The sequence below is a fragment of the Sphaerodactylus townsendi genome, linkage group LG14, assembly GCF_021028975.2.
Source record: "Sphaerodactylus townsendi isolate TG3544 linkage group LG14, MPM_Stown_v2.3, whole genome shotgun sequence".
Lineage (NCBI taxonomy): Eukaryota > Metazoa > Chordata > Lepidosauria > Squamata > Sphaerodactylidae > Sphaerodactylus > Sphaerodactylus townsendi.
The window spans coordinates 10,084,920-10,373,277 of NC_059438.1; the positions used below are offsets into that span (position 1 = coordinate 10,084,920).

At 46.1% G+C, this 288,358-nt stretch overlaps 3 protein-coding genes and 1 long non-coding RNA gene across 5 annotated transcripts; 2 read left to right on the forward strand and 2 right to left on the reverse strand.

Annotated features, from left to right (window-relative positions):
• Positions 1 to 4,683: 4,683 nt before the first annotated feature.
• On the reverse strand, positions 4,684 to 7,298 carry CEBPA (CCAAT enhancer binding protein alpha). Its single transcript, XM_048516294.1, has one exon. It carries the CDS (start codon positions 7,268 to 7,270, stop codon positions 6,068 to 6,070), a length of 1,203 nt encoding a protein of 400 aa, XP_048372251.1. The 5' UTR covers positions 7,271 to 7,298; the 3' UTR covers positions 4,684 to 6,067.
• A 13,467-nt stretch (positions 7,299 to 20,765) lies between these two features.
• Positions 20,766 to 35,432, forward strand: CEBPG (CCAAT enhancer binding protein gamma). 2 transcript variants are annotated; one of them, XM_048516207.1, is made up of 3 exons: positions 20,786 to 20,884; positions 21,361 to 21,415; positions 33,606 to 35,432. In XM_048516207.1, exon 3 carries the CDS (start codon positions 33,719 to 33,721, stop codon positions 34,169 to 34,171), a length of 453 nt encoding a protein of 150 aa, XP_048372164.1. In that variant the 5' UTR covers positions 20,786 to 20,884; positions 21,361 to 21,415; positions 33,606 to 33,718; the 3' UTR covers positions 34,172 to 35,432. The 2 variants fall into 2 exon arrangements, with proteins under 2 accessions (XP_048372162.1, XP_048372164.1); XM_048516205.1 differs by lacking the exon at positions 21,361 to 21,415 and having other exon boundaries at positions 20,766 to 20,884.
• Positions 35,433 to 39,094: 3,662 nt separating this feature from the next.
• PEPD (peptidase D) lies at positions 39,095 to 228,675 on the reverse strand. The gene is made up of 15 exons (XM_048515733.1): positions 228,598 to 228,675; positions 215,612 to 215,795; positions 212,236 to 212,363; positions 188,887 to 188,950; positions 186,093 to 186,140; positions 183,501 to 183,562; positions 176,166 to 176,210; positions 164,046 to 164,121; positions 155,818 to 155,864; positions 94,953 to 95,021; positions 88,901 to 88,978; positions 64,058 to 64,206; positions 51,319 to 51,503; positions 47,651 to 47,842; positions 39,095 to 39,580 (listed from the first exon to the last, which is right to left on the reverse strand). The coding sequence occupies exons 1-15, from the start codon at positions 228,666 to 228,668 to the stop codon at positions 39,563 to 39,565; spliced, it is 1,416 nt and encodes a 471-aa protein (XP_048371690.1). The 5' UTR covers positions 228,669 to 228,675; the 3' UTR covers positions 39,095 to 39,562.
• On the forward strand, positions 146,064 to 150,938 carry LOC125443539. The gene is made up of 2 exons (XR_007246139.1): positions 146,064 to 146,166; positions 150,737 to 150,938. It is a non-coding gene; the product is annotated as an uncharacterized LOC125443539 (long non-coding RNA).
• Positions 228,676 to 288,358: the final 59,683 nt, after the last annotated feature.

The following is a 288,358-nucleotide window of genomic DNA, read 5'->3' on the forward strand; positions in this document are numbered from 1 at the left end:
AATTGTGGATTCTCAGTTTCTGTGCAGAGGTGCCCAGTTCATATCAGAACTCTGTCTGCCACATGTGGGGAACGGGTTTCGACCCCTCTCCACACTGTTGTCCCAACCTGAGTAGTTTCTTTGTGAGGGGGGAGGGGTAATAATTGGCCAATTGGAATAATAGGCTTTGGTATCACATAGCAATGCAAGGGGGTGCAATTCTCCCTCTAGACAACTCTTTTAAGAACACAGGAGCCCTGTCGGAGTCCATATCTGGCAGTTTTGTGCTTTCATATCTCGGTGGTTGACAGTTTTTCCCTTCAAGCTTCTCTGCTTCTTCCCCCTTGAGTTTCTGCATCTTGCTCCACTTTCTGCTCTGGCTTATATGCTTCTCAGGTTTGCAATCTTGTGACACCTTCTTCCCGTCAGCTTCCCAGTTCTAAGCCTACCCCGCCTCCCGTAGGATCAGCGCGAGGCTTTAACCACAGCTGAACTAACAACTCTTCCCTTGTCACAGAAGCTGCTCTGTGAGCACTTGATTGCTGCCAGCTCTGTAGCCGGAGCAGGTGGAATATTTGTGGATATCCCATCACGTTACGCAGTTCAAAGCTGACAAGAGTCTTCAGTGCAACAGAGTCGGTGCAATGCAATATAAAAAGCTAACTGGAGATTCCCTGTTTGAAGGCCATGGACTTCCAAGTACTCTGTCCTGTGCTACAAATGACAGAGGGGGCTGTTCCTTGTGAACTTCCCAAAGGCCTCTGAAGGTCAGCGCTGTGTAGTGGTTAAAGAATCAAAGACTGGGAATTAGATCCCTCCTTCAGAGGCATAGCAAAGGGGCAAAGCGCCTGGTGCGTCCTCCGCCCCCGCCCTGGAATGCCCTCGCCACACCCTGGTGCGTGCCCCCTGTCCCCTTGGAGCTACGCCTCTGCCCTCCTTGCCTATGAAGCTCACCTGCTAACCTTGGGTCTTTCAGCCTATCCTGTCCTAATGTTCTGAAGATAAAATGTGGAAGAGAAAACCATGCACATCACTGTGAGATCCTAAGAAGAGGTGTGGGCTGAGGAGAGGGATGAAAGTGTGCTCAGTCTATCAGACTGGGCTTGGTGAGAAGCACAGAGAACATTTAGGTACCTCCTGCAGCCTGCAGAATATCACTTTTGACCAGTCTCCATTCACTTCCATGAAAAACCTACAACAGTTACAAGACCATAGCTTCTAAGACGCAAAGTCCGGGACTTGCAGCCTGCTTTGAAGTCACATGCTTAGCTCTTCGGAGCACTTGACTCTGGTCCCTGCTGCCTGTGGGTTGGATGTGATCATGTCACATCAAGGACATGTGCCACTCACATGCCAGCAGACACTTTCTCCTGTATTGTTCCAGAGGGAGAACACCGCTTTTGAAAATACATGATCCCCCCCAAAAGCTGAGTCATGTTAAACCTGGGGCATTTTGCAGAATGGATGACAAGGAAAACCAGAGAAAATGAGAAGGGGCTTGCTTTTTGGAAAGAAGGCCACTGGTACGCCAAGAGGTAGTGTGGTGCAGGGTTAGAGTGTTAACATCAGAGTCTAATTCTCTGCTTTCATGTGAAAGTGTACTGGGTAGCCAGTCCTTTTCTGAACCTAACCGACCTTGCAAGGTTGTTCTGCAGGGAACCTGGAAGAGGGGAGATGTTTCGAAGGGTGTCTAGTTGTGCTCTGATCCATCCAAACTTTAACACCTCATTTACTTCAGTGGGGAAAATGAGCCATGCACCCACTGAAATTAATGTGACTTGTTTCTGGGCGAAACACTTGTGATCTTCTCAAATGCCAGGCCGCACGTAAAATCTCGCAACGGCATCCCTCCACCCCAAGGTTTCATAGCTTTTCTGCTGCAAAGGGAAAGTTTTCTCGGATTGCCCAATACAGGGCAAAACTGACCTCTCCCTCCCCTTCCACCAACCAGCATCCAGCTGTAGCTGACTGGATCAATTGGAGAGCTGGCCGGCTGTCAGCCTCAGTGATCTTCTCCATTTGCCCTTCCCTTTCTTTATAAAAGCCAATAAAAGCAAAATACCCCCAACCATCAGAATCTTCAGAGGGGGTATTTTAATTTTAGTAGCCAGCTCATTGGCAAGGTTTTTTGCTTGCTTGCTTTTGGCCGGCAGCTATCAAAGTCAACAACTTCTAAACTTGTGATACTCAGAGCAATATTTTATTCCTGGCCGGTTTCTTCATGCTAGCATCAGTGACATGTTGGTATTTTTTTTATGCCTCTCCCAGAACCACCACCAGGGATACTTCTTAACCACCAGGAGCAGCAGTGGCGTAGTGGTTAAGAGCAGGTGCACTCTAATCTGGAGGAACCGGGTTTGATTCCCCGCTCTGCCGCCTGAGCTGTGGAGGCTTATCTGGGGGAATTCAGATTAGCCTGTGCACTCCCAATGCACGCCAGCTGGGTGACCTTGGGCCAGTCACAGTTCTTCTGAGCTCTCTCAGCCCCACCTACCTCACAAGGTGTTTGTTGGGAGGGGGAGTTTGTAAGCCCCTTTGAGTCATCTTGCAGAACAGAAAGGCGGGATATAAATCCAAACTCTTCTTCTTGTTCAGGACATCCCAGTGATTCTCTCCCCGAGCCAGGAAGAGGGGATGTAGGTTTGCTGCCAATCAGTAATGGTACTTCTGGGACATCAGATATGGGCAACCTCGAGCCATCCCCCCGCGCCCTCACTTGTTTGCTTGAGAGGATGTCACCATGTACAGATTGGGAGCTCCTTTTTCCAATGGGCATGGAGCCAGCAGGGTGACTTCCTTTTTCAAGGCCCTTTTTAGCCAAAGATTCTGACTGCACACCAAACACAGGTTGTTTGGGGGGGATTTAGAGAGGTGCCAGAGTTTGCAAATGCATGGAGCTGGTCTCTGTGCACAGAAACAAAGCACCTTTACTTGATCTTCCACAAAAAGAAAAAAAACACCACCACCAAAATAGGAACAGCCTAGACCTGTCTTGCTACAAGCTAAGAACTAGGGGAGAGGCAGGAAAATGACAGAGAAGTCAGTAACAAAAGCTGAGAAGTTTAAGGGAGAGGTGCTAGTTTCTCAGATAACTACCACATTTCCCACTGGAAAACCAAAAAGGAAAACCATCTGGTTATGCAGAGAAAGGGAGCTGGGAGATAGAAGTTTGGCTAAATAGCCGCCTGACCAAGAAAGAACAGCTGCAAAGAGGTCAGTGGGTACAAGGGGTTTGGCTCAGTCCAGACACCCCTAGCTTGTCTACATTTGTCTACATTTAACTCTTGCTCTCTCCACATTAAAGAGCGGGCAGGTTAGAAGTTCCATTGGGGCTGGCTCCAAAGTCAGTGTGTAAAGCTTTAAAATAAAACCAAAATACTAGCCCTCAAAAAAAAAAATTCCTAGTCAGACTTCTCACACACAACTGTATTGCTTGTGGCCTAAAAAAACCCCCCACTCATTTTTCAAATGCCTGGCACCCCTGGGGGTGAATCTTACTCATCGTAGGTGAGCAGAGGAGTGTCAGTTTGCAGGTCTGCCCTTCTGAGCTAGTGCTTGCCAAATACTTTATCACAAACTCAAGAACACAACTTTTAAGCAGCCGGGGAAACTGAAAAATGCTCTAGCGTGCCGAGTGAAGCCTATTTCTAAACAAACATGCGTAGGATCGGGGTGAAAAAATCGGTTTGGATCATTCACTTCTTAATCATCTTTCTAAAAGGAGTATTTTTGGAATATGCTGACCTTATAGAACAGTCTCATGCTTTCAGGGAAGAGGGAGAAAGAGAAAAACAACCACACAGGCAAAAAGAACAGTTCGTCTTGACTTCAATAGTATAAGCGAATTTAGAGTTGCGTGCAGTTCCTCATAAGCAAGGGTGTTTGGGGTCATATCCAAAATGGAAGGGAAAGACAAAAGCAACATGTTTAATGCACTTGAAACGTGTGGTCACTTTTTTTAAAAAAAAAAGTTTGCTGTTTCTAACACTCCCTTTTTGCAAAAATAAAAAAAAATCATTAAAAGATCTGTGTGATTGCTTCACACAGCCTAAATGCACAATTGGCACGATTTAGTAGTTAAAAATTAAAGTAAGAGCTCATCTTTACATCTGAGCCACTACATCTGAGCCAGGACCACAGAACTAGCAGTAATGGAGCCCTATTCTCCATCAAGACCTCTTTAGTTTTTGTCTATTCTGGAACAGCAGAGGAGCTATCTGGCATGAAGATACTCTGGCAACTTCTGAACACATTTACTTAGTGAGGTCAAAGGGACTTTCTTCCCGGGGACCTCTTCTTTGAAAACATGCTTAAAATTTCACGGCACACATTCTTATCCCTTTCATTAAAAAAAATGATGCCTGAAAAAGTTTAGCACGTGTTCCTGCTGTGATAGTGGGACTTTACACACAAGTAACGTATTTAATGGGTCAGGGATGAACCTCTTGGAAAACAACCCTTTGGCAATTTTTCCAGCACAAACTTGTTTGAGATGAAGGTGAGTGCAGCTAGGGTGTCACAAAGTCCTCCCCCCCCCCCCAAAAAAGCAGGGGGGAATTTTGTGCCCTTAATGCCGTTGACAGCTCGCCCAGGCAGAAAGCAGCGGAGCCAATTTGGACAGATCAGAAATAGAGAAAAGTCAGGCATTTGACTCTTTCTTCCTCACCAAGAATCCCAGAAAAAAGAAGAAGCCAGTCAGGTTGATGTAAGTTATGGCAGAATATTGGCATTTTATTGATGAATTTTAACCAAGAATTTAAACATTCTGTATCATCTGAGCTTTAAAATACACCATTTTCATATAAAAATGCATAAAATTTCCAGGTACATCACACTAATAAGAAAAAAAAATAACCATTACATTCTTCTACCTGGTTAAAAATTGGCATTATTTAAAGTTTTAACCTCCCTGCGAAACTCTTAGTGGATGCATTGGTTGGTTCAGAGTGCTCACTGAAAGTTGGGGCAAAGAGGACAGCCGCCCCCACACCTCCAAACAGGGCAAGTCTGTCGCAAAATCTTTTGGACTCACAGAGCAGGGGGCCGGCAGCTGGAGTGTGCAAGATCCAGGCCCCCAGAGCGTGCTTTTGAGCGGCAATCGCCCACTCCTGGGAACAGCTAAGTCAACTCCAGAAGCAATGTTAAAAACGTTTTTTACAAGACAGAGAAAGTGACAGGGGGCTCCAAGCAATAAAATACAAAATATGGCCAGCAACCGAGGGGACCTCTCGGCTTTCACAGTACAGAAGGCACCGATTTGGGGGGAGAGGTGAGGGGGGGGGGGAGGAGAGGCGCACGGCTGAAGTAACCAAGGAGAGAAAAACCAACAGACTTTTTGGAATAAGTCAATACCCGCATCCGTCGGTATTGTTCAGCTTCGGTTTTGTGCTTCGCCACAGTTTTACGTGTATAGTACAGACAACAGCGGTGGGTTTGGGTTGAAGGCGACCCGGCCTAAGCCAGAACTCCATCCCCAGCGCCAGTTTCCCTTTTGAGTCCTGAATTTTCTGCTCAGCCATGAAGTGCCCAGCTGTCCCCTCCCCAAACATTCACCTCCCGGCACCACTTCAGCCTTACTGATAGTGGAGGGAACCCTCTTTGAAACACAGCAGCAGCAGCAGCAAAGACCCCAATTGCACGCGATCCCTCTTGGCACCCACAGGATCCCCCACCCGCCCCCATCACTCCCCAGGCACATCAGCCCACCGCTGCGCTCAGTCCTTGCTTTCGCCTTCCCCCGACCCGCTTCAGTCCCTGTTCGCGGGTTCACACGTGACATCCAGGCTCCGGTTGCCCCCAAGGGGGCGGTATGTGGAGAGGCACCCTGGGCGAGAGCGGCTCCCCCTCTAAGGCACGACATTTGGCACCTCTGCCAACGAGGCTCAGCCCCGGAGTCAGTCCGGTTCGGTCAAAGTTCGTGCGCAGATCGTGCGCTCCGGAGGGGCCCGGCGAAGCCAGCCCTCCCCTGTGCGGGCGAAGGGCGGCCCGACGGGTCCCGCAGGCGCGGCGGAGGGCCCGGGAGAGCGCCGGTCCGGCTGGCTGGCTGGCTGGCTGGCGGGCAGAGGCCAGGGGCCCCGGGCCGGGCGGTTCAGGCGCAGCTGCCCATGGCCTTGACCAGCGAGCTCTCGGGCAGCTGGCGGAAAATGCCGCGCAGGGTGTCGAGCTCGCGGCTGAGCTGCTCGACCCGCTTGCGGAGGCGCTCGTTGTCGGAGCTCAGCTCCAGCACCTTCTGCTGCGTCTCGGCGTTGCGCAGCTTGGCCTTGTCGCGGCTCTTGCGCACGGCGATGTTGTTGCGCTCGCGGCGCACGCGGTACTCGCTGCTGCTCTTGTCCAGGCACTTCTTGGCCTTGCCCCCCGACGACGACGAGGACGACGACGAGCCCGACGACGACGAGGAGGCGGCGTGGAGCCGGTGCGGGTGCGGGTGCGGGTGCTGGTGCGGGCTGGGGGCCGGCGTGGGCGGCGGCGTGGGCTGCCCGCCGGGCTGCAGGTGCACGGCGGTCTGGGCGCAGTGCGCCGCCTGGTACTGGAGGTGGCTGCAGGCGGGCGGCGGCGGGTAGAGGGCCACCAGCGCCGCCGCCTCGTCCTCCTCGTGGGGCTCCTGCTTGATGAGCAGCGGGCGCAGGCCGGCCAGCGGGGGGTGCTGCTGGTGCTGGTGCTGCCCCAGGCCCAGGCGCTCGTAGGCCGCGCCGCCCTCGGGCTTGTCCGCGTAGCCGTAAAGCGCGCCGCCCTGCGAGAGCCCCGCGCCCGGCATGGCGCACTCGAGGCCGGCCTTGGCGGCGCGCTCCTGCTGCTGCTGCTGCTGCTGCTGCTGCTTGTTATGCTGGAAGAGGTCGGCCAGGAACTCGTCGTTGAAGGCGCCCGGGTCGATGTAGGCGCTCAGGTCGATGGAGTTCTCGTGCTCGCAGATGTCCTGCAGCTCGGCCGCCGGCAGGTAGCTGTAGCCCTGCGCGCCGGGCAGGTGCGCCGAGGCGGGCGAGGGCAGAGGCTGCTGCTGCTGGGGGTGGTGCGGGTGGTGGTGCGGGCGAGGCTGCTGCAGGGCGCTGCTCATCAGGGGCCGCGGGTCCGCCTCGTAGAAGTTGCCCGGATCCATCGAGGATCTAAACGGAGCCTCCGCCGCGCATGGTGGGGGGAGCTCCCCGGCTTCGGCTGCGGCTGCGGCTGCTCCCCGCTCCGCCGTGCGCAAATCCCGGGCCGCTCGCAGCGCTTTTCTCGACTCACGCCCGGGCTGCCTCCGCCAGCCCTCTTGCCTCGTATTTATACCCCTCCGTTTCCCTGCAGGGCCGGGCATCGCCCTCTAGTGTCCAACCTCTCGGGTCTGCCCGCGAACTTTGACCAGCCTCGCCTCCTTTCGGCAGGGGTTGGATCCCCGACGGGTCCTCCCCAGCCCTCCGCCCCCTCCGGGCTGGCTGCCTGGACGGGCCCGACGCCAGCCCCCTGCAGGCAGTTGGGGAGGAGGCGCACGCACCTGCCTCGCAGGGCTGAGGGACGGGACGCTGCTCCGTGGGATCCCTCGCTGCACCGCCAGCGTAACACGCATGCGGGCAACCCAATCGGGCGCCGTTCTTCGCAGGATGCCGGTAGCCCCGATCCTGTAGCCTTGCAAGCCGGTAACGGAAGTGGGCTCCCTTCCACTTTGGCAACGGAGAATTCAGAGCGTAGGGAAGGTGTCTGCGAGTGGTGGTGGTGGGGAGACTTGGATACCCCTTCCCAAAGGGCGCTGTCACCCCGCTCAGGGCACTTCTTGATAACACTACCCTGGTCCAGTGAAAACGTTAAGAACTTCTCCCCTTCCCAGTCTAAGCAGGATCCTGAAAGGCGGTGCCACCGGGACCTTGGTCGGTTGTTTTTACCCACCCTTAATTTTTTCATCCAAACGGCCAGGCAGATTAAACATCCAGAGGCTTAGAGACCTGGGGCCACTGATAAGGCATCTTCAGGAAGTGTTTAGAGAAGTCCAAGGTACTTTCAGCCAGCACTGGGGCGGGGGGGGGGGGGGGAGATTGCGCTTGTATGCTCATATCGGCAGAAACTGGCGTTGCTCCAGCAGCCGCTCAAAACGCTCCATTGTTCCAACCTCGCACTGCCCACAAATAAATAAGCCACCTGTCAAACTTGGGTTACCCTTTCCGACTTTTAGGCATGTGCCGCCCGATTCCTTATGGGTTTACTCAGAAGCAAGGTTCACTGAGTTCTGTGGGGTTCACTTCTACGGCAAGCATGCTTACGACGGCAACCCTTCCGCCTGACGATATTGCACGCTTGCTCTGAAGTGAGCTCTTGCTGAGCCCCATGTCCTGTAACTGTCCATTGGATTGCACAGCGGCTTCAAAAGCTGCCAGAAAGTAGATTCCTTTGAAATGTGGCACTGGAGGAAAGTTTTACAGATACCGTAGACTCCCCCGCCCCAATCCCCACCACTGTACACTCTCAAGTGGCATACCCACCCCCTTTCTTATAATAAGATGGACTGAATGGCCCAGGTTAACCCATTCTTGTCACATCTCGGAGGTTAAGAGGGTTGGCCCTAGTTAGTACTTGAATGAGAGACCACTTAGGACAGGGGTCTTCAAACTATGGCCCTCCAGATGTTCATGGACTACAGTTCCCATCAGCCCCTGCCAGCATGGCCAAGTGGTAGGGCTCATGGGAATTGTAGTCTATGAACATCTGGAGGGCCATAGTTTGAAGATCCCAGACTTAGGACATAGGTGTCAAACACACGACCCTCCAGATGTTATGGAATACAATTCCCAGCATCCCCTGCCAGCACATTGCTGGCAGGGGATGATGGGAACTGTAGTCCATAACATCTGGAGGGCCGTGAGTTTGACACCTGTGACCTAGGAAGACAGGGGTTGCTACGCAGAGGCAGCCTATGGCAAACCACCTCTGTCCATCTCTTGCCAGGAAAACCATATGGGGTTGTCCTAAGTTGGCCCCAACTTGTCAGCACGTTCTACCAGAGGATGCCGCTCAGCCTCGATAATGTTTGGGCCACCTCCAGTTGCAAATTCAGGTCACCAGGAATCCAGCACCCAAACACAGCAGAAGATTTGAGCAAATGCTGGATTCTGACACTCAGATCAATAATTTTTGAAAAGCTACACTGGTGTGGAATTTTTGACAAGCTGGAATTTTTCTGCCAGCCTGGCAATGAGAAATTTCTCACTTTACCAAGACGAGCAGTGCCTCCAAGTGTATAAGTCATATCAGAGACACACTCACGGTATCCTCACAGTATGGAAAGCCAACAGTATTATCCCCCTGGTGCAGATGGCTGAGGCTACCTATAAATTTCAGGGCACAGGAAAGATATTAATTGAGCATTTCCTGGTGGACCTCTTAGCCTTCTTTGCCTCCAGCTCTTTCTATCACACTGAAGTGACAATTTAATGATAGCTGGTTTGTTACTGCTTGGCTGGTTCAATATAGCAAAACATGGACTTTTTAAAAAGCACCATGGCTGGGAATTAGAACTTGAAAAATACCAGCCCAAACCTTGTTTGAGTAATAAACCTGGACAAGAATGCTAGAAGTGCTCTTCTGGTTGTCCATTTAGTCCAGCTTCCTGTCTGACACAGTGTCAAATGAAATGACAAGCGAACAGGGCATAGTGGCTAAGGCCATTCTGTGATGTGGTCTTTTAGCACTGATATTGAAATTGAGGTTTTGGGATTTTGTAAGTAGCCATTGATGACCCTGTCCTGCCAGAATCTGTTTAATCCCCCTTTACTCCTACAGCAAACAGGGAGCAGCAGTGGCATAGGAGGTTAAGAGCTCGTGTATCTAATCTCGAGGAATTGGGTTTGATTCCCCGCTCTGCCGCCTGAGCTGTGGAGGCTTATCTGGGGGAATTCAGATTAGCCTGTGCACTCCCACACACGCCAGCTGGGTGACCTTGGGCTAGTCACAGCTTTTCGGAGCTCTCTCAGCCCCACCCACCTCACAGGGTGTTTGTTGTGAGGGGGGAAGGGCAAGGAGATTGTAAGCCCCTTTGAGTCTCCTACAGGAGAGGAAGGGGGGATATAAATCCAAACTCCTCCTCTTCCTCTTCCTCCTCCTCCTCCTCCTCCTCCTTCTTCTTCTTCAATGCCATCTATATCAGTGATCATCACTATTTCCTAATGCAATTACTTCGGGGTGTGAAGATGTGATTTCTTTTGCCTGAGCCAAATCAGTTGCCCATTAAATTTATTAAGTGTGTCAGATGATATAAATGTATAAGGATGATCAGAATCCTGAATAATGAATTGAAGGGGGAAAACCAGGAGCCTCACAGGGAGACACAGTTAGCCCATAAAGAACATAGGGGTAATTTTGGCCATTTTTTCCAGAAATCTGGTCTAGGCATAAAGAAAAACAACAGCGGTTTTTCTGGAGTCCTTTTGGTACACCAAGGTCCCTGACTTTGACGAGCTTGTCATCGCTTTGGCAATTTTGAGAACAACTAGAGGGCACCTCTCGTGAATGGTTGCCATGGGGGCATGGCCAACCCTAAGAGGGTGCCGTGGAACCTGGGGCCAATCAAAAAAGGTTGGAAGGTTCCAAGTCAAGGCGACTCCTATAAAGAAGACAACTGACTGCAAATGAGAACATGTTTCAAAAATTGGATGTCAAATATCATTAACATAAATTGTCAGGTCTCAATGCATTTTGAGTGGAGAATGTTCTTCATCAAGAGATATCTTGGAAATAAAATAGGTGTTTTTTGTTATAACTAACCAACCCTAAAATCATACATAACATTTAAGACTGAAAAGTGTGTCTAATAAAAAAAATCTTCTGTCTTCATTAACAGGTTTATAAATATTCTTTCCCACATCATCTCAATAACCATTTATTTTTATTTAATGACACCATTTATTTAATGTTTATTTTTTTTTAAATGTATCTAAAAATTCTATTATAACCAATGTATAAAATAATGATCAGAGCAACTTACTTACACATAGGAATTGGGCTGGAAAGATAACAAACAAAGTACAGGACAGTTTCCTTTAAAATCAGGATTTGGAATATATTTAGGGAACAAATACAGGTTAGAGATTTTTTGAGAGACTGGCAAAAGATATATTATGGCAAAGAAAAAAAAACAGAAGATATTATCAAGCTATGGCCAATATATGAAAAATGGATGAGGATACGGAAGAAGCCGGATTTAACGAAGAACCATGGAATAAGAGAATAAGAAGAATGAACCTCCTGCTGCTTGCATGAAATAATCAATAGAAAAGAGGGGGGGGAGGGGGGAGAAAAAGGAAAAATGTATAGATGGAACAAAGATATTGAATGTAACAAATATACATATATTCTATACAATAAAAATTTTTTAAAAAATAAAAATTCTGTTATGTTCTATCATCAATCAATATACAATCACATAATAATACAGTATTCAGAATGGGCACCCTCCATATTAATAAACAAGGACAACATGGAAATAATGCTAACAAAACATTTCTTTCTAAATACTGCCTGCTACTACTAGTTGTACTGCTACTACTGTTACTACTACTGATAGTAAAAACATCCTTGCTGACTAGGATTAATAGAAGAAGAGAAATTAGAAGCTTTCAGGGAGAGCAGGGGTGCAGGAGGATCCAACATAAGCATGAGAATGAAAATAAGAAAAACAGCCATGGCACAAAGAAGCTGAGGGGCAAGGAGGAAGAAAAACTCCATCAAGCAGGAGTAGAAGGACTTTTACTACTGACTATATTCATTATTTTTGTTCCAGTTCAGAATCACACTCAGCTGCTTTTTAATTTTAATCTCTTTGCAGAAGGAGAGATAGGAAGTATCTTCCCATTTGCTGGTGAAAACACAGCACGCAGAGTGCCGGTGAACAACCAGTGTGAACAGGGCTTAACAGTCTCTCTTCATCTGCCCTTTATCCTTTCCTTTGGCAGCCTGGGGCTGATTCTGATTTGAAAAAAAAAATCCAGAAGCAAAAAAGTCCACAGAGCTCCCTCTAACGTACAACTTGAGCTTCAGATTTTGTCAACGGCAGCTTGCTCTGATTTTTATTCTAAAACTGGCCTCGTCGTAAGAAACGAAGCCACCTTTGACAGAGCGCCACTGTCACTGAGGTCTTGTTTAAAGAACTGTCTAGCTTCTCTCTCTAATCCATATCTAACTTTTACCATTCTTGTGTTGCCCAAAAGGATAAATCGTTCATGTGCTGGATTCACCAGTGTTTTACAAGTGTGAGTCTCCTATCTCATGCTGACTCGTGATCCAGATGTGTTCTCCAGTTCTCTAGCTCAAGCTTCAAATTGTTTTTTTCCCCCTGCACTTATGATTTATGGCAAGGCATTAAAATTAAGGTAGACTTCGACTTTGTTCTGCACACGAAAGAGAAGAAAACAATGCGTCCTGTGCTAGCATGCCTCTAATGGGATGGGGAAATTGCTTAGAGTCCGGATTACACCCCTGGAGCAATAGCTGCCTCTGCATGCCAGGTCTAAGAACATACACTAGCAAGATTTCTTAAAGCCCTGTGTGCTCTAATCCCCATAGAAGTATCTTCCTTCCAATTCTCCACACCAGTGAGAAGAAAACTATGTTTCTTAGCAGAAACTACTTGAAAGCCAAATTGTGCCCCAGAGCAATAGTGCTTCTCCAGGTAAAGTACAAGTAATTATAACAACTGCTTTTTTGGTGTTCATCTCTTCTCCCCTCCCAGGTAGATAGTTAGTTACCCACACTAAGGCTCATTCCACACATGCAGAATAATGCACTTTCAAACTGCTTTCAGTGCTCTTTGAAGCTGTGCGGAATAGCAAAATCCACTTGCAAACAGTTGTGAAAGTGGTTTGAAAATGCATTATTTTGCATGTGCGGAAGGGGTAAAACAATGATATCTTAGCAACAACAACAACAACCTTTATTTGGCATTTAAAAATAGGTTCTAGAGCATTGCCAGACATTTTTGAAATACAAATCAAGAGTACATTCAAAGCGCAGACAGGAAGACTGTATAGCAGCATACATTACTTAGAAAGTTCTGTCACTTGTGAAAGAAATTTTGCTACTTTTTCCAAGAGCATGACATCTGTGTTGTTTAACAGAAGCTCCACAACAGAACAGAGTCACTTTCAGATTTGTCTAGGGCCAGCCTGGGAGAGAAATTCTAATAAGAAATACCCACATAGCCTTTCAGGACAAGTCAAGAATAAATGTAGGAGCAAGGGAGTCTCCCACTTGATTTTTTACAGCTAGTGTGGACAAACCCGATCCTGGAGAGGGATGGATAAGTAGCGACCCTTTGAAATGGCCGATGGGAAGGTATTGGATCTGGCCCTTGTGATAATCCATCTCTGTTGGGGTTCGGTTAATAATTCAAGATATTTGGCTGTGTGCCCCTGTTCCGGTATTATTCCGACAGAGAGGGGTGAGCATGATTTATTTGCTTGCCCCAACAAGATATGATATTCCTGTTCTAGAAGTTTACTTCTGTGGCTATTCTTTGGGAAAGCAAAAATTCTATGAACCCAGATCGCACACTGCATTTACTTGGCTAGGCATATAAAATTGGACATCTGATGTTCCACAGTTCCATCCAATGTTTATGTCCGCTAGTGTTTGCTGTCTGGACCACAGCGGATCATATGCACAGAGCCGTAGAATCTCACATGGAACTTACTGAACAAAATTGCTCCAGATCATTTCAGTGAACTTATCCACATGCTAGTGGACGAGAGAGAAAGGAACTTTGGTATCTAGCCCAATCTCCCAACAAGCTACTTGCCTGATCACCCATGAAGAGTCTACTAAGTGTCTACTAGTAATTGAGCAAGGGGAAAAGGGATTTTTTGCCATCAGGGCACAGCTGACTTCTGGCGACCCAGGTGGGATTTTCAAGGCAAGAGATGTTCAGAGAAGGTTTGCCATTGCCTGCCACCATGTCACACCTCGGTGTTCCATGGGGGTCTCCCGTACAAACAGTAGCCAGGGTGGAGGCTGAGATTGTGTGACTGGCCCAATGTCACCCAAGCAAGCAATGAAGATGGTACAGGACAGGTGTTACATGATCCCTGCTAGAAACTCCTGCCAGGAGCCTACCGGCTGCATGTTAAACAAGTTTCAATTTCTAGATCAGATTCAAGGGCAGAGTCACGTAAAGCAAGTTACCATAGTCCAATCTGTAGGTGATTGTTGCATGGATTACTGTGGCCAAGTCAGATCGAGAGAGGTATGGGGCCAACTATCATGCCTGACGGAGATGGTAAAAAGCAGTCTGGGCCATTTTGGTGACCTGAGCCTCCAAGGAAATCTTGGAATCCAGGATCACCCCCATACTGCTAACTGACGAGGCCAGATGTTGAACCTTGCCATCCAACACAGGCAAACTAAAGTCGGCTGGCATCTCCCCCCAACCCACCCGCAGAACCTCCGTCTTTGCTGGATTCAGTTTCAACCATTTAAATATGGCCACATGGCCAAATATTTGTCTCAGCTGTTTAATCCTATTCACAGGAGAGCCCTTGCTTTAGCAAGATTTAACATCGTGCCCTCGACAAGCCTCATGGGCAGTTACAGAGGGCTGGATCCGGTGGCTAGATTATGTTCCTGTTTTCATTATACCAGGTCGAATCTGTCCAGCATGCACTCCTGCTATGCGTAAGCACAAAGAAATCAGAGCCAAATATTCTCCGTGCATTCCTCTGCTCTTGGATGACAGAGATCCTTTTGTGAAAATTCCACTCTTATTGATAAGCTCTGATCCTGTGCAGTGGCGTAGTGGCTAAGAGCAGGTTTTGATTCCCCGCTCTGCCACTTGAGCTGTGGAGGCTTATCTGGGGAATTCAGATTAGCCTGTGCACTCCAACACACGCCAGCTGGGTGACCTTGGGCTAGTCACAGCTCTACGGAGCTCTCTCAGCCCCACCTACCTCACAGGGTGTTTGTTGTGAGGGGGGAAGGGAAAGGAGTTTGTAAGCCCCTTTGAGTCTCCTGCAGGAGAGAAAGGGGGGATATAAATCCAACTCTTCTTAATTCAGTGAGAGCAAATTTCTTGCAAGAGATCATGTTCCATTAACCCATTTGTCTCTATTCTGGAGTCTGATTCGCTCTATTGGATGAACTTTTTTTGTTTTGTTTTATTTGAACTACTTTTGAATTATGCCAATAAAAGCTTGTTGTTGTTATTCCTGAGTGGCTCCCTGAGGCACAAAGTGTGAGTTTGTCCCTGTCCTTTCCTGCTGCCAGGACCCTCACGCTGGCAGGCGTAGGAGCCTCTTGTTCAAGAGATATGTCAAGGAGTGGTAAATTTTGCACACACTAATGCACTTGAAACGTACCTAACTTAACTTCCTGACATCCATTGAGAAACCAGAAGGCCTGCTGAGAACAAGAGTGTTTTAAGTAGCACACCATAGTGAGCAAAGGTGCAGGAGGATGTGGACTTTACCCACACTTTTGTTTTAAAATATTCTACATTCTTCGTAGCTTTTCATGTGAATAGCTCAGCTCCGTCCTTAAGCTAGCAATGAGCCATCTATTTGAAACAGACAAGTGTCGTGCACATCAGTATCAAACACAGATGATGCTGTGCCACGTGAAACTTTAAGCACTCTGGTTGGGCAGTATGCCTGTCAGGCACATATCTGCTGAGTCACTCCCCCACCCCTCGGAAAAGGAAACTGAAAGCAGTGTACAGTCATAGACACTTGACAACATCTGGAAAAAAACCCTGCTTGAACTGACAGTTGGTTTGGGGCTGAAAGTCAGAGAAAATATTAGATTGTGGTTAATTTTTTAAAAAAGTGTGCTCGGCTGGGATTTTGACCAGTTTGTGTCTGCATGTATATCCCTGCTTTCTACCAAGATCTGGGTGGTGACATTATTCCAAGAGAAGAATTCAAGACATGCAACGGTTCCCTGATGCAGGCTCTCTGTGCTATCATTGACAAACACAGGGAATCCCAGAAGCATGATCTGTGACCAGAAAAGCCAGCCATAGCTAATTAGGCAGAAGGTTGGTTGCTAAGAAACCATATTAGTTGGGCTGTTCCATCCTTCCAAGCTGGATGTTCTGCCTGCCCATTGTTCTAGGATCGAACTGGGACAAGGAGTATGACTTGCCTTCAGTTTTAATCCAGAAAGATCCTGTGCCACAGGTGCCAATTTTAGGAATACTGATACATGTGTGTACTTGCTGCAAAAATTATTTTTAAATTCCATGCGCTTCCAATTTAAAAAACAACAACACTATTTATACCTAAAGCACAATTAGACTTTTAAAGCACAATCATCCTTTATCTGAATGAAGACATGAAAGAGCCCAAAAGCCAGCACTCGTGCCATGTCACGTTTTTGCCTATATTTTCCTGTTCTGGTCCATCAACTATCCTTTTTGGAAATGGCTGGAGCTTTCCTCCCCCTCCCTCTTCCCCTGGGTCAATCCAGATTGTTCATTATGCACCACAAAGTATCTCTCTTCAGTGCCTTGTGTATTATGGAGAACATGTTATAAATACACTAATAATTATGGGTGTGGAGAATTATTTTTTTTTTCTGTCCTGCGGTTAACAGACTTCTTGGAAGGGTGCTTAAGCCATGAGCATTTATCCAGCACCAAGCTGTCAAAAACCCTCATAGCCTGGTTTGTTCCTTTGAGAATAAAGAACAGACATGACAATCCCTAAAGCCTGGGAATGAGAAAACGCCTGTCTTATTTCTATTCTAGGCCTGTTTGGAGCCTTTGAAAATCTAGTAACAAATGTGGCCACTCCGTTCCAAGTCATATTTCTGAAGTATCATTCTGCATGTGAGTTACTGTGGAAGGCCAAATAGGGAGGAAGGGGGGCTCTCCATAAGCCAAAGTGACCTCCTGCCCATCAGCAAGTTTCTCAGTCCCTCCACGCTTGCCCCTCCACATGCCTCAGCACGATTTGCAAAGCGCTAACAAGTAGGAGATCAGACTGGGTCCACTTAGCCAGTCCCTGTTCTTGTAATGGTGACCAGCAGCATTGCTAGGTTTGAGGCTGCAGCTAACCTCCCTTACCCTTATCACCCCAATTACAGTCGAAATAGGGGAATGGGGTAGAGAAGTTGGAAAGGAAAGGCTTCAAAGGAGCGGTAAAGTAAAAGTAAACCTATGGTAGCCCTGGGTCATTACTGATCCAGGTGACGTCGCTTCACAATGTTTACTCTGCAGACTATATTTACATGGTACCATCGCCTTCCCCAGTTGTCTACATTTTACCATCAGCATGTTGGGTACTCATTTTAACGACCTGGGCTGCTTTCTCGCATGTAAACATAGAAATGCGAGGAGAGCCCTCTGCAAGCCCATTGTGTAGAGAAGAGTCCCGAGGTAAATGTTCTCTGAATAATCAGCCACTGAGTTTTCAAAGATCAAGCTGTTGTTTTCAGAGTCTCCTGTAGATGGCCAAAGCAATGAAGCATTTTGTCTACTACATTTTAATCTCTCTTTCCTCCAAGGAGATCACAGCAGCAGATACGCATGCTCACACCCCAAATCCTGTCTCCATTCTCTGCTCCCTTGGATACTTGGAAGCTATGTGAAGAACCTTGCAGGCCCTTGCCTACTAGGATGTAAATGTACTCAGGCAAACATCAGAATTCCCATCAAACACACATCTCAAGAGGTATACAAGTCTGGCAGTGCTTTGCATCACCATTTGCTTAGCAAAGGGGCCAAGATGCACTCTTGTGCTGGCATTGGTTGGTAATTCCCTTGGGTCTTGTTTGCTAATTTTTAATTTGGGTGGGCCTGAGGACAATTTGCTTTTCTCTTTGGATGGTACAGTTTTTGAACTAACCTTGAATAATTCCTGGCAGCTGGGACATTAAGAACATAAGAACAAGCCAGCTGGATCAGACCAAAGTCCATCTAGTCCAGCTCTCTGCTACTCGCAGTGGCCCATCAGGTGCCTTTGGGAGCTCACATGCAGGATGTGAAAGCAATGGCCTTCTGCGGCTGTTGCTCCCGAGCACCTGGTCTGTTAAGGCATTTGCAATCTCAGATCAAAGAGGATCAAGATTGGTAGCCATAAATCGACTTCTCCTCCATAAATCTGTCCAAGCCCCTTTTAAAGCTATCCAGGTTAATGGCCATCACCACCTCCTGTGGCAGCACATTCCAAACACCAATCACATGTTGCGTGAAGAAGTGTTTCCTTTTATTAGTCCTAATTCTTCCCCCCAGCATTTTCAACTAATGCCCCCTGGTTCTAGTATTGTGAGAAAGAGAGAAAAATGTCTCTCTGTCAACATTTTTTACTCCATGAATAATTTTATAGGCTTCAATCCCCCCTCAGTCGTCTCCTCTCCAAACTAAAGAGTCCCAAACGCTGCAGCCTTTCCTCATAGGGAAGGTGCTCCAGTCCCTCAATCATCCTTGTTGCCCTTCTCTGCACTTTTTCTATCTCCTCAATATCCTTTTTGAGATGCGGCGACCAGAACTGGACACAGTACTCCAAGTGCGGTCGCACCACTGCTTTATATAAGGGCATGACGATCTTTGCAGTTTTATTCTCAATTCCTTTCCTAATGATCCCCAGCATAGAGTTTGCCTTTTTCACAGCTGCCATGCATTGAGTTGACATTCCCATGGAACTATCAACTAAGACACCTAAATCCCTTTCCTGGTCTGTGACTGATAGCACTGACCCTTGTAGCGTGTATGTGAAGTTTGGATTTTTTTGCCCCTATGTGCATCACTTTGCATTTTGCTACATTGAACTGCATTTGCCATTTCTGAGCCCACTCACCTAATATATCAAGGTCCGCTTGGAGCTCTTCGCATTGTGTTTTTCATGTCAGGAACTGGAAGAAGTAGCTTTTTCTACTATTTAATTTCTTTCCTGAGGCCATGGTGTATCTTTTGAATAATGTACACTCACAATTTGAGCGACCAGTAACGATGCATGCATTAATGAAAGTCTGATTCACAAAAATCTTATACCAGAGTAAATTTTGTTTGTCTTTTAGGTGCCCCAAGACTTCTGTTTCATTCTGATGCATTGATTACTTTTGAACCTCTTATGAATGAGCAGAACTGGAGAGATATCTTTCCCTGGGGCCATAAGTCTGCTACTCAGAAGGAAAAAGAGGAATCAATGCATGGAGTATGCAATAGGAGACAGGCTCTTTTGGTATTTGCAATGGCAGACGTTTGTGACCAGCTGGCTCTTTGTGCTGGTGGGAACCTGGATGTGTGATGCAAGATAAATCCTTGGAGAACCAGAGGGATTACCTCAGAGGAAATCCACCTCGGAAGAAATCTGTGTATTCTGTCCCTGTTCATAAATTTAAGGGCTTATATGCCAAACACATGGATGAATCAAAACACGTCTCAAATTAGATTTTTTTAAAAAATCAGTCCGAACGTTTAGACGATAACACACAAGCTCGAGCTCCTACTTTTAACAATAGAATAAATTTAAACATGATTCCCTTATTGCTACCAGCCAAGATAAATAAAAGGTGAAAATCATGCGAGCAGACAGGAAATTCGGCAACAAGAGTAACAAAATAAGAAGTCATGGATACAGGCAGAGAATAATTATTTCCTCTTCATTTCTCTTGCCTGGGCATTTGGTGAGATTGAATTGAATGACGGAATGGCAATTTAAAACTAGGTATTTTCATATCCAGACCTAGTCCAACCTTTTCACTATTTCAGCAGTGCCATGAAAGACCTCACTGGGTCTTTCTTTTAATTAACAAACCAGAAATTAAGGAGTCAAGGCTGTGTTTCTGTATGGAAAAACACATGGGACAAGATGCTGCTGTGTGTGCAAAAAGATTTAAAATCACATGAAGCTGCAGAGGTTGTGAAGACAGATACAAACTCAGTTTCTCTCTGAAGAATTTTCATGCCTTTTCCCCGCTTCTCTGAGTGGTAAGAAGCTACAAGTTGACCACTTGGAAAGAGTTGGTATGTTGATACCCCACCCTGTATTTAAAACTCTTTACAATATTAACATGATAGACTAAAGAAACAACTTAAGCGCAAAATAATAGCTGGATTAAGACAGCACTAGCCGACATTTTAAGCCATTGTAAAAGATGGAATAGAAGTATTTTAATTAATAAAATGCAGTGGATAGGAGAAAGAAAGTTCTCTCCACTCACTTTCTCCACACCAGGGGCTCCAGTTTTTCATTTGTGCAAGTTTGTATTTTGATTACTGAACCCTCTCTTGAAGGCTCATTCCACACAAGCAAAATAATGCACTTTCAAGCTGCTTTCACAACTGTTTTTGCCATTCCGCAAAGCTTCAAAGAGCCCTGAAAGCAGCTTGAAAGTGCATTATTCTGCGTGTGCGGAATGAGCCTTGTACTTTGAGCTCCCAAAGGCACCTGGTGGGCCACTGCGAGTAGCAGAGAGCTGGACTAGATGGACTTTGGTCTGATCCAGCTGGCTTGTTCTTATGTTCTTATGTTCTTTGAAGTGGGGAACTGAGAGAACAGGTAGCATGTCCGAACTGTAAGCTTCAGAAGAATTAAATAATCATGATATGTATATATATACTTTTCACTACCATTACTCTCACCTGTAAACAACTACGTCAACCCTACCAACCCGACTGCCTCTTATTTAAAAAAAAAAACGCGAGGCAAAGTCTCTCATTGGTTGTAGCTCTTGCCCGTCCAGCTGCCAGAGCTTGACGATTGGCGTTGCCTGACGACACGGCGAACCATTGGCCGGAGCAGCCGCCATTCGGCGAAAGGCGGGAGAGAATTGCATCATCTCTGCGGCAGCTCGCTTTCTGATTGGCCGCGGCCGGTTTCGCAATCGCAACCCTGCCCCCCCCCCTTTCTCTCGCTCCATCACCCTGAGAGAGAATTGAGAGAGAGAGGGGAAAAGAGTGGGGCCTGGGCAGGCCCGCGCCTCTTTCCCGCCTCATCCCGGATCGATACCGGGCCAGGTATGGGCCTAGGCGGGGCCGGAGACCCGCCGCGGGGGGTATAAGGAAGGGGGCGGGGCCTACTGGGGGTGGGGCGGAGTTGGGGGTCCAGAGTCGGAAAGGTCGACGGGGGGGGCGGCGGTGCGGCGACGGTCGCTCTCAGTGGGAAGTCCAGTAATGTGGGGTGGAGATATGGCGGGAAAGTGAAGGGACCTGATTCGGGGGGGGGGGCCGAGTTGGGGGTCAGTTTTAGGAGTCACCTCGTGTCCCCCCTCCCCAAATTTGCAATTGTTGCAAAGCGAAAGTGTGGCGGGGAGGGGGGGCGGGGGAGGCGGTCGCGAGGGAGGAAGCGCCCGCCCGCCCGCGTGTCTTTCTGAATGATGCAACCTCGAAGCAACTCCGCGGCCTGGCCCTGCTGGGATGAGCTCATGCCTTGGCACGAGACGGAGATCCCGCGGGGCGGACGGAGCTTTAACCAGCTCGCTTGGTCTTTGCAGGTAGAGGCGGAGAAGGAAAGGAAGCCTCCCCGATGAGGTTGCCATCCCTCCTGGGGTATGTGAGTGCGTGGGGCTCTCCCAGCTCCTCTCCATGATCAGTTCTCTTAGGTGGAGTCCACACAGCACGTTTGCACCAAGTTGCAACTCGTTATAAACGTGCTGTGTGGAATCCACCTTCGATGACATGGCTGCTTTGGAGGGTGGGACTCTGTATTATACCCTTCCATGGTCCCCGCCCTCCCCTGTCTCCACCCCCGAATTTCTAGAAATTTCCCAGTCCCATAAAAGCAACACTGTGCTCAGGCACAGTGCAAAGCCACCGTGAGCCCCCCACTTTTCAAGAGGTCCTTTTCAATAGCTGAACCATCTCAACCTTCCTGTGAGAACAGATCACAAACTTTGCCTATTCCATGCACCCACCTAGAGAAGTGACTTTGCTATAACGCTGGCTGAATGGCTTTGGATCTTCTATATCTTCTCTGTCAGCCTCACCAGTTCACAGGGTTGTTATGAGGAAAGGAAGAACTATGTATCCTGATCTGAGATTCTTGGAGGAAGGGTGAGGTAGAATTGTGCCCCACAGGTAGATATTTGGGGAGGGATTGATATATATGTCCCATCTTTCTTCTGGACATCCCAGCAGCCAAAGATAAGTAACAGTGCTGTAAAAGTCACTTTGTGAAACCGTAAATCATTAAGATGTGAAAACATTAAGATGATTCTAAAATAACATTATTCTACCCACCTATGGGTTGAGGATCAGTTGTGGAGCATTTGTAGATCATCCCTGGTTCAATTTCTGGCAATACAAAGGTCAGCTAGCAGGTAATGTTTAAAGTCTCCACTGAAGACCCAGGAGAGTGGCTGTCAGTTAGACAGTACTGACCAGGATGGATTAAGCGTCTGTCTCAGTTAAGAGAGTGTCATTTGTTTGTCATATTTATGTGGCCCTGGTTCTGGGTCCCTTCCTTTGAGCTTCCAAAGCACACACCCCTCAAATAGGAACAAAGCTGTCTGCTTTGTAGGGACAACTCTTAAGAGTAGATTTATCTGGTGGTCAACATTTCCTACAGACTTGACTTCCATTCCCTGACAGAAGTCTGGCTCTAACATAGTTTAACATACTCTGAGCTACTTCTGTGTGGTCCTAGTTCAAATAAGCAGGGAAGAATCTGTGGTGAAGGATCTGCTTTGCTTTCAGAGGGGCACATTCAGTCAGTGGTCTCTTACTCATCTTGATTGCAATTCTTCTTGTCTAATACAGTTCAGAAAGGGATAGTGGTAATACCAGTGACTTTCAACCTATATGAAGTGTTTTTATTGTAAGATTGCTTTCACTTTCCATTGTAAGTAGTGGGATGAAGCTGAAAAATCTCATGCCAAGGCAAGCTAGGAGAGGTATTGGCATTCATTTATATCAGTATTTAGAGACTTCATTTCCTTACTTAGTAGGCCCAAGGCAGTTTACAACAGATGCTTTGCAAATGTGTGCAATAATAAAACCATAAATCAGAATAGTTCTGTTATATACATGTAAAACCCATAGAAACAGAAATTAAGTAAACAAAAAGCCTGCTGGAACATGCTCTCCTGAACACTGACTAGAAAGAGTTTTTCCGTCCATTGGCAACCCATTCCAAAGCCACAGAAAACCCTGTAGAACAAATCAAGCTCCTCTGTAGAAGGGATAAAGAAAGAGCTGGCTGGAGAATTAAAAATGATGCATGCCATAGGGTTACAATAATTGCTGGTTGTTCTTGGTTTGTTGTAATTCTTTCCTTATTGTACCTTCTGCCCGGAAGTATACAAGGATATGCTCCCTTGCAGAAGGGGCAGCAAGTGTTTAGTGGCCACCAGTATATACCATCCGCATTGAAGGTGTTCAATGCTAAATGCGGCTCTCAGCTCCTCTATGGAGACACCCTATTTGGATCGGAGCTTATAAACAAAAAAAATATAAACACAGCCCAGTGCCGTGTCTTCCACGAAATTATGAGAGTACTAACTAGTGCTTCATATGCAGCCCTATGTTTTAGAACTTCGGGCAAATATCATATGCCACGCATGGCCCTGGCTGGAGAACTGTCAGATGACTGCAGCTACGTATCCACTCTCTGCAGTATCACTCCAGTTTGTCACACCTCATGCTTTCTGACTATGCAAAATTCTGGGTGGCTGAAAACTAGTTGAGGGAAAAATCAACACTCTTGGCTTTTTTTCATTAGAGTCGTTTAGTCCCTCTTTCCTATCAGAAAGGAAGCATATAGCTGCTTGAAAACTAAGCTAATTAGAACAAGAGTATCGGGATATGATAAACAGCTATGCGAGGAAAACGTGTTCCCCCCCCTGACCCTGCTTTTATTCCAATTGAACAAGGACACATGGCCAATTATTTACAGTGGATCACCAACCCTAAATTAAGAAGAGCTTTAACACTGGCCAGATTCAATCTAATGCCTTCTATGCTGCTCTCTATGGCAGATATCAACAAATTGGATGAAACAGAGGAGGCTATGTCCATGCAATGTATGGGTCAGGTGGAGACACTTTCGATCATACCCTCTTTCATTGTGTAAGGTTTGCAAAATCAGAATGTCACAATCTGCACTTATCCCATTTCTGTATAACAATCTAACTGATGCTCTTAAGATACCTATGCTTTTGAACAACATGGATCCCACAGTGTGTGAGAATGTAGCAAAATTTCTGCTAACAATAATAGACGTAAGTCTAGATGAATACCAACCAATGTCTATGTATTATGACCACATATAGCCAGCAGTAATTTTTCTAGCTTCTGTCAGTATCCGATGACGTTTAAGTGAGTTAACTTAGCTGAAGGAATGTCCTATAGTTACAGAAGGACCATGTATATATTTTAGTATTTAGTATTTTAGTACCAGTGTCTATAATTGTGAGCAATAATGGGCAAATTTTGTATGCTGATTTTGTATGTTTATTTTATGCCAATAAAGGCTTGTGACTAACAAGTGTTTAGTGAAATATCTTGGAGCTGATGACAAACACAGCTGTGTAAAATGAGATCTATTGTGCTTAGGACTTCACTGGAGATACTGATCTTTTGTCTGTTTGGGTCAGATTTTCAATTGCGTATGTGTTTCCTCTTCTTCAAAACTCACCATGCCAAAGATCAGAGAAGCACTGTAGTTTCCAGGAGTCAGCAAAATGTAACTTCCCCCCTGCATAAGCAGCCAGAGGTCTCATGATAAGAGACCTATGGATTTTGCTTTAGGATTACATGTGGGTATACATTGTTAACATTTCTTATTTAAAGTATTAAAGTACTTTAAAAATGTATTTTAGACATTTGAATCTTTGATAAACATTTTGATGGTACCGTGATTCAAATTGGTGGGATCATTGGAAACTGGTTTGTCTGAAAGCTGTCATCATAATGGTTGACTGAGATAGTTGTGGCTGAGGTTACAGTTTCAGTTGAAATGTTTTCCTGAGGTGTTTTTTTTTTGTTCTGGTCACGCACTATGTTAACTGCCATGCAAGTCCATCATAGGTCACACATTTTTGTTACTTTGCGCCTATAGACAGTGAGAATTCTGTTACATTTGTCTCAAGGTAATTTTTTTTCGCACTAGCCCTGTAAGTGCTGCACCAAGAAGTGCTGATAGAACAGTGTAAACAGTTGTGAGACTGCTGCTTTGTTTGATGACATTGATGTTGAGACTTCTGCAGCAGCAGAAGGCCATTGCTTTCACATCCTGCCTGTGAGCTCCCAAAGGCACCTGATGGGCCATTGCGAGAAGCAGAATGCTGGACTAGATGGACTGTGGTCTGATCCAGCAGGCTCTTTCTTATGTTCTAACTGTTGTCCTTGGTGCTGGACTGGGATAACTCGTAGGAGAACCCTACAATGTGTGAATAGGGAAAGAGTGTTAGTGAGTATGAGCAGAGCACAGTGCTTCAATAACAAGCCTGAATAGTTTGTACACTGCATAAATCTTATAACTATAACCTTGAAAACAATCTTTGCAGCTCTTTCCTCCACCACAGGCACATGAGAAGAGGCTATTGGCAAAGTGATCCTCTTCATGATTTGGGCTGCCTCATTCTTCTCAGTGACACATCTAGATATGTAAAGCCCCAGAAATTAATTGGGCAAATAATAGAGCTTTTCTGAAGAACTTAATTTTCTGTTTTTTAGAACAGAAAAACTAGAAATTATGGGCTCACGACAGGAATGACCATAAAAATAGTCTTTTTGAAATTAATGAAGTACTTTTAAAGACAGTGTTTTTCCTGTTTTTATTCCTGTGGCTTCAAGAGTTCTGGACATTTTGCATTTTTCTGTGTATGCAGTCCTTTAATTTTACATGCAAAGCATTCTGTCGCAACTGGTAGAGGGGCATCGTTTTCTCAACGCTTTGAGGAGACGTATTATCTGTGGTGCCGAAAGTGTCTTAGACTCCCTCCAAAATATGCATTTTGGCTTATCTGAGGCATTTTAGCAGGACAGTAGATTTTCCTACTGTACAATCACCAAAGCCTTTGCATAACTAATTAATATGATTTTTTTCATACTAACAGTGCGAAATCACTGGAAGAAGGGTCAGCTCAAAATGTGCCCAAAGCCTCGAACAGAAACTCAATGAAGGCTGGAGATGACTTTTGTACAGAGACAATCTGACTGAGTTCAGAATTGAGAGGCATCTTCCTATAGGAAAGTATTTCCCCATCCTGTGGGTCCCAACCCAAAAGTGGGTCATAGGCCTTTGTAACTTTATTTCTTTTGTGCATGCTGTTTTTTAGAAGAAGAAGAAGAAGAAGAGTTTGGATTTATATCCCCCCTTTCTCTCCTGCAGGAGACTCAAAGGGGCTTACAATCTCCTTGCCCTTCCCCCCTCACAACAAACACCCTGTGAGGTAGGTGGGGCTGAGAGAGCTCAGAAGAGCTGTGACTAGCCCAAGGTCACCCAGCTGGCGTGTGTGGGAGTATACAAGCTAATCTGAATTCCCCAGATAAGCCTCTACAGCTCAGGCGACAAGAGCTGGGAATCAAACCCGGTTCCTCCAGATTAGATACATGAGCTCTTAACCTCCTACGCCACTGCTGCTCCTGGGTCACCATACAAAAGAGATTGGCAGCCATAGCTAGGGTATTCATGAGGTTACATCTATTGTATAACATAGTTTGTTTAGATTTCTTGTTCACCTTTCCTTTGATATTCAGGATAGTAACTAACACAAAACTTAGAAGGGACTAAAGTTTTCTCTTTCATGTTGATTTTACTCTTCCTTCATGGAGCTTGGTGGGAACAGCCTAAATTGTTCTGTGCTTTTACTTACAACCAACCTGTAAGGTGCATTAGGCTTAGAGAATGTAACTGGTTTAAGGTTACCCAGGAAGTTCTGTGGCCCAAGTAGGTTTCTCCCATCTTAAATCTGGCACTAACTACTATGCTGCAATGCCTGTTGGTTCTGTTTGAGGATATTCTTTTTCATTAAAATTATAACCTTCAGTGCAGTCTGGAGGTGGGGAGTAGATGCATTGTGGCCATGACACAGCTGCACCACCTCCTAAGAAGTGGCACAGCCATCAGCCCAATAGTAATGCTGCCCCTACCTCTGTGAAAGCTATCATGCTGCTGCACAGTTCCCCAATACCAGTGTTAGCTCTGGTGCCCTTTGCTTAAGTTGCATTCATGCCTACTCCATGCTCCCTCCTGAGCACCTCTTCTATGTTGTTTTCTCGACAATGCTAAGAAAAAAGCTTTATCCTCTTGCGTGCCCTTCCCAAGGGGCTTTTGAATGGTATAAAAACATGATAATTGGAAGGCTTGTCACTAATCATATTTCAGTTATTCAGCCATTTGGATCCCCAACTTGCAGGTTTGCATTTTCCCTGTGTGACGAGTTTGCTAAAAAAGCTGGAGTAACTTAGCTAGAAAAAGATGTTAAAATAAACTGTTAAGTGCTGCATGATGTCTAACAGTTAGGTATTTTAATGTTGCCCTAAGCAAAGAGTACGGGTCCCAATCTGGCGGATTCTGCATGGGCCAAAAATAGCGGTGTGAAAATGGTGTAAACCCTTTTACACTGTTTTACACCACTTTCACACCGCTGTTTTGGCCCATGCAGAATCCGCCTATCATCTGCTGCTGTTATTGGTATTTCCTTTCAAAGCCTGTCTGTGTTTCCACGGAGGCTGTCAACACAACAACCCCAATAATAAACAACTTGTTCTCCAGTTTATGCCTATGAAGGTTGTTGGAAACCTGGAGAATGCTCTGTAATACATTTTGCGAGTGTGAGACCAGGAGTTCTCATGCAGTGACATCACTGGAATGGTTGTACCTGGGTGCCGTACTAGCTACGCATTTGGTTTCCATGGGGACAGTACCATGGGGAAAACCTCTTGCATAGTATGACCACACCCCACAGATGCATGTTCCGCTTCCCTTTATGTTTGCAACAAGGGTGAAAGGGGCTGAGTATTGTATTTTAAATCATTTTTTGCCAGTCTGTAACAGGTAATTACTGGTTTGGTTCTTGGTGGTGTACTGACCAATTTGGTTTTGTTAAATTGTAAATCTGAACAGCAAGATGGTTCTTGAAGTTTCCTCTGTTTGTTCAGTTTAACAGTCATCTGTAAGCTGAAATTGGCCACTCCAGGGGTGTGTTTTTTTTTGGGGGGGGGAGGCTTTTCTGACTTAAAAAGACATAGTTAAATTTAACAGTTAAAACTTAAAAGGTTATACATGTATCAGATCCTTGTAGCAGTCAGCTATGGACAGAACTTTCAAAATCAGGGTCTGCTTTAGGCTTATGTGTATTGGTGAAAGTTTATGATTGTATCTCCCTACATTACTGGCAGTAAGAAGTATTTACGTATTTTATTATTGCATAATGCAAAAAAATACAAGTTATTGCATATTAGATGTCTGCAGCAAACAAAACTTTCACCAGTGGCCGCTCACTTTTTCATGCCAACTGGCTTGGGACAAGCATGGAAAAATTTCTGTTCAAAGGATGATGTATTTAGAAATGCTAGGTCTGAGACTATTATAGCTGTTTCCCCCCAGAAGAGATGTAACATATCACCTTGACCCAGTGTTGCAAGTTTTTGCTACTCTCGTGTCTTTAAAACTGGTTGGTATTTCGTTCCTAAATAGTTGTACTGGCATAGCTATCTGTCATGCTTCCTGAATGACGGGGAGTGGAGGTTCAGGCTTAGAATGTATGAAATTATGATCAGAATTACACGTGGCGTGACATCTAACTGCTTTTAAAGCTGGGGTGAGTGGAAGGGGTCTACTTTGAGCCCTGCTTTCTACCTCTCAGAGCTTAGAAGGAAATGAGTCCTGTAGGTGTTAGGTCTCTTGTCTTGAAAATCCTATACTAGGGTCGCCATAAGTCAGTTATGACTTGATGGCAAAACACACATAGGTGTTTGATGATGAGCGTTTGCTTTCCTTCTACTAGCAGCTTGTCCAGGTACAGTTTCTAAAGAGTCTGTAAAGTTCAGAAGAGAATTGGCTTGCCTCCTTATGGGAATAGGGCACATCTTCTAGTATCAGGTCCCCTTCACAGCCAAAAGAGTAAAACCTTTTCAGAGTTTAGCAAAATAGGAGCTGGTGAAGGATCTTGGACCTCATGTTGGGACCAGATTTTGCTAGATGGCTTCTGAGTTTGGTTCCCTATTAGTAACTACAGCCAGATCCTGTGTATGCAAAGTAATGACACCAAGTCCCAGTTCATCTTATCTTACAGATTAAGCACTTGAATTGTGGCGATGTTGTCCCTTTACTTTAAATGTTGTGCTGGAGCTGTAAAAGGTATATGTCTGTTTGGGGTGAGAAATGAAGATTGTCAAGGTGGCGCATGCCTTTGTTTTGGGGACAGCTGTGAATTTCCAGCTGGAAAAATTCAGGCAAAATGATGGATCTATAAAAATGGAGCAAACGTTAGACAGTAAGACCAGTTGCCAAGACGAGCTTGTGAAATTTCAAGCACTTAAAGCCTGGCTAGACATTTTATCCACTAGGGATGTCGTTGTGATAGTTGAATTCATCCAGGGATTTGGAGAGGGTTGCCTAAAAATGAGGCAACAAAGGGGTTCAAGCAACTGTAAAAAAAATGCCATTTTGAAAATGTCAGAGTCTAGAAAAGAAGTGTATGTTTTGAGATTTACTTGTTTTCAGGGGATGCGTATAGGCTTACAATTCCGACATTATGGATATTCATACTTTTTAAGCTTCTGAGCTGTAAAACAAGTTGGAGGAAAAAGTGATCCTGGAACACATTAAGAGTAAAGAAAACAACCTTATTATGTATAAGTTGACTGGGGGGACTATCCACACCCCTTTTGCTACTTTCCTGATAGTGCTGCTGCAGTGTGTACAAGACAGTATAACACAGTATGGTAACCCTATGTTACGAAACGCAAGGATGCCTTATGTGGTGGTAGATGTACTTATTGTTTTCACAAAACGGCAGAGCATTACTGTGGAAGGAAGTTTGCGTTTCCTTTTGTTTGCCAGGCTTTTGAAGGCTGCACAAATAGTTCTGTATCTGATAGTGTTGCGGATTATTGTATTTTTAAAGAAAAACTAAAATATAAACATTCACTTTGAAATGGATCATCATATTATGACAGCATAGTTAGGGTGGGCAGCAGAGTAGAGAGAAGAATTGTTTCTGATCACCTGTGGTGTCCTGAGGAGTAGTCAGTAGAAGCGTATGATGTTCTAATAATTGTTTTCTACAGAGTGATATTAATTGCGACAGAAATACCAGCTGGGCAGAGGAAATCATTGACTTTTCTTGTTGATGCAGATGCTGCCTTTTGTGTGCTTGAGAATATAACAGTAGCGGGATAGTTGGGTTTAAATCAAAGTGTTTTAAATAATTACCGTGTTCAGGCTTGTGATTACATACTTATCCTAATGGATACCCCAAGGACATGTGGGGGCATCTCTTTCCCCCTTCCCCACTGTTTCCTCATTTAATTCCCTGAAAGCATCCATTGCCTCTCCCCTTTCCTGTTTCCTTTTCTGTGTCCCCCCTGCCTTTGTCTGTCACTTGCTTTCAGCTTGTCCCCCTTTCCTCCCCCCAGCAGCCCTTTCTGAGAAAACTGTGGCTCAGTTTGCACTGCTGGCTGGGCCTTGTAGCATGTTGGGGAACCTGCAAGAACCTTTGAGGAACACTGCACTTTCACCTTCCTACATTTTCCCTCTTTTTCTCGTCCTAGCAGTCCCTATATTGTCATCTTTCCCGGCTTCCTTGTTTTTTGGACTCACCCATTTACCCTCTTCCCACCCACCCACCCACCACTATCTGCTCCCTCCGTTTCCAGCTATATTTATTATTTATTTACTACATTTATATCCACCTTTCTCCATAATGTTGACTTGAAAGAACTTACATCGTTCTGTTCCATTATATCTGAACAACAACAACAACACTAATGTAGATTCGGTTGAGAGTGTGTGCCTAAAGTCACTCAGTGAACTTCCAAGCCAGAGTTGGGGCCTGAGCCAATTGGCCATGCTGGCAGGGGCTGATGGGAATTGTAGTCCATGAACATCTGGAGAGCTGCAGGTTGCAGACACCACACTGGCTTGAGCAGTAGCAAGGAACTTGACCTGAATAAGTGACACAAGTTATATGGTATTAAGTCACCCACTGGTTGCTGCCTCCTCAAAAGTTGTCCCCCAAAGGCCAAAATAGCTCTGGAAAGGGCCCTGCGCTTTCTTTTTACTGTCAGAAACCAAGGCTTGAACTAGCAGTACTGTTTTTGGTTGCCTAACAACAGACACTCAGGGTACTTGTTACTTAAAGCTACAGATGCTACTGCTTTTATTTTGGGGGGAATTTCAATCCCAGTGGGCTTTAAAACAATTTGTTGAGATTTTTCTGCAAACCTAGGACTTTTCTCAGGTTTGTGGAACGATCTGTCTTGTCTGTTCATGGTTCTGGTTTCCAGATTTAAGTATTCACAGGTTTGGCTACATGAAGAATGAGCTATATTGATATAATAAATACATTTCTGGGAGAACATAAATACCAACGTTGCTATAGCATTTCGAACATAGTGATGAGTAACTAAATATAGCCTTTATACACACTGGGAACATAAGCCAAGATCTCTGTTCATGCAACCTCCGTGCGCAGCAGAATCATCTGCTTACAGACAAGGGAGAGATTTATTATCCTCAGAGGAAACCAATACAAGGATATTAAGCAAGATTAATTTTCTCGAAGGCTAAAGCAGCGATCCCAGGCACACTCATTTGGAAGTTGCTGACGAGCATGAGCATTGGTACGCTAGAACTTTGCAGAAACAAAAGTCATTGGGCGGGGAGGCGGGGGGGACGTTCTCTTTGAGATAGAAAGCTAATGCCAACGGAATCGTCAGTACTTCTCACTGAAGAACTGAACACTTAGCAGAGCACAGTCGGTAGTTGATAAATTAGCCATAAAATCCCCTGCATGTGGGCTCTCCGAGGCTTGGCTTCTGCATCCTAGTGCCTTGATCTGAATAGGACTTCCTTAAGAATAAACACATGACTTAGTGGCCTCACCTCAAGACATTTCCCATTGTGCGTGTAAGCGTTCTGTGCAGAAAGAGAGTCTCCGGAAGATAGTCTTCACTCAGTTATAAGAAACTGTTGTGTCAGCTTTAACATCTTGGTATTACAGATGGTGCAGTAGGAATTTGTTTAAGGACTCAGATTTTTTTTAAATTTACAGAAATAATCATCTTTTTTAAAAAATCAGTTTTTATCCTTCCCCAATCTAAAAGTCCAATTAGCTTAGAGATTAAAAACACCCCCAGCACCTATGCCTGTTACAAAGATGGATGGTGCACAATTTCTTGTTGTGTTTTCTATGTGGTGAGCAAAGTGGGGTCTTTCACACACACACCCCTCCCCATGCACAACAGGTAGTTCTGTCACTGATTTTTCTGTTTTTGACTTGATTGGCCAAGCGAAGCAAAGTCCACCGGACCACGGCCACACAGCCTGGAAAACCCACCACAGTTGAATTCTGCCGTGAAAGCCTTCGTCAATACATTGAAGCAAAGTTTGTTTGCATTATTCAGTTTGTTGCCCCTAATTTTTCAAGATGACATTTCAGAGCGCTTGAAATTGTTCTAGCACTTTTACCTAGGTCCCTGCTTATTTCTCTGTTAAGTCTCAACAGGGCAACCCCATAGAGTTTTCAAAGCACAATTCATTCAGAAATGTTTTGCCTCTACATAATGAGCCTAGTATTCCTCGGGGGTCTCCCATCCAAATACTTGCTGTGGTTGAGGCTTAGAGTGCGTGATTGGCCCAAGATTGTCCAGTGAGTGTCCGTGGCAGAGTGGAGATTCAAACCTGGTGTTCCCAGATCCTAGTCTGGCACTTTAATCAGCATAACACACTGACTCTCCTTGGACCTGACTCATCTTAGAAAGCCAGTGTGGTGTAGTGATTAAGAGCGGTGGATTCTAATCCGGAGGATCAGGCTTGATTCCCCACTTCTGCACATGAAGCCGACTGGGAGACCTTGGACCAGTCACAGTTCTCTTTTGAACTCTTTCAGCTCCACCTGCCTCACAAGGTGTCTGTTGTGGGGAGAAGGGAAGGCGATTGTAAGCCACTTTGAGACTCCTTAAAGGTAGAGAAAAAGCAGATTATCAAAACCAGCTCTTCTAAAATCAGTAGCATTCAGCAGTTTTGAATTGCTGTTGTTTTCATGCACTAAGTCTGGTCTGATCTCTCATATTTTTTCCCACACTGTAGTCTAGTATGTTGAGCTAGCCAGGAGGTGAAATTGGTTCACTGATGTCTCTCTCATAGGAATGCTTGCTATCGTTAAAGCAAAGCAATCTGCTGTTCGAGCCCAGGATATTGGGAGTGGCACACAGCAGCTAGCTGCTTGAGCTGCAGTTTGTTGGCATGAAGAAGCAGTGGGGTGGGTCCAGCTGCTGCCTTGCCATGCCAACAGAGCTTATCAAAATATTTCTACCCTGTTGTTCCTTTTGCCTCAAGTTTGAAGCCTTCCTCCAATCTAAAAAGCTTTCCTCCCAAGCAAGTGGCTCTTTCACTACAGGAAAAGCCATCTAAGTTGGAGGAAGAAGCCTTGGCCAATGGTTTGCTGGATCCTCCTCAGCATGAGACTTGTCTATGGGAGCATTAATTACGCCGCCTTCAAAAACAAATGCTGGGGTGAAGAAATATGGAATTGTTAGTGTTCACTAATCTCTCTCTTTTCCCCCCTAGGTTCAGCTTTTGATTGATCCATGTGAAGATTGTTCCGGCAACATCTGGGAAATCCCTAACATTTTATTCTGTCTTCTAAATCATACAGTGGGTTTAAAGAAGAGCCTGTCCAAATGAGCAAGGTATCACAGCAGAACACAACTGCAGAAACCAATGGAGTAAGTGTCATCTTCACCCAAGCAAACACCAGTGGGTTGCAACAGGTCCCTCAGTTGGTGCCTGTTAGTCCTGGAGGGGGAGGGAAAGCCACACCTCCCAGCAAGCAGGGCAAGAAGAATTCTGCCCTCGACAGGAGCAGTGATGAGTACCGCCAGCGCAGGGAACGAAACAACATGGCTGTGAAAAAGAGTCGCTTGAAGAGCAAGCAGAAGGCTCAGGACACACTCCAGAGGGTCAACCAGCTTAAAGAAGAAAATGAACGCTTGGAGGCCAAAATCAAACTCCTGACAAAAGAGCTGAGTGTGCTCAAAGACTTGTTTCTTGAACATGCCCACAACTTCACAGACAATGTGCAACCTGTTGGCACAGAGAGCACCTCGACAAACCCAGATGGCGCCGGACAGTAGATACTCTTGCCTAGTTCATAGGCCAGGTAGAGCGGGCACCGCCTTCCCTACAGATGACAGATGCAGCAACAAAGAAGGACCTTTTCTTCTAATCTTTGTAAAACTGTCATTCTGTGGGTGTCTTTTTTAAAACAGTAGGCTTAACACTGAACGGGGATGAGCTTAAACTACAACCTATTTATTATTATTAAGTATTTGTTTAGAGCGAAATGTTGAGCTTTTTGCTCTGGCATTTTTGACTTAAGGCAAAGTGTCAAAATTGGCAGATCTCCATCCCCAATATTACCTTGACCATGGTTGAAACTTTTAGTCAATTCATAACTTAGGTTATCAGTTTTAGGACTTTCTAATTAAAAGGGCAGCAGTTTTTTAAAATGCATAAGTTATTTTTTAATATAGGAACTTGCAAAAAATCATGGAAAGCCAGTGCCATCTTAGGAAACCCATTCCTCTGTCTTGTAGGGCCTCTTCTATGGTGGTGTCTGCTTGCAGTGCATGCTTTTTCTTAAACCGCTTTCTATGCAGATTTATACAGATCAAATTGGTCAGCTCAGACTTTTTAATGGTGGGCAAACCTAAACTAGTTAATTGATTTGACTTCAGTAGAATGTCAAAACAAATATGCACAGCATAGAAAACAGACTTCATTATAAATTCAGCGATGATTGGCTCAAAGCTGCTTTAACAACCTTTTAAAATTTCTTCAGCTGATTTTTTTTGGGGGGGGTAACGTCAGACTCCTTTCATGTTTCAGACATGAAGCTCAAATTTTGCTGACTTACAATTGAGGAGAAAGGCTAACTCAAGGCCTGTGCAGATATGCTGCATTCTTTTGGGCCTGTGGGAGGATTGGCAGCTGAACTGGAGGGATGGGAAGAATATGAGGACTATGCAGAGAGACCCTTGTTTGTTTTAAAATGGGAATCGTGTCCATGCCCAACCTCCACAAAGGCAGCATGGTGTAGTGGTCAAGAGCAGCAGACTCTAATCTGGAGAACTGGGCTTGATTCCCCACTCCTCCACATGGAGCTTGCCGGGTGAACTGCAAGAAAGCAGTATGCATTTCAATGACAGTCCAAAAGGGTCCTTACAAAGTGAACCCTTAACCCTCCGGGCATTGCTTTGTCTGCTGCAGTGACATTACATTGTAAAGAAGGCTCTAATATTAACTGTGTATGTAGAAATGGCACTGTTTCTACTTCCGACATTTCAGTTCCTATCTGCTTCCTGTTACCGTTTCATCCTGTAGGGCCCAGCCCAGGGTTGGCGGGCGGTTTAGCCAGCTTGCAGAATTGATCCGAGGGTACACGTTTTTGCTTCATAAAGAATTTCTTTCCCTCATGACTTTACCAGGTAACAACATTTTGAATTCTTTTACCCTTAGGGCCAGAGCAGGGGGATGACAAGCTTCAGGGCAGGCTCAGAGCCACCGAAATAGATGGGTAACTCGAAACACCATTTAGCATTTTATGCTGTGTAGAAAAGGTAATCCATGAAACAAAGCAGGGAAGTTGATATAATCTTAATTTATTTTGTGTTTAAAACGTTTTCATTCATGGTATGTTTGCATATGATTGGACTAGGGCAAATGACTGTTTTATACCTCCCTTTCCTTTCCAGGCATTGTGTTGTACATGTATTTAGAAAGACTGTGGTAAAAATTCAGTCATGATGGTAGAAAATTAAAACAACAACCTTCTACCTAAATTATGCTGATATTTACTTTTTTTGCGGAATCTGGATGTTTTTTGACACTGAGAGTGGTTGCTGCTTGAACTCTTAGGAGTAAAAATGGCATCAGGACTTGGTCAAAAGCAATATAGGTAAGCAGATGCTGTCCTGTGAGAGAGACATCCCATAATGTCAGGTACTTGAGAACTACTCAAGATCCAGAAGTAACCAGCTCCAGGCAGGGAGGCCCCGTATCGAACCTGGCACTGATAGTTGATCATCTATGTGTGGCCAGGAGGCCCATTTATAGAAGATCCCCAAGAAATCTGTGCTTGTTCCCTTCAAGGCCCATAATAGAGTAAGGTTAGAATATTGAACTTGCACCAGTCAGATCTGGGCTGGGAGCCCCACTGTGAAGCTTATTAGGAACCCTTGGGCAAATGGCCAGCTCTTCCTCTAATCTCCCAGAGAGGGTTGTTAAGAGGATGAAGTGGGATAACACCTAGACTGCGCTGAATACCTTGGAGGAAGGCAGGATCTCAAATGAGGAGGTGGAGAGAAATGGGGTCCAGCTTTCCTGCTCAAGTCAGCTGGAAATAACCAGGAATAAATTAATTTTGACTTGGGTGGCTATGGCTTTTAAAATGATCAAACCATGAGTGTACCGAGGTCAACAGCATGGAGGCAATGAGTGGAGGGATGCCCCCCCCCCCCCCCAATTCCTGGGCACCCTCCCCTCACTCCCATCAGACACTCCATGAACTTGGAGAACTTAGAAATTCCAGTGAACAGCATCAAGGAGTGCTACCTAGCTTTCAGAGAAAAGATCTTGACTCAACCTGGGCAAAGGGTCAAAGGGGAGACAGGGCTGGGATCTGTCAAGATGCTGGGAGTGGGAGGATGAGAGATCTTCTGCCTTTCACTTCTGCCGGGGAGAGCTTGAACCTCTTTACTGAGCTCATGAGAAGGATGGGCCATTGCAGGACCATGTGCTCAGAATAAGACAGAAGCCTTAATGTGAACTTTGTTTGAGAATTACAACCTTCTAAGCTTTTATAATACTATCTATGTTCAGCACCAACTCCTAGCCTAGGAACAATATTAAGAGAGATGGGGCAGGGGGGTTTCCGTTCCTCCTCTCACTTTGTTTGAAACTCCTTGCTTCCACTCTGATTCTGTGCTAAAGCATACTGACAAATATTTTCTTTTTAATAAATACTTTTTAAACCTTAAGTATGTGGAGGAACGATTCTCGGCCCTTCCAGGGACGGGAAGGAAGGCTAGAGCAGCTTTTCCTCCAGGAGACATCCAGGACCGCCCTAATAAGGAACCCAGAGAGAGGGGGACCAAGGGAAACTGAGGCAGAGGCCTCCATGGGAGTTAGAAAGGAAGCTAAGGAATCCTGATCGCACCCCCAGCTGGCAAGGTGCTCAAATGATCAAAAAGACGGTGGCAGCGGTTTCCCGAGAAAGAAAGCTGAGCCCTCCCCAGGAAAAGTTAAGCGGCAACTCCTGGGAGAGTGATGAGAGTGGGGATAAAGACACCATAGAACATTTCAGCCCATTCGCCCACGAGAGTGCAGCTTCGAAACCAAACCATAGACTTGGAACCCCGAATTCACTCAGCCCAGCCTGTCCGCAACTTGGCGTCATGACCCCTAAAGACAGCCTATCGAGGAAAACTTGAAGGTTACCTCAAAATTCTCATTGGTTCATCAGTGATGGTGAATCTGCAGGTAAAACTTGCCAAAGATAAAGCATACCGTGGCATAATGAACCCCAAACCACTGAATAGATAACAACGGTTACCCCATGGAGGAAACAAAAGAGATGGGAGGGTGCAAAAGAGAGTTCCGGAGTTCCAAAGTCTACAATGGTAGAATGGCATTTAGGAGTTTAAGATAAAGCTATCAAATCCGCGGGTACTGTGAACCTGGCCTAAAATTGGAACCCAAACCATAGGAATGGGACTTAGGAACTTGAACAAGTACTTCCGGCCCACTCCAGTTAAACCGCATCCAGGCTGTATCCATTTTGCGAGTTTTCAACTCAAGCAGCAGTGGAAAAAAGAGAAGGAAGGCCCAAGTCAGTGAATCAGCTTTTGACTTTGCCATCCAGCAACTCAGAGCCTGTCCCTTTCATGCTCCTCCGGGAAAAAGGACTAAACTTTTGCAATTCCTGCCTCCTGAGCGACAAGAATGAGGGACAGCAGATGATTTTACTGGTGAAGACAACTCCACAAGGGTCAAACTGTTTCCTAGGACTCATTTGGTGTGATGAGGAAGAGAAAAAAGGGTCCATGAACCGGCAGATTTTATTAGGGATAAACTTTCCCTGGGCTCTCGACTGATAGAATTAGTGAGGAAAACACTGGGGAGGGAGGTTTGTAAATAAATCCAAGTAGATGTTTCAACTGACTCATCATAGGGTCCTGGGTTTTCAGTACTAAAAGCATTTTAGAGAACTCGGAGATGGGGGAAGGGTTTTTTGTTGCCATTGTTCTACTGTCAAGAATCATGCCACTCTCCCATTACACTCAATCAAGCACCCTTACCAGATCATAGCTGCATAGAAGGGACCAATCCAATCTATAGACACTAAGTGACCAAGCACCCTACAGAGCCCAGAATGGACTTCTGAATCCAGCGTTAGCATTGAGAATACACTGCAGATCATCTCTATCACCTACCCATCTAGACTGTCTGAGAGACACTCTCTCCCCATCCCAGATTCAATTTGCCTTTTTAACATCTAGTCTGTTGAAGAATTCTGAACTTCAGGAAGATCACTCGATAATGTGCCTAGTTTGTGCAGGTTGTGAGTAATTCAAAGAGTTTTACCAGCTTTTTTAAAAAATACAGTATTTTTAATTTTTTCTCATGCAGACACTGAAAGCTGCACCCACCACCACCATGGAACAACCAAGGAACAGAGACCTGACATTATATATCAAAGCATTATGTCATATTTATGATGCAAAATAGAAGATAACAGCCAGTTCCCATCCTTTCGAAGGATACTTTCAGAGTGTCATTTAAAAACAAACCACAAAAACAAGCAAAGTGTACATGAAAATATACAATCTGCAAGATTTTTTTTGTTCCTTCAGAATCCCACAGTCTTTAATGTTTGGGGATCCTATCAGAAATCTTAAATTAGCTCAAAGAGCAATCTTACTCCTCCCAACTTCAAAATGACAAATTGAGGGAGATTAGCATCCCAGGTTACACCAAAACCTGAAACTAAACAGAGCAATATTTCAGAACAACACTTTTACGTAATTTGTTCATCCCAGCAAATATGCGTCTAACACGATCCATCCAAAAGTTAGAAAAGGTGAATATTGCTGATTCTTTAAAAATAAATGATTGATACTTAAAAATTAAAGACCACCACCATACAAAGGCTACATGCAACATGATAATTCAAAAAGCATTTGGTGAGGCTGAGGTTTTTGGCACTTGGTTAGTACTGATAATAGAAATCTCTGAAGGTCCCTGTCTTAAGAATACCACTGCTGGAAGCCTAGTGAATCCCATGAAGACTTGGATCCATTCCAGAGATGCAGGTATACCAATTCTGAGCAAGTCTGCGGTTACTTTTGGCTGGCGCTACCAGCAAAGGATTTGGTGCTGCCTCCAGCCATGAAGGCTTCGATCTCTTCCACAGTGCGGGGGACGCAGGTCAGCAGCTCCATCCCGTCGGCTATCTGGCGCAATGTCTAACTCAATTCTGGGACCTGAGGAAGAGACAAGAAACCAAACATGCATGCCAGAGGTTCACAGCGGCCGACATGAATACTTGCACAAAAGGGAAATGGGTTTGTTTTTACCAGGTCTGGGCAGGGGAACTGACCAATCAATAAAACTGGAGGAACTCAAATCCCGGCAGCAGCAATGGCGATAAGGAGGTTAAGAACTTCGTGTAACCATCTAATCCTGAGGAGGAACCGGGTTTGATTCCAAAATACGCCGTTCAGGCATGGAGACTTAACTCCTGGGGAATTCGAGACCAGCTTGTATACGCCTCACACCTGCTCCCAACTGGAGTGAGCCCGCTGGGCTAGTCACAGCTTCTCGGAGCTCTCTCAGCCCCACCCACCTCACAGGGTGTTTGTTGTAAGGGGGGGAGGGCAAGGAGATTGTAAAGCCCCTTTGAGTCTCCTGCAGGAGAGAAAGGGGGGATATAAATCCAAACTCCTCCTTCTTCTACCTTTGCATGCTCTCCTGGGCTGAAAATCCAGATTTAGGACGGGTATATGCATGCTGCCATCTTTCCATAGCTCGGGGAGGTGGGAAGCAAAGAGGGGTGACCCAATCCTCCCTTGCATATATAATGCTGAGGTGTGAGAAGAGCCTTTTGGCGCAGGAGGACGTGCGTGCCGCTCGGCGTATTTCTTAATCTGCTGAAATTGGTTCGGAGCCACTAGGAGCCCTGGCACGGCGCTAGCTTCACGTGCACCCTCCCAAACCCAGATCCAGCGTGCTCCCTATTTAGGGACTCGAGACGGTGCTGACTTCAGTCGAACGCCACTCACTGATTTCATGCACACTCGCTTTCTGTGTCAGCAAAACTCATCTTTAATGGCAAAAGAATCAGGACGAATCTGTTGCCTTACAACTTGAGAAGCAAGCATTAGTGCAGAACTTCAAACCTCTTCAGATTCTCATTTAGAGACATGAAATGAGAAAGGCCAGACTGTTCTCTGCTCTCTTCTCATTTCCTCCACAGGTTAAACATGCCGACTCCGTCGCTCCGTCCCCTTATCTTATCAGAAATGTGCTAGCAGAGCCTCTAAAGCTGTCATAAAATCAATTTTAGCAAGGTGCTGAATCGAAAGGAACACAAACGCCCAGCAACCCCTACCGCACACTCGCTTTAATTGTCTTTGACCTCTGGGTGTTTTAATCTAAAAATAATGCTGGTTTAATGTTTGCTCTCTCGCTTGCAAAATAATTCACTTGTTCAAACAAACCCTAGCCAACGAGCCTTATTAAAGTATTCAATGAGGTGTTTGCAAGATTGTCTAATCTGACGTTAATTTAAGTGCATTACAGACCTGACTTTGCAGAGTTCACACAAACAAGGTGTGTGCAGGGATACCGGCTGTCCAGCTACACACACTGGAAGCGCTTTCCACTCAAATTCCATCTAGTAAGTGAGAATTGTAACCACCTCCCCACTCCTGGCCCCAAAGAGATTCAGGGCAGATAAGTTCCAACCAGGCATCTCGGCAAGGAGTCATTATTAAAGCTTTTCAGTCAGCAATCAAAGCATCAAAATTAAAGCAACGACAAAGAAGAGCTGGTTTTTACACCCCACTTTTTTTTCTCTCCTGTAAGGGATCTCAAAGCGGCTTACCAACTCCTTTCCCTTGCTCTCCCCACAACAGATATCTTGTGGGGCAGGTGGGGCTGAGAGAGTTCTGAGAGAACTGACTAGCCCAAGGTCACCCAGCAGGCTTCATATCAGCGGGGGAGTGGATTGGAGATCAAACCCGGTCTGGATCCTCTAGGATTAGAATCTTGCCCTCTCTTAAATCCACTACCCCCGTATGAAATGGGCTGCTACTTATGCCTCAAGGGCACAGCATCATCAGTTCGACGAAAACATCACATCAGCCCCAAACTCAGTCTCTCCAGGGCTCCCTTTTTAGCAAGGTGGCTGCAGAAACTGCTCTTTATTCCAGCGCAGCTAGGGAAGCACTGCTCGTGTAATTCAGGGATCTTACAGAAGGAGCAGCAGCTGTTCGCTTGAGGCTGGATGCCCTCGTGTTTGCATGTAAGTTATCTCTGCAACAAACTGAACTTTCCCTGACTTGGAGGGCCTGATCTCGGAAGCAATGCCGTGTCATCCCTGATTAGACGGAACACCACCAAGCAAGTTCAGGGTTGCCCTATAGAGGCAAACAAACAGTAATGGTACACCCACCCTCATACTTTCATACATTGCTTGCCTGGAAAATCTATTGGCCCGCAATAGCCAATTGTTTGCTGCCGGAGAATCAATGTTCGCCCAAGAGGTAATGTAAAATAGGGCAAGTACAAGAAACCATTTAAAATATGTGAAATAATCTATACCTCCTTGAATAACTCCCTAAGGATATTTTAGAAGCTATGTTTATAAAGGATTCACTCACTGTTATTTTATTGCATTTTATGGAAATTTAATTAATTTATAGTATTAGTAATTCATAGGTATTAATGTAATTTATAGCATTAGTAATTTATATAGTATTATAGTAAATTTAAGTAGTATTAATTAGTATATACAATTTTATAGGACAATCTTCGGGGAAGGCTATACCTTTTTAGCATACATAGGCTATGAATAAATCGATCGCTATCTTAATCCTGTCTTTTAAGTGATATGGTTTTGCCACTATACCACTGTTCACAATCCCGTGTACAAATGAGAATGGACAAAATTTTTTAATCTACGTTATTTTTATAAATGAAGTGTGATTTTAGAATGTAAAACTACTCATAGACGCCATGTACAACTCTTTTAAATTTAGTGATGGTCTATACTCACGCTTTTGTATCTTATGCCAATAAAGGTCTATTGTAATCCTACCAGCCTGCCATTACAGCTGCAACTTGATGGCACTTTCTGCCTATAAAAGCTTTTAGATACACCTAAACTGTGTGTACACATCGGGGCATGGGCCCAGCAAGTGCTGGTAAAAAAGGATGCCAATGACACCTGCATAAAAAAAAGTTTTAAAGTAACATGTTTTCTGCCACATTTTTGTCCTTTCAAGATAACATGAATTTAAAACAAAGATGATTTAGGCACTGGGGGAGGGGAAGAAGCTACACATACGGCAGTTACCTTCACCAAATATAATTTCTAAGATCAAATTGCTTGCCACAATATTTTTCTATCTATTTTTGACTTTTTATTTTTGTGCATGTTCTCTTTCCCAAGCTGCCAGATCTGTTTTGATACCATGAGAGCCCTATTTATTTCATTATGAGCACGTTTGGGATCCTGGTTTGAATACAAGTGTGTTTATTTCATAATAGATATTACGGGTATTATGGATGCACCCTGTAACTATTATTTATATGTGCTAAATGCCCAGTTACACATAATATCTTCTAATATATTCTATGTTTTCAGACTAATAAACATCGAATAAAATTCTGCATTTATTTTAGCTTTTCTTCCCCCACCCCACTGCCCAGTTTTCTTAACAAAATGTTTGGAAATTGGCTTTGCTGTTCTTTGCAGAAATGAGATGCTACAGAGCAGAAGTTCTTAACTTGTAATATTCTACTGCTCAGCCGATATACAACATTATGAGTGAATGCCTCTCCTGTACCAAAAGCTGCAAGTAAAACATCAGTAAAACAAGACAAGTCAACTTTACTTATATATGCATACTATGACATACCGATATGAAAAAAAGATCCCAAACATACATTTGTTGAGAAACCAGTGCCTGGTGGCTGTCAATTATCAGTGTTATGGGGGGCCGGGGTGTGTGTGTCAGGGGGAACTCAAAGCAGCTGACAACACCCCTTTTGCCTCTTCTATTTTCTTACAGTACCCTGAGGTTGGCTGGACTGAGAGAGTGGGATTGTCCCAAGATCATGAAGGTATTTGAAGGGATGTCATGTTGGTGAGGGAGCAAGCTTGTTTTCTGCTGCTCCAGAAACTAGGAACCAGGAGTAATGGGTTCAAGGTGCAGCAAAAGAGATTCCACCTTAACATCAGGAAAACCTGACAGGAAGGGCTGTTTGACAGTGGAATGCACTACCTCAGAGTGTGGTGGACTCTCCTTCTTTGGAGGTTTTTAAAGAGAGGCTGGATGGCCATCTGACAGGAGTGCTCTGATTGTGTGTTCCTGCATTGCAGGGGGTTGGACTTGATGGCCCTTGGGGTCTCTTCCACTTCTATGATTCTATGTGAGCTTGCATAATAAAGCAGGGATTTAAACTCATATTTCCGAGGATCCTAGTCCCACATACTGTTCTATGCTACATGGTTCTGATTCCTATTCAGTGTGCCTGGCCAGAGGGACGACAGATTTTAGGAAATGTCATTCCAACAGCATGGATAAAACTGACCTCAGGAAAAGAAGCTGGAAGGGGGGAGCATTAATGCGCAAGCCTGGAGTTAAAAACCCCAGAAACTCAAGGGTGATGAAGAAAAGTGGTTAGAGTGTTGGTCTGGCACCTGGTAGACATGTGGGGTAGAAGAAGAAGAAGAATTGGATTTATATCCCCCCTTTCTTTCCTATAGGGACTCAAGGGGGCTTCTATAACTTCTCCTTTTCCATCCCACTCAAGCAACAAACACCCTCGTGAGAACAGGTGGAGCTTGAGAGAGCTTAGAAAAGCTACATTGTGATCAGCCCCAGGTGACCTTAACTGGTATCGTGTTGGAGTAGCACTGTAGCTAATCTGGTTCACCAGATAAGCCCCCACAGCTCAAGTGGCAGAGCGGGGAAACAAACCCAGTTCTCCAGATTAGAGTGCACCTGCTCTTAACCACTACGTCACTGCTGCAGGGTACATGACTCTTACATTGTTACATAAATGCCAGGCATGGTCCGTGTGCGGAAAAGCATTTTTCATCTCCCTCCCTCTCGTTTGCCTTACACCGTGAGCCACTTTAAGGCTGAGTAAACTTGCAAAAAAATCTGCTGCACTTGAAGTATTGGCTCCCACTGGGTTCCATTCGAGGCAGAGGCGGATTCACTCCCATTTCTGGGCTTGAAATGGGCAGCTGCCCTTCGGGCAAGCAGCCTTGTAAAGGAGCAAATGAAATAGGACCCGCTTTGTGGGATTTTTTGTCGTATTTTCTCAGTGTTTTCCATTTCCCTGGCCTGCAGGGGGGCTGAGTTACTGAGGCTAGCAGCACCATTTCAAATTTCAGGGATTCTCTTTCAGGAAGACTTCTCCTGATGATATCACTCTAAGGTTGGTGAGGAGAGGGTTTGGAAAATTCAAGGAGTCCAAAGTTATGGACTCTAGGGAGTGCCCCCCATCCCTCCATTGTTTCCAATGGGAGCTAATAGGAGATGAGGGTTGCTACACCTTTGAGGGTCATCCAAGTAACTTTAGGACCCCCTGGGAACCAAAACTTTCCACCAAACCACTGGGTGGTATCATCGATGAGGGTCTCACTCAAGATACTCTGAGATTCTCTTGGTGTTGCTATCTTGCAATAATTAAAAACCTAACGTGACAGCGGGCACTCCCAAAATTTCCCCAGAATCTCTCTTTTAAATCCACCTCACTTCCACCAGTTTTCAAATGCTTTGTTTTAATACTTTCGCTTTCTTTTAGACATTCCTCTCAATGCTCTAACTCAAAGGTTATTATTACTATTGAATTAAATCCATCACCTTCAGCACGCATAGATTTTAAAGGGAGAATCTGAGAGTCCCCAGCTTTAAACATTGAAAGTGATGCTTCGTTTCAGGGTGGGGAGAATCCACCCTAAAGAGAGCATCACTTCTCAATGTTGTTTCGAAACTGGGGACCCTAGATTCTCCCTTTAAGGTGGATTTAAAAGGAGGAATCTTGGCTCCCACTAGTTTAAAACACCCATTGAAAAACAATAATGCTGTTTCGGGGTGGATTCCCAGCATCACTGTTTTAAATTAGCAGTTGCCTAGATTCTAACCTTTTAAAATCCACCTTAAAGGAGAATCTGGGGATCTATCTTCCTGTTTAAATAATACTGAAAGTGATGCTGTTTTCCCCAGATTGGGGGGACTTCGATACAACACCATAAAATGTTTCTCGTAGCGAGAAATCAGCAAAACATTTTGAAAGCATCTTTTGAAAAAAATGTTTTCAAAAAATATTTCTAAGCAGTGTTCAGATTTGTGAGTTGGGGCACATGTTCTATAATCGATGATGGCTGGACTTTAAAACAACTCTGGTGGAAAAAAAATCATTCGTTTGGTTACTGTGGCGGGAGAGGTTGGTCAGCGCTCCTGGGAGGGGGCACTCAAACTCAGGTTTCCTTTGGCCTAGGGCTCTAGTTTGCCTAGGTAATTACTTCCCCTTCTCCTGCATTCAGGGCTTGAGATCCCAGCTGCCTTGCAAACTTGGATAAAGGAACAGTCCAAGCCAAGATAACCTCTTCAACCTGGGGGAGAGGACTCAGCAGCAGAAGGTAAAGTCCCACCTGGCTTGATAAGATTGTATGCTCGGCACACAGGACTTTCAAAGCGGTGAGGCCGAATGACTCACAAGTCTGGCTGTTAAGGCAACACGGAGCCTTCCTTTTATCAAGGTAGTGATGCAAACTCAGCTGCAGCATAGGCCCCGTTTCCATGACTGCTCTGACCTGGTCCACTCGCCGTGGCAATTTTAAACATGAGGAAATAGGGCCTTTCTCATGAGTAGTGTGTGTGTGTGTGTGTGTGTGTGTGTGTGTGTGTGTGTGTGTGGCATCACTCTCCCCAAGAGAGGCTAGCTGCCATTCATGAAGGTCCCCTGCCTGTCTCTGCTCACTAGAATAAAAGTGCAACCACAGAGATCTGTTTAATTTGTTAGCCACTGCATAACTTCACTGCAAAGTGTGGTGAATTCAACCCCCTGTGGGTCTGCTCCACTAGTTTCCTCCAATGGAAAAGGCAGTCCTTCAGAATGTACCAAGGGCCCTTCTGGATCAGACAGTGGCCCATCTAGCCCAGGAACCGGTCTCACACAGTGGGCAACCAGTTCCTCTGAAGGGTCATCAACAGGGCACAGAGGTTGTGGGCTCTCCTCTGATATTACCTCCTGTCACTGGTATTCAGACATTGACTGTGAATGTGAAGGCTTCTCTGACACAAGAGTGGTCTTATGAAGGGGACACCCTATGAGGGAGATGGAGCGGAGAGAGTTCTGTGAGAAGTATGACTGGCCCAAGGTCAGGCCATCATCCTCACTGTCAGACACAGCGGGGGAACAGACCCTGACACCCAGCAGGCTTCATGTGTAGGAGTGGGGACTCAAACCTGGTTCTCCAAAGTCGAGTACACTCTAACTTCTGGCAACATAGAAGCTGCCCCTGGGTGCTGGCAGCTGCAGTGTGGCATCCAGGTCCTGTTGCAGCTTGTATAAAGCATCACATGTGACTTGGTCCCTAGGAAAGAGCTTCCACTTAGAAAGAAGACCAGCTTTGAATCTAATTCAGATCTTTCCAAAGCAAAGAACTCAGTAAAGGGCTGTGGGTATGTCATCCTTGTGCTTTCTCACTTAGCAGGATGGTTGTAAAGGCTGAGTGCAGACATGAACTGTTTTGAACTTAAACTTCTCTGACACCTGGCTTGGCAACATGTGAAAAGGATCTGGGAGTCTTAGTACACCACAAACTGAACATGAGTCAGCAGCGTGATGCGGCGGCCAAGAAAGCTAATGTGATTCTGGGCTGTATCAATAGCAGTATAGTGTCCAGATCGAGGGATGTAATTGTATCTCTCTATTCTGCACTGGTTAGACCTCACCTGGAATACTGTGTACAGTTCTGGGCACTGCAATACAAGAAGGATGTTGACAAGCTGGAACGGGTCCAGAGGAGGGCAACCAAAATGGTTAAAGGTCTGGAATTCATGCCCTACGAGGAGAGACTTATGGAGCTGGGTATGTTTAATTTGGTGAAGAGAAGGTTAAGAGGTGATTTAAGAGGTGTTTAGATATTTGAAGGATGTCATGTTGGTGAGGGAGCAAGCTTGTTTTCTGCTGCTCCAGAGACTAGACCAGGAGTAATGGATTCAAGGTGAAGGAATCCACAACTTCCTGTCCGCACACAATGTCCCATAGCAGATGCCCAGTGCTGAAGCCCCAACCATGATACTCACCCCACCAAAGCCTCGGAAGCGAGGAAGGATGCTGTTGTTGATGAAGCACGCCTGAACTGGATTGGCAAGGGCCTCATCCAAGACACTGTTAATGAAGTAGATGCCGGGCTCAACTGTCAGCACCATTCCCTCCTCTAGGGCCCGGGCTGTTCGCAGATTCCGGAGGCCAGGCAGGTCAATGCGTTCCACACCCTGGAAAGGAAGAGTCAGGACATGTCACGGTTAGTCCTCTTAAGGACATATGAAGAGTCCTGCTGAATCAAACCAGTGGTCCCTTTTTCTCCCAAAACCATTTGTAGCCAATTCTTCTTCACAGGACCAATTCCCATTTGTAAGACCATTCACACCAGTAAATTCTATAGTTAGTTAGCCCCTCTGAGTTTTCCATACTGATTGCTGGTAGTTCTGCTGGGAGCAGCAGTGGTGTAGTGGTTAAGAGCAGGTGCATTCTAATCTGGAGGAACCGGGTTTGACTCCCCGCTCTGCTGCCTGAGCTGTGAAGGCTTATCTGGGGAATTCAGATTAGCCTGTGCACTCCCACACACGCCAGCTGGGTGACCTTGGGCTAGTCACAGTTCTTCTGAGCTCTCTCAGCCCCACCTACCTCACAGGGTGTTTGTTGTGAGGGGCGAAAGGAAAGGAGTTTGTAAGCCCCTTTGAGTCTCCTATAGGAGAGAAAGGGGGGGATATAAATCCAACTCTTCTTCTCTTCTTCTTCTTCTGTGAGGTCCAAAAGGTATTTCAGGGCCAGTGTCTTGGAGTGCACAGTGATACTTGAACATCTGTGTGATTTGGCTCAATGGGCATGTGGGTCGGACCCTAAGGTTTGGACCCTGTGGATTCATTCTGCTAGCAGAGGTGCATTCCTCCAGTTGAAGGAGCCTCTTGCATCACAGTAAGGCTCCTTCTGCCAGAGGAAAGTTTCTCTGCTAGAGGAATAGTTCCATGGGATCCAACCTTCTTTCCTCCAACAGAAGGATCCTCCAGTCTCCTCCAGCCAGAAGAAAATGTCTCTGTTACAGGACCATGGGATCCAATCTTGTTCTCCCTCGGTTTTGGAGGTCAAAAATACTAGTTTTGACACAGAACTAGGATAGGAAAGGACCCTACAAACGCACCTTATTGTGCTGCACATCTTCAACATTCACTCCTCCGTCTGAAGAGGAGCTCAAACCCACCGACTTCCCGCCAAGATTCAACTTGGTGGATGTAAAGCAGGACAGTGTGCTTGAAGGCAAGGCTTCTATCCCCCAATTTATGATCTGGCCCGAAAAGCTACAACTCTGCAGCCAAACTGTTCTCCGGGGAGTTTGTGAGAGCCAGCTTTGCTTACACATCAGGCGGACGAGTGATGACTGTTGAAAATAAACAGGCTCTAATATACAAATCCTCTCCCCCTAGATTGAAAATTGGGATGAGGCCACGATGTTGGAGAAGGGGCAGCCTCAAGCCAAACTGCACGGAATTAAGAGCTCTGCAGAAAACTGACTGATCATTTTGACACACACACACCCTCAAACACTCCAGGTATCATGACAGCTGGTGGACACAGCCCCGTCTCCCCCAGGTCTGACTTCGAGAATCACAGGCTCCCTGATCCTGCACACTTCAAAAAAGGGGGTTTGCTGCATCGGGGTCTGGTTGATTAGGATTGGTTTCTGTTCAAGCCGATGCCAATGAAAGACAATGTGGTGTACTGGTTGGAATGCCAGGCTGGGGTCTGGGAGACCGGTTCAAACCTTCTATCTTGCCACAAAAATAGATGGGTGGCTTTGTGTCAACTGCTTCTCCTCAGCCTAACCCACCTTACAAGCCAATGTGGTGGAGTAGTTACAAGTGTCAGACTAGGACCAGACCCGGGTTCGAATTCCCACTCTGCCATGGAAGCTCACTGGATGATCTTGGCCTAGTTATTTCCTCAGCCTAGCCTACCTCACGGTGATGTTGTGATAATCTTGGCCAAGTTATTTCCTCAGCCTAGCCTACCTCATGGTGATGTTGTGATGATCTTGGCCTAGTTATTTCGTCAGCCTAGCCTACCTCACGGTGATGTTGTGATGATCTTGGCCTAGTTATTTCCTCAGCCTAGCCTACCTCATGGTGATGTTGTGATAATCTTGGCCTAGTTATTTCCTCAGCCTAGCCTACCTCACGGTGATGTTGTGATGATCTTGGCCTAGCTATTTCCTCAGCCTAGCCTACCTCACGGTGATGTTGTGAGGGTAAGGAAGGTGAAGACAGGGAGAACCATGCGTGGTACTCTCCAGAGGAAAGGTTGGATTAAAAATGGACTGAGCATATTACTGATGACTGTCTGCAAGGACAGGAGAAGTGGTCATGACTATGGGTTCTGTAGTGGTTTACCTGAGTCTCTTGAGGGATTTTCAAAAGAAGTTGCTAAAAGAAAGTGGCTATTGAAGAACGGAACTTTTTGACTGTAAACCATGTGCAATTTCATTTTTTTGTGGGAGAGCAGCTTACTGGAAATGTCCCCCAACAATAAATTACTTGGCTAAGCTCATTGAAAAAATCTGGACGGGGTTTATGTGGGTCATGGGGAACTTTGTGATGGATAGCAATTGGGAGCTAGAAGCAGGAAGAGCCAAGTTTTCGACAGCATGCATTTGAAAAAAAAGAGCAAGCAAAAATAAAACTAGCTTGTGACTCTGCCACGATTGGCATGGGGGTGTCCGGCGGCGCTCATCCATCATATTGCAAAACGAGAACAGCACGCAGAGAAATGCCAGCAGGCACGTGGAGCCGGACCCTGGTGAGCAGCAAACCAGGATCCCTTGGAACCACCAGCGCACAAATGGTCTATGAGGGAACCATGGCCTAGTGGTGAAGAGCAGTGGACTCTAATCTGGAGAAAGAGGTTTGTTTTCCCTCCTCCTCTACATAAAGCCTGCTGGGTGACTGTGGGCTAGTCACAGTTTTCTCAGAACTCTCTCAGACCCACTTACCTCTTCCATTACGTCCTCAAACTGCACTCTGGTTAGTACTCAAAAAGGAAGTACCAAGGAAGTCCAGGCTTATTACACAGAGGCAGGCAATGACAAACCACCTCTGGGCATCTCTCACCTTGAAAATGCAACAGGGTCACTTGTAACTCAATGCAGTTTTCCACCAACAACTCCAGTTGGCCCTGATTGGATGGCCCAGCATAGCAGGATCTGGTCAGGTCTTGGAAGCTAAGCAGGGTCAGCCCAGGTTAATATTTGGATGAGAGACCACCAAGGAAGTCCTGGGTAGCTACACAGAGGCAGGCAAACCACTTTTCTTCACCTTTTCTATTGTAAACCCTACAGGGCCGCTGTGAGTCAACTGCGACTGGATGGCACTTTCTACCACCGATTGGCTGCCGAGCGGGGGGCAGGAGACCAGAGAGATTATCATTTTGCAAGTTTCACAGTGATCAGAATCCAGTCCTGAATAAATAACGATCCTGAATGGCTACAGCAGGATAAGTAGAAGATTTCTGCCTTGGTGGGGAAGGGGAAGGGGAAGGGAAGGGAGGGGAGAGAAGGGAAGGGAAGGGAGGGGAGGGGAGGGGAGGGAAGGGAAGCAGCCAGGCTTTGAGCCTCCCCGAACATGAACTTCATGTTGCAATTGCAAAAGAAATGCCCAGTCTGTTTAACTAGCACGCTTGAAAATGTACCAGCACTGACCTCTGGGTAGCCTCCAACATCATGAACATCGATGCCAAGGAAGTGGCCCAGCCCATGTGGCATGAACACTGCTCCCATATGAGCCTTCACCAGGTCGTCTACGCTGCCTTGGAGGATGCCAATTTTTTTGAGCTCTTCCAGGTGGACTCGATCAGCCAGACGGTGCATATCAGGCCAGGAGACCCCTGGGAATGAACAGAAGGCAGAACGAGACAGTCACGAGAGTTTCGGGTCTGCCCCAGCCGAAGCACCGCCGTTGCCTCGGCTTGTTTCATAAACAACGACAAAGCAAAGGCAGGGTGTTCGTTTATTTGTCTCAAATGACTGTCCTGCAAGCAAGCAATTGGGAAAGCAACACATGAGATAGGGGAGGCTTAGGTTTGAATCCCCACCCGCTGAGGGACCTTGGGCCAATTGCACGTACTCAAAAACTACCTCACAGGGTTGTTGTGGGGATAAAACAAAGGAGAACAACACTTTGAGGGGAAAGGGGAGATGTAATAGATGAAGGACATGAAATGAAACTCTGGAGCTCACTTTGGGCAGAGGTCCTGCATGCTAAGCAAAACAGTTGGTCTGGCATGCCATTACTCGGCAGGCATGCCACACTTTGCCTTCCCCATCTTAGAAGAGAATAAGAGTTTGGATTTATACCCATCTTTCTCTCCTGTAAGGGGACTCAAGGTAGCTTACAAGCTCCTTTCCCTTCCTCTCACCGCAACCCCTTGTGAGGTAGGTGGGGCTGAGAGAGTTCCAGAGAACTGTGACTAACCCAAGGCCACCCAGCAGGAACGTAGGAGTGCGGAAACACATCTGGTTCACCAGATAAGCCTCTGCCACTCAGGTGGAGGAGTGGGGAATCAAACCCAGTTCTCCAGATTAGAATCCACCTGCTCTTAACTACTACCCCATGCTGGCTCTCACAGAGAATATGCGACCCGCTTGAAGTCTGAGCTATCAAAGTCTTATCTCTCCTTCCCACCCTGTTCTTTATTCTCAAGGTGAGCATATCCCTCCTAGGGAAGCTTGGTCATCAGTATCCCCCTGCCATGTGGTAAGAACATGGCTCTATGTATCACCCTGTCGAACAGTTAGGATAATTTTGCCATGAGTCAAGAGCAGATCCTCTGAAACAGCCGCTGTCTGTCAAGTGAGAATAACCATCCCAGACTAGACATTAAAATCCCTATTTTCTCAGATGGGCATCCACAGACACATAACACATTAGTCCCTCACACATAAAGCTGCCCTCTCCTGAATCGTGTCACTGGACTTTCCCAGGTATCAGGTAAGGGTCTTTCACATCACTTTCTACCTGATCACTTTCTACCTATTTTCTTCTGGCAGGAAGAGACTGGAGGATCCTTCTGTTGGAGGAAAACTTTAGCTTTAAAAAGGGCTTGGACAGATTTATGGAGGAGAAGTCAATCTATGGCTACCAATCTTGATCCTCCTTGATCTCAGATTGCAAATGCCTTAACAGACCGGGTGCTCGGGAGCAACAGCCGCAGAAGGCCATTGCTTTCACCTCCTGCATGTGAGCTCCCAAAGGCACCTGGTGGGCCACTGCGAGTAGCAGAGAGCTGGACTAGATGGACTCTAGTCTGATCCAGCAGGCTAGTTCTTATGTTCTTATGTTCTAACTGGAGGCTCTGGGGCACTGAACCTGTGATCTTCTGCATGTAAAGTAGATGTTCTATTTTTGAGCTCAAGGGGGCTACAACCCTCTTTACTATTCAGCGTTTAACCCTGCCCCCCCCCCCCCCAGCTCCAATACTCTTATCCTACAGTGGTACTAAAGAAAACGTGCCAGAGAAAAGAGTTTAGAAATTTCAGTGACATAACACACAGTCTTATTTCCTCTATACACACTTCTTTGCTCCAAACTGCACACACTGAGGGTCCTTTCCCGTGTGTGCGGGTTGAGCTGCCCTCAACGGGACGGTTGCCGTATGAAGGTGACTGGGGCTAAGGTTTAGCAACGAACGTTTTCTTTGTTTGGATTCGGAGTGCTCACACATGAGCCAGCAGTTTGTAAATCCAACAGGCCTTCCAAATTTAAATTAGCTTTACCCCCCTTGGTAGCTGAGACTGCTTTGGGGATGGGTGGAGCAGGGCATTGTGTTCTAATTATGGTAACACTGGTGGGTTTTTTTTCCTTTTCTCTCTCCAAGATGTGCTGGAAGTCGAAGAAGGCAGGAATACTCCCCATAGCTCGGCACCAATAAAAATCAGTCACACGTCTCTGGAATAAAGGCTAGTAGCAGAATGGTCTCGTTCGTGCGAAGGCTGTAGGCATCACATCTGTTCAACATTACCATCTTACCCAAATGCAAACATCTCAGGGAAGTTTACACATGCCAGTTTCACTTTGTGCGAATAGCGTGTTTGGAGGACAAGCTCCTTTTTAAAATCCCTTTTGTGCAACCCGGCAGAGGATGGAGCTCGGTGGAAGCTAATACATACATAGCACTCCTGTGTGGGAAAGAATATTCCCCCAGCTTCTGCAGTGAGAGGATCCCTATGAAGGGCCGTATTATCCATAAGGTTGACTAGGCCGAAGCCTAGGAGCCCACAGGGACCAGGGGCCCACCAATTTGCTGAGGTACAAGTCAGGTTTTCAAAAGAGAAAAGAAAAGGAAGTGCCATTGCTCTGTGAGAAAAGAGGTCAGCAGACTTTATTTCAACTGGGGATTGGTGTCTGTGCGAATAGTGAAATGACTGCCTGTGAATATGACACGGAGCTGGACACTGATCTAACTGACAAAATGCTCTTTGCACCAGGGTCAGGCTGCTATCTGTAGTGGGGTGAAAGACTGAAGGGCTGGGGGAGGCCCAAAGTACCTGAAAGTCTAGGGACCCAACCATGGGTTAATACAGTCCTGGCCCTATGCACCCACGCAGTTCCTGACAGCAACGGGAAAGGAGGTTTTTATTTGAAACAGAAGTCCTGCCAGTGTCTGAGTTAACAGGCCCAACAATCTGTCCTTGAAAACCCGGTTCTGTGCATAAGACATATTACCCCAGATGTGTACTATTTGTAATCTTGACATAGACCAAAAAATCCACATGCATGCCATCAGAGCTACGTAGATGGCATGGCACGTCTGATTTGGAGCCTGGTTTGCCCATGTTTCAGCACAGAATGCAGTGAACAATTCAACTTCCTGTGGATTTTAGCTTTCATTTTTTAAAAAAAGGCTCTAGTCCTTATGGCTCTGAAGATACACTTGAAATTTCTGAAGCTACGGGACTAGCACTTTTTCCTTCAATAGTTGGGGGCAGAGCTTCAGTGCTCTACATGGCTCCTTCCCCCCCTCAAAATGAGAAAAGATATATGCAAAGCTCTGCAAGTAATGGAATAAAGACTGCCTAGGGCCATGGTGGCGGACCTTTGGCACTCCAGATGTTATGGACTACAATTCCCATCAGCCCCTTCCAGCATGGCCAATTGGCTGGGGCTGATGGGAATTGTAGTCCATAACATCTGGAGTGCCAAAGGTTCGCCACCACTGGCCTAGGGGCAAATGTTAATATATTTTCCCCCTAGCACGGTACGATGGACCCCACCCCCCCTGCACCACCATCTTATCTTCTTCAGGCAGGGAACCACTCACTGACTTGTCCTGTCAGTTTTTCCTGCTTTTTCCCCTTCAGGGATTGAGGTGCTTCAGAAAATGATAGCTTTCGGTTTAGGGCGGCACTGCCCCTCAGCCCTGTAACACACCCAGGAGGTGAAGGATGCCTGTTGACTTTATTCCTTCCTAGGCACATCCTTCACTAAGGCACTCTAAATACTTGATGCAGATTTAAAACTTAAGCAGATTAAAGATTTACGAACAGAGGAGATGGTAAAGGGAGGAATAATAACTTGGAAATGGATTTTGATGAGGCAAATATGACAGGAGGCACCCTGTACACGAAAGGTTGGTACGGAGGTTTTGTTTCTCAGCACAGCACTTAATAAGATTGGTTAGTTTCAGTTCAGCTTAGATGTTACAGTTTTTTAGATGTTTCACAGATTGTACAGTTCCTTTAACTTTACAGATGGTACTGGCTGTTGGCTTCTTCACATACAGGGTCCTAACACTGGTTTGGTACTTATACACAGACCCTCAGACAGCCCACGCAGTTAGAAAAACCCTTAAAATAAAACCTAATTTTTTTACTGAGATAAACCAAACCAAATCCCAATATTCCAGACCCACTGGTACACAGGAACCCTTCTCTCACTAGAACAGGGGTAGGGAACCTGCGGCTCTCCAGATGTTCAGGAACTACAATTCCCATCAGCCCCTACCAGCATGGCCAATTGGTGACATCTGGAGAGCCGCAGGTTCCCTACCCCTGCACTAGAAGATATTCCTATCCTGGTTTATTATAGCATTACAGCTTGGCCCTCTAATAAACCCTCCCGCCAGTACACTTTGTCCGTGTATATATTTAGTTTCACTCAGCGCTCAGGCTAATAACAGTAGCAGTCCCACACTTTGACAACTTGCCTCAGAGCAGTTTAGTTTTTCACACACAGTTAAGGCAGGCAGCACTTAATAGCATGAACACACAAGACCAAAAAGCCCCACTGAGTCTTCTGACAGAGAGTTAACCTCCTCCTCCCTCTGCATCATACAGTTACTTGGCCAGAGTGCAGGAGACCACAGTCAATCAGGGGGCTCCCCTGTTCTTAGGCCTTTCTGCCTCACACTGACTGTAAACAGTAAGTTGTTTGAGACAAGGCTGCACTTTTAAAAATCATACTTCCTTGCAGTCCAACCAGAACCCTGATTTAGGGCTGCACTTATAACCCTAACTTCTTTCTGACTTTAGGTAGCACAAAACTGGCTTTTAAAATTGTTCATACCCTTGCTCTCAGATTAATTCCACAACCCCCCCCCCAGAAAAAACACAGCACCCCACAGGTTTCACCATCATCTTGCATCATAGCCTACCACAGAAAACAACCATGGAATTCAATCCAAAGACCTCAAGCTATTATGAGGACCATGCAGATGAATTCTTCCATTCCTCACAACCCATCAACAAATTTATTTCAGAAATGCTGGAGTAATGTGCCACTAAAATATTTCAAGCATCAAATTATAGCACATCCCATCAAGTAAGCTTAGTTAAGAAAAAGTATGCTAGTGCTCCTCAAGTCTGCATGTAGGCTGCAGGAAATGTAGTACATCCATGATTAACTTATTCACAAGGAAACCTGACAGAGTAGCCCAAACCAGGGACATGATCCATGGTAACTGCACCAGCTATTTGCTGAATGTTTTGTGAGACAGCAGCTGGAGCACCCCAGCTTAGCCTGAGCTCATCAAAACTTGGAAGCTAAGAAGATCAGCTCTGGTTAGTACTATGTTGGGAGATGACTGAGGAAATCCAGGGTCACTATATAGAGCAGGGGTCTCCAAACTATGGTCCTCCAGATGTTCATGGACTACGATTCCCATCAGCTCTGCCAATTAGCCATGCTGGCAGGGGCTGATGGGAATCATAGTCCATGAGCATCTGGAGGACCATAGTTTGGAGACCCCTGTTGTAGAGGCAGGCAATGGCAAACCACCTCTGCTCATCTCCTGCTTGGAACATCCTGTGGATGGAATCGCCATGAATTGGTTGCAACTCGATGGCATCTCCTTCTTTTCTTTGTGATATAACCACTCAAATACCTCAAGAAGAGGTACAGTTTAGGGATTGTGCAAGTTCAACAGGAAAGAAAGATATTTTTCTGCTCCAGAAATCTCTTTGACAGGGATAGAGTTTCTTTCTTTTTTGCAATACTAATTAAATGACCCAATTTGATGAATGTGGAAACTGTACGTGGAAATTCCTCATTAGAATTGAAGCACTGAAAAACCGAGGGTCACGGGGCCCACCAGCAATGTCTTGATTTGGGAAAATCTGCTATTCCTCACGTCCCATCAGAGAATCACTTCAGTTCCGAAACACTCTAGCTCATTCCCGGAGCTGCAAAGAATGAAATCCAAGGCACACTCTTGGAAAATAAATATTTAATTGCAGATCCAAGAGGCAGGCTAAGAATTTAAACTTTTAATTAAAAAAAGAAAGTGGGTTGTATGCATTCTGAGATGAACAGCATAAATGTTCTGAAGACAATCGTTTTGAAAAACAGCCAATATACCTGACTTTTTTGACATTTAAAAAAATCACATCCAGGTGACCATGGGGGTCACTATTATATCACTGCCGTTTTCTATGTTAGGACAACTTCTTCAGGGAATGTTGGACCTTGTCACATTTTTGGACAATTACAGATGGGTAGTCATGTTGGTTGGAAGCAGAGGAGAAAGATTCATATCCAGTAGCACTTTAAAGGCCATCAGAATTTCCAGGGTACATCTGACAGCCAGCATCTGACAACGGGAGAATGGACCCTCAAAAGTGTATACCCTGGGAATCTTCTGGGTCTTTTAAGTGCTACTGGACTCAAATCTTGTTCACATCTCAGACATTTGCCATCACCTGTAAAGGACCAGGCCAGCAGTTGTACAGCACTAAGGCTGTTTGGTCAGACTGTCAACTGGAAGATGTTTGACTAAGGGGGAGGGGGGGAGTGAATCTGCTCCTCTTGTCTTAAAAAATGGATGTAGTCAGCGTCTTGCTTGCTGGGGACTGCCCAACCAGTTGGGAGATAAGCTGGCTGAACAGCAATGGATAGCAGACAGAGGGCTTTTTTCACTAGGCTGGAACGGGGAGGAGAAGGAGATAACCCAGCAAAGCAGGCAAAGTGAGACAGAGAGAAAGAGGAATGGGCCCAGAAGAGTCCTGGGGGTTGATTGGTGGCCCTGCAGACATCTGAACAAGCCAGAATGTTGCCCCATCTTGTCCAGCATCAACAGTGGCTTTCCAAGTTCTCAAGCTGCGACATTAGAGATCATCTTGAAACTACGAAAGAACCAGGAATGGATGGACGCAATTTTGTTTATACAGTTATTGCTGCCTTTCCCAATAAATTTAACCAAGGCAACTCCCATTAAAACATTTTACATGCAACTTTTTTTAAAAAAATCACAAAACCAAAGAAAACAGCTGATACCAAAAACAACAGCAAAGAAAACAGAAGGCGGGTGGGGAAGTAAAGATAGTACCAAAAGAGGAACAACAAAGATGGAAAGGGGCAAGAAGAAAGGTGCTCTAAAGTTTTGGTGTTGCCACAGAGAAGGTGCTTTTGCCCATCACTACCAGCTTGACCTATGGAGTCAGGATTTCCAAAGATGCATCCAATAAGCAGGCAAACCCAAACTGGCCATATAAGGGTTGAACTCAAATCATCCTGCACTTTTTACCCTTTCACACTCCTGCAGAAACACTATACATAAGCAACTAAAACCCAACAACGGTTATGGGCCCAGAGTCAGTGGCAGATAATCTGTTTGGCCTGCTGAAGATCCCAGGTTCAACTCCCAACATCTCCAGTTAAAAGGATCTGGTAGCAGGTGATACAAAAGACCTCCACCTACAGACCCCGGAGAGCAGCTGCCAGCCTGAGCAGGCAATGCTGACTCTGATGAACCAAGGCTCTGATTCTGTATGCATCAGCTTTATGAGAATATAAAATACACTGAGAAATTATTTTGTACTAGAAAACAGCTGGTGTGTGTGTTTGTGTGTCTGAGTTTTATATTTTGCATTTTATACGAATTGAAAAAAATTATTACATATTTATCCCACCCTTCCTCACTTTGAGAAGTTTATGGTGGGAGTATACAAGGTTCTCTTCTCCCCCATTTTTATGTTCACAACAGCCCTTTGGGTTGGTTAGACTGAAAGACAATGAGCAACCTAAGATCTCCCAATGAATTTCGTGGCAGGGGGAGGATTCGAATGCTGCTCTGAGCCAACCATTACAACGCAGCATTAAACAAGAAGTGGTTCAGAATAAAAGGAGCGGGGTCTGTCCAGAAGATAAGGGACCACTTCAGAGGTCATTTTTTCCTTTCCTTTTCTCTCAGAAAAGATGCACAGCAGAGGAAACCAATTAGCAGCACAATCAGTGCACCTAGTGAATGAAACCAGCTAGATCCTTAAAAACCTTCCCACCCACCTTGCAGGTCAGTAGCCAGGCAGGCATTTGAAGATGATCTAATTAACATTTTCTTTTACAGGTCAGAGATTGCTTTAATGTTTGATAAAGACCAAAGAGATTCCCCAGAAAGAATCTCCTTTTCCTTTTTTTTCAGACACATTAATATATTTATGTCCTGAGAGGTGCCAAACTTCTCAAAATGTTCAGAACTCCTTACATTAAAAGACACGGTCTTGAGACAAAATGCTTCATTACTTTGGCAGCCCTAATTAAAGAAATAATTTTAGGCTCCTGTCAGACTCTCCTACCCCCCAAGGACTGCTGCGCACTCTCCTCAGCAAAGCTGTTTCACTGTGTTGCAACTTAGATAGTTGTGTGACTGATGGCGATGGAGCCACCTGAAATAATTTCACAACAGGGCTGGCTACACAGGATTGGCGTGGCTGCTGGAGCCCCCCAAGGGCAACAAAGCGCCCTCTGTGACAGCCACTCTTATTTCCCGTACGGAGGGCAGAGACAGCCTAAGACATAGGTGTCAAACTTGTGGCCCTCCAGATGTTATGGGCTATAGTTCCCATCATCCCCTGCCAGCATCAGGGCCGCGAGTTTGACACCTGTGGCCTAAGATGATCCTCTGCATGACATCCTATGTTTCTTCCCAATGAGGTCCAAGGTGCCCTGCAATAGCAATCTTGCTTCCTCCATTTTGTCCTCAAAACAACCCCGTGAGGCTAAGGCCCCTTCCACACATACAGAATAATGCACATTCAATCCACTTTCACAACTGTTTGAAAGTGGACTTTGCTATTCCGCACAGTAAAATCCAGCTTCAATATTGCAAACAGGGATTCAAATCTGTGCCTTTATCAGCGTGGTGTCGTGGTTAAGAACGGCAGACTCTCATCTGTAGATCCAGGTTTGATTCCCCAGTTTCCAACATGAAGCCTGCCGGGAGACCTTGGGTCAGTAACAGTGTCTATTGCAGGGAGAAGAAGGGAAGGAGCTTGTAAGCCACTTTGAGACGCCTCATGGTTGAAAAAAGTGGAGTATAAATCCAAACTTTCCTTCTCTTCTAGATCCCAATCTAACACTAATCACTGGACCACACTAGCTCTCAGTTTGCAAGCCCCAAGAGGATGGATGTGAGCCCTCGCGCTCACTGTTCTGCAAGCGTACACAGAAGAAGAAAGGCAGGAGAATTCATGGGCACATTAAGTCTACATAAAAGAGATCGCAGATCCCACACCAGCAACTGCATCACCATTCCTATACATTTTTAAAGCGGGGCTCATCTGCAGAACTGGAGCTATCAGCCCTCACCTGCAAGCACCTTTGCCTTCCATGTTTTTTAATGGGGAAGGGCAATTACTAATCAAGGCATTTCACTCCCTCTCATGTCCGAGACGTTCACCGTGCTCCTCCCCTCCACCCAAAAATAAATTCCGTGCAGTGCATGAGCCAGCCGGCGTTATACCACTGGAGGCCCAGGTTTACACAGCCTGACTGGAAGGTCCTTGGACTTTGGAACCCCGTCCCATGAGACGTCTGTAATCTGGAAAATGTGCTGATGATGTGTCTGCTCCATTCTTAATTCACTGCCAAATGAGATAGCCAGCAATGCAGGTCAGCGAACCAATGGGGGCTATCGCTGGCTGCTGCTTAGCACAGGCCTGACGCAAGAGGCTGGGATGCATCTCTCCCCTTCTGCAGCGGCACATGAAGCGCTACTGGACAACTCAGGCAATCAAGGGAGACGCAAACAGGAATTAACAAACACAATACAATATAAAAAGCTAGGAACAGTGGCTATTCATCTTCGTGGCTAGCAACAGGTTCACGCCTCTGATTTGTTCCTTTAGATCTATAAGTGTGACTGGAATGCACGTGACTGGCAGAGGAGAAGGTCTGGGGCACAGCAAAATACGGGTCTTGCTCACTGGGCAGAATGTTGCTCTGGGCAAGTGACGCCCTTGCAGAAATCCTCTGCGCTTCAACAAGGTCTGTGAAAGAGAAGCAGGGACTGAGTTCTGAGAAGCACTGGTTAGGCTTCTCAGTCTAGAGTTCAAATCCCCAGTCCGATGTGAAGTTCTTTGGATGACCGTGGGGCAATTGTTTTCTCTTGTCCTAGACCACCTCACAGGGTTGGTTTGAGGATAAAATGGAGGTTGGGAGAATCGCCAATTCTCATTGTGTGACTCTGGGTCAGTCATACTCTCTCAGTCTTAGCTACCTTACAGAGTTGTTGTGGGGATAAAACAGGAAAGGAGGAGACCCATGGATAAAAAAAGGGAAAGGTAGACTGCTCCGGGTGCAGTAAGAAAATGCGGCCTCCCATCAGTCTTACTATGAGGGAAGCTGTAATGGTCCCCTCCCAGGGCCAAATTCTGGGTGCTGTTAAGGGTTGCAGATTTAAGCCAAGGCCTCTGGTCCACTGTCATGGCCTCGTGCACAAGTCCCACCCTACCGAAGAAGAACAGAGAACACGAAACACAGTTCTCATGACGAGGTTTTGTGGGCTGCAGAGACGCCAAACACAGAAAACAAAACCAGGCTCCGTGGGGGGAAAAAACTCTTCAACAAAAAACAAACAAACAGCTTTTGAGCCTATTTGGAAGCCCTTCATTTCCCTCATATTTTACTGAAGCAAACACCATCAATCAATACAATCACCCTCTCTGCCCAGCGAGCGTCCAAACGCCATTGCTCAGCTCAGGAGGGATTTGGGGTGGTCAATACTGTAAATAGATGGAGACTCTGGTGGGTGGGGAGGGGCGGGGAGAGTATTCAAGTGAGGCCAAGTTGGCTTCACTCTCTGCTGTCATTTCTCCTCGGGAGCCGTTTGCTTGACAGAAGAGCTTTCAACTGGAACCGACGAGGACAGTGTGAAGTCCGGGGAGACATGACTTTATGGCAACAGGACATGGCAACGTAAGAGGAATTAAGTGAAATGTTAATTAGCAAAGGACTGGGAAAGGGCACGGCTGCTGCAAACTACCTTTCTCCTCAATGCTTGAAGCTTGGCTCGTCGGAAGGGGAGTCCAGTCCTTCCATTCTCCTGCTCTCACACAGCAAAGTATGGAATCCCATGTTTGTTTCCACTCCGCTAGGTAGCTTACAGGGACAGCTGCAACTGAGGAAAGCCCTGAGAGTCCGTGCCACCCCTTCAGAGCAGAACAAAATAAGGTCGGAGACTCATGGCTGCTGTCAAAAGGCAGCAGCCATGCGCTTTCACTTCTTCCTCCCTGTCTAATAAGGTACAGTAAGCTGAACAATGTGATGTGACATCATCAGATTTCTAATCTTTCCTCCCGCAACGCTCCACTTGATTGGATGCTGGCTGCAGAAGTGTGAAAGAACTCAGTGATGTTGCAGCCTGTGTTCTGGAGTGCCGTGCTACACAGGGCTGCTGATTTTCAATGGCAGTTACGTGTCAATAATCATGTCCAGTTCCAGCCTTAGTAGGTTTAGCTTGTGGCGTCACTCTTTCTTGGCTCAGAGTGGAATTTACATTGAATCGGCTTACCTTCTGACTTGACTTTTAACAAAAACCCTTTAAAACATTTTGAACACCCCATGATTCAGTGGCTGATTCAGGCAGCTTCCCCTTGCAACGAAGCGGAATCAAAGAGGAAAGGGGTGAGGGGCAAACTGATGCTTCTCTTAAGTAAAGTCAAACCCTCAAAAGCCAGACTGGTGGCAGCTGACTGCCAAATCACCACCAATCGTGTGGTTCAGTGGAATGGATGGAAAAGAAACAGAAAGTAGCCGTTAAAAAACAGGAGCTCTGGGGCTAACCCTTCCATGCTAGGGAGCCCCCATTTCTGTGACTCTCTCAGTTTAACCTACTTCTAAGGGTTGTTGTAAGCATAAAATAAAGGAGTAGAAACTAATGTTGCACAATGCTTTGTGTCTCCCTTGAAGAGAAAAGCAGGCTACACACACACCACCACCACCCTATATCTATTTATATCTATCTACACACACATATCTATCTGTCTGTCTGCCTGCCTTTCTACCTACATACATACCCCCCCACACACACACACTTATAAGTTGACGTGGAGAGGGTTACCTCAATGTGGAACTTTTGAAAAAATAGTGTGCCAGAATGCTTCATTTACAACCATTCCTGTTCTCAACAAAAGTAAGCCAACCTTCCCCAGGTTATAAAGCAGTAAAGAGGTAAACAGCATGAAAGGGATGTGTGGAAAGTCACCAGAAATCTTGCCTGAAATGAAAGGGGAGGGCCTTTGCCAGAGAGGTGTAGTGGTTAAGAGCAGGTGCACTCTAATCTGGAGAACTGGGCTTGATTCTCCACTCCTTCACATGAGTGGCAGAGTCTTGTCTGGTGAACCAGATGTGTTTCCCCACTCCTTCATTCCTGTTCAGTGACCTTGGGCTAGTCACAGTTCTTCGGAACTCTGTCAGCCCCACCTACCTCACAAGGTGTCTGTTGTAGAGAAAGGAAGGGAGATAATTTGAAAGTCATCTTGAGTCTCCTCACAGTAGAAAAAAGCGGGATATAAATCAAACTCTTCTTCTTCCATTTGCGGTCTGTGTGAAATGGGGCTTGCCCATCTTTGGCTCCAAGTGCTATAAACTCCCTCCAGGGAGTGAAGTTCCTGACCAATTCAGCCTCTGGCCACATCATGAAATGCTGAAACCCACACTGAAACTTTTTACCTGGCTTGATCGCCTGCATCACGGCACGGCATGACTTTAGTACAGCTTCGTAGATGGCCCTCTGGTCCGGAGTGAACTTTCCATTGGATGGAAAGGTACAGGTGATATCCGAGCCATAACAGTGGTATTCACCTCCCATGTCAAATAAGCTGTGAAAGAGAGATAAAAGTGGCATCCATGAGAAGAAGAAGAAGAAGAAGAAGAAGAAGAAGAAGAAGAAGAAGAATCCCACCCCCCCCCCCCCCCACCCCCCCCCCCCCCCACCCCCCCCCCCCCCCACCCCCCCCCCCCCCCACCCCCCCCCCCCCCCACCCCCCCCCCCCCCCACCCCCCCCCCCCCCCACCCCCCCCCCCCCCCACCCCCCCCCCCCCCCACCCCCCCCCCCCCCCACCCCCCCCCCCCCCCACCCCCCCCCCCCCCCACCCCCCCCCCCCCCCACCCCCCCCCCCCCCCACCCCCCCCCCCCCCCACCCCCCCCCCCCCCCACCCCCCCCCCCCCCCACCCCCCCCCCCCCCCACCCCCCCCCCCCCCCACCCCCCCCCCCCCCCACCCCCCCCCCCCCCCACCCCCCCCCCCCCCCACCCCCCCCCCCCCCCACCCCCCCCCCCCCCCACCCCCCCCCCCCCCCACCCCCCCCCCCCCCCACCCCCCCCCCCCCCCACCCCCCCCCCCCCCCACCCCCCCCCCCCCCCACCCCCCCCCCCCCCCACCCCCCCCCCCCCCCACCCCCCCCCCCCCCCACCCCCCCCCCCCCCCACCCCCCCCCCCCCCCACCCCCCCCCCCCCCCACCCCCCCCCCCCCCCACCCCCCCCCCCCCCCACCCCCCCCCCCCCCCACCCCCCCCCCCCCCCACCCCCCCCCCCCCCCACCCCCCCCCCCCCCCACCCCCCCCCCCCCCCACCCCCCCCCCCCCCCACCCCCCCCCCCCCCCACCCCCCCCCCCCCCCACCCCCCCCCCCCCCCACCCCCCCCCCCCCCCACCCCCCCCCCCCCCCACCCCCCCCCCCCCCCACCCCCCCCCCCCCCCACCCCCCCCCCCCCCCACCCCCCCCCCCCCCCACCCCCCCCCCCCCCCACCCCCCCCCCCCCCCACCCCCCCCCCCCCCCACCCCCCCCCCCCCCCACCCCCCCCCCCCCCCACCCCCCCCCCCCCCCACCCCCCCCCCCCCCCACCCCCCCCCCCCCCCACCCCCCCCCCCCCCCACCCCCCCCCCCCCCCACCCCCCCCCCCCCCCACCCCCCCCCCCCCCCACCCCCCCCCCCCCCCACCCCCCCCCCCCCCCACCCCCCCCCCCCCCCACCCCCCCCCCCCCCCACCCCCCCCCCCCCCCACCCCCCCCCCCCCCCACCCCCCCCCCCCCCCACCCCCCCCCCCCCCCACCCCCCCCCCCCCCCACCCCCCCCCCCCCCCACCCCCCCCCCCCCCCACCCCCCCCCCCCCCCACCCCCCCCCCCCCCCACCCCCCCCCCCCCCCACCCCCCCCCCCCCCCACCCCCCCCCCCCCCCACCCCCCCCCCCCCCCACCCCCCCCCCCCCCCACCCCCCCCCCCCCCCACCCCCCCCCCCCCCCACCCCCCCCCCCCCCCACCCCCCCCCCCCCCCACCCCCCCCCCCCCCCACCCCCCCCCCCCCCCACCCCCCCCCCCCCCCACCCCCCCCCCCCCCCACCCCCCCCCCCCCCCACCCCCCCCCCCCCCCACCCCCCCCCCCCCCCACCCCCCCCCCCCCCCACCCCCCCCCCCCCCCACCCCCCCCCCCCCCCACCCCCCCCCCCCCCCACCCCCCCCCCCCCCCACCCCCCCCCCCCCCCACCCCCCCCCCCCCCCACCCCCCCCCCCCCCCACCCCCCCCCCCCCCCACCCCCCCCCCCCCCCACCCCCCCCCCCCCCCACCCCCCCCCCCCCCCACCCCCCCCCCCCCCCACCCCCCCCCCCCCCCACCCCCCCCCCCCCCCACCCCCCCCCCCCCCCACCCCCCCCCCCCCCCACCCCCCCCCCCCCCCACCCCCCCCCCCCCCCACCCCCCCCCCCCCCCACCCCCCCCCCCCCCCACCCCCCCCCCCCCCCACCCCCCCCCCCCCCCACCCCCCCCCCCCCCCACCCCCCCCCCCCCCCACCCCCCCCCCCCCCCACCCCCCCCCCCCCCCACCCCCCCCCCCCCCCACCCCCCCCCCCCCCCACCCCCCCCCCCCCCCACCCCCCCCCCCCCCCACCCCCCCCCCCCCCCACCCCCCCCCCCCCCCACCCCCCCCCCCCCCCACCCCCCCCCCCCCCCACCCCCCCCCCCCCCCACCCCCCCCCCCCCCCACCCCCCCCCCCCCCCACCCCCCCCCCCCCCCACCCCCCCCCCCCCCCACCCCCCCCCCCCCCCACCCCCCCCCCCCCCCACCCCCCCCCCCCCCCACCCCCCCCCCCCCCCACCCCCCCCCCCCCCCACCCCCCCCCCCCCCCACCCCCCCCCCCCCCCACCCCCCCCCCCCCCCACCCCCCCCCCCCCCCACCCCCCCCCCCCCCCACCCCCCCCCCCCCCCACCCCCCCCCCCCCCCACCCCCCCCCCCCCCCACCCCCCCCCCCCCCCACCCCCCCCCCCCCCCACCCCCCCCCCCCCCCACCCCCCCCCCCCCCCACCCCCCCCCCCCCCCACCCCCCCCCCCCCCCACCCCCCCCCCCCCCCACCCCCCCCCCCCCCCACCCCCCCCCCCCCCCACCCCCCCCCCCCCCCACCCCCCCCCCCCCCCACCCCCCCCCCCCCCCACCCCCCCCCCCCCCCACCCCCCCCCCCCCCCACCCCCCCCCCCCCCCACCCCCCCCCCCCCCCACCCCCCCCCCCCCCCACCCCCCCCCCCCCCCACCCCCCCCCCCCCCCACCCCCCCCCCCCCCCACCCCCCCCCCCCCCCACCCCCCCCCCCCCCCACCCCCCCCCCCCCCCACCCCCCCCCCCCCCCACCCCCCCCCCCCCCCACCCCCCCCCCCCCCCACCCCCCCCCCCCCCCACCCCCCCCCCCCCCCACCCCCCCCCCCCCCCACCCCCCCCCCCCCCCACCCCCCCCCCCCCCCACCCCCCCCCCCCCCCACCCCCCCCCCCCCCCACCCCCCCCCCCCCCCACCCCCCCCCCCCCCCACCCCCCCCCCCCCCCACCCCCCCCCCCCCCCACCCCCCCCCCCCCCCACCCCCCCCCCCCCCCACCCCCCCCCCCCCCCACCCCCCCCCCCCCCCACCCCCCCCCCCCCCCACCCCCCCCCCCCCCCACCCCCCCCCCCCCCCACCCCCCCCCCCCCCCACCCCCCCCCCCCCCCACCCCCCCCCCCCCCCACCCCCCCCCCCCCCCACCCCCCCCCCCCCCCACCCCCCCCCCCCCCCACCCCCCCCCCCCCCCACCCCCCCCCCCCCCCACCCCCCCCCCCCCCCACCCCCCCCCCCCCCCACCCCCCCCCCCCCCCACCCCCCCCCCCCCCCACCCCCCCCCCCCCCCACCCCCCCCCCCCCCCACCCCCCCCCCCCCCCACCCCCCCCCCCCCCCACCCCCCCCCCCCCCCACCCCCCCCCCCCCCCACCCCCCCCCCCCCCCACCCCCCCCCCCCCCCACCCCCCCCCCCCCCCACCCCCCCCCCCCCCCACCCCCCCCCCCCCCCACCCCCCCCCCCCCCCACCCCCCCCCCCCCCCACCCCCCCCCCCCCCCACCCCCCCCCCCCCCCACCCCCCCCCCCCCCCACCCCCCCCCCCCCCCACCCCCCCCCCCCCCCACCCCCCCCCCCCCCCACCCCCCCCCCCCCCCACCCCCCCCCCCCCCCACCCCCCCCCCCCCCCACCCCCCCCCCCCCCCACCCCCCCCCCCCCCCACCCCCCCCCCCCCCCACCCCCCCCCCCCCCCACCCCCCCCCCCCCCCACCCCCCCCCCCCCCCACCCCCCCCCCCCCCCACCCCCCCCCCCCCCCACCCCCCCCCCCCCCCACCCCCCCCCCCCCCCACCCCCCCCCCCCCCCACCCCCCCCCCCCCCCACCCCCCCCCCCCCCCACCCCCCCCCCCCCCCACCCCCCCCCCCCCCCACCCCCCCCCCCCCCCACCCCCCCCCCCCCCCACCCCCCCCCCCCCCCACCCCCCCCCCCCCCCACCCCCCCCCCCCCCCACCCCCCCCCCCCCCCACCCCCCCCCCCCCCCACCCCCCCCCCCCCCCACCCCCCCCCCCCCCCACCCCCCCCCCCCCCCACCCCCCCCCCCCCCCACCCCCCCCCCCCCCCACCCCCCCCCCCCCCCACCCCCCCCCCCCCCCACCCCCCCCCCCCCCCACCCCCCCCCCCCCCCACCCCCCCCCCCCCCCACCCCCCCCCCCCCCCACCCCCCCCCCCCCCCACCCCCCCCCCCCCCCACCCCCCCCCCCCCCCACCCCCCCCCCCCCCCACCCCCCCCCCCCCCCACCCCCCCCCCCCCCCACCCCCCCCCCCCCCCACCCCCCCCCCCCCCCACCCCCCCCCCCCCCCACCCCCCCCCCCCCCCACCCCCCCCCCCCCCCACCCCCCCCCCCCCCCACCCCCCCCCCCCCCCACCCCCCCCCCCCCCCACCCCCCCCCCCCCCCACCCCCCCCCCCCCCCACCCCCCCCCCCCCCCACCCCCCCCCCCCCCCACCCCCCCCCCCCCCCACCCCCCCCCCCCCCCACCCCCCCCCCCCCCCACCCCCCCCCCCCCCCACCCCCCCCCCCCCCCACCCCCCCCCCCCCCCACCCCCCCCCCCCCCCACCCCCCCCCCCCCCCACCCCCCCCCCCCCCCACCCCCCCCCCCCCCCACCCCCCCCCCCCCCCACCCCCCCCCCCCCCCACCCCCCCCCCCCCCCACCCCCCCCCCCCCCCACCCCCCCCCCCCCCCACCCCCCCCCCCCCCCACCCCCCCCCCCCCCCACCCCCCCCCCCCCCCACCCCCCCCCCCCCCCACCCCCCCCCCCCCCCACCCCCCCCCCCCCCCACCCCCCCCCCCCCCCACCCCCCCCCCCCCCCACCCCCCCCCCCCCCCACCCCCCCCCCCCCCCACCCCCCCCCCCCCCCACCCCCCCCCCCCCCCACCCCCCCCCCCCCCCACCCCCCCCCCCCCCCACCCCCCCCCCCCCCCACCCCCCCCCCCCCCCACCCCCCCCCCCCCCCACCCCCCCCCCCCCCCACCCCCCCCCCCCCCCACCCCCCCCCCCCCCCACCCCCCCCCCCCCCCACCCCCCCCCCCCCCCACCCAGAATCAAACCCGGTTCTCCAGATTAGAGTGCACCTGCTCTTAACCACTACCCCACACTGGCTGTTAATGTCTTTTTAGTTGTTCACTGCCTTAAGGGTTCTAATTGGGTCAAAACTCAAGATAACTTGGTTTTAAAATTTAGAAAATCAGGGTAGATGTTCACATGGTGGAATAAACTCAAGCCCCTGTACCAATTAGACATCCAGATGCCAGCTCAGTTTCCAGCCACTCAACATCTGGAGTTTCTATCGAGTCAGACCCTTTGGTCTTGCCAGATCACCACAGCCCTTCACTGTCTGACAGCTGCTCTCTGGGGTCTCAGGCAGAGAAAAGCAGTTTTCAGAACCTGCTGACAGAACATCCCTCACTGGGCCATTCTAGGGAATGCTCTGCTGGCACCTGAGAACATCACTCACAGTCCACCTGCTCATCTTACAACAGGATACCTGTCATCATCTGCCAACAATGCCCTTCTATGGTCTACAGAGGACAAACAGGCCAGTCTCTACATAGTAAACGGGGACACGTCAAGTATGAAAAATGCCAGGGTCAGTCTCTCAGGGCACTCTGCTGACGTCACTATGTTTCAGCATCTGGCTTCCAAAAGAGGTTAGAGGTTCCCAATAGGAAACTGGTTAGCCTATCTGATTGTATTGACTTAATGGAGATTGTGCAGTGTTAAGCTAGTAAGGCGTGGCTCAAACTGACCAACAATTAGAGTTCCAAGTCACCTTCTTATTTTGTGTACATTTGGGCTTCGCCAGAGGTCTACTGCTGCTTTATGTATTTCTGAGCTTTTTAAATTTTTGGTCCAAGTATGTATATACATCTGTCATCTGGGATTCATACTTTAGCAGCAGTGGCGTAGGAGGTTAAGAGCTTGTGTATCTAATCTGGAGGAACCGGGTTTGATTCCCAGCTCTGCCGCCTGAGCTGTGGAGGCTTATCTGGGGAGTTCAGATTAGCCTGTACACTCCCACACATGCCAGCTGGGTGACCTTGGGCTAGTCACAGCTTCTTGGAGCTCTCTCAGCCCCACCCACCTCACAGGGTGTTTGTTGTGAGGGGGGAAGGGCAAGGAGATTGTAAGCCCCTTTGAGTCTCCTGCAGGAGAGAAAGGGGGGATATAAATCCAAAACTCTTCTTCTTCTTTGTTTCTATGAGCAGTATATATATATATGTGTGTGTATGTATATACATATACATACACACACATATATACATACATATTCATATATATATACACACACACACATATATATATACACACACACATATATACATATACATATATACATGGTATATAGAAATGTATACCCATACATAGACAGACACACACACACACACGTCTGTATGCACCAAAATGGCTAACAGGTTGATATTATCAAAGGGTGTTTTTTTCCTTTTAAACATTCCCAAGGACTTTCAGCTGCCACCCTAGAAGTGCCAGTTCTTTCAGCCACTTCCCTTTGGATATCTGTGCAGCAGCTCCGGAACGTGGCTGGAATATTTTGTTCTAAGTGTGCTGATCAAACAAGTGACAATTTAAAAAAAACAGGTGAAAAGTCAGCCTTTTGAGTTTTGACTTCTACTGTAAATAGCATCCTGTATGCCAAGGGTCTTGGCCTCCCTCTTTTTGAGGTGACTCAGAGCCAGCATCTGGCTGTGTGCCAAGCAACTCAGTTCATGGCAAAAGGCCTCCAAAGTTTTCTCTTCGGTCTAACTCAAGATACCTTAGCTCTGTGTCAGATCCCAAGTGGATCCGGCAGCCCAAATGCTCATATCATGAGTTTACCAAGTATAGAAAGCAGACGGGTGAGGACCAACTGCTGTTCCCAGTGACGCACAAGCCCCCCATAGAAAGCCAGCCGTACAGTTCCCAAGGGGATGCGGCCTTGTCTGATGACTCGGGAACAGAGCGTCTGCCTCCTCCGCAAAACCTTGGGGTGGCTTCAGATCAATGCAGAAGCCACCAAAGGTTTGTGTCGCCCTAAAACCAGCCAGCTCTTTAGCTCTGGAATTCCTAAAACAAGTTCCGTTGAAGAATGACTCCTTTGCTGCAAGACCTCAAAAAGTAAAGGCTCTGAGAGGCCGAGGAATCACGATGAGAGGATGTTGCCTACTGCATCCTTGCCTAATCCGCTATTCTGGTCTATATTCTGATGAAGAGCACATTACCCTGCAGCTATAAGCAATTGCTCCCAATGCGGAGGTGCAACAGACATTGATGCAAGCAGAGGAGGTTGCCTTAGCATCTCTGCATGAGTTGCTGCCCTGGTCCAGCTGCCTTTCAAACAGGAGGCATGCCCAGATCAGTGGATTTATGCAGAAGCACAATATATGGCTCCCTCAAGAAAAAAAGAGTAATTTTTATTTGCACACAACCAGGTTCTAAAAAGCAGCCAAACTCAGGTTGTCAGCAGAGCTTCGACTGCAGATGACCACTCTGCCCTACAGCCATAAAGGTCAAGTTCAAGTTAAGAACAGGAGTTTGGATTTATATCCCACCTTTCTTTCCTGTATCAGGGGACTCAAGGTGACCAACAAACTCCTTTTCCCTTCCTCTCCCCACAACAGATCCCTTGTGAAGTGTGTGTGTGTGACCGGGGGGCAGGCGGGGGGCAGGCGGGCTGAGAGACTTCTGAGAGAACTGTGACTAGCCCAAGAGCACCCAGAAGGCTTCATGTGTAGGAGTGGAAAACAAATCCAGATCACCAGATTAGAGCCTGCTGCTCAGATGGAGGAGTGGGGAATCAAACCGGTTCTCCAGATTAGAGCCCACCTGCCCTTAACCAGTGTTCTACTCTGGGCAAATGCATAAAGCAACTGTAACCCTATGAAAACTTCTCTTAACTCCTCTGGCTGTTTCTCATTGGATTGAGGTGGCCACTCAGCAGTGGGTCCCTCACTGCAGCTTTTCAGTTATGGAGGTCACCTGAGGTTTTAAGAGCTAAAGAAACACAAATGTGATTCTGGGGTCATTTCAGCATTCCCAAACCCATTAAAAAACACAACAAAACCATTCTGCTTCTCCTCTCCCAGGGACTTTCCAAGACAAGGTGTCCTTCAAAAAAAAAAAATTAAAGGTCTTGTCAGCTTTGAAGTACCCACACTACCCACGGCATCCCTGCATCACTCATTCCTGGCTATGCTTTTTGGTGAAATTCATCTGTGGACAATTAATTTGGAGGGGGTCACTGTAACAGCAGTGCATGGATCAGTCAGCCATACCCGAGGCCAGGAATAAGGTACAACTGCTCCCCTTCTGAGCTACTGCTCTGCCCTAAGCTTGGTCACTAAATGAAAACCCAAGTGCAGTGACTCATGCAGAGATGCTATGGAAGGAATCTTGGCAAATGAAGGCTCAGTACTGCACGGAAACAAAACCAATTAATAAAAATCCACCATATACTTTTTTTTAAAAAAAATCCAATATATGTTTTTGCAGACTGGAGTTCCTGTCTATGGAGTCTTTGCTTGCATCTGCTGAAATGGGCCCCACTAAAACTGCCACTCAGAATAAAATCTCATCAAGCCTTTTAAGGTGTCACAATTCCTATTTTTGCTGCAATAACCCCACACCCCTACTTCTCTGGAACCACTAATTTATTTTAAGCTACTAATTAAAATTGGCAGCAGTTTCTGGACCTCTTTTTAAAGGCCAAAAGCAGAGTGGTAATCAAGCCCAGATGTTCACACAGCCCGGAGAACTGCGGCCTGGATACCTCGCCTGTCAGTGGCATCCCTTCTTTGTGGGGCTAGGGGCGTCCCACTCGAGTGGCTTTTTATAGCAGTGTTTCCTAACCTGTGGGTCAGGACCCAAAAGTGGGTTGGGGAGCCTCCGTAAGTGGGTCGTGGGCCAGTCCAATGGCCCAGTGGAGGCTCCTGCCCTTTATGTCCTTTCTCAACTTCTCATCTCCCCCTCCTGTGGAAGTGATGGAGTCCCGCATAGGTGTCAAACTCGCAGCCCTCCAGATGTTATGGACTACAGTTCCCATCATTCCCTGCCAGCATCATGCTGGCAGGGGATGATGGGAACTGTAGTCCAAAACATCTGCAGAGGCGCGAGTTTGACACCTGTGGAGTAGGGGATTCATCTGGCAACTACTAATTTCACTGTAGTGGCTGAAAGAAACAAGGTGAGGGGATGTTGAAGAATTGGAGGGAGCTGCTCAGCAGGCCATAGAAAAAACAAAGGGGGATAGAGCAGTGGTGGCTAACCTATGGCACTCCAGATGTTCATGAACTACAATTCCCATCAGCCCCTGCCAGCATGGCCAATTGGGGCTGATGGGAATTGTACTCCATGAACATCTGGAGTGCCATAGGTTCGCCATCATGGGGATAGAGTGAGCTTGTGGGCTCTGGCTCAGAACTGTTCCTTCCACAACCCAACCTCTTGCCCGGCTCCCTGCACTGCTTCACTGCCCTATACCTGCTGTGGGAGACACATTGCACCAAAGCCCCTGCTGCCAACCTTTCCACAGCCCCCTGCTATCTCCTCAATTGAGTGCCATCCAGATGTGTTTCTGCACCCCTACATTCCTGCTGGGTGACCTTGGGCTAGTCACAGTTCTCTCAGGACTCTCTCAGCCCCACCTACTTCTCAAGGTATCTGTTGTGGGCAGAGGAAGGAAAAGGAGCTTGTAAGCCACCCTGAGTCTCCTTACAGGAGAGAAAGGTGGGGTATAAATCCAAACGCTTCTTATTATCCAAACTCTGGCCCAGCTGGCAAAGGAGGACATGAACTCCCACTTGCTTGGGGTTCATCGTGGGGGCGGCGGCAACCTTTGTGTGATGTTTGTTGGGTTCTCAGAAAAAGAAGAAGAGTTTGGATTAAACCCCCACTTTCTCAATCATAAGACGTTTCAAAACGATTCCCAAACTCCTTCCCTTCCCTCAACCCACAGCAGACACCTTGATAGGTAGGTGGGGCTGAGAGTTCTGAAAGAACTGTGACAGTCCAAGGTCACTCAGCAGGCTTCACATGGAGGAGTGGGGAAATCAAACCCAGTTCTCTGGATTGGAATCCACAGCTCTTAACCACTGCACCACGCTATGGAAAACAGAATGTGAGAGTGGTTTGCCCCAGGCACAAAAAACGCCACGGGCCAATTCTGGATGGGTAAATTTGGACTTGTGGGTCACCGTACTAAAACGATTGGGAACCACTGTCATACAGGATGAGACCAGTGTAATTTGCATTTGGGGGGCCATCAGCACAGCTATTGGGTGGGGGGGTGCCCAGCAGGCGGAGTCGCTGTGGCCTGGGATTAGTCTTCTGTCTCAAAGGTGAAAGCAACTTCTTTTGGTGCCTTGGGGGATGTGAGCAACCTGATACTAAAGGGAAGCTACTTAGGAAAGTGTAGCGCCTGAGCAGAGATGCTGGGAATAGTTCCTCACCCTGCCCTATCTTGGAATGCAATATCCCCTGAGGCCACAGGCTTGCCTGGGGCTCTGTTCTCCTAGCTGCCTTTCTAAAGGGACAGGAAAAGTTACTAGTGGACAGCCAACCCACAGGCTCTTTCTGGGTCCTGGATGGTACTATTTTGCAGTAGCATTTAACAGGTCATACGATCAACCCCAAACTTTAAGAGTTTGGATTTATACCCCACCTTTCTCTCCTGTAAGGAGACTCAAGGTGGCTTACAAACTCCTTTCCTTTCCTCTCCCCACAACAGACACCTTGTGAGGTAAGTGAGGCTGAGTTCTGAAGAACTGTGACAAGCCCAAGGTCACCCAGCAGGAATGTAGGAGTGTGGAAACACATCTGGTTCACCAGTTAAGCCTCTGCCAGACAGGTGGAGGAGTGGGGAATCAAGTCCGGTTCTCCAGATTAGAATCCACCTGCTCTTAACTACGACACCACCCTTTCTCCCCAGATCCGGCTTGCTCCTCCACCAAGGAGAGGCAATTTTCTATAGCTTTCCTACCTGTGTAATTGCATTCAGTATGTGCCTACAAACCCTGAGTTTCTCTGGTGGACGCAACGGAATGGTGATGCTGAGCAAACCTGATGGGAACTATAGAAGCCAACTTCCTCCTCAAATGGTGGCAGATGCAGCCAAGCGAGCTTCTGGGTGGGCCCCAGTCTTCTGGGTCCTCTTCTGAGACCTGCAAGGCTAATCCTTAAGGAAGAAACACCCCCAGATAGCTTGTATCACTTGGTTTTTCTCTTGCCCATCCTCCAGGAAGACGGTGAGCTTCCACAGATCCAGCGGTAAGATCCTTCCTCCCCAACACAGGAAGCTCAGCTGGAGGAACCAATCTGCAGGTTCCTACAAAGAACTAGCCAAGATTATGACACTGAAAATGGTCTAACAACCCCATCGAAAGGGCTGGACATCCAGACGCAGCGCTGCAGCTGCTCCATCCCACTGTTTCCAAGAAAGGGGGCTTTCCAGTGGCACGGGGAGGCGGACAGCACAAAAAAGAATCCCTACCACCTAAAAGCCCCCATTGGGCTTAGTGAACTTATATGCCACTGAAAATGTCGTTGTATGCATTCCTTGTGTGCATGTTGAGTTGTTTTATGCAACACCTTTCTAAGTTGTCTTCAGTTTGTTAAGTCAAGAGGCCTGTTTAGGAAAACCCAGCCATAGAATGATAAAGGTGTTGTGGGTTTTTCGGGTTGTATGGCCGTGTTCCAGCAGGATTTTCTGCTGATGCGGGCGAAACGTCAGGAGAAAATCCTACTGGAACACGGCCATACAACCTGGAAAACCCCCAACACCCTAGTGATACCGGCCATGAAAGCCTTTGACAATACAATAGAATGAAAGTTTGGAACTTTATGAGGAGAAGCCAAGCAATGGAAGGCCTTTGCTTTGCAACCCGTAACCTTTGCTTAGGGTGAGAAGGTTTTAAAGGTCCTGATGGAATGTGGCTAATCCGGTATGAGCAGAAACCCGGGCCAATTAGGAAAGGAGGCTTTTGAATCAGTTCACGGAGTTCGTTTTAAGGTTCCCCCTATTAACTGGAAAACCCGAAGGAAAAGAAGCCACCCACGTAATCCGGGGAAACGTTAGTGCCTTTGAACCCGACCCTGTGTGGCATTTTGCATTTGGATCGAGCCCTTAAATAAGGGACATCTGTAACGCAATCCTGCAAATATTTACTTGGCTGTAAATGCCACTGAACTCAAAAGAACTTAGGTACATAAAGGGCTGCAGAATCTATACATTTTATGTGCTAGTTTTTATCTGTCCCTTCTTACATGGAACAAAGGGGGGTATGCATTGTTCCTCCCTCCATTTTATCCTAACCCACCTGTCAGGTAGGTTAGCACAAGAAAGAGAAGGGGGCGGGGGAAGGGCTAACATCACCCATCTAGCTTCCATGCCAGATTGGGGATCTGAACCTTATATCTCGGCTCCTAATGAACCCGTGGTGGTGAACCTATGGCACTCCAGATGTTCATGGCCAATTGGCCATGCTGACAGGGACTGATGGAAATTGTCCACGAACATCTGGAGTGCCATAGGTTCGCCCACCACTAACCCATTATACCACAATAGCAATTAATCCAGATCATGTCAACTCTTCTTCTGAAGTGAATGTAGAAAGTAAATTTACAACAGAAGGTTCTATGCATGTTTGTCAGATACTGGACCCTCCCCACCCAAATGTCCACAGCATGTAGCAATCCATTGTGGGCAAGCAAATGGTCAGATCCACCAAAAGTGTGGCCAGGCAGGCCAGCCTTCGGAGTCATCTCAGAGATAAGGCAAAAAGCTTTGCCAACATATCAGGAAAAAAAAGCAAAATCCCTCCAGAAGGGCATAGGCCAATGCCAGAACCTAAGAAAAGCCATGCAAATAAGTAAATATATTTTTTAAAAAGTTTTCTAAAATTGGGAACGACGTGTAATTTATGCTTTTTATCAATAACAGGTGAGGCAATTTTTAGGAAGGCACCCAAAATCCAGTTCCTTGAAAAATAGTGCTAGCCTCTCGCTTCCTGATGCAACACTGCCCCCTTTGGGTCAAAAATAATGCTAGCATGGGATATTTTAAATTCACTGTTCTCCGGAGGTCTGTGTGCAGATGCCCTGTTTTCAGATCTTCCTGGCCAGCTGTGCATCTGGACCATATGCACACGGGCCAGAGAGAATGGACCAAAAGAATAACATTGCTACCATGTAGGCCAAGAGAGCCTCGAGATAAACAGAGGTCCGTATCACTGAAATGTTTTTGCTGTTGCTAAATTAAATGGGAAGGGCTGTGGCCCAATAGTGGAACACCAACCTTCAGCCAAAGGTGTGACCAAGGAGTGCCTTTCGCTTGGCAGGAGGATGCAAGAGGGATGGTTCACTAGGCCACCATTAATGGTGGGAGGGACGGTGCCCCCGACCACCGTGTGTGGAAGGGATGATGCCCCAGGACACCAGCACTTTCCCCAGTGGCCTTAATGGCCAATCCACCCCTGCGGATGGGGGCAGAAGTGCCTGGGAGCTGTGACATTATGATTCTTTTGAGTTCCTTGCCAAGAGCACACAGAATCCCACCTATGTTGCAACGGCATCAGCTCTGACCCAGTAGTCCCTTCTGTAGGAGTGGCATCGGATCAGCTTGCCAGAACATTAGAGACATTACTTGGGGAGAGCACGGTATCAGCAGAGAAATAGTTGACAAACCTCACCAGCCATGTTACTGTCAATGACTCCTGCATATCTAACCCTCGCTGAAATCTGCACAGGGCAGCAGCGGACACTTCTTATTGCATCTCAAAGCATCGTTTTTCTGTGCCCGGTGCAAGCATGTAATACAGCTCCCTCTCCCCTGTCATTTCATGAGTTATGAAACACCAGCATGATTTAGAGGTTGGAAGTTCTGGGGGAGACAGGCTCAGAAAGTAGATATGGGGGGGGGCAGGTGGTCGGGTCCCCGGACGCTCTCTTGTTGGGTTCCTCAGGGCTTGGTCCTGTCTCCTACGTTATTCAACATCTGTATGAAGCCGCTGAGGAGGTCATCAGAGGATTTGGCGTGAGATGTCACCAATATGCCGATGACACCCAGCTGTTCCTCTCGGTTCCATCTGAATCAAGTGAGGCTGCCCGAGTGCTAGACTGTTGCCTGGCAGCTGTCATATAGATTGGATGAGGGTCAATACATTGAAACTGAATCCCAATAAGACAGAGGCGTTCTGTGTGCTGAGCTCCCAAGTCCAGGGAATCGAGGGACACCTGGTGCTGGAAGGGGTGATGCTATCTCAGAAAGACCGTGTGCTGAGGTCATCCTGGATGGGGCGCTGTCTCTGGAAGCCCAGGTGGCAGCAGTGACCAGGAGGGCCCATCAGCATTTCTGTCTGGTGCACCAGCCCCACTTTTTCTTGGATTAGGATGACATGGCTGTAGTTATCCATGGTCTGGTAACTGCCAGATTGGACGGGGCTGCCTTCGAGGACAGTCCGGAAGCTCAAGCTGGTGCAGAATACAGCAGCATATCTCCTGACCACTGGGCTCACATCACCCCTATTCTGAAGAGGCTTCCAATGCACTACCGGGCTCAATTCAAAGGGCTGGTGTTAACCTAAAAAGCTCTATACTGCTTCGGTCCTGGGTACCTGGGAGAATGCATCCGCCCATATATTCCTGCCAGGCACTGAGATCAGAGGGGCAGGCCCGCCTGGCTGTCCTGCCCCCATTAGGAGTAAAGGAGGGTGAGGGCAGCCCGCAGGGCCTTCTCCACATTGGCCCCTTACTCTGTGGATTGCCCTCTCTTGGAGTTTTGGCACCTGGCAAAGACTGTCCTCTTTACCCAGGCTTTTGGCTGACACCGCCCCCCCCTTGCTGGGAGCGCCCGCTCAAGAAATCGCTATGCCTCTCTTTTTTTGTGAGTGGGTGGGGTGTGTATGGGACATTTTGATTTTGTCTCTGTTTTTAGAATGGGATTTTACTGCGTTTTTAGAATGGTGTTTTTAGAATGGGGTCTTTAGAGTGGTGTTTTATTGTGTTTTATTGTATTTTTGCTGTCATGATTTTAATGTTGCATGTTTTATTATAACACACACACACACACACACACACACACCGACTGTGGTAAAAGGCAGGTAATAAATATAAATAGAAGAATAGATCTCCACTCCAACCATAACTAGAATAGATCTCCACTCCAACTATAACAGTTGACAGGTGACAAAGAGAGAGAGGGAGAGAGATACACACTCTCTCAATTTATCCTCCCTCACAGGGTTGCTGTGAACATAACAATGAAAAAACAAACACTGTCCCGAGCTAACTGGAGGAAGGGTAGAAAAACACTCTAGATTAGGGGTGGCCAACCTATAATGCTCCAGATGTTCATGGACTACAATTCCCATCAGCCCCTGCCAGCATGGTCAATTGGCTGGGAATTGTAGTTCGTGAACAACTGGGGCACTGTAGGTTGGCCGCCCCTGCCTTAGATGGATAAGCAGACAAAGGAAAAATGCCACATTTATTTCTGAAATGTCCTGTCTAGGCTGTTATAAGGATGATGGGCCTGAAAGCTCCCCCCACCCCAGTGTTCTACTCCATCCAAGATCAGACCCTTCCAACACCTCAAAAGATTCAGCTCTTGGAAGCCTGTCAGACTCCCCGGATCCATCAGGTTAGCAGAGACGTTGGAGGGCTGTCGTCTGCCTGCCGTTGGGAAGCTTTTGCTGATCAACGCAAAGCAGTTCGACACTCCGAGAGCCCCGTCAGAACGTTAAAAAGGAAACAATGGCTCAGAACATGAAGTGTTTGTGTTTACCGAGCGGCGCAATGTAGCGGAGCCAGACCCCAAACAATTATTGTGTATTTACTTGGCGAGTATATACAAATGTTATTTTAAAAAGGAGATTATGTGCTGCAGGCTAGAAAACCTGCCAAACTTTGCCTGCTAACTCAATGCAGGATTTCCCCCAGAGTGTGTTTATCAAAAGCAATAAGAGGAGAGTGTTATGGTCCAAAGGCAGCGATTCTCTTTCTGAGAAGAGCCGGGCTTCAAGTTTGGTGCAAAGCAGTCGGGATGTGCGGAAAACAGCTTTTTCCAGGGTGGGGGCGGGGGGGGGGGAGAAAATTCACTTGCTCAGCTTCAGATGTTGGAGAAACCCTGCGGAACATTTAAAAGAAAAGCCCAAATAAAAGGGCCCGAGTCAGCCGAAAACAAACAGAATTGAGCAACGCTTGATGAACAACGTGAAGTGCCTCACATTATTTCACGGGGCAGAGCAAGGGGGGGGTGGGGGGTTACCCACTGTGCAAGAACAGAGGAAAGCTCTCTGCGTTCTGCCTCGTGTTGGAGCTGAACCACTGCAGCATATGCCCAAATCAGAGATGCCCTTCCCAGAGGAGAGGAAGCAGCCGGTAATGCTGGATCAAACCATGACTGCCACCAGAGCTAAGAGCAAAATGGTGTTAAAGTGGCATTAGGAGGACAAATAAGGTCCTGAATTCTGTCAGCAGTGCTGAGAGATGAGGGACTGCACTCATAATTTAGCTGTAAAAATTCTGCTTCAAAATATTTTTACCACACAGGGCCAATCCCAGGACTTGACAGGCCCTGGACAGCAAGTGACCAGGTTTCTTTCCTCTGCTTGCCACTTACACCTCCCTGCCCAGCCATTCATCCTTCCTGTACCCACTTGCTCACTTTCCAGTCCTCCCGGGGCTTGCACAACCTTCCCTGACTGTGCTGGGTTGTGTGCATAGCTGAAAGTGTGGGTAATGGGAGGACTCACAACAAGCAGATGGGAGGCAGGGGAGGTGAGCAGGTGGGGGTAGTGGCAGTGGGTCCCGTCAGAAGACCTGAGCCTTGGCATCTGCCCAACCTGGCCATAGGCAGATACTGCCCCTATTGCCACATCATTTAAATGTGTGGCTAGCTCTCTGGCTAGGAGCAGCAGTGGCGTAGTGGTTAAGAGCAGGTGCGTTCTGATCTGGAGGAACCGGGTTTGATTCCCCGCTCTGCCACTTGAGCTGTGGAGGCTTATCTGGGTTTGAATTCAGGTTAGCCTGTGCACTCCAACACATGCCAGCTGGGTGACCTTGGGATAGTCACAGCTTTTCGGAGCTCTCTCAGCCCCACCCACCTCACAGGGTGTTTGTTGTGGGGGAGAAAAGGAAAGGAGATTGTAAGCCCTTTTGAGCCTCCTACAGGAGAGAAAAGGGGGATATAAATCCAAACTCTCCTCCTCCTCCTCCTCCTCTCTTGTCTCCCAAAGACTACATATTCTGCTTGTAGGAGAAGCCAATGAGATCTTCTTTGCAACTTGGCAGGGGTAGGGTGGGGGATAAGTTCACAAACCAAATGAGGTTTAGACATCTATTGCAACAGTCACATCAAATTACATTGGATCATTTACAAGGAATTACCATTGCAGCAAGATGGGGGGGCGGGGGGGATCCAGATACGACACCCGTCTAAAACCCTTCTATGAGACCAACAGAAATATGCTCGAGTTGCATTTAAGATATGCAATTAATTCATCAACATTAATTCACTGTCCATGTCTCATCACTTGAATACGTGCCTTTTCACTCCCAGTGTTGCCAGAGGTAAACATTGCCAATTGAATTATGCTGAGACTGTGTGACAAGGGTTTTCCAACAGAGGGCCCCCCACAGCCATTAAAAGTTTTATTGAGAAGCTGAGCAGAAGTTCCAAATAAGGAACGTTTTAGGGGACTCTTCATTAGAGTTTTATGATTGCACACATTTGCAATCAGATAAATTCCAGGCCACCGAATCAGCAATGCAAGCAAAGCAGATATTAACAGATATTAACTGGGTGCATTAGAAGTGCTGCAAAGCTGCAGCCGATTTATGGCAACCCTGTAGGATTTTCAAAGCAAGTGAATAAGAAGAGGTAGTTTGTCACGGCCTTCCTCTTCAAAGTCTCCGGTGTTCTCCCATCCAAGTACTGACCCTGCTTAGTTTCTGAGATCTGATGAGATCGGGCTATATACGATACCATCTCACATCCCAGCTAACAAGGTGCAGGAAAAGAGATTCTACCTAAACACTGGGCAGAACTTCTTTGGAGGTTTTTAAACAGAGGCTGGAAGAGCATATGTCGGGAGTGCCTTGATCGTGTGTTCCTGCATGGCAGGGGATTGGACTTGATGGCCCTGGTGGCCTCTTCCAACTGTATGAGTCTATGAAATAAGTGTGTAATTGATGCCTAAAGAAGTTAGCATTTTGGGGTGATGCTGGGATGATTAAAACTGCTGAAAGTCTTTAATGGCTATACACAATCTGGTGTTGATTCCTTCTTGTACTGGCCAAGAGTCAGCATCTGTATATTGTTTACTATTGTGGTTCCACAGGTGATATAATCTGTTAAGATCCACATGAAAACCGCAACTGTGGCATGAGACCCACAGAGCTGCAAGTACATGGCAGGAACTTGTCTGACATCACAGACATGGCAACTGGCCAGGAAGAGCAGAGTGACCTGCTGGTGTTCATTTTGGAGGGCTTTTCTCAAAGCCACATCTTTTAAAACAGTGTATTTTTAACAGGGGTTTGCAGGGGTTTTCTCTTTTTCTCCTTGTAAGGTTGCTAAGAGCTGAGACTGCTGGAGGTGGGGGGCTTAAATAGGAGTTACCAGGAGGTTACTTCCTTTGTCCCCTGGAGGCTGCTGCAAAGGTGGGGCTCCTGAGGTGGAGTCATTTCCAGTCTTTAGTTCAGTCTCCTGGAGATTAGCCGGTGAGCAGCTTCAGCTGCCAGCCGCAATTTCTTCTTCTTTTTAAAAATAAATAAAATTAATTAATTAATAAGGACATTTTTTTTGAGGGATAGTAGGTACAGATAGCTCAAAGGGCACTGACTAAAAGTTTAATATCTAAATATATAAAACAAAAGCAGATATGAAGGCAAGGGAAGCCAGCAGGGGATAGGGAAGGCTTCCCAGTGTGTTTTTTGCACTGGAGTGTCACATGTAAGGACTATCTGCCACTAGGCCAGAAGTCGTGGGTGTGCCCTCTCACAGTAATGAGCTCCACCTGGCATACAAAGAGGAACGCGTGTCCGTTCTCTCTTTGAAGCCAAGGTGGCAGACCTGGGAGAAGCTTCGAGAGAGGGCAGAGAGGGCAACAAACAAGGCTTTCTTAGGGACCCAGCAGCCGTGGGTCCCACCTCCCAAGGGGTGACATCTCTTCAGATGTCATGGAGAATGAGAGTCTAAAGACAGAGGGTGCCAGTCTGCATGGTGGGGAAGATGTTCCCTTAGATGGGACCCCTTCCCTTGAGTTGGTGAGTCATCAGATATCCTCCGCTACTGGAGAGATACCCCCTCGGGGAGGTGGGGGGCTCCTTTGTAGTGGGTGATCTCGGACCATCAGGAATATAGAGAGTTGGGTTTGTGACATGGATGACCGTGATGGTGACTTGCCTGCCTGGTGCCGGTTGCGGATGTCACGCCACCGCCTAGATAGGCTGTTAGACAGTGCTGGGGTGGAGTCAGCAGTTGTGGTCCACATTGGTACCAATGACATTGGGAAATGTAGCCGGGAGGTTCTGGAAGCTAAATTTAGGCTGCTAGGAAAAAGGTTAAAATCCAGGACCCCTAAGGTGGCATTCTCTGAAATGCTACCTGTTCCATCAAGTAGGGCTTAGCCAGGGTGTTGAGATACAGGGTCTCAAATGCGGGATGAGAAGGTGGTGCAAGGCAGAGGGTTTCTGATTTGTCAGGAACTGGGGAACCTTTGGGACAAGGCAGGCCCGTACAAAAAGGGACGGGCTTCATCTTAACCAAAGAGGGAAACCAGGTTGCCATGCCTCAACATTAAAAAAAAAGGTGGCAGAACAGCTTTTAAACTGATCCCTGGGGAAAGCCGACAGGAGCTGAGGTGACTTCGGCCTGGAATACAGAGTCCATGGGGATGCAGACAGAGAAGGAGGTTTTTTTAAATCAACCACATACAAGTGAAGAGCACAGCAATGTGATAAGTGATAGTGTCTACAAAAGGCTAGAGGGCAAAACACATAAATCCCAGGTTAGGGACAGAGACAGAGTATACAAGTGTCTCTATGCTAATAGTAGAAGCATCTCGACCTAAAATGGGGAGCTGGAGTACAGAGTTTTGAAGGAGGACATTGATATAGTGGGCAATCACAGAGACATGGTGGAATGAGGAGAACCAGTGGGATGCTGTTATCCCAGGTTACAGGCTCTACAGGAAGGATAGGACAGGGCGATTGTGGGAGTGGGTCTCTCTACATCAAAGAGAGCATAGTGTCACATAAAATAGACAATGCAGGGGAGCTTGATTCCCCCACAGAAGCACCTGTGGATATCAATACCAGGGTGAAGCATAGCTTTAACATTAGGAATATATTATCGCCCCTGACCAAAGCACAAGAGGACTTTGAGATGGAAAAGAAATTAGAGAGGCCAACAAAAGCAAAATGTCGCGGTAATGGGCGCATTTTAACTATCCCCATATAAACTGGAAAAATGCATGTTCAGGTCATAGTAAGGGAGAGAACATTCCTGGATATGCTAAATGACTGTGGCTTAGGAGCAGATGGTTGTAGAACCAACCAGGGGAGATGTGATCCCAGGATCTAATTCTATGTGGGACCCAGGACCTAAAAAAGTCGGGAAGTCAGTGTTGTTGAGCCGATAGGGGAACAGCTTAACACAATGCTGTCAGATTCAGTATCTCTGCATGCTTAACAAGTGACAACTACTAATGTAGTTACATTTGTCTTCAGAAAGGGAAATTCTCAAAGATGAGGGGATAGCGCAGGGAAGCTGAAAGGGAAAATCAAGAGAGTCAAAAAATGTCCAAGATGCTTGAGGGTTATTTAAAAACACAGACACAAAAGCTCACCTCGAATGTGTCCCGCAGGTTAGGAAAGGCAGCGCCTAGTCAAATAGAAAGCCAACATGGTTAACAAGGGACGTTGGGGAAATTATTAGGAAAAAAAAAAAAGATGTCTTTAGAAAATGGAAGTCCAACTTAACCTGATAAAGAATACCAGAGAGAACACAAATGGTGGCAAAAGAGAAGCAAGTTAGCTGTAAGGGAGGCAAAAGGATTATGAGGAACACATGGCTGTGAACATCAAAACCAGCAACAAACAGTTCTTCAAGTACATCAAAGCAGGAAGCCAGCAAGGGAAGCGGTAGGTCCAAGTAGATGACAAAGGAACAAAGGGTGTGCTAAAAGATGACAGGGAGATTGCAGAAAAGCTGAATGAATTCTTTGCATCTGTCTTCACCCAAGAGGAGGTGAGGAAAATTCCTGCACCTGAACCAAGCTTCTTAGGAGGCGAATCCGAGGAACTAACAAAGATAGTGGTAGACAAGGAAGAAGTTCTGGCAGCCATTGATAAACTAAATGTTACCAAACCCCCTGGCCCAGATTGCATTCACCCAAGAGTTCTTAAAGAGCTCAAGCATGAAATTGCTGATCTTCTCAACTTTAATATGCAACTTATCCTTGAAATCAGGCTCCATCCCCTGAAGACTGAAGATGGCTGAATGTCACACCAATCTTTAAGAAAGGATCTAGGGGGACCCTGGAAATTACAGGCCAGTCAGTTTTGACATCTGTTCCTGGTAAATTAGTAGAATCTGTCATTAAAGATAAAATTATAAAACATGTAGAAAAGCAAGACCTGCTGAGAAAGAGTCAGCATGGCTTTTGCAGAGGCAAATCCTGTCTTACAAACTTACTAGAGTTCTTTGAGGATGTAAACAGGCATGTGGATAAGGGGGACCAGTGGACATTGTCTACTTGGATTTCCAAAAGGCTTTTGACAAAGTTCCTCACCAGAGACTATTGAGAAAACTCAGCAATGAAGGGAATAAGAGGGGAAGTCCTCCCATGGATTAAAAACTGGTTGAGAAACAGGAAGCAAAGAGTGGGGTGTAAAATGGGAAATTCTCACAATGGAGAGATGTAGGGAGTGGTGTCCCCAAGGGATCCGTCAGATTGGGACCAGTGCTCTTTAACCTATTCATAAAATGACCTGGAAGTAGTGGGTAAAGCGCAGCCAAGTTTGCAGATGATACCAAATTATGTAGGGTGGTGAGAACCACAAAGGATTGCTAGGAGCTCCAAGCTGACCTTGATAAATTAGGTGAGTGGGCTAAGAAATGGCAAATGCAGTTCAATGTAGCAAAATGCAAAAGTGATGCACATAGGGGCAAAATCCAAACTTCACATACATGCTACAGGGTCAGTGCTATCAGTCACAGACCAGGAAAGGATTTAAGCGCCTTAGTTGATAGTTCCATGGGAATGTCAACTCAATGTATGGCAGCCAGAAAAGGCAAACCTCTATGCTGGGGATAATTAGGAAAGGAATTGAGAATAAACTGCAAAAGATTGTCATGCCCCTTATATAAAGCTGTGGTGCGACCAAGACTTTGGAGTACTGTGTTCAGTTCTGGTCAGCCACATCTCAAAAAAGGGATATTGAAGAGATAGAAAAAGTGCAGAGAAGGGGCTTAATGAGGATGATTGAGGGACTGCAGCACCTTCCTTATGAGGAAAGGCTGCGAAGCGTTTGGGACTCCTTTAGTTTGGAGAGGAGACGTCTGAGGGGGGATATGATTGAAGTCTATAAAATCATGCATGGGAGGTAGAAAATGTTGACAGAGAGAAATTTTTTCTCTCCTTCTCACAATAACCTAGAACCAGGGGGCATTCATTGAGAAAATGCTGGGGGGAAGAATTAGACCTAATAAAAGGAAACACTTCTTCACTTCCAACGTGTGAGATTGGTGTTTGGAATATGCTGCCACAGGAGGTGGTGTGTGTGATGGCCACTAACCTGGATAGCTTTAAAAGGGGCTTGGACAGATTTATGGAGGAGAAGTCGCATTTATGGCATACCAATCTTGATCCCTCTTTGATCTGAGAGATTGCAAATGCCTTAACAGTCCAGGGTGCTTTCAGGAGCAAGCAGCCACAGAAGGCCATTGCTTTCACATCCCTACATGTGAACTCCCAAAGGCACCCAGGGCCACTGGCGAGTAGTAGCAGAGCTGACTAGATGGACTCTGGTCTGATCCAGCTGGCTTGTTCTTATGTTCTTATGTTCTTATGACATGAGACAGGAAGAAAGGTCAGAATCATCAAGTCCACCTATGCTAAAAGGAGTTCTTGATTGAGTTTAAAGGCATTTACTTGTGCGAGCCTCGGCTGTTGGGCTATTCTGTATCATTTGGCTGCTGACACCAATTAGGCTGTTTTGGTGACTGGTTGTAGGTTTGTTTTTATGTTGTGTTGTTTTGTTACTGGCATATTCCTTTAAGAATAGGGACGTGCATCAATTTCCCCCCAGTATTTTAGGGTTCCGCTTTAAAAGACCTGGACATTTTTTTAAGCTGGAAAAAAAACCCTGAACCCCCATACTGGCTTTTTTCAGATTTTTCAACATTGGGGGGGATTTTTAAAGCCAAACCTGAAAAATTCCCCGCCATAGAACTGAATGCAGGGACCAGCTGATCTGATCTGGCATTCAGATCTGCTGCCTCTTCCCCCTCCCTCTTTAATGTCGGAGGGGCTGAAACATCCCAGAAAATGCTGGAAAAATTCAGCATTTTTCAGCATCCGTTTTTGGGCTCCCTGAAATTGTTGCCATTTTTTCAGGCTGAGAATAAAGCTGGGGTGGGGGTGAATATTGGTTCAACTTCTTTTTCCGGCTGTACAGCCCCATTTGAGAACCTGTTGACTGAAAAGCAAGATACAAATCTCTCAAACAAATAACACCGGTGACCATTCTTATATTCTTAGAATGGTTGGAGACTCCAGTGCAGACATGAGGACCAGTATTTAAAATCTTATCACCATATTAACTTATATAACTTTGAACCAATGCAAATGGTTCTTCCTCCCTCCCTGGACATTCCACGGGTACATATACTCCACTTGCTTTACTATCATCAGATCCTTTGAAGATGCCAGCCACAGATGCAGGCGGAATGTCAGGAGAAAACCGTACTGGAACATAGCCATGCAACCCAGAAAACCCACAACACCTAGTGACTAGCTGCAGCCTCGACAATTCATACTAATATAATATTTGTTATTTAGAGGGTGATGACCTCCTGACAGAATCTGACCTGTCAGAATCTGACCTGTCAGATTGTTTTGCTTGAGGAAAAGCTTACGGGAAGCTGGACATTTTTGTCACCCCAGATGACCCAACTGGTTCATAAAAAAACTGTGACACCAAAATCAGAATTTCATGCCGAAGAGACAAAGCTTGTTAAAAAGAGGTTAGTCTGTGGCTTCCAGAACCCGGCATTACAGCTTCGTCCCTGTAAGTGGCTGCACCCCTGGGGAGGAGCAGCTACTGGCTGGTTGATCAAGGTGTTTTTTCTAGAAAACCAGTGAACTTAAAAGTTGAAACTGATTCGGTTAATCAGGACGGTAGGGAAAGATGCTTCCTTTGGCTTTTGAACTTTGGCTCGGTTAACATGGGATGCTTGTTAGAAAGATCCTATCAATCAAGGGTATTTGCCAATTGTTGTTCTCAGAACTGATAGCTGGATGGCTGCTGGCTCATGGACGGAATTCTAATGTATTAGCGGAAAAGCTAACTTGTGCGTGTCCAAAGCTGAGATATAAGTTGGTGCTCGCAACATGGAAAAGTTAGTGCTCTCTTTCTCTAATACAGCATTTCCACTCACCACAAGTCTCCATCTTCAACCGTTTTATCATTTGGTGCTCCTGCATGGCCATAGTGCAAAACAGAGCTATTATGTCCACTGTAAAAGAGAGAGAAAAATAACATAAGACAGGCTTTGGATTTTTTTTTTATTTTTACTGTAAAGAGAATCATGCATGAAGAAGGCTCAGGGCTTCACACAGCTAACGTGACTCAGGGTGACCATCCGGTGGTTTACCAAGCAGTTCAACTCACTTCCAGAAGGCCTTGGGAACGTTCCTTGGCTACAAGTCAAGACACCTCAGCATCATGCTTAACTGTATCAGTGGCCACGTCTCTCAATTAAAACCGTTTGGTAAAGCACCTCGAGCAGGAAGCCTGGCTCCACAAGAGATTTAAACAGACTGTTCAAAATCAGTAACACAGAACATCTTGCGGACGACGTAACTCCAGCCACACAAACTCAGTTTACCGAAATTTGCAAGGCAGAAAGAGCACTGTGGCAGAGGTAGATTATTTCGGATATGGATATGGGAGACCCAGTTAAAGATGCAACTTCTATGATTCTGGCCTCTCTTCTAGGGAATTCTCGAAATCAACAAATAACACAGAAACCACAGGTATGCCTGTTTCTCCTCTTTGAAAATTGTAGCCGATAATATAGCTTTTTAATGAAAAGACCAGTTTTGAGCCAATCTAGTCAGGTTTCTGATTTGATGCGAGCAGATGAACATGTGTTCTTGAGTTATTAACTGGTGCTGTGACCTCTTTCATATTAAAGTGTGCTAAAGAGAGGGAAGGGAGAAAGAGCAAAAAATCTTCCTTTGTGAAGGATCACAAAGTGGGTGGCCGTGATGTTACCGTGGAGATGCTCACAATTTAGAAAAGTGATCTTGGCTGGTGAGAAGAACCTCCGCTGATCCTGGCTCATGAAGTACTCGACAAGGGTAAGACGAAAAATAACTGTGATTCACTTGATGGTGATGGAAGAGACAGGGAAGTGTAACTTCATAGGGGCTGAATTATGTTCTCTCTGCACTTAATTCAAAAGCAGGACTAACGAAGAAGAAGAAGAAGAGGAGGAGGAGGAGGAGGAGGAGGAGGAGGAGGAGGAGGAGAAGGAGAAGGGGAGGAGGAGTTTGGATTGATACCTCACCTTCTCCTGTAAGGAGACTCAAGGTGGCTTACAAGCTCCATTCCCTTCCTCTCCCCACAACAGACACCTTGTGAAGTAGGTGGGGCTGAGAGAATTCTGAGAGAACTGTGACTAGCCAAGGTCACGAAGCAGGAATGTAGGAGTGTGGAAACACATCTGGTTCACCAGATAAACCCCTGACACTCAGCTGGAGGGAGTAGAATCAAACCGCTCCCTCCGGATTAGAACTACCGCTCCTAACCACTACACCATGCTGGCTCTCAGCACTAACCTGTATGAATTGTTCAGGTAGATAAGGGGGGAAAGAACCATCCAGTCAAGCATCTGTTCTCTTGCCTCCACATTTGGCTTTGGTAGTCTCCTGATTTTTGTACAGGCTTCCCCCCTCCCCCTACTTTAGTTTTATCTTAGTTGTAGTTTGCTGTTTCATGATTTTTGAGAAAGCCACCCTTAACAGGGAAGATGGAATACAAGAATCTCTGAAGAGGCCCAGCTGTCCTGGTTTAACCCGAGGTCTCTGCATAAAAATCCAAATCTCGATTTGTGTAAGGATCAAAAGCAAGGCCTGCAGATTATAAAACTTCCATTCCGTCACTGATCCTCACACTTTCTCACCCTGACACAAATACCACTTAGGCAATTACTGCTCAGAAATGAGAAAATGAAGGGAAAAATTAAAAATGCCAGTCGGTATTGAGTTAGATTTCCAGTGGGATGCCGCTGAAAATGGGACGGACGGCTGCTGATCCCGCCTCACTGCATACAAACAAGGGCTGTAATATAGTCGTTGCAATTATCCCGCTAGAATTTTAATGGAACAATTATGGCATTGTAAACTGTTTTCAGACCAATTACATCAGTGCAGAAGAGAAATAATTTATCTCAGCTGTTACACTGCTATCCTTGGGGCACGGCTGCCTCCTTGTCATCTGCACCCCAATCTTTCTTGACAATCGCACCAGAATACAGGACCTTAATTGTGTTTCTTTTAGAAATGTATGGCACGTGAAAAGTAAATAAGATGTGTGCATTCTGAAGCAGAAGACAATGTGTTCATAGGGGGATATAGCAAAATTACTCATTCACCGGAGGTGAATTACTCAGAGAAGGGACAGAAGATGTTATCTTGATGCAGAGGAACACATTGGAAGCTCCAGGGTAGGGGTGACCAACCCCTGGCACTCCAGCATGGCTGCTGGCAGGGGCTGATGGGAATTGTAGTCCATGAACATCTGGAGCGCCATAGTTTGGCCACCCCTGCTCTAGGGCATGTAGAGCATCTCGGCTGATGGAATCCTCTCTGCTGGCAGATCGGCCTTGTTGCTAGCAAGACAGTTTCCCTCTCAGAGGTCTTCATTACTTGCCACTTGCCAGAGACCAAGCCAGCCCTATCTGTGAAGTTGCAAAAGCAATTTCATCCCTGCCCTATAAATATCACAACCCAACCCCACTCAGAGGACATTACCAAGAACACTTGGGCAAAAAACATCTAGCACTCAGCCAGGAGTAAACTCAAATACCAGGCTGCCATCAGACATCTATGAATGACTCAAGTCAATTTGAAAAATACATATAAAGCAATTTTGGGAATTGCACAACATGGTAGGGGAAGGGATAAACAAATAAAGAAGGAGAAGAAGAAGAAGAAGAAGAAGAAGAAGAAGGAGGAGGAGGAGGAGGAGGAGGAGGAGGAGGAGGAGGAGGAGGAGGAGGAGGAGGAGGAGGAGAGGAGTAGTAGTAGTTTGGATTTATAACCCACCTTTCTCTCCTGTAAGGAGACTCGAGGTGGCTTACAAGCTCCTTTCCCTTCCTCTCCTCACAACAGACGCCTTGTGAGGCAGGTGGGGCTGAGAGAGTTCTGAAGAACTGAAACTAGCCCAAGGTCACCCAGCAGGAATGTAAGAGAGCGGAAACACATCTGGTTCACCAGATAAGCCTCTGCCACTCAGGTGTAGGAGTGGGGAATCAAACCCTGTTCTCCATATTAGAATCCATCTGCTCTTAACCACTACGGCACGCTGGCTCAACAAATCCCAGTAGTTCAGTAGTACACCATTGCTGAGCCCTAGGGTTAGGGGAACAGCTCCCTGGCTTACCTGGCCCTGAATTTCTACCATGTTGCACTATAGTGCAGGTTAATGCTTGTATAAAATCTGATTCAATGAAGGATGGGGAAATTTGAAATTGTAGGCTGCGCATTTCCTGAGCATGAACCCTTTGATGCTAATTTCACTCCCCCATTACAAGAACCTGAGCAATGTTTGAGGCCCACCCTCATTACAGCTTTTCAAGGTCCTTAGCAATTTTCCTCCAGTTTTAATTAACTCTTCCCCCGCTTCCTGCTTCACAGTGGTCAGAGCCCTTAAAAGCTCAAGAAGCTCCCAGACTAATGGAGTTCGGAGAATGGGCATCTCTTGACACGCATCTCCTGACCCTCATCTCCGCCATCAGGAGATTATAAACATTTGGAGGTTATTAAAGTCAAGTTCCCTCTTCCTGGTCCCTCTCCTTAAAGGATGCTTAATTGTCTTCAACATATTGTACTTCAAATGTTTATTAGACACAATTTTAATTCGATGGTTTGAATATATTACATACCCATCCCAAAGTCTAAATCAATATTATAGACCAGGATCTGCAACCTGCGGCTCTCCAGATGTTCATGGCCTACAATTCCCATCAGCCCCAATTGGCCATGCTGGCAGAGGCTGATGGGAATTGTAGGCCATGAACATCTGGAGAGCCGCAGGTTGCAGACCCCTGTTATAGACAGAAAAAAACCCACAGTTGGGAACAGAGCCAGAAGTTTCGGAATAAAGGAGAACACAGAAACAGAGTAAATTTCATTTATCCAAGCATCTCTCATCCAGAACCAATTCTCCCTCCCTTAATTGCCCTTCATCTCTCTCTCTCTCCATCTCTCCCTCCTTTTTTTAGTAACAGGTCAACATTCTTTGACTAGCCAGGAAGAGATTTCAGCAGTGCTGTGAGCTTTGAGCAGGAGTGGGGAACTGCTATATTAGCCAGAAAGCAGAAGGTGTAACAAATAGGTTTACTGTAGGAAGAAAAATCCTACAACGAACGTCAAGATACCGTGAAGCAGAACAAACTATTTCAAGTGTGACTTGGAAAGAATAGGCTTTGTCCAAAAAGAGGCTTCTTCACTCTTTTGCATGTGAGGAAGCAGCCAAAGTCTGGAAAACGGGGCTGCTGGAAAGCTACGGAAGAGCAAATTTATGGATTCCGCTCACTTTTAGCATAGCTTTCTCCCTTCCGCTGTCACTAAATGACCCCTTTTATAATCTTCTCGATCTGTGAATATGCCTTAATGGCTTAGTCAGCTACCTGACTGAAATACCTAACTTCTGTTCTGTTCATATTGAGTACTAAATTCTCAGTTTCATTTTTAAAGGAAGAAACTACCATGGGTAAGTGTCCCACTGGGGTGAACAAGACTTTCCTGTTCAACAGCAAAATGTTTACAGGGCACAAGAATTATGCAAATAAAACTGATAAAAGCCCTAAAAAGTAAAAGTATTTGTCATGAAGGAGATATGAGGAACCTGATAGTTTTCATCTGTCCTTTAGTACAGTGCTTAGAGGTATGCATGTTTATTCCTCATGGGACCATAGATAGTTTGCTACGACACACAAGAACTGTGAAACCAAAGTGACAAAAAGCCAGAGTACAAATGTAATTCTATAATTGAGTTCGGCTGAGAATTTAGCAGCATTTTTTTTCCTGATAGCTGGCCTGCATCTGTGGCTGGTATCTTCACCAGCCACAGATGAAGGCGAAACATCCCGAGAAAATGCTACTGGAAAGCGGCCATACAGCCTGGAAACTCCACAAAACCCCAGTGATTCCGGCCGTGAAAATCTTCGATAATACATTAATTCTATCATTGTTCTGTACGTTCTGAAAAACCTGGGACAGAACAACTTTATGCAATGATCCAATAGAATAAATATGAATGACTCTGACAAGTATTGTGGTGTTCTAGGTTTTACCAAAAAGGGACAGCATTTTAAAAAATCTAGGAACACATTCTTCAAAAAATATTGCAAAGACAGCAGTAAAACGAGAGAGCAACCACCCTGAACATCAGGAGCTGGTTTGCAAACACCGTTCAGTGAAAGTGGAGACAGGCTATCTCCAGCAATTGGCTTTGTATAATCCTCAGTGGCTTCAAGACGCAGCAAGCGGAGAGGGCGCAGAAGGAAACTCGGTCATCTGTACCCTGAGCTTCTGTGATAACTGCTGATCCTCTCCAAAGCTTCTGTTCCAGTTTGGGAAGGCCTCCTGTCATGCATCTCAACACTTGACAACATATATACATGTACTCTTCCAAAGTTAAGCCACAAGGGGTACTTGTAAAGTAAAAAAAGGTAAAGTTTCCCCTTCAGTCGTGTCCGACCCTGGGGTACCACTGCAAGCAGTGATTTCATAGGCAAGCTCGCTTTTGTGGGGTAGCTTGCCATTGCTTTCCGCTATTCTTTACCCCTAGCTGTGAGCTGGTACTCATTTACCGACCAAGGAATGGATGGATGGCTGAGTTGACCACGCAGCCAGCTGCCAGGGATATCTGACCCATAGGCTCAACTCCTGGTCAGGTGCAGTGCAAGCACTTAACCACTACGCCACGCAGCTCTTTTTGGAGTACTTGTACCCAGTCATAATGAAAGAAAGTTTGCATGTGTGAAGCCCACAGCACCCAAAACATCCACAGATCCTATGCTCAATGTGTTAAAAAATACCAAGCTGAGCTCTCGCCCTTATGAGTTAAACTTCATCTCATTTCACACAATGGTTTGACGAGGGTCAATTACATACGGTTCACCAACAGTTTCCCAAACTCTGCTGAAAGCCTTGCTCAAATGGTATTTCTGGTATTTCTTTCACCTGAAGGAGGCTTACCTGCCACAGATACAGGTGTAGGAAATGTGCCGCATGCCCCCACGGTTGTAGCAGTAATGTTGAAAGAGGCTGCAGGAAAAAGGGGAAAAAAGGAAACCAGCGATTAATGGTTTTCATGAGACCAAATTCAGCGCAGAACTCCCTCTCCAGATTCATCAAAACAGCAGCCCGTTAAGACTTCTCTGTGGCCCAGCTTTGCACAATACCATGGAACTCTCTTCTGTAAGTTTCATAAGCAGGAAACGTACTAAGCAAGAGCTTCATGGTCAAGAGACCCAGAAAGGGGTTCTCTCCCAGTGTCCTTTCAAGTTTAACTGTCCTCTAGAGCCAATTCACAATTTATAGCAGCTAAGAAAGTTGAACGTGGCAGCTAGAATTCCGGCTCTTGCCAAACTTGTCTCATTGAAAATGCACAACTGGAACTGAGCGCATAGCATACTGTGCTGTGCATTGCGCGTAAATGGATCTCAAAAGAGCTAACCCTCACACCAAGCCATCCAAAGCCATCTCAAAAGCAGTACTTTTCAAAGGGTGTGCATACTTTGATGAGTCACCAAACAATACTTAAGTTGAGTGAAAGAGACATGAAGGATGTAGCCCGCTCTGTCAGGCTTAACATTTAACATACATGGGTAAGAGATAGTGAGGTTCTTCATGCTGACATCGCACTTTCAATCCCCTTCCAATGAACTTTGCAGCTGGATTGTATTGTGCGACTAGCAAAAAAGCCACCTGCAAACAATTGTGAGGAGTGGGATTGAAAGTGCATTATTCTGCATAAAAGCGGAAGGCCTGCTTAAACCAACAGTTTATCTATTCAATCCCCGCCCCTCGCCCCCTGAGTGAATAACAAAATGCACTGAGTATTGCCAGAGCAATTTTGACATTGAACAAAGTATGTACACTGTAAATAACCAGCAATTGCACATATGTAAAAGACTGCTGCTAGACAAGGGCGATGACAGGGGACCCCATTGTGTCACCCGTGGGTGCCCATGGGGTAAGCCAAGTGTTTTAGGAAGTGGGTGGGCCAGAGGGCGCTTTTATGCACAAGGGCTCCTGGGTAAATTTTGTTGCTTTATTTGTCGTTTGTTGAAATCATTTGGTGATTGGCAGTAAGGGTGTCTGTATGCAAAAAAAAATATTAAAACAATACGTTCATTTAAAAAGGCATCCTGTTAAGCAGAGATTCTGCCTGATGTGTTATCGTTATGCATGACCTCACTCATTTACATTTTGTGGCAAAAGTAATTTGCCAGCTGGTCTGTCTCACACAGGGAGCCCTGTGGTGCAGAGTGGTAAGACGCAGTACTGCAGCCAAAGCTCTGCTCATAACCTGAGTTGGATCCTGATGGAAGTCAGTTTCAGGTTGACTCAAAGCTGAGCCAGCCTTCCATCCTTCTGAGATCGGTAAGAGGACTACCCAGCTTGCTGGGGGTAAAGGGTGTTTTAAGCAGGCTGGGGAAGACAATGGCAAACCATCCCGTAAACAAAGTCTGCCTAGTAGACATTGTGAAGGGATACCACTCCATGGGTCAGTAATGACCCAGTCTTGGCACAGGGAACTACCTTTACTTTTTTTCCTTTTACGTCTCATAAATAGAAGAAGAAGAGTTTGGATTTATATCCCACTTTTCTCTCCTGTAAGGAGACTCAAGGTGGCTTACAAGCTCCTTTCCCTTCCTCTCCCCACAACAGACACCTTGAGGAGTCAGGGTGGAGCTTGAGAGATTCAAGAACTGCGGGACTTTCAGCCCAAGGTCGCCAGACAGGAATGTAGGAGTGTGGAAACACAACTGGTTCTCCAGATAAGCCTCTGCCACTAAGGTGGAGGAGTGGGGAATCAAACCTGGTTCTCTAGATTAGAATCAACCTGCTGTTAACCGCTACACCAGGCTGGCTCTCTAGTTCTCTAAAGTTTCAGTATCATTACTGAAAAAACTGAAAGACCTTCTTGAATGCAAGGAAATTTGGGGACAGTGCAAGTTTCAAAGGAAAGAAGGTATATTTAAAACTGTCCCTCTGTCTCCAGGCAAAGTTAATCTTGCACAGTGGGCGAAGCACTCTGCAGGGGGAGCTCTTCAGCCTTTCAAAAGTGCTCTATCTCTCTCCCCCCCCCCCACCCCCAGCCGCTTGATGGATGCTCTCTCATCAGAGGAGGGCAGATGTACCCATACTACAATTAATACAGGATTAAGTGCTTTAAGAGCCAAGCACATATTATAGCCCCTTTCACTCTTTGTGAAATATGCTCTAATTACGATCCAATTCCCCTTTTAATACTCAAAAAAAAGGGATTTGGGGAGGAAGGGAGAACCTCATTTGTAGTGATATTAAAATCATTTCATTAACATGGAGTGATAATGGAACCCATTCAGATTTCAGAGGCATCCACAGGCGTGCCCTGCTGCAGCTGCTCCTCCGATGCAAGCTATGGCAAGGACACTCAAAGTTTCAACCCTTACATGCAGACACACCAATCTATTCAACAATGTAAAAGCAGCAAGATAGGAGGGAACATATATTATGGACACAGTTTACAGGTGACTGAATTCTCCTTCCTTTTCAAGGAATGCACACCTGTCCGCAGTGCTTTAGGCAGAGGGTATGGGATGGGCCCCAAGATGGCCCACTATGATCCTTTTCAGTCCTAGAATTACAGGTGTCAACTTGTATTCTCCAGATGTTATGGACTACAGTTTCCATCATCCCCTGCCAGCATGATGCTGGCAGGGGATCATGGGAACTGTAGTCCATAACATCTGGAGGGGCGCAAGTTTGACACCTATGCTCTAGAACAATACCCATGAAGATTGAGGCCATGGATACGGAGCCATAGCTATGTCACTAACCATAAACCAATCTCCCAAATACTTAAACGTTGCCATAGGTAACAGAGAAATTCTTCAGCAAGAAGGCAGAACAGTACAAACCATAAGCTAGCAAATGAATAAAAATATCATCAAATAACTTCAGAAAAGGAACATTCTTCTTTCTTTGCCCGACCGCCAAAGCGATTGTGCTTTGGTCCTGTTCCCTTATTTGAGAAATGAATTTCTATTATAACTGATCAAGAACCAGAGAATGAAATGATAGTTATAGCAGTAACATTTCAAGGCTACATTGTTAATCCTGGAATAAGCCATGTGTTGGTATTGACTAAGGTTATCATTAGTTTCTTGGAAGCGGTGGGCTCTGTGGGATGAACTTCTAGATCAACATACTTTGAATCAGGCTGTAAAAGCCCTATGAACTCACTGTCAGATCATATTAAGATGCTAGTTAATTTACAACACATATAGGGTGGAATCTAAAAGAGTACTCCTCAAATTTCTCATCATGTTTGGCTAACCACTGATAGAACTGAAGCATGATGCCAAGAAGGAGGAGGAGGAGGAGGAGGAGGAGAGTTGAATTTATATCCCCCCTTTCTCTTCTGTAGGAGACTCAAAGGGGCTTACAAACTCCTTTCCCTTCCCCCCTCACAACAAACACCTGTGAGGTAGGTGGGACGTAAAGCACTACGATACAACATTGAAGAATCTGCTGCTTGAAGAAAAACAGTGACAATCTCATGGGCACATTCAGGTCCTGTTGTTACCTCCAGGTAGGAATTTTACTCAGGGGCTATGGACTACAATTCCCATCAGCCCCTGCCAGCATGGGGCTGATGGGAATTGTAGTCCATAACATCTGGAGTGCCAAAGGTTCACCACCACTGCCCTAGGATTCCAGCAAGGAACTGTGAGAGGGGTTTTTTTGTTGAGGGAGGGGATACAATTTTTATGTCGATATGGATTTATATTATTTTAAGGGGTGGAGGTGGTAGATAACATGCACACTGGACGGACCAAACATTTAAGAGGTGATCACAGCCAGCAGTTTGACCTACACATCTCACTTGAAATCTCAGCAAAAGCATGGGGAATATATTTGTGCCAAGCACCCTGCCAAATTAATCTCTTCACAAGCATTTGGACTGACAATGCTGCGGTGCCTCATCTATAATGTTCTAAGTGGCCGGAAATCAATTAAGACGAAGGTCATCTAGTAACAAAAGGAACATCTGATGACCTTACTGCTAATTATTTTTGTCAGATTTTTCATGTTTACATGGCCAGCCATGAAAATGTACTGACTGAAGACAAGCTTCCGTAACAAGATAATACGAAAAGGAGAGACCTCTTTGCTCAACAGGGCTTGAGGGTTCTTGTGCAGAGTGCCGGGCAGGCAGCACTTTCTTGATCTCCTAACCATGGTTCTCCTTCAGAGCTAATCATAAATATACTACATGTGCAGCAGTATTAATATGAGCCACTGTCTGTAACCAGGATCTAGCGTGCAATCCATGGTTATGGCTAACCATGGTTAGTGTTTGCATTCCCTCCCTCCCCTCCCTTGCATGCCACTCCTCCCTCCCTCCCCTCCCTCCTCACTCCCTTGCATGCCACCACTCCCCTCCCCTCTCCCTCCTTCCACTAGAGTGGGTGGGCCATGTCCAAATGCTGGACCCCATCACTTCCCTTGTATGCCACCCCTCCCCCCCTCCCCTCCCTCCCTGAACCATGGCTTGCTCTGAAAAGGAGAAGGGGTTTTACAAATGAGAGGAAGAAGCATAAGCTCCCTCTCCCATTATGCTCCCACTTTCCTAGCAATGGTTAGGCGATTAATAATGAGGTTATCTTAGTATAAGCCCTACTATGGTTGGATACAGACTAAATTTTCTGCCAGCAGGATGCATAATGTCTGCAAATACCCCCTTCCTGCTGCAGAACTCCTGGTTTGCCTCCATGTTATTCTAGAGGGCAGAGGTGTATCTAGGAAAAATATAGCCCAGTGCAAAATCTGAGTTTTCCACCACCCCTCCCCCACTACGACCAAGCAACTTTTTTTGCACCAGGTCTTGAAGCCAGTATGTAGACCCGAGGGGAAGGAGGAGAGGTGTGGGGGCGATTTTCTGCCCCCCACATGACTAAATGGCTGCAGTCTGGGGACATTTGACTCCATATGTCCCCCTGCTGGAGGGTCCCTTGCGCCCAAGGAGCAGCCTTTCAGGAAGATCAATGGCTTGCAACTGGGAAAAGGGGGATCTTTTCCACTAATGGAAGTGCCATCCATTCGCAGAAAACCTAGATGGGATCCACGAGTCAGAAATTATCGAAACACCATGATTTAGGGATGGAATGGGAACATATGAACCTTGACACCAAGAAACATTGTTCCCTTTCTGCCTAAAACACATGTACAAATTGGAAACATATGTACAACGAAACAAACAAACAAAAGGTTTAATCGGAAAACGAACAGCTGCTACCGGGAAAAGAAAAAAGAAAGACGGCATTGTGGGTTCATAAATGACAAGGAAAGTAACACACATCTCTATGACGCACATCATCCATGATTTACAGAGCGCGAAACCAATTGCAACTTTCAGTTTAGGAGCAGGGGGAGTTAGTCAGGTGAAGCATAATTAGCATTTTAATTGTATAATTGGGAATAGTAAATCATCTTTCCTATTCTAAGCTGTGAGCGAGGTCAACCCGCCAGCCACAAATACTTTCATCTCTTTTGACTGGCAGGCCGACCCTTCCAATTAGTCCTCTTCTGAGAGCTCAGCGCAGTTATTCCCTTCCGAATCAGACAATTTAGTTAGCCAAGCGGATACACAGTGTGTGGATAGATTGGGCGCTACAACTGTCAGAAGGAAAGGCTCTCGGGACCTAGAGAGGACCCCAGATATTCACAGGCAATTTTAATTTTGGGGAGCCCCACATTGCCTCAAAAATTTAAAAGAAGGGGGCTATGAGTTTAACATGCACACAATCCAAAGCAGGGAGTCCCCAGTCTGGTGCCTCTGGTTGCCTGGGTATCCACCAACCCCTTTTCTTGCACCTGTTGAGGGCTTTTAGAAATGTATTGTCGAAGGCTTTCACGGCTGGAATCACTAGGATGTTAAAGCAGTGCTTCATTGCCATCTAAATAAGTCACTCCCTCAGCAACCTTGGGAGCTTTTGTTACAGGTAAAACTACAATACAACCTGCAAACCCAAAGATGGCCCAAGAAGCACAACCAGAGACTTTTTCCTTCTTCCATCCAGATCCCTGTTTGATGATCCACAAGGCAGCATGTCTAACCCCTCTTCCCTTCATAGGAAGCAAGAGAGGATCTCCATCAATGGGTAGACCCTACAATAAGACCACAGACTAACCAAACCTACGACAAGTTCAAAGCTACATAAAAGCTGCCACTACCAGGATTCATCCAGAGGGCTAAATTACATGCGAAGCAGAAAACACAATCCAGGAGGCCTCACTTATGAATCTTACCCAGGATTTAAAGGATGGCGGTGAGCTGGAGCTTGATCCTCCAGCACTTAGAGCCACTTACAATCAGTCATCTCCAGCTGGCCCAACTTGGGCACAAGAGCTATCTAGAGTCGAAGCAGAAATAAACATTGCTTCATTGCCAACAGATCCTCTGAAGATGCCAGCCATAGATGCAGGCGAAACATCAGGAGAAAATATTACTGGAACACGGCCATACAACCCGAAAAACCCACAACATCCTAGTGCTGTTAGAAAATGGGCAGACCAGGTGGGGCTTTTGCCCAGCAAGGTTTCTAATTGGCTGTGCAGTTTTTTAAGCTGCCTTGGTAGCTGCCACCACCACAGCACAAGGATCTCCCTTGTGCGTCTGAAGATGAACTGCACCAGCCATTTTGTGGCTGGTACTATCACCTAAAGCAATCATTTTGCGGCTGCGCCCACCATGCTGTATCAGAATTCCAATGGTACCTGCAGACTCAAAAAAGCTGGGGACCCCTGATTCAGAGCACAGCAGATAATTATGGCTGAGCAAAAAGGCGCCCAGGGTCCAGCTGGGACTAGCAGCAAGACTGAAAGGAATCCAGCAGTCTATTGCTTGTCCTTCCCCACCCCCTGGAGACCAAGGGTGGAAAACGAGGTCCAAGTGCATCCTGCAGGTCCAACTCTCCCCTTCAAGTTGCAAAGTGGACCTCTCCTTCTTGGCAATTTCAGCGGTCAGAGGATGAAAGGAAACCGGCAGCCCCCCAAACACCCCACCTTTGTCCAGTTTCCCCACCTCCAGGATCCATTCAGCTGCAAGGAAGGAAAATGACCTTGGAGGCCATATTTCATTTGTGGCTCCTCCCAGGGAGGGGGAGACATGAGCAGGGACAGTAACCCCCAAGCTCTGGAACACCAGCGCAATTTCACTCAATTTCACGTTAGATGCGACAGCGAGCGTGAACAGGGGTGAGAATCATTTTTTCCACTATTTTTTCAGGTTCAGCTTTAAAAGACCTGGACATTTTCGAAAAAGCCAAAATAACCTAACCCTTGGTCTTTTAAAGATGAACCTGAAAAAATCTGATCTGACCCCTCCATTCAGCTCTGCTGCCTCCCACACCACCTCCAAAGCCCACTTGGGCTTGGTAGACAGAGAGGGAGATCTGAGTGCAGGGATCGGCTGACCTGACCCCTCCACACAGCTCTCCTGCCTGGGTCATGGGAAAAGCTGAAAGCCGAAACGAGTTGAAAGGCTTTTCGGCTTTTTCGGCTCCAGCTATTCGGCTTTATCTAGATAGCTGGTTTTTTATTTTCGGCCCAAAATCAACTTGGAAAAAACCTGAAAAGGTTTCTTGGGTTTTTTGTTTGTGTTTTTGCCTCGGCTATATCCAGATGCACAGCCTTAAATGTGAAATCTCTAAACTGACAACTCTTGTTTCTTACAATGTAATAATGCTGGATCTGAACTGACATATTTGGAATTGAATTTGTATGTATGCTTACAACTATTTATTAGCTACTAATTAATGAGGCCTAAATCCCTTTATTATTAAACTGTATGTGAATTAATCCCTCTTTAATTATTGTACTGCCAGATCCTCACTTACGGTTGCGTATATGTGTGAAGACAGACTTTTATAGGCACCCATTCTTTTTAAATGTGCTTTGTGAAAAGCCAGTAACTTGCAGAACTCATGGTTTTAATTATATTTTAATTACTGTTACACATAAAACATCCTTTAATGGATACAGCACAATACATTCTCCTTAATGAACCACTAATAACTCCTTTTGGGTGACAACAACCAAACCAGAGGTGTTTTAAAATATATGTTCTAGTGGAGAGGAATACATTCAAAACATTCACTCTATTTTTGCTGCTTCTAGCTAATCCAGGGAGCATTTCCAAGTGGGTCTTATGAAGAAGCACCTTCCATTTTATTCTGCGGGGCTCAACCCTAGCAAAATGTTCTTTGCATTTCAGCCAATGAGTCTTAGAGTTGAACCAAACAATATGATGTCCTCAAAAGACACAAGGCGAGGCTGAGGTGACTTCTCGAAAGGTGCATGGCCTCTCCTCCCCCATCCCCTTGGCAGTGTGTGTGTACGTGTCACCAAGTCACAGCTGATTTATGGCAACCCTGTAGGGTTTTCAAGGCAAGAGATGTTCAGAGGTAGTTTGCCATTACCTGCCTCTGCGTGAGTTCTGAGAGAACTGTGATCAGCCTAAGGTCATCCAGCAGGCGTCACATGGAGGAGTGGTGAATTGAACTCGGTCCTCCAGATCAGAGTTCAGCGCTCTTCACTGCTATGCCACGCTGGCTCTTAGGCATGGCAAAGATTGAAATAATAATGTCCTGCCTCAAAATGTTAACATTCAGGACACTGCCCCACAAATACATTTTCCGATCTCTTAAACATGGCAAAACTAATTGGGAATTCTGTGTTAACTCATATGCTCCAGGTGGATTAAGAGGGAAAATTAAATTGCCCTGCAAAAGCCCCTGCCCCAAAGGAAGGAGGAAGGCAGGAGGTCCACCTTCTTCACCATCCTGTATGAGGTTTGGCTGGGTTGCTGGTTTGGAATAGAAGTTTGGAATAGCAGCTCGCAGTAGCAGCAGATTGTGCCTGCCCTATACTGGCTGCACCTCCCTTGGGGCTGGAATGATCCTAGTGATGGCACACCAGGAATTTTCCCAGGAGCCTTAATGGCCAATCTGTGCCCCAGTAACTTCCTCATCTCTTTCTCCTTCTCCTCATAGCTCTATGGTGCTCTCTCAGCCCCACCCACCTCACAGGGTGTTTGTTGTGGAAGGGGGGGAGGGAAAGGAGATTGTAAGCCCCTTTGAGTCTTCTACGGGAGAGAAAGGGGGGGTTAAATCTAAACTCTTCTTCTTCTTTCCAGGACAAATGTTCCCCTTCAAGTGTTAACAGCACCGAAGAAAATAAAAATCACGGTCCCAGAATTTGTAAACCTATTTGAAACCCAGGGTTGTACACTAGCAATCACTTTCTCTCCAACCTGCTGGGAATAAAACAGCAAAAGGAAACCTATACATCACACATAACCCCCAAGGCAAAGGGCAGGATAAAAATAAAACAGAATTTTCCAGGAGGGCATTTTTATAAAGGTAATAAGGCTACATTATAACAAAATGGTCTGGAAGGTGCTTTTGAAAAAAAAAAAGAACGGGACAGCGAACTATACCACTGTATAGTATGTACAGTTACATTTCAGTCCAGTAGCACCTTGGAGACCGACAAGATTTTCAGGGCATAACTCTCAATAGCTCATACCCTGAAAATCTAGTTTGTCTCCATGATGCTGATGGACTTGAATCTAAACTGTTTTACTGCAGACCAATATGGCTACCCCCCGCTTTGAAACTGTATCATATGCGCTATCTGTTTGCTGTATGTTTTATCGTACTCTGATTCCTTCATTTTTATATGCATGTAATACCATTTCTGTGAATGAGGAACGGCACAGCATACCCTGATCTCATCAGATCTGGGAAGCTAAGCAGGGTCGGCCCTTGGAAGGGAGACCACCAAGGACGACTCTGCAGAGGAAGGCAATGGCAAACCACCTCAGCTTCTCAGGTGCCTTGAAAGCCCCTTGCTGGAGTAACCATCAATTGGCAGCAACTTAATAACACTTGACATGCACACAATGCCGTTATCGGGTCTAACGATCTATGCTTTAATTTTAACTTTCATTTAATTATTCTGCTTGTATGCTGTACATACAAGTGTGGCTTCCAGAATTCCATAAAAATACAAACAGTATAAAATAGCAATAGATACAATTTAAAATCAAATCTAAAACCGAGGGCAGCCAGTCATAATAGCTTTGCAACTAACACCAGGACAAGTACAAAGAGTAGAAGATAAAGCAGGGGTCTGCAACCTGCGGCTCTCCAGATGCTCATGGACTACAATTCCCATCAGCCCCTGCCAGCATGGCTAATTGGCCATGCTGGCAGGGGCTGATGAGATTGGTAGTCCATGAACATCTGGAGAGCCGCAGGTTGCAGACCCCTGGGATAAAGGAATGAAAGGAGAGCAGAAATGATGAAAAAACAACCTTCGGAATGCTGTAAGTCAAATCTGATTACATTGCTTACTAGACGTCTCATCCCACTGACTGCATTGACTTACATTGTCCAATGGGCCTTGAACCACAGCGAGAAAGGCAGACTATAAATGAAGTAAAATAAATAAATAAACTAGACAGACAGCTGATATGCTTGGCTGGATCATGTGTGGGAGAGCAGTCAAGCCACTAACCATAGCATAGGGTCTGGAGCATCTCTCAAAACACAACTGAACACCAGGATCTCTGAAAAAATAATGTATAGAAAGTTCTGGCTTTCAGAAAACTCCTGGTTTGCAAGAACCTCTCATCACTACTGATAAAGACCTATGGCAATGCCTCGAACTTGACTTCCGCCATGAAGCAGCATCAATGCAAACCAAGCACAGCATGTGGGATTAAGAGAAAACTCTCCTTGCATGCTACCACCTGTCCCAACACAACAAAGGAGAGAAGAAGAAGAGTTTGGATTTATACCCCACCTTTCTCTCCGGTAAGGAGACTCAAGGTGGCTTACAAGCTCCTTTCCCTTCCTCTCCCCTCAACAAACACCTTGTGAGGCAGGTGGGGCGGACAGAGTTATGAGAGAATTGTGACTAGCCCAAGGATAGGATATGATGATCTCATAATAGAGACTTGTCGCATGTGAATTGGTTCAGGGATTTCCCTTCTTGTGTAGATGTGTGTGTTTGTGTTCCAGACTCATTGATGTTGTCCACTACATGTATGGTTTATATGTTTAAGGATATATATGTTTTTAAATAGTTTCATTAAACTGGAGTTTTTAATCCTGGATTAGAGACAGACAGGGGTATTGTTTGCTGTTGATATTTATACTGTCTTAGGCTCCGCTTTGTATTTTATTCTCAACCAGGGTTCCGTGGTTCCAGTGATTCTCAACCAGGGTTCCGTGGTACCCTGGGGTACCATGAGCATGTCCCAGGGGTACCCTGACAATGCTACCGCCTGCCCCCCCCCCCCCGGAATCAAATGGATTTTGAAGGGGTGGGGGGAGAGGGGTTTGGAAACCTCATGGGCTTCCTTTAAACAACATTTAAAACAGCACTGTTTTATTTGCCTAAATGCGGTGTGGATTCGGGGGGTAGATTTAAAGGGAGCTTTCCCTTTAAATCCCCCCAAATCCATGCCGAATGCAGGCAAACAAACAACGCGGCTGTCAATGCTGCTTTCCCTCCCCTCCCCCTGCTTGCCACTCCCCCCACCTACAGGCCAAAAAAGGAAAAAACCCTTAAAAATGCAAAAAAAAATTCAAAGGGTACCTTGAGATATGAAGAGCCAGATCAAGGGTACCGCGACGTCGAAAAGGTTGGGAAACACTGTACTAGCCCAAGGTCACCCAGCAGGAATGCAGGAGTGCAGAAATGCATCTGGTTCACTAGATAAGCCTCTGCCACTTAGGTGGAAGAGTGGGGAATCAAACCCGGTTCTCCAGATTAGAATCCACCTGGTTTTAACCACTACACTGGCTCTCAGAAGACTTTCCAACGTTCTGTTGCTTCTTATGCCAATAAAGGTTATGAACACTTTCCAACGCCACTGTCATTGAGTTGGAGGCCACAGTCATTGGCACTACTGACAAGAATATTTAACTCACACATTCCATTTCCAAGACAGACCTCCTTCCCCAATAAAAGTAATGCCCAAAATCAAAACCATTGAGACTTTTTCCAAAGTAATAATGTTCATTTTAACCTTGATGAGGGACTTAACTAATTTATGAGGCAATTTCGGTAATAACCATACATTAATTTTACATCTCCTTTTCTCCTGTTTGGATAGGTTTGGACCACAAGGAATTATGTAAAGTAAGACAATAGGCTGCTAGGGATTTCCAGTGAGTAATGCATTGTGTTTAAAATCTTTCAATCAAATTAATAACACACAGAGCTATCCGCTGTGTAATTGCCTCTAATATATTCAGATTCAGAAGTCAGCATTAATAGACTGTATGGATGGTATTTTTTTTTCCTTCAGGAAAATTATACTGGTTCATTTCACATTCTTACCATAAATCCTGGTCCAATATAGCCCCTTAGCAACCTCTGGGTCACAATTAGAAATCAGAATTTCATGAGCACAGTCCTAATAATAATTTTATAATGTCATCCACCACCCAGACATAGAATTTTGAAGTTAGGAGATAATTTTTTTTTGACAAAGTTAGAACAGAATAAGCCTTCTGGACTAAAGGGGTGAAAGAAAAATGCCAATGAGATCCAGCATTATGAAGAGTGTTGGATGGGGGAGACCCGGGTTCAGATTCCTGTTCAGCAAGATATTTGTCTTACAAAATTCCTACCCTGTCTTCCTGCTCTCACAAGGCAGGTCAAAACCATACAAAATAAACACATCTTTGGAAAAAAAACCATTAAAACCACACAAAAGAACAGAAGAAAAAGAGGACTTCGGATTTATAGCCTTTCTTTCTCTCCTGTAAGAAGACTCAAGGTGGCCTAGAAACTCCTTTCCCTTCCCCTCCCCACAACAGACGCCATGTGAGGGAGGTGGGGCTAAGCGAGTTCTGAGAGAACTGTGACTAGCCCAAGGTCACCCAGCCATGTGGAGGAATGGGGAATCAAACCTGGTTCTCCAGATTAGAGTCCACTGCTCTTAATCACTACACCATGCCGGCTGGAAGGAGGAATCACTGAGGGAACACCAGATGGAACAAAGAAATCTTCACCCACTGGTGGAAGATGGCAGCAGGAGGAGTCAGGTAAGTCCCACTGGGGAGAGAGTTCCTGAGTTTTAGAGTCAAAGGTGGCCCTCTCCCAGGCTACCAGCTACTTTATCTCAGGTGAGGTCACCCTACTCAGGACTTTAGAAGATGATTTTAGAAGCTGGGAAGATGTATAAGGTACAGATGTATAACAGCATAGCAGTGAACGAAAAAGATGAAACTATGGCTTTTCACAGGTTAAATTGACTAAACATTCCACCAACAGTAGATGCTTGAAAATGATACAACACATGAATCATGGACAAGACTGTTGTGTGGGAGGACGATCATTAGTGGAGAAACGAAACTCCACTGAAGAGACATGGGGGAGTCCAACTGGGCTATTCTTTTGCACATTGAGGATTCCTGCTGTGAACAAATTCCTGATGGAAATTAAGTTCTGGAAACTGTTCTTGTCAGAAGAAGAAGAGTTGGATTTATATCCCCCCTTTCTCTCCTGCAGGAGACTCAGAGGGGCTTACGATCTCCTTGCCCTTCCCCCCTCACAACAAACACCCTGTGAGGTAGGAGGTGCTGAGAGAGCTCAGAAGAACTATAACTAGCCTAAGGTCATCCAGCTGGCGTGTGTTGGAGTGCACAGGCTAATCTGAATTCCCCCAGATAAGCCTCCACAGCTCAGGCGGCAGAGCGGGGAATCAAACCCTGTTCCTCCAGATTAGAATGCACCTGCTCTTAACCACTACGCCACGGCTGCAGAATGATGATATGCAAAGTAATACATACAATTAAATTCATGGACACGTCAAAGCTCATGCTGAAATGATGGGATTACAAGCAGAGGATCCACAAGGAAAAGGACACTCCATTCATCACTTCTGTGCTGGTCTTGGATGGGATAAACCTCCCACTGGTCAGCAGATGGGGGAGGTTAAACTCACAGTATGCAAAATGCTTTCTCATTTAAGCCCAGCCCCTCATCAGCTGGCCGGGGACGAGAAAGTGTGGAAGATACATTTCAGAACCCTCCATGTGTTTGCTACAAGGACCCACAGGGTGCATTCGTCCATTTGTCAGTGTGGAGCTCCCCCCAAGATTAAGATGTTTAACCCGTCAGTCTGGTGAATCACAAGCACCAACACAACTGCTTTATTTTTGATGCCTTTGAAAAGGACCTACTGCACAAAGAACAAGGGTGCCAGTCTTCCTGCCCCTCCATGCACGGGTGTTCAGAAGGTCACTCAACGATGGATAAGTTTACTCTTTGGCTCTGACTTGTCCCACACTAGGGTGTATTTCCTGATGCATGGCTTGTTTGGATTTAGAAGAAGAGTTTGGATTTATACCCCACCTTTCTCTCCTGTAAGGTGGCTTACAATCTCCTTTCCCTTCCTCTCTCCACAACAGACACCTTGTGAGGTAGGTGGGGCTCAGAGAGTTCCAAAGATCTGTGACTAGCCCAAGGTCACCAAGCAGGAATGTAGGAGTGCAGAAACACACCTGGTTCCCCAGATAAGCCTCTGCCACTCAGGTTCTCCAGATTAGAATCCACCTAATCTTAACCACTACACCACACTGGCTCTCCTGACCTAAGCTCTTCTCGCATCCTGACCATGTCCCTGGCTTTGAGACCACTGGGATCCTAACTCTGGCTCCCCCCTCTTCGTAATGTCAGGTGACTTCCTGTTATGTGCTTGAAGCTTAGTGTATTTCATGCTTGAATAGGTGTCCAGTCAAGAAAGGCTGAAGCCCAATGCCCCACGGGGCAGCTGTGCAGAGGATTTCATCCCAAACACTTCATATCCAGAATCAACAGGAGAACAAGCATCGTTGCCGAGAACTGCTCCAAACATTCCTCATAACACTCTTACAAATTATATGGACTCACGCCGTGGAACTCTATACATCAGATGTTGATAACCGCCACAACGCTTTTATCCATTAACTACTTTTCAGAAACAGTGAGACGTAAATTTTGGGTCACTCCTGAATCATGAAACACCAGCACTCCACAGGCCTGTTTGCGTATAATCCATCTTCTAAAAATTATACGCTACCACTATGAGCATTTTTGGTTTCCCAAGACAGCTCAACATGCTTGATAAATTATAGTTATTAAATGTATTTCCGAACGCTGCCTGCCCAGCAGAGCTCCTTCCATTGCACTCCAGTTCCGGTGTCAAGATTTTAGCGCATTCAATGAGTCGAGACCTGACAAGACAGAAGTGGAACTTGTTTGCCTGTAGCAGGAAACCCTGTGAGCCATCTCTCGGACTGTGCTTGATAAAGTGTCAAAAGAGGCATCGGGATGTTGCCTTACTATATCCTTCATCTGTGTCAAGATGGTAAAAAAAAGGAAAGGGGAGGAAAGGATGTTTCTGCTGTTCCTAGTATCAGAAGCAAGGTCTCACTTCCAGTTAAGCTAACTCCCTGCTCCGCTCATGGTATGCTCCAAAGTGTGTGTGTGATACTGACAATTGCCCATGGACACCCACATATCTCAGTATTTTGACTCTCCCCATGATTTCCTGATCAGCCCAAAGTCTAGCCCAAGATCAACGAAGCACTCAGAAAATATCCCAGACTGTTTCAAACAGGGTTTTTGGCAGGTGTTTTAAAAAGAGAAATGTGTAAAATATCACAGCAATTCAGAGCATAGCATTATTCTGCACCTGGAAGCCATATCCAAGTAGTAAGAAGTATTGATTAAATGAATGCACTTTAGACTGTGTCGTTACGATAACGCTGGGGAAAAGGTTCTCTTGTCTCCTCAATGGACTGGTAATCTATCAGTAGCTCCTAGCTATACTGACTAAAGGCAATCACCACATTCAAAGGAAGTAAACCTCTGAATATCACGCACTTCAGGGGAAAACCTCAACCTCTTCCTCTTTTCTTCTTGCTGCCTTCAACTTTTCCCACCAGTGCTGTCTTTTCCTGTGAGTCTGGTCTTCTCATGAAGTGACCAAAGCACAATTGCCTTGGTTTGTTTTTTAGGTGGTTTACAGTGGCTCATTCCGCACATGCAGAATAATGCACTTTCAAACTGCTTTCAATGCTCTTTGAAGCTGTGCAGAATGGCAAAATCCACTTGCAAACAGTTGTGAAAGTGGTTTGAAAACACATTATTTTGCATGTGCGGAAGAGGCCAGAATCTATAAAACTGCCCTTCAACACCAGTTTATCTGGCCAAGTTCAACCCCTCAACTTTTCCACAAGATTGTGGGAAGAGGGGCCTTGGCCCGAGTGTCTTGAGAGTTCATTTTTTCTCCCTCCTTTTATTTTCTCCAGGCCTCCCAAATTGTCGTTGGTTCACAATCCCTCACAGACTACCAGCCCACCCTGAATTCCCCATGTGTCCTCCTGTCTGTGGATATAGTTTTCATGCATTTTTCATCCGGTTGGTTCAACTAATCTTGTTTGGATTTTGAATGATTAAAAATAAATATGCTCTTTCATCAAGTCACAGAATACACCAACATTGCCAGGAGACGTGAATGCACAAGTTTATATATGCTTGTCACACCAACTCAGAAAATCCACTTACCCCCTCTACATCTTATGATCTGATCAGAAATGCATATCTGAACGTTCAGAGAAAAAAAATTAATATTTCAAAATGAGCTGAACATCACCCTGCCTGTTTTAAGTAAACAGTAATTATAACGTTTGCTAATAGAGTTCCCTACGCACATTACAGCTCAAGTGGCAATTTGTTCCTAAGATGTTAAGGAAACAAAATTAGGAAAACAAATTTTGTAGGGGAAAAAATAGTGACTGATTAGTTTGCTCATAGATTTGCTATACAGAGCTTCTTGAGAAGGGAAGAAGCGTGTTCTTCTTACGGAAGGCTCTTGCGGCTGCACCTGGAACATTATTTAGGCAAGAAAAATGCAAGATTAGCTGAACCAACCAGATGAAAAATGGATGAAAACTATATCCACAAACAGAAGGACACATGAGGAATTCAGGGTGGGCTTGCAGTCTCTGAGGGATTGAACAGCTTGCCCACATGTGAATTATGCGTGGAGGACAGATGTGCATGAAGAGAAGAATCCACATTAAATTCTACAATCTACACCAATGGAATTGAAGCTTCCTGACTTTCCCCTTCCCACCACAGCACACAGACCATACTTCCTAAGAAAGGGTCATAGAAGGCGTATCAGTTGAGGGTGCTATGTGCCACATAGGAAATTTGTGCCTCCTATTGTAGACCGGTATCTAGGGGCAACTTCACATCATGTATCTGCCCTTTCAGACAAGCTGACTCAGTAGTCCTCGAGACATTTCTCCAATCTTGTGTGGATTGTGCTTCAATTCACTAGTCCTCATCCATCCCATTACTTGATCCAGGACTTAATTTAGGACTTTAACGGACCCACCTGACTAAGCTTTTGAGGAAAAATAGAAACAGGAGTCGTCCACATATTGGTGGCACCTCATTTCACAACCCCACTTTCTCCCAATGGTTTCATGTAAATTGTGGAGCAATGCATTTTTTCTTCGGGCTGCAAAATCTTCACCTTGAGCTTTACAAAGTTTTCTCTTTCTTGGCAGCAGAGGCATATCTAGGTTGGGCAACGTGGCCTGGGTGCCACCCTTTGAAGAGGGTGCTAGCACGTGGCTTGTAGCTTCCTAGCAGCCATCCTTGAACTGCGTCCCACCCTGAACTCCATATGGATTTCTGGGGCGGGGCGCACAGTTGAACACTAACTAGGCCTGACTGAGCTCAGCATTCCACTGGACTTGCCCTGTTCCTGAACTCCATGTGGAGTTTGGGAGCCACACGTGTCCGTTCAATGCTGAGTTCAGCCTGGCTGAGTTGAACTTTAAACTGCAGCTTTGAGCCTGCACGTCAAAGCTCAACCCCGCCAAGTTGAGCTTGGGGTCTGCAACCTGCGGATCTCCAATGTTCATGGACTACAAATCCCATCAGCCCCCGCCAGCATGGCCAACAGTCCCCAAACTCCAATTGGCCATGCTGGCAGGGGCTGATGGGAATTGCAGTCCACGAACATCTGGAGAGCCGCAACTTGCAGACCCCTGATTGGCAGTTGCTGTGTCTGCTCCAGCTTTATACTGCTGGCTCTGCCCCCAAGCTCCACCTGACCTTTGGAGGTGGAGGTTGGGGGGGGGTGGAGCCTGCAGTATAAAGCTGGAGCCAATCAGAGCGACGGCTCAGTCCGATGCTGAGCTCAGCCTGGCTTGGTTGAGCTTTAAATTGCAAGCTCAAAGCCTGCAGTTTCAAGCTGGACCTGACCAAGCTGAGCCCAATGCTTAATGGTGCACAGTCCCCAAACTCCATGTCAAATTGGGGGTGGGGGGTGGTGGTGGAGTGAGCCAATAGTGCTTGCCGGAGGTACCATTTTTCACAGAGTTGCCCCTGCTTTTTAGAGTACAAGCAAGGATGGAGGGAGTCAACTGAACGGCGACATCATGCCGTGACTTTCCAGTGGGAAGAATAAAATGATAATGGAGGGTTGAGGGTGAAGATGAGGACGTGCTGATCTACATATTTGGGCTTCATTTCCAGTGGATGTGAGCATTTCAAGGCTTAATGAAAGTGTCTGAGTTTTGAGCTGGGGATTTAGAACTCAGGAAAAAAAAATCCTGCACATTTGCATAGCTGACATACTTTGAACGTTATGAGGAATGGCTGGTGTGAGTCTGCGTACCACAACCAGACCCCTCATCCAGATGACAGAAAGTGGATGCAGTATAGATGGTCTCAAGAGCTGGAGGAAATAATAAAGACTTTAAAAACTCAGAAAGATCATGCAGGTAACTATGGCTGTCCAGAGAATGATTGACATGTGCTGGAGGTTCAATTTGAACAAAACCTGAGCAGCATTACATTTTTTCCTGTTCCTCAATTGCAATTTTAATTATTTAAATAAAATGAAAGGCAAGGCAAAGGCAAGGCATCTCCCCATTGTATAGTTTGAAAAAGCAAGAAATGGACAGATCTCAATAGGGCTTGTGGCTAATCTTCAAATACTTGTTTTGATCTCTCGTACTCTGGGTAAGACACCAATCTTTATATAAATCTGAAATTCGACTCGCCTTGGGAGCTATCTAGCTTACAGTATAATCCCCAGTACAGTCATATCTTTCTAAGCACATTGACTCCAGTGGACTTAGAAGCATGTAATTCAGCCTTGGACTGCACCACTGAAGAGTTCTTCCTGTTTCTGCATACTATTTTACATTCAAACGTTCTAATAGAATAGCATCTCATTTTTTGTTGCTCAGTGATTTTAACTTGATTAAGGCAAACCTGAGAAAAATCCCCAGAAACTTGAGGCATGAAACTACACTTGCGAAGAAATGGGCAGACATCATCCCAAATGGGAATTGGGCTCACGCCTTCCCTGTACACACGATATCATAACTTGCTGTAATTCAAATGATTCTTGCACGGTTTTTGTCTAGGGGTGTGCACCTTTTGTGGTTGGCTTTTTTCAGATTCAAGTTTAATAGTCCCAGAAATTTAAAAAAAACCTAGAAAAAAGCTGAATCCCAATACTAGGTTTTTTGGGGTCGTTTGGAAATTTTTGGATCTATTAAGTCTGAACCTGAAAAATTCTTGCTGCCAAGTGGATCTGGGAGGTAGCAGAATTGGTGGCAGGTCTGAAGCAGTCGGAATCACACTGCATTGCTTTGGGGAAGATTCGGAATCCGTTTTCAGATCCCTTTAAACTACCACCTTTTCGGCTTTTACTGAATTCACACTCCTCTTCTGGCCAACCAAAGATTTTTTTCAAGCACGTCTTGGGGGAGGCAGCATATACAAACATGCGACTGTATTTTTGTAGTCTGAACAATCAGACGAGAGAAAACTAGATAAACAGGAACCTGATGGTCCCTATAACCAACGAACAAATCAACTTGGAGGCAGAATCAATCAGTGGGCAGCTATGGTCTCCACAAAGCTGATCACTTTCAATATGTTAAAGAAATTGGGGCGAGGTAGCATTCCCTCCAGGAGGGCCCATAAAGTTGCCTGGAAACTACTTAGATTTCCAAGTAAAACCTCCTCCTTGTGTCCACTTGAAGCCCCCTGAGGAAGGGCTGAGGAAGGTTTAGGAAATTGGAAAACCCTCAGAAGATTATGATTCTCAGTCATGAGTAAGAGGCCTTCTTCTTCTCCAAGTGTCAAGTGTTTCACAAGAACCTTGCAAAGTATGTTCGCATTTGTTTCTATTGATCACAGAAAGGGATAGTGAATCTCAGCCTCAGATGAGCCGCTCATGAAACCAAGTGAGTTAGGATCCATACTAGCCACTTTCCCCAGTCCCAGTCATTTGTCTTGTGAATCTGTGTACTTGATAGCAAATTTTTCAGGTTGCTTCCTCCCCCAACCACTGAAGGACCCCTTCAACACTGGATCCTCATGTGGAATCCACTCAGATTTCTACTGTCTCTTCTCCTGCAGAACAATATTGAACTGCCCATGCTCTGCTTCACAATCTCTCATGACACTGGGGTTTTCAAGTTTTGCGCAGAGCTTGAACACACTCATCCGAGCAAGAGGTTAAAGAAGAAACAGCTATTTGCTATTAAAGGGGAATGTTTAACTATGCGTGGAGTTTTGTCTAAATTATCTACAAAGTATGCAGTTTCTCAGATGCTGTAAGAAACTGCATAATTCCCCCCCCCCACAATCTATCGTTTTAGACCACTGAATGCTTGTTTTATTGCTTCTTTTATTATTGCTAATAGTCATTTTTAAATGATTCTATTGTATTGGTCTTCCTTTGTGACCCACCTACAGCAGGTCTCTGGAGAGGGGGCATATTAATGGTCTCGTTTTCCTTTTTTCAATTAGGGGCTGGGAAGAAGAACCAAGTAAAAGTGTTTGTGAACTAGTAGCTTTTGCGAGCCTTGATCTGGAAGGCGCAGGCTAACTTGATCTCGTAAGCAAAGTAGGGTCAACTCTGGTTAGCATATGGATAGCAGACCACCAAGGAAGTCTGCGATCACTATGGAGAGGCAGGCAATGACAAACCACCTCTGCTCATCTCTGTTCTTGAAGAAGAAGAGTTTGGATTTATATCCCCCCTTTCTCTTCTGTAGGGAAGCTCAAAGGGGCTTACAAACTCCTTTCCCTTCCCCACCCCCACGAATACTCTGTGAGGTGGGTGGGGCTGAGGGTGGGTGGGGCTGAGAGAGCTCTGAAGAACTGTGACTAGCCCAAGGTCACCCAGCTGGCATGTGTTGGAGTGCACAAGCTAATCTGGTTCACCAGATAAGCCTCCACAACTCAACTGGCAAAGTGGGGAATAAAACCTGGTTCTCTAGATAAGAGTGCACCTGCTCTTCACCACTACACCACACTGGCTCACAACTCTTGAAAACTTTGTGGGGTCACCATGAGTTGGCTGCAACTTGATGGCACTTTTCATAACAGCTTTTGTGGACTTCTGATCAGCACCCAAATTTATAAATCCTCTTCACAAGGCCTGTGTCCTGCTACTATATGATATTTTTCAACCACCCAGAATTGTCAAAAAGGCATTACTGCTGAGGGGACGGGGAATAGTGATTCATGTGTATTTTGCCAGTAGCAAAAATACTCCATCATCTCGTTCTCCCATATAATCACTGTAATATGCCGCACAACATTATTTACACTTTGGGGATCTGAATTGGCTATTAACAGAGTAAACATCTGAACAGCAAATATTTCAAGACTTTATAGCCCATGAATCAAATATTCTGAACACTCAAAATACTTGGGGGGGCAATTCTGGCAAGCAACAATGCTTGGTTTCTAGTCCTTCCCTCTTTGGATATTGGCAGCCATGCCAAAAAACGAAGCCCCCACCCTGCGCCACGCAAAGGAGCTGGAAAGAAATAAGAAGCCACAGACTATAAAACACAGTTAAAGGTTCCCTGGTGAAAGGGACAGCTTGCTAGAATAAAGGAGTTCTATGCTAATGCAGCCTCTTCAGCATTCATGATATTCACACAAATTCACTCCATGTACACAGGCGCCTCTTTGTCGCTAACAACAAACCTGGTTCTACCTAAAGCATAATTAATTATCGCAATGGATGAATACGAACATGTGCCTTGCAAAAAAAAAAGAAGAAGAAGATGGGTGCTGTGTGGTTTCCGGGCTGTATGGCCGTGTTCTAGCAGCATTCTCTCCTGACGTTTCGCCTGCATCTGTGGCTGGCATCTTCAGATCCTCTGAAGATGCCAGCCACAGATGCAGGCGAAACGTCAGGAGAGAATGCTGCTAGAACACGGCCATACAGCCCGGAAACCACACAGCACCCCAGTGATTCCGGCCGTGAAAGCCTTCGACAATACAAGAAGAAGATGTTTTAAGCACAGCGAATATTTTATACTGGCAATAACTAACGTTGGAAGCAAGACCCTTAACAAAGCAGAATCCATTTGTGTGTGCTTTAATTCTGCCGAACACCTCATCAGCGCCTTGCCGAAAACCCTCTTCTTTTGTTAACTGAGAATCTGAAGGTATCATGCACGCATTATTGAAAATGCAATCACTTGTAGCAATGTGCGGGGAGAAAAACACTCCACTTCCACTGTGCACGCTCTCTCCTGAACAAGTGCCCTTTCGACAAAAACGGGTAATCATTTCCCACAGACTGCAGAGAGTACAGATTACACGGGCCACCTTTTCATTGGGGATGAGAAGTGGATTCCACTGAACAGCTCTCTGGCCCCTTCCGCACATGCCGAATAAGGCACTTTCAATCCACTTTCACAATTGTTTGCAAGTGGATTTTGCTGCTTCGCGCAGTAAAATCCAGCTGCAAGGTGCACTGAAAGTGGAATGTGCCCTCGGAATCTGGCTCCGTGCTTTCATGCTTTCAAATTATATCAGGAACTTACTTTAAATAAGCAACGCTAGTAGGCGAGTGTGCAGTGCTTATGTGGAGTCACAAAACAGTACATGCCGGTTAATCCGAGATATTCTCTACAATGTGGACTAGTGGCCGACCCTTAGTTGCATTCTCCATCCAGTCTGTCTTAACATACATATTCTGAACAGAGGTGGAGCTACCAGGGGGCTAAGGGGTGCACATTGCAGCGAGTGGGCGCCTGGGGGGAGGGGCGCAAAAATTAGTTTCGTTTGTGTTTTTTGTATGTTTTAGTGAGGTTTTTTTTCAGTTTTTGGCTTTCAGGGGGAACAGTTTTTAGGTTAGCAGTACCAAAATTTCAGGGATCTTTTGGGAGACTCTCCTGATGATACCACCCAAGTTAGGTAAGATTTGCTTCAGGGGGTCCAAAGTTATGGACTCCCAAAGGGGGTGTCCCATCCCCCATTGTTTCCAATGGGAGCTAATAGGAGATGGGGGCTACACCCTTGAGGGTCCATAACTTTGGACCCCCTGAACCAAACTTCACCAAACCTGGGTGGTAACATCAGGAGAGTCTCCTAAAGATACCCTGAAATTTGCTAGCTTAAAAATTGCACCCCTGACAATAGGCACCCCCCTCCAAATTTCCCCAGATTATCCTTTAAAACCACCCCCTCCAGCATGGATTAAAAGGGGGTCCCCAGTTGCAGCCGCCCATAGGGGGAGTGGCAAAATTCAGATTTTTGCATTGGACTCCATTTTCCCTAGCTACGCCTCTGATTCTGAATCAACTAAATCTCCAGCCCTACTAGCTTCTGAATCACCCAGCGTCTGCTGCGTATACCATCAGCATCACCCACCGTTCGCTTCCAAAGCTCGGTCCTCAAAACCCAAGAAGCGGCGCTGACAGATCGCAAACAGCTAATTGGGTAACCCTCCCCATTCCCTTAGGAGTGTTCCTTTCTCTTCAAAAGCTCAGATTCAGACTGCAAAGCCCGGGCAGCAAATCAAAAGGAAGTCACTCCTTGTTATCGGCTTTAAAATTTTTCTGGTCCTCAACCGAGAGAAGCGATTTTGCTGCTGTTTGATCTCAAAGCTACCAGCAAGTTCTTCAGGCACGAAGCGCGGCTCAGCAGCCAAGACTTATTCCTTTTCCACTCCAACCGCCAAATGAATCTCTACCTTCAACCCATTTGAAATAATAATAATGGATGTGGAGAGGGGGGAAAAAGACAAGAAAAACGGTAGAGAAACAGTGATTCGTAGACTCAAAAGACACTGGGCTGAAATGAGAAAATATGTAAATCCAGCTCAACGTGACCCCACGGTTGGTTGAAAGAAATAACAATACGCCATGCTGAAGCTCCATCCCACATTTAAAAATCAGGTAGCCCTGCCTTGGCAGATGGAGGAGGCAAATAATTAAATAAATGCTTTAAAATAGTTATCACTCTTGAGAGCTGCTGTGGTAGCTGCCAACTTAGATTTACGACTGGTGGAAGGATGTGAACTTATGCCCCAAGAGTTTTTTTTTTTTTACACCCGCAACATCGTTCAAAATGAGGCACATCCAGAGTGCTAGCCCTTTGTCAAAAGACAGGAGGTGACCTGAAACATCACTGATTCGTTTTGTAATTCATTCATTTATGCGCCACCTTGCTTTTCCAACGGGGATCGAAATCAGGTTACATAATTTCCTTCTGTTCTATTGTACGTCTAGGGCTCACAAATGGGAGAGAGTGTTGGTGAGCGCAATTCTTTATTCATCAGACTAGATTTGCCTCAGCCGACTTGGCCTGCCTCATTTGACGTATCAGATGGCAGCAAGCCCGACTGTCCCAACCCAAAAACAGGGGCAAAAACAATGGCATTGATGTGGACCGGGGCCACAAAGATCTGGAATTTTCCAGCCACATGGGTGCCTCCCTGGTTTAGCTGTGATCTATCCCCCCAAAGACACAGCAAAGCAGGCTTAGGAAAGATGCCAGAAAAAAATAGGGAAACCCTGGAAAGTACATGGAAGCATCACAGTGCTGTGGGGAAGCCGATGATGGGGGAGAGATGCTTCCCAATGTCTCCCAACCTGGGACAAACAACCTGTGTGTAAGAGACCACAGTTGCAGTATGCACAAGCAAAAGGGGACAGAAAGATGGGAAGGAAAAGAAACCAAAGGCTAAAAAAAGATTACGGAGGAAAGGTCTATCAGTGCCTACTAGCCTTGGTGACCAAAGGGAGCCTCCCCATTCAGAGGTAGTCAACTTCAGAATACCAGTGCTAAGAGACAACATCAGGTAAAGGCCTTGGCTAAGCCAGCGTGGTGTAGTGGTTAAGAGCAGGTGCACTCTAATCTGGAGAACCAGGTTTGATTCCCCGCTCTGCCACTTGAGCTGTGGAGACTTATCTGGGGAATTCAGATTAGCCTGCACACTCCAACACATGCCAGCTGGGTGACCTTGGGCTAGTCACAGCTCTCCTGAGCTCTCTCAGCCCCACCTACCTCACAGGGTGTTTGGGGGAAGGGAAAGGAGTTTGTCAGTCCCTTTGAGTCTCCTTACAGGAGAGAAAGGAAGGATATAAATCCAACTCTTCTTCTTCTAAGACACAACTGGTTGGTCACTGTGCGGGACAGGATGCTTGACCAGATGGACCACAGTGACGTACCGCTAATGGGGACATGGGGTATCCATTGGTCTGACCCAGCAGGTTTATCTTTAAAAGATGCCCTTTTATTTCAGCACTCAAATACATGGCAGTCTTTTAAAAAAAGCAGTGACAAGGTTTCATTGCCAACGAGCATTTAAACAGCTTTAACAACCAGCAGACACTTCATGCGAGGAACCCCAACAGACTGCCAGGTGCGCTCCCTGGAGTAGGAGAACGATGACAGACCACAGCACCGTTTGCGCTTAATTTATCACATGCTGAGCAATATGACAACCGTCACCACTGCTCTTAAAAAGAACTCCTGCAGATGAAAACACTCTCGAGCCCCCTCCCTTTCACAGAGCTGACAGCCAGGCTCCGGAAGGGGTCCCACCTATTACTGTGAGCGCACGCTGTCTGGCACCACCATTGCCAGGAGGGTTTCAAATCACCTTTTTCATTTTTTTAAAAAAACCAAACAATAGCTTGTGCTTCAACAATATTATTTTTAGGTTGGTTTACTAGGCTTGGTTATTGTACTGACACAGCTACGGTATGAACTGATTAGATGGTTAGTCTTAGGTTGTTATGCTTTGTAGTCTTGGTGATAGAAGTGAAAGTCGCTATCAATGTCTACTCAGGCTGTTTGTTATGTGATGATTACTGATGTTTTCCTGTTAATGATGTTATTATTATGTTGTTGTTATGCTTATTGACGTTTTTTGCCATGATATTGATGTTTGCTGTTGATATCTCATGCCATTTTGTGATATTTTGTTTACTGATGTTTTGCTGATTTGATTATGATTATTGATGTTTCATTGTTTATACGACTGTTGTTCGCCGCCCTGAGCCCTACGGGGGAGGTGGGATATGCATCGAATAATAAAATTTTAAAAATTAAAATAAACAATAACAAGTGGTTGGTTACGGTGGCTAAATTTTTAAATGGTGTTATTTTAACTCGTCAGAAGTTGTAAAGGCTGTTATTATCTTGTTAAGTTAATCTTAAACTATTTATATGCCATTAAAGGTATTAAAAAAAAAGTGGTTGGTTGTTGTGGGCTTTCCGGGCTGTGGCCTGTGTAGCACACTTCTCTCTGTGATACACCTCTGAAGATGCCAGCCACAGATGCAGGCGAAATGTTAGGAACAAGATCTACCAGAACATGGCCACACAGCCCAGAAAACCCACCACAACCAGTTGAGTCTGGCCGTGAAAGCCTTCGACAATACAATAACAAGTTTGTTGGCTGTTGTCAGTTTTCCTTGCTATGTGGCCATGGTGTGGGGTTTCTGTTTTTGGTTGTTGTTGGTTTTTTTGGCTCCTAATGCTTTGCCTGCATCTATGGCAGGTATCTTCAGAGGCTTGTCACAGTAAAATGTGTTTCTCTTCGTGGCACAGTCAAAAATACTTCAGCAGGTGGGGGGATACAGAAAACTCATTTGAGTAGAAGGGTGGAGCAAGAGGACATCTGCGTGAACACACACATGTTCTGACATTATTGTAGGATGTGTTTGGCCCCTCCCACACAAGCAGAATAATGCACTTTCAATCCACTTTCACAATTGTTTGCATGTGGGTTTTGCTATTCTGCACAGTAAAATCCAGCTGCAAAGTGCATTGAAAGTGCATTATTCTGCATGAGTGGGAGGGGCCTTTGTGTTCGTATGTAACAGGAAGGACAATGAAGCTTCCTCCCTCTGCCTCTTTCGTGCACAAGCGCATGCACCTACCACAAGTATGTCAGCCAAAGGAGCCTAAGGGTTGTCAAGAGGCAAGGAGTTCCAAAGACTAGAAGCCGCAAGGGCGGGATGGCAAAGCCAGAGAATAGGGAAGGAAATGAAGAGTTAAAAGCATGTTGCTTTTCCTTCTGCTGCAAATTCTGAACAAAACATCAAATGGTTACTGCAGCAGTGGCGTAGTGGTTAAGAGCAGGTGCATTCTAATCTGGAGGAACCGGGTTTGATTCCCCGCTCTGCTGCCTGAGCTGCAGAGGCTTATCTGGGGAATTCAGATTAGCCTGTGTACTCCCACACATGCCAGCTGGGTGACCTTGGGCTAGTCACAGTTCTTTGGAGCTCTCTCAGCCCCACCTACCTCACAGGATGTTTGTTGTGAGGGGGGAAGGGAAAGGAGGGAAAGGAGTTTGTAAGCCCCTCTGAGTCTCCTATAGGAGAGAAGGGGGGATATAAATCCAACTCTTCTTCTGCAGGTGTTTTCAAAGCTGTGGTGCGATGGAAGGTATTTTGTTACCACCGATGGGGACTGAACATAAAACTAAAAATTGGTGGAGAAGATCGCTTATTTTGCTTGTTGCTAAATACAAAGAGAAAAGCCAAATGCCACCTCCACCACCCACAATCTGCCGGGGTTTGTCTAAAAAAATCCCAGACCTTTTAACCCAGGCAACTGGTTCAGTTCCATCCAAAACAGACTTATCTTTTTTTGTCATTCCTCCAAGAAATATTAAGAGACTGAGTGTGAACCAGCCAAAAGGTTCACTCTGCGGAGGACTGGATCCAGCCCAACATCAATAAAGGTTTCCTCCCAAGAAACTGTCAAACTCAGAAGAGATTTCTTTACGCTCATCCCAGCGATTTATTTATATTTTATTACATGGCTAGGCTGCCCTTCTCCTTGTTCCCCGTGTGCCGAAGCGAATAGATAGCTTTCTATTCCCTGGCCCAAGCCAAATAGAGAGGAAAAAATTGGTGAGCGGAAAACGACAATAGAGAGAAAAAGAAAAAAAAGAAGAAAGAAGAGTTTGGATTTATATCCCCCTTTTTCTCCTGTAGGAGACTCAAAGGGGCTTACAATCTCCTTTCCCTTCCCCCCTCTCAACAAACACCTTGTGAGGTAGGTGGGACTGAGAGAGCTCCGAAGAATTGTGACTAGCCCAAGGTCACCCAGTTGGCATGTGTTGGGATTGTATGGGCTAATCTGAATTCCCCAGATAAGTCTCCACAGCTCAGGCGGCAGAGCGGGGAATCAAACCCTGTTCCTCCAGATTAGAGTACACCTGCTCTTAACCACTACGCCACTGCTGCTCAATATGCCATAAACTGCTTAATATTGAACCAGACCACTGGTCCTTCAAGGACGGCATTGTCTGTACAGACTGGCAGCAATTCTCCAGGGTCCCAGGGAGAGGTCTTTCACATCAACTGCTGCCCAATACATGTAAAACTGGGGATGACGGGAATTGAACCTGGGAACTTCTTCATACAGGGCAGATGTTCTACCCCTGAGCCATGGCCCCTTCCCATCTGACAGGGCCAGAGGTCCCCTTGAGGAATCGGCCTTTCTCTATTCTACGTGAACAAAATGCAGGAAATACGTCCCCTCCTGGGAAGTACAAATCAAAGCACCGGGTTAGACCTTCTGTTCAAGCTTGAATGCAAGCAAACGCAAGATGTTCATAATGCACTCAGTTCTTGCGGTACTGACCCTGAACAGTGAACTCCGCTGGTGCTGCAATTTTGTAATCTCTCTTGAGTCTCAGAAAGATAAACTAGACTGTGCAGTCCAAAGGTGTGTGTTGGGGGTGGGGGTGGAGAAGTGGCTTAGAAGCAGCGCTGAGGAACTTACCCTGGCGGCAGGTTGCTGGGGTGCAGGAACTAGAGATTGTTTTTCAGTGCCATTGTCCCTGCACCACAGAAGGCTGTACCCAGTGTTTCAGGGGAGGGGGCATCGCTGGGGGCTTTCAGCCTGGAAACACCTCCTATGCTGGCAGCCCACTTACGCCACCAAAAAGTGTGGCATAAGTCAGTTTTCCCAATTTGTTTTTTCAGGAGGCTAAGGGTTTTTAATTTTTTCCTCTTTTTGTGCTACCTGAGAACTTGTTGGAGGTGGCACAGGTGTGATGCTGTCGTCCCATCCCCAGCCGCTATTCCGCCCCCCCCCCCCAAAACCACACTTTGAATTGGGCTGCCCATAAAGTAAATAAATCCAAGCCATCGATTGAATATAAGGACACTGTTTTAACGGGGTTCTTCCGTTCTTCCTCCCCACACCAACAAAACTTGGTTGTTACTCTATAAAGCACTGAGCACATTAATGGCACAATGTAAGTTGTTTAATTTGGGTCACCTGACCTTGTAGCCAAAGGGCTCTTGGGGTCCCTCACAAAAAAGTTTAACCAAACAAAATACAAGTACATTAAAGCTTTACTCAGAACAGTTATCAACACAATCATACACATGCAAAATAACGTAACCCACTAAATTATCTTTAAAATAACTCCTCACAGCCCAAACAGAAGTATAGACAGAGAGATGGGAAAATTGGAAAATGAGCAGGGAAATGAAACAATAGAAACAGAGGTGTAGGAGTACTGCTAGAGGATTTTTTAAAAAAAAGAACAACCCAACCAATTGGAGCAAAACAGTAAAATTTCAGCAAAAACTTGTAAAGCACAGACCCAGGCGCTGCTCAATGGGGACCTCATTCTCCTCTCATCCTTTTAAACCCCACAACAACTTGGTAAAGCAAGCTAGGCTGAGAGTGTGCAATTGTCCCCAAGTCACCCAGTGGCCCCTTCTGCACATGCAGAATAATGCGCTTTCAATCCACTTTCACAACTGTTTGCAAGTAGATTTTGCTATTCCACACAGCGGCAAAGTGCACTGAAAGTGGATTGAAAGTGCATTATTCTGCATGTGCGGAAGGGGCCAATGAGCTTCCATGGCGAAGTGGGATTCAAACTTAAGTCCCTCAGATCGCAGTCTGACTACTTCCCTCTGGCTCAGCCAGTTGGGGAAAGGTCCTACCAGAGTTGGGATGCCGCTACTGAAAAGGCCCTGCTTCTGGCAATGGTAAGTCATTAACTAGCAAGAAGTTAGAATAGCTGCACTGTTAACTGCACTGGTTATCTACTTCTGTATCCCAAACATTCATTCATATCTGTTCCAGGAAGGGTTTTGCTGCTTTTTAGCATGGGCTCTTTTGCAATTGCTCTGCCCAAGAGTTTTGCAAGGAGATTTACACAGCTTCAAGTACACCATTAACGCTGCCATTCCATTTACCAAGGAGAAAGTGAGAGGATTCTTCACCTCCGTATTAGAAATGAAGAACACCAGCTGACCTTTGGGTTTGATGATCTCTCACCTTGAGAAGCAGGAGGTGAGTGAGTTATATGCAATAACATCTGTTTGCTCAAGACTCATAATGTCTTGCGGCTGGTGTGTTCTGCCTAGAACGACGGACGGGAATGCTTGGTTACCACAGAAGTCAGGAATGAAAGGGAGGAATTAGTGGAGCAAAAACTCTATGTGAAGATCTTAAAAACGAAGAAGAGAATCACGGTTCGGATTTAATTAACATTCCTGCTCAGTCTCACCTTAGTGTAGGTCCCACTTCCTGTTTTTTTGCCTATCCTGATCCCACAATCCCTTCTAATGGTGGGGTTGGGAGATACATCTCCAGGGGCATACCAGATCCTTTGGAGGTTGTCTCATGGATAAAATGGGTCTTCATTTTTGGGGTGTCTTGAGTGCCCCCCAAAGGCCTATGTGTGACTGTGCCATTCAGGCATTCCTTAACAAAAACAATACAACTGACCAGGTGGCATTTTCTTGCGTTCTAAATAAATCTTACAGCTAGTTTCAATCACAAAGCGTTTGCAGATGCTAGGAGCTTTTTTGCCAGCAGGTATAGAAACATTCTTTTGCAGATGCTGGGGTTAAAACTTGTTCCTGACATTTATAATATTCAGTGCTTGAAAAACAGTTTAAAACCTCACAGAAAAGAATAATTGCTCCCATAGGGACCAATCCACAGGTCACAAGGGTTGGCCTTCTTCCTGCGTTTTTTGCATTCGACTGCAACGGAGCCTTGGAGGAGATTTTTTTTTCCTCAGTAAAACCTGAACTTCAGCCGACTTTCTAATCAAAGTTGTGCTCCTCTGCATAGAGCTAAAGGAAAGTGCTACTCCAGCCGCACAGAACAGATGGGTCCCCGAGAGCTGGAGGGAAGTTTGTCTATTCAGGGGGAAAATAATAATAATAATAAATAGGGGGAAAATAAATGGCTTTTTTAATTTAAACAGTTTTAATAGGGCAGATTAATTTTCTTTTTTCCGCCCCGCATGCTGAGTTAAGGAAGCAAGAAAGGGGCGGGGGGGCTGTCCCCTAGAAATAATTAATTACCGGAAATTTCATTTATTATGCCTATTAGTAAACACAGGATTTTAAAAACACCCACAGAGCAGATTTAAGCTATTCAGACATCAAAATGGGATAACAGTAGTCCTAGGTCACAATCTAACTTGCATCACTAAACTGCAATCAATTTATTTTTTTTTTTGGTTATGGCGGGGTTCTTATGGATTTCATCACTTATTTAACCAGCTGAGTATGCCAAGACAGTGGCTTCCAGAACAGCATCCAAGAGGCTCATATGACTCCCAGACGATATATCTGAGACGTTGGCCCTTTCCCCACTTACTTTAAGCCCCGTGCTACTCTCCGCAAGTAGCGCGGGGTCCCACTGCACTCCCGTCAGGGGCGGCAACAGCGTAGCCGCCCCGACGCTGCCGCTCTTGCGCCCCCTCAAGGCGCGGCATCCCTGGCGCTGGCGAAAACGGTGCCTTTGGATGACCCTGCATACAGCGCGGGGTCGTGGGGACGCCCGGACGCGCGCCAGGGATGCCGCGCGCTCAGAGCAGTGCACAGCGACGGCGGCAGCAGGGAAAGTGGGGAAAGGGCCATTGTTTCCCATCAGTTCAAGAGGATTAATTTGGGTTCAGTGGTAACCTTCTAATCTTTGAGTGAGGATCTGAATTCTCCGCTGGTTGTTTGCCTAAGAGCTGCAAATCTTCTTCCACATGAAGATTCGTCAGATGATGGTTTTGACAGGAGGGCAATATTTAGAAAAACAACAGACGCAGGTAGGTGGGAATCCAAACGCTTGCTAAAAGCTTAGGAGTCACCAGAAGTGAACACGAACACTTTGAGAACGCTGTTGAAATGCACAGGAGGCACGTCACGATTGTAAAGTTGGATTGAAAAGATTTTAGGTTTGTGTGGGTTTCTAAGGAGTGCCTGGGAGAAAAAAAGAGAGAGGGTGGGGATTATAAAAGGGGGTGGAGACAGTGAAATAAGAGAGTTTTTGGAATTTTATTGCTGGTGGCAGCCTACAAAAATTAAAGACACAGAGAGGGAGAGGGGGAGGGGACATGTCAGATTTGGTGGCTGCATTCCAAAGAAAGATGAGACAGAGAAGACAGTGAAATATAGCAAGGAGAAAACGTCACAAGGCAAAAAAATCAACCAAACAAAACCCCAAAATGCATATTTAATCATCACTTACACACTGTCTTACCAGGTGCAGTCACAGAGATCACAAGGAAATATATTTTTTCATTTATTTATTTTGATTTCAGACAATTGTTTTTTACTACTAATAATTAATCAATAAAGAAGAAACTCTCCCCCTTTTACTTCTCATTTCTGTGTTGTAACAGCTGCTTGCTCAGCTCCTCCTCCTCTCAAGTCATAGCTAATTTACGGCCATCCCACAGGGTTCTCAAGGCAAGAGACATTGGGAGGTGACTTGCTGGTACCTGGCTCCATATCACACCCCTGGTATTCCTTGTGTAAGGAATTCCATAGAAGCAGAAATAAAAGGCTTTTGGGAGTAAAAGTCCATTTATTAAGACATCTTAGAAAGCTCAAGGTACTGACGTGGCAGGAATGACTTACTTCCCGGGCCAGAAGCACAGGTTATAATCTTCATTCCACCCCATCCCCCATCCTGTTCTGGTATGGAACGGAGTCTCCTCATCTCCCGCCAAGAAGATAAAGTCTCCGCCGATGAAGCTGGCTTCCATCAGCCCGGCGCTTTCGGGAATGCACTCCTGCTGTTACTTCACCATCAATACCCATTGAATCCTTTTACACTCTGCCTCCCAGTGCTAAAGAGACCCTCCCCCCCCTGTGGTTTATCATGAGGAAAGGCGCTGTGAAAGCAGAAATAAGGGTGGGGGCGCCAATATTTCTCGGAATAAACCCATTGATTATACCTCCGCAGAGTGAATATCCCACCCAAGAGGACCCTCTTAGCCAACATTGCAAAGCTTAAGGGTTAAAAGCGGTAGGGGAGTCCAGGATACGCGTCAATTTCGTGAGTGCTTGTGGCCATCAATAATAGTCGCGGTGGGGCCTCTCCGCTGAGTCGTGCCAAGCATCGGAAGCTGAAATTTCCCTTGAAGCAAGCTAGGAATGGAAGACAGTGGATGAATGTTACTAAGAGAGTTAGGCAATCCAACTGGACAGTGACACTCATTAACTCACTTTAGTAATCACTGAAAAGGTCCTGTTCTAATCTTTGCCCAGTTTGAGAAATTTATGCACCGCGATCCCTTGAGATTTTTTGGCGGACAAATACAATCCTGCCCTACATAACGCAGAGGGAATCTGAAGCCTGGTAGTTTATCCGCTTGCTTACAGCTTTGGGGAGAGTCCTTAGCCTGTTGTAAAGAGCGCATTTGGACCCGATTTCCACCCTCGCTAGGGACAGTAATCCATTGTTAGCAGAAATTCTGGAGGGTCCAAAGCTGTCGCTGGTAGTTGTGGTAACCTTGCGGGAAGGAGCTTACCAGACGTGGCTCTGCCAATTTCAAGAGGGGGTTTTGTACCGCTATGAACCGCATTGTTATAGGCGCATTGCGCCATAAGCGGAATAAGCTCGCACTCCAATTGTCTCTGGTGGTAGTTGGTGTAACAGAACGTAAATACTGCCTCTAAGGAGTTCTGGTTGCGTGCTCTTCCGCCTTCACTGCTTTCACTTTCTGAAGGCGTAGGGCGGCGACTGTCAGCGGCCCCCAATAACCCTGCAAAAAAACGCCTTCCAGAACTTCTTTGAATGAAATTGGGGCCATGGTCGGAGACCACCTCATCGGGGCGGGAATGTAGACGGTAAACATGTTGAATGAACAGCCGTGCAACTTAGGAGCAGAGGGGATGGAAGCACATGGAATAAAATGGGCTTGCTTAGAAAATAAGTCCACTACCACCCACAAAACCCGTGTTGCCAATGACTTTCGGGCAAATCTGTAATAAAATCCATGGAGGCCATGACTTCCTTAAGGGCTGGAGGCCATCGAGAAGGCTCCAACAGCCCATGGGGCTTCTCCTGAGATGGTTTTGGCTTCCTGCAATAAACCGAAAGCAGCCTCTATAATATAATGCCTCATCGTCCCTATGACAAGCAGCCACCAGAACTGCCGGGCTGGGCCAAATGCAGAGTTTCTAGAAAGCCAAAATGTCCATTGAGCTGGTAGACCATCGTGGCAGGCTTCAAGAACCTGCCTTTCATGGAGGGGGGGGAGGCACGACTCAACATTCCCCCCTCTCTGCCAAACTCCATTCTCCAAACTAATTGGGAGTCACTTTCTTCCTCATTGGAGGCTCAGGCAGCCCACGGGCCTCGAAGTTCCCCGTGGAAAGGAGAAGGGAGAGACGAGACTAGGAAGCAGGGGTGTGAGGAGGAGTGGACGCTTTGAGGATCGGGTGACAGCCAGCCCCAACTGGGAGTGGGGAGAGAAACAGTCGCGTGGAATGTCTCTGTAAGGTGCTCCACCCCTCCCCCCGGGTAGGGCGCCGAGCTGGCCAGCCAGCTTCTATTGGTTTTCTCTGAAGGGAAAATGGGACGGTGAAAGAGAAACGAGAAAAGAAATCGGCTCCAACGGAGTTGTTTTGGTGGGTGACATCTTGGAGGGGGGTGGAAAGAGCTGCCTAAGTTTTTTGTGATCCGACCAAACCTGGAAAGGGTGTAAGTTATCCCTCCAGCCAGTGGCATACAAGTGGAGAGCAAGCATTACTTTGATGGTCAGTAGTCTCTTTATCCCCCTACAGTCCAGTTGGAGTTCCAGCACCTGTGAGAATTTCTTGTAGACAATTGGGCCAAGCACAATGGAACTTCAGCCTACCATCTTTATTTTTTCTGCAAATAGGCTTGCCCCAAGTGCTTTGTCCGAAGTAACTCCGTACTTGAACCAAGGCTACAAAACGGGAGATCTGGGTCAGGGTGCTTTTAGGATAGGTTCGTGGTAAAAGCCGCACTTTAAGAGTTGAAAGGCTGTTTGACACTCTCGACCAGGAAGGGGGGGGGCCCCGGTCATGGCGGAACAATTGGATCTTTACCTTTTGAGTGCTGTGGCAGAGGTCTGTGTAGAGAGGAGAGCTAGTTCCAGCTTAATTGGGGGTATAAAGTCAATGATAGAAATTAGCAGTGTGCCAAAAGAAAGATTTGAGTTCTTTATGCGGTTGGTGGGGTAGGCTACATTGGAGGACTGCGCCAATTCTTAAAGCAGGATCCATTTTCTGCCCTCGGCGTAGATCCGGGGTAAACGTAAATAGTCAATGGAGGTCTGGGTGAAAACAGCATTTGGAGAAGTTTGGCAAAGAGGGAGCTGTCGAAAGTGACAACGCTTTTAATACCTCCCTTTAGACCAATGTTTACAAAAATGCTCTTCTAAGTGGTTTGTGAGTAAATTAAAACGCGTCATCTAAGTATACCACAACTCCCTTGCTAACAACAATAAATCATGGAGAACTTCTATTGATAAGGGGCTATAAAAGCCCCTTGGGGCCCCACTTAACCTCAATGGCATTATCAAGTATTCAAACTGTCCAAACTTTTGTGTTAAACGAGTCAAGTGTCTATAGCCTTCATGCAATTCTGACTCTGTAGTAAGCTTCTCTCAAGTCTCAATTTAGTGAAAATGCGCCCTTTGCCGGTTAAAGTGCATCTAAAAGATCCTATGATCAAGAAGGCAAAGGATATTTATTGACAGAGGAGACTGCATTGAGACTCGATAATCTGTGTGCAAAAGTCAGAAGGACTCCATCTTCTTTTTGCCAAAACAAAACGGGGGAGCATGCGCAGTGTTATTGTTTTGGTAGCCATCACCGTATGAACCAGCGAGGCGAAATAGGTTCTTGTCCAGGAAGGCACGAAAGTTCCTTTCCTTCTCCTCATTGGGACTCATGGCGCGTAGATTCTACCTTTTTGAGGACAGTTATGCTCTCTGGTTGTATAAATCCATTTTGCAGTCCAGCGTCTCTGTGGGGGGTGGCAACTGATGCGCATTCTTGCTCCTCTGAAAAAACTCTGGCTAGACTGGGCGATAATGCGCTGGGTGGGATGCCAATTGAATCGGGGAGCAATGTCGCTGAAGAAAGCCATGGGAGGGGGGGTGGCCATGTCAGGAAAGTTGGGTTTTCCCTCCAATTCATGTGTTCCACCGTGAGGAGTGGTCAGTGAATTCTAAGATCCGTTTTTCTTCCAAATGAACTTTGGTTCATGTAACAGTAAATCCATGGCATGCCCAGAACTATGGAGTGTTTCCATTACCGGCCATAGTCTAAAATAAAACTAATTTTTTCTCCCAATGAGGTCGGCGCGAACTTAGGAGGAGAACCGGCTGTGTGTTTGAACTGGGCCGGTCAACTTTCGCTCCTCGAGGGGGGGGTGCTGGCCCATTTGGGTGAATGGGTATGGGCTTAAGCCAGAGGGACCCGGTCAAAGACCTAAGCTCCCTCCAGCCACCTATAGATAAGCATTAAGGTATGTTGGAGCAACAGCCAAGAATCCCACAGAGGGTCGAGGGCTATGGTACGCGCAGTGTGTGTTTAGCGGGCCATTGGCCAGAAACGCTTGGACAATGTAATGAGCGCTGCCTTCACTCACCGTCAGAATTAGGAGTCGTATTCCACGTCCATGGGGGGGGCTGAAGAAAGGCAAACGGGTTGCTTCCCCCTCCCTCGGAGTGTCGCCTCGATGTGACCGGGCTTTAGACGGAAAAAGCCCGCTGCCGGAGGCGTGCCCCGATCTCGCGGTGGCTTGGCAGATGGAGTCTTGGCTGTAGTTGGAGTCGGTTGGTTTTGTTTCTTGGGACAGTTGGGCGAGCTAGATGACCTGGCCCTCCTCGCAGTAAAGACACTGGTAATCCCAGTCGGCTTAATGCACGGCGCTCCAGAAGGTGGTTCGGGGCGTTGGAAGGCCAATTAGATTTGGGCTTGGCTTGCTGAAAGTGGTGGTTTTGGGACGTGCAGCTGGCTCCTCGACACGGTGAGCGATATTCCAAACGAGGCTTTCACCCTGGGACCCCAACTGGATCCAATCTGCGGCAAATAGCACGGTAGGAACCCGGAATTAAAAACACCGGGCTTCACGCAGCCTGTCATCCACAGCATCCGAGTAGCGGTATTCGCTGCGATTTCATGCGCTCAGGCCACTCAGGAGGGAAGTCGCAAAGTCAGCCCGCCGCATCTTTGCAAATTCACCGGGCAAATTCTGCAAACGTATGCGGTTTGCCTTTGCTGGATAGTTTTGATGGTATGCGGATAGCTTCATTCTCGGGCGCCTGGATCTTGGAAGCCAGCTTTTAAGACTTGGAGGAACATCTGCGCAAACCGTATGCGTGAGAACCTCTATCTTGGCAAATCCAAAGGGTCACTTAACCAGTCGGGCTGCCGCCCCATCCAGGACTGGAGCGCCGGGATGGTCCCGATATTTTTTCAGCTACCAGACCGGGTATAAATCATCATAGTCTTCCAAGTGGGCATTGAGTTGCAAAATGAAGTAGGAAGTTTGGAAGCGGTCCCATCAAAACGGGCTGGTATCAAACGGGGTCTATAGTAGCCCCGCCTCCATCGGCTCTTGGCGCCTGCTAAAGGTAGCCCAGGCTGCGCGTGAGCTGAGCAAGGCTGGGCAGGCAGCTGTTGTAACGGGGCCCTGCAGAATCGAGCGCTATGGTACGGCTGGCGCTTGGGTGGCATGGACCCAGTGCGGTATCGCATTCTGGCTCGCAATACGACATGATCAGTACAGCATTAGACTCCAACTTGGGCTTTAGCTTGTCTGCTGCCTTCCTTAGCTCCCCTCTCCAACGCATGGCCAGCCCCCTCTCCCTTGCCGCGGGTCAAAGGCATCTTGCGCGCATGCAGAGCGAAAGCTTCTCTCGCTCCAATTTAGCCGAGTTCGTCCCCGCTTAAGAGCTTCTGCTAGTAAGCCTTACTCTGCGTCATGCATAGCGTCTTTGAAAACCTTCGCGTGCCGCTGTAAATCCAGTCTGGAGTGTTCCAGGACCTTTATCATGGACTGACAGATTCTGGGCGACATATTGCCGCTTGAGCGCGCATGCTTTGGCACCCGGTCCAGCTTCGAGTTGGACTCTCTTGGCGCTGTTAACTGGTCCCGGTCCCTCTGCAGGTTTTGGCGGCTCCATTTGCTGGCAACTGTGCCCGCTCCTCACTCCTGGCATAGCTGGCGCTTCACGGTTCCATTGCCGCTTGGGCCTCTCCCTGCAGTCGCCCCACTTCTCATCCCAGTCCTCTCGATGGGGAGAGAGGGGAAACAGATCCTGCTGGGAATGCAGGCTTCTTCGGACTCTTCTTCGCCTGGGAAAGCGTAGAACCATCGGAGACACTTTGTGAAGCCACCGGTGGCTCCCCTGAGGGGGGCACCTTCAGGCGCGGTCAGCACTGTCTGGATCCGGGGGGGGTCCGATTGGAAGACGGTAAGTGCGGATACCCTCCCAATCCCAGGTTTTAGTCCCAATTGATGTGTCCTCTTGGATCGGCCCCAGTGCTGGTGCCACGGTGGTTCTTGGGAGACACTCACCGGGAATATGAGTCCAGGAACCGCCTACCGGATTCCTGGGGTTTGCCGCATGAAAGGTGGTCAGGCCCCGCCTCTCTCACATGACAGGGTTGCATCTGAGGTTTGTAATCCATTAACGTAAAACGGGTAGAGAATCCTCAATCCACAGGCTTTCGATCCATAGGGCACAGCGCCTGGAACGGCTCTGAAGGAAGTCCCCATGGCATGGTCAAGCCAAGCCACGCCCCTCGCTCCAACGGAGTAAAGGAAGACCTCGCATGGATAATGCAGGACGGTGAAGGGCCACCAGCTTAGGCCCGCCTCTCCAGCCGGTGCCTCCAGATCCAGAAGGGAAAGGGTCGAGCCCTCTTTGGGGGGCTACCAGACTCCTTCCTCCGTAGAAACATTCAACCTCCAAAGTCATACATTACCCAGAGGTCCACTGCATAGTAATATAGATGTATTAGGATTCCTGCCACAATGTAAGGAATTCCATAGAAGCAGAAATAAAAGGCTTTTGGGAGTAAAAGTCCATTTATTAAGACATCTTAGAAAGCTCAAGTACACGCAGTGGCAGGAATGACACTTCCCGCCAGAAGTACACAGGTTATAACCTCTATTCACCCCATCCCCATCCACAGTTTCCCATGGGAACGGAGTCCTCGTATCTCCAAGGCAAAGTTAAAAGTCTCCACCCGATGGAAGTTGGCTCCATCGCCTGGCCGGTGGAGATGTAATCTGGTTACTTCACCATCAACACCATTGAATCCTTTACACCTTGAAGGCCTCCTATCCAAATATTGGCCAAGATCAGGGCTGAGAGAATATGACCGGCCCAATGTTACCGACAAGCTTCTGTGGCGCAAGCGGAGATCTGAATGTGAGATTCCCAGGTCCTATTCCGGTATCTTACACACCACAACCAAGATATCCCCAAAGGCCCCCAATCTAGACACCGACCTGCTTAAACAACAAAAGTGACCTGCCGAAAAAGTGATGGAGACCCTCCACAAGTTTGGAAAAAAACACTGAAAATCTAGATAGTGTGAAAATGCCAAAGGAGTTTATCAAGAGGAACACGGAACGTCACTGGACTGAAGAATTACCAAAGTGAAGCAATCAAAATACTATCAAGTCAACAATGTAATATTAGTAACATATGTTCCAGAGATACATGCTGTGCAACAGGTGCTACTCAAGAAGAGGGGGAAAAGCAGGAAAAGAAACCCTGGAAACCCCACAACACTCCAGGAAATGAAAAGCTACGCAGACACTGGTGCTTTGGGGCCAGATGGCACATGCACTTTATAGTAAGGCAAAGCATATTTTCAGGACAGGTTCTGGCGCTGATTATAGGGCAAAGGCTTGTTTTAAAAACAAAACAAAAAAAGATCCATTTCTTTGCAGCCATAGAAAATAGGGAACAATCTAAGGCAGGGGTAGGGAACCTGTGGCTCGAGAGCCGCATGCGGCTCTTCTGCCCTTGCACTGCAGCTCCACGAGCTGAGCTGCTGGCCCCATCCTTGCCCGCCCTGCAGGCAGCAGGGCGGGAGCACCAACTGCCCGCAGCCGGCTGGGCTGCGCTGTGGGCTTCCCCTCTCGCCTGCTCCGTTGGAGCGGGGCGGGCGTTTTCCGGAAGCCAGTCGGGCGCAGGCTTTGAGCCACTGGTCTTCTCCTGTCCCTGCTCCGCTCTGCAGGCAGCAGGGCGGATGCATCCATGCACTTCTCAGAATGAGCGGAGTAAAAGGTAAAAAAACCCAATATATACAGTGTTATCTTTATTTTAAATGTCAAAAATTATTTGCGGCTCCAAGTGTTTTCTTTTCCCATGGAAAACGGGTCCAAATGGCTCTTTGAGTGTTAAAGGTTCCCTACCCCTGATCTAGGGGGATAAAGAGGCATGTTCCTGATTGCCCAAAATCAGGGGATGAGAGTTTTAATGGTTTTGGATCGTTTGTTTTGTACTTTTAATTGCAATTTAATGCTTTAATTCCACTCTGGTGTTTTATCATACAGTAAGCCAACCTGAGAGCCTTTGGGGTGGAGGATGCGAGACAAATTGATTAATAAAATAAATTAAGGCACGTCAGAGATACAGAAAGAGAATTGGGGGGGGGGGAGGGGAGAGAGAAAGAAAGAAAGAAAACCTGCCTCCTGTTTCCATGTCTTTTCCCAGAATACAGCTGAACTTAAGGTCGCAACATCTGACAGTTCATTATTAATGGACAAAATTAATATTCTAGACATCCTGCTCCGAAGCCGTCGACATTTGCGCCCACAGAGCTCAATTATGCGGCATTTGTGGTAACAGGAAGAGAAGAATCGACGTGTAGAAAATGCTGAACTGTCCACTGCTCAGCACAGGCAGTGCGTGGTCCAGAAAGGTCCAACTGGCCCATGGCTGAGCAATGGACAGTTCAGCATTTTCTACACGTTTTTCAATACTAGAACCAGGGGGCATCCATTGAAAATGCTGGGGGGAAGAATTAGGACTAATAAAAGGAAACACTTCTTCACGCAACGTGTGATTGGTGTTTGGAATATGCTGCCACAGGAGGTGGTGATGGCTACTAACCTGGATAGCTTTTAAAAGGGCTTGGACAGATTTATGGAGGAGAAGTCGATCTATGGCTACCAATCTTGATCCTCCTTGATCTGAGATTGCAAATGCCTTAGCAGACCAGGTGCTCGGGAGCAACAGCCGCAGAAGACCATTGCTTTCACATCCAGCACGTAAGCTCCCAAAGGCACCTGGTGGGCCACTGCGAGTAGCAGAGAGCTGGACTAGATGGACTCTGGTCTGATCCAGCTGGCTTGTTCTTATGTTCTTATGTGCTTATGGCTTAGTACTCATCAATCTGAATGGACAGGGGGGAACGACACACGCAGCCAATGAGGACTCAGCACAGCCCAGCCTGCCTTTCCCAAGGGAGACTGCTATGTACAGCGACAATCTTCACTCCTTGTGGGAAAGGATAAATTAGGCCTATATTTCAAGTTTTTTAAAAAAGAAGAATGGTAAGTTGCACTACTGCTCTCTGCTCACGACCACAGTTCGACCCCAACAGAAGAGGGTCTCAGGTAGCCAGCTCAAAGTTGATTCAGCCTTTCATCCCTCTGAGGTGGGTAAAATGACTACCCAGCTTGCTGGAGTATAGAGAGTGTCTTAACCTACTGCATCTGTGTATGGTTCTCCAGTTGCACAGTGGCAGATAGGAAGGCGCTCCAAAGGGTGATCACTACTGCACAGCGGATTATCGGCTGCCCTCTCCCCTCCTTGGAAGAACTCTATAATTCCCGAAGCCTAAAGAAAGCCCAAAATATTCTGAGAGACCCGTCTCATCCAGCACACTCTCTTTTTGAACTGTTACCATCTGGCAGACGATACAAGTCTATCAAAACTAGGACAAAGAGGCTTAGAGACAGCTTCTACTCTAGAGCTGTGGCTATGCTGAACTCCGTGACTTCGTGTTGATGTGTTTGGGGCTGTGTAGGGATGGTTGGAGGAAGGGGAAAGTGAGGATGGGGTATGAGTCTGAAATTGTGTGCATCGAGGAATGCTGCTGTAAATTTCGTTGTGAGTGCACAATGACAATAAAATGCTTATGCTATGCTTATGGAGTATAGTGCAGATGACTGAGAAAGGCAATGGCAAACTACCTTGTAAACACAGTCTGCCTAGTAAACATCATGTGACATCATCCCATGGGTCAGTAATGACCTGGGGCTTGAACAGGGGACTACCTTTACCTTGTTTGAAGTGACAGGCAAATGTATATTCTTGGTAAGATGGCGTTTGTGGTCTCTTCCAACCCTATGATTCTATGGTAGGCAACAAGTAAACATTCTTCTTTTTTGTTTGACAAATTCCCTGGGTTTCCTGTCTTTGCAGATTTGAAGAGGGACTTGTTCTGCTCAGTGGCCACGGTTCTAACCCAATTGACCTACAGCAAATTATTATTTTTCTCAGTAAGACAAAATGGTAGAATTCAGACTGCACAATGAGGCTGAAATCTTCCCCCCTCCCCCCTCTGCTTTCTTTTTTTTTGTCACTGAACCGTTTAAAAAGAGTTAATGCTCAAAAATAAAATTAGCAGGGAAAAGAAGTCAACTTGCAATTTCTCACACACACCTATCAATCCATGACGCAAAATGTGCTATGAGAAGATTCCCATCAGCAACACCACTGAAAATAAATTTTCACTTCTCTGCCTCAGTGGAATACGTGGAAAACTAGAGCACGAGAAGGGAAAGAGCACTTTAGAAGTTAAAGAGTTTTACAAAGAATGCCTGGATTTTCAGCTATCAACAGCTGAACATGCAGCTACACTTTTTTTCTTGGGATGGAGTGCTTGTTTGTGAATCTCACCAGAATATTACTTCTGTGCTTCCCTATTTCTATGCTTCCTGCTTATAAAAAGAACACCACAATTTGTTGCAATCAACACTGGCCCTCAACATTTTTTTAAAAATCACAACAATACCAGAATTGGCACCATCCTAGGACAAATACAGGATCCAGTCCTTACAGGGACTGATCAAGTTGGTACAGATGCATTAACCACCATAATTCACAGCCCAATGGGGTGGTGGGTTTCTCCAGAAGCCTTGCTTTCAGAAGAAGAAAGAAGAAAAAAGAAAAGAGAAGAAAGGAGGAAGAGGAGGATTTTGGATTTATACCCTCCTTTCTTTCCTGTAAGGAGACTCAAGGCAGCTTACAAACTCCTTTTCCTTCCTCTCCCGACAACAGACACCTTGTGAGGTAGGTGAGGCTGAGAGAGTTCCAAAGAACTGTGACTAGCCCAAGGTCACCCAGCAGGCTTCATGTGGAGGAGAAGGGAAACAAATCCAGTTTACCAGACAAGATTCTGCTGTGAAGCAGTGGGGAATCAAACCCAGTTCTCCAGATTAGAGTCCACCGCACTTAACCACTGCACCATGCTGGCTGATACAGTAGACAGCAGTGGTTACCAGTGTATAGTATGAAAAAGGCAAATTCCATGCTGGTCACAATCAGAAAAGGATTCAGGAATAAAATCACCGCCATCATAATGCCTTTATGAGCAGCAGTGGCGTTCGAGGTTAAGAGCTCGTGTATCTAATCTGGAGGAACCGGGTTTGATTCCCAGCTCTGCCGCCTGAGCTGTGGAGGCTTATCTGGGGAATTCAGATTAACCTGTACACTCCCACACACGCCAGCTGGGTGACTTTGGGCTAGTCACAGCTTCTCAGAGCTCTCTCAGCCCCACCTACCTCACAGGGTGTTTGTTGTGAGGGGGGAAGGGCAAGGAGATTGTAAGCCCCTTTGAGTCTCCTGAAGGAGAGAAAGGGGGGATATAAATCCAAACTCCTCCTCTTCTTCTTCTTCTTTATATAAATCTATTAGGAGACCACACATGGACAGTTTTTGGTCGTCACGTGACAAAAAGGATACTGTTGAGCATGAACAGATGCAGAAAGGAGCAACCAAACTAATCAGGTGGCTACAGCAAGAGAAGTTAAGCAAAAAATCTGACTCTTGAACAGGTCTCATTTACAGGCAAGTCAGGTCAGTTTCTAGAAGGAAGTTTCTAGAAGTTGTCTAGAAGGAATTCCATGTGCATTTTAATTCCGGGAGCAGAGAAAATGGAACTGCTAAGTAGCAATTCTGCAAAACCACACTCACGTTAAGATGTTCAAGTCTCTCCTGGCACCCAGCCTGCTTATGCAAAATGAATCCCCCTGCTCAGTGCACATCACTTCAGTGAAGGTCAGAAGACAACGCAACATCTGTTGGTACGTCAGGAACGCTTGTTAGCAGAACGCACCTGTTGTTTGGAATGCCAGAAACAAGGAATCTATTTCTTACCGACTGAACATTTAAAAAGGTTGTCTGCAATTCCGGCTGGGATTTGTAACTTTTCAAAGGTTCCCCTTCAGATGAAATTCTGGCCTCTTAATTCTGAATGCTAAACAAGTGTATCTGGATAACTGGAGGAATAACACTTTAAATAATGAGTTTGTCTACAAGACAATAAGGCACGAATTAAAAGGGGGAAAAACAAACCACTCCAGGCAAAGAGGAGAAGGAGACTGTAGCGAGTCTCTCTCCCCTTTGCCGGAGAAAGGATGTGTACAATCTCCTTTTTCTTTTTTGCGCCCTTGGGGAAAAAAAGAGAGGGATGAATGAAAAGTGTGAACCGTAATCCGTAAGAGAGCTCAGCGGATCTGGAAATTTAACACCGGAAGATATGACAGCGACTCATCTGATAGCCTAAGCCCTGCTTTAGAAATTGGGGATGACAGTGAACAGAATGCAGAATAAAAGAGGCGGATTTGGACTCTCACACTGGGAAGGGCACCCAAACGTGAGTGTGTACATGCACGCACAGAGCTACGCCATGCATATCAAAAGCCGAGGGGGGGAAACGATTGGAGTGGAGGAGAGGCTCCGTATTGACACCGCTGTCACTTCAAACAAGTCACAGCCGAGACCTCGTGGTGTATGATTTGTTTTATCCCGCTTACACTATTGATTCACAGAAGGCCGGGATGGAGATGTTTTGGCACTCGATTAAAGCAAGAGAAAGGCGGGGTGATAGCGGAGGAGGAGAGATACGGGGGTTTAAGCTCCGGGATGGGGAAGGGGGAAAAGAACTGAGATGAAAAGGAAGACAGTTAACAAGTTTCCTTAGAAGACCACAAGGGAGAGCAGCAACAATAAATCCAGGGAGGTTTCTAGTCAACTTTAATTCCCCTGGAGGGCATGGAGGTCAGGCAATGCCGGAGGGGGCAAGAACTCGGGTGGTGGATCTTTGAAGTGCCAAGAGCACTAAGACAGTTAAAACAAACAAGAGTCTAAAAGCACTAACAACATTTTATTCTGGCATAAGCTTTTGTGGAATAGAGCCTGGGTCATCAGGGAAGAAAAGTGAGGCAATAGGGGGTGGGATACGACAGGGGTTATATGAAATAAGGCCTACTCAGACCCAATTGCTTTTCTCACTGACCAGGAGACACATAGTTCACCTGCAAGGGATATAAACAACACACAACTATACAGACCAGAAGACAGCCTCACTGGTACTCTTAGCACAGACTGAAGTTCCTGGCAGACACCCTCCCCACAATTAATTTAGATGTGTGAGGGGATAAAGGAACACCCACATCTGAACATTTTGTTCTATAGATTCCTAGGATGAAGAAGACAAGAAGAAGAGTTTGGATTTATACCCCGCTTTTCCCTACCTTTAAAGAGACTCAAAGCGGCTTACAAACTACTTCCCTTCTCCTCTTCACAACATACACCTTGTGAGGTAGGTGGGGCTGAGAGTTGTGAGAGAACTGTGACTAGCCCAAAGTCACCCAGCAGGCTTCATGTGTAGGAGCAAGGAAACAAATCCAGTTCACTATATTAGCGGTCACTGCTCATGTGGAGGAAGGGGAAATCAAATCCAGCTCTTCAGATTAGAGTCCACTGCTCTCAACCACTTCATCAAGATGCCTGCTTGACCTTGGACTAGTCACAATCTTTCTGAACTCTCTCAGCTCCACCCACCTCATAAGGTGTCTGTTGTGGAGAGAGGAAGGGAAAGGAGTTTGTAAGCCGCCTTGAGTCTCTTTACAGGAGAAAGGCGGGGTATAAATTCCTCCTCCTCCTCTTCTGCGACATCTGACCCCTGGGCTTCATGTCTGACAATCTTGGGGTAGAGGATCACCTTTCAGTAGAGAAATGTCTCCTCCACAAGAGGGATCTTGTGTCTGCCTCTCCAAGAGGGCATACCTGTTTGACAGCTACCTTGCTCCATTTTCCCTTGGACCCACCTTGGTTTACAACGACGGCAACAACTAGTGGGGTGAAAGCTCTGTATGACAAAATCACTTTGCTGTTACAGTCACCCCTGTAGCAAAGGCCCCATAAATACTTGAATACGGCGCCCTAAAAAGTCCTTGTGGCCCAAGCTCGGGCTTTGTCCTCTGGGACGTTGATTCAGACACCCAGCCAGACCAGGAGCTCACGTGTACCACTGACCAAACCTAGCCCCAGGCAATTGAGGGCAGGGTGAAGAGGCAAAAGGCAGAAAGGATTGCTACTCTTCAGCTACTCTTCCATGACTACAACCCACCTCACCCATCCCCAAAACAGCTGACCAGTTGACAGAGCCCCAAACCCGGCAACGTGCAGGTAACCAATTGACACCCAAGAGCATCTCTGGATAGGGGCTGCGGCCTCGTGTTCCAGCGGCTCTTTTTACAAACGAATTCAGCTGTCTCCTAGAAATCAAATCAACCTTTTAGTAAGGCTAGATAAAATCCAGGCAATAAAGGAGGGATAGCACAATGCACTCACAGTTAAACCTTATGATATTTCTCCACTTGGCTGAGTTATTGATTTGGCATTATTCAGGGCAGTTTTACAGTGTGGAATTATTTTGATTCCATTCCTGCAACTGGTTTTCACGGAGCCTACGACACGGGAGCTGCTGTCTGGAACAGAAAGAAGGATGCCTCTCTCTTTGGAAGGAAGAGATCCCCCAACAGTCACCTGGCCTTAACCTCTACAGTGCCAGATGTCTAGAGAGCGTCCCAGACTATTCAAAAGGCTGTTATAAGAGACAAGAACACCATTTTCTGAAAGACTGGAAATCCTTTTGGCGAATACTTACTGAAAACGTATACAAACAGAGAAACAACAGCAGGATTAGAGATTTTAAATGAAAACAGTGCATTTGATTAAGATTATTAAAAGGACTAAAAGTGAAAAAAGTAGATATTAATTATAAGCACAGAGTTAGATTTCCACTTGGATCCTTAGTGAGGTAGCTGGAAGTCACCATATATATGTGTATGTGTAGGTGTGTTTTTCTTTTAATTAAGAATGGTTATTATAGGGGGGAGGGGGGACTAGATCGGGATCTTTTCTTTCTCTTTCTACATATGTGCTATTCAGATGTGTAAAATAAATAAAAATTCTCATTAAAGAGTAAGATCCAAATGAAAAAAGAAAAGAAAAGTCAAATAGCTCACATTTGCCATGACCAAGCAAACCAGTGCCAGAGAAGTAGAGCGGTTACATTAGCAGGTTAAGATCGGGGAAGTCCAGGCTGAAATCTCCACTCTAGCATGGAAACTTGCTGGCTGACCTTGGACAAGTCGCACACTCCCGATCTAAGCTACCTCAAAGGGTTGTTGTGAGATTTAAAATGAAGGAAGCTGCTTTGAGTCCTCATTGGGGAGAAATGGGGTAGAGATTACATTAAATAAAGTTTAGTAAAAAGGGTGACGCATGTATGGTTAGAGAGCCAATGTGGCGTAGAGGTTGAAGTGTTGGACTAAGACCCAGGAAAACCAGGTTCAAATCCCCACTTCTGCCATGGAGGCCTGCTGTCACACACTTGCTGCCCTGACCTTGGATGAGCGTCTTCCAAGGAATACCAGAGTTGTGAAAGTAAGGCAAGCAATGGCAAACCACTTCATAATGTCTCTTATGCAGCTGTGGCATAGTGGTTAAGGGCAGGTGTACTCTAATCTGGAGGAACCGGGTTTGATTCCCCGCTCTGCCACTTGAGCTGTGGAGGCTGATCTGGGGAACTAGATTAGCCTGTGAACTCCAACACACGCCAACTGGGCTAGTCACAGTTCTTCTGAGCTCTCTCAGCCCCACCTACCTCACAAGGTGTCTGTTGTGAAGAAAGGAAGGAGTTTGTAAGCCCCTTTGAGTCTCCTATAGGAGAGAAAGGGGGGATATAAATCCAACTCTTCTTTTTCTCTTGACTTAAAGCCCTACAGGGTCATAACACGTCAGCTGCAACTTGAGCACATACACACAAAGAAGTGGGATAAGCTGTCAAGCTTTACAGGTTGACAGGGAATAATGAAAGTGGCAACTGCAGAAGCAAAAGGAGACCTGCACACTCAAATGTTCCCGCCAACAAGGGTGTTTTTTTAAGGGGATGGTCACATTCAGCCAAACAAAAGGCAAGAGGCAGTTTAAAGAGAGCTGGAAAGATAATGCCATTCTCCCCTTCCCAAGGATAAGAGGTTGAAGAGTGGAGGGGCTTCCGGTTTGGGAAGAGAAGCGGCAGCAGCATCCTTGCGGAGCTGCTGATTTTGACGCCCTTCACCGCAGCGAACCCTAAAATATTTAGGGCGGTAGGAGACTTCGCGGAGCTGGAAGATATCCCACCCACGCTGAACCCCAGTTAGGGGACCCGTGAGCCTGCAATTCGTGGTCGGTGAGCTGGCGCGGAAGAAAATCTCACGGAGACGGTTGGGGGAAGGGCGTTAGAACGGGGAAGAGCAGCCTTCCCCTTTGGAAGCAAAATACCCAAACCCTAGAGACATATATCAATACAAACTTTGTAGAAACAGACATTGAACTTGGTGAAGTCTGTACTTAAAAGAGTTTAAACTCTTCTATATGCTTCCACCTCTATATGAGAACAGAAAGTAACGGGCGGTTTGAATGTGCGGTTTTGAATATAGAGGTGAGGAGAGTGGAGACAGGACCCCCGGTAAGGAAAAAGATAAACAAAACTTAAACTGGGCAATTACCGAGAGAGGTCAGAAGACTGAAACTTCTCAAATTTGTGGCTCAGAGAGAAAAGCAGTCACATTTAAATTGAAAGAAGGAAAAACATTACCACTTTAAGGATACAAGTTGAATGGAATAGAGGGAAAGAGCGGAGGAGAGTCAGAGGCAGAGTGGAAGGAGGTGATTGCGAAACCATAGAGATGTAAATTAGCCACTCTGGCACGTGAAAAGAAGACGGGACCTATACAAAGCAAATAGCCCTAAGGATTACGTTTAGAACTGCTGATGTGGAAAAATGTGTATCTAACTTAACAAGTTAATGGTGAAGACAGCTCATTTTGTTCCATTACCAACAATTATTTAAGAAAATAAATGGCGACTAAGGGAAAGATGCAAACGAAAGATAAGGGAGGAATAAATGAGGAAATAACAAGTGGAAGGAGGGGATCAGAGTCTGCTCCAAAAATGGAAATACTTTATGAAATGATCTCTGCAATGCAGCAAAACATTGCTACATTACAACAGGATATGCAAAATAACTTTAAAGAACTTAAACAGGAAATAGCGCAAGTTAAAAAACTTGAGGAAGCAGTCCTGGCTACAAGACAAGATGTTAACAATGTTAAAGAACAACTAATAACAATGGGAGAGAGAATGGATGAAAAAGATAAGCGAATAGAATTTCTGGAGGAAAAACTAGTGCTAATGGAATTAAGAAGCAAAGAAAAAAATATACGGATTAGAGGTTTGAAAGAGGAAAGAGATGAAGAACTGGATAAGAGAATAATACCTGAAATGGCCCAGCTTATAGAATATGAAAATGAAGAGCTAGAGGCAGAAATAGACTCTGTATTTAGAGTTAACTCTAAATTTGCCAAAGAGAACAACGTGCCTAGAGACATTATCGTGACCTTCCTCAAAAAAGAGACAAGGGACACATTACTAAGAGAACACGCAAAACAGAAATTGAGGATTGAAAACCAAGAGGTGACCTTGTTAAAAGAAATACCATTAGCTATACGGAGAAGAAGAAAGAAATATACCCCTTTGACTGACACCCTTAAAAAAAAGAACATCCTTTATCGCTGGGAAGTGCTGGAAGGGTTATCGTTCACCTACAAAAGCAAAAACTGGACTATAAATTCTGAAGAGAAAATGAAAGACTTCATGCAAAAATACAAAAAAAGACTTAACAAAAAATGAGACACTGTTGTTGGTAATGTAAGGCTATGAATTATTATATATACTGTGGAATTAATTCTTAGCTGGTATTATAAAAATAATGCAGATAATATTTAGATCATATTAATTAGATAACTTGATTGAATAGAACGGTAAACATAATAATGTGTCCCTCTTTGTTCTGAATAAATATAAAGGTGCCTATATATTGATATGTGGAAATATAAATATAATGTGTGTATAGTTAAGTAAATATTTATATGGTTACAAGTGGCTGAATAGAAAGCTGTACAAAGGAAGGTGCAACTATATAGATATAATAATGTAAGTATAATTATGTATGTACAGATAAGGATGCATGTATGTGCATGTATATATATGTGTGTGTATGTGTGTATATATGGGTGTCTATATATGTATATGTACATATGTGTGTGTATGTGTATACGTATGGATGTATGTATGTATCTTTGTACGTATGTAGGTATATGTATATATATGTATTTCTTAATTGAATTTTGTTTATCTCCACCAATTACAACGAAGTATTTGACTGTACGGTGAAAAGGGAGAGGGAATAGAGAGGGAGGAAAGGAGGGAACAGAGGATAGATTCACTATTTCAAACCTTAATATAATTATAAGGAGCAAATAAGAATTAATATGTAAATATAAACTAGACAACAACAATGATAGAACTACATATAGTAGATAGAAGAAAAGAACAAGGAAATGGCAAAGAAAATGAACTAATAAGTATTAAGATATTATTATAGGAGATTCTGTCTTCACCAAGATGGGAATTAAAAACCATGAACTTGAAGATTTTGGTAAATAATATTAATGGATTAAATATACCACAAAAGCGCAAAATATTTTTTCAATTTCTTTATAAACAAAGATGTGACGTTGTATGCATTCAAGAGACGCATATCAAAAAGAAGGACGAAGAGCTTATTAAAAGAAAATTTATGGGGGAATTCTTCCATACGGCACATAGGGAAAAAAACGGGAATTGCATTGTACATTAAGGAACACCTAAAACCGATACTGAAATTTGAAGACTCCCAGGCAAGGTATATTGGAGTGGAAATAAATGTGTTAGGAAACAAAATATTACTGGTAGGGGTATATGCACCCAATGAGAAAAAACAAGAATATTATAAAAATTTAACAACAATTTTGTCAGAATACCACTATGAAAATGTGGTTTTGCATGTGGGAGAGACTTTCAATGGGATAGTAGATCCAAGTAAAGATAGAGTAATAAGAAAGGACTTAAGAAAGAAAAAAAGGGATAATTAAAAATAAATCAGTGAAACTGCCACAGGTTTTTTTTGACATGATGGGAAGTTATCAACTAAAGGACGTTTGGAGGGAAAAATGGGGAGATGCTAAAGACTACACTTTTTTCTCACATAGACACAAATCTTCCACTCGCATAGACATGATTTGGACATCGTCACAATTAGTGACTAAAACTAAAGATATTTCTTTTTTACCGAAATTATTTTCAGACCATAACCCAATTTTATGGCAATTGGAAGTTAATAGAAATTCAAGAACATGGAAACTGAACAACTATATACTTGAGAACAAAGAAGTGGAAAAAGAGTGTAGGAAAAATATAATAGAATATTTCCAGCTTAATGAAGGAACAGTAGATGACATAAAAATCATTTGGGATGCTCACAAAGCCTTTATTAGGGGTATCCTAATACAAGAAGGATGATAAACTTAAAAAAGAAAAAGGAGGAAATCAACAAAAAAGAAATAATGAAAGAACTTACCTCCCTGAACAACAACAACAATCGCAACAACCCAGAAATAGAAAATTAGGAAACAAAATTAAAATACTGAAAGACTCTATTACATGACCAATAGTTGGCAATTAGAAGCCCTAAATAAATTAAAACGAAATAGGCAAAAAAATTTCTATAATGCTAAAAACATAGGAAAATGGATAAGTGTTAAATTGAAACAAGAAAACGAAAGAAAAATAATAACAAAGTTAAAAGAAGGGGAACATTATTTGACAGACCAAAAAGTAATAATAGAAAAAATAAATAAATATTATTCAGAACTATATAAACAAAAACATCAAAATGAAACGGAAATTGAGCAATATATTGAAGGTAACATAAGAAGTAGGATAGAAAAGGTACATTTTAGATGCATTAAATAAACTCCTTTGACATGGAAGAAATTAGGAATGCAATAACGATGGCCAAAATAATAAGACACTCTGGACCAGGACGGCATTATACATGGCCGTAGCAATTACTACAAGTTGTTTCCAAGAACATTCTGGCCCCTAAATTGACAGAAGTGATAAATAATGTAGCATCAGTTGTACAGATGCCAGAGACTCGGAAACAAGCTAATATTAGCCTAATACCCAAAACAACGGAGAATTTAACAGTTGGCTGGCTTTAGAGCCGATTATCTTTGCTTAACACCGACTATAAAATCTAATACAACGGTGTTAGCCCAGAGGCTACAAAAAAGTGATTCCACAATATATAAATAAAGATCAAACCCCGGATTCATCAAAGAAAGAAGTATAACTGCGAAAACATTAGAATGGTGATAAACACAGGTGAATTTTGAATTGGAATCCTAGTAAAAAAGTGGCTCTTATTTTTTGTCCGATGCCGATTTAAAAGGCATTCAATACAACATCATCATCAGCTGGCAATTTATAGAGAATATATGATATTAGAACCAAATGGGTCTGGAAGCTGAACCTTTGCAAATACAATAAAATAGTATATATATGATACTCAAAGAGCTAATCTAATTATAAATGGGACCAAATCTAAAGAAATAGAGATCCAGAAAGGAATCCAGACAAGGATGCCCGCTGTCTCCACTAATATTTAACCTGAATCTTAGAGGTCTTATTAGAAAAAACTTTCCGAGAAACAGTAACTGTTATAAAAGGGATAAGGATTAAAAAAACAAACTATAAAGCTGAGGGCTTATGCAGACTCGATCTAGTACTCTTTCTATAGATGACCCGAATCAAAATTTATCAAAAGACGATTGAAGTGAGATGGAAAAAATTTGGACAGCAAGCAGGATTTTATTCTAAATAGAAAAAAAAAGACAAAAAATTCCTAGGATTTCAATTTAACAGTAAAAGAAAAAAAAATGAAATTAAGAATAGAAACAAACTTACAAGTAGAGAAAAGAATTAAATATCTTGGGATTGAGATTGAAAATAACAATAATCAATTATTTAATAATAATTATAAGAAAAATGGGCAGAAATAAAAAAAAAAAGATTTGGCTAAATGGAACAATATACCCATGTCAATTTCAGGGAAAGTTGAATTGATAAAGACTATGGTACTGCCAAAAATTTTGTACTTATTCCAAAACTTACCTGTAATATATAGCTCAAAGACAATTGTAGAATGGAAAAAGGACCTTCTGAAATTCATTTGGAACAATAAGAGACATCGTATTAAGTATGTGTCATTGATAGAGTCCAAAAAAAAAGGCAGGTTTTGCCTTTCCAGACCTACAAACATACTATGATGCAGCATCATTGCTATGGGTCCGGGAATGGATAAAACTGGAGAATGAAGAGCTTTTGGATATAGAGGGACATAACATCAGTGCAGGTTGGCATGAATATCTTTGGCCCACAAGAAAAGGAAATGATAAGGTTTTCAAAAATCATATAATCAGAAGAGCATTATTGACGGCCTGGGAAAAGTATAAATACTCTTATTATAGTAAAATACCATCCTGGCTGTCAAGAACAGAAAGTTGTTTAAATATCCAAAACAATAAAGCAATAAACAGCTTGGTTAAAGTATTCTGATATATTAATTTGGACACAGAGAAATAACAACGACTCAAAGAAAGACACCGACATAATAATTGGGCAAGAACCCTGCCACTGGTTTTACCTACCAACAAATTCAAACACAATTTAGGAAAGACATGGAAGAATGGACAATTAACAAAAAAACTTGACGGACTTGGATAAAAGTCCTACTAATAGAACCAAATAAAGAGGCTTTCTCCAAAATTATATAAGTTGTTATTGACTCCTACAGACGGGAAGAAAAGAAAATGTTACGAATATGGCCAATGGTGAGGTGGGCACAGGATATTAAAAACCAATAGAATATGAAGACTGGGAATTTAGTTGGCAAATTAACACTAAGTTCTCAGCAAGCTTAGAGTTAGAGAGAGAAATTACCTTAAAATATACCACCGATGGTACTTGACGCCAACACAACTTCTGCGTAAAAAATAACTAAAGAAATAACAACTCTAAATGTTGGCATTGTCACAAGAAAGAGGGTACCATATTGATACATATGTGGTGGTTTTGCCAGAAAATTAAAAAAAAAGTTTTGGATGGTCGTACACAAGAACATATAAAAAAGATATTGAAAATACAGGTAGATTTTGCCCCGAGATATATATATATTGAATATAGGAATATGGAAGATTTCTAAAAATAAAATATATATAGGATTATTTTTTATACATGACCACTTCAGCAAAAAATGATGATAGCAAAAAATTGGAGAGGAGAAGGTCATTTAACGAAGGAAGAGTGGCTACTTAAAGTAACCGATTACATGAAATTAGATAGATTATCAGTTAAGGTGAAAAGAATTACTCCTGGAATAAAATTTGAGAAGACATGGAATGATTATCTTCAGTACTCTGTAGAAAAGAAGATAAGAAAAATACAGATAACATAAATATCCTAAAGGAAAACTGAATTTAATGGTATATTAAACTATAATATGTATAGAAGATATGATGATATAAATTATGATATACATTAATAGAAGAATCTGTAAATTTAACTGTATATCAACTCTTATTTGATGAAATTGAATTTTGCTTTTTTACTTAATTCTCAGACTCAGCCAAACCAATGAGGAAGTCTAAAAGTAGTAAAGATAAGAAACAAACCAAACTACTTGTTTATCAGAATAAAGGACAGCAATGAAGAAAATGATTTGGTAAAAGGGTTGGACTAGACCTTTTTTTGTTAGCTGTAATAGAGAAATAATGTATGAATAACTGTATGTATATTTTTAAACAATAAAAATTATTGAATGAGAAAGATAATGCCATTCTCCCCTTCCCAAGGATAAGAGATGCTGCATTGGCATTCCTAATGCCCTCCCTTGCCACAAAATATTCATTTAAAACATATTCTTATCTCACAGGCCTCTAGCCACCTGACCAAGAAGATATCTTTGTCCCTATACAAGTTAGCACTACAAATGCCTTCTTATCCTCCCCAAAGGTGGCTTTGGGACTGGACGCCAGGCACTTGCAACATTTTGCTCCCCAATTTTTACCAAGCAGCCAGATCGATCTCTCTCAAAGGTTCTTGCTTTGCCAGGGGCTGGGTCAGCCAACAGAGAAGATGGGTCCCCTCCACCTCCCCATAGTCCTGGCCGTAGTAAAGACTGGTGCTGTAATTGTGGCAGGGGGCACAATGTCAGGCTCAGCACTTCCCTGTGCTCACCACCCAGATGGAGGAGGTCTGGCAGTAGGAAGAAGAAGAAGAGTTTGGATTTATATCCCCCCTTTCTCTCCTTCAGGAGACTCAAAGGGATTTACAATCTCCTTGCCCTTCCCCCCTCACAACAAACACCCTGTGAGGTAGGTGGGGCTGAGAGAGCTCTGAGAAGCTGTGACTAGCCCAAGGTCACCCAGCTGGTATGTGTGGGAGTGCACAGGCTAATCTGAATTCCCCAGATAAGCCTCCGCAGCTCAGGCGGCAGAGCTGGGAATCAAACCCGGTTCCTCCAGATTAGATACACGAGCTCTTAACCTCCTACGCCACTGCTGCTCTCCGGAGAGGCGGACAAGAAGCTGGGGGTATGGATGCAGAAGTGGGGGAGGAGGGAGAGGGTTTTGCGGCCATGCCCTTCATGATGAGGGATCTGTGTCCTGCCAAAGACATAAAGACAAGCTTGACAGCTAAAATAAAACAAACAAACCCGAAGTTGTTCATTCCATAATCACCTCCACGGTATTTCACAAGATACTCTCTGTTTCAACCCAGGTGGAAGGAAAGAGCAAACGCATTACACATTCGCAGGTCGCCTTTTAAAAAAACGCCAGTCTCTTAAGAAAAAGCGAGGCAGGCGATGGAATGATGGCATATTTCATTGCCCGACAGGAGAGAACAGGGTGGAGCTTTAAAAAAAAAACTTCATAAAGGTTTCATAATGCAGCACAGATGCTAATATCATTGCCTCAAAATTGCATTTTGGTTTCAGCAGAGATGGGCAGGGGGGTGGGGTGGGGGGGTTGGAGAGGATGAGGCCCATTTATTCAGCCTGATCTCTGCAGAGACCCAATTTCCCTCCCCTCTGAGCTGGGCTGGAAAGCTTAGTTTATGTCCCCGTTTTTTGCCGCACGCAGGTCAAGTAAGGACATCCCTTTGAAACACGACGATTCATTTTAATGGGATCCCAATCTCTATCCAAATGCCACTTGACAAAAAAATTATGAGCCAAGTGTTAATTACCTCATTAAAAAACACAGCTTTTAAAAACAGGATGAGAAGAACGAGATCAGAATAGACACCACCTAGTGACATTTTAAAAAAAAATCCCTGAGAGCACAGCAAATTTAACTTCCCAGCAAAGGTGATGCACAGCCGCATCCAAAGGTGGGGGGGGAGAAAATCCACCCATGGGAGCAGCACAGGGCTGCACTGGCAGATTCGCTCTCCCTGGAGCACTTGCCGAGGAGGAGGGGGGCATCCACTGGCGGTGGAATACAGTGCTGGACATCGCACCAGCATCCCTATTTCCCTGCTGCTGCCGGCGTCACAGGGGCGGACCAAGGGTATGGCTGGGGGAGGAGCCGACCCTAGTTGGCTTCCACCCCACTTTGCCACGGGAGACCCTGGCGCCCGACTCCTGGACTTAACCCACCTTTTCAGTGGTTTAAGTTCATGAGAGCCCTACAAAGGACTTTCTGGTTGTGGGGTTTTGGGGAGTTTTTTGCCTTTTTGCGTCCCTACAACACTGGAAAGCCTTCCTGGGAACGGCGGGGCAGCATAGCTGCAACTGGGCATCCTGCCGTTCAGAGGGAGCTGGCAGTCAGCATACTGATCTGTAAATAATCACATTAAGCATTCCCCATTAATCCAGACAATTTGAGGAAATTAGCAAGAGAGGGAAGTACAATTCAAGTGATTTCTGGCACTTTCCCCCTGCAGGATTATATCACGATGCAAAGTGTGATACTGTAGTTAGAGTGTTGGCCTAGGATGTTGGAGACTCAGGTTCAAGTCTTTACTCTGCCAGGGAAGAACATAAGAATATAAGAATATAAGAACAAGCCAGCTGGATCAGACCAGAGTCCATCTAGTCCAGCTCTCTGCTACTCGCAGTGGCCCACCAGGTGCCTTTGGGAGCTCACATGCAGGAGGTGAAAGCAATGGCCTTCTGCTTTTGCTGTTCCTGAGCACCTGGTCTGCTAAGGCATTTGCAATCTCAGATCAAGAAGGATCAAGATTGGTAGCTTTTTGGGTGGCCTTTGGCCAGTTACACACACTCAACCTAGCTTACCTTGCAGGGCTGTTGTAAGGATAAAATGGAGAAGGGGAGAATGAGGCAAGCCACTTCGGGTTTCCGCTGGGATAGGAATGAATTAATTGCTGGTGCAAATAAATCTGTCCCGGAGCACAAACTGAGAAGCTCATCAAGGTCCCTTTATCCTTCATTCTGTTCAAAGTCAGACTTCTCTTGAACCGAAACCTACACAATTCTTCTGTTTTCTTTATTGTGACTTCGGCATCCAAACTTCATTTAGTTGGCGCCTACACATAAACTGTACTCTGGCCTAAGGTGGATCATAGGCAGGGCCATCGCTGCTATTTCTTTCTTTTTTCCCCCTCTTCTTGAAAAAGAAAGAGAGTTTGGCCCATTTGGAAAGGAGGGCAGCTGCCCAGATACCTTTGTTCTCATGACAGCATTATAAATTGCACCTATCCAAATTTCTTTTTGTGCAGCAGTACCTGTGATCCTTTTACATCCCACGACCTTACAGAGAAAAATTGGAAGAATGGTTTTGTGTGTGTTAGAAGCAGATTTTGTGTTTTACTTAAAAGTGAGCCCTGGGATTAAAATTCTTCTTCTTCTTGATTGTAAATGCCTTCACACTGTTGTACTGCTCAGAATTATTTCACAGGAGGGAAAAGAACATGGGAAGCATGTTTAAAGGTACATCTCAGTGCAACTGAGCTCCAAACCCTCGTGGCTGTAAACTTGTTTAAAAGCATGTTAGCAAAGAACCCTCTGGCGTTTCCAAAGTGAAAGAGGAAACAAAAACTTTCAGTTCTTTGGGACAAATTTCCCTCAACCTGTGCAGTTCCTTGCCACCCACCCACCACACCAAGAAACCAGGCAAACCGGCAAAAAGTTCAGACAGGCAACTGCAAAATAGAAGCAAATATGCAAATCAGTTCACGCTGTAGAATACATGCAGTTCTCAGATTTCAGCCTCACTGGACATTGAATTTCAATTTTGTTTTATCTGTACGTGCAGCTCGGCCTACTGGGTAAGTCTGGAAACTGATCTGTTGATGCTCATTTCCACCAGCTCTCCCAGAGCTGCGCCTTGTTTACCAAACCCTTTGCTCACCAATATTCATTGCAGACTTAAGAATCAACAAGAGTGCCTTTGCCTTCCTAACCAGACTTCTGCTGAACTTTCACAAGGACACCGAGTTGTTCGAACCCTGAGTGTGGTGGAATATGCCATAAAGTCACAGCTGACTCATAACAACCCCACAGGATGTTCAAGGCAAGAGACATTTGGAGGTCTTTTTCCTCCATGTGGGCTGAGAGAGTTCTGAGAGAACTGTCACTGGACCAAGGTCACCCAGCAGGAGCAGCAGTGGCGTAGTGGTTAAGAGCAGGGGTACTCTAATCTGGAGGAACCGGGTTTGATTCCCCGCTCTGCCGCCTGAGCTGTGCAGGCTTACCTGGGGAATTCAGATTAGCCTGTACACTCCAACACACGCCAGCTGGGTGACCTTGGGCTAGTCACAGTTCTTTGGAGCTCTCTCAGCCCCACCTACCTGACAGGGTGTTTGTTGTGAGGGGGGAGAAGGGAAAGGAGTTTGCAAGCCCCTTTGAGTCTCCTTGCAGGAGAGAAAGGAGGGGTATAAATCCAACTCTTCTTCTTCTTTATGTGGAAAAGTGGGGAATCAAACCCAGTTCTCCAGGTTAATGTCTGCTGCTCTTCCCCATTGTATCATGCTGGCCCTACCTGGGCACAAGTTCAGCACGGATTTGCTTTTCCTGCTTCCTGTATCCCTGGCAAGCATCTTGGCTTTCTATCCTTCCCCAAGCAGCACGATGAGAGTGCCACGTGTGTCCCAGTGAATAAAGACCAAACCCACATCATTCTGCCCACCCCTGTGGGTGTCTGCTAGGAGGCAAAGCAACACAGACAAGGGCAGGACAAAGGACGGCGATGCTTTCATTAAGGAAACTGACACGGCAAATACAAATTGAAATGCACAAACAAAAAGCCGGCAATATTTGTTCCAGCTGCAGCAGAAATCTCAGTGAGCGCTCTAGGACATTTTATGGCCCCCCATAAATACTTGTGTTCGTACCAGGCATAACCATGTTATTCACACCCATAAAAACCTGCTTTATTGGAAACTATCAAACAACAATAATGGCTATTAGATATAGTTTCTGTAAATTACATAAAAAGTCGGCAAAGAGAATTATGCAGCTTTAAACCATATCTAAAAGCAATCAAGTGCCGTCTAATAACTTGAAGGAAACTGATGAAACGCCGTCTGTGCAATAAAACAATATTTCCAACACCACCTCAAAACGAGCACATGTAACTGCCATTAAATCAGCATCATTTGGGCTTCATCTGTTGCATCCCCGTTAACAAAGACAGACTTCCCTATAACTTTTGTCACTAGGACCAAAAGGGAACTCACCTTTCCAGTTCGTATTCCTTCATGCCCACCTTCATAGCTTTCATTACCTGTTGGCATAAACAGAAGATTTGCAACAACAAATCTACTTATGTAACAGGAGGGCTCGCCGTACGAGCTCATATTCTGTGGTTGTTTGGGGCTTATGCTCGAGTTCAACGTGACAACTGCAGAAAGAAAGACCAATCCTTGCACACATTTGTGAGATCTGGGGAAGAATGTAGACTTAGGGTTGGATCCCACCAAGAATTACTGCCGACTGAAGAACGGCCAGCAGAAAGGCACAATTTTCACACTTTCATCTACCTCTGCAGCGCAAAAAGACTCTGAACTTCTGCTCCCAGGGACGGATATCCCAGGAACACCACACTGGGTAATACCATGCAGGGTCATCTTAGTTTATGATGTTAACATGGGAGGTTCGGCAAGGCCTTTCCCTTCCCACAACATATGGTCCACACCCCACTCCCCCATTCCCAGGTCACTATGGACCTTTTTCATTTTTTATTTCAATCAGCAATTGATATATCACTGTAGTGCTATAGCTGTGGTTCTCAACCTGTGGGTCACGACCCCTCTGGGGGTCGAACGACCCTTTCATAGGGGTCGCCTAAGACTCTCTGCATCAATGTTCTCCATCTGTAAAATGGATAAATGTTAGGGTTGGGGGTCACCACAGGAGCAACTGTATCAAAGGGTTGTGGCATTAGGAAGGTTGAGAACCGCTGTGCTATAGCAGTACACCAACTTGTCTATTAGGCTCTCTGAATTCTCGGCTTTTGTTTGTCCCTAGCCCAGGGGTAGGGAACCTGCGGCTCTCCAGATGTTCAGGAACTACAATTCCCATCAGCCCCTACCAACATGGCCAATTGGCCATGCTGGCAGAGGCTGATGGGAATTGTAGTTCCTGAACATCTGGAGAGCCGCAGGTTCCCTACCCCTGTCCTAGCCCATTTCACTGTAGAGATATAAGTGAAAAGGCACAGCTGCACAACAAATGGGACTAAAAACTTTTTAAATTAAATGGAAATTGGCAATTCAGAGGACCAGGCGTAATATATAATTTAAAAAGAAGAGTCGCATGTGGAAATGGCTGCGGCCACAGGGACTGAGGCAAGGCAAATGGTGCCAAGGTGGGCAGGATTGGGCAGATCCAAACTTTCCCTTCCACATGGGTGCCATCTTGGCTTGGCTGTGATCTTCTCCAAAACATCACAGAAACACGGGTTTGGTACAGGAACACCCAGGAAGTGCATGGAAGCCCCATGATACTGTGAAGGAAGAGGATGGAGCCCATATTCCAACGGCATCCACACTGGGGCAAAAAAATCATGCCCAAATGACCAGAGAATTCTGCACTTGTGTGTTGCTGAGCAAGCATCGCTCTGCAAAGCAAGGCACATGAAACTGCCTTCCAGTAGCTATAGGATCCTCTGCAAATCGGGTACCAGGTGAGTTTGGATATTTAGTTCTGGTTACAATAGTTAATATGTATTGATACTGATTTATTGTTAATGTTTTGATATTGCCCATTTTGATATATGTTTATGCTCTATTAATGTATTGTTGATTTATTGCTATTGTATGGATTTAGTATGGATAGGTGTGGATTTGTTCTTAGTGCTGCTGTTATTCGTTTAGCAAATTGTCAGGCTTGATACCGCTTCTTGTTGCTAAGATGTTATTGCTATTTTGCTATTATGTCTTGAAATGTTGTTTACTTTTGATATGTTATGATCGATGCTGTTTGCTGTTTGATTTGTCTGTTGTTAAGCCGCCCTGAGCCCTTCGGGGGAGAGCGGGGTATACATCGAATAAATGAAATGAATAAACCATAGAATTGATTATTAGAATTACTGTTAAGCAATCTGATAATTTTAAGCTGTTATCACAGGAAAGAATAGTGGTAAGTAAACAAGGGAGCCCTAGAAGAGTAGGAAATTGAGAAAATAGCGGCATGACAATTACGCTAATTGATTGATACCTTCTCCAGTGTAGTGATGCACTGCTGACCCAGCAGCACCGTGGTAGAACGTTGGAACACCAACGGACCTACGGCCTTCTGGTCGCACCGCACCCCCACTCCTCAACCCCGTATGAGTCACGGGTCATGAACTATCTGGCTCAGTCACCGGGCGTCCCAGACAAAGGGACAATGATCTGCCCCCAGGTGAGGATTAGGCCCAGACGCTTACGCTCTTCTCCGCACGTAGCAGCCAGGTGAGATCATGCATCACATGATGATCTCCCGCCCTCCCGCTCTCCCGCTCTCCCGGACTCTCCCGTCCCGCCCCTCTACACGCCCCCATTAGGATCATAATAAAAGGTGCCAGGAACCAGCACGCGGGAGATTCGCTAGGAACACGGACCTCAGCGCTCCCGCTGCTGGCGATCTCCACCAGATGTTATCTCCGCGTCTCGTCTCGTTCTTACGCTGACCGGGTGGGGCGACTTCACGCTGGTGCCGAAACCCGCGAATCCTCGCTCCTCCACCCTGCTCACCGTCGCCTGGGAAGGGCCGCTGATACCGAAGTCCGCTTTGGATCGAGCGCATCCAGGGACCACTGCTGCATATCGCCTGTCCTCTGGATCGGGCATCCAGAGACAGCGCCCTAGGACACTCTCGTCCGGCCGGAACACCGGTGAGTATGGGAGCTTGCAAAAGCAGGGCTTATGACAAGCCACGTTGACGAGCTGAAAGCGTTAGCGAAATCTGGCAGGGTCCCGTAAAGAGAAGGAGCTAGCGCGATTGGTTGAGGAGATTGAAGCTCAATGTCCATGGTACCCAGAGGGGGGGACATTGAATCTTGAGGACTGGGAAAACATCGGGCACTCTTAGCAGAGCCTGCGCTAGCGCCCGATGTCACTGCTACTGGCGTGGAGACAATGTTATGTCGCCATCAGCCTGCAGACCTATGGCTCCCTTGCTGTAGGTCACTCTTCGATCTTTCACCTTCAATTTCAACCCCGAATTTTCTCTATCCGCTTAAATTGGGCGCCTGTCCTCCTTCTGCCCCTTGCCCGCCTATTTTCAAACTCTCTGCCAAGCTTCAGCCTCCCCTGCTCCGCCTTCATTTTTCGAAGCCACTGCACCTCCGCTGTACGCCATTTAATAGCGGGTTTCAAAACTCTGCGCGTATTAGCCACGATCTGCAGAAGAAAGAAACCCTGACGGAAGGCGATGCCGATATTCTTGCATTGTGCCCGTCCATTTCACAGATACCGAGGGGAGGTGGTGGCGCCATTCAAGCGGGTTGTCGAAAATACCGCCCTTTAAGCTATAACATCCTCACTGAGCTCCGCCAGTTTACGCAGACGTAGGAATCACTAGCCCCTACGGAGAGGCATGCTGGAGGCAATCGCGAGGAATCACCTAATGGTTCCGGCTGACTGGAAAACCACCTTTCGTGATGCTCCTGAGCCCTGCACAATTTGTGATCTGGGAAAGCGAAGTTCCGCCAGCAATGCATCAGCAGGATACCGGCGCCTTGTCAGCCTTCTCAGCTTTACGGTTTCATACCAACCCCAGCGATCAGATTGTCCTGCCTGAGGCCACCCTTACGGTCGCCTCTGAGTGCCCTACAAGGCATTTATCAAAGTCCCCAACGCCGGCCAGCCAACCCAGAGTTTCTCCACCATCCGCAAAACCCCAAGAGCCCTATGCGAAGTTTGTGAACAGGCTTCAGGAAGCTCTCTCAAAAGGCAGGTAGATAGTTTAAGAGGCCCAGAATGAGCTCCTCATAAGCGCCTGCATTAAAGAGAACGCCCACTGAGTGCCGCCAGAGCAATCAATGGCCTGGGCAAGAATCCTGAACTGGCCGACATGCTTAAAGCTTGCCAGGACATCGGATCCTCCGCTCACCAAGCTAACCTCCTCGCCGCAGCACTCTCCACCACCAGGGGACAGCCCCAGGGGGGTTGCTTTAACTGGCGCAGGTCAGGACACTCCTTCGAGGGAGTGCAGGCAGCCCGGCTGGGGCCTACAACCCGCGGAGGAGGTCCTCCCCAGGAGGAGAAGGCCTTCTAAACCCGCCCACGATGCCAGAAAGGCTTCCACTGGAGAAAGCGACTGCCCATCGGGAAACTCCCGCCTCGGACATCTCCCTCAGCCCAGGACCAAGGAGGAGAGTACTCAGAGCAGACCCAAACACGAGGCCCCTGCCAAAACCACCCCCTCGTGGCATCTCGCCGCATGCGCACCAGCCTATCTCCTTTAAGTTCCCCACGAGGTTCTTGTGCGCCCAACTCCAGTATGGATGAGCCCATTCCCTACCGGGACTATTGGGCTAGTGCTGCCAAAGGCCTCTGCCGCTGAACAGGGACTGTTCATCGTCCCGGAGTGATTGACTCCACGCACTAAGGACCCATCCATCTCCAGGTCTGGACAAACATCCCACAGGAATTGCCTGCGGAGCCAGCGCTGCGCCAGTTGATTCTTCTTGCCCCATCGTTGCCAAGCTGACCCAATAAAGGCTACATAAGCCCCAGCGCCAACATGGCGAGCCCACACCACCATCGCGAGCGGTGGACGCCGATCGGGAGCTCCGCCCATACCTGGAGCTCGCCATAGAAGGATGTATGTTCAAGGGCCTGGTAGACACCGCTGATGTTACCGTCATCAGAGCAGCCGAGGTCTGACCCAGTGGCCTAATCGCAGGCTTGCCCGCATCTGGGGTGGGGAGACAAACCAGACGGAAAGCATCCGGGCCGGCCACGGTCAACAGCCCAGGAAGGCAGCTTCGACAGTCCGCATCGCTTAGACATCCATGTCAATCTCTGGGGAAAGGGACCTCATAGAGTCCAGGTCAAAAGCGACTTTGGTCTGGGATGGGTAAAGCCATCACAGATCATTGATCCCAACTGTGACTTCCTAAATTCACTTTCTATTTCCGTATAGGAACCTGTTTTTCCCTCTCCCCTTCTCTTTCTCCTTCTGTTTCTCGACCAAAAGGCGGGAGGGCCAATTGCTGACTGGCTCTCCTGGATTAGTAAAATCTGGGCCGCCCTGGTACCGCCAGCACTGCCAGGACAGGCCCCAGTTTGGGAGGCTGCCGCACTCAAATTCACCCACAAACCAGTTTAAGCCTCCAGTGGTGATGGCATTATAGCACTATCATCACTTCTAAGATGCTTGGCCGAGTGGTTTCGGGCGGGCAGCATCTCCCAAAGATAATTCGGATCACAAATTTCGCTGCCACTCCAGCCCTCCTGCATTAGCCACCAAGGTCACGGTAAGTGCAACTCCTTGCAAAGAAACCCCCCCTTTTTTTTCCTCTTTGTGTGCTGCAGGAATCTGCTTCTAATAATCGCCTGATTGCTTCATTCCCGGATGCACCTATCCCCAAAGGTGCTTCCAAAGCCCCCCTTTGTGTTGCTGATTAAGCATGCATACCCACAATCCCCCCGGACCGCCTTCTGTCCCTCCCCTCGAGGCTCGGACCCGCCTTTACCCTGATGACGCTCTGAAGCCAATTCCTACCCAGGGTCGCCTACCTCCTGCCCTCCTGTCAAACAATTAAAAGAAAGAGGGAGTAGGGCGGCCCCAGTAGATTGCATTAAAGCAACCTTCCACGCAGGCTGCAAAACAAGCCTTCTTATATTAAACTCTAAACCCAAACTCAAACAAAACTCGATCTTCGATCTCCCGCCATCCGCCAGGAACCGAAGCCTGGCGCGGGATCTTCGCCCTCCCATATAACCTGGGAAGGGGTGTGTTTCGAATCCTTCTTCCTACAGGTCCCTGTGGACTGACTTCGCCATGACAGGCCAGCCCATGGAATGGCGCAGGAGGAAATCAACTTCTATCCCGGAGATGGAACACATCTCTCTAAAGGATCCGCCCAGCTGCTCTCAATAGGAACGCTTCGCCGCTAACGCCAAAGACCCAAATGACCTGGGGAGACGCCAAAGCGACCGCCAGACAAGCTCAAGAGCTGCCAGCAAGGCCACCCCGACATCCGAGAACCTCTGTGCCTCTCTTTGCAATCATCACTGCCAACTCAGCGGCCACCATCCTTTGCCCGCTCTGCTTTTCCTCTGCCAGCGGCAATCGCCACCCCTGACGAAGCCACCAGACCAACATCTGGGAGCAATTTGCGCCGCTGCCAACGCCTTCGCCCTTCTGCCTGGGTCGAGTACCACAGAAGATTGGGAGCTTGCTGGCTCCTGCCTGCTTCCCGCCTGCAAAGCCGGAGACTTCCTAGCGGAGTCTTCTGGGTTAAGCCCTTCATGAATGCCTCATCCATCAGGTACCTCTATGAAGCGACTGGGGACCCGTCGTCCAAACCCTCCGGCTGGCGCTCTCTCCTTGTCACCAAGACTGTCGCTAACCACGACCCAACACCTGCGCCTCGCGACGCCGGGCGCAACCAAACGGGAACCGACCGGGCCCATTCACCGTTCGCCAATTGGAACTGCACACACATGGAGGACATTCCCCGTGTTGAGAACATCCTGCTCCCAGGGGCTGGTTCTGGACCCGCGGGGAGAGAACGTTTAATTACATTCCCGCCTCGACTCTCTGCCGGGACTCTTTGTTGCCTCAGTCGCCTCACCATCGTCCTACCCCAGGCTCCACCCCAGGAGCCCGGACGCCGCCGGCCGCCCGCCTCTGCCTTTCGATCCCTCCTGTTGATGACGCTGTCGCCTCTCTCCAGCGGAGTTTGTCTCCCTTTATGCGACTTCCTTAGTGGGAGTCCCCGGACTCGCCTTCCTACAACGCTTAAGACTATCGGGCCGCTGGCCTCGCTCTCGCGAAGTCTATCAACTCTACCTCCACCGCTCTGGATGCCTGGCCTCCGAAAGCAGCAGGAACTTCGTCAGCGACCTTAGATAATCGCGTGCGCTATTGATTACTTGCTGTTGTTGCATCACCAAGGTTGTGAAAATGTACATAATATGTGTTGCTTTAACCTCTCTGACAATTCCCAATTGATTCATATGAAAGTACGTGAGCTGCAAGAAATTGTATCTAATCTGAAATATGATGTTTTGCCCCATTGGTAGTCAGCCCTCTGGAGCTGGCTGCGGGAGGATGGTTGAGTGCTATTGTACAGCTCTCTACATTGGTTTAATTGTATGCCCTCGTTATCGGATCTTGCTTCGCCTTTCCAGTGTGTGTCTAATATTGCCTGTAACGTGTGTAGGAAGCCCCTCGAATTTCCCTTACCCCGCAACTAAGTTCTAATGTTACACAAGCAGCTCGGTCAGCTTGACCAGACGGGCGGAGGGAGACGAGTCCCTTTAAATCACCCCTAGCATTTCCGGGTCCCCTTCTAAAATGTAAAAGGAGGAGATGTAGTGATGCACTGCTGACCCAGCAGCACCGATGGTAGAAACGTTGGAACACCAACGGACCCTACGACCTTCTGGTCACCGCGACTCCCCTGAATTCTCAACCCCGTATGAGTCACGGGTCATGAACTATCTGGCTCAGTCACCGGCGTCCCAGACAAAGGGACAAATGATCTGCCCCTCAGGTGAGGATTAGGCCCAGGCGGCTTACGCTCTTCTCCGCATCGTAGCAGCCAGGTGAGATCATGCATCACATGATGATCTCCCCGCCTCCCCGCTCTCCGACTCTCCCGGTCTCCGCCCTCTACACGCCCCATTAGGATCATCATAATAAAGGTGCCAGGAACCAGCACGGGAGATTAAGCTAGGAACCTGGACCCCAGCTCCGCTGCTGGCGATCTCCACCAGATGTTATCTCATGCGTCACCGTCGTTCTTCGCTGCTGACCATTAGATTAGACGACTACATTAAAGAACTGGAGAAGAAATAATATTTGTTGTACATTTCTAGATATCTGTTTTGTTGGAAAATTAATAAACTTTACTAAAAAGAAAAAGGGAGCCGCCTTCTAGTGAATCAGGCCACCGGCCCTAAAGGTGAGTATTTTCTAAGACTGGGTTTTAACTGCATACCACCTATTACCTGGTCCCTTTAACTGGAGATACCAGTGACCAACATGGGAACTTCTGCAAGCCAGAAAGATGCTCTAATGCTAAGAGTTCCGTTCGCACAACTTTGTGCCCTACAGACCAACCCCAAGTTCAAGGTTAACGCAAGGTGCGTTATTAAGTTCTATTCAGGGAGGACATTATCCTCCTAATTCTACCCAGCTCTTCCATTACTCTATTACCAACCGATTCAGGTGGCCGGGAACATTCTCTGAAAAACTACGGTTACACAAAGAGCAAAAAAATTATTATCTGTAAAAGATCCATTACCTCTTTATGAGCTTCACTGGAAACTTTATTGGCGTAGCGGAGGACTTCCAACTCCATGTCTGTCTTAATCACACGGCTTCAAAAGAAGGGGGGAAAAATCAGGTTAGCAATTCCCCATACAGCTCAGTCATGTCTAAGCAGGCAGCACAAAGAACAGAATTATTCCAATTGGCAAACCTACACCAAATCAGGTGTTGTTTTTTTAAAAGCAAGGAGGTATTATGGGATAGGTGCAAAAGCTATATTATGAAAGAAAGTATTTGGTTGGCATCAATTTAGCCTCAGTAAGATGGGCAGAAAAGTATCTGCAAAGCTGTTAAGAGCAATCCCACTGTGGCACGCATAACATGAACAGGTTTGCAAGAATATCTGTTTTCCTTTCTGTGTGGCCCACGGATTTAGGTATCCACAGATAGGGGGCACACTTGGGAAATAGAATATAGAGCAGCAGTGGCGTAGTGGTTAAGAGCAGGTGCATTCTAATCTGGAGGAACCGGGTTTGATTCCCCGCTCTGCCGCCTGAGCTGTGGAGGTTTATCTGGGGAATTCAAATTAGCCTGTGCACTCCCACAAATGCCAGCTGGGTGACCTTGGGATAGTCACAGCTTTTCAGAGCTCTCTCAGCCCCACCTTTCTCATAGGGTGTTGTGAGGGGGGGAAGGGCAAGGAGATTGTAAGCCCCTTTGAGTCTCCTACAGGAGAGAAAGTGGGGTATATAAATCCAAACTCCTCTTCTTCCTCTTTTATTACAAGGCAGATTACAAAAATGATTAAAAATGCCATTCGCTCAAAATGAGTGGAAAGATGGCACATGATTCTGTTGAATTAAATAAAAAGCAGACTGCAAAATATGACCACATCAATCAGTAAATAAATTATAAGATATAGTAACATTTTAATCAAACAGCTAAAATTCCTAGCAAGACATCAGAGTAGTTTAAAATATACCAACAAGCAGAAGTTCTACAAATCCACAATGCCAAAGAAAAATAGCTGGGAAAGAACGCACGCCCAGTATTATGTGGTCAAATCCAACTCTGAGCTCAGGCTGTAGCCAGAGACTCTATAGCCGGGGGCTTGAGGGGGAGCATTGTTAAGTCATCTTGAAATAGTAAAAGCTCAGAAATCTGATATGCTAATTTACTTAAGTTGTGAACTAATCTTGAACAGGAATTTAACTCAAGGGCAAGGCTCTCGATTCTGGAGTGAACTGCAAGCGGATATTTTTCCCAAAGCAGAGAGGTTGTATCTGTCCACTGTAGACTGAGAGCAATTTCTGCTCTTCTCAAAAAGTACAATATTATTATTGTACTTCGTCTTCCTTGATCAAGGCATAAACCCCTGCTTACACACCCACACCACCCTGGCCAAAACCATACAACTATCTCCATTATCAGCCATCCAGTAGCTTAAAGATCTGCATTTTTAATTTCTCTTTTTCAACTATAAGCAGGGTTGCTTCTTGTTATTCCTCAAGTTGGAGAACTGAAAGCCAAAGAACAGTAATAGAATATGAATGAATTCCTGCCTGAAGCTACCAAATCCTTTGGGTTGTCACAGCCAGTTTCACAAAAGGTAGTAGACTGAGAAAGGGGGGGGAAATCCACATGCATTGTTTTGGCTTAGAGCTGTATTAAATTTATGAATCTCTGGATGAAGAGTTTAGCAAAAATCAAAAGCCGGCACATCTTTTAACAAGTAGCTCTTTCAGGGAAAGGTATTTCCTCACAAAAGGCCCAGCACTGATCTTTTAATGGCCCATTGATTGAGATACATCTCAAAGCTCCGATGCTGCCTCACTTCTCTTCCTTTTCCTGGGTTAGCTACAGGTCCATAGTATACGCATTAACTGTGAGGCAAGCCACCCTGAATGCAAACCAGGCTTGCAAAAAGCATGGTTTGTAGACTTCCCCTTCAAATCACAGGTTCATTACCGTATATACTCGTGTATAAGCCGAGGCACCTATATTTACCACCAAAACCTGGGGAAACTTATTGACTCATGTATAAGCCGAGGGTGGAAAATGCAGCAGTTTGGTAAGTTTAGTTTATTAGATTTGGATACTGCCCCCCCCCCCCCAACAAGGGCTCAAGGCATGACTTGGGCTCCTCTCTTGCACAGAGGTCTCTCGGCTGGCTGGGGAAGAGGGGAAGATCTCCTCTCTTCCCCAGCCAGCTGGGCAGCCTCCGTGACTCGCGTATAAGCCGAGGGGGGCATTTTTCAGCCTGGAAAATGGGCTGAAAAACTCGACTTATGCGTGAGTATATATGGTAATTTATAGAGGGACTATGCTCTACTTCAATCATGGTGCACTTCCATGAAAGACTACACAAACATGGTGCAGTGGTTAGAGTGTCGGACAAAGATTTGGGACACCCAGGTGTGGAGCACTCCCTGCCCCGGCCTCAGGGCAGGGCCTTCTGCTGTCCCTCCTTTGGCCGTGATGCAGGCTAAGGCCTCAGGCCCACAGGTCCTCAAAGTTGCCCCCTGGAGCCACAGGGAAGCAGCCTCCTACCAGCATATATGATGCCAGTGGAGCCCTGAGGCCATTCGCATGCTGAGGTGCAAGCGGCCCCAGAGCGGCTGCAACCTGCGGAGGCGCCTCCGTTTTCTTTCCCCACACTTACCAGGGGTCAAAGGGCAGCGTGGGCATGTCTCCCCGTGAGAAGGTAAGTATGGGGAAAATGGAGGCACCAAAAAACAGCACCTCCAACTCGGTGCCGTTTGGACAGCGCTGGCAGGGAAATGTTTCCCAAAAGGCTCTCTCATTGAGCGAGGCAGGAAAACAGCATTTCCATGCCGGTTTCGGGGTGGGGTGGGTGGGAAGCATGGCGCTGCCTTGATGCAGTAGCAGCAGCTGTGTGAACAGTGCCCCTGGAATGGTGTTTTTACTATTCCAGGGGCGCTGTTATTGGCCCATGCTGAGAGGGCCTCTCTCTTCCCTCCCTCTCTCCCGTTCCATTTATACTTTGTCTCTTTTGCTGAGATTCAAGGTGGGCTGAATTTTTTAAAACAAAAATATAGCCATACACACACACACAATAAACAATGCAAAAAACCTGCCTAAAATTTTCAGACATTAAAATCTGACAGAATTTGTGTGCATAATTCAGCATTTTGGATATCCCTGATTCCATTGCATGCCCACCAATACTGGAGTTGTAATGCCTCTTCTCCAATGCTCAATATCCTAAGCTGCCAGTACAAAACATGATACTTGTAGTGAACCAGGCAGCAAGGGTAAACAAGATGATTCTTGCCTGCTATGACCTGGCAGTGGCTCTCCAGGGTCTCAGCCATAGATTTAACACAGGGAGGCATCCTGTCCATTAGAGGTTGCTAGCAACAGCGTGGGCATCAGTGATGGAGAGGCACCAAAAGACAAACTGATTCCAGCCCCTCCAGTGTTGTGTAGTGGTTAAAAGGAGGTGAATTCTAATCTGGAGAACCAGGTTTGATTCCCCTCTTCTCCACCTGAGCGGCAGAGGCTTATCTGGTGAACCAGATGTGTTTCCGCACTCCTACATTCCTGCTGGGTGACCTTGGGCTAGTCATGCCTCTTCGGAACTCTCTCAGCCTCATCTACCTCGCACCGTGTTGGTTGTGGAGAGAGGAAGGGAAAAGAGCTTGTAAGCCCCCTTGAGTCTCCTTACAGGAGAGAATGGTAGGGTATAAATCCAAACTATTACTACTACTACTACTACTACTACTACTACTACTACTACCACCCCCCTCGTACCTTTGGGACCGCTCGGCAGAGGCCAATTTGCTGGCGGTCCCTGGCCCCTCAATGATGCGGCTGGCCTCCACACGGGCCAGGGCCTTTACAGCTCTGGCCCCAGCCTGGTGGAACACTCTTCCTCCAGCTGTCCGGGCCCTGCAGGATCTTGGAGAATTCCACAGGGCCTGTAAGACGAAGTTGTTCCACTGGGCCTTTGGAGGGTCCAGCAGCTGAGGTGGTGTCCCCCCTTTTCTCTGCTCTGTTTTTACATCACGGTACCCTATATCATTGGAACCCGCCGTCCTCCCTTTTTTCTGTTCTGAGGGGATGGTTTGATATTAGGTTTATTGGGCGCCTTCTACTTTTACTATATTACCCCTGTTTTAAATGGGATTTTATCACTTATTTTAGTAATTTAAGTTGTTGGAGCCTATGTAAATTGTTTTATTGTTTGCTCCTCATTAGTAGTGTATTAGATTTTATGTTGTAAACTGCCCAGAGCCCCTTGGGGATAGGGCGGTATAAAAAACTAAGAAATAAATAAATACTACTCTTTCTCCTCATTCAAGCAGAGTGGAGCTTCTACTGTGGGCTTAAGTTGCCAGGCCGGCAGGGCCCAATAATCATCCCCACAGACCACCCCCAACTCCACCAGCAGCATTTTCTCTATTTTGAATTATTGCTTTGAGTGCCTTGGGCCGGCCTCGCTTTCACTTATCTCCTACCTGACCCTTTTAATCTGGCAATGTCAGGGATAACACCCAAGACCATCAGCAGGCAAAGAAGATGCTCTGCCACTGATCCATGGCCATCCCCACAAAGCAAGGGAGCTGTCCAGCACAAAGCAGCCAAAGAGCAGGTGAGTCAGACTGTGACAAAAGATACTGGCAGGGACAAGGTGCTGAACGGGTCGCTTGCAGACAGCACGTTTCTGGGCACACCAATGGGGACCTGGACGTGAAAGCACCTGGCTCAGGAATTCTTCCACCGGAGTGGAACCTTGGGAAGGAAAATGTTGTGCTCCAGCTCCTGACACACGATTCAGGAATGGGGGGGGGGGGGGAGCTGCTCTTCCAAGGGAGAACCGATACCACTTGCCAGCTCACTGTTCTTGTAACAATGGTTGAGAGGCCTGCACCGCTACTGCTTTTGCATGGCCAACATCTCTTGATGGGAGTAGTTCTACTCCCATTCCCCATCCTGTGCCAGACAGAACTGAATGGGTGGACTGTGAAATTCCACCAACTTTTGGGGTGTCCAGTGCCATGCATTTTATTCAAATTAGATGGTTTTCCATCCATCACGACAAAGCTCCCTGGCTAAGTTAACTCTGAAATTTGCCAGTATTTCCAAAGGCCTCACAAGCTGCTGATTTTCCAGATCACATTTCAATCCCGCTGCAACAACAAAAGTCAGAGCGCAGGCAGAACACCGCGTCCCCGCCAGCACAGAAAGATGAAAAGGCAGAGATTTCATCGAGAGCGTATTTATGCCGGTGACAAGATTATACTTCTATGTTTGACAAAATGATTCCCGTAGAAATGATGGCAGTCGTTTGCAAGCTCACAAGGGTAACCAGGGCATGGCTGAGAAATAACTTGCTTTTTTGCATCAACCGCAGTCAGGTTAACCAGGTGTAAGGCTGAACACACTCAAACAAAGCAGCTTAAAAAAGAACTTTATTGATATCCTAGCGGGGCCCGGCCACACGTTGCTGTGGCAATTGTCCTCATCACAGTCTGCAACCCACACAGATGTCCATGCAGGTCCAATGATCTGCAGCATAGCCTTTTGGGGTGGTCAAATGGAATCCCTCTTTCCCTTTTCGATTTATATTGTTATATCGTGGTGTCTTGTTTTTTTTAGTATAAGGTAACCCTTTCCATTCCACAACGGAACTGTTCAGAGTGCAAATCCCGCTGTCCATGAGACTGGTTGACATGCACAGTCCTGGCTTGGGTAAGACAGAACTGGGACAAGGAGGCTATCCCAGTCAGGCAGCAGAGGCAGGGTGGTGAAGCGCTCAGATCAAGGCCAGCTCCCTGGGTTCTGAAAGGGTCATGTGCAAAAAAAGCGGAGCCAGTAGTGTTGGTTCGTCCCCACCCCGCAGATTTTCTTAGAAGAAAAAGGCAAACTCCAGCTCACTTTTAGTAAAAGAGAGCTGTGGCGAATATGGGTGAGGAAGTAGGTAAGTGGTGGTTGGATGTGAGGGAGGGCAGAGTGAGGTGTATGAGGATGAGATGGATGTGTATGAGAGTATGTGTGTTGTGTGGTAGCAGTGGGTGAGGCACAGAGAGTGAAAGTTACCTGCGTGTGAAGGGGAGGAACACCACCTGACGTCTCACACGGCAAAGTGTGTATGTGTTTCACTTCCACTCGTATTACCTAACAGTATTACCTATTTACTGTTTTAACTGCTCATCTCTGGCCATCTGCGCGAACATTGTAAGGGCATACCAACCCCTCAGGCCACAGACATGCTGCACGAACATTCTAAGGGTGACAGTTAAACACAGCCAGCTTCATGGCCTGGTGCGCCAGGAAAAAGACGTTTTACTTGGCTCAGGTATGGACTTTCGGCGATTTTAAGGTCTGATTACCTGCCCGCAACAGGGAGGAACGTCATGTGAAAATTAGGGGGCGATCCGTACAGCCGTTTCGGAGTTTAGGCATCAGTAACAAAGTCACAGTTAGCTTTATATATATATATATATAGATGTCACCCTAGGTACAGGGTGCTGGAACTGAGGATTCGTGTCCTCAGTTCCAATATTTAAACTAACAGCAACCAATCAGCTTTTCCCCTCCTCCCAGCTCCTGATCTCCCATTGGTTCTGAAGCTCTGGTGGAATGTAGCTTCTCAGTTTGTTTTCCCACACTTTTTGGAAAAAGGCGGGAACCAGTGCATGTTGGGAGTTGTAGTCCTGACACCAGGTGCTTCTGATATCTTTCCTACTTCCAGAGGCACACACGGTTCAAGACACAGGTGCCTCTGTAAGCTGGTGAGCATCCCGGAGAGATTAAACTCAGAAGTCATGATTCGTAATCTCCCCTCCCCCGCCCAAAAAAAACCCCACATTCCCTATACTGAAATAGAGGAATTTTAAACATCTGATTTTCAATACTTCGCAGGTCATGGCTTTTTTAAAAAAAGAAACTCAAAAGATTAAAAGAAATCTCCCCATTTCAACAGAGCTAAGACTATTTTATATGTACATTTGATCATTTCAGAATGACAGAAGGGGGCCGGCTCCGTGCCATCTATTTCCCCAGTCTCATTTGTACAGACTACATCAATGTTAACAGAATTTGTCTTCTTCAACACAACGTCATGTATTTCAAGCAACACGTTTATGACATAGCCCCGTGGGCCAGGAGCCAAAATGCCACTTAAGACTCAAACAAGGAGAATACCCAGGCTTGTAAACAACCACTTCCTCTAGGCAAGAGCATTTTGATAAAAATTACTTCAAAACACTTAGTGCTACTCTTCTTCTGGGCCATCATTCAGACCATAGTAACAGCAGGGTGCAAGACAGGCAGGGTCAACAGTGCTGCAGCATCGAATCTGCAGCTGAGGTCCCATCTAAGATGCTGTCCTCATGTGAGCTCAGGGGAACATCAGTTTGTGTGAAAGAGTAAGGAAAATAGCACTCGCAACAGACCCCCCCACCCCCACCTTTTTAACTTCTTCAGGCAGGGAAACCTAGCTTGTCAGATTTTTCCCGCCTTTTCCCTTCAGGGACTAAGGTGCTTCATAAATGGTAGTGTTTGGTTTAATAAACTTTCTCTCAGCCTGCAACTGACCCTGAAGGTGAAGGATGCCTGTTGATTTAAACTTTCTAGGCAATTGCCTTAATAAGGCACACAAATACTGAGACAGATTTTAAACTTAAACTGGATAAAAGAGAAGAGATAAACAGAGAAGAGATGGAAAAGGGAGATGAATAACTTGGAGAGATGAAATGGATGAGGCTAATAAGACAAGAGAAATATATATACACTACAGCTTGGCACAGAGATTAAGTATTTCTTTTTTCAAGCACAGATTTAATATTAATTCAGTTACAGTTCTCAGTTACAGTTCAGCTTAGATGGTAGTTGTTTCTTAGATTATACAGTTCCTTCAAATTAAGATGTTCTGGCTAATGCCCACATCTCTAATCTATCTTGGTGCAAGATTGTAAAGCTCTGGTGGCTTTACGGTGGAACTGGGCAGATCACAGAGCAAAAGCAGTTAACTGTCATTATGCCTGAAGGGAAACTCCACACTCAGAAGCCCTTTACTTCTGAATACAACTTGCTGGGAAGAAAACAGAGGGGGAAATAGACTGCTTTCCTGGCCCTATCTTGGAAGCTTCTCTGGTCTGTTCCAGCTAGGATCTTGCTTTCCAAGCATTCCATCTCACAGTGTAAGCTTCCTAAATAGATTTGGCATTCCTGGCTTCATTTTTTTAGTTTTCTTTGTAAACAATTCTCCTTTATTCATTTTAGAAATTTCCCTTCCTTTTCAACACACACTTGTGTTGGACTTCCAGGGAACTTTTCTCCATTGATGTATACAGGTTGTATTCAACAGAGCCAAAGTCAATTTCCAAACTTTTTCCAAGGTAGCCCAGTAAACTTGCCCCCAGCTTGACTCCCACTGTTGTTCTCTATGTCATGTGGAAATAAGGTTATCACTGACACATGGGGCACCTGAATCTCAGCTGCATTAGAGGGGAAAGCACTTCTTTGCCAAGGTTTGGCAGTCCTAATAGGATCTGTTGGCAAGTGCTGCTCTTGGAAGTGGCAGGGCTGGAACTGGAGAAAATGCCCACCATCCTGGGACATACATAAGAAAAATCCTGCTGGATCAGACCAGCGGTCCATCTTGTTTAGCATCTGGAAGCTCAGCCGGGAGCATGGGGGGAGTGGGGGCGGCGGAGCCGGGTGCCGTTGACCCTGTCCAAGGAAGTCCTGCTGCCTTGTCTTCGAGCGCCCTCAACCCCACCCATGTCGTCATCAACATGGGCAGGGTCAAGGGTGCCTGGCTCCACCCCCTGCTGCTGTCTTCCTGGCCATGTGGGGGTCTGATTTTGCGCCCCCCGTGTGACCAGAAGAGTGGCACCCGGGGACAGGGGGTACCCTTTGTCACTAGGCAAATACACCACTGGGGAAGGTGTCCTACACAAAGTTTCAGCTCCACTCGATCTCACCAGTCACTGCTTTGCACAAGGGAAGGGAGTACACAGGGAAATTCATGCATGGTATTACATCCATGGATGCATGTTACCATAGAGGATATGACACAAGGTTGTCATTTTGGGTGGGAGCCACACATCTCGCTGTATCACATGTTAATCTCACCCATTCTCTGAGGAGATCAGGGAGCCAGATTAAATTCTCCTCTCCATCATTTTCATCCTTGTAACAAGCTTTCAAGGTAAGCTAGGTTGAGAACGTGTGCGCCTGTCCCAATGTCACCCCCCACAACAATCTGTATGGCTGTGAGGAGAATTGCTTTCAAGATTACCCAATCCTAGTCAGCCATGAATAGTCTTCTGCCTTGACAAGCTTGTGGCACAGAATTTCTTCTTTAAACAAGAGCACTTTTATTTTCCAGTACTGCGGGGGGGAGGGGGGACCTTAATATTTTACTTTTTAAAAGAATTTTTTTAAAAAAAAAGAATTTAAAAAAATGAATAAATATCAATGCCATGGACTCTTCAGGACTTTAATACTTCTAGGTCTGCTTCCACTAATGTCAGACTCTGCTGACATTCAAGTGTAATTAAAAGGAATATCCATAAATTTACCAACGGAATGCATTAGAATTAATGCTTTTAAAATGACTCCCAAAAGGAGGTAATAATTGTATGACATTTATATAACGTCACCCTTTCTGTCAGGCTCTCAATTACTATTTCGCCGGGCAGTCACATGAATAGCGTTAATTATAATTAATGCATTTTATTTGTAGCTACACAATTGCTAACACTAACTAATTTTTCAGCAAATTAACAAGGATAATCAGAGTGGTTTTCATGTACTTCCCCCCCTCCCTTGTGACACGACATAACAGCTGGAAGTCTACAGTGGATATTTTCTGTGGTTTGCCTACAAGTTGGGAGTCGGGGGGAGAAGGCATTGCATTCAAAAGGTCCCAGGTGTTATCCCCAACACTTCCTACTGAAAGCATTTCAGGCTTGCAAGCACCATAAAAAGCTTTTCTACATCTGAACCCATAAAGAACTGCTGAAACTCAGGCCTCTTTTGCACATGCAGAATAATACACTTTAAATCCACTTTCACAATTGTTTGCAAGTGGATTTTGCTATTCTACACAGTAAAATCCAGCCGCAAAATGGATTGAAAATGGATTGAAAGTGCATTATTCTGCATGTGCGGAAGGGGCCTCAGTGTGATTCAAGAGAAGTCACGCTCTCAAGCTGCTCATATCCTGACCGCATCGTATTTGGGGAAGGGCCATGGCTCAGTGGAGCACAACCTGCATTTTGTGAAGAAAGTCCCGAGTACTATCTCCAAAAACTCCACTTAAAAAAATCAGGCAGGCACTGATGTGAAAGGACTCCACCCAAGAGCCAAGAGAGACCTTGCCAGTCAAAGCAGACAGTGCGGACCTTGACAGATGAGGGGCTGTGGGTCAGTGGCCCAGCATCAGCATTGCATGCACAAGGTCCCAGGTCCAGTCCTCATAAGTCCATTTAAAAGGATCCGATAGGATGGGATATAAAAGATCTCTACCCAAGACCCTGACTGCTGATCAAAATAGACAATACTGGCTTTGGTGTGTGTGTGTGTGTGTGTCTGTCTGTCTGTCTGTTCTGCTCTTTAGCCCAGGTGGAAACCGTAAGTGGTGGCGAACCTATGACACGGGTGCCAGAGGTGGCAGTCAGAGCCCTCTTCGTGGGCACGCAAGCTGTCGCCCCATTTTGGGAACTCGGCAGTGGCTTAGCGCCAAGGGGGCAAGGGGGCATGACGTAATGGGCCCATGCCCCTGTGGGGTGTGGCAAGGGTGTACCAGGGTGGGGCGGGGGTGTTTTGGGACATTTTGGGGGCATTCGCGGGCAGGGCGGGGGCGTGGAAGGGGCACAGGGCGCACGCGTGCCCCAGGTGCAGTTTCCCCTCGCTCCGCCCCTGGCAGTCAGTCTCTAAAAGGTTCGCCATCACTGCCATATGTCATTCTCTCATACTCTGTTCCAAATTTGCAGAGATTAGAGCCACATATTCTGTCTGTATTCCATTATTACAAGACAAAAGAGCTGATCTATTCAAAATCCCACTATTACTGAATAATTCAGATGCCTGGTTCAATGAAACAACAGCAAATTTTCTGCCAGAGATAATGCATTGGAAATAAGTACCCTAAGTGTTCGATCGTTGGTGGGGTTGTTATTATACTATTTGCTGCTTTTTGTCCATTTAACTGATTATGCCAATAAAGGCTTGGAAATTGATATATATTTTTTCCTTCCCCTGGGCATAAAGAAAGAGTCACTGGGGAAGTAGCGGGGAGGTAGTTGAGAATTTCCTGCAATGTGCAGGGGGTTGGACTAGATGTCCCTTAAGGTCCAACTTCAACTTCAACTGACCTTTATTAGACATGTCAGTAACAATACAAAATACAGGACAGATCGGGTGTTAAAACAGGACATAAAACTGGACAAAGCACATAAGGTTGGTACAGAAGAGGTGACCAAGCTTCCATTATGTCTTTGACTTGAGCACTTCGAATAAAAAGTCAGCAGTTTCACACACACACCCCGCTTCCCTTAAGGTCTCTTCCAGATCAATGCTTCTATGCTCTATGATAGTCCAAGGATCTAAGGCAGCTTCATGTACATTTGTGTGACCCCCGCCCCCCACCCCCCCGGCCAACCCTCAAAAGCAAAACAAAAATACAGGTAAGATAAAGTCAAGATAGAAGATGGATGGGAGAGTCACAAGAATTCTGGGCCCAGAATATTATGTTAGGCTCTTTGAGATAAGTCTCTGTGCAAGCCTTCCTCGAAATGCACAGACCAGAAACATAAAACTAAGTTTCAGAGGCATCTGTATGCCAACTGATATTTTTGCAGGGAGTGAGGGCAGGATTCCACTGAAGCAGTTGCCCACATTGAACCTGAAACGCCCTTTGACTTTATAGCATGCTTTCACAGTATGGTTAAAAGGCACAGCCATAACACATCTGGTTCACACTGAACAGTCTCAATTTACTTTTACGTTGTATGTCTCGGGTCAAGACAGAAATCTGAATCAGCAATGCGTTTTTTTTGAGATACCGTTAGCAAGCAATGACACAGAAAGATCAGAACAAGGTTGCTGGGGTTTTGTTTTTTGTTAAAGATTACAAAAGTTATAAAGATTTTTGTTCGCAATTAAAAAGATGACATACCATTCAACAATCTCTGGGTGCAGGATTTTGTTGTTTACAGTAAACCTACAGGATAAAAGAAACAAAGGTTAACAGAAAAATCCATGAACAGCCCCTGAGCCAGATTTATTTCCAATCAACATTTCACGTGGCCCTCTTGCCTCACATATCCATTAATATAAAACATGTACCGCATCTGAAGAAACGCTCATATCAAAAGGAGATCCCCAACACTAATAATCTGTGCATTTGTAGGTTTTGACACACAAGGTGTAGCAAGATGAATGTGAGGCCCTGCAAAAATAAAGAAGTGTGGTGGATAGAGGGGTACGGCAGAAGGAAGCTAGAGACATCCCAGGCCTCCTTGTTCACTCACCCCACAGAGTTTTACACATGTAGGTTCCTCCATGATGAATCTGCAGGTGCCACCCCCAAAACTGCTATGGCTGCTGCCAAATCAAGCCCAGTGAATGTAGAGTTTCTCCTGCTACAAGCCTTCCAGCAGCAGTCACTAGAGCTGAATTCCAGAGGGAATGAACAGTGGCAGTTCCTCTCCAGACAAAGAGAAGCTGGCTGAATGTGACTTAATTCCCTCTTAATTCCCATTGCCACACCACTGAACATAAGTCAAAGAACTGTTTCATTGTCAATGGCTACTAAACTGGCCAGTGCCTAATAAATACGTCAGCTCATTAGAACGTGACCCCCAGCATCTTCTTTACATACATACACCTGTTTTACACTTTCACTTGTAATTCCCAACACACAGTATGTGTATGAAACAAAGGACATCTTGACTGTGACAGGGAAGAATTTGGGAGGAGGGGAGGAGGAAATAGCAAAAAGCACACAGATATCATGACTGAAGGACCCAAAAAAGGACCCACTGACCCTTTACTTTTCAAGCCTCTACTACCTGGAGATGTCCATTGTAAGACAAAAGGGAGAAGTGGGAAGATGCATAACTCTGATTAACAGAGTACCTTAATGGAACCTGTCATGGGTTTCCTGAGCCCCTGTGACACCACACCTGCGGAGCCAGTGATCAGGAGTGGACCAGGGTTTTCTCTCCTCAGCCCTTTCTTTACCACCAGCCCTCCCTCAAAAGCCTGGTGCTGCCCTTACGCTCTGAGTCCAAGTGCTGAAAGGGACCTCACAGGGCTCCTACAGTCCAATCCCCATGCTCAGTGAAGGAAATCCAGGTCTAGAGGATCCATGATGCTCTAAGGCCCAGGTTTCATGTAGACCTCACCGAAGGAAGGCCCATTGTCCCAATCCCAGGTTAACAACTACACTGGCCTTCAGGAAAGACTTTCTACTTGTAAGTACAGTTTTGACAATGGAGGCCTCTTTTCCTGTAGTTGAAGCCCTTCAGATCTCCGAGGTAGTACAGAATAAGTCTTTGTTCCATTCCACGTGACAGCCTTTCAGTTATTAGAAGAGCGTGATCATGTCTCTCCTCAAATTTCTCTTTTCTGGCAGAAGTCTCTTTAACTGTTCCTCACAGAACTGGTTTCTCCGCACCCCTGCTGTGTTTCTCTTCACTGCCCTCATCCGAACCCATTCCAGGGTTAGCATCAATGAGGTTCTGCAATTCTTCTCCAAACCCCAGTTTCAAATTTTGGTTATGAGGGCAAACATGGCAAAATGTTCTTTTGTATTTAACTCATAGCCACGCAAGAACTTTGAGAAAGCCCAGAAACTTGCGAGTAAAAGGGAAAGATGCATACAAACATGCTCCTCTGACCTCTTATCCGTGGTTAATATTTGATATGCGTTATAAATCTATGCCCTGAACTGGATGGCTCAGACTAGCCCAGTATCATCAAATCTTGGAACCTAAGGTGGGTTGACCCCAGTTGGTGCTTGGATGGGAAACAACAAAGGAAGACTGAATGTGCTACTGGGGTGGCCTGGAGATCCAGATAATATTTTAGCAACAGGGTGGGACCAGTCAGCTTTTCCACTCCATTTTGCCCAATAACCTTTCTTACTATAACCCCCAACTCATATGGCTTTTGTCCATGCAGGGTCCATGACCCCCAGCACAATCTTTTGAGATGAAAGAAGATAAAAGTTTGGATTTATATCACGCTTTTTTCAACCATAAGGAGTCTCAAACTCATTCCCTTCCTCTCCCCACAACAGGTACTTTGTGAGGTAGGTGGGGAGGAAAGAGTTCTGAGAGAACTGTGGCTACCACAACGTCACCTCAGCAGGCTTCACGTGAAGGAGTGGGGAAACAAACCTGGTTGACCAGATTGGTGGAGCAGGGAATCAAATCCAGTTCTCCAGATTAGAGTCAACCACTCTTAACAATTATGCCATGCTGGCAAGGGTACCATGTTTTATCCTTTTGCACCAGCAAAATCACCAGTTGGATCCAAACCCTGGTCTCAACCCTTCGACAGCAAACATTCCATTTTACCCAGACTCTGCCCCGATATGAAAACAACTGAAATTAAATCAGAGTCACCCCAGCCACGCTCTCTGTGGAACCCAATTAGTCACGAGGGGGAAAAAAGAAGGGAAGCTAATGAGATTTTGTCTGTTTTGAACATAAACCCAGCCTCCTTTTCCCCCCAAAAGGCAAGTTTTAAGCACATCATTATCCCTGCAAAAACCTATGATTCTGCACAAAAGCAGCAACAGGGATGTAAAAGCTAGTTAAACACAAAGGCACCCGTTGACGAGCAAAATGGTACATTTCGTCTGTGAAATTCTGCGAACAAAAGGTTGGACCCCCTGTTTCCGATGGAAAGCATCCCACCATGATCTTAACAAGCAATGAAGGAAACCAGAGAGCAGAGAGCAGCAAAGAATAGCAGGATGGAACTCGGGCATCAAGATTAATGCATCAAAAACTGAGACGCTAAGGGGCTCGCTGAAACAAGAGAATTGGGATAACTGAACACGGCTGACCCAACAAACCAGCAGGCTCTCTCTTTTAAGGAAACAGATTGACAACTCAGGGTAAAGCAAAGCTGCAAAGCATCTGCTCTGTGAATGGGAAATAATAGTCCAGAATTTATAATATTCCCCCCACAGGACAGAAAAAGATGTCTTTCCTAGGAACCATCAGCCAGAGTGAAATTCATACAACGGCTTCCTCTCACGAGGAACTATATTTACATTCATCCCTGAGACAAGAGCCTCTATGGAGAAAAGCAGGCAACATACAGAGTCCCTGAATCAGAAGCGCGTCGGTTCCTACTGTTTAACTTCTGAAGAGTCACTTGAGCACACTTTGTTCGTTTGCCCGAAATTTATGAAATTTAGACCTAACTTTTTTTCTTAAGGCCCCAACTTTGGCAGGTTCTTTCCCTCTTAACTTTAAACTGAATAATCTCTTGAATAATCAAGATCCTATGATATTGGAAAGGGTGGCCAATTTTCTGGCCAATACTCTGGATTAATCTTTTGGATTCTCTTTTCTGTCCACAATATTCTTATATATTTTGGACATCCCTTCTAGTTCTCTTATTCTGTTTATTTGTATTTGGAGAGTCTCTTTTTGATGCCTCATCAAGGTTTCTGAACTAACTGCAAGAGTACGAGCTAGCCTGCCCTGCCTCATTCCCCAGAAGGAAATCCCATTTTGATTGGCATCCTATCTAATTAGTGCCATCAAGTTGCAAACAACTTGTGGCAACCACTCACGGGGTTTTCAAGGAAGCAGATGAACAGAGGTGGTTTGCCATTGTCTTTCTCTGCACAGCCACCCTGGTCTTCCTGGGTGATTTCCCTTTCAAATACTAACCATGCCCTACCTTGCTTAGCGTCTACACTGACAAGATTGGACGAGACTGGACCAATCTGGCTGCTAACAATCCACTTGCAACCTACAAATTCTACAGTGGAATTCTTCACCCCGTTCCATCCTCACAGTGAGTGGTTTAGAGAGGAACAAAGGACTCCTAGTCTCCTACCTTTGCTCCCCCAAAACAAAATTAGAGGGAGAAGAAATTATCAGGTACTGTGCAGGACACATGAAGAAAGCAATGTGCAATCCATGAATTGTAGTCCATGAACATCTGAAGCGCCAGAGTTGGACACCTCTGACTTATACAGTTCAGTTGAAACCGTTTGTGAAACTATGTTTGTGATAGATTCCTGTGTTAAGGCAACTAACAGCCTGTTTTGGCATCATAATGTCTATCAATACGATTATTGCCTTCCCTTATGTATGATTATGAACGCATAGTTATGTGTCTCTCTGTTCATACTGTGCAATACAGGATTGTAAACTTCCCACTCAATCGGGAGACTCTGTAGGTTAGCTAGCTTTGTTAGCCCTGAGTGGCACTGCCCCTTTAAGACTATGACTCGTCAGACTTTGGCTGCAATTTTTGTTTATTTTGGGCAGCCCTTTTGTTTCTGCGCCCATCATGCTGGGTCAGAATTCCAAATGTGCCCGCAGGCGCAAGAAGCTTGGGGAGTCCTGGCCTAGCCTGTTTGCCAGCAGCAGCCCAGAGATGGCACATCATTCCTCAACAAATGCCCCGAAAGCCTCAGGAACTGCTTCCAATAAAAGAAAAAGAAAGTTGTTCAAGGGCATGACATTATGTATCATTAGCGTAACAAACCAATCTATTCTTGATTTTTTAAAAGGGCTTTATTGGAGCACAGTTGTTCCACACCGTATAGAACACAGCAAGACTGGCTGATGCTACGCAAGTGGAGAGCAGATTTTGAAGGGGGGGGTAATAACCCCTTTCCCCTCAATACCTTAATTAGCCGCAACTCTTCAGTGCCAGCTCTGCTCAACAGAATGGCCATGCCAAGCACTGGCGAGGGAAGCGGGAAAGGCCCTCAGAAGAGATCAGAGACACGAATTTCAGTCATGCAAGAAGCAATAAAGCCTCTCCGCGCCACATCAGTGGGAGTCCTCTGGCTGACAGAAGGCGCCCACAAATGATCTGCAGCTGCCAGAAGGCTGCAGGAAGAGCATTTAGGCCCTGTGGTTACAGAGCAAAGAGCACCTCCGTCCGAACCCATGGAGAGGAAAGCCAGCCGAACAACTGGACGCTGCTTTCGAGAAAGTTATAGATTTGGCCTGCTGGAAAAAAAACAGACACAGAGATATACATCCCAGGGATTGGTGTGTGTGTGTGTAAATGCACAACATATAAACGCCTGGCAAAAAGGAAGAGCATCAAAGCTTTAACAGAAACATCAACTTGTGGCACTGGAGTTTCTATCTGATCATGGAGTTAAAAGCAGTCCCTTCTGACAGTTTCCTGGCAGGCTCGCTTTCCATCCCCACCACGGCATTTACACAATGCTCCAAGAGCTTCTCATGCCTTATCACAGTAATGCAAACAATACTCCGACAAGGTAGGGCAGATGGAGGGTGAGGATGACAGGCTTCCTCAGAGCAACCAGTGACTCCCGAGGCAGAAAGGAGATCCAAACTGGCGACATTCTGGTAATTTTTTCATTTTCTTATTTAGGTGTTTAGACCCACTCTTGCTCCCCAGTGGATTCCCATAATAGATTACACCCCTCCTTCATTATATCCTCCAAACCACCAACCCAGTGAGGCAGGACAGGGTGAGTGCATGTGCCAGGCCCAAAGGTTACCCTGTGAGCTTCTACCGCAGTGTGGGAATTCAGGTCTTCCAGATTCCAGCCTGATACTTTAGCTCAGGGGTGTCCAACTCTGACGCTTCAGATGCTAGAAGGGGCTGATGGGAATTGTAGTCCATGAACATCTGAAGCACCAGAGTTGGACACCCCTGCTCTAACCACCTTGTCCCATTCTTACCATCACTATACTACACTGGCCTCCTCAACTCCCACCCCCCCCATTTCAGAGGCTCTTGATGGGTATGTGTGCTTGTGTATGTGTGTGTGGGGGGGGGGGCAAACAATACAGTCACCAGCAACCATTTTTGCCTAGCTCTCTGCCAAATGCCTTGGCTCGACAAACAACAGGCGCCAGATTGCCACGCACCTGGAAATATCACGGTGGCATCTAGTGTTTTCAGCAGTTAGTTTATTTTAGCAACTCTTGGTGGAAACACTAATGGTCGGAACCAACCAAACAGCTTTTCCATTGGTTAAAATGTGGGAAGAAATGGCCCCCCCTTTGACCACTAAAAAGGCTACATTTGGGGTCCTGGGACCTGCATGTAACAAAACCCATGTAGAATGAGTGCTGTAATAAGGAGGGGAACTGACCGAGATTGAACAACAACAAAAAAAACATGGGTGGATTCAGCCCGAAGCTCATTTGTCATTTTAGCACAGAATATTTTGTTGTAGGCCACAAAAATAAATGTGCATAAAGTTCTTGACACTTCATGTTTATATATAAACTCAATTATACACCAATCAGTGACGGTGGTGGATGAACTCATTTCTTAACCAGGTGCTTTTTATAGTGATATTCAGTAAAATGGAGCTTTTTAAAGCGATAATAAAATTATGAGAAATCAGGGAGAAGTTACTTTAGGTATGGAGGGTGATAACAATTAGGGTTATTGCTCTATTTATTTATACACCGCAACACTTTTGTCATAGCTTTAATAATAATGCAAAAAACAGTGAAGATACTGGGATCAGGTTTGTGGTAGCAATAATTATAATACGTGATAATTAAATATGAAACCCAGAAGGCTAAAAAATGAGGGAGGCTCCTCTAAATTTTAGGCGGACTCCTAGAATCAAAGAAAAGACCTCACTTAGGATGCTTCAGAGGTGGTAATTCTTAAATTAGATCTCCCAGTTCCTCACAGAAAAATATGTAAACTTGAAAAGAAAGGCACATGACAGGAACCCACTCTGGGACAGCGGATCTGCTTAAGATCCCTCTGCCTCAGAGGAGATCAGGACTGGACAGGCTTAGAAAAAAATCCCGTGGGCTTCTCTGCTTCCCTGAATATCCTCTTCTGAGTTCACTTAGTTCCCCCTCGCCTGTTTATTTGCGGCACTTAGCTGTTTATTCTTTTATTTTGGGGGAGGCAATCTTCAAAGCATCAAATATACGAGGAGTAGAGAATGCAGCCTGAGGTGGTGAAGCATTAAAATATCAATCCAACACAGAACTTTAAAAAGGGGGGGGGGGTGTCACAAAAAGAGAAGCCAGGAATCATTTCAGGGAGGCGACTGCCAACAAAAGGGGGTGGGAATTGAAAACATTTTACAAACATTTTAGGACACCTGTGCAGAAACGGCCTCTGGTGTATTCGTGAAAACATACAGAGGAATTTTTTAAAAAAAGATTACAACTGAAGTGAAAGTCAAAGCTATTTAGACCCCCCACACACTTTTCAAAGATTACTGGAGACAGGAACCCCCCCTCCCCTTTCCATTCATCTGGTGTCAAAAAAGGCAGATTGGAGGGCAACTTACTGGCTGATTCCTTCAAAGGAAGCTTCCTTGGTCACGCTCCCACTGTCTGTGTTCACTCCTCGCTGGAAAGACAAATGATCTATTATTCCCAGCTAAAAGTGCAGGTGTTTCAAGCTTTAAATTTAAAAAGAATAGTATATCTTCACGCGAAACGTCAAATGCTTGTGAAATGAACTGCAACGGGAAAGCTGATGTAAACACAAATGTATTGGAAGACTTTTGAGTACCAGAAAAATATTGATGGTCATTATTCTCCTTTCTTGTACACAGCACAACTATATCGCCCACCAACTGACGATAACAGTTTACGCAAGCTGGCAGTGAGCCCTTACACCTTACCCCACAATAAATCTGTCCGTCCTTAACAAGGTTGTCTGTTACAGGGAGAGGAGAAGGGAAGAAGAGGCCATTTTTGTATAACTGGGGAGAAAAGCTACATCCCATCAACTGAAATATCATGTAGCTGTTGTGCTGAGGTATTACTTGCAAATGGATTTGTTTGTCCACATAGGAAAACCCAACTGCGAATGATGATGCAAAATACAAAAGTGTGGGTAAGCTTAAAGGAACAGAAGAAAAGAGGAGGGAGAATCCATGAGGGGCCTGCTGGAAATAGCTCCTGCTACTGTTCTCCTCACCCGTCTCAGAGGAGTGACTCACATTATAAGGGAAAAGAGAGCTTTTTTTATAGAGTTCTCCATCGAAGAAGAAGGAGGAAGAGAGGAGGAGGAGGAGTTTGGATTTATACCTCACCTTTCTCTCCTGTAAGGAGACTCAAGACGGCTTACAAGCTCCTTTCGCTTCCTCTCCCCACAACAGACAGCTTGTGAGGTAGGTGGGGCTGAGAGAGTTCTGAGAGAAATGTGACTAGCCCAGGGGTAGGGAACCTGCGGCTCTCCAGATGTTCAGGAACTACAATTCCCATCAGCCCCTGTCAGCATGGCCAATTGGCCATGCTGGCAGGGGCTGATGGGAATTGTAGTTCCTGAACATCTGGAGAGCCGCAGGTTCCCTACCCCTGGACTAGCCCAAGGTCACCCAGCAGGAATGTAGGAGCATGGAAACACATCTGGTTCACCAGATAAGCCTCTGCCACTCGGGTGGAGGAGTGAGGAATCAAACCTAGTTCTTCAGATTAGACTCCACCTGCTCTTAACCACTATACCACGCTGGGTCTCCAGCTTTCTCCCCATCTCTCTACACCACCTCAACTTGGTCTACTCCTTCATTTCTTTAGGAATCTCCTTGGTGCACCCTCTCAAGGGACAGAAACTCATAAGAAACGCTTAAATTGCCAACAGCAGCCTCAAGACTTTGAGACAGGGTGGGATACAAATTGAACTAACAAGCAAACAGAAATTTAGTAGTCCATGCTGTCACTGTACTATCTGAGGGAACTGGGGACCAAATCTCTAGCAGATGAAGCATTTCTAGTCAAAATAATGAGTTGTCCTCTAGTATGACAGAGCCAAGAATTGGAGAGACCACACTAAAAGGCAGAAGCATAAGCAGACATGTCCTCCTTTTGTTTACAGTTGCTTGACACACATGCCACACACATACCCCTCTACAGCTATGTCTATCACTCACATCCTGGGCAGGTTTGAGCAAGTTACATTCCCTCAGCACTGGACTGTCCAAGTGTGTTCTGCATCAATGGACTAGATCTCAAGTATTTTGAATGGTGCAGAGGTATAGTTGGGATCTTGTCTCTTTCCTACTGCATTTCCCTGCAGGGTCCCAAAAGTTCACTTCCTCTCACAGCAGCCTTCTCCCATTTACTACAGAGATCATAGGGGCTTGTTATCCTCTTCTGGGCTGCTTTCGGGGATGGAGCAAACATGGTTTCTGTGAACTTTCAGAAATGTTAGATATTTTCATCCTACTGTTCTCCCCAATGGGGACCAGAAGGACCTTACATCACTTTTCTCCTTTCCACCATTTCATCCTTATTGTAAGGTAAGTTATAGGATGAACTTGCTCCATTCATGGTGGCACCTGAGCCAATGGGCAAGAAACACTGATCCAAAGCATGCTGCCAGGTGAAATGATTAACTGCTGTGTTTCTAGTTGGGGGGAGGGGAGAACCAGCAGCCAAATCCTTTATTGTAAAACAGCAACAGAAAAGAGACTATAATATTCATTAAGACTATAATATTATTATAAATATATTTATTATAAATATATTTATTATAAATATATTTATTAAGAGCAGCAGTGGCGTAGTGGCTAAGAGCATGTGCACTCTGATCTGGAGGAACCGGGTTTGATTCCCAGCTCTGCCACTTGAGTTGTGGAGGCTTATCTGGGGAATTCAGATTAGCCTGCGCACTCCCACACACGCCAGCTGGGTGACCTTTGGCTAGTCACAGCTTTTCGGAGCTCTCTCAGCCCTACCCACCTCACAGGGTTTTTGTTGTGAGGGGGGAAGGGAAAGGAGATTGTAAGCCCCTTTGCGTCTCCTGCAGGAGAGAAAGGGGGGATATAAATCCAAACTCTTCTTCTTCTTAAAATGCCCCAATAAAAATAATCAAAAGCTCTCATTTGTAGAACCAAAATATGCATTAACCAAGAACTGAACACACCACTTACCAGGGTAAGAAGAACAGAAGGGTTCTTTGAAGCCAAGACAGTTGCAATCTGTAAAACAGAAGCCACAGGCATCATTATGAACATTAGCACCAGGAGAGGCCACCAAAATGTCTATTTACATATTTAGGGGGAGGTCCATATCTCATGAGAATCTTACACACTTCCCCATTTAAACACTATTTGCATTGGGCAAACTGACCACCACTGTCTCACATCTTTTTTCTGCACCATTTTGTACCAATCACCTCACCGGGGGTGGGGGGGGGGGTCATTAAAAAAAAACTTCTAGAAGCCCCATAATGCAGAGTGCTAAGCTGCAGTACTGAAGTCAAAGTTCTGTCCACCACCTGAGTTTGATCCCGACAGAAGTTGGTTTCAGGTGGCCAACTCAAGGTGAACTTAGCCTTCCCTCCATCCAAGGTTGGTAAAATGAATACCCAGCTTGCTGCGAGTAAAGCTAGAGGGCTGCGGAAGCCACTTCAAGACTCCTTACAGGAGAGAAAGGCCTGGTATAAATCCAAACTTCTTCTTTTTCTTAGTTTTTGCTCCTAAAGTTTTGCCCACATCTACGGCTGGCATCTTCAGAGGCAAGTCACGGTAAGATGTGTTTTGACCAGACCATGGCCACACAGCCCAGAAAACCCATAAAATCTAGTCAGTTCTAGCCATGAAAACCTTTGACAATTAAATTATACACTGAGTAAATAAATATTTATCTTTGTCTGCCCTGTACCTATTGACCATCAATTCACCAGGTGCCCCTTAGTCCCAGTAAACATATTACGGAAAACGTTATCCAATCCTGGTTTCTGAAGTGTATAGGAGAGTGCATGACTCCCCCCCCCCCACCCCCACACACAGAGAACAAGTGCAGAAACCTCCTAAGCTCTGCATTTGTTGACAGCACTCTCCTGACAAATTGTCAATATATGTGGGTGATATTAAGCAACGAAGCGAGTGGTTTTCTGGCTTGAAATCACTTGTCATCCGCTCTCGCAGATAAGAAGTACTTAACTAGCACTTCGGTATTCGACACATAAAGCCCAATAACGAGAAAACCACGATTGCAATCCAGATATGTCAAACAGAAAAACCCCTTTCCCTGAGACTGCAGAGAGAACGAACAGATTAGCACAAGCGCTATTTCACAGGTATACTCAACTCAAAAATCAAACTATGCTTCGACGAGTAGCCAAAACAAAACAAAGATGAGATAGCTTTAGAGCAGGATGTTTAAACAGGGACCTGAAAGGAAGCATTCTTTAAGAATAAAGCTTAATTATCGTATTGTTATCACTACGGCAACAAATAAGGCAGGGGAGAAAGACAAAGGAAGCTCAACCAGGACTTTAACCTGGAGAACCAGGTTTGATTCCCCACTCTTCCACATGAAGCCTGTTGTGTGACCTTGGACTAGCCACAGTTCTCTCAGAACTCTCTTAGCCCCACCTACCTCACAAGGTGTCAGTTGTAGAGAGAGGAAGAGACTGTAATTGTGAGACTTTCTGAGGTTCCTTAAAGGAAGATAAAAACCAACTCTTCTGCTTCTTCTTAAAACACAGATGTAACTGGTCAGATGGTTTAATTATTAGTAACTCAAATTTATTCAGAGGGCTCCAGATACTCATGTAAACCTGGCAATTTCCATCTTGCAGATAAAGGCTTCAAAGGCATGAAGCATAGCTGTTAAAAGCATTGGCCCAGCCATGGGGTGCTCTAACTGCTGCATCTCAGAGTACTTTAGCACATATATCTCACTTTTTGTCAGATTCTGGAAAAAACAAGAATTTGAAAACTTCCGCATTAACAATAATGGAGTGCTATTTGATCAGAAACAGGCTCAAACTGCCACAACAGGAGCAGCAGCACAGTTGGACGTGGAGTGAGAGAAAAGAGAGTTTGGGATTTATGCCTTCCCTGTAAGGAGACTCAAGGGGACTTACAAACGCTTTTCTCTTCCTCTCCCCACAATAGACACCTTGTGAGGTAGGTGGAGCTGAGAGAGTTCCAAAGAACTGTGACTAGCTCAAGGTCACCGTACGGAACTGCTTGTTCGCTCACCCTCTTCTCATGTGTTCCCAACACTCAGACAGGGGGCACAGCAGTTCAATTGCTGAAGACGAGCCGAGAAGTCCTTCCTCCTCTAATCTTCTTCATCAAAGGGTTCGTCAACAGGGGCTTTTGCAAACACAATCACTGCTCCGAACCACGTTGTCCAAACAAAGTTCAAAGATTTATTGGCAAAAATTCCCCAAATTAAATCGTTTAATATATCAAATCTTAAAAGAAATGTCTAATACAAAATTAACACTCCAAGTCATGGAGGCGTAGGGAGCAAAAAACAAAACCGCAACCGGCTCGGAGTTAAAACACAGCCTTACTTTCCAGCTGTCTTTAAAAATCAATTACTCCGCTCAAGGGCGGACCGCCCCTTCCATCACTGAAGCCTGTGATAACCATTTTCAGGAGTGATTAGGCAATGAGCAAGATTGCAGGAGACAGTTCGTCGGGTAAAGTCAACCCTCATACAGTCACCCAACAGGAATGAAGGAGTGCAGAAGCAAACCTGGTTCACCAGATAAAAGTCCACTGCTCAAGTGGGGAATCAAACCTGGTTCTCCAGATTAGAGTCCACCTACTCTTAACCACTACACCATGCTGGCTCTTAAGTGGTGGGCAGCTCCCAATAATCTGTTTAGACCAGCAACCCAGATACCAACTCGAGACTTCACCTGGCCAAGTGTGACCCTTGAGGGGTCACATTAAGAAGTTGTAACCTGTGTCGTAGACTTACCTCATCTGTAAAATGTACTTCAGCAACTGCATACTTCTTCTTGAAGAATTCTGGAGGGTGGATCCTGTGGAAAACACAGAAAGACACATTTGATGGGGGTCATTTAGCAAGCCAGCCAGGCAGTGGCTTAGAATATTTTGTTTTTTTACGCTGACTCGCTTTTTGTACCACTCTCTCTTTCAACCAGGAAAGCAGAAAAGCAAACCAAGTTCTGCCCATTAGATTAATGCTACTCATATGAAAACACAGCACGTAAAATATCATCATCTATTTCAGAATACTGGGTTGGATCCCACAAGTCAGCAGAATCACAATTCCTCTTATAAACTCGGGGATTGGGTGGTATAAAAATCTAAATAATAAATAAATAAATAAAATAAAACATGGGGGCGGGGGGATACAAATAGGGTTGTTAACTCCAGGTTAAGTCCTGGTTTAAGGAGGGGAGGGACCACAGCATGGTATAATGTCATATAATCTACTATCCAAAGCACCCATTTTCTCCAAGGGAACTCTGAGATCTGGAGGTCAGCTGTAACTCCTGTAAATCTCCATTCCCCACCTGGCAACCCCAGTTCCTAAAGAATCCTTGTTTAGATGTGTAGTCAAAAGGAAGAGGAGGAGCTTGGATTTATACCCCACCTTTCTCTCCTGTCAGGAGACTCAAGGTGACTTACAAGCTCCTTTCCCTTCCTCTCCTCACAACAGACACCTTGTGAGGTAGGTGGGGCTGAGAGAGTTCTGAGAGAACTGTGACTAGCCCAAGGTCACCCAGCAGGAATGTAGGAGCACGGAAACACATCTGGTTCACCAGATAAGCCTCTGCCACTCAGGTGGAGGAGTGGGGAATCAAACCCAGTTCTCCAGATTAGAATCCACCTGCTCTTACCCACTATACCACACTAACTCACACATCCAAACCACCAAAGCAGCAACCTACATTCCAACCACCAAAGTTTAATATATTTAAATGCTGTAATTGACCATGTGTGGCTATTTCATGACCCCCCCCCCCCAAGAAAAATATTCCACACATCCCCATTTCTAGGCCTCACACTTCCACTATTGCACACTGCTGAAGGATTCCTTTATTTGGAGCTCGCCTCCGTCTCCCTTTGCCCCGTCTCTCTTGGCAGCTTTAAATCTCGGCTATAAAATGCAAACTTAAATAAATAAAACTGGGCTCTCTAGCTGTAAAATGGTAATGGCAAACTTACAGCCAGTGCTTGCAAGTTCTGCAGTACTGCAAATCACCACATCAAAACCACCATTTACATCTTGCTGCAGAAGTTCAAAACTAAACAAAAAAAAGAAGCCACCCGAAATCTTATTCATAAAACCGCAGGCGAGCTTTATTCCAAGGCCTTCCAAAGTCCCAATAGCTGCGGCACACTCCCCCCTCCTCTGAATGACAATTGGTGGCGTAATATATTCTGAAAATAAACCATTTGCTGCCTAAGATAAAGAATTCCCCGCTTTTGTTCACATCTGTATTCTGAGGATGCTTTTTCACTGAAAGGGAGCCAGAACAGTAACTCATGTAGAGACACAACGGGCAGCCTTTTCCAAATGAGCAATTGTGCCCCATTGCTGGATCGCTCACCGTGCAATTATGCCTAATGAGGGGGAGTTGCCTGTCCTCAATGAAGAATGACTGGAAAGAAGCAAGGTCAGAGCAGCCATTCACGCAGAGACCTGGATGGTGTCTTCTCCGTGGGTGATTATTTTGAGAACAAGGGAGTTTTTCATTATTCAATCTCTCTCACACACATAACTACAGGTTTACTCTTTTCTACTCCGTTCAACACATGCTAAGCAGTTGACAGGGACCCTCCAGTATCTCTGCTGTTGCTCCAGATATTCCATAGTGCTTCTGCAAGAAATTATTCCACACCAATTCCCTTCTCTATGGGGAATCTCACATGACAGGCACAAAACTACAAGAAACAGACAGGTTGGAAGTCTCTGGAAAAGAAAAACATGAACCAGGGTTGTTGTGGAGTGGACCCACTTGGAGAAGGGGTAGGGTAAGAAGGGAGCTAGATATATAAGCTCCTTAAGGGTCCTAATGCACTTCCCATGGGCATGTTTCAGAAGCATCAATAAGAAGCCTGGTCAATTCATATATTTTGTACATAAACCTGGTACCTTTCCAGGGTTTTCTCACCCGTTGCCAAAGGCCACTGGAAACTGAACTACTAGGCCCAGTGGCGTAGCACCCACGGGACGGGGGGCGCAACGCCCCGGGCGGAGCAGTGGTGGAGGCGTGGCCAGGCCGTCGAGGGGGCGTGGCAAGGGCATTTCAGGGGTGTTCCAAGGCGGGGGTGGACAATGCTGTGGCAGAGGTGCAGAGCACATGCGCACCCTGGGCATGGTTTCCCCTTGCTCCGCCTCTGACTAGGCCTGCTCTCTAACGGATATTGCGGTTACTTTTGAGTATTTAGGGCATTTAAGATCATTTATTGTTCTTTAGGAAAGCTTACCCTCCTTTTCTTAAAAAAAAAAAAAAGCTTCCAAAATTCTCTCCGTTTTATCCCCACAACAACCTTGCAAGTTAGGCTAAGCTGAAGCGGTGTCCAAGATCATCAGCATGCTTCCACGGCAGAATGGAGATTCGAACCTGGGTCCTTCAGATCCTAGACCAGGGGTAGGGAACCTGCGGCTCTCCAGATGTTCAGGAACTACAATTCCCATCAGCCTCTGTCAGCATGGCCAATTGGCCATGCTGATAGGGGCTGATGGGAATTGTAGTTCCTGAACATCTGGAGAGCCGCAGGTTCCCTACCCCTGTCCTAGACCAACACTCTAACCCCTACATTGTGCTGAAGTGTCCACTGAGTTCTAAGCATGTTAATGGCAGAAGTTTGCATGGATGACTTTCTATGGGCTGACTGGCCCGGGAGTTTTTCCAAGGAGCAAACAGCATCTGCCTCTTCGATAACTCCTTTCCCATGTAAGACATGCTGAAAAACACACACCCCATCCCACCCCCTTAGCAGCTTTATTGCAAACATATCACTCCAATGGGGCGGGGGGATGCCACAGGCCAGCTGATCAGCAAAACTAAATTAAGGGTTTCTATTGGCAACCCAACCGTCTTATTTATAGACCCGCACTGATCATGAGAATATGTCAGCTGAGATTTCCTAAAGTTGTTATTAAACGCTGACATCAAATCGAAGTTCAATCATCATCTAGGTGGAAGGACCCCAGGAACCGGAGATCATGCCCCCACTGGCCTGCCCTTACCACCCCACCACCCCAAAGTTTCTTGCAGGACTTTTAAGGCAATAATCAATTAAAATAAATGGAAGCAGGTAGGAAGGCTAGGAAAAACCTGTGCAGGCTTATTGGGAAGTGTTCTGTGTTCAAGAGTAGCACACGTTTCACTTTTCACCATGCAATTTAACACTTGTGTTCCTGCACTGCATCGATTATCCTGACCACTTTGAAGACGGTCAGGCTTGATTTCAAGCTGTACAAATATGAGATCCACAGCTGTACAAATATGTATCACAGAGTTGCCAACTCTGAGTTGGGAAATTGCTCAAGATGCAGGGAGGGAGCTTGGGGAGGGCAAGATGGGAGAGGAGAGACTTCAGCAGGATATAAAGCCACAGAGTTTATCCGACAAAACAGTTGGGAGAACTGATTGCCAATCATCTGGAGATCAGTTGCAATTCCAAGAAAACTCCAGGCCCCGCCTGGAGATTGGCAGCAATACCCCATCGATATCTGCTTCTGGACTACATAGTTGTAGGGGTTGAACTGATGTTTGCTACAACAAACCTGCAACCAATAAAACAAATTTGCCTCTCTCTGCAAACATCGCAGACAAAAGTGAAAGAACAAAAAGATGCATTTAGCTATATTTGCTTTTCCTATGTTCCAGAGCTGTCGCACTGTGTTATTTTACGCTGCTCAACTGTTTGATTCCATGATATGCTACACTCTTTCAGACAAACGTTTCTTTTTCTGAAACTGGCATCATCTGGGCTCCACACCCACTAAAAGCCTCTTGTTTAGGCTCATGCTTACCAAGGAATAACAGAGAAGAAGGGAGATTCCATCTTTGCAGAGAACACCTCTAACAAGCAAAGTTTTAACAATTTCCCCTAACTCCACATTGGCTGATGAAAAGGGGGAGGGGGGAGGGGTGTAGAATCTAATACTATGAAAGAGAATCTGGATGTCAGCTGATGGGATAAAGCTATTTCCTTCAAGGTCAGCTGGTGGCAGCAGAGAGTAAAGTCAAATGCATGAATGACTGAATGAGATAAGGCCGGGAAAACTGTGAACTCCTCATTGAGGTCTATACTCTTTTCCACTGAAAGATGACAGTAGAGTTGTATATTCCTCTGCTGAAAGCTGGACCTTCTTTGTTCTAGAATGCTTCGCTTGGGTCCTGGGGCTTACCTAGTTCTACCCCAAAGGCAGATGGGATCCGAGCGGAGCATTCTAAAACAAAGGAAGTCCATCTGGCAGATGGATATACAATTCTACTGCCTTTTTTTTTTGGTGGAAAAGAGTATAGCAACTTGAGGCCAATGCCAGTAGCAGAAGTCCTTCATTCCCAGTGCTGGGGACATGTTTTATCATAGGGTGTACACAGTCTATGCCAGGGGTAGGGAACCTGCGGCTCAAGAGCCGCATGCGGCTCTTCTGCCCTTTGCACTGGCTTGAGATCCACGCAGCCAGGGAGCTGCAACGGTTTCATCCTTGCCTACCCTGCAGGCAGCAGGGCAGAGCGCAGCTAACTGCCCGCCATGGATCTATACTGGGCCGCGTCGCCATGGCTTCCCCTCCTCGCCACTTCCCGTTGGGATCGGGTGGGCGCTTTCCTCAGCGGGACGGCTGAAGGCTGAGCCGCTGGCTTCATCCTTGCCCACCCTGCAGGCAGCAGGGCGGACGCATCCATGCGCTTCTCAGAATGAGTGGAGTAAAAGGTAAAAAAAAACCCAATATATACAGTGTTATCTTTATTTTAAATGTCAAAAATTATTTGCGGCTCCAAGTGTTTTCTTTTCCCGTGGAAAACGGGTCCAAATGGCTCTTTGAGTGTTAAAGGTTCCCTACCCCTGGTCTATGCATTTTGCAGATCAACGCTATCATTCTTCTTTCTGGAGTCTGCAGCTTTATGTATAAAGACTTTTGCCTAACGGATGAACACTTCATGCATCTGATGAAGTGAAGTCTGATTCGTGAAAGTATGTTTCAAGAATCCTCTCTGAAAAGCCAGCAAAGTTTCTGGCCCTCACACCATGCACTGGGGCAGCAAATGCCATTTATTCATGCACAGTGTGAGAAAACACTTTCTTTTCCATCACAGCTTGGGATAGTCCTAGTTGCTTGCATTCTGCCACATGAAACACAGCCTGGTATAGCTAGAACAGGCAATGTTACTGAGGCTGGAACAGTCCCAAAGGTGATTTATGGCTACCAAAAAGTTTTTAAAAGCACCCGGTGAAAAATCAGTTTGGGATGTTTTCATTCCCAACCACACGATCCAATTTTTATTAATTTCACAAATTCCGCTTTTGACATTATAAAAAATTCCTTCTCTCTCTCTCTCTCTCTGTAAAGGCCAAGCATAAAATGTTGAAAAGCAGTTGATTCATTTAAATTCTAATTACAAAAATGCCACTTAAATGTCAGCTTGTCAACCAGAGTAGGCAGAGTAGGCATTAAAAGGGCTGCTTCGTGTACGCCCAATTAAAAAAAAATACCTCAGCTTGAAAGGAAGACCAAAACATGTCCAGCTCCAGACTTTTTGAGACAGACAAGCTTCTGTCTGCCAGCACCACACCATCACTCGCTTTAGGAATGTATTTTGTGCTCTGTTCTCTATACTTTGTCTCAGGAAAAGATGTCAGTAGTCAGTTGAGATGCAGCGGTCAAGAAAACTGTATACTTCCACATCAGAATATAATCCCGTGTGAATTGTTCATTTTTACACGCTGCCTTTGTCAAAAGTCAGGTGGTATAAGAATGCATTACTGAACACGGCCCTCATATAATTAAACTAAATGCCAAAAAGTATTTTTACTTTACAGCAGATGGGAGGGAGCATGGCGAGGTAGGCACTATAACCCTGGCGGAGCATTCTACAACAAAGAGGGTCCGGTATGTTTTGTTCTGAAGCGGAGGAATATATAACCCTACTAATGTCTTTTTCTGAGACAGGTATAGCCGGTTCTACCAGGAGATAAGCTACTTAAAGGGGGTGGGGGATTACCTCGGAAACTACCTTACCGGTTTACAGAGGAAAGGTACACGCAGCACCGTGGTTAAAGTGTTGGACCACGATCTGGGAAACCCAGGTGCAAATCCACAGTCTGCCATGGAATCTCGCTGACTGACCTTGGCTCGATCACACTCTCAGCTTAATTTACCTCACGGGTTTGTTGTGAGGGTAAAATAGAGGACAGCAGAGAATTATATGAGTAGCTCAGGGCCTCTCATTAGGGAGAAATGCTATGTAAAAATGACATAAAATAATAGAGGCAAACAATAATGAAGCAACTATCAATAGTTAGAGGACTATGAACTGGCGCTCTATGGTAAAAAGTGTATCCATTCAAACAATACCAAAAATATTATGCCAAAGAAAACTAGACACTGGGACCTTTTTAGGATATGCAGAGCTGCAGACACTTTTTATTCCTACTTTGCGGTTATCAAGCTACAGGATTGCCAATTCTGAGATTGGAAAATGTCAGGAAATTTCAGAGTAGAGCCTTGGGAGGGTGGTATTTGTGGAAAGGAAGAAAGGCACCTCAGCAGGGTCTATCGCCAAAGAGTCCATCCTCCTATGCTGCCATTTTCTCCAGAGGAATTTGTCGTCCCCGTCGACCTCCTCCCAATAATTGGACTCGGGTTCACTGAAATTGATTTATTGCATCAGACTAAGAACCAGGTACACTCAGAGTTTCTTTGCTGTATCTAAAAGGTTCATGCTAAGTAGCAGCCTATATTTCATGCTATCCCTCCCTGTAACGATTTTCCTAAAAGTGGAAGCTTTCTCAGGCTGTGCAGCTCCTCCAAGGTCAGGACTCAGATAAGGGTCCAGATGCTGCCTTGCTATGGGAAGGAATGGTTATTATTAATCTCTAAACAAAGCAAGCGCATGCAAAAGCACTTGCCGGGCGCTCCTGATCTTTTCTGCCTTGTAGTTTGGAGATCAGTTGTAATTCTGGCAGCTCCCTAGGCTCCACCTGGAAGGTAAACCAATACCACTCTGCACAAATTGCTATAGAGGCTCCATCGAACCCAATATATTACACAATGTTTTCTTATAAAACCTCTAATAATAACCTTTCTTTTTCCTTACAGGTACAGTCACACATCAGTGAAAAATCCAAAAGACTGTAATTCTTTCTACTAAATAAATTTCAACAATAAAATACTTTGTTTCCTAGGGGCTTTCCCCCCCGAAATAGATAGAATTCAAATATTTATATTTCAAAAACAAAAATCCAAATGTTGAAGCTACCCATCAATGCCTCCAGAAGTATACATTCTACAGTGTTATCAGCATTCAACATCATACAAAAACAGTTTTCGGGGAATTAGCTTCCATTTGGGTTTAAATTTCGCGAATACTTCTTCAAGCCCAATATTAAGGGTAATTCCCCGGGAATACAGCAGTCTGTGCAAATGCACTTCCAAAGCTCCCCAGAGCTTAACAATAACACTCTCCAAGACTGTGGTTAGGTCTCTTGCTCCCAGACTCCACAACTGCCTTCAGCCTTAGCAACCTTATCCAACCACTAGTCTGTCAGTCACTCACACAAAGCAAGGCTGAGAGGTAGACAGAATGTAACTGGGCAGAGCAAAGTTACTCGGACTTAACTCCATTTATTTCAGTGGTGTGAAGATGGGAGAAACTGTAACTGGGGCAGCACACATCGGGCACTTCCGCACTTTCAATCCACATTCACAATTGTTTGCTAGTGGATTTTGCTATTTTGCGCAGTAAATCAGCTGCAAAGTGCATTGAAAGTGGACTGAAAGTGCATTATTCTGCATGTGCGGAAGGGGCCTAAGAGAAACAGCATAGAAACCCCATGCTCAGTCAAACATCTGTAGATTTCTGTGTATTTTTACCATCTAAAAATTTATAGTTTTACTTTATTTTATGGGGTTTCATATTGTCATGTTTTAGTATGTTATTGTACACAGCCCAGAGCCCTTCAGGGGTGGGTGGTATATTAAGTGAAACAAATAAACAAAAACGAACATCAGCTAATGGGATCTTCAGGAAAGAGACATATTTGAGTCCAGCAATACCTCAGAGATTCTCACTAGCTCAGTGGTGGCGAACCTATGGCACGGGTGCCAGAGGTGGCACTCAGAGCCCTCTCTGTGGGCACACACGCACAGAGTTTGTCATGTGGGGGGGGCCGAAAACCCCACTGATTTTCATGGGAACTAAAGCATGATCCTTTACCTGGGAGTAAGCTCAGTTGCTGGCAATGGGGCTTGCTTCTGAGTAAACCTTCCTAGGGTCGTGATTCATCCATTCGAAGCATTGCATGGTTGCTTCACTAAGTTTACTCCCAAGTAACGCGTGCCTCGGAGCTAACTGTTTTTTCTAAACTAAAACCTCAGTATTCAGGTTAAATTGGCACTTTGCGATAAATTAAGTGGGTTTTGGGTTGCCATTTGGGCACCCGGTCTCGAAAAGGTTCGCCATCACTGCACTAGCTTAACACACACACCCCGCCCCTAAATCACGTTGGTCTCTAAAGTGCAACAGGACTTAAATCGAGCTTTTCTATTGCAGTCTAGCATGGCTCCCCTCTGCAACTATCTTCTTGGAAAAGAGAAACTGAATTAATACCCTGTCACGGCAGCTTGAAACCAGAAGCCTTCCTGACAGTCCGGCCACCTGCAAGTTTTTAATGAATATGTAACGAGGCCAAATTGCACCAGTCTCGCATAATCTTGATCTGCTAAAGGCTGCCTTTGGCAAGAAAGTGCTGCACTTTTCCATTATCACACCTGTGAATTGCATCCTTAACACACAATGTACACAAAAGGCCAACCCAACAACTCCAAAAGAATTGGTATAAGAATGCCAGACAGAAGGGCTGAAAGATACTTATTCTGCGCCTCCAAGACTATTACAAGGAGACCTTTGCGCTGGCCTAGCATAGTCGTGTCTCCTAAGTAATTTGTAAGAAGTACTACCAGAAGCATGCATTATCAAGAAAATTTATCTCTACTGAAGAAGAGGGAAATGTTCTGGAAGGTCAATACAAGAATAAGGCAATATGATGAAAATGGACATTTTAAAAAGTGTCTGCCCCAATTAAGTTTTTCTGTCTAATTTAAAGACTATGCAGCGTGAAATGTGTAGAAGTTGCAGCATAAGTCTGTTTAAAAATATGCTGCAGATCTCCACAATAAACACATTTGGAGTGAAACTGCGCCTTAAACATTTCACTCATTCCAAGAAAAAAAAAACTGATTCACAGGAAGTTTTTCACTTTCTCTCAGCTTCTTGAAATTTAGAAAACATACTTTCTCTCCCTCCTGCCCCAAGTTTTCTCAGGTCTTCACATCTCTACCTTGAAGATACTTTGTGTAGCCAGCAGTGGCTAGTTGGGATTCAATCATTCACAGTTGGGACACAACAGAAGTCTGATCACAAAAAGAGACCCAAACATGGAAACAAAGAAGACCTAACTTATTTTATTTATTTACAAAATGTATGTCCCACCTTTCTGTCCTGTTCAGAGTCACCAAGGCAGATAATGGATTTTTAAATTGAACAATAAAAATACTTATTTAAACATTATAACCTCGCAAAAATATGCCATTAAAGCAATTTAAAATACACATACCAAAACATTTTTGAAAACCAGTAAATGGAACACTGGTTCCCTCTGGATTACCAGTGGTGGTGAGGAAGTGCCTTCAAGTTTCAGCCAACATACAGCACCCCAGTGCGGCTTTCAAGGCAAGGCCCCTTCCACACAAGCAGAATAATCCACTTTCAATCCACTTTCAATGCACTTTGAAGATTGAAAGTGCATTACCCTGCATGTGCGGAAGGAGCCCAAGAGATGCTTAGAGGTGGTTTGCCATTGTATGGTTCTGCGTAGGGAAAATACTAACCAGGGTTAGCCCCCACCAATCAATCAATCCTGTTTGATGCCAGTTTGTAAATGCAAGTTCACTGAAGTCTTTGGCTAATTAAAAGGTGTTTCTGCGGGCGCGGGGTGGTAAGGAAGAAGAAGAAGAAGAAGAAGAAGAAGAAGAAGAAGAAGAAGAAGAAGAAGAAGAAGAAGAAGAAGAAGAAGAAGAGGAAGAGGAAGAAGAGGAAGAGGAGGAGGAGTTTGGATTTATATCCCCCCTTTCTCTCCTGCAGGAGACTCAAAGGGGCTTACAATCTCCTTGCCCTTCCCCCCTCACAACAAACACCCTGTGAGGTAGGTGGGGCTGAGAGAGCTCCGAGAAGCTGTGACTAGCCCAAGGTCACCCAGCTGGCGTGTGTGGGAGTGTACAGGCCAATCTGAATTCCCCAGATAAAGCCTCCACAGCTCAGGCGGCAGAGTGGAGAATCAAACCCGGTTCCTCCAGATTAGATACACGAGCTCTTAACCTCCTACGCCACTGCTGCTCCTAATCAGGGTTTGCTTTTTTACATTGAACCTGTAGCATTATAATTATGTATTATTTTAGGCTTTATACCATCATAAGCCTCCCTGAGCCCTTCTTTAATGTGTGTGTGTGTGCGTGTGTGTGTGTGTGTGAATGTAGCTAGTGAGGCTGTATTGAGTTTCCCTCCCATTTCTGATATTATTTTTGATAATTTTTACTGTATCATTGCAAAATTATTCAGCTAGCATTAGGTATAGTTAGTTTAGGTTCAGTTCGGTTAGTGATGTGTTCCTGTATTTAGATTTGTCATTAAGCTAGGTTTTTGTACCAATGTGGCTGTAGTTTATATTGGGGATTCGTTCTTGGGTCATTGTGTTTTTCTGTAGTATGCTACAGAAAGAGAAAGTCGCCATCTATCTTATTATTGTTTGCTTACGCTGCTAGTGATGTCTGCTGTTATGAGTATTGTTGCTTTATATAATTTATGATGTTACGATTACTGATGTTTCTTTTGCTATAATTCTATGTCGAAATGCCATGTTCATTGTTGTTTAGAATTGTAAGTTATGCTATGTTTATTGATTCTATGTTTATTGATGTTATGTTTATTGATGGCGGTTGTTAAATGTTATGATTATGGAAATTGTCATTTTGCAGCTGTTGTTCACCGCCCTGAGCCCTCCGGGGGAGGGCGGTATATAAATCTAATAAACCAAACCAAACCGAAGACGGCCACTGGTTTTAACTGCACTGTTCATGCAGCTACGTTTTTTATTATGCCTGATACTTTTAAAAGCTGCAAGCAACCCTGGGGTGCGCCACAGAAATGAAAAGAGCCGACAGCCTTGACTGGAAGAGAAGACTCTTCTTGCACACCACGGTGAAGACGAAAACGCAGAGACTCCAGAAATAGCATTTTGAAACTGCAATTCTGAAGAGAGTGCGAAAAGCTTCATTTAGAAAGGTAAAAAAACAATGCAGAGGGTAACCCAGCCAAGCTGAGCAGGAAGCCATCAACAAGGCATGAAAAATGGGAGAGAGGCGAGAGGGGCATTTGAAACGCTGTCAAGATACTCGCCAACACGCCCGCTCCTCGTTAGAGTAACATCAGATGCACAGATGGCAAAGTGTTAACTAAACAAGAGGGTGTCAAGACCGGCTAGGAAGAACAACGCGGGGGACTTCAGTTGGCACTAACAGATGTTTCCGACAGTGCCAAATATTAAAACATGCAAACACAAAACCCAATTCTTCCCCATATAGCAAGCAAGTTCTCTCTTCAAAATTTTGCAGCAAAAGAGAGAGAGACAAAAGTTACACAATATTAAGCCATCCCCATTAGACCGGGCTGTATCACGAACCGTTTCTCATGCTGGCACAGAGATGAAGCGCACCTTCACCTTTCACAAATGGGTAGCAGGTGCTTTATGGGCACATTATCAGGTATCTAACAGGGGTACTTGAGAGCCGTAGGGTGGAAAAGGTTGTCAAGGGTTCCCCATTTGGACCACAGTCAGGCCTGCACGAAATCAGAACGCTTAGGGGAGTGGGGAAAGAAAGGATGTCCGCCACGGAGGAACACACCGTTCTAGAAAATCTGCTTCAAACCTTCAGACAGGCACAGATGGTACACTTTCATTTAAGGAGAGGGGAATAAAATCAAACAAAACCGATTAAGCGTTTATTGCACTACACCGAAGAACATCAGGAAAGAAACCACCAAGAATAGCTAAAAGGAAGAACTCTAGCCTGTCTGTAAATGACTCCCCCTGGACTGAGATTTCTGCAGCCGAAGCACCTCGGTTTTACTGGGTTTTCTAATGAACATTCCAGAACACTAAAAAAATTGGCAGAGATTAAAGAGACTTTTCCAGGGGACCTGGATTTGGAAGCTGTCTCTCATCATCTGGGGCAGAACAAACTTCCCTCTAATACAGTGGTTCTCAACCTGGGGGTTGGAACCCCTTTGGGGGTCGAACGACCCTTTCACAGGGGTCGCCTGAGACTCTCTGCATCAGTGTTCTCCAGCTGTAAAATGGATAAATGTTAGGGTTGGGGGTCACCACAACATGAGGAACTGTATTAAAGGGTCGCAGCATTAGGAAGGTTGAGAACCACTGCTCTAATAACAGTCTCCCTTGTAGGACTGGTTTCCTATTTCATTATACCAGTAATAAAGCCTGTTGTGCAACAAAATACGACGGGCTCTAGAAAACTGAGTTGTCGCCAATACGCCAGCTCGTGCTTGCGTTAGAGCGGCCTGCCCCCTCTGCTCATGCGCCAGCGCAGCTCTTTAAAAAACTGCCAATACGTCTTGCCTTTTATATCGATAAATTATTTATTTATTTATTTATTTATAATCAATTTTATATACCGCCCCTCCCCCGAAGGGCTCTGGGCGGTGAACAACATAATCATAACAGAAATAACATTAAAATCCCAGTTAAAACAGCGAATTAAATAAAATTACAGCTAATCCGACAAATTTCATAAAGCGTGGCCACACCCACCCTGGGAAACCCAGACCCAAAAAGCTGAGGGGCCTCCACTGCACAAAGGTGGGGCCCAGGCCGAAAGGAGGGGAGGAGGGAGGAGGCTGCGCACTTCAGCCCAGTCAGCCCCTCCCAAGCGCCCAGTGCGACAATTCGATCTTACAGGCCCTGCGGAACTCTCCAAGATCCCTTGGGGCCAGGATAGCTGAGTGGTAAAGTGTTCCACCAGGCAGGGCCAAGGACTGTAAAGGCCCTGGCCGGAGTAGAAAACCAACCGCATCTCATCGAGGGGGCTAGGGGACAACCAATAAGTTGGCCTCTACCCGAACGCAGAGGCCATGAGAGGGACATATAGGGTAAAGGCGGTCCCGAAGATGCAGAAGGTCCCAAAGACAGCGTAAAGTGCCTTAAAGGTGAAGTACCCACACCTTATGAATGATTAAGAACTCAACCCGGAAGCCAGTGCAAGCGCAGCACAGGTTAGATATGTTCTCTAAACGCACCACCTGTGAGCACACGCGCCGCTACATGTTGCACATAGTTTCAACTTCCGGATCAGGCCGTAAGGGGAAGGCCCAGCAGTAAGAAGCCGAGTGACAATAGTCTCGCCTAGAGCTGCCCGGTGGAGGGGTCACAGTGGCGAGGCCTGCCTGGGAGAGGACGGGGGCCAACCCCCGGGCCTGTCGAAGATGGAAGAACGCATAACCCGGGTTATATGGGCCACCTGGGTCTCCATTAGAAAGAGGCGAATCCAGGTGGACCCCCAGGCTGGGGCCGGAGGAAGAAGGCTAGTGCCAATGAAGCCCCCTCCCACTCCAGTGACTGAAAATTCCCCGCCTCCCAGTGGCCCAGCCAAAGGATCTCCGTCTTCGATGGATTCCAGTTTTAACCTGCTCTGTTGCAATGGCTCATCCAGCAACCGCCTCCAAGCAATGCTGTAGAGCTGCAGGAGTGACAGCTGCTCCCCCCCTCCCATCCCAGCTGGGAATAGGCTGAGTGTCATCAGCCATACTGATGACTAGATCAGCCCAAAACTCCGCATACCAACTGAGCAAATTAGTGGCATATAGATGTTAAACAATGGCGGGGAGAGCAATGTACCCTGGGGCACACCACACTGAAGTGGGCACCTCTGGGAGGCTTGGTCCCCCACACCACACTTGCTGACTCCGGTCCCGGAGGGAGCGAGAGACAATCCACTGGGGACAGTGCCCCTTTTGAGCTGACCAGGTGGTGGGCCCAGGTGCGTGAGTCGACCATATCAAAGCCTTCTGTTAAGGTCCAATAATACCAGCAGGCGCCGATCCACCTCAGTCAAGTTGTGTCTGTGAGGCGTGTCCGTGATAAGCTGACAAGAACAGTCCCTCCGTCCCATGCCACCCCTTGCGGAAGCCTTAGGACTGGAAGGGATCGAAAGCCTAGCTTCGTCCCTCCAGGAAGCCCTGAAGCTGCTCCAACACCACTCTCTCAATTACCTTCCCCAGAAGCAGAAAGATTCGAGGCAGGCAGTGGTGTGAATCCTGGATCCTAGCGATGGTCTTTTTTAGAGTGGGGCTGGGACCACTGCCTCCTTCCAACCCACCCGGAGAGACTCCCTTGCTCAAGGGAGCCATTGATCTTGCTTCAACAGGTGGGGTCGTGGCTCCTCCTGCTTGAGCTTCCAGCCAAGCCAGGAGGGGCATGAGATCCAGGAAAGGACAAGTAGTAGGTCTAACAGCAGCCCAAGGAACCCCCTGTAGGACACTGGCGGGAGAGCAGGGAAAACTGGGCCAAACAAGGGGCGGGAGGCAGCAAGGGAGCCTCTAGTTACAGCTAATTGCTTATTCCAACACAGAAGGAAGGTCCTGGCTGAGGAGCTGACGCGACTTTATCTGCAAAAGAGCACCAGCATTACCTCACAGCTAATAGCCAATTGAGAATTTGCCAGAACCTGCAGGTGTGAGGTCCAAAGTCCGAATTAGGCAGGAACAGTTGTGCCAGGCGGGAGCTGAGTCTGCAGAGAGAGAGGAGGAGAGGAAGGCTCTCGCCCGCCTCTTTTGTCGCCATCTCATGAGCCCCTTCATAAGCGTCCTATAAGATGTTGGCATTAGCTTCGTCCATGAAATTTCCCTCCACACTTCATCTAGTGCGTCCCAGGTTCCCGTTTCATATGCGGCGTAGCTCCTCGGTATACCGCAGACCCAGCCGTGAAGCCCGGGGGCCTTGAAGGGGCCTTGAGGGCAACAACCCTCAATGGCATGCGGAAAGCCGGGCATTTCGATACTCCCACCTACTCATCCGAGTGTGCCGGCAGGTTCAGGATCCCATAGAGGCATTGGGAAACCAAATTGGATCCATAAGTCTCCAGCAAGGCCGGACCTTAAATGAAGTCCGATAAGCCTAGACGGGGGAGGCATGGCAGGTCCATCCGAACCTTCAGGGCATAATGGTCGGACCATGGCACTCTATCAATAGAGGATACGACCATATTGCAGAAAAGTGCCACCACTTCCACACAAAGGTATGCATCACAGGCACAACCACAGCAACAGGTTTAGGCTAAAAGACTTCTCTCTCTGATACACCTCTGAAGATGCCAGCCACAGATGCAGGCGAAATGTTAGGAACAAGATCTACCAGACCACGGCCACACAACCCGGAAAACCCACAACAACCAGGAAAGGAGTTTGTAAGATGCCTTGAGTATCCTTACAGGAAAGAAAAGCAGGGTATAAATCCAAACTCTTCTTCCAAGAGTGGGATCTATGACATTATTCCCTTCAGAGGCCCCTCCCTTCCCCATGCTCCAACCCCAAATCCCCAGGAATTTCCCAGGCCAAAGCTGTCAACTCTAATTTACATATTGTTGAAGGCTTTCACGGCCGGATTCCACTGGTTGTGGTGGGTTTTCCGAGCTGTGTGGCCGTGGTCTGATGGATGTTGTTCCTAACGTTTCAGCTGGCATCTTCAGAGGTGTATCACAGAGGGAAGTCTGTTACACACTGTGTCCTATGAGAAGGGAATGTTTAGTGGGGTATATATTGTCCATATCCCAGGGTGGGGAACCAATCAGTAAGTGATTGGGTGGAACTTGTTATGCAAAGATGTGGTTGCCATCGGGTAAAATCCACCAGACCACGGCCACACAGATCCACCAGATCACGGCCACACAGCCCGGAAAACCCACCCCAACCAGTCTAATTTACGTGTATGGTGGTTTATGGCAAACCAGTTATCTGTATCTTTAAGAGTGCAATGTCAACGTTAGCCCAAATAAATTCAAAAATACACACGTTGCACCGTGTGTATTTTTGAATTTATTTGGGCAAACCAGTTATCGGTGACATACAAAGGCAGGCATCAGGTAACCATAGATGCTTTTCTTTCCCCTAATTAGTATCCTGAGAAATCATCTTGAAAAATCACCTAAGTTTAAATAAGGCCCCCTCCCAATCTGAATTAATGTGTCAAGGGGAAGTGTTAAACCTCCATCCCTGTATCACAAAAGTAGGGACTGGGGGGGAGGAGCTACATAGATGCACAACCCCAATACAAGCTGGTTTGTGTACATTTTTATTTAAGCACTGTCAAAATGGGACCCTGAATGCAGCCAGCATGAAATTTTAACAATAAACGGTCAATGTCTTTGGCAGAAATAGTCGCACTCTTTTGAGACCAGGACGGGGAAGAGAAAGACCACACCTGCCTGCATAAAAAGACAAAAGGCTCAACAATCATCAGACTCCTGAAAGAAGGATTTTGCTTCTCTCCACTGTTTGGGAATGCAATTCCTGAGAGAACCCAACATTCTGTCTTGTTTGCAGCTTGGGACAAGGAAGCCATTTGCACCCTTACTCGAATGAGCCAGAAACAGAAGTGGAAGAGGCAAGCCCTGGGATAATGAGCGCCAACCTGGCAGAGAAGATCCACACCTTTTAAAAAGGAAGAAAGGAGGATAAAGCAAAAACTTGCAAAGCTCAGTGCAAATCCTGACTCACTCCAGGACATTTCAGCCCCAGCAATACATCCCTGTAAGACAATTAAGTTATTGCGCCATATGCGGTTCACGGACCAGCTGCTGTACAGTATGGTTTGCTTCAGAAAATAACTTCAATCAATACACTGACTCCTTCTGTCAGTTATAATTAAGGGGAGGTAAATGGCAGGTGCAGCGTTAATTAACAAAACCGAAGCCTCCAAGAGCAAAGGATTCCACCACAGCGGGGGAAGCCTTAAATCAGACATTCCAATGTAGAGGCCGCTTTTGCTCAAAGAACCAGCATGAGGGACAGCAGACGGAAAAAGCGAAGCGAGCCAGCATTAAGAGAGGGGGACTCTGATCTGGTGAGCCAGGTTTGATTCCACACTCCTCCACATGAAGCCTGCTGGGTGACCTTGGGCTGATCACAATTCTCTCAGAACTCTCTCAGCCCCACCTACCTCACAAGGGGTCTGTTGTGGGGAGAGGAAAGGAAGGAGTGTGTGAGCCACTTTGAGACTCCTTACAAAAGAGATAGGCGGGGTATAAATCCAAACGACTACTCCTCGTCGTCTTTGTCATCGTCTTCATCCTCACCATTTTCTTTTCAGTTCCAAAGGAGTGGCAGGCAAGAGGTATGAATTAACAGTGGCATACTTTGCTTCTGTATTGATTTCTATATTTATAAACTGATAATGTTCCTTGGGAACCCCAAGAATCTTACAATATCATCGCTCTGACCATTTTAATCCTAACAAAAACTCTATAAGGGAGATAAGGCCTAGAGAGAAGAGCTGCCCAAGCATAGCATGACAAGCATTTTATTGTCATTGTGCACGCACAACGAAATTTACAGCAGCATTCCTCGATGCACACAATTTCAGACTCATACCCCATCCTCACTTTCCCCTTCCTCCACCCATCCCTACACAGCCCCAAACACATCAACACGAAGTCACGGAGTTCAGCATAGCCACAGCTCTAGAGTAGAAGCTGTCACCTGGCAAACTTCCATGGTGGAGTGAGGATTCAAACCTGGGTCTCCCAGATTCTAGATCAACACTCTAACCACTACATCACACTATCTTTAATACGGTCTGAATTGGAAAACACATCAATACGCATAAAGCGAGATCTAATTGACCATGTCTGTTTGCATAATGAAAGCACGATATTTTTTTCGGGATTAATCACTCATGAATAGTTGTTGAACTAATACTGCGGTGGGTGTGAGAAGCAAGGTTCACTTAACACACCTCAAATGTAGTATTTGGGATTTTATACTTATCTGCAATGTCCTCGTTTTTAATTGTGGTATTTTTGTTATTCAGAAATGGTGTTTGGTAAGCCTTATTATTATTTCAGTTGCTTACATATCTGGTCTATGAGCTTAATAAATGAATGATGATGATTTCATATATGCATGTTATTATTTTCCACTTTAGTATTAGATATAATTATTTCCTACTTTAGCATATACACGCTTATTTTCAATAAATATTTGTGTGCGTATAAAGTACCATCGAGCTGCAGTTGATTTATGGCAACCCAGTAGGCTTTCCAAGGCAAGACACTAACAGAGGCCATTGACTTCCTCTGCATAGTGACCACTGGTGTTCCATGGTGGTCTCCCATCCAAATATTAACCAGAGCCAACCCTGCTTAGCTTCTGAGATTTGACGAGATCAGGCTGACCTGGGCTATCCAGGTAGTTTCTTGAGGCAAAACAAACTTCCAGACTGCCTGGTTTGTCTAGCATTGTGTCCACTATATTACATCATCTTTCAAGCCCGGCTTTGCCTGCCACCATTCAACTGGACCTAGGCTAAATAGTATGAAAATCAGGGCCCTTCAGTAGTGGTACCCCCAGATGCAGAATATCTTCTTCTGTTGCATTTGGTGCCAGAAATGCAACAGGTCAGGCAAACATTTGTTTGCTCAGCCCCACTGTTGGTTCATTATTCCATCTGACACTGATAGGAGGAATGTAGAGGATTCGCCTTTCTTAGAGTCGGGAGAGCAGCACGGAGGTTTACAGTGTACCTTGGGAAAAAATTATTTGAAAATTTATTTTTGATCTATTTGAAATCCCTGTCCAATTCAGAGGTGGCATTGCTTTTTATGCGTGTGTTTCAACTACTTTCTATTGTTGAGATATCTGTGAATGTGTATGTGACATCTTTTTTGTTGTACGATTGTGCCCAGATTTATGTAGAGGCAAATTTGAAATGATTCTTGTTTTGATCCAAGGTATGATATAAACTAATTGTTGTGAGACTGTTTCCAAGTTGACCATCCATTGTTTGAAGATGGTGTAAGCATTTGTTGTAGAGGTGATCTCGGTTCATTATTAGCAGCTGTTGTTGTAGTTAATAGTTTGCTCCTCTGTTTTACCCACGTTATAACTAGATTCATAAGATCCCCCAAACCCATCCCACTCCACCTACTTTACCTAATTTTATCGTGCTTTTAACGTTTTTAATGCTGCTTTGTTAGATAATTTATACACTTGATTAATATTGTTAGTAGCGGGCATGGAAACTTTTTTCCCCAAATGTGTACAATTTTTTAATATTGATTTATAGTGTAATCTGGAGAGCCTTACTGCAGGGTGTGAGGGGGCGCAGGGCAGATATTTTCTCAAAGAAATACTACTCGATTTAATGAAAATGTAATTTTAGAAATGAAAAGTTTTCCCCAGAAAGTCGTTGTGGAAAATATGAAATACCCATAGATCAGCTCAGGCCTCACTACTAAAACGAATAGAAAGTCTGATCCATAAGTACACAAATTCCTGAAGGACAGAACTCACCAGGAAAGGTTTTAGGGTCCCCCCCCCCCCCAGTTCCTGGATTCGACTTTCATTTGCTGCATGACTCACAATCTCTGCCCCTTTTCACAGGTATTGTTTCAATAATCATTTTACATTACGTTAGTCTTTGGAGAGCCTGCTGGCTCGCCGACAAAAATGATCAGCTCAAAAAAACACGAAGCAGCTGGCGAGGCAAAGATAATTGCAATATTCATAATCAAATTTGTAATCTAGCACTACATCCATCTGTAAACAAGTTCTATTTTTTAAAAAAACACAGATAAATGATTTTCTAACACAGCACAGAGTGTGGCAAGGAAAAGAAAATTTTAACACCCCTACTGGCCATGAAGCAACATTTGAATAAACGGCTCCCTCTGCATGAAATTCTATAGCAAGAGGGGACATTTTATTGCTTCTGATATGTGAAAGAATTACTCATAAAGGCATCAGTTAAGAGGAAGTTAAATATTTCAAAGAGTTCCTTCGTTTAAAAAACAAAAACAAACTGGATCTAAGGAGAAAAGGAAAGAAAAGCCTGAATTCAGGAGATCTTTGTTCCTGACATTTTAAAACCCTTCATAAACTATGGCAAAACAGGTCGCAGGGGTTTTGTTTGGCTACAATGGTACCTCAAGTCGCCAATCTCCAGGTGAGCCCTGGCGATCTCTCAAAATGTTAGCTGATCTCCACAGCAAAAACATCCGTTGCTCTGGAGAAAATGGCTGCTTTGAAGCTAGACTGGATGGCATTATATTCTGCTGGGATCTCTGCCCTCCCCCAACCCCCCCTACCCCTACGAGATCTTCAGGAATTTCTCAGTTCAGAGCTGGCAACCCTAGTGGCACCCACTCTACAACAGGGCTCTGCAAATCCCAAGCACCTGTTTGACATGGCATTTAGGAATTCCACGGTGGCTTCTAGTATTTTCAGCAGTGATTTTATTGCAGTGTCTCTTGGCCATCCTCGGTTTGTACAAAGTTCATTTCCCATCAGAATGTGTTTTGCTGTATGACATGATAAAGCACGTTTCAAGATGTCTCTTGACTTTGTCCCTGAAATATCTCTTCCCCAAAACAAAGACTGCGTTCTGCTCCATTTGAGAAGATGCTGTAACCTTTGACTCTAAAGGGAACAGCCATTTGGATGGAACCCGCTAGCATTCTGCAGTAACTCACTCCCACAAAGTTCCTCTGTGATAGCCATTCTGTGATGGTGGCCAATACTAGTTTGCCAAATTCCAAAATGTTGGAATTCTACTGGCTTAACAAACCTTGGAAACGCTCTGATTTAGAACCACAACCAGAGCTTCCAAACATATACAGCAACGCTTGCCTGCTTCCATATTCCGTCTTTCATGCACACTCTTATCCAGAGGCGTACTGCCTGTAGGGACATGGAGTCACCCATGTCCCTGAGTGAATGCATTTTGATCATGTGGGGGGCACCAAGCGTGTGCCCCAGCTGCACACCACCATGCCCCACCCCCCGCTTCCCTGCAGGCCAGCTCAGGAGCCGGTCTGCAGGGAGGCAGGGGGACAGGGCTCAGTGGTGAGTAGCCGTAGTGCTCGCCTAGGCCGACTGCCGCTGAACCTCGCCCCCCAGCCTCCATGCAGGCTGGCTTTTGCCCTCCCCAGGTCCTGAGGTTGGTGGGGCTGAGAGAGTTTCCAGAGAACTGTGACTAGCTCAAGGTCACCCAGCAGGAATGTAGGAGTGCGGAAACACATCTGGTTCACCAGATAAGTCTCTGCCACTCAGGTGGAGGAGTGGGGAATCAAGGCCAGTTTCCAGATTAGAATCCATCTGCTCTTAACCACTACACCACGCTGGCTCTCATAGGTTGTATGATGCAAGTGTGAGTCAACCAGAAGCCAGAGTTTGTAAATTCAGGCTCATCTTTTTCTTTTCTTTTTTAACAGAATATTCCAGGTAAACAAAAGAAAAAGAATATGTATATTATTTTTTTTTGCAAAGGAAGAGAAGAGCCAGCACAACTCTTCAATGAGAATCCTCATGCAGAGATGGAAGCCCCCTGCCATATGGCCCGACGTAGCTCACTATGTGGGAATGGCTGCAACCATTCCTAGTTCCACAATTAGCACTTGAAGAAGAGTAATTGTTCTGATTAGAAGTCACCCAATCTGAAAGGAAGGTAAAATATTAAATTGCAAAACGATTCCGGGTTCTTAAAACCATGCAGAGGCCAAAACTGTACAACTGGTTAGGCACAGTCTAAACATTCAAAGAGAACAAGTGTGGGTCAAAGCTCCCGAGAGGCTGCAGAGGACTTTATTATAGAAGACAATAGAAACAAAAAGATTCAAAACAGGCAAGCCGACACTTTCGCACAACAAGAAGCACGGACAATATACCCCACTAATCTTTCCCTTCTCCCTAGACACAGTGTGAAACAGACTTCCCTCTGTGATACACCTCTGAACATGCCAGCCACAGATGCAGGCGAAACATTGGGAACAAGATCCACCAGACCACGGCCACACAGCCCGGAAAACCTACCACAACCAACTGTCAATATGCATAGCAATACATTCATGAATAGAGGATAAAGGGAAAATGATGATTAGATTAGCAGAAAAATGCCAAATTCACACAACTACTTTCTCCCACAAGGAATTATATTTACATGCATCCATGAGACCTCTATGGAGAAAAGACTCAAATAAGTACAGAGTCCCCACACCATTACAACAGTACGAGCTAGCCTGCCCTGCCCTCATTCCCCAGAAGGAAATCCCATTTTGATCGGCATCCTATTTAATTGAGAACAAGTGTGGTGTAGTGGTTAAGAGCAGGTGGATTCTAATCTAGAGAACCGGGTTTGATTCCCCACTCCTCCATCTGAATGGCAGAGGCTTATCTGGTGAACCAGATGTGTTTCCGCACTCCTACATTCCTGCTGGGTGACCTTGGGCTAGCCACAGTTCTTCAAAACTCTCTCAGTCCCCCCTTCCTCACGAGGTGTCTGTTGTGGGGAGAGGAAGGGAAAGGAGCGTGTAAGCCACCTTGAGTCTCCTTACAGGAAAGAAAGGTGGGGTATAAATCCAAACTCCTCCTCCTCCTCCCTCTGCACATTTTTTTCTCATCATTACCTGGGTGATGGTCAGACTGGAGAATTCAAACCCTGGTCCTCTCCCACCAAATCTTACTCTAACCCTTGAAACACTACAACATACTGACCATTCCCTCCCCCATATCTCACCTTGAAAGTTTTATTTCTTAAGTCACAGAAGCAGTTTATGTCACTGTTCACTAACAGGCAGACAGGAATATGCCAAACTAAGATCGTTTTTAATGTTCTTTACCTACCTTGAAGGTAAAGGTAGTGCCCTGCGCAAGCACCACATCATTGCTGACCAATGGGGTGACATCATATCACAATGCTTACTAGGCAGACTAAGTTTACAGAGTACAAAAAGAAAGCTCAGAGATGAATTCAGAAAAGCGAGAAGTCTACTTACTCCCCCATCCAAACAGCATAGCTTTCCGGGAGCCTCGGGATGAAGAGGATGGCATTTCCAGTGTCAACCTCAATTGCTCCAAAGCAGTCTGCCTCGATCACGCCAAACGACCAATGAAAGTACGATTCCTAGATAAAAAAGGAAAACAGCATTTCATCTCTCCAGTTTTTGGCTCTTCCCAAATATCATTTGGACAGAACATGCAAATGTTGGAAAGGATCCAAGCCCAACCACAAACCTGGCTGAACGGGGCAAAGCAATCCACCAGGTTTAGCAAAACCAAAAAAACACAAAACCTTCAGCAGTTTTTATTCCACTTCTTGAATACACAAACAAGCTGGAGCAGCCTTGGCGTAGTGGTTAAGAGCAGGTGCATTCTAATCTGGAGGAACCGGGTTTGATTCTCCGCTCTGCCGCTTGAGCTGTGGAGGCTTATCTGGGGAATTCAGATTAGCCTGTGCACTCCCACACACGCCAGCTGGGTGACCTTGGGCTAGTCACAGCTCTATGGAGCTCTCTCAGCCCCACCTACCTCACAGGGTGTTTGTTGTGAGGGGGAAGGGAAAGGAGTTTGTAAGCCTGTATGAGTCTCCTACAGGAGAGAAAGGGGGGGATATAAATCCAAACTCTTCTTCTTCTTTCCAAGTATCTGAATGGAATGTTTTACAAAGCCTGATCCTACAGAATGGTTTGGGGGCATTTATCAATTTGTTAAATGAAATGTGATCCATTGGCAAAAGACTGATCACCAGTGGCAACCCACGGATACCTGGCTGGCCCTTTATGCAATACTCCAACCAACAAGACAACCAGAGAATCCATGCTGCCCAGTCCTAGCAGAAGTGATACTGCCTCAAATTCGCCCATGTGCATTTCTGTGCTTTCACATAAGCTAAGCAAAATGAGGATTCTTGCACCCTTGAGGGCAGCACATACAGATCGGGATTTAATATCAACTTCTTATTTCACAGTATAAAACTGACCCATTGCTAACATGATTTTGAGACTAACTTAACCTAACCGGCTCTTAATTTTGCTGTCACTACAACTCTGTAAAGCTGCTTGGGCTGGCCCGAAGCCATCCACCAAAAGCAGAGATTTGAAACTAGGCAGAGGCGTAGTTACAATGGGGACATCTGCAGGCACCGCCACTGCAGTCACGTGTCGGGGGCAAGGCCAGGCGCAATTCAGGGTGTTTCAGGGGTGGGGCGGGAGGGGGCACACGGGCAGTTCATGCTCCAGGTGCAGTTTCCCCTCCTTTCGTCACTGAAACTAGATCTCCCAGATTCCAGTCAGACCACTCACTACATTGGGCCTCCATGGAAGCAACGGGGACATCTGGGGCGGCTCGCCCTGGTCACTGCCATTGCAGTCACGTGTCAGGGCAGGGGCGGGTGCATTTCGGGGTGTTTCAGGGGTGGGGCGGGAGGGGGTGCACAGGCAGTTCATGATCTGGGTGCTGTTTCCCCTCTCTTAGTCACTGAAACTGGGTCTCCCAGATTCCAGTCAGACCACTCTCTATGTTGGGCCTCCATGGAAGCCAGGCACTGGAGAGCAGTCTAGGATTTTGCCAAGAGTTAATATGTCTGAAATTCTAAAGTCTCAGGTAAATAGGTGATGGTACACATTTTATTAACTCCAGGGCAAAAGCTTGCGTGATGAGTTGTGTGATTTTCTGATTTCACAGGAGACATTCGAGTGGGTAAGAAATAGATCATTGTGTATTTTCAGTTTCGCTCCCTCATGCTGGCTCCTCATTCATCTCTTATTTTGGAATTTAATGTAGTTTGCCTTTAATGTAGTTTGCCTCTTTAATCAGAAAAGGCCGCAGATCTGCCAGGATCGTAGCCCAATGCTCCATCCAATAGGCATGCCTGTTGCACATTCAAAAGAAAATATTTTAAGTCATGTGTGCCGCTAAGTTGGATAATTTTTGCCCATTTTTTAATCTTTATCCACCTGTTTCTACCACAGTAGAAACAGACACCACCTTGAGCACATCCAGCCGAGAATATGGCCCAGAGAATCAATGAAATTCAAACCTCACCACTGCTTCTAAGATGTAAAAAAAGAGTTTCATCTCTTGCTCTTCAAACTGCCCTCACCGTGTTGCAAAGAACAAATGAAACAGACGTTTGAGAATGTTCTTATCATGGGACCTCTTATAACAGTTTTTAAAAGGGGTTGCCATGAATTCAAAGAGATCCATGCTATAGACTGGGAGCAGACTTGTTATTTTTCTGTGAGAAACTGGAACATATTTGAGAAAAGGATTTTCCCACATTCCCTGAGCTTATCTGTTTCTGCAGGAAGGGGGAAACCAGGAGGCCAAGAGAAATCATCCAGCAAATTAGGTGTATGCAGAGGCGTAGCTAGGGAAAATGGAGCCCGGTGCAAAACCTGAGTTTTGCTGCCTCCGCCGCCCCCCCCCCTTTGTGTTTTTTGTATTTTTTAGTGTTTTTTCAGTTTTTGGCCTGCAGGGGGGAAGTTTTGAGGCTAGAAGCATCAAAATTTCAGGGTATCTTCAGGAGACTCTCCTGATGATTCCAGCCAGGTTTGGTGAAGTTTGGTTCAGAGGGTCTAAAGTTATGGACTCTCACAGGTGTAGCCCCCAGCTCCCATTGGAAACAATGGGGGATGGGGGTACCCCCTTTGGGAGTCCTTAAAACTTGCCCAACCTTAGTCACAAGAATTGAGATAGCGTACGTGAAGCATTTTGGACATTCTCACTACCTGAAGAATCATTCCTTTTTTTATTAATAGTATAAATCACGGGAAACGTGTTCATTCCAAGGCACAGAATATATATTTTACCAAATTCAGGGTGAGGTGGGAAGTTCTGCTCTGTAGCGCAACTCAGCATCTCGAGCACGCTAATATTTTTCTCCAGCATGTTGTACTGGCAGCCGCCTATGGATCCGTGCCGTTACTGAGCAGCACACAGAAAGCTGTCTGCACAACAGAGGACCCCTCCCGGAGACTTACAAAGCAGATCAGTTGCTCTTTGCATGAGGGCAGAATTCTGGCATGTGCTATAAAACATATGAAATGTGACTTGAATTGCCACCATATAAGTTGACGAAGGCCAACGCTCAACGCCGACACGGCTGGAAGCTTTACGGTTTGATTCTGCTGCAACTACAGTTTTAGAAAGCATTAGATAACCCATAAAAAGAATCAGCATGCCGCCACGGCTGTCGGCTTTACGAAACGTGCGCACGCACTTTGTTTAATGCTTTCTGGATCACAGAACCGGGGGGGGGGGGGCGGGCGGGGGAATAAGCCAGCCAGCGACATCTGAACCAACTGTTGACTCTTCCCTATCAAAAGACCTACTGAAAAAATAAGCAGGGTGGCTGTTATCTCTTAAGCTTACCTGGCGGAAGAGGACACCAGTATCAGTACAGTATCTATTGGTCTGTGCTCCGCCCTGCAGAAGGACAATGGACTTCTGGGGCACGTCGCTCTTGGCTCTCAGCCGATTGCACAGACGGGTTCTGTTCAGGGCAAAAAGCGCAAGCGGAACTTTCAAGGTTTCGTTCCCCAGCCAAAAGAAGGTTCTAGAAAAGTGGCAGGAAGGGGAGAGAGACAAATTACTATTCCCATTCAAAATAACATTTTCTGAACAACCACGTAACTTACAAACTTGACATCTTCCTCAACTTGTGAACGGGCTGTTGAGAGCAAATGCAAGGGGCGGGGGGGGGGGGGGGTTGGAGAGAGGAGAGTAAAAGGCCACACAGATGAGGAGACACCAATATTCAACAGATACGGTGCAAACTTCAGAAAAAGGAATTGTTTAGGAGCAAAATTTTATAAAGAGCTGTATTACAGGGGACCAGTTCAAGAGATGTTTCAAAGAAGGGAATGGGTTTGTGGATCTTATCATTTATTTTTATTTTTGTTTATTATTGGATTTAGGAACCGCCCACCCCCGGAGGGCTCTGGGCAGTGTACAGCAGAACACAAAATACAATAATATATATAAATTAAAACTCAAACAAACTCTATACATAGCAGCAGTCCATTTTGAATAAAACATAATATAAAATAGAACAAGATGGTGCAAGATGGTGGCGCCCGGTCCTAAGGCCAGGAGGGGACAGGCGATGCTGAAAAGATGTTATATCAAGTGTACCAAACGTCATGGCACACAGCACAGGGCATCCGGGGGAGAGACTCCAATCCACTGCCAGCCTCCCCAAAGGCCCGGTGGAACAGTACGGTTTTACAGGCCCTGTGGAATTCACCAATGTCCAATTACTGGGTAGTATGCCTTACCTTGTGGCTCTATGCATTACTTTGTTCTCAGTACACTGTATTTCTACTTCTGCAATACCATTTACTGGTGGTTTAACCTGTTATGTTTAATACTTATGCTCTGTTCAGATTTCTACAATCCCAGCCCCATTGATATTACTCATTATATGGTTCATCCACTTACACTATTTATTTATTTAGAAAATTTCCACCCATCCTTCACAAACACAATCCTTCAAATTTCTACCCATCCTTCAAATACATCTCAACGTTACATAAAAAATCAACATAAACATATAAAATATTTCCTAAAAACATACCTAAGAACAATCCGAACCAATACACCAACCCCCCCACCCCCCGAGGAGGGCAAGTTCCAAAAAGATAGCATTCTGAGGGTAAAATGCATAAATGCCTTAACAGTCCAGGTGCTCGGGAGCAACAGCCGCAGAAGGCCATTGCTTTCACATCCTGCATGTGAGCTCCCAAAGGCACCTGGTGGGCCACTGCGAGTAGCAGAGAGCTGGACTAGATGGACTTTGGTCTGATCCAGCTGGCTTGTTCTTATGTTCTTATAAATCAGTAAAATGCCCAGGTGAAAATGGAAGACTTAATCAAGCAATGAAAGATGTATAATGTTGGCACTTGTTGGATCTCTAATGGGATGGCATTCCATACAGTGGGGGCCCTCCACGCAGCCCCCTCACCTCAGAGGAAGAAGGGATCATCAGCAAACCCCCCTTCCCTCACTGTAAACTCAGCACCTGGGCCGGTCTATATGGCAGGTACTTCTGCAGGTCATCTGGTCCCAGGCCACTTGGGGCTTCATAGGCCATAACCAACACCTTAAATTGAACCCAGTAGCGAACCGGGAGCCAGTGCAGATCCTTTGGTCCTGGAGTTACACGTGCATGACCTGGGGAGTCAGCAGCGGAGCTACACCCTGCTGCATCAATTCCAGCTTCCAGGCTGTCTTCAAGGATAGCCCCACATAGAGCACGTTACAGTAGTCTGACTTGGAGGTTACCAGAGCTTGGACAACTGTAGCCAGGTCTTTTGGGTCCAGACATGGGCAGAGCTACTGAACCAGCCAGAGACTACGGCCCCCTTCCGCGCATGCAGAATAAGGCACTTTCAATCCACTTTCACAACTGTTTGCAAGTGGATTTTGCTATTCCACACACCTCCAAAGTCCATCAAAAGTCGATTGGGAGCAAATTCTGCATTATTCTGCATGTGCAGAAGGGGCCTATGTTAGGCTATGTAAGCCTTGAGTCTCAGTGAGAAAGGCAGGCTACGAGAAGTGAAGACAAAAGAAAGAAAATAAGACTCAAGAGTTTGAGTTCACCGAACACCCTCATCAGATGGGAGACTTCAAAGAAAGGCGGGGGGAGATGTTTCCCAGGGACAACGTGGCATCATGTCTCATGCTCCACAAATCCCTTTGATTGAGCACTCTCAGAACAACCCCACAAGGATCATGCCCGTCTTCCCAAAATCCCTCTGCTTTTGTGAGACTGAGGGAGATGGGATGTGCTGGGGACAGCAGTGGTTCCCTAGCCCGGGCCCAGCTTCAGAAAAGGGACCAGAGAAAAGAACTGAATGACCCCAGAGAAGGAGCAGTGGAAACCAGCCTTCAGGCCCCACCCATTTCCTAAAAACACCTGGTGAGTGCCAGAAAAGGTGTTGGTGGGCCCCGCACCGCTGACCTAAATGAATAAATAAATAGAACCACTTATTTTGCATAAATTATTCGTCTATTTTTAAAACAGCTTTGCATGATTTGTTCCGCTTCTGCAAGCGGCCAAAAGAATGCGAAACTATGCAGATTTACCAAGGCAGCTGCTTGACCGAGCAGCAGCAAAGCTAAATTGAAAACCAGGAAACATTCCTCTGAGATCAACATGCTCTGACCAGTTTTCACTGTTCATCCACTTCGAAAAGGGCCCAAACAGCAGCCAGGGCTGCCTGTGGAGAGGGGGCCCCTCATGCTGTGTCCATGGAATGCAATTTTTAAATGGTTTTGCGGTTCAGATTGTGGCCTCCAGCAAGCTCCCATGGCAGAGTGGGGGTTAGAACTTGTGTTTCCCAGATCCTAGCCGACACTTCAACCGCTATACAAGCTTCACTTCTATTGCAAACAGCATTGGGGGAGGGCTGTCAGGAGATCAAATGGGCCACGCTATTCTGACACCTTTGATTTTTGGCCCTGGAATTCCCATGATGAAGCTGGTAGCCAATATTGAGAATCCTAGTCTTATCTTCTGATGAGTTTTTGGCCATCACAAAGGGACCGAGATATGGACATGCGAATCCCTTTATCAAGCAACATCCAGCCAAGAGTTTTTTATATTTGGTTTGGTTCGGGGTCATATGGAGGCAAGGGCGTATCACTCAAGGGGTCATATGGGGTCAAATGTCCCTGGGCTGCGGCCATTTAGTCACCCCTTTTCCATCCCCCCCCCCCCCGGTTCATAATGTGATGGATTTTGAGATGACCTGGTGCAAAAAGACTTTGTTTGGTTGTGGTGGGGGAGGGCTGCCACCCATTTGGGAGGGGTGGGGGGGCTCAGATTTTGCATCAGGCTACATTTTCCCTAGATACACCTCTGTAAGGAGGGAGGGAAGATGGAACCTGCTCATGGACCAACAGTGGCTCTACACAACCCCATCTGTAGGAGCCACCCAACTGTCTCACTTTTGACTAATTCGGTAGAACTTTTCAGAGCGTGGTCTTAAGACCATCACGCATCCAATCAAAAGCCCAGCTACACTGGCGATGCTGTCGGCTGCGCACTGTTGCTATGCTCAACCGTTACTAAGACAAAGAAATATATATATATATATATCAACTCGCATTAACCTGAGCACGCTCAGCAAGATGTTCCCTCATGTATTAATTATTATACGGCTTTCCTGGAAAGCTGCAAGCCTGAAAGCTAACCTTTGCTTTTATAGCTGCAGAGAGCAAACTTCAGTGCGACTTCAGCGTCAGAAGTCCAAACCGGAGCACAAAGGAACGAATAATCTATAGAACTTTGATACAATTTTGTGAAGCTAAAGATCAAACTGCTTAGATATGCAACAGCTTCAGGTCATGGTTTGTTTTTGCTTCTTTAAAAAAAAAAGGCTATATTTCAGCAAAGTAGCAACACAACGCAAGACACAGACCAAAATAATCACCTAAGTTAGTACTCGAATCTGCTTGTTTTTACTTTTCACTTTTTGCTTTTTTGAGGGTGAGACCATGACTCAGGGCAGAACGGCTGCTTTATTTGCAAAAAAAAATTTATATAAAAGTTTTTATTGCTTTTATCTTTAACACAACATTAAACCATAAACAAATAGAGTAGTGAGTAAATGATTAACATTATATAATTATCATGCAAACTGACATACTAACATGATCAGCGAACAGTAACAAAATTGACAAGCATAGCATATAGATGACAATTGAATTTACCAGTATAACATAGAGACACTTCGTGTTGAACAAGTGACATCGATTATATTCTTGTAGTTAACTAATTATAAATAGCTGCTTTATTTAAAACATCTGTATGCCACTTTTCCAACCAATTTAGGATCCCCAAGGTGGCACTCACAACATTAAAATACAAATAAATACATAGAAGATATTTTAAAACAATTAAATAAAACAGGTTAATACCTAACACACAAACAGGGTTGATGAGAGGGGACACCAAATGAAACTAAAAAGTCTTCACTCAGGCCCCTTCCGCACATGCAGAACAATGCACATTCAATCCACTTTCAATGCATTTTGCAGATGGATTTTACTGTGCGGAATAGCAAAACCCACATGCAAACAACTGTGAAAGTGTTTTGAAAGTGCATTATTTTGCGTGTGCGGAAAGGGTCTCACTGGTGGAAGACAACGATAGAGGGAGACAGACAAGTTTTCCTGGGGAGGGAGTTCCAGACTTGGGCTGCACAACCCAGAGGCCCTTTCTCAGGTTGTAACTTGCCTAACCTCAGATGATAGAGGCAACTCGGTGTAACAGTGTAAGAACTCCTGACTTCTTTTGTGCAGACATTATTTTGCACTGTAAGCCTTCTTGACTAGGATGAGAGGAACTGGGCGAATAAAAAGACATCAAAGAAATAAACGAACAGGCTCCTTAAGCCCTTTTCCCCCAGTGTGAACAGCAAGAGAGTCCTTCCTTAAATCACCTCTGCCAGCCACCACCATTCCTGTGAGCAGGTAGCTCAGAAGAAGAGCACAGTCAGCATCGCTTCCCATGCACTTTGGGGGGAAAAATCTTTGCTGGACTTTAAGCTGGGGCAAAAGTGGCAGAGTAGTACACTATTGCCAAGAAGGCCCTTGAAACAAGGTGTGCCGGGGCCTCTGGTGACTCTCCTTACTGAAAAAGAACAGAATCCAGTTAAGGGTGATGGAAAACTGTTAGCTAATGGGCAATTTCTTGCCAAACCAACCAGCTTAAAGCTGCTAAGTCTACATACTGTATGAAATATCCAAAGAACAGAACATATTCTGGAACATCTATGAGTCAGTATAAACATCTTGTATATGAGAGTTAGTGAAACAGCAAATGATTGTGATGCAAGTAGAATTAAAGTGTGCTGATGCATGCTGTAAGATCCTGATGTCAAAGTGTCTACATAGGCTTATATTTTTGCCTATAAAGTTGCCAGCATCTTGAACTTTTCTTAGCAATAGATACTGTGTTTCCCTGAAAATAAGACAGGGTCTTATATTAATTTTTTGCTCCAAAAGATCCATTAGGGCTTATTTTCAGGGGATGTCTTTTTCCCCCCAGGACTTTGTGCGCCCCGCATGAACAGATCAGCTGCACCAGGGAATCTGCAACTAGGGCCGTGTAACGATGGCTCAGTTGAATCTCTGGCCCACCAATTATTAGACTGTCTCAGATTCAAGGAAATCAGATCTAAGTTTGTGAATCTTACTCCTTTACATTTACCCCATCTCCCCGATTTAATTAGATTACACTACTTGTTGGACAATCCTGATCCTTCTCTCTGTATGATACTGGCAGACTTTCTCCTGGAAATTTCTAAACACCAGTAGATTTCCTTCGACCTAACATTTATTTCCTGTATTGTATATGCTTTTTAAATCCGTTTTTTTAATTATGTTGTACTGTTGTCTATGCCAATAAAGGCTTGCTGCTGCTGCAACTAGGGCTTATTTTTGGAGTAAGGCTTATATTTCAAACATCTTCAAAAAATCACAAAAAGTCATGCTAGGTCTTATTTTGGGGGTAGGTCTTATTTTCGGGGAAACAGGGTACTTTCCTTGATCATGATCAGTAAAGAAATCCAAATAAAGAAATACTCCAATTGTTAACAGTGGTTGCACCCCTTCTTTGAAACCAGTGAAAAAATTTTTTCTCCATCATGGCCTTCCAGAGCATTCCCAGAGTTCACCTGACAACACAGTAATCAGGCTAGATTATCTCCCTGCCCCTTTTCATGACTGGGTATGAATCACAGATATCCACAGCTTGTTAAAACAAGCTCTGCAATCTTGTTTTATTGCAGTTAATTGTTATGTCCTAGGCTGCCCTGAGCCTCAGAACAAAAGGCAGATTATAAATGGACTCAATCACTTAAAAGTACAATTGAACAAGGATCATATCTGTTTAAAATTGCAAATTATAGCAAGGGTGTTTTTTTTAATGATCTGGTGTAAAATACAACCTGAGTGTATAAAACAAATACTGTAAAATACAGATGGAGGCTCGGTTTATCATTTTAAACCATGGTTAGTTTGCAGAACTAATGACCACACGATGATCAGATGAACACACAAATCTTTTGTGCCTTTGCTCTCTAGCCAAGGTGTGTACAAACAATCCATGTTTGTACATCACATGAAATCACAGTTAAGACTTAAGTGAGGTTAATAAACCCGCTTCACACCATGGTTTCTGATCCTGCTTTGACAATCCCTAACCCCTGTTAATGGAATGGCCCACGGTCAGCCAAATAATCACACAATTCATGGTTGGCATCCACCATGGCTTCACACAGCGTCTGATCTAAGATCTCTTAAAAGAGTGAAAATCAACAAGATCCAGATCTCTTGAACCATGGGATTCTGCAAAACATATCACCTGCATATCCGGATTATGCTTGTAAAATGAATTTGCTTCATTTAAGACTTTTAAATAGCAGTTAATTGCAATAACTGACTAGCAAGCATGCTTTTTCAGGAAACGTGTGGATTTTAAAGTGAATTACCTAATTTAAAATAATTTCCATTTAAAACCCAGTCATCTCAATGAACAACACTTCAGCACCCAGTGTTCCTGACCAAGGCGATGGTGCAACTCCAAAGAGGTTCAGCCTTCATTCCCAAATCTTACTTTGAATTAAGTATTCTGGATTTGCTGTTCCTCCAAAATGATTTAGCATTGCTTTGCAGGCCACAGCAAACAAGTTTAAACATCTGCCTGCTCAAACTGCACCCTGTAACGCCCTGGTTTGTCTCTTCCAACAGAAACTCCCCTGACCACTGGCAGAGCAAGCAGAAGAGGAAAAGAGGAGTTTAGAGGGCATTGGGAGAGATGGATGTGGCGAAGGGCAAAAAGCAGACGCATCCCAACTCAGATCCTTAGCCTACCCAGGGCAGTATTGCCTATTTTGACTGGCAGTGGCTTTCAGGAGAAGCCTCCACCATCTCTTTCTATTTGAACTTTTTAAACTGAGATGCCAGAGATCAAGTCTGGGACCTTCTGCATGCAAAGATTGGGGGGTTCTAGGTCTGAGCCCCGGCCCTTTTGTCACAAACTCGATCAGCAATCTTAAGCAAGCTGATCTCTCAGCCAGAATTCTGCCATCTGCAACATGGCCCATCTCACAGGATTACTGTAAAGATAAATGAGAATTACAGGAGGAGGAGGAGAAGTTTGGATTTATATCCCCCCTTCTCTCCTGTAGGAGACTTAAAGGGCCTTACATACTCCTTTCCCTTCCCCCCTCACAACAAACATGGATGGGGCTGAGAGAGCTCCGAAGAACTGTGACTAGCCCAAGGTCACCCAGCTGGCATGTGGGAGTGCACAAGCTAATCTGAATCCCCCAGATAAGCCTCCACAGCTCAGGCGGCAGAGCGGGGAACCAAACCTGGTTCCTCCAGATTAGAATGCACCTGCTCTTAACCACTACACCACTGCTGCTCTCCAGTAGTAGATTGACCCCCTCAACTGCTGGTATATTCATGTGAGGTATTTTATTTTCCTTCTTATGCAATTAAGTGGCTTCCACACCAACAAACCATCTATCTTCTCCTCCCTATAGGGCCTGCGAAGGAATTAAACCAGGGAAATATTTGTCCTGAAGTCCAAGGTAGGAATAGGACTATACAGCATGATAATTTCTTCTTCTAAAGGTTCATACCTTGAGATCTCTAAAGCACAGCAGGGGCCAGGGAACTGTTTTTCCAGAAGTCTATTCACCCCACCACCACCCCATACTCTTTGCTGAGAGCTTTGTAAATCCCACAGCATGAAATCCCATAGACCTCTCTGCAGTCCTGTTATTTTGCAGCTGGTTCTAAGAGTAAAGAACATTAAGGTCAACACACTAAGAAGCTAAGTTCTGTCATGCCCAAACTCAGATCCCCTTAATCAAAAGCAGAAAGGACCTCACTCAGATAAGGAAGGACATCTTTCGCCTAGATAACAGTGGGAGATTTTTAAACTTTCAGCACCAAGTTTTGCCACAGCACAAAGACAGCTCACCGCACAAAGAGGGAAAAGATTATTGCATTTCCAATAGGACTTGGAATGTCTGTAAGTCACTTTGAGAACGTGTTTGCAATAGAAAGGCAACTAAGAAGTTTATTAAATATATGAAAATAGGTCACTAAAGCAGAAAGCAATTGCTCACGTGGAAACTTGAACATTTGGAAGACACATAATTCCACGGCTCTGCTTCCAAAGTGACATTTGGATAGCTGACGCCCAATTTTTTCAGGCTGTGTGTAGCTTTGATTGTTTCTCATTTCCCTCCTCCATTCACCTCCCGCCTTTCCAAGCAGTGACTCAAATCTAAGTCAGACTGAAGTATCTCTGCCCAAGAATACATTGCAGCAAGCTTCATCTTCCCAGGGGAGGGTCTCTCAAATGTACTCCACTAATGCCCTGATTCAAAACCTCCCCACCCTGGTGTACTTGGAAATGCAGGGTGGTGGGCAGACAGATCAGTGCACTGTTTGGTCCCAGCTGAAGTTCCAGTGGTTTAACTTTGATGGCATGCTGAGCTTGGAGAGTCCAGATCCAGAATATCCGAGGAGAGGGAGCAGCCTGAAAGGGTCCCCTATGCTTCTGCCCGGGTTGAAGGGGCTCCAAACCAAGTGCACTCTTTCATTCCTCTATTCCAGGGGTCTGCAACCTGCGGCTCTCCAGATGTTCCTGGACTACAATTCCCATCAGCCCAATTGGCCATGCTGGCAGGGGCTGATGGGAATTGTAGTCCAGGAACATCTGGAGAGCCGCAGGTTGCAGACCCCTGCTCTATTCTCACAACAATCCTGTGAAGTAGATCAAGTTGAAAGAATGCAAGTGGCCCAAGGGTGCCCAGCGAACTTCCATGGCAGAGCAGCGAGTCAAATCTAGGTCTCCCAGATCCTAGTCCAGTGGTGGCGAACCTTTGGCACTCCAGATGTTACAATTCCCATCAGCCCCTGCCAGCATGGTCAATTGGCCATGCTGGCAGGGGCTGATGGGAATTGTAGTCCATAACATCTGGAGTGCCAAAGGTTCGTCACCACGGTCCTAGTCCGACACTCTAACCAGCACACCACACTGGCCCTCAAGCAAACTAACTAAAATGCTAAAGAATCTCAAAGGTTCCTGTTCTTGGATGGAGCAAAGAAATTGACAGCAGTGAATACTTGAAGCTGCCTTACACCGAATCAGGCCCTTGGACCATTCAAGTCAGTATGGTCTACTCCAGTGGTTCTCAACCTGTGGGTCGGGACCACTTTGGGGGTCAAAAGACCCTTTCACAGGGGTTGCCTAAGACTCTCTGCATCAGTGTTCTCCATCTGTAAAATGGATAAATGTTAGGGTTGGGGGTCACCACAACATGAAGAACTGTATCAAAGGGTCACGGCATTAGGAAGGTTGAAAAGTACTGGTCTACTCTGACTGGCAGTGGCTCTCCAGGGCCTCAGATAGAGATCTTTCACATCACCTACAAGAGCCAGTGTGGTGTAGTGATTAACAGCAGTGGACTATCATCATCAATTTAATTTGTACCACGCCCTATCCCCGAAGAGTTCAGGGCCGCTTACAACATAAGTAAATAAAATACATTATAACATTATGTCTAGTACATACATAAGACTAAAATAAAGTCAAATTTCAGGTGGTGACTTAACACTACAAACCTAACAATATACTAATAGTAATAACAGCAGCACTATATTCAAACTAGATCTAGACTATCAAAAACATTAACAGCAAAAACAGTATATTAACAGTATAGTAATAATGGCATAGTCATCAGCATATCAGAACATCAATATATAAACAATACCAAATAGTAATATATCAGTACATTCACAACATATATTTTCCAATGTATCAATACATACTACATAAAATTAACATTATCAATACATAATTCCATAACATTAACAGTAATACTTAACTCTAACATTAACAATAAAACAAAACCTACAACCTTGTTACTCTAGTCACAGTTCCCCTGGAACGCTCTCAACCCACACAGTGGTAGGCAATGGAAAACCACCTCTGAACCTCTCTTGCCACAAAAATCCTAAGGGCAGTGGTAGGATTCAGAAGGTTCGCACCACTTTGGCAGAACCGGTTGTTAAAATGGTGCTTGTAAACAATCACTTGTTAAATGATTTGAATCCAACCACTGGAACTGGTTGTTAAATGATTTGAATCCCACCACACTGCCTAAGGGGTCACCATAAGTCAGTGGTTGACTTGACAGCGCACACAAACACTGCCACATACTTTGGTGGAGCCAAAACAAGGGGAAGGGAAGAAAGATGCCACTGCAAGACAAAAAGGTAATAAAAGAAGCCAGACCAATGATAACGGATGAAATTTATTATGCTGATATGTCTCTTTCCCTTTCTCCCCCAAATCAAGATGGTAGCCAGTCACAGTTTCATTATGGAGATTCCAAAGGGTTTGATTTATCAGATGGGAAAGATCTTGGATATACACAGGGAAAAGTTAGATACAACAAGAAAAACAGGAGTGACAAACTTAAGAAAGTTATGCCTGCCAGAATAGAAGAACCAGATCGGTCCCTTAACTCTGAAAGGCTTACTCCACAGCAGTACAGAACACTTCCCCATCAGTGCTTTACAAGTGAACATCAGGACAGTTGCATAATGTGCTACACCCAGGATCACTGCAGGCTGCTCACCTAATCTACTACCTCTGCTGTCACCCTCTAACAACAGGGCTTCAGTTGGGAAGCAGGAAACTGACATACTTTGCAGGAAACTGACACACTTTGCTTCAGAAGCCCAGAAGTCTGTTTAAACCTTAAGAGAAGCTGTCACTCAAACCAAGTTTACAAAAACTGGCAAGAAGTGACAGGAAGGATAGAATGAAAATGATGCTGGGGCATATAGTATCCACCCAGACACTCTGATCAAGACACACCCTGTTTAATCATACTGTCAAGAGACCTTGGTAGAGAGAGAGTTGTAACATGACAACTCCGAGCAAGCGTGCATGCGTAACAACTTTTTCAAAAGTCCCCCCAAATGTCTCCCCCAAAGATGCTACAGGAACAGCTGATGCAATTAAGATCACATTTCACACACAAACCAGGGAAAACAGTGCTTTATTCCACTGCTGTTGGTGCGTTGCAAAGGATCTTGTCTTCAGGAGAGTTTTTAGACAGGTCAGTTTTGCTTGCAAGACCATTTTATGTGCTTCTTACTGTTGAGTTCCAGTGTGGTGTAGAAGTTTACCGTAGAGAATTGGACCAGAATCTGGAGTCATAACATCACATCCTAGCTCACCTAGAGACTCAGCGTGGTGTAGTGGTTAAGAGAAGGTGGACTCTAATCTGGAGAACTGGGTTTGATTCTCCACTCCTCCACCTGAGTGGCAAAGGCTTATCTGGTGAACCAGGTGTATTTCCGCACTCCAACATTCCTGCTGGGTGACCTTGGGCTAGTCACAGTTCTCCTGGAACTCTCTCAGCCCCACTTGCCTCACAAGGTGTCTGTTTTAGGGAGATGAACGGAAAGGAGTTTGTAAGCCCCTTTGAGTCTCCTTATAGTAGTGAAAGGGGGATATAAATTGAAACACTTCTTCCATTCAGCCAGGGGAGGAGATACCAAAAAAGAAAATTATGTCTAAACCACCACTCTGTTCTCATATCACCAGTCGTTACACTGGGGTGCACCCTTGTTAAATACTGCTTCACTACCTTCTAATGCTGAGTGTGTCAGTACGCTGCTCACAGCAGTATCTGAGGTTTGTTTAAAGGAGGAAACTGATCAAAGCTTACTAGAATCCCACAGCCGGACACCTTGAGTTCTGGCTATTTAAAATGTTAATTGTAAGGTTCACATAAAGTTGCCTTATACTGGACCAGGCCATCGGCTACAACGTGTAGCAGCTCTTTGGGGTCTTGGGAAGAGGATCTTCACATCACTCATTGACTGATCCTTTTAGTTGTGCCAGAGACTCAAAGGAGGTGGTCTTTGCATGTAAAGCAAATGGTCAGCATTTATTCCACTGACGAGAATAGACCACAACACACCAGCTTTGGCTCTCACAGGCACGAAACGATCTCATACCCCACCCCACCTTCTCAGCTAACCCTGAAAGATTAGTGGTCAGCCAAGGAACCTTCTGCATGCAAATCACCGCCCCGCAGCGTTTACTGGAAGAGCAGCATGTTGGGTCCATACGTGTGCATCGGCATTCACGTGCACCGGAGCCACGGTGCTTCTGCACCTAAGTTCTGAACACGCAGGAAAGGATCCCCAGTGCCCGTGCGCAAAGGAGACGCGCCACAAGCAGGGAAGAGAAACAGCGAGCGCCTGTCCGCTCCCTGGGACAGCGCCTGCCTCCCGCCCCAGCTTACCCTTCGGACGCAGCCATCTTGTCTCGCTGGCTTCGCTCGGTCATATGATCACAGCTGGGCTCGCCAGCCATTTATGTGAGAGAATGGATGGGGAGGGCGGAGCCTGGTTGCTCCTGGCAACGGGAAGCGGGCGCGCCTCTCCCAGCTGCTAGTCTTTGTGGGGTTGGGGAGGTGGCCGAGGGTCATTGCAGAGTTGCTGGGCCAAGGGGGAAAGGAGCGTGGGAGAGGCGGCCGAGGGTTGCAAAGGGCAGTCGTGCAATGCCTATCATCTTATTTATAGCCATATCATATTACATAAGATAACATGCTATCGATAATAATATAACATCTGCATAATATATAACATAACATTTGTGCAATATAGTATAACATCTATATAATATAATGTAACTATTTATTTATTTATTTGGATTTATATCCTGCCCTATAATATAACACACACACACACACTAGCCATAACATATTACAGTTCACATTTCCCAAGAATACCACAAGTGACAGGTGCAGACAAGAAGACTGGCAAATCTTTTTTTTTCCTTACACCCCTCCAAATGTAAAAGTTTTTGGGGGCTCAAAAGCTTGCATGGTATGTTGTTTAGATATTTTAATCTCTGTTTTTGTTTGTTATTTATTAGATTTTTTTAACCCACTTTCCCCTGTGGTAACAGGCTCAGGGTGGATTACTGTACATCAGTGCTAATAAAACCATATGATGATAAATTCCAGGTGCCTTAAAATGCTATCCCAAAAAGGTTGGAACAGGCTAAAACGAAACACCCTATTTCTATAAAGATATTCTATTCTTTTTTCTTCTTCCCAAGAATACCACAGAATGCAAGCTACTATGGGTGCAGACAAGAGGACGGTCAGATCTTTTCTTCCCCTCCTTTTTTCCTTACACCCAGCCAGATGTAAAGTTCTTCAGGACACAGATGCTTGCAGTGTGTGCTGTTGTTAGTTAGGTATTTTTATCCTGCTGTATTTATTAGATTCCTAACCCACTGTCCCTTGTTCTAACAGGCTCAGAGCAGCTTGAATAATTTCCATTAAAATCATATAACAATTAAATCAGAACACCTTAAGATGCTATCTCATGGAGGATGGAACTGACTAAGACTAAGCATCCTACCTATACAGCCATATTAAACAAAAACCAAGGGGGAGGGTGGAAACCGAGGGGAAATGGGAGGGAAGACAGCCAAGGTGGATAAAATCATCACTGCCTTCAACTAGGTGAAACAACCCTGTATTAGGGGGCCCTGTGGAATTGGGATAGATTCCACGGGGCGTGGGAACTCAAAGCAGATGGGTTCTGCTCATGGACCAACAGTGGCTCTCTGCAGCCCTATCAATAGCCAGCTGTATGAGGAACCCCCAACTGTCTCACTTTTCTAGAAGAGTTTGGATTTATATTCCACCTTTCTCTCCTGTAGGGGGACTCAAGGTGGTTTACAAGCTCCTTTCCCTTCCTCTCCCCACAACAGACCCCTTGAAATGCAGGTGAGGCTGAGAGAGTTCCGCAGAACTGTGACTAGCCCAAGGTCATCCAGCAGGAATGTAGGAGTGCGGAAACACATCTGGTTCACCAGATAAGCCTCTGCCACTCAAGTGGAGGAGTGGGGAATCAAACCCAGTTCTCCAGATTAGAATCTACCTGCTCTTAACCGCTACACCACACTGGCTCTCAAGAGGAAAGATGGCATGGTGTATTCCTTTGAGGTTCTAGCTGTGATCTAGGAGAACCAAGAATCTTTGTTAGGACATGGAAACAAACAGTGATATTAAGCCAGGTGCATTCTCTCAGCCTAACCTATTTTACAGCACTGTTGTAGGATAAAATAGAGGGAGAATCATGCAAGTTTCTCTGACCTCCTTGGGTAGATAGAGAGGAGACAACAGTTTACATGTTGTGAATTTTTCAGAGAAACTACTGTTAAGGGTGCCTTCACCAGTTCAATTTATTACAGTCAAAGACCAGAACATTCTGTACAAGTTCTCACAACTTTGCAACTCCCAGCATAAATTAAAAGACATATGGCATATACTAAAATCATTCATAAGAACATAAGAACAATCCAGCTGGATCAGACCAAAGTCCATCTAGTCCAGCTCTCTGCTACTCGCAGTGGCCCACCAGGTGCCTTTGGGAGCTCACATGCAGGATGTGAAAGCAATGGCCTTCTGCTGCTGCTGCTCCTGAGCACCTGGTCTGCTAAGGCATTTGCAATCTGAGATCAAGGAGGATCAAGATTGGTAACCATAGATTGACTTCTCCTCCATAAATCTGTCCAAGCCCCTTTTAAATCTATCCAGGTTAGTGGCCATCACCATCTCCTGTGGCAGCATATTCCAAACACGAATCATGTGTTCCGTGAAGAAATGTTTATTTTTATTGGTCCTAATTCTTTCCCAGCATTTTCAATGAATGCCCCCTGGTTTTAGTATTAGTGAAAGAGAGAAAAATTTCTCTCTGTCAACATTTTCTACCCCATGCATAATTTTATAGACTTCAATCATATCCCCCCCTCAGACGTCTCCTCTCCAAACTAAAGAGTCCCAAACGCTGCAGCCTCTCCTCATAAGGAAGGTGCTCCATTAAATTAATAGTACAATCGATGAAGGTAAAAGCAACAATGTGCAGGTTCTCATAGTACCGCTGGTATAAATATGGCTTCCAGTGCAGCTAATGCACACTGACTAACTGGGCTGATATAGGCATTTCACTCCCTAGGATACCTTCTGTCAGTGGAATGACGCCTGCCATGACACAGCAGCTGTGTGGCTGCAGGGAACCCAAGGCCCAGGTACCTGACAGATAACTGGGAGATCATAGCAAGTGTTTGGCAGTACTACAAATACTTCAGATATTCTCCACTATTGAATTTCCCTCCTGATTTTATTGTTCTAGATGTTATGGAGAACCATAAATTGCTGAAACACACCAAAAGATGTTCACTTTATCCATTGGGAGTCCCTAGCAATAAAAATTCAAGTAGGCACTTAATCTTATATTATATATAGGTTGGAACATTTAGGATTGTTTGCCAGAGACCTTGCCAAGAGAAGAACTCTGGCCAGCCTTGCTCACTGGGTGAGGCTGCAAGACTTCCTGGTAGGACCAGATCCTCTAGCCAATTTGCAGGGTGGTGGCAGAAGTGGGATAGGATTGTGGCTGGGACAATCTGCCCCCCCCCCAACACCTGAAGAAGTGGTCATCCCTGCTTTAAGTCATGACCCACTTTAAGCTTTTTCCCATAACAGTTATAGTACCTAATGAAGGGATCTTAAAGCCTGAAATTTATATGAAAACATGTTCTCATTGTATTGTTGAAGGCTTTTACATCTGGATTCAACTGGTTATGGTGGGTTTTCTGGGCTGTGTGGCCGTAGATCTGGTGTATACACCTCTGAAGATTCCAGCCACAGATGCAGGTGAAATGTTAGGAACAAGAGTTACCAGACCATGGCCACACAGCCCGGAAAACCCACCACAACCATGTTCTCACTATTTAAATAGAAATGTGTGTGTCACAAGTTGATTTTTTAAAAAATCTTGTTTGGGTTAAATATGTTCCAAGTCATACCTTGCTGCAACCCTACTAGAAAGTCCTCTTCTTTATAACATGCCACTTTCTTCCCATGATTAAGATTCTACTAATAATAGCAATGGACTCTTTTTTTTTTAATGTCCTGGGTGAAAATACAGATTGTACTTTACAAGACTGTTTCAAGGCTTCCTTCTTTGATAGAGTTCTTATAGTTTCTTTCTCCTTTCCTTGCTGCATCAGATTCAAGTTGACATTTCCTTTCCTTTATTTATTTGGAAAACCTTATTGATGTACCTTTCTCTCCTCTGTGAGACTTAAAGGGCTGCTTACCAAAAGTAAAAGCTACATTTACGCGATTGGACACTTTCTCCTTTGAACAGCAATCTACAGTATCCAAATAAAATGTCATGTCTTCCAAAAGCTTACCTCACAATGTCATTTCCATGGACTGGTTCAATAATGAGACTCCTTGTATTCAATTGGTTTCTTTATTATAGAGCAGCATCCGGAATAACTCATATTGAGACTTCTATTGCCAGAACTAAGCATAACCAACAATGCAGCCTCCACTATACCCCATGTTACCCCCCCTCATCCACCACTGACTACCTGTTCCCAAGAATGGATGGCACCCACCCCTTCAGTCCCATGACCTAGAGTTGAAGACACTCCCCTCAGGGTCAAAACAACCTACATTCCAAGCTAGAAGTTGAAGAAGAAAAGTTTGGAGAAGAAAAGGAGACTCAAGGTGGCTTATAAGCTCCTTTCCCTTCCTCTCCCCACAACAGACACCTTGAAATGTAGGTGAGGGGCTGGGGAGTTCTGGAGAGAACTGTGAGAAACTCATCCAAAGTCACCCAGCAGGGAATGTAGGGAGTGTGGGAAACACATCCTGGTTCACCAAATAAGCCTCTGCCACCTCAGGTGCAGGAGTGGGAATCGAAATAATTCTGTAATATGTGCTGTTGCTTGAAGGGTTACACCCAATCAGGAGGCAGTTTTATAATGGGGGCTCAGCTGTAGTCAACTGCAATGACTATTCTAGGTATCATCTTCCATATACAGCATCATCTTTTACCTTTGTAATTCTACTCACTACATAGTATATAGTATACCTTCCTTTAGGCAGTTTGTAATTTACTCTGTTCTCACTTCATAACTAATTTTGCCAGATCTGCCGATCATTGCAGAAGAAGAAAAAGATGAGTAGTAGTAGTAGTTTGGATTTATATCCCACCTTTCTCTCCTGTAAGGAGACTCAAGGTGGTTTACAAGCTCCTTTCCCTTCCTCTCCCCACAACAGACCCCTTGAAATGCAGGTGAGGCTGAGAGAGTTCCGCAGAACTGTGACTAGCCCAAGGTCATCCAGCAGGAATGTAGGAGTGCGGAAACACATCTGGTTCACCAGATAAGCCTCTGCCACACAAGTGGAGGAGTGGGGAATCAAACCCAGTTCTCCAGATTAGAATCTACCTGCTCTTAACCACTACACCACACTGGCTCTCAAGAGGAAAGATGGCATGGTGTATTCCTTTGAGGTTCTAGCTGTGATCTAGGAGAACCAAGAATCTTTGTTAGGATATGGAAACAAACAGTGATATTAAGCCAGGTGCATTCTCTCAGCCTAACCTATTTTACAGCACTGTTGTAGGATAAAATAGAGGGAGAATCATGCAAGTTTCTCTGACCTCCTTGGGTGGGTGAGAGAGAGGAGACAACAGCTTCATATGTTGTGAATTTTTCAGAGGAAACTACTGTTAGGGTGCCTTCACCTCAGTGTCTAATTTATTACAGTCAAAGACCAGAACATTCTGTACAAGTTCTCACAACTTTGCAACTCCCAGCATAAATTAAAAGAAATATGACATATACTAAAATCATTCATAAGAACATAAGAACATAAGAACAATCGAGCGGGAACAGACCAAAGTGCATCTAGTCCAGCTCTCTGCTACTCGCAGTGGTCCACCAGGTGCCTTTGGGAGCTCACATGTAGGATGTGAACGCAATGGCCTTCTGCGGCTGTTGCTCCCGATCACCTGGTCTGTTAAGGCATTTGCAATCTCAGATCAAAGAGGATCAAGATTGGTAACCATAAATCAACTTCTCCTCCATAAATCTGTCCAAGCCCCTTTTAAAGCTATCCAGGTTAGTGGCCATCACCACCTCCTGTGGCAGCATATTCCAAACACCAATCACATCGTTGGGTGAAGAAGTGTTTCCTTTTTTATTAGTCCTAATTCTTCCCCAGCATTTTCAATGAATGCCCCTGGTTCTAGTGAGCATTGTGAGAAAAGAGAGAGAAAAAAATTTCTCTCTGTCGTAACATTTTCTACCCTACGCATAATTTTATAGACTTCAATCATATCCCCCCTCAGCATGCCTCCTCTCCAAACTAAAGAGTCCCAAACGCATGCAGCCTCTCCTCCATAGGGAAGGTGCTCCAGACCTCAATCATCCTTGTTGCCCTTCTCTGCACTTTTTCTATCTCCTCAATATCCTTTTGAAGTCACGGCGACCAGAGACTGGACACAGTACTCCAAATGCGGTCGCACCCCTTCTTTATATAAGGGCATGACAATCTTTGCAGTTTTATTATCAATTCCTTTTCTAATGATCCCCAGCATAGGGTTTGCCTTTTTCACAGCTGCCATGCATTGAGTTGACATTCCCATGGAACTATCAACTAAGGCGCCTAAATCCCTTTCCTGGTCTGTGACTGATAGCACTGACCCCTGTAGCGTGTATATTATCGTTGGATTTTTTGCCCCTATGTACATCACTTTACATTTTGCTACATTGAACTGCATTTACCATTTCTGAGCCCACTCACCTAATTTATCAAGGTCAGCTTGGAGCTCTTCAAAATCCTTTGTGGTTCGCCACCACCCTACATAATTTGGTATCATCTACTGCAAACTTGGCCACCACACTTTGCTACCCACCCCTACTTCCAGGTCATTTATGAATAGGTTAAAAGGCACTGGTCCCAAAACAGATCATTGGGGGACACCACTCCCGACATCTCTCCATTAGCGAGAGCTTCCCATTTTACACCCACTCTTTTGTTTCCCTGTTTCTCCAACCAGTTTTTTAATCCCATAGGAGGACTTCCCCTCTTATTCCTGCGTTGCTGAGTTTTCTCAACAGTCTCTTGTGAGGAACTTTGTCAAAAAGCTTTTGGAAATCCCAAGTAGACAATGTCCCGCGGTTGACCCCTGTCCACATGCCTGATTACACACTCAAAGAACTCCCTGAAGCCGTTTGTAAGACAGGATTTGCCTCTGCAAAAGCCATGCTGACTCTTTCTCAGCAGGTCTTGCTTTTCTACAAGTTTTATAATTTTGTATCTTTTAATGATAGATTCTACTTACAATTTACCAGGAACAGATGTCAAACTGACTGGCTCTGCTTAATTTCCCGGGTCCCCTAGATCCTTTCTTAAAGATTGGTGTGACATTGGCCATCTTCCAGTCTTCAGGGATGGAGCCTGATTTCAGGGATAAGTTGCATATTAAAGTGAGAAGATCCAGCAATTTCATTAGCTTGAGCTCTTTAAGAACTCTTGGGTGAATGCAAATCTGGGCCAGAGGATTTGGTAGAATTTAGATTTATCAATGGCTGCCAGAACTTCTTTCCTTTGCTCTATCACTATCTTCGCTTAGTTCCCTCGGATTCGCCTCCTAAGAAGCTTGGTTCAGGTGCAGGAATGTTCCTCCACCTCCTCTTGGGTGAAGACAGATGCAAAGAATTCATTCAGCTTTATCTGCAATCTCCTGCCATCTTTAGCACACCCTTTGTTCCTTTTTATTCATCTAACGGAGCCTACCAAATACTTCCCTTGCTGGCTTCCCTTGCTTTTGATGGCAACTTGAAGAACTGTTTGTTGCTGGTCTTGATGTTCGCAGCCATGCATCTCCTCATAATCCTTTTTTTTGCCTCCTCTCTTTACAGCTATTAACTTGCTTCTCTTTTTGCCACTCATTTTGTGTTCCCTCTCCTATATTCTTCTATTCAGCCAAACTGGACTCTTCCATTTTCTAAAAGACATTTTCTTTTTTCTGATAATTTCCTCAACCTCTTTGTTAAACCATGGTGGCTTTCTTTTGGACTGGGTGCTGCCTTTTCTAACCTGTGGAACACATTCCAGCTGAGCTTTTATTACTGTGTTTTTAAATATACCTCCAAGCATCCTGAACAGTTTTGTCTCTCTTGGATTTTCCCTTTCAGCTTCCTGACTATCCCCCCTCATCTTTGAGAAATTTCCCTTTCTGAAGGCTAATGTAACTACATTAGTAGTTGCCATTTATTCAAGCATGCTGAGATACTGAATCTGACAGCATTGTGGTCACTACTGGTTCTCTATCGGCTCAACAACACTGACTTCCTCTTCTGCACCAGGCTGTCCTGGGTCCCACATAGAATTAGATCTAGGATCACCTCTCCCCTGGTTGGTTCCCACACAACCATCTGCTCTAAGCCACAGTCATTTAGCATCAATCCAGGGAATGCTCTCTCCTTACTATGACCTTGAACATGCATTTTTCCAGTTTATATGGGGATAGTTAAAATCACCCATTACCACTACATTTTTGTTTTTGTTGGCCTCTCTAATTTCTTTTTCCATCTCAGAATCCTCTTGTGCACTTTGGTCAGGGGGACGATAATATATTCCTAATATTAAACTGTCCTTCACACCTAATATTGATATCCACAGTGATTCTGTAGGGGAACCAGCTCCCCTTGCATTGTCTATTTTATGTGATACTATGCTCTCTTTGATGTAAAGGGCAACTCCACCCCCAATGCGCCCTGTCCTATCCTTCCTATAGAGCCTGTAGCCTGGTATAACAGCATCCCACTGGTTCTCCTCATTCCACCATGTCTCTGTAATGCCCACTATATTCATTCATTACCTTTATTAGGCGTAGGATAAAACAACAACCAGACTAACAATAACAACAATAAAAGGTTATTAGGTGATCAACAGGAGTGTGCAGCTGTTTGATAAAGCTGTTGCCCAAAACTTTGCTACGTCTGCAGTTCTTTTAGTGCAGCAGTCATTCAAAAGCAGACGTAGCTTGTCTTGGTCAGAAGTGGCAAGGCACGAATTAATATGAGGTTCAGTGTAAAGACTCCTGAGTTCTGTGTGGCGAGAACAATACAGGAGTATATGAGCAGTTGTTCCCACTTGGTTGGCCGAACATTGACAAGTTCTTGCTTGTAACGGGACCTGAAGGAATCTGCCACGGAGAATGGCAGAGGGGAGGACATTTAGACGAGCTTGCATAAAGAAGCGTCTCAGTAATGGGGATGAGAGATTTTTGAAGTAGGCCGGAAGGGATCCATCAGGTGGAAGAAGTCCGTAGCTCAACGATGAGCAAGGCCTGTTAGTTTCAGATAGCAGTTTCATATACTAAAATCAAACCTGTGCCTGATTTATTTCACTTATTCAATTCATTACTTAGCATTAAAATAAATCTCTCACGGGTGCCTTCACCAAAAACCTCCCCTCCCCCAAATCCTGGGCACCACAACTGCCGTGGAAGACTGTGGGGCCTTTTTCCTCAGGACGCCCTTATCCTCTGCAGCATTGCAGTAATTTTCGGCCAGCCCCTCTCAGAGCACGCTGCTCATCCTCTTGAGATGGCAAAACGCCTCGGGCTATCCCAAACCGAGTAAGTGTTTAGTAATAATAGCTACACATAAACCCAGGGGAGGGGGAAGCAATCTGTGCAACTCCTGCAAAGTGCTTTAAAAAGATTGTATCAGCATAAAAGCAGGAAATTGAAATGAAATCCATTTTAAAAATAACGTTTTTGAAAAAAAAACATTGTTTTTTTAAAAAAGATAAATAACTAAAACGATCTTCCCCAGAGACAATAACAACAAACAAAAATACTGGTTGCTGAGCTCATAAGAGGAAGTGGCTTAATCTCTGCCAAATACACAGAACGGCTTTTTCTGTGAACATCTTGCTGGTTAAGCAGAACTTAATCTATTTTCGGCTTTGGTGGCATCAGCCAGAAACAAAACACTCGGTGTTCGCAGCAAACAAACTTTAAATCCAAATTTTGTGCTTCTTTCGTGTTTCTGTTTCTTCCATAGAGGCTGGCTGTTCTCCCCAGCGCATGTTAGAGATTTTTGGCATTGCCGTCATAGAGAAAGTCTGTGGGCATTTTTCACGCATGAGGGTTCAATCGGATTATTTCTAAATTGGCCTACAATGTGATAGGAACCTGAAATGATTTCCGGTCCACCCGGATTCTATCCTGCACCGAGGTTGGAGAATACTAATATCCGCTTACACAAGGAAACACATATCTTTACAAAAAGGTTCTGCGTCCCAGGATTCCTGTTTTCCAAGGCTGGGTTGTGCAGTTGGACAGACACTCATCTGACTAGTGAATGCTGCATGCATGAAGGCAGGGCACTGTATTAAATCAAGGTGCATGACACAGGCGTTGCTACTTAGGTAAGTTGTGCTCCTCGGCTTGCCACCTGCTAGTTATACCTTGACATAGAGTTGCCCATCTGTCATCAGGTACAGCCTGTGCCTTTTCAAACTGTGGGAAATGAGCTCCAGAGAAACTGATGTATGAGTGCGTCATCTCTAGAACATTTTAGGAGCTGCCGCAAAGCCCTTTTATTCGCCAGAATCTTTAATGGGATATTGTTCAGGGGGAAGGGGCTATTCAAGTTTTATTTTATTCTGTAGGTTTTCCATTAGAAGGAAGAGGAGGGGGAGGAGGAGGAGGAGGAGGAGGAGGGGGAGGAGGAGGATTTATATCACCCTTTCTCTCCTGTAAGGAGACTCAAAGGGGCTTACAAACTCCTTTCCCTTCCCCCCTCACAACAAACACCCTGTGAGGTAGGTGGGGCTGAGAGAGCTCAAAAGAACTGTGACCAGACCAAGGTCACCCAGCTGGCGTGTGTGGGAGTGCACAAGCTAATCTGAATTCCCCAGATAAGCCTTCATAGCTCAAGTGGAAGAGCGGGGAATCAAACCCGGCTCCTCCAGATAAGAGTACACCTGCTCTTAACCACTACCCCATCTTGCGAAGGGTTGCCAGGTCACAACCGATAATCTCCGGGGGGAATTAGGGGTAGGGTCTATTTCACTGGCAGCGTCCCCTACATCGCTACCGGTTTTAATGAGAAGTGACATAAACATGTCAGCACAACGCCAGCTTTCTTTCCTTCCCTCACAATTTTCTCCCACCAGCACCTAAGGCACCAGTAGGCAACTAAAGGGATTTACAGGCATCCCTGACTTTCAGCCACAAGGAAAAGAGGGTTATAAATAATCCAATAAATAAATAAACAACCCCTGCCCCACTGCTTTCTGCTGAAATCCAGCTGCAGATCTTGGCTTCCCTATGTGTCAACCACAACCTATCTGCTGGGACTGCAGCCCAGCATATAGAGATGTCCACATACACTCCTTTGACTTCTGACAAAGAAATCAATCCCCCGAAAACCTTGTCAGTTCCTACAGTGCTACTGCACTCAAATCTCGCCTATGATTTCGGTGGCAGCTGAGCATGGCAGCTGAGCATGGGCCCACAGTCATGGCTGATTTGAAAGGACGGGTCCTTTTGGCAGGTGAGCATTCCAAACGAAGCAATTCCAGTCATGTCTCCCACGCGTATCCCGATCCAATAAATAATTATAATTGCTTGTCTCAAGGCTCAGAAATGAGTTGGCCGACGCTGATTTTGCAGGAGTCTCCAGGTAATTGAGAAGAAGCCTGAGATCAAGGCAGATGCTACTTCAGAAATAAGCCACAGGTGATGAGAAATAGCGGTTGTACAATTAAGGAGCAAAGAGGTCCGGTGGATGCCTGGCGAAGATTAAACTGTTATTCATGCAATGTCAGCTCTCTGAGGCTGCTTGGCAATCAAAGGGGGGAAATTAATTTTTGGAATTCCTGACAGGAGAGGATAAATCAGAGGAGTTAGAAGTGTCCAGTCACGATAAAAAGTGTTTAGTATTTGTACAGCACTTTTTCCCTAAGTGCACTTCCCGTTAGGTTCCCTACACTGCCTCAACAAATGCCAAGAGATTTGGGGTGGTGCTGGCGAGGATGCAGTCAGAGTAAACTGAGATGTCACTTTCTGGTAATGCTGTAACCTGCCTCCAATAGTCTCTATGGTCTTTGCCATAGAAACCAGGGGACAGTTCTAGAACCTCAAACCTGCAAGTGGTTTACTCCAGAACATACCCACAGAGACCACTGAGGGACTGTGGTCAGGAAGTTAAGAATTCAGCCTGAACCAACACCATAGATGTACCCCAGTATTATTGGGCCTGTGGGCAGTTGAATAATTGTAAGAATGAGGTGTGTTGGCCACCACAAAATGGCTACCATGAGGGTGAGTATCTGGCACCTTGATAGGGGAGTTTTTGAGACAGGAACAATCTTATTGGGATTGCCCCGACACATTATATCACTTTCAGTGCAAAACTGTCAGTGTTTTGGGATGACAGTCTAGGATTCACCCATTATGTCGACAGCATGATGTCACTTCCAGTTTCATACCAGAAGCGACACTGTTTATTGGCTCAATGGCAGAATTTCCCTCAACTCCCACCAACAACAACAACCTGTCTCGTAGAAGGGGGGAATGGTGGGCACAGGCCAGGAGCTCTGACCTCTCTTTGGGGGAAAGAGAGGTCAGACTCTCCTGTCAGGAATTCCATAAAAGAGATGCCATGTAATGCTGCCAATCAAAAATTGTGAGGAGGATTGCAAATGCCTTAACAGACCAGGTGATCGGGAGCAACAGCCGCAGAAGGCCATTGCGTTCACATCCTACATGTGAGCTCCCAAAGGCACCTGGTGGGCCACTGCGAGTAGCAGAGAGCTGGACTAGATGGACTTTGGTCTGATCCAGCTGGCTTGTTCTTATGTTCTTATTTTCTTAGGATGCAAGACAAGCAACTCTGCAGCTAAAATCTGCACCCTGCCTGAGAACTAGAGAGTAGCAAATGTGAAATCTGTTTTTAAAGTGGGACCCAGAGGAGTTGTTTTGAGGCAAACTGATGATGCCTGCAATTTGTATTTTACAAAGAGGCTAAGCAAATGTGATCTTTGTCTCATTTCTTGGCAATCTAAAACCAGAGCTAGGGACTTTCTTGAATGCTCAGCACTTTCCAGGACTGGCTGGTTATGACTTCCTTGTATCTCTTGAACCAGCAAAGGCTAGAGATCCATGGAAGTCTTACATAAGAAGCAGATAACCTCACCCCATTCTGGAGCTGGAATTCGTCCTCCATTCGGCAATGAGCCAGATAATGGTGTTCTTTCTCCTCCTGCAGGAAATTGTGCTACAGCAGTACAGGAAGGCTTGTGCTGCCAGGCCTGGACTTCTTTGCAAGGTTTCTGTGCTGGGTCTCCATCTTTGTTCCTAGGGGGATACATTGAGAGTGCCGGAGGTGGGTGGGCTACTCAGGGAGTCCCTGGTTCCACTGATTTAAATGGAAGCCTGCAGTGGTGGAGAGTAAAAGGGGCCTTCTGCAGAGGCTCTGCAATGCAGCATAGTGTGGACCAAGAGGGGGCTTCTTAGCCCTTGAGAGAGCCAATGTGGTGTAGTGATTAAGAGACGTGAACTCTAATCTGGAGAACAGGGTTTGGTTCCTCGCTCCTCCACATGAGCAGTAGACTCCAAGACCTGGTGAATCAGGTTTGTTTCCCTCCCTGCTCCTCCACATGCAGCCTGCTGGGTGACCTTGGCAGTTCTCTCAGAACTCTCTACACCTCATATACTTCACAAGCATGTGTTGTGGGGAGGGGAAGGAAAGGCAGTTGCAAGCTGGTTTGAGACTCCTTAAGAGTAGAGAAAAGTAAGGTATACTTCTCCTTCTTCCTCTGTGAAGCATTCTTCCCAGGTCAAGGGGGGGCTAGGCTGGGCACTGACAGATCAGCAGCTTCATGAAGTCTAAGGTGTGCATACTATTCCTATTTTAAAGGGAGAATTGGCTTGTTCAAGGGTGCTATCATGTTCTACATCTGGGTACTTAGGCGGCTGCCAGTCAAGCCTTTCATTCAAAATCGGGCCACGGAAGTCTCTCGACCAAACAGAAGCGCTCGCATTTGGCCTCTTAATCACGAAACAACTCTGCACTAAATGCCTTCTGCTGCATTGATCTTTGGGGTCTTGAAATATGATCATGCTTCTCCCAAAGTCCAAATTATTATAAATGACAAGGAAGACGAAGGACTCCTCCAACAGTCTTATTACTCACCCTGTCAAATTTAGGTTCAGTTTCAAAGCGGCTGCTATAATCGAAATGTGTCCATCCAGGATTTGAGCCTCTGCAACCATTTCTCACTGTATCGATCGTTTATTATGAATGCTTATTTTTCTTCTCATTGAAGCTCTTTATAGCTATAAGTTACTGCTCACGAGGAGGTGCTGTCTCTGGAGGAGAGCGCTTTGTAAATGATTTTCCAAAGTTGTTTGGAATTTTTGTGTAAAGGCTGTTATCTATTATAGAGCTTATGGTTGTGTTTTCCTTGCACTTTCGGAAATTAATCTGATATGAATTATAATACACTAAGATTCTTGATGTAACAAGAGACCCTTCACTGATTTTCAGTGAATTTTTTCAGAGGCTGAACGGGCTGTTTTATTTCTGTAGGCATTTAGGTTTAAAAGTTGGTAAATTATTTCATACACCGCCCAGAGCCCCTAGGGGATGGGGCGGTATAAAAATGTAAACAATAAATAAATAAATAAATAAATAAATAAATGATAGTGTCAAAATAGGCCTTTTATGAAGCTAACTGTGCTTTACGATGACCCCTTCCACACATGCAGAATAATGCACTTTCAATCCACTTTCACAACTGTTTGCAAGGGGATTTTGCTATTCAGTGAAGTAAAATCAGATAGTTCTTTGTAATAATCAAATTCTGTTGAAATTAAAGCAAGTTCTGTGCAGTTTAAAACTTTTAAAAGAGGTGAATCAGGAGCTTCTGTGAAGCATGCTACTCACAGTCAGGGCCAGCCGGAAGTGCTCACATTGCTTACAATATTATATTTATTTGGATTATATCTCTTTACATGCCCAGGTTGGCAACCACTATAAGGTTGCCAGGTACCCCTACCTGGCCTTCAGCAGAGGATGTTGGGTAGAACAGCCATGTCTAGGTTGGAAAACTGGAGATTTCGGGATGGAGCCTGGAGAGGAAAGGAACCTCCATGAAGTGGGATGCCTTAGAATCCACCCTCCAAATCATCCATTTTCTTCAGGGGAGAAGATCTCTGTAGTCTGAAAATGAACTGTAATTCCAGGGGATCCCAAAGGCCCATCTGGAGGCTTGCATCCCTAAACCCCTGGGAGACTGGGGGGTTGTCACCAAAATGGTGGCCTGCAACATCACTTCTGGTTGTTGCATAAGCATAAGTGCATAAGCATCATGGCCCAGGATGCTCTAGGAATCACTCAAAACCCTATGGCCATTTAAGCGCTCGGGGTCTCCTTTGCACTGAGGAAACATACCTTTCATTTTTGATCCATGTTAGATTCTCAGTTATGCACACCTTTCCCACTCTCCCGAACTCACCACACTTCAGATCAGAGAATCTTTGTGAAGGGAGGCAGCGTGTGTCCGACTTGCTTCGGTTTTCTTGGTCTTCTCCTCCTTCCCCTGCCCAACCTGCAGTCATTCCTTCCACTCTTTGGGGAAGTCATCCAGAGTGATCAGACAAGCTTTCTTTTAAAGCATTTTAAGACTGCATTTTTAACTCTATCACTGGAGCAGTAGAGGGGCGAAATCTACATGACATTTACATGGTCTAGCAAAATAACGCTAGACCCAAGATGACACACACACACAAAAAGACAGCAGAGAGCAACCTCCCCTGATGGAGGTTGCACAGAGAGAATGGGCAGGTAAAATGGCAGTTTGGCTCGGCTGAGGACACTTAGCAGCAAGAGAATCCTATTTAAACAAAAAAAAAGGCAGGAAAAACCCACTGCAAAGCTGACTGCCCCAGAGTAAGCTAATGATTCCTGGAGAATCCAATAATTTAGTGACATCACTTCCTTTTGCTCAGTAGGAAGTGACATTGTGGCATTGCAGGATGCTATTTTGCCTTTCATTGCCCCTCCCCCCCCCCAGCAGCAGGAGGGAATGAAGATCAGTGGCAGATGGATGCCTATTTGGTCTTGAGTGCAGAAAGGATGAAGGTGCACATAAAGGTAGGCATAAGATATCCCTGAAAAACTGAGCAACAGTAGAGCATTTGCTTTGCATTTTAAAACCAGGCAGCCATATCGGCATCCTCTGCTAAACAAGAGGTTAAGAATTTTCGAACAAAATGCCGGTAATACAATTAAAACCTCATCATCTGTCACTTTCGTCGCTCGTTCATTACCGGACAATAACTTTTTACATTCAATTCAATACATTGTATACATTTTGTTAATGTTTAGTATAAACGTTAAAGAATACAAAGAAAAAAGAGTAACTATCATATATCTAGATATGAAAAGAATTCATTAACTTTAGATTTGCTTGTAACTACAATATACATTAAATATGTGAAAAAATACTTAATCAGATTATTAATTGACAATAAATATCTAATTCCTTATATATATATAAATTAAGCTCATGCATTACCTTTAATTTAAAATTAATATTATGTTATATCAAAAAAACCCCACTCCATTTTTAAAGTCCCAGTGGCTGAAAAAACCTTTTCGTTCTGCTCATCTCTTATTGTTTTCGGTTTTTCTTTTGGGGTCTACAGAATGAGTGCGGTTGCCATGGATCCTTGTTTGCTACAACATGTGGGCACCTTTAACACATCTGTTCCTCACCCAAAGCTGTGAGTGTTCCCATCCCCAGCTGAATACACAGGGCTCATTCTTTCATCTCTGACTGTCACGGATTAGAACACAACTTCTCATTAATGTAACTCGAACACCTAATCCTCCTTTTTTTCATCTGATCGAAAATATTTTTAACCCAGCTGCCTCCCAACTTCAATTTAGAAGCAAAGTGGCAAGCCACTGCCCCTAAGATGGTCTAATCATATTTTATATTTTCCCTGACTGGAGCAGCCATTCCACCTTGGTCCAAAGCAATTATGCTTCTCAGTATCTCTGAGCTTCTGTCCCTGGAGACAATCCGTAATGCAGTAAGCCTGCCTGCAAAAAATAGGAGGGAGAAAGGCACAAAACATCTGGTACAAGACAGGGCAACTAAAAGAAACTCGTCGGGATTGGAAAATTCAATTGTCTTTTTCTTAGCAAGTCTGGCTCTAAGATAACCTAACATTCCCCAAGCCAAACCACTGGAATTGCACTGAGAAATGTCAGAGCAAGTTGTAGATCTTCATCACAAAACTGGGTTACAAAGGGCTCTTAGGATTTAGTTTTCACATGGCATGCTTTGAGTCTTTAAAACAATTAAATTTGTATTTTATTTTTCAGTAATAATCGAATATAAAAAACAAAAAGACGGTAAGAGAACAGTAAGACAAAATGGATCTTTTCTAACATACAGTTCTGAGAACTAGAGAGCTAAAGTATTTATATACATGATATTCTTCTATAAAGCCACAAGCAAATTCTAATAAAAATATCTTAATACAGAATAGACATTATTATATGATTATTATTGTCAGTTTCTAGTCCCATTTCTTACAAGTTATATGTCATATTATCAAGGGTTTCACCGTTTTGCTTATTTTGATTATACAAGCAGATTTCCCCCCTTTTGTTATTTTTAACTTTAACTTGGTTCTGATGCAGTGAAATTTATGCAAATATGAATGTATCTAAGGAAACCCATGCTTTGAAATGTGCAAAAATCTATGAACGTTGCAACTTTAATCAGCCTAAATTTGCTTAGCCAGGATACAGCTAAAATTCACTTCCTTCCAAATTGATATGCAGCACATTTTAATGATTTTTAAAATTTGTTTGTTAGTTTTGTAGCCTGACTTTCTTGCTAAATCTCAAGGCAGGTTACTGATAGGGCGGCCATCTGCCTGTCCCTACTGTATGTTTGCCTGGTAATCAACGCAGTTGCCTATTGAGACTGATCATTGTAACAGGAGAATGCATATGTGGGTGGGAGGGGGCTATATCTGAACCTGAAAGTGTCAGACAATGCTCCATGATCTTGACCATAGAGATTTGTGGAATTCCTAAAGCATCATCTAGAAGTGACATCACTTTGTGGTTCAGATCACACACACACACACACACACCACTTTCTGTGTGATGTAGTGGTTAAGAGCAGGTGGGTTCTAATCTGGAGAACCGGGGTTGATAACTACTACTACTACTACTACTACTACTACTACTACTACTACTACTACTACTCTTCTTCTGCAATGATCGGCAGATCTGGCAAAATTAGTTATGAAGTGAGAACAGAGTAAACTACAAACTGCCTAAAGGAAGGTATACTATATACTATGTAGTGAGTAGAATTACAAAGGTAAAAGATGATGCTGTATATGGAAGATGATACCTAGAATAGTCATTGCAGTTGACTACAGTCGTTTCCCATTATAAAACTGCCTCCCTGGATTGCACCCTTCTGCGAACAGCACATATTACAGAATTATTTCGATTCCCCACTCCTGCACCTGAGTGGCAGAGGCTTATTTGGTGAACCAGATGTGTTTCCACACTCCTACGTTCCTGCTGGGTGACCTTGGATGAGTCACAGTTCTCTCAGAACTCTCTCAGCCTCACCTACATTTCAAGGTGTCTGTTGTGGGGAGAGGAAGGGAAAGGAGCTTATAAGCCACCTTGAGTCTCCTTTTCTTCTCCAAACTTTTCTTCTTCAACTTCTAGCTTGGAATGTAGGTTGTTTTGACCCTGAAGGGAGTGTCTTCAACTCTAGGTCATGGGACTGGAGGGGTGGGTGCCATCCATTCTTGGGAACAGGTAGTCAGTGGTGGATGGGGGGGGCGGTAACATGGGGTATAGTGGAGGCTGCATTGCTGGTTATGCTTAGTTCTGGCAATAGAAGTCTAAATGATTATTCCGGATGCTGTTTCATAATAAAGAAACCAATTGAATACAGAGTCTTGTTATTGAACAGTCCATGGGAATGACATTGTGGTGCTTTTGGAAGACATGACATTTTATTTGATACTGTAGATTGCTGTTCAAATGTCCAATTGTGCAATGTAGCTTTTACTTTTGGTAAGCAGCCTTTAAGTCCCCACAGGGAGAAAGGCAAGATCAATGTTTTCCAAATAAATAAAGGAAAGGAAATGTCAACTTGAATCTGATGCAGCAAGGAAAGGAGAAAGAAACTATAAGAACTCTATCAAAGAAGGAAGCCGTCGCCCTGCTAAATTTCCTTTGTCCTGCATGCCGCTGTGAGTAGGGCTGCCAGTCAGTATCTGGCAACTGCTCGGAAACTGGGAGGTAGTAGGATTGCCAACATCCAGGTGGTACCTGGAGATCTCTAGCTATGACAATTGATTTCCAGATGACCAAGAGCCATTCACCTAAAGAAAGTGCCTGTTTTGGAGGATGGGTTTTATGGCATTATACTCTGCAGAGGTCTCTCCCTTCCCAAATCCTAGTCTCCTCATGCTCCACCCCACCCCCACCCCCCAAAAAATCTGCAGGTATTTCCCAAACTGGAGCTGGCACTTCTATGGGACGGGGACATGGGGTGTGTGGTGACATGTTGACAGTCATCATTCCCAGCGGCAAACCAAGAAGTGACATCATATCATCAGTGGGATGTTGGGAGGAGGTCTCATTTTTTTCCTCCACTGGAGGTCCTAGACGGCTACCCAGAGGACTCTCCCGCTACAGAGACAGACCTGGTAGCCATGCCTGTGATGAAACAATCCAGCAAACCCCATTCCCTCTTGATCTGGAAGCTTTAAAAAGTCCCTTTGACATCCTGATTCTCCAACTAAGATAATTTCTTCCTAGCAGCAATCCTTAGACTTTACAGAGAATGAAGAGACACCAAAGAGTCTCTCCGAAAACTTTGGAGGGCAAGACATAAAGAGCAGGCCCTGCTGACTAACAACCAATCAGCAGCAGCCAAGCAGATTACATTGTCCCATCCACATATTTAGATTTCTGCTAAGCCAGGGGGGCAGATGGCTTTCTTTCATTTGAAACGTGGTGTTGCAGGCAGATTTACTGATAGCGAGGACTACCAAAAAGACAAATCAGTGAGTTCTAGATCAAATCAAACCTAAACTCTACCTAGAAGCTAAAACAGCTGAACTGAGGTTATTGTATTTTGGTCACATTACAAGAGAGCAAGACTCACAGGAAAAGACAATAACGCTAGGGAAAGTGAGAGGCAGCAGGAAAAGAAGAAGATCCAACATGAGATGGATTGACTCTCTAAAGGAAGTCAAGCAGTGGTAAACCACCACTGAACATCTCTAGCCTTGAAAACCCCACAAGGTCATAATAAATTAGCTGTGACTTAAGGGCAATTTTTTTCTCTCTCAATGGTGGGAAAGCAACTGGAGTGTAGAATTTTCATTAAAAAAAACAAAACCTCTCCCTGAGGAAAAGATTACACACACACACACATCCCAATGCTGCTCCGTTCAAATTCACAGCTCCTCACAACTGCCTTATTGTTTAAAAAGAAGAAGTGGGCGGCTGTGCACTCCTATGGCTTCTGATGTCTTGGCTCATTTGAGGCAGAGTTTCTAGTAATTTTGAGGACCGGGTATCTTCTTAGTGACTGTTTTTAAAATAAAATTAGATTTGACATTGGCATTTGGCGGGCCAGCTTCAAGCATTATAAAATGTGGTAAATGTTCACTGTTGAAGAAACTGTCTTAAAAAAATACCCTCTAAAAATCCTGACACATTTTGGGCCTAGCCATCTCTGCTAGTGCTCACCATTCCCCATCCCATGGTCCCTCAGTTGAATGCCAATTTCCAATGCTGAGAGAACAGCACTGTATGAACACACTCGAAGCATTCATTTATTCCGGTTGGGGAAAACATTTGGAGAGGATCCTGGAAGGACATTCATGATTTTTTAATTTCTCCCCATGTGTGCCACTCCAAAGCATCTTCTGTTTCAGGTAGCATCTGTCTCTGATATTGATTTAAAACAATTCAGACAGTTTCCTTCCCCCGAACATGGCACTGCCTGCCAAAGTGCCATTTCTCCTAGTCTAAATCTTGACAAGGGTAATGCCTTTGTTTATGTGCCAGAGCCTCCTGTTACCTGTGGCCCGGTGCCCTTCCGTTTCATTTCCTGCCAAAAGTATCCGTTTAGTTTTGCTATGAGAAGATGGGGGTGCCTCTGTGGAATGGCTCCGCTTGCTAAAAGCTGAACACTGGAAACTGGTGCCAAAGAATGGTGGGGCGACAAAGTGAGTTGGCGTAGCGCAGCTGGTTATGAAGATGGAGGAGACTCGGGTGATTGACCGAGTTCTGTTGGTGTGGTGGAGTTTCCTTCTTTGGACGTTTTAAACAGAGACAATGTAGAACAGAGTGGTACTATGACATTCCTTGATTCGAGATACTATACTTCTATTGATGCCGCCCAAAATATCATATCATTTTTCTTCCTTTCGCTATGGACATTACCAAAAAAAAAAGTCTTTTAAAATTGATTTTAACCTCTCTAGCAAGCTTGAGCTCGTTCTGCACGTTAGCTTTTCTGATTTCCTCCTTCCGCATCCTGGCTATTACCGGTAGTTTGAATTCCTCTTTGGTGATTTCCCCCTTTTCCATTTCTTGTACATGACCCATTTAAATCTCAGTCAGTCACATAAGACTGCTGCTTCTCAGCTGTATGAAACAGGTTCAGAAGAGGGTCCTCGGAGCCAATTAGGTGCTTCATGTGTCAAGTGAACGAAGTCCCACTGATTTCACTACTACTTAAGAATCCCTATTGACTGTAGCCCTCTATGTACAATATTGATGTATACACAGTAAACGTGCATGGGCGGGCATATATGTGTCCTGCCAGCATGGTGTAGTGGTTAGGAGCAGGTGGATTCTAATCTGGAGAACTGGGTTTGATTCCCCACTCCTCCACCAGAGGCTTATCTGGTGAACCAGATGTGTTTCTACACTCCTACATTCCTGCTGTGTGACCTTGGGCTAGTCACAATTCTTTGGGCCTCTCCCACCTGCCTCACCAGGTGTTTGTTCTGGGGAGAGGAAGGGAAAGGAGTTTGTAAGCCACCTTGAGTCTCCTTAAAGGAGGGAAAGGTATGGTGTAAATCCAAACTCTTTTTCTCTTCTGTGTTCACTTCAATGTGGATCTTGCACAAGTATAGTTTCTACATGCCCAGGCTCTGTGTCCCAATTGAGAATGGACACATGTAGGCAGAGCACAGAGGGTGGGGGGAGGCAGCATGCTGTATCCTAATTGCCTCCCCCCAAGTGTTTTCCTGTACCTGCATGTATCATGTATTCAACCTTGATTTTCAGATAAATTTTGTCTGTGGGGCCATGATGGATGGAGCTGGGAAGCTGAACAGAACTGGGGGCTTGAGTGGAATCAAAATGTTGCTGGAGTTTTGCTTACCATCCAGTGGGGAGGAAATTAGCTTAAAATCAGTGAATAGACAAAGTCTGACCATTGGCTTCTTTGCATTCAACATTCTGGGGAGTCTGGGGAGGGTCACTGTACAGTCCCAGAATGATCTACAAAATGCCCTTTGCAACCATTATGTTGTCATTCAAATAGAATGGGAGCACACCCACTGCATGTTTGGGGAGCACAATTGCCATTATCATGCGCAGGGGGCAATGTGCATTTTCCATGCTGAAAAATCTGCATTTTCCCCTGTTCATACAATACAGTGATCGTGTACATCCTGCTTCTAAAACATATGCCTGGGAAGCTCCCACTACACCAGGGGTCTGCAACCTGTGGCTCTCCAGATGTTCATGGAGTACAAATCCCATCAGCCCCTGCCAGCATGGCCAATTGTCCATGCTGGCAGGGGCTGATGGGAATTGTAGTCTATGAACATCTGGAGAGCTGCGGTTGCAGACCCCTGCACTACACATTAATGGGATGCCACTATAGGGTCTGCAAATGGATAAAGTCTTGCAAACAGATGAGAATGTGTGCACAGTTATCAGGGTCACCTAGAGAATTACGGTCACTCACCCCCACATGGGTGACCAATGGAATCTCAATTTTTCCTATTTCACCAGACTGGGCCACTGTTTCCTATTTCACCAGACTGGGCAGGAGGGAAGGGAGGGGTGATGCAAAGAAGGGGAGGGAGGGGGAGGGGCCCCAACATCTGGACATGGCCCACCCACCCTAACAGAGGAAGGGAGGGAGGCATGGCATGCAAGGAAGGGGAGGGAGGGGAGGGAGGGGTGGCATGCAAGGGAGGGGAGGGAGGGGGCCCAGCATCTGGACATGGCCCACCCACCCTAACAGAGGGAGGGAGGGGTTAAGACTGGCAGACTCTGATCTGGAGAACTAGGTTTAATTCCCTGCTCCTTCATGTGCAGCCTGTTGGGTACCTTGGGCCAGTCACAGTTCTTTCAGAACTCTCTCAGCCCCATCTACTTCACAAGGTGTCTGTTGTGGGAAGAGGAAGGGAAAGGAGTTTGTAAACCCCTCTGAGTCTCCTTAAAGGTAGAGAAAAACAGGTTATAAAGACCAGCTCTTCTTCTTTTATATCTCTATCCCCCAAGGTCATTATAGACCATCAAGATGATAGGTCAAATCCAGACTAGAATTTCCAGTGACAGAACAAAACTTTACTGCCTCCCTCCTTCCACTGGAAACCCACTATTTCCCTCCAAATGTTTCTCCTGGAGGTAAGGTATTGTAAGGAATGACATGGAGGTGCCTACAGCAGGAAGAGGAAATGGATGGAAATTAGCAATTTATGTTGGATCCAACCCACTGTCTGAGATGTGACTTGCTGTTGCTGGCCACTCCGACCCCCATCCATTCAGTGCCCTTGGAAAGTTGTTTGAAAAGGGACAATATTTCTCACCAAACCTGGAATGATCTGCCAAACCTGAAACGGTTTCCATATATTTGAAAACACATAAGAGAAAGAAGTGTTCGAGGGCTAGAAGGGGTGAACTTTTGAACTGCATCTCTCTATCGCTGTGTGCATATAGACATTTTTTTAAAAATGATACCAGTGGTAGCTTTGAAAGTTACATTTCAAAATGTGCAGATGAGATCAAATTACCGCCTCTGTCTCTTTCCAGTCTGGAGGTGTGAGATTGATTATTATGCTCTGGGACTAATAGTTGGCAATTGCAGATAAATGAAGACTTTACAATCTCGGAGCCGAGAAGCAGCAGAAGGAATCGCCGTTACACGGAGAGCTGCGGCAGCAGTCTTCCTTGGGAAGATGGATGAGAATCGCATTGGGGATACGGTGCAGGGTTGGCAGTGCATGTTTGCCAATGAAAAATGCACACAAAATTATACTATTAAAGGGGAGGGTAAATAAAGATAAAGGCACTGGCAATTTTGCAGCAAGCCGATGGCACAAACAATACAAGTACTGGAGATGGGGGAGATGGGGGCAAACATTTTGGAGTTCAGGGCAAGCAGAACAAAAGTCCCCTGGGCCTTAGTAGCGTGGTCCTAAACACAGTTACACGCTTCTAAACCCATTGAATTCAGTGGACTTAGAAGGGCATGTAGCTCTGCTTCAGTTGATACTGTGAGTGGCACAGACAGTTTCACCTTCCTGTTATGCATTTCAAACAAGACTGTGTGTGTGTGTCAGCTGCCCTAACAGCCCAGACTAGCCTGATCTTTTCAGAACTTGGAAGCAGGTTTGGTACTTGGACGGGAGGCCATCAAGGAAGACTGGGCTGTTATGCAGAGGAAGGCAATGGCAAACCACCTCAGCTCATCTCTTGCCTTGAAAGCACCATGCAGTGGAATTTCAGGGAGTTGCTATGAGTTGGTTGTGATTTGAGTCACTTTTTATGAGATAGAGAGAGATCACTTCCCAGAACGGCTTTGGCAAATGATAGGTGATTTGAGAAGCAGTGCCTGGGAAGGTTAAGGTTTAGTAAGAATGTCACATCACTTCTGCATGGTGCTCTAAGAATCCCCTAATCTCCATGGTAAAGACCATAGAGACTAACAAAAATCCCTAGAAAGTCACTTCAGAGGCCATTTTGTCTTCTACTCAGTTTCATGAGAGCAGAACTTTGGAGGAGGGGATGGGTAATTCCATGTCTGGCAATTGGAAAGATGAAGGGAGGATTCTCTTATACACAAAATGAATCACTCATTAAACCTTCTACGAATTTTCTGAACTGAATTTCTTCCTGTTGCATTTGCAAGGGGGAGGGAATGTATAGGGTATGGAGATACAGCTGTACCACATTGTCCTTTGTCACCTGTGTATTAGCACTCTGCATCCCCAAAGCACAACCACTTATAACTTCTACTTATAACTTCTACTTCTCTTTTCCGACCCAAGCAGTTTTAGTTTTAAAGGGAATGTGCTCACTTAGTTCATTTGGCTCTTCCTTACCAACAGGTGTATTCATATCTGAGTATGATGCACACATGTCTACCGTACAAGGCCTAGACTTGCTGAAAACCAGCTGTGGAAGTTGCAAAGCACACTGTCATGGGCCCAAGTTCAGCCAGTGAGGAAGAGGAAGAGGAGAACTGGTAGAAAGACCCAGCTACATCAGAGTCCCACCTGGTTGAGCTCCAGAAGCAACCCGAAGCCTCACAGGAAGGAGGTGAGGCAGATCCCCAGATGGATCGAGAGCAGGAACACTAAGTGCTGACAAAATCACCTCCAGAGATAAATGTCAGAGCTGATGGCCACCTAGCTCCCTTAAAGTGGTTAGGCTTGCAGGAGCAACTTTGTCGAAAGTCTGTGACTTTCTGCCACACCTTTTGGACTGCTATCCCTGAACACAATGACCCCAGATTGGACCGTGTTACCTGAACTATGTTTGACTCTTGGCTGTTTCTTCTGACCTGCACCAGACTTGTTGTTCCTCAGAGACATTCAATAAGCATATTCTCTCCCTTCTCCCAGGCTTTACCTGCTACTAGCAGTAATTCGACACTCTGTGAACTCCACAGGTCAGGACACTCACTAATTTCAGCAACTAAAACCACCACCAACCCTCCTGGGAGATTTGACTGCCCTGAGAAACACTGGAATAGACCTAGCCAATACACTCAAAATGTACCAATTTTTCCCTCCACAGAATTATCATCATCAATTGGCAGCTAATCAAGACTGAGGTGTATGAAATAGCCTCTCTTGCTGTTTGGCCCCCAAAACTGGCATTTTAAGATATTTTTATAGTTGTATTTTATATCATTTTTAACATAATTTTTTAATAACTGTATTTCACATAATTTTTACTGCCCTTTTATTATTGTACCCTGCCCAGGGACTCTGGTGATGGGTGGGAAATAAATTTACAGAAAGAAAGAAAAGAAATAAATAAATTCAGAGGTATACTGAGGACCTTTTGGTAGTTTGCAGCTGTTAGATCCAGCTCCCGTGAATTTTATCCATTCCCTTTTAAAGCCATGTAAGCCATCGCCCTACTCGATGGCAGCAAATTCCATATCTGAAACCTGTGCTGATTGAAGAAATACTTCATTTTCTCTGTCCTGAATCTACTGCCAATCAATTCCATTTGTGAACCTCAGTCTATTATTGTAAGAGATGGAGAAGAATTTCTCACTGTCTACTTTCACATAACCTTTCATAACAGCTCCAGAGTTCTATTTTCTGCAAGGATTTAATAGCAAATTTATATATTCAAGTAATACAGTCTCATTTATTTAAAAATGTAAAATAAAATTTAATATTTAAGGTTTCACTGCAGCTTAGGTGGGACTCATTTATAGATAGAGCTTTCAAGGATGATTTGCTTCTGCCATCTCCCTTCTTCCCACGGGACCCCGGGGTTACTGTAGCAACCAGGAAAAAAATGTTGGACAGCTATCCACATATTACTGTTTTCTTGAAACCCTTATTAAAATGATTTCTAAAGCAGCTGTGCCAGCTTATGAGCCAGGAGACAGGCTTCTTCGAGCTCTAGTTCCCAGAAATAGTCAAAGGTGTTGGTTTGCTTGTCTCATTTATACCATCCCTCTTCTTAATGGGGACCCAAGGCAGCCAACATTGTTCTGTCCCCCATGATATCCTTACAACAATCCTATGAGGTAGGTTAGGCTGAGAGTGTATGATTGGCCAAAGGTAAATCAGCAAGTTTCCATGGAAGAGAGGAGATCTGAACCTAGATCCTAGTCCAGAGTTCTAACCACTACAGTACACTGCCTCACAGACAAAAAATGGCACCCAAAGAAAGGGCAGTGGCATCTAGATATCATAAACAAACCAGAGATTGTTGTGGGCAGAGCTCTGCTGTATTTTCAGGCACACACATTTTCCTCTCCTTTCACACATTACGCCAAGGGTTGATCTTCCTGCTTTGATCTCATTTAGCATTTTGTTATGATATTCCAGCGCAAGCACGGCAAGAAACAGGAGTTGGTTTCTCCACCACAAATCAATATTGGAACCCAGTTTTCTTCTTGAGCGGATCCCCTGTTTACAAGGAAATCCCAGTTTGTTAAGATGCCCACGTTCAGACATCAAAATGAACTGGAGCTAGATTGAAGGTGTCCTAAATCAGGAAGCCCCTTGTTTGTGGTCCTGATTTGAATCATTCACAGCATGAGTGGAAATCGAGGAGAACTCACAACTCGTGCCTGATTGACATAAGCTGGGGATGCCAGACCCCAGCCCTTGTACTTCTTAATGTGTCAATCAGCCTTCCAACTACTATTAAAATCATTTCAAAAGAAGTTGTGTTTGATAACAAGCGGAGAGGCAGGCTCCTTCAGGACCTGGAGCAACTCATGCAGCCATTAGGAGCTGTCCATGGTCAAGCGGACTCTTATAATTTCCCATCAGGAACTGTCCAAAGTACCTGACCCTCTGTTCTTTGCAGATGTTGCACACTGTGCTGCCTGTCTGCCTCAGGCTCTTTCCGCACATGCAGAATAATGCACTTTCAATCCACTTTCACAATTGTTTGCAAATGGATTTTACTATTCTGCACAATAAAATCCGGCTGCAAAGTGTGTTGAAAATGGATTGAAAGTGCATTATTCTTGAGGGGCCTCAAGAATCTGAGGCGGAAGGGGCCTCAGATTCGTCCTCACCTGAATGGCCCCCCCCAGATGTTGCCCAGCATCTTCCAGGCTGGAGTCGGACCCACCTCTTCCATGCAGTGTTTCCAGTTGTGCTCCATGTATTAATGGAACGGATGCTTAGAAGTGCTTAGAGGCTGCTGTATGTTTATTCAGCAAATGAAAAAAAATTGAACCCCGGAATGACTGAGTGGAATGACACGGCAGTTTAAATGCCTTTTAAAAAAAGGTTATCTTCATTAAATTGCAAGTTCTCCCACAAGCTGTCATTTTCCTGAGATTGATCCTATCTTTAGTGATGATTATGTCATGCACTGTAGCTGAAAGCCACATAAAAACAGCAATCAAAAGGCGTCCTCCTTAATTGAAACCTGTCTGGGCTCCCACACAAAAGTGAAAATGCTTTTGCTACAGAGCTGACTGAGCATGAAATAACCAATATGTGGGTTGGGAACTAGCCTTTGGGGATGGAGCGGCAATGAATATATGTTCCCTATTCCCCCCTTTTAAATATGCCAGTGCATTTTTCCATGGTTTCAGTTCTTTGGCTCTCCCTTCTGGTTTTGAAGATTCACTTGCCCTGGGTCTACATATTATAGAGTTTTACAGGCAACAAAGGCTGATTATCCACTGCTGCTCTGCCCCATGCTGAAGGGAGATTCTTTTGGGGGCACAACTTCTGTTAAGGATGCCTTTTCTCCCCTGTGCAGTAGATCCCATAATCTCCTCTGTTTGTGACAGCAGGCAGAGAGCAGTTTTTCTCCTGCTTCTCGGGGAAGATGAAACAAATGGCCCTGCATTGTTCTTCACGTTGAGTTTTTTGGCTCCGCCCACCTCCCTCGCTCTACTTCCCCCCTCCCTGATGATCTGGAGGGCTTTGTAAAACTTTAGCTCAATCTTGTACCATATTACATCTCTCAAAATAATGATAAATCTAATACAGAAATATCAAAATACCAAGGGATATTGAAAATCCAAGCCTCTCTCTCCTCCTGCAACAGCAGCAGCAGCGGCGGCAGCAGGAAATGCGTGTGTGTGTGCGTGGGGGGAGGGAGAATATCAGTTCTAGGACAAGTTCCCTTTTTTCAGCAGAGTGTGGTCCAGGGAACTGCTTTGGCTCTTTCACTGGGGGGAGGGGTATTTTTGGAAAGGGGCTACAATATCAATATAACTGCAATGACGGTAATTTAAAAGGCTTTAACAAATCTTGCAACTGTGTGCCTTTAGGAGTGAGTTGGTGGGTGAGGTTAAGAGAAGTAGGAAAAGCAGAGACCCTGGAGGGTTCAGCAGGCAAGCTGTGCAATAAGCAGCGGAAAGCATCCTTGAGTGTAAACTATGACCCCAGCGCAGTGGACCACCCCGAGGTAAACGTTTCATGCATAACGGGCCTCAGACACCTTTTCTGCAGCATTTGTACTGGTTGCCTGACAGGTTCTGGGTCCAAAGTAAAGGCCTTTAAAGTGCTTTATGGTGTCATCATACGTGAAGGTCTGTATTTCCCATAATGAATCTGAGCACCGGTTATATTCCCACAATTGAGGGGTCTTCAACTGTGTTCAACCTGTGGTATTGTTGGATGTGGAGAGTCTGGGGCTAATTCCAAACTGGCGATAGATTCCAAGCTTCATGAGAGAAGGCAGCTGTTTCCAAAAGGGCACATTCTGCAGAAACCAAGGTCATATTTGCTGGCACTTCTGCAGCACCTTCTGTTCCAGTGTGGTAGAGAAAATCCAGGATTGGCCTTTTGCTTTAAAGACAGGACACTTTGGGGAAGAAGGAAGTGAGCACCAAGAAACACAACAGTGGGCATCAATGCCCCAAAGAAGAAACCCAGAATTCTGCCCCTTCTGCTGACTGGTCAGTTCCTCCTTAGCCCATCCAAGGGTATCTTCTGTCACTGGACCAAGGATTTGAAGCAGGTTACCTGAAGAGGTTCTGAGGGGCAAATCAGGAACTTACTTTTGTTGTGGGAGAGCATTCTGCTAAGGGCCTTCTCACCTCTCACCCTCTTGGCTGCTCAAGCCTGAACAGGAGTGGGTAGAAGTTGCTTCACAAGGTGTCTGTTGTGGGGAGAGGAAGGGAAAGGAGCTTGTAAGCCACCTTGAGTCTCCTTACAGGAAAGGTGGGATATAAATCCAAACTCTTCTTCTTTTTCTTCTTCTTTCCACAAACCTCAGGAGCAAACTCCCCAGAGGTTTAGAAAGCTGTGCAGGACCAACTCATATAGGAGCACTTTCCAAATGTATGAATAGAAGAGTTTCCCATTTATGAAGTTTTCTGGATTTGAAATATCTGACTGGAAAATATGTATATATAACAGTAAAGGGGCTCTCACTATCGCAATGAACTTTTACAACTGCATTTTGGGATTTGCGCTTTCCGTTCATTCCTTCTCTTCAGGAGAAAAGTGAGGTAATCATATTTTAATTAAATAAGGAGGAGGTTTTTTTTAAAGGAGCTCTGTAGTAATTGTTGATAGAGAAGACTGGTGAAGGGCTATACTGGACTGGGGCATGTTTGTAAGGTCACCTGCTTGTTGATTTTATTGGACTCCATGTTTTTTTTTCTATAGTCTGGTTCTGTGAGGCACTTTTTTAAGCTGGCTTGAATCTTCAGAGGAAGGCAAGGGTTGCTTTGAAAAGTCGCTAAATAAATGTCCATACTGCTACCCCCAATGTGTGTTAGTTATACATCTCACACATTTATAATTATAATTTCTTGAGACAGAATTCCTGTCAGAACAGATTTAGCTATCTATCTATTTATTTAAAGCCCCCCTTTTTTGCTGAGACTCGCAGTGAATCACTCACTATAAACGGTGCGATCAGACAGCGCAAGATAAGAAACGAGGCAATAGCATTTGATGACAAAGTTGGAAAGACAATGCAAAAGGGAAAGGTATGCTCTCCTGAGCAATTCCATTTTACACAATCTACAGGATGATAGAAATCTGGGAGTCTTCCTGTCTTTCCTCAGGCAGGACATTCCACAACATGGAGACATAACAGAAAATGCACATTTACAGGCAGCTGTCAATTGACCCTATGCATGGGAATGCTTTCAGAAAGCTTTGCTCAAGCGAGGAAAGCAGTGCATGCTAGGAGAGGTGGCCCTGCAGGTATGCTGGTGCAAGGCCAGGAAGGGCTTTTTGGGTCATGACCAGTAGTCTGGATTTAACCTTGTATCACAGAAGTAGCCAAGAAAGTGACAACAGAATGGGTGCGATACACTTACTCCGCCTAGCCATTGATAGTAACCAAGCTGTGGTATCCTGTTCCACCTGGAATTTCTGAGTTGAATTCAAGGGCAGACCCATGTAAAGTGCATTACAGTAGTCTAGTTGCAAGGTCACCATGGCATGGAGCAATTTGGTTAGGTCATCCAAGTCAAGGAAGGGAACCATCATCCAAATTAAATGAAGATGGTAGAAGGTACTTTTTGCTGATGAATCGGCTTGCTTCTCCAGTGCTAGTGCTGGGTCCAGAATAACCCCTAGGGCTGTGGTGGCGAACCTATGGCACTCCAGATGTTCATGGATTACAATTCCCATCAATTGGCCATTACAATTCCCACCAATTAACCATGCTGGCAGGGGCTGATGGGAATTGTAATCCATGAACATCTGGAGTGCCATAGGTTCGCCACCACTGCCCTAGGCTCATAATAGAGTTGCCAAGAGTCAACTGTACCCCATCAAATTGGGAAAGCACAATGCACTTTAGGACCTCAGCTATTCCAACCAGCATTTTTCTGTTATGTCAAGATTCAATTCCAACTTGTTCACCCACCATTTAACCTCAGTGGTCAGGCAATGACTCAAGTCTTCTGATACATCACCAGGTGATTTGCAGATTAAACTATAGAGCTGGGTCTCATCAGCATGCTGGTAACACCCAACTGCGAAGTCAAGAATGATTCCTCCTAAGGGATTTATCTAGAGACTGAATAGCATGGAGGATAGGAATGAAACATGAGGACCCCCGTGTCACGTATCCCATGATGACGACAACTGGTCTCCAACTGCAACCATCAACTGGTCTCCAACAGCAAGGAACAAGTTAAACTTCTAAGCATGTCCTTTGACAACTATTTCTGTTTCCAGACATCTCAAAACAAGATGATGATAAACACTGATGATAAATCGAGTTAAGAGCAGCAAAGAGTGATGTCCTTAGTCTATGTTCAAAAGGAGATCATTTCAAGTCACCAGTACTAGACAAAGCAGATGTGTCAACCAGGAGAACTTGGACTTGCTTCACAGCCACTCTCTCATCTTGCCCAGAAAGTACAGATTAGAGACCTAGTCTTAACGGGCTACATCATTCTTTTACTGTGATGTTTTTAAAATAATGGATAGATAACCACCTCTTCAAGTGACCTCGGAAAGGCATCTTGTGTCCTTGACTGATTTATGATGAGCATGAAGGACTCATCAATAAGATCCTTACATGATTTCAACAACCAGAATAGACAAAAGAATGATTAGCTATCATACCCTGTGAGTCTTTTCCTTTTTGCAGACTGCCAATACAAAATACTGCTGGCACTAATTGTCCACTCCTTACATTGGGTGGACAGTCTCCCTGGTTATTGGCCTCCTAGCTCCCCAATGGACATCTTATCTGAGTTGGTGGAGATGTTCTTGAGCCTGGTGCTGGAAATACCTACACTGATGGTTCTGGGAGATTTCAGCAGTCATGTTGAGGGGATGTTGTCTGAGCTGCCTCAGGATTTTGTAGGCTCTTTAGACCCATGAGGCTCAATCAAATTGGGACAGTACCAAACCATTGAAAAGATGCACCTCAGCCTTCATTTTTGGCAGCGAGACTTTGGGGAAAGAGTGTGGATGTTTAGCCCAACCATTGCCTTTTCAAGGCATGGGTGAATGTGGCATCAACACTCCACAGGGTTGGGAAGCTGGTTCAAATGGTTGTTCTGCAGAGACTTATGGATACTCCTGCATTCCAGATTGCTCTGGAGGTGGGGAGTTAGGATCCACTAGGGCACTCTGTTGAGACCATGGTGGGAACTTGGCATGCAAAATCCCTTTGATTCCTCATCAATTTCTCTTGAATCCAGTCCCTTGGTTTACATTCTATGCCAAAAATCAGTGTGAGGAACTGGAAAGCCATGCAAAAATAAAGCACTAAAGATCTGATCTGCTCAAGAAAGGAGTAAAATTGCAAATGGGGATTTGAAGGTTTGAAACAGCAGAGGTGAGATATCTGAATTAATCAGTCCCAAGAAGAAGCAACTGGGAATGCAGTGGTGTAGTGGTTAAGAGCAGGTGCATTCTCATCTGGAGGGAACCGGGTTTGATTCCCCACTCTGCCGCCTGAGCTGTGGAGGCTTATCTGGGGAATTCAAATTAGCCTGTTCACTCCCACACACGCCAGCTGGGTGACCTTGGGCTAGTCACAGCTTCTTGGAGCTCTCTCAGCCCCACCCACCTCACAGGGTGTTTGTTGTGAGGGGGGAAGGGCAAGGAGATTGTAAGCCTCTTTGAGTCTCCTGCAGGAGAGAAAGGGGGGGGGATATAAATCCTACTTTTCTTCTTCTCTTCTATATTCCTACATGCCAAAATGCAAGTTACATTTATTCATATGTACTATGAGGTCCTCATGGATGAAGGCTGCCAGCCAGAATATGATGCAGTCAAAATGACTTTTATTACATTTCTGCCCCCATGTGTTCAAATCTGACTCCATTCAATAAAACTTGTCTCCCCAGTAAATCACTTTAATAGGTTCAGCCACTTGTTAAACTAATTCAAGGTGCTCAGATCTTTTTCTGTGCCTAAAGGAGCTTGTGGCTGACTGGCTCATAGAAGTTTGAACATTTTCATCCCACAGCCCCTGATGTAAAAAAATCTTTAACCTCCCCTGAAATAGTTATGGCACATAGCTAGACAGCTGAAATCTTACTGTGGTTTACCCCATAACTCTTTATGAGCCAGTTACCTTCTAAGTGAAAATTGAGAATAAGATTCTCGTTGCTGACCTACTCACCCAGCAACTCACCCTGGAACAAGAGGGGGCGGGAGTTTCAGAAAGCTACCCTTTAAAAATCTCTTCTAACAACTTGTAAGGTAACCACCTCATAACAGAGCCAAGCACAGGCAACACAACTGTTGCTGTTTATCTTCTGCCGTGAGTCACCTGTCACCTGCCTGCGAGCCTCTAGCTAAGGCTGGCAGCTCTGCGCGAAGTTATGGAATGTTCACAAATATTTTAAGGCTGGCAGCTCTATGTGAAGTTATGGAATGTTCACAAATATTTTAAGAGAAAATGAAATGTAACAAGTGGTGGAGTGGGAAGTGGAAAGTTTATTTGTTTGGGCGGATTATTTATGAGACGTAGGGCCCAAATACAGGTGCAGGGTTTTACTGTGAATGAAATGGGGTGAAGAGATGTGCAGGAGGCAGACAAACCTTTGGCAGTGGGCCCCTCACCCAGCAACATGTCAGACCTATACTTCCTATCATTTTGTTTTGTGATTTTTTTCTGTCTCCATTTTTATAAGGATTAAAAACCAAGCAACAGCAACTGTAGTAGTGTTGTAAACATCTATTGTTGGTGTCCATGCCAAGCGTTCTTCTTTCACGAACACTGTGAGGTTCTTTCATTACTTTAATAAAAGCCGTAGAGATATGACAGAATGCAAGCTAGAAACTCAGAATGTTGACTTCAGATTCTCACAATGATCAAAGGACAAGGCAGGATATAGGCATGCCTCACATAATTGGCTTGTGCATTATTGTACCTCGTCTCATGTAAATGGGAAAGCGTCTTCTGCATGCGTTTCTGGCATCATAACCTGCCCTTCGTGTTGTCAATTGTGCACTGTCAGTTGAATAGTGCTGCGATTAGAGAGCAGAATTGGTAAAGAAGGTTTTCTTTGTATTGTAGAAGACTTTCATGTCCGGAATCACTGGGGTGCTGTGTGGTTTCCGGACTGTATGGCCGTGTTCTAGCAACATTCTCTCCTGACGTTTCGCCTGCATCTGTGGCTGGCATCTTCAGAGGATCTTCTGAAGATGCCAGCCACAGATGCAGGTGAAACGTCAGGAGAGAATGCTGCTAGAACATGGCCATACAGCCAGGAAACCACACAGCATCCCAAAGTTTTCTTTGCTACCCAAAAACAATAGTGAAGAGGTGTTTGTTAATGCTGGCTTATTCCCTGACCTGGATGGCCAAGGCTAGCCTGATCTGGTCAGATCTTCGTAGCTAAGCAGGGATCAGCCCTGGTTAGTATTTGGATGGGAGACCACCAAGGAATAACAGGGCTGCTATGCAATGGAAGGTGACGGCAAACTCTTGCTTTGGAAACCTCATGAGAAGTGGCCATAAATCTGTGACTTCATGACACTGCATGCCCACACCATTGCCGATCAAAGGAAGGAAGTGATGGAGAGCTTGTATTCCATTTATATATTACATTGAACACGTACACAGGAAGCCACCTCCAACAGACTACAAATATCACACTCAATATTGCCTGCTCTGGTTGGCAGCAGATCTCCAGGGTCTTGGATAAAGGTTTTCCCCATCACCTACTCCTTGATCTTTTGAAGAAGAAGAGTTTGGATTTATATCCCACCCTTCCTCTCCTGTAAGGAGACTCAAGGTGGCTTACAAGCTCCTTTCCCTTCCTCTCACCACAACAGATGCCTTGTGAGGGAGATGGGACTGAGAGAGTTCTGAAGAACATTGACTAGTCCAAAGTCACCCAGCAGGAACGTAGGAGTACGGAACACATCTGGTTCACCAGAGAAGCCTCTGCCACTCAGGTGGAGGGGTAGGGAGTCAAACCCAGTTTTCCAGATTGGAATCCACCTGCCTTTAACCACTACACCATGCTGGCTAAAGAGATGCCTAGGGATCTTCTGTATGCAAACCCGATGTTCTACCACTGAGCCACAGCCCTCCCCTGTACGCAGTGGTGAAAAGTCATTTTCACATCTTTTTCGCATTTGCAAAGTGTCATCTAGCAGAGCTATTCTGGGCAGTGGATAGCTGAGTCATCTCAAGCACACTGGCACTTTTTCAGACACATTTGTCTGAATTTATCTCAGCTCAGAAACTGGTTGTTTGACTATGAAGTTAGAGCTTGAGGTGTGGGAGGTCCATTCCCTAGTTTATTTGGTATGACCCAGAAATGGGCACAGGAGCAATTTAGAATCACCTCAGCCCCGGATGTTAAAACGAGATGGGAAAACCCGGATCCCCCTCCTTCTTGAGGTTCTTCTGAAAGATTCTAGGATGTGGGACAGCCTCAAATTGTGGTTGTTAGTTCATTGCACCAACAGGCACATCTCAGCATTAATTCCCCATTCTACAGATCTGTGCCTGACAAGATTGTTGTCCAAATACAACAGGTAGTCCGTCTATCCACCAAACAGGATTGTCCTCACTCATGTTTCTCTTCACAGTGTTTTCTCTTCCTGCCATCTTACTTATTCTAAAAGGGTCATCATAGTATATATGAGGAGTACCCCACCTATCTCACAAGGTGTCTGTTGTGGGGAGAGGAAGGGAAATGAGTAGGGAAGCCACCTTAAGTCTCTTTACTGGAGAGAAAGGTGGGGCATAGAACCAAACTATTCGTCTTCATTCTCTGGGGCTGGGCCCATCACCTGCCAGGCCAGGCAGAGGCATAGCAAGGGGGAAAGCGCCCAGTGAACCGGTGCGTCCTCTGCCCCGCCCCCAAAGGGGTATGCACCCAGTGTGTCGCCCCCGCCCCCTTGTAGTTCCACCTCTGAGGCCAGGGCAAAAAACAGCTTGTTCACCCTGTCAGGCAGGGCTGGAGGGGCAGAACACAGAGGCTCACAGTGCAAGTGGGATATATTGTGGGAGCCTGAGAACCATCTCCTGTGGTTCTGGAGGCACTACAGAAGAGGTGTCCAACTCTGGCGCTTCAGATACTCGTGGACTACAATCCCCATCCGCCCCTGCTGATCAGCCAATTGGCCATGCCAGCCAGTTGGCCATGCCAGCAGGGGTTGATGGGAATTATAGTCCATGAACATCTGAAGCACCAGAGTTGGACACCCCTGCATTACAGTACACCCTAGTGGAGAAATCTGGGTTCAGCACCCGAGTAGGCTGGCCATCCAGTGTCTCATCTCCCATAATGCTGCTGCTATAACAATGGTGGCGAACCTATGGCACTCCAGATGTTGATGGACTACAATTCCCATCAGCCCCTACCAGCATGGCCATAGGTTTGCCATCACTAAAAGTGGCTATACTGCCTTCCACCAAGGTTGCCGGGAGCCAGCCACTACGTCTCATCCTAAACCATCAAAGCTGCTTTCTCCTCTGGCTCACCAGGAGGAGACAAGACACCTCTTTTCTCTTATTGGATGAAAGTTTTGATAATTTATTTATAGGGCAAATGGAAAGGCACTTCAGTGGAGAGGCCTATGCAGAGAGATGCAGCAAGGTTATCCTTTGTGCTGCAGACCCAGATGCTTTGTCATCCTGCATTGGAAAGATCTTTCCATTGTGTGGTGGCTCTGTGCTATTATCCCACCACATAAAGGATAACTCCATCCAAGCCCGTTTTCAGTTTGTTGTCATGGGTACAGCCACTTATTCATGAGCATCATTAGGAAGAAGAAAACGCTAAACACCTGAAATATGTATGTGAACAAAGTCTACACCTGCGGCGGCCCTAACATATGGTTGGAAGGTGAATGATGTAGCTGTCTGGCTGTAATTTAAGTAGAACGTGGACTAGCCAGAGATGTCTTTGGAAGCCTGTTCAATCTTGCATTGAGGAGCCAATCCCAAGAGAGTGGAGGGGCGTGGAGGGGTGCTCCAGGGTGGGGCAGGGGCGTGGCAGGGGTGCAGGGCACGTGCACGCCCCAGGTGCAATTCCCCCTCGCTCTGCCCCTGATTGAAAGTGCATTATTTTGTATGTGTGGAAGGGGCCATGGATTTTGAAGTATACCTTCAATTGTAAGGTTGAGAAACTGCCAAAAAAAGACAGGAACAGCCCAGTGTCTATGGCTCAGCCGTAGGACACGTACTTTGCATTCAGAAGGTCCCAAGTTCCTTGGAAACCAGGTGATATGAAGCAGCCTTACCCAAGACTCTAGAGAGGCACTGCCACTTTGAATAGACAATACTGACCTTGAAAGATCAGAGATCTCCAGGAATTTCTGGATGACTTATCTAGCCTAGACACCATTCAATCAGGTTTATCTCCTACCCAGAGACAGTCCGTCTGAGACATTCAGCATCCCATGTCCTTGCCTCTTGTTATTGTTAAGTTAAAGGTTCTCCCTCCTCCTTCCTGCACTTGTGCTGTTAAGACCAGGATGTCAGCCCCCAGGCAGGAAGGAGCTTAGCTTTTAGTCATATTTTTCTCATTGACTAGCAATTATTTTGATTAATGGTTGTCAGCTTACGTGCGTGCTTATTTTTTGCTCATCAGTCTAAACTTTGTCGAAGGCTTTCACGTCCGGATCCAACTGGTTGTTGTAGAAAAAATCCACCAGACCATGGCCACACAGCCTGGAAAACCCACCAGAACCAGTTGAATTTGGACGTGAAAGCCTTGTTGGTTCTATTTGCATGGGAAGCATTTGACCAATGGTTGCTGCGGAATGCTCAAGTGTGCTTTGCTGTTAGGTTTTGCTCTGGAGATACTATTATATATTTTTCCCCATTAGAAACAATGGAGTATGGCGGGGGGCACCGTATTCAGGTTCCCATAGAATTGGACCCAGTGTACTTAAAATTTGGTGATTCTTCAGACACGAAGTTTGGATGCCATTTCTGAAGTTTTGATACCATTAACTTTAACTTTAATACCATTAACTTTAAAAACAGCTCCTTCAGCTGCCACCCCCACCCCCAGTAATATTCCCCAAAGGAAATAATTGAGCCAAATAACATTGGAATCCGGGGGTGGGGGCAGATCCAAATACTAAACTGATACTTGGAACTTGAATAACTAAGGGATACCAGTCTTTTTCAGCTTGCTGATATCCACAAATGCAAATTCTTATTATGATAGTGGCGGTCTACTAAAGGGCAGAGTATATGGCAGCTCTATGCAGGCTGCCCACAGAGAGATATTGGATGGTGTTGTAAGAATTTTACCAGTGAGGGCTCAGGGGCCCCATGCCAGGGACGGAAGGAGAATTTCTGATTTCCCTTGAGCAGCATCACCAGGGATGGAAGTCTGTGACGGAGCAAGCACTGTCTTTATTTATTGAAAATATTTCTAGCTCCCTTTTCTCCTGATCATTAAGACTCAAAGTGGTTTGCATCAACAGGAAGTAATTACTTTCTCATCTCATGCAAACACAGCAACAAACCCCACCACCACCACTGTCAATGCCTCTCATGAACTATCAAAAGCACACTAGAAAAACTTCCCTTGACAGAACCTTGGAAAATCTTGCCAAGCTGGGGCCTTCCTCACGTCCTTGAGATGTCCAATCCATAGATCCATATCAACCATCAAGCAAATCCTAATGATTCCTGGTGTGATGGTCAGAACTACCTCATGGACCCATATAGGTGGAGGTGGTCCTGCTGATATGGAGGTCCAAGGTTGTGAAGGGCTAATACCAGCATCTTGGGCCTAAAGGCAAACTGACATCCATGCAACCATCTCAGACTTGGGGTAACATTTAACCCTGAGAGTTTGCTGAATGACCGTGTGCCCATCTCTCTCTTTCTCCACTCTAACCTACCTCAGAAGGTTAGTATGAGGAGAGAAAAGAGGAGATGGAAACGAATTAACTGCCCTGAGCTCATTGGAAGGAGAAGAGACTAAAATAAACAAGCCAGATAATTTCCCCATAGCAACCAATGACTTTTCTAACACAGAGAGAAAAAAACAGAGCTGAAATGAACTTTCCCCCAGAAATTCTAATTCAGCCTTGAGATAGCTGCTTTGCAGACCCCCTGTTCTGATCTGCAGCTTTGGGGTGATTTCACAATCAGTTCCTCCCCAACGTGATTGTTCTAGCTAGCCAAAAGGATGATTTTCAATGGCGGGGGGAGGTTTAAAAAAATTATAGGCATTAGAATCTTCTAAGTATTATTGTGGCAGCTGACAGGAGACCTGCAGGAAAATCCACTTTTATTGAAACTGGAAAGGTCATGGTGTTCAGCGTAGGCACGGTAAAAAGAATGAATTAAACATAAACACACTTTTTAGGATCCAGAAGCTAGTAAGTGTGGAAGAATGAAAACATACACTGGAGGAGGGAGGAGAGGAAAAATAGTAAGAAAAATCCTAGAGGTACTTGCAACATTTTAAAACAGGAAATGCATTTTTAAGGAACGGTTATGCACTGCCAGGTTCAAGGCCGCTTAGATAAAAATGCAACAGATGTGAGATGTGTGAAGATGAGATGCAGGGCATGTGTGAAATAGCTATCAGAAATCAATATCCTCGGTCTAACCTCCAAATCACAGGTGTGACCTCAAGTGTAGTCCTTTCCGTGGCATCAATTCACACATTCAACTGCTCGTCACCTGGTGATGAGAAATCAAATCATAGACATGTATTTATGAACCAGCTGCTATATGATAATGGAAGAGGAGGGGGAAATGTCCCATTTGAAAGTTGGAGCTAATCAAAATCTCATATTTGATGGCAGCAAAGTGTCCTGTTTCTGCAGCAATTAGATTTTCAAGGTCAGCATTTGCCAATGAATTCATAAACTGCACAAACAATTACCTGTTAGATCCCCATAATCAGTAGTGAGATTTTGCTTTCTTGTCACAAATGATCATGGTTGATTTTGGGGGCATCGACTTAAAGTGATCTTCTTTAGGCAGGCTTTTAGTAGTCACATTCTTGCCAATTAATGTGCTTTTAAAAACACCCACAATTGGGGATGGACTGTGGCTCAGTAGAACAGCGTGTGCTTTTCATGCGGAAGGTCACAGGTTCTATCCCCAGTATCTCCAGATAAAAAGATCAGACTGAAAATGACAAGAAGGCTTTGGAGAGAGGCTGCCGGTCAGAGTAGACAACTGACCTTGATAGACCAAGGATGTGACCTGGCAAAAGACCAACAGTACTGATGTTGGGTAAATGGAGGTTAGTTTTTGGATGACTGATATGTCACATGACACATACATCACATGAAGCTACTGAACCAGATCATTGATCTATCAAGGTCAGTACTCAGATGGGCAGCAGCTCTCCAAGATTTTAGGAAGAGGTCTTTCCATCATCTACTTCCTGGTTCTTTTAACTGGAGATGCCAAGGACTGAACCTGTGAATTTTTACCTGTCACGCTGATGATAAAGCGGATGATATACTACTTAGTCACAGCTTCTCCTGGTTTTCTTGCTTTTTGTTTGTTTTCAACTTGTTGCAGTGGCGTAAAGTCCATCTGGCAGACTGGGCTTCTGACTAAGGCATCGGACTTTTGAGTCACGGGGGGGGCATGTGAGCGATCCGAGTCACGTGCTCTGAGTTTTGACCAGGGCTCCATTTTGCCTCGTCATGCCTCTGACTTGTTGCAACCTGCTGCTGAAGATCCGGCAATGTTTGAAATAAGTAAATAAATACCCTCCCCCCAGAGTGAGAGCTGATCCTTTTTTTTGGTGTTGCCATGTGACCTGCCCTCCCTGGTCATTGACGTCCACAGTGGGTTAGATTTCCAGCCATTTGTGCTCTGGCAGACGAAGGTGAAGGATGATTCATGGGTTCATAACCGCCCTCCCTCCTTTCTCGGAACAAATATCCATGCAAAAACCAAGCAATTACTGAGTCCTACCAGATGAAATGTTCAGAATGCCCTACTTATAAAAAAAAAACAGCTTCATGTTTAGGGCAGTCTGCATTCGCCCTTCTAAATACAACCTTTGGTGCAAAGCATTCATTACGGTTCCATCTTCCAATTGTTATTTGCTCATCACTTTGAGAAACAACAGCAATTCCCCAAGGTGAGCATGGTTAATAAAGCAATTTTAAAACAGCCAGGCTTATATGTGCTTACACAGTGTCACAGTGTCCTGACGATATTTAAACAGCAGACTCCAATTTCCTGCCCCGGATTACAGCCTCTTGCAGGGTTCTTTGTCTTTTCCAGCTTCTGCAAATGGTTTGCCAGGACAGTAGCTTTCAAGAACGGCTTCAGTCTGCAACTCCACACTCAATGGTGTGAAATAAAGCCCAATTTTGTTGTTATGGTGGTGGCAATCTCACTGTACCTAAGGGGAAATTGTGCTATGCCTGACCTTCTCATATTCACATACACTATTTTGTATGAATAGGGCATTTATTTTTTTCAGGTTTGTTACGCAATGAGGGCAAAGCCAGATTTTTTAGGGTATTTATTTGCATGAAGCAAAGCTGGGAAAGGTGTACATTGCCTCGTTTTCACAAAATGGCAACGGTGCACATTGGGAGGACTGCAAGTAGCACACTCTCCTATTATACAAGGTTGAAACATGAAAATTTTAATGACTGGATTTGGTTTTTTCCCAGTGAGTTAAGCGGGACTGGCTGTTTTTTTCAGGCATTTCTATACCTGGGAAACAAAGGGGACAAATTAGAGTGGTTTTTTTCAATCAATGTTTCTTTCTGGTATACTGGAATTCTCAGAGATGGAATTATAAAACTTATACTTGTTTTATTTCAGCCCATGGCTTCCTCTGAAGAATTCTGGAGATTTTTTTAATGAAGCTGTGGATAATGCTTTATTATAGATGCTTGTGTCCAACATAAAACTACAATTCCCAGGGTTCCTTGGGTAAGGAAATTATACAAGCCTCAAATAATACTGTTCTGGTTTTTTAAAAATCGTGACATTTGGCCATAGCTTTGATCTATAGTATATATGTTTTTAGGTATAATGTAAAAAAGAGTTACAATTAAGACATGGTGTTTTCATGAGAAAGCTGGGCTAATAGAGAGAGATCTCTGAATCACAAGAGTTTATTCATTCACCTTCAGAAGTATATTCCTGGGGCTCAAAGCAGCTGGCAATTATACTGCATGTATTTCCTGTCTGCAGTGATGCCTTTTGCTGGCCTGGGGCGGATGCAAAGCTGCAGCCCCTTACGAGTGGGCAGGTCTGGCACCGTGACCCCCTCCGTTCATTGGTTCATTCGTTAGTTCATTAGTTAGTTCATTCATTCATTTGTGTTTGTGATACCAGGCATACCTGTCATCAAATGGGCTGGGCATTTATGTTGGGATAAACTCCAGTGCCCTGCCAAATATAACCTTGATATGATATACCAAACTGGACTTCCAGGATGATTGAGGGACTGGAGCACCTTCCTTATGAGGAGAGGCTGCAGCGTTTGGGACTCTTTAGTTTGGAGAGGAGACGTCTGAGGGGGAATATTATTGAAGTCTATAAAATTATGCATGGGGTAGAAAATGTTGACAGAGAGAAATTTTTCTCTCTTTCTCACAATACTAGAACCAGGGGGGTATTCATTGAAAATGCTGGGGGGAAGAATTAGGACTAATAAAAGGAAACACTTCTTCACGCAACGTGTGATTGGTGTTTGGAATATGCTGCCACAGGAGGTGGTGATGGCCACTAACCTGGATAGCTTTAAACGGGGCTTGGACAGATTTATGGAGGAGAAGTTGATTTATGGCTACCAATCTTGATCCTCTTTGATCTGAGATTGCAAATGCCTTAACAGTCCAGGTGATCGAGAGCAACAGCCGCAGAAGGCCATTGCGTTCACATCCTGCATGTGAGCTCCCAAAGGCACCTGGTGGGCCACTGCGAGTAGCAGAGAGCTGGACTAGATGGGCTCTGGTCTGATCCAGCTGGCTTGTTCTTATGTTCTTATGTATGATGCCCGGCCTGAAGAAACAGTTAGGGTAAAATGGATGTCAGCTTGGAAGTGAGACCGTGGTGTCAAGAAGGTCTACTTGATACCTGACATCATTCATCCCCTTCCTGAAGGAATAATGCAGATCCTCAGAAAGGGACTTTCCTGAGGACATAACCACTCACATTTAGTTGACAACAGCCTTGCCTTGAGAAAGTACACCTGACTTCGGTCTTGCAATGAACTTGCACCTTAAATTCATCAGCAAATTTCCTGCACTGCCTTGTACCTTTTTTCTGTCAGAATAAGGAATATGAGCTTTATTCTGCAAACCTCCTATCCGATAATTAATGGTCACCAAGATTCCTGAGTTTCTTTGTTTTTATCTCATCAGCACTGCCCAGAGTTGGATGGAGCATTGTCTAATGTGCAAAGGAACTGAGAAGAAGACCCAGCAGGGGGCAGACGAGTGGTCAGCTAGAGATGCCATAAACTTAGTGAGCCCATAAACTTAGTGATACTTAGGCTGATACTCTCCTGTCTAATATCCTGCTTCTTCTCAGAAATCAGTACCAGAGACTCTTCTTAGCTAGCAAGATGGCAACATGCTGTCTTTCCCTATTTTCTATCCTGAATGTAGTTCCTAATAAATATTTACCTTTCCCCACTTTAATCGGTGTGCTAGACACTTCTCTGTGCAATAAAACCCAACACCCCAAACTCATCAAGTCTTGCACTCTCCCAAGTTTAATCTCATCAAATCATTTCCAACAGCATTGTCCGTGCCTGGTAATGGAACTTCGTATTGTCCCAAGAAATCAATGCTTTTATTGTTGCCAGGGGATCCATTTTTTTAATAACTGGAACTTTCAAAGCCTTCGCTCTTTGCACTTGGACTTCCTCCTTGCACCCGACATCACGCTCTGTGAGAAATGCAGGCCATCATTTCTCTCACACTCCCTGAGACCTCTTCCCTTCTGGAATGGTAATTATCACCCTTCCAATACCCTAATCTATTCCCATTATTTGTCATCCCTTTATTTTTTAGGCCTCTTAATTCTGCGTGCATGTGTATTTTTATTATTATTTTGATTCCTTAACAAAATTGTAACCTCTTTTATTGCAACTGTGGATTTTGACTGATCTTCTTGGGAAACCGATCTTTGTATACACAGCTGTTAGATCTCCTACCCGCCTCTCACATAGCTGGTCTGCCTTTAGCTAATTCCCCCACTATCCCAAGAGGCAGCCAGACCCAAATGATTTGAGTAATATTTGGGCATTTGATACCACTTTTCTTCCCAATGTGGCTTACAAAAGAATACAGCTGATAGAAACAAACAAAACCAAGTAAGGTCCTAGGCAGGTCCTGATCTCCTGAGCTATCTAATGCCCATACAGTCTTCAGGCCCCAAGCGAAGGATCAAGAGTCGAGAGCCTTCCGGCTCTTGTCATTTGGCTCAGGGCCAAGGGCTGCTGTCTCAAGTGTACATGAAGGCAGAGGATTCCTTTTAAAATTGCAAACACATTAGAAATGCTCACCTCAAGAAACAAAGCAGAGTAAGGTCATTTTTTGAATATGTCATATGCAAGGACGGCAGTCCGTGTTTATGCTCTGGGTTTTTTTAACAGTATGTTAATGTCAATGAGTTTTTAATGCTATTTTATGGATTCTTTAACGTTCCAGTTGGTAAGCCAACCATAGGCAAGGAGCCCTGTGTAATAAAAGCAACTGGTAACTGAACTACTGAAACTACTGAAAGTGTTTTTTAAAAGGACTTTGATAATAAAAACCCAGCAAAGAAAGCCTATCTATTCTACAGTGCTTTTACAATTCAGCTACCAATTGCCTTTATTACATAAAATTCCTTGCCTAAGGTTCACATTATACCATGTTTACCATCAGTTTGTAAGCTTCCTCAACCAGTCTCTTGGGCAGGGGGAGCGGGAAACAATAGCATATAAGTTTCTAGAGCAGTGGTGGCAAACCTTTGGCACTCCAGATGTTATGGACTACAATTCCCATCAGCCCCTGCCAGTATGGCCAATGGGCCATGCTGGCAGGGGCTGATGGGAATTGTAGTCCATAACATCTGGAGTGCCAAAGAGTGCTCCTACACAGTTCGAGAGAGAGTGAGTGGAGTGCACTTCTTGCAGCTTCCGTCTTGACTGTCACTACTTCTCCCTTTCTCTATATAACACCAGTCAGGCCCCTTCTGCACATGCAGAATAATACACTTTCAATCCAAAGTTTGCATTGGGGAGGGCCTCAGCAGGGCATAATGCCATAGAGTTCACCCTCTAAAGCAACCATTTTGTCTGAGGGAATTGATCTCGGTCACAATTGGAAGGAGGAGGAGGAGGAGGAGGAGGAGGAGGTTGGATTTATATCCCCCTTTTTCTCCTGTAAAGAGACTCAAAGGGGTTTACAATCTCCTTTCCCTCCCCCCACAACAAACACCATGTGAGGTGGGTGGGTCTGAGAGAGCTCTGAAGAACTGTGACTAGCCCAAGGTCACCCAGCTGGCATGTGTTGGAGTGCACGAGCTAATCTGGTTCACCAGATAAGTCTCCACAGCTGAAGTGGTAGAGCAGGGAATCAAATCCGGTTCTCCAGATTAGAGTGCACCTGCTCTTAACCACTTCATCAGGTTGGGTACCACTTGGGGATTGGCAACCCTACTGTTCCCAAGGTGGGATTCCACCAGCTCAGCAACAGGCTAGTACAAGGGCAGGATGATGAAGGCCTCTCAGGGAAACCCCGTTCCTTGCTGATATATTCTAACTTCTGCAAGCCCTCCCTCAAGATTCTCATCAGAAGGCATTAAGCAAATCAAGTCAGCAAATGCATGTTTGCATAATATGTTTGGAGGATAAAAATTTGATTTTTTTTCCTTTTGGCACAAAGCTCAGTCAGCCCTGCCAGTGTGCATTTCCCTTTGCAACTAAATGAAAACATTCTTTTTTAAAAATAATGAAATCCCTGAATATGCACACGAGAAAGAATAATGAGGATGCATCTGGGTTGTCAGGTTAGAGGCGAGCAGTTTAGCGTTGTCACTTTCCCAGTGTGTCTGCTGTCAGGGAGGGGTCTTGGTTTCTTGGACGTGCGTCTTGTACACCCTCGTGCTGGGTGGCAGCGTAAGAGGTCTGCCTCCTGAAAAACAAAACTGCATAGTCATAACAACACGTTTCTGAAAAGCGATTGCAGAACTGCCCAGGAAAGGAACGAGGACACAGGAGTGAATTGCACAGGAGTTCATACAGTTAATTCAATTGTAATGTTGATTAATGGAGCAACATTACCAAGTAATGTGAATGCATGAGGCCCGGGGACACCAGCAGGGGCATACTTGGAGGCAAAAATGGCCTTTGCCCCATCCCCACCCTCACCCCCAATGAAGGGGGGTGGGAAGGAGCAGGGTCTTTGCAGCTTCCACCACCCACATTATGCAGGGTGAGCCTGGAGCCAGCAAGGCACCCAGGTCTACTGCCTGGAGCCGGTGAGTGCAGGCTGGGCCCGGAGCCCCCATGTGATTAGATGGTGTGCGCCCGGGGACATGTGATACCCCATGTCCCTCTGGCAGATACGCCCCTGCAGTGAGGGCTGCTAGCTTGTGCTGTGGTAGCACCAGGGCTGGAGCGAGGGGGAACAGTGTGTACACCCTATGGCCATGCCACGCCCCCACCTCACCCTGGAACACCCCACATGCCCCCGCACCAGCACACGCCCCCTCCCCCTTGGAGCTATGGTCGTGGGTAGCACCCACTTGCCTGACATGGAGCAGGGGGCTGCAGGCTTCCATGAGGCTGGAGTGCAACCAAGGAAGGCAACCCGCAATCCAACAGGCCTGTTCCCTGTGAACTGAGTGTGCAACCAAAGAAAGCATTCCCCCCCAGAATTTTTTACCATACACAGAAGTTCTGGGACAGAAGTCAAAATGGAATGGGTCTCTCAAAGGGAGGCTTACCCAGCAGCTACTGAGTATTAGAGAGTTTATTTTAAACCGGACAGCGGCAGCTCAAAACGAGTAGAGTTTCCAGCCCCTCGCAAATCCCGGCAATGCAAAATGGATCAAAAGCAAGGCCAGTTAGTTCCTCGCTGGGAGGCCTTTTGAAACGCTCGCTTGCAGACTGTCTGGCCCTCGAACGTTTGATTGGAAAATAATAAAATTCTATTGCTGGGCAATGAGCGACTTCTTGAAGATCGCTTAAGCCTTGCCTGAGGCAATCTCTGCATATTCAATGGAATGGCTCCTCAGTGATGTAATTGAATCCCTGGCTCCTTACCCCCTCCTCTCTCCAATCCTCCCAAGCCTTGCTAGTTGGCATGCTCAGTAGCACTTTCTAGACAGAATCCACCTTCTTTATCCCCACATCACTGGACCAGAGAGGTCTCTCAACAGTTTTCCTGAGCAAAGTTTGATGCTGAATTCTCTCCAGATGTTCTCTGCCTGACTGAATAATCTCCAGGTAGTTGGTTGTTGTGGTTTTTCCGGGCTGTGTGGCTGCGGTCTGGTAGATCTTGTTCCTAACATTTCACCTGCACCTGCACCTGTGGCTGGCATCTTCACTGATACACCTCTGAAGATGCCAGCCACAGATGCAGGTGAAACGTTAGGAACAAGATCTACCAAACCACAGCCACACAGCCTCAAACTCCACAATAGTTGACTCCGACCTTGAAAGCCCAACACGACGAAGTAAACCAGTGGTTCCTCCAACCTGTGGGTCGCGACTCCTTTGGGGGTCGAATGACCCTTTCACAGGGGTCGCCTAAGACTCTCTGCATCAGTGTTCTCCATCTGTACAATGGATAAATGTTAGGGTTGGGGGTCACCACAACATGAGGAACTGTATTAAAGCGTTGCGGCATTAGGAAGGTTGAGAACCTCTGCTCTACAGGTAGTTAGCACAGGTGAGCCAGTGTTGTAGAGTGGTTAGGAGAGATGGACTGTAATCTGGAGAACCAGGTTCAATTCCCCTCTCCTTCATATGAAGCCTGCTGGGTGACCTTGGGCCAGTCCTAGTTCTCCCAGAACTCAGCTCATGCAGAGGCAGGCAATGGCAAACCACATCCGGATGTCTCTTGCCTTGAAAACCCTACAGGGTTGCCATGAACCAGGTGTGACATGATGACATTTTCCACCATCACATTCAGCACAGGGGCAGTGTCAACATACCTGGGGGTAGGGCAGCTGCCAGGGCCTGTGTCTGGCAGAGGCAACTACTTCCAACACCCGCTGCCCACTCACTTGCTAGTACTCAGCCACCCATTTTTCCCGCTGCATGCACTGCCAGGTACCACTGGAGGAAAGATCTGCAGGCAGCTGTGAGCATGGGCAGTGAGCAGACAAGGAAAGGACAGACAAGCTAGTGGGGGGGGGGGGGAGGACGACATCACTGGAAGGGTCCCCTGATAATTTTGCATCAGGAGGGACCCAAAAATCTGGAACTGATCCTGAATCAACATCTTTCTCTGTCTGTCTCTGCCGCCAAATCACAAAAGGTGATTTGAGTTTAGCGTTTCACAGACATGGAATAGGCATATTCCAAGCAACCAATGGATGCATTAAAGATGCATTAAGTACCTAAACAGTACTTAAGCTGTTCCAAACACACATAAGCTGTTCAACATCAGTGGCTCTGATTTAAGCGACTCTGGAGGAAGGCGTCAAACTTTTCTGAGCAGAATGATGGATGCAAAGCACGGTGATGATGTCGCTTTCCGGTTCCTAAATGTCCCATCTTGACAAAGTGGGGGACAAGGAGTTACCATTTGCAGGGTCTGCTGTTTGGTCCATTTCCATTTTTTGCCTTATCTGCCCTTGGCAGGACTACCAAATTCCAAATATCGTGATTGATGGAAGACTCTTGCATATTTCATAGGAAAACTTGGGAACTGGTAACATATTCTATTCTAGCAATATATGCAGAAACAGTTCTCCCACGATGAGAAGACGGTAAGGAGATTCTGAATAATTCCTCTAAGATGTACAGGCTAAGCTTCCTCCTCTCCCCGCACGCAAACCTTCCCCACCAATATGCTGTGGCTCGCTCGGGACATGCAGGATGCTAACGGGAGGAAACAAACATGATCGCTTGTGCATGCAGTTCGGATGCCATAAATTGCTTAGAACTGTTTACATTAAAATATCTCCATTCTATCTACTGTTTTGCCAGCCTTCAAGAAGACACATGTCATTTGCCTTACATTTATTCCTCAAGTGTCTGCTTTAATTTATGCCCTTGGCAGACTTTTCAGAGAGTCTGCGTGTGAGTGTGTTTAAAACATTGCATGAAAATCTTCTCTGGATGCGGTTTCCTGCAGCCTGTTCCCCTTAACTATGTCGGTCTCTTCATTTCCCTTAATTATTAGCCAGACGAGATGGCGCAGAACTGTAAGCTTAGAAACCAATGGCTCATTATTAATGAAAGTCATTTTCTCAGAAATTCATTAGCTTGTTCTGTTGCTGGAGAACCCGAGCAATTCAAGTTGATTGTTGTCTCAGATCAGAGGCGGGGAGGGGCGCGATGCACTGGGTGCACGCCCCTGTGGAGTCATTCAGGGGGTGTTCCAGGGTCGTGGCTGGGGCAGGGTGGGGCGGGGCATTCCGGGGCATCCGGGGGCTTGGAGGGGCGCAGGACGCATGGGCGCACCAGGCGCACTTCCCCCTCGCTCTGTCCCTGTCTCATATTAAATCCGCAATGCTAATTGACAGTCTTGCTTCACTTCCCCTCCCATTTCAATATATAGAATTAACAATATGCCCCTGGCCTGTAAAGGCTGGATGGAGATGAATGGGGTCCCCTGTGAGACCCCTGTCGCTATGGCTTGGCCGACTCTGAATTTATCCCAACCATATGTTACAACCAACCACCAATATCTCGCTTATGTGCCAGTTGGTGCACCCATGAACACAGTGATACCCTTGAAGTCAATGAATTTAGAAAGGGATAATGTGCTGCTTGGGTCTGAACACAACAGGCTAACAGATACACATGCAGAATAATGCACTTTCAATCCACATTCACAGCTGTTTGCAACTGGATTTTGCTATTCTAATCCACACAGTAAAAATCAGCTGCAAAGTGTATTAAAAGTGGATTGAAAGTGCATTATTCTGCATGTGTGGAAGGGGCTTGAAATAGCCAGGGAGTAGTTGCACAACTTAAGCCTCTCAGGTGCCTAGGCAGGTGGTATAAGGTAGCACAGGTCCAGCCGTACAGAGGTCCAGGCAGGTAACATCTATAGGGATAGGTCAGGCAGTCCAAGGTTTGAGGCAGGCAGCATTCATAGGCAGAGGTCAGGCATTTCCAGAGCCTCTGACCTTTGATTTACTACTTCTGCTTCTGGCTCCAATTTCACTGGCTCCTCATTCTTGGTAGTTTGGTTCATGACAGGTAACTCAGTTTAGGTTTGCACTAGATGGGTTAAATCCAGACTATGTTGTCTACTCAAGCAAGACACTTTTGTGGATGGAACACAACGTTCCTGCCTCCCCCCACACTCCCATTGCAGCCCACTGATCTCCCCCAAATGTGGTTCCTGAGGGGTTGGGATCCCTTAAGAGTGCCAGGAGAGGAAAATGGTGGGGGTGGGTCTGCATCTAAAAGAGGGATTTAATGGAAATATGCTCCACCTCTTCCTTTAGTGGAATGTTTATTCTGGATCCAGCCTGAATTGTGGCATGGATATATTATGTGTCCTCTGCTCCAATCACCAGGCCAGTCTATTTGTTTGTACAGTCTTACTTCAGTAGACCACAATTTACCTTTGAATTTCTGGCAAACTGTTCGTGGCAAAGAGCAGAGCAATCGGCAGGGAGTGCCTGCAGCAGGTGTTCTTTTTAAAAATGTTTCACGCTGTTATCTGTCACTTTGTTAGTACAACACAACTTTTGTAGGATGGCAAGTGTTTGAATTGCACAAGCGTCTTTGTAAACGGGCCATATTGCTTCCTCCCTGTACTGGCACGCTGTGTGTCTGGTTTGCCTGCCTTCTACAGTTCAGTATTCTGCTTCATATTTGACCTTGGCCTCCTTTGTGCTACAGAGCTTGTTTCTGCTCTGAGGTAAATATCGTGCCTCGAGCTTCGATGATTAGGTGCAAAAATATTCAGTGCTCATCTCAGGTTATGGATAACGGCTACTTTCAGCTCACTATAGGACTGTAGTATAAAGTTAGCCAACACATACAAATATTGGGTGGAAGGGAGGCAGACTGTTCCATTGTAATGTATATAGTAAATATACCACACTGAAGCCCACATAACAAGTCTCGTACTGATGACAATTGGTTCCCTGCAACAGTGCTCTGATCCATGTGTGTGTGTGTATGTGTGTGTGTGTGTGTGTGTGTGTGTGTGTGTGTGTTTGTTTGTTTGTTTGTTTGTTTGTTTGTTTGTTTATTGGATTTGTATCCCGCCCTATCCCCGAAGGGCTCAGGGTGGGTCACAATATGAAAACAGTTATACAATCACTAAAATCATTACCATAAAAACAAATCCAATATTAAACAATAAAGCAGTACAATAAAAACATTTAAAACATTAAATCATTAAAACAACATTTTAGTGCAGATGGTCATTAGATGACAAAAACTGATGGCAAGCTAATAGATAATAAATAATCATCACCATCACCTCCCTCCCCCCCTCCTCCCTCTCCCCCTCCCCGGAGGCTGAAAGGAGATGGTCATTTGGTCCAGCTGGCTAGATGGAAAAGGCCTGGTGGAACAGCTACACATATATATGTGCGTGTGTGCGCGTGCGCACCCACGCACACATGCTCTATGTAGTCTCTTACGTTGACTTCAGCAAGAGGCTTTCAAGGAAAGAGAGAAGTGGAGGTGGTTTGCCATTGCCTTCTTCTGCAGAGTCTTCATTGGTGGTCTCTCACCCAAGCACCAACCTTGCTTAGCCTGCAAGATATGACAGGATTGGGCTATATCATGCTGCTTCCTCTCTGATCCATAAAGAATTATTTAATCATCCCAAAACACAACTGATACTTCCTTCAACCTTGACAAGACTGCGTGGTTCACTAGGCCTGGTGACTTGATAGCCTATTCTGAGGTCCCTTTTTCCCAGGTGGGAATAAAAACTCAAATAGTAGGGAAAATATAGAAGGTTTATTTTCTGTGCAGAAAAGAATCCAATGAGGCACAGAATTCCTTCTCTAAAGGCATGCCCCCCAATAAAAACATAGTTTAGACAGGTTGTTGTGGACCTTCCAGGCTGTGTGGTGTATCACAGAGAGAAGTGCACACTTCTCTCTGTGATACACTTCTGAAAATGCCAGCCACAGATGCTGGCGAAACATAAGGAACAAAATCCACCAGACCACGGCCACACAGCCCGGAAAACCCACTGGAACCAGAACCAACAAGCCCAACAGAATCAATGCTGATAAGATTTTTCTCCTACTTATTGATGTTCTATTTTTTCCTTCTAGATCCTAGTCCAACACTCCGAACTTTACACTACACTCCAGCCAATACACATATGGACTCCTGCAGCTTGGGATGTGCAGAACGGAAGCTGTTGCTGCTGCTTTTTGAGAGAATGTGAGAGTGTGGTTGGGAGTGTCTTCTGCTAACTGACAGAAACCAATGAAAAGGCCTCGTTTAGAAATAGTTGGGAAGAGAGATCAGAGGAAGCAGTCATTTTCTGGATGTTGGGCCAAAAGGTCTTGCCTTTATCTTCTGTAATACTCTTTAAATCTCTGTATTAGCAGCCAATTGTAGAATCATAGAGTTGGAAGAGACCACAAGTCCAATGCCCTGCCATGCAGGAGCCCACAATTAAAGCACTCCCAGCAGATGGCCAGTGGAAAAGACCACAATCCACCACTCTCCTGCATCATCTTCCATGACAAGAAATGGATTTTCCTTGAGAGAATCTCTATTGGGTTATGCCCAAGATGATTAGCAAGCCATTTCAGACATCTGGGCTTTGCTCCTGGGGTTTGAAGTTGATTCAATTCAAGGAGTCATTTTCAGCAAAAAGTCCAAAATCTGTAGGCCACCAGCCAGCTTCAAGTGTAAGATCTAAAGCAAGGATGTAAATTGCTTGGTGTCACTTTGATCTCACTCAGCTGAATTATAGATTTCAAACTTTTCAGGTTCAGTTTTGTACCAACCACTGAGATCTGCTTGGCTGAGGGGACAGAGCAGGGAAGAAAAGAACACAAAAGTAAAAAAGCTGTGCCAAAATTTGAATCTTTGTGTCTCCTGACAGCATCTCTTGACTGCAAGGACTAAAGCAATTTAATTGCTATTTTACACCTGCTAGGTCAAACACCCTTGATGTGTTTCTACTTCTTCATGTGTGTGTGTGTATGTATGTGTGTGTGTGTGTGTGTGTGTGTGTGTGTTTCTTGATGTGTTTCTACTTCTTGATGTGTTTGTTGTGTTTCTACTTGATGTGTTTCTACTTCTTGGGGGGGGAATGACAGCTGTAAAGATAGAAGCAGTCACAAAGAATTATAATAAATATACTCAGATTAAAAACAGTCATCTCTTAACTGTTTTATTGGGCATCAAATAAAAAAATCTCCTGAGCAGAAATACCAAATATCAATGCATGTTATCTATTAAACACTTGCCAGGGACTAAGGGAGCAATTCTAAATAGATCTACTCAGAAGGAAGCCCTATGTAAATTCAGTGGGTGCTTATCAGAGGTGTAGCTCCAAGGGGACAGGGTGGGTGCACGATGCATGGGGCATGCACCCCTGTGGAGGTGTTCTGGGGGTGTTCCAGGGCAGGACAGGGGCAGAGGACGCACCAGTGCATCGGGCGCTTTCCCCCCTTGCTATGCCTCTGGTGCTTATTCCTAGGAAAAAAAATAGATTGCTGCTATCGTGCCATTTCACACTCACTATGAAATATCAGTGTCGCTGTTCATTACTCCTGTTAAATATGAAAATGCCTCATTTTTTCAATGCTTTTAATCTTCAAACATCAGCATCAAATATAATTATGTTTGGGGCAGATGTGTGAATATCCACAGATGTCTTGGAGAACACTTAGTATCATCCCCCCCCCCCCACGCACACACTTTGGGTTGCACTTTTGGTTTCATGTACCAAATTTCATGTACCATACTAGAAGATTTGATCTTCTAGTATGAAGAGGACAAAACCTGAATTTGTGTGTTTTATAGCCCCTCTAGCATGATATTTTTAAAAGGGGACTGAGCCACAGATGAGGAAGAGGAATGGGAAAGCAAATGGGAAAAAAGGAGGACATATTCCTGCTGCGGGTGAAATCATTTTCTCTGTATCATCAGAGGCTTACTCAGGAAGCAGACAATGGGTCTCTTCTCCATTGCAGATAACTTCTGGCAGGAGGGGATCATTAAGCCTGACATTTAGATACCTCCCTTTGGTGCTTAGACCCTGTTGTTCATCCATCTGCCAAGCATACCTTTGAAGTTGGGTGGAACGCTGAATTGTTCAGTGAATATCTCTGAGGAGGCTGAATGGATAAGTCACAGAGCCCAGTTGAGAATGTATGGCGCCTGGCAAGCCATTGTAACTCCACAGTGAACAGTAAGGATAAGGAAGAGGTCAGGGCTAGAAAAGGGGGGAGGGAAGGTCTCTGTTCCACTGCTCCTGTTGGCAGGTCAGGCAGAGCTAGGGACATGTGATATGGCTGCATTGTTCTCAGGGGCTTCTGCTCTCTCTATCCTTTCAGACAGCTCCTTGGTTCCTGCTGTCTAGCTTGGCCATAAATTCTTCCTGATCGGGCCTGACCTTTACCAACAGGCGTATTTGGGATGTGTCTGCGTGGCTCACCATGTCTCCATTCTCCAGTTTCTCTCTGTCTCTCTGGCGTTCAGCCTGCCTGCTTTCCCAGCACTGCCAAAACATCATCCTCTGCTTCTGAGCTCTGGGATCCTCTTCTGCTGGGAAGGATTTGTCTCTCCAGCATCTTCTGCTACCAGCTTTCCAGCTCCCCACTGCTGACAAACCAGCCCCAGAGGACTTGTTCTGCAATGGCTGTCATGGCTGTTTCTGGCTGGGTAGTTAAGAAAAGCTACTCCCTCCAGAGTTTGCGATCAGGACTGATAACACCAGCCTACCTCACAGCATTGCTATAACAGATGGGAATCTATGCTAAATTCTTTGAACATTCAAAAACATGACACCAATAATGAACATTGTTATTATTATTTTATTATTTATTAGGTTTGTTATACTGCCCACCCTGAAGGGCTTCAGGCAGTGAGGAGAGCCTGCTGGATCAGGCCAATGGTCCATCTAGTCCAGCATCCCACTTCACACAATAGCTAACCATTTGTCCTGGAGCATAGCCAACAAAGAGGGCATAGATGTCAACCACCACTATTATCCGGACACTGTGTTTCAGAGCGAGAAAGGAGTTAACAGCTAATACATCGTTGTTAATAGGGTTAAAGCTAAGTGGTGTCCAGTATGGCAGGCAAAAAAATGAACTCATTCAGTAATTCAACTCAGATCTTGAACATTTGACTGCACTAGAGTGGGGACAGCAGACACTCCTCATGCCTGATTCCATACCTCAGACTGCTTTTTGAAATCTCCTTGGGCTTTGTCATGCAACTTCTGTAGGAGAAATGAAGGTCCAAAGCCCTTTTGCTGTGTTGAATTAGCTGCACAGGTCTGAAGATCCAAGCTACTATATCCCAGCTGTTATATCCAGTTATCTCATCAACTATCACAAGCTCTCTCTTTGCTTCAAATCCCAATGTAAAATCACCTTGGCCACGAAGATTGTGGTTTAATCCATTCATCCTAACATTGCTGAGTTTGTGGGCACTTTTGGAAGTATGAGGTTGTGGTGCCATTACAAAATGGCTGCCAGGGAGGCTGTGGTCAGTAACAAAATGTCTTCTGCAGAGGCTGGAGCCAATCCTAAAATGTCAGTTGGTTTCAAGCCAAGCATCCTCCAATGCGGGAAGCAGCTGTTCCTGAATATGTTCCCTGAAGGTTATGCCAGAAAGCAGCTGAGTCAAAGATACTCTCATAAGGGGCCCCTCAAGGCTCTTGAGGAAAATGCACTATCGGGGACTCTGGAGAGACCTAAAACCTCTGTTGCCCCTTTGCCCTGTAGCTGCCCACAAAACCCCTTAATCTTCCAGACAGTAAATGTAAACTGCAGACCAGCAGTTTGGAAAACATTAAAAGTAATGAAAGGTTCATTCTAATAATCAGGTTCTTATATCTTCTAGGCCAGTGGTGGCGAACCTTTGGCACTCCAGATGTTATGGACTACAATTCCCATCAGCCCCTGCCAATTGGCCAATTGGCCATGCTGGCAGGGGCTGATGGGAATCAATCCATCTGAGTATAGGTCCTCCCTACAATTCCAAACAATGTGGCTAAAAAGACAAATGAATGAAGAATACCAAAGACTTGGACGGGCCAACTGCCCAGAATCCAGCCTTCCTCTCTTTGCAGTATATATTGGGCATCAGCAAGAAAAGGGGAGCAGAACTAATCCGTGATGTTCATGAGTCAAATCATAGCCCACCAGAAAGGGTCCCTCAAGAAGATAAGCTCCAAGACAAAAACAAATATCTCTCTCTCCCCACACGAGGACCTTGTGGCCTGGGTGGGAAGCCAGATGTTTATATATAGTACAATCAAGCACAAAGTTATCCAATCTGAATTTTTGAATTGAAGGGGCTTGGATTAAAATAACTCTCTGTAGGGTTGCACTGTTCATTACTTCCCCCAAGACCTTGTGAGGATATTTAATCAGCCTCCTCATTTGCTTCAAGACTGGTTTTCTTTATTTGGAAGGTGACCTCATGTGGTCAGCTGTAGATTTCCATATGATCTGAAGTGCTTTCAGAAAGAAGTGGGTTTAATCAGCCATGGGATCTGCTCCCCCAGGAATTTCCAGAGGAGAATGGAACTCAGGGGCAGGAAGTTTTGTGTTCGTTTGTTTACTTATTTTGAGATGTGGAACTTGATAAAGAGGGCTCCACTGGAGACCGACCTCCTTCCCCAGCAGCTAAACACACAGTATAAAACAATATTCATTTAAATTATATGTATAAGCAGCCACTAATCAACAGCAAACCACCAGCAGCAAAGGAAGATAGATGAGGTGTCCCTGGGTTAAATGAGAGCTACACCAAGAGAAGTCTGTTAATTAGTGATATATGGGTATGTACGGCCTCTGGATTCTAGAGGGGGGGAAAAACTCCTCAACAGCCTAGAAGAGAAAAAAAATAGAACATCAATAATTAGGAGTTTATTACAGATCTGTTACCTTTATCTGCTTCGAAAGATCTATGGTAAGTCTCGCCGGACAAATAAGGATTTTTACATGCTTGCTGACTGCTATGTAAAATATGCAAAAGGATAAAGGTCACAAACTTCAGGTTGGATCCCACGGATCTGTTTTACTAATGAAGGCCCGTTGCTCTACCACAAGTAACTTGAGTATTCAAAAACATGATTTTCATATTGGCACGTTCGTCCAGATGCAGCTCCTCAACACTCAGCGGCATAGACCATTTTGTTGGTTTAAGAGATATAATGGCAGGTGAGGAAAGATGGGAACATGTGAAAGGGATCTGGACCGATCCTTTGTTTCTCCTCTGCTTGCAGGTATTTAGCCTGAGCATGGCCAGAGGCTCTTCTAGCAGGGGACAGAAATAGGGAATATCCCTTTGCCATAAGAATGGGTACTAGAGGGATTTAGGAAAGACACCCTGTCATCAGAAATGTCGGGATTATAATTTTGATCTACTTTGAAAGGATGTAATCTAAAAATATTTGAGAAGAGCTTTGTAGTGTTTTAGAATTTGTTTTGTGGTGAAGAGTGGTAAGGTACAGTTCAAAGTGTGCCTGCTGTTGTATTTGTTTTAAATTTAGCATTTATGATGTTTTAACATTTCTATTTATTGTATTTATTGTGTATGTTTTTACTGTAAGCCACCTTGAGTCACAAAAGACAAGGCGGGAAATAATACATACATACATACATACATACATACATACATACATACATACATACATACATACATACATACATACATACATACATACATACATACATACATACATACAACCTGAACTCGATCCCAGCAGAAGCTTCAAGGTTGACACAGCCTTCCAGCTGTCCAAGGCTGGTAAAAGGACCCAGCTTGCTGGGGCTAAAGTGTACATGACTGGGGAGAACAATGGCAAACCACCCCATAAACAAAGCTTGTGTAGTAAACATTTTGATGTGACATCAACCCATGGGGTCAAGAAAGGCCATGTGCTTGCTCAGGGGACTAACTTTACCGTTTCCTGTTATCAGTATATTACCTTTAAAGGAGTCACTGAGTGGAGAAATATAACAGGACCATGGAGAGTGACATGCTGACTCTTTGGGGAAGCTTTGCTAAACCAGCTGAATTGGCCGTGGCAAACCGTCCTCTGCTCATGTTACCTGAAACATTTGATGGATGGTGAGTCAGTTCTGGCTCCACAGCCTGTTCTTCTTTGGGCAAGCAGAGCACAGAAGTACCACAGGAAAAAGCTACGTCCTTCACTCATACTGGAGAGTCCATTCCCCCCTCATACACACACACATACACAACCGATCTCTTCGCCTGTGAGGCAGTCAACCGTTTTTGGACCCCACAAAGAATCTTGTTTTTGTGCCCAGAGCCTGGCATTTCCCCACTGCTTATGAAAGCAGGCATGGAGTGGGATGTTTCCACAGATAGAAAAGAATCACCAAATGGCATTCTTTCTCCATGGCAGCATTTTCAGAGAATGTTGGAATATGTATCAATTGTAAAAGAAAAAAATGCAGATGTTATTTTCTTTTAGGTGCCAGTTTCCTACTTATGTGAAAGGAAGCATGGATGCGATTGTGAAGCAGTTGAAGATCCAGTTCTGCCTGCAATGTGTAATTGGGGGGAAGCAGCGGCGTATTTGCCCAGGGACAGGGGATACCCTCTGTCCCTGGGCGCCACTGATCTGGTCATGTACCCCCCCACAAAATCGGTCCCTCGGGGGCAAGATTATAAAAGCAAAGGCCCCAGCCGGAGTCTTCCAGTTGCTTCTGCCTCCCAGAGGGTAGGGGGCTCCCCAGTTGCTTCTGTCCTCCCCATGCATAGTGGGGGGGGGGGCTCCCAGAGAACGGATGTCTCCAGGCACCATTTTCCCCCGGTACACCTCTGGGGAAAAGGAGCATGATATGATGCCAAATTCTCTTCATTGTACCTTTGATGGTCTGTTATTCAGTGCAATCCTTGAAATGATTTAAAATACTGTATAAATTTGGTAAAAAAACTTCATCAG

Bases quoted from the DNA above. Each gene is read 5' to 3' on its own strand.
- CEBPG (XM_048516205.1), top strand. From the start codon at position 33,719: ATGAGCAAGGTATCACAGCAGAACACAACTGCAGAAACCAATGGAGTA.
- PEPD (XM_048515733.1), bottom strand. From the start codon at position 228,668: ATGGCTGGCGAGCCCAGCTGTGATCATATGACCGAGCGAAGCCAGCGA. The intron at 212,364-215,611 runs GTAAGCTTAAGA...TTTTTTATCTAG, and splicing joins CTGGTGTCCTCTTCCGCCAG to GAATCGTACTTTCATTGGTC. The intron at 188,951-212,235 runs GTAAGTAGACTT...TGTTTTCCACAG, and splicing joins TATGCTGTTTGGATGGGGGA to GATCCACCCTCCAGAATTCT.
- CEBPA (XM_048516294.1), bottom strand. From the start codon at position 7,270: ATGCCCGGCCCTGCAGGGAAACGGAGGGGTATAAATACGAGGCAAGAG.